The sequence below is a fragment of the Carettochelys insculpta genome, chromosome 5 (genome assembly GCF_033958435.1).
Source record: "Carettochelys insculpta isolate YL-2023 chromosome 5, ASM3395843v1, whole genome shotgun sequence".
NCBI classification, from domain to species: Eukaryota; Metazoa; Chordata; order Testudines; family Carettochelyidae; genus Carettochelys; species Carettochelys insculpta.
In genome coordinates this window covers 19,958,613-20,246,970 of record NC_134141.1, presented here as the reverse complement: position 1 = coordinate 20,246,970, position 288,358 = coordinate 19,958,613, and the positions used below count along the sequence as shown (strand labels likewise).

At 42.8% G+C, this 288,358-nt stretch overlaps 1 protein-coding gene across 6 annotated transcripts; it reads left to right on the top strand.

Moving 5' to 3' along the window:
- Window positions 1-88,099: 88,099 nt before the first annotated feature.
- LOC142013400 (transducin-like enhancer protein 4) lies at window positions 88,100-224,799 on the top strand. 6 transcript variants are annotated; one of them, XM_074994721.1, is made up of 21 exons: window positions 88,100-89,054; window positions 89,869-89,966; window positions 91,231-91,294; window positions 92,603-92,647; window positions 136,137-136,199; window positions 154,962-155,036; window positions 170,196-170,397; window positions 170,784-170,800; window positions 209,585-209,704; window positions 210,306-210,359; window positions 210,897-211,049; window positions 212,655-212,787; window positions 212,911-213,104; window positions 213,519-213,595; window positions 217,062-217,311; window positions 218,321-218,568; window positions 219,778-219,925; window positions 220,499-220,649; window positions 220,979-221,055; window positions 222,785-223,238; window positions 223,705-224,799. In XM_074994721.1, the coding sequence occupies exons 1-20, from the start codon at window positions 89,010-89,012 to the stop codon at window positions 222,890-222,892; spliced, it is 2,322 nt and encodes a 773-aa protein (XP_074850822.1). In that variant the 5' UTR covers window positions 88,100-89,009; the 3' UTR covers window positions 222,893-223,238; window positions 223,705-224,799. The 6 variants fall into 6 exon arrangements, with proteins under 6 accessions (XP_074850822.1, XP_074850821.1, XP_074850824.1 ...); XM_074994720.1 differs by having other exon boundaries at window positions 170,193-170,397; XM_074994723.1 differs by lacking the exon at window positions 154,962-155,036.
- Window positions 224,800-288,358: the final 63,559 nt, after the last annotated feature.

Here is a 288,358-nt window from a genome sequence, read left to right as displayed (position 1 = left end):
TGCCAGTAGGGAGAAAGAAGTAGGGGAAATGACATTGTGTAATTATGAGTAGCTTGTGCTGTTCGATAAGCACATCACAGCAGTAGCATAGGGGTGCAGCTGTTTGATGGGGTAGCTGAAAGGGGTTGAAATAACAAACCAATGATGAGTTTGAGGAAAGTCCCCTTTTTTTCTGGGCCAGTCATTTCTATCGCTAAGTCATATTTATTACAAGCAGAGCTGATAGCACCTCCTATACTTAATTTGCCTGATATTTTCCATTACAAGGCACTGTTTTCAGGGCATTAAAACGTGACCAAATTTTAGCTGTTTAAGCTGAAATTTTGCATCTCTCAGGCTGAATTATTTTATGGGAAGTTTCAGCAAAAAAGGTTCAGTTCTTCTGAGAACAAAACTAGGAGAAATATGTTCTGCTTCTGTTAAAATATTAAATCCTTTCCACTGTTTTAAGAAGCTGTCTCCATGTCATGCTTTGCAACATGGACTTGAAATTTAGCAAGGGGCATGCTGTTTGGCCAGGAATGTAGCTTTGGCTGCTTCCAGAAAAACTGCCCAAATCTGGCTAGCTTATAGGCCTTTTGCTATTTCTCAGTTACATTTACCCAGCAAAGACTTGATAGAATCTGACTGCTACATTCTCTAAGGATTTCATCTGCCAGGAGCTGAAGGGGAATGTAGCGTGGAGGTCTGCAGTCACTCTTTGGGACTAGCGAAGGAAAAGTCAGAAACTCAGGGGTGAAAGAGCATGCTCCAAACTGGTCCACAAGGGCTGAAAATCACAGAATGCACAGGATAGACCATTCTCTGGGAATGAATCAGGGTATTGTGCTGTTTGAAGTAATGGGGATGGCCCACCCACAAATAAAGGCCTCTTCCTCAACTGAGTGGAAGGAACAACTTGAGCCAGGATCAGGTGACAATGCAAGAAAAAATAGGACTGGGGAAGTCAGAAGTAAAGTGTTGGGGAATCACAAGTGAGCCCTGCTCCTCAATGGCATCCAAGAAGGCAGTAGAAATTGCACAGAAGTGTGATTGGACAAGGGAATAGAAGTAGGTCCCACAATCACAGTGCAGCCTATCCTCCAACAATTCAGCATCCTCCTCCTAGAGGAGTGGATGGCCACTGTGGCCAATGGCAGGAGAAAGAAGATGAGGTCTTCCAACTTTGTGGGGCTATTAATGGAGTATGAATGGATCAGGTGGTTCTGGGGAGAAGTGCAGCCAAAACCTCAAAAACAGATTCTGAAGAAGTCTTGTTATAGCTGAATGAGAGTGCTGGTTGGCAAGCTATAAGAGATCAATTTCCAAAGGTTAGACTGTTGTCTCAGCACTTGTTGCTGAATTAAATCCTGCTGGGCTCAGGGGAAGTTGGTGAGCCTAAACTATAATGAACCGCATAGTTCAATACTTTTCTCATCTAATATGTGGGAAATATGTGTTCTCCTACATCAGCCAACAGAGTGAATAGTTCCTCTAACTCTTCAAGGAGAAATATGTTTATTGTGAAAGAACTGAAATATCATGAGCCAGATTTCCCCTGATTGATGTGTGGTTACCTGATGTCTAAAGCTGGTTGAAATTTTTCTGATAACTAATTTGTTCATCAAAACTGCTATGTAGTTTGACCTGAATGATTTGCAAATTTGAGAAAATAGTCATTGGATCAAAGTAAGGTTAGAGAGACCTTCTAGCATGGTGCTTAAGATGCTCATCTGACAACAGATTTCTCAGTGAGACAGAGAAAAGGCAAAGTGTAGCAGGGCTTTTTCATGAGGTCGAAAATATAACGATGTGTAACACTATGAATCTTTGCTAAAAATATTTCTTTTATAATTAAGTTACTATCCATTACCTTTGAAAACATATGCATATTTGATGTTATGTATTTTCTCTCAAACACTTTTTGAGAACTTAATCAGGGCAAATTATGAAATGAAAGATTCATCTTCTCTTTCAAAGCCAGATCCTTAGCTGAGATAAATCAGCCCAGCCAGATGAAGATTACATAAGGTAATACCAGTTTAAGATCTGGCTCTCAGCTTTTAAGCAAAACATTGCCAGTTTTTAACTCAGTTTATTTAACCAGAGCTGTGTCTACACGTGCACGCTACTTCGAAGTAGCGGCACTAACTTCGAAATAGCGCCCGTCGCGGCTACACGCGTCGGGCGCTATTTCGAAGTTAACTTCGATGTTAGGCGGTGAGACGTCGAAGTCGCTAACCTCATGAGGGGATCGGAATAGCGCCCTACTTCGACGTTCAACGTCCCGCAACGTCGAAATTGCTACATCGAAATAAACTACTTCGATGTTGGCTTCACGTGTAGACGTAGCCCAGGTGTGGTCAATTTAGACATGGATTTTCTAATGTAATATGACAGTAGAATAAAGACTAGCACAGCTTGTGTGTGTGTGAGTAAAGTCCTGATGTCCTAGAATAGGAAAATAATAGACAAGACTGAGGCAACAATTCCTGAAACATTGCAATCAGTGCTGGGAATCACATAAGCAGAAGTATACTGATAAGTTAGAAAGAGTTCAGAGAAGGGCACCAGAAGTGATAGCTGGCTAAGAAGCTGGATGAAATTTGAGTTACATTTGAGATTTTCCAAGCAAAGCAGGGTGTGACTCTTCACCACGGTATTTTATGGAAATATATTTTTGAATGTGAATATATATATGTCAAATATGAGTTATGCAAAACGTCAAGTAACCCATCATTAAAGAATCTTTGACCTTGACTGTGTATAATCTATCTGTGTGCATGTATCATTTTTATGTGAACTTAGAAATATGAAGTATAAAACTGCTCATTAATCTAGAATTTCTAGTGCGAGTCCTTAGTGTTACTTAAGGGAATTTAATGGACTAGTTTCTATTTACTGATTGTTTTATTTTTCCTGGAAGCCCAAACTGTGGTTGGTCCCACAAAGACATGTGTCATGCCACCTGGGGCTGGACATCTTGGCTACATCTACACTATAGCCCTATTTCAAAATAAGATATTTTGAGATAATACAATAGCTGTGTCTACACGTGCCCTTGCCTCTTGGAGCGGGCATGCAAATTACATGGATCAGAACTGGGTAATGAGGCACTGGTATGAATATTCAGTGCCTCATTAGCATAAAGTGCTGCTTTCAAAATACAAATTAGCCATGTAGACACTAGTGCTTCAAAATAAACCCCAGACTTCGAAATGCCCTAATTCCCAATTCACTATTTCTATGCATTGCTTCCTGAAATTATGTGTAGATATCAGCCCGTCAGCCAATACCAATATTGTAATAATAAAAAAAGTGTTTGTGTGCATTTTACTTCTCAGAACAACATAACTCCAGGTGTGTCACTTGTTCATTACTCACAAACAGCCATAGACCAGCTCGAGTGATAAGATGTTTTTACTCAGTAAGAATTCAGCATTAAAACTCATGCTGCCATGTAACCTACCAAAGCAGTTCTCCTCTTGTTTTTAACTGGAGAACTGAGACATTTAAAGGTAAATTGCAAAGAAATTCCAGTGCTGCACAGTTTTTTTTGTATGCTATGGCAATATGTTTAGCCTTTAGACCTAACATTTTAGGGTATCCACACAGGTGGACTTCTGCTCCCACTCAGTGCCCTGCAGACTTCAATGGAGCTCCACTCACAGAGTTCCTTGTAGGATTGGGGCTTTATTTTGGACTAGGTAAATTGAAAACACAATTGTAGGCAATCCTGCAGCAGACAGAAAAAGCTCTTTAAGGTCTTTGGTCCTGATCCAGTAAAGCACCTAAGCATATGTTTAATTTTAGGCCTGTGAGTTAGGTATATGACAAGTGATATTGTCTTAAGTATTTTTCTGGACCAACACAAAAATGTTCAGCATTTTGCAGGCTCGCACCCACAATCAAAGATTCTCAGTATTGCTGTTTTTGTAGCTGGAATTGTATCTTATTAGAAAGAGTGCTTGAAACATTTCCTTTTCCATCCACAGTAACTTATTGTGAGCATTTGCTACCTATTTACTGCTTGTCTTTTCAATCTTAATGATATTTTAACATGAGCTTTTGTAATTTAATTTCCTAAGGTTTTCTTTGAAAAGCATGTTGAAAAAGTCTACGTGCTATCATGTGGCGCTATACTGGCATACGTGTGTGTCGTTAGCGGACTGGGACCTTTAGATCCACTGTAAGACCTTTGCCACTTGAGGTAACTGAATGACTGATGGTAATCTGCTGCTATCATCCTCTGTATAGCCCAACATAGAGGATGAGGAGACAGACACTTTGCCAGGGGTCTTGTATAGGTGCTTGCTGGTAGCAGAGCATTACTGAGCCTCAGGAACCTGAGTTTCCATTCTGGAGGAAAATGTGTTCTAATGATCACAAATTTTTCACTTTTTTCTGCCCTTAGGCTTGACTCCTTCTGTCCCATCCCCGTCAGACTATCCCTGTCCTATCTCTCTTCCCCGTCCTTGGCTTTGTGTTCCAGTCCCATTTTCATTGTCTACCCAATTGCTGTTGCCATTCTTCACACTTCTCCTCCCATTCCCAGTCTCCTTGCTCAGCCAGTACCTTCTGGTCTCAATCTCCAAGTCCTGGTTTTTCCCACTTCCAATCTCTGACACCAATGCCAGTCCTGGCCAAATTTCAAGTTCCTGATCCAAAGCACTAAGACATTATGTGTTCTCAAAAAACAGATGCCTCCCTCCAAAAATTTTACATGAGCAAAGGAAAATATTCTTCCATAATGGAAATCGATGAATCGTATTTTCCTAGAATTTGCCAGAACAATACAGCCTGTGGAGGACAACTGGCATGTAAAACTTGAGCCCAAATGGTTAAATGTTGGCAAAGTTATAAGCAACTGAAAGTGGAAAGTAATTTTGGTACTGGAAGTTTCAGAGAGGCTTAGTGATAGGAGGCACTGCTGACATCACATATACGCGTTACATACACATGGAAATCTGTCTCTAAAACAAGTTATTTAGAGAGAAAACTTGTCAACTTCACATATGTGGCTTCTTCACCTGGTCTCCTGAATGTGCTGAAATTGCTTCAAGATGAGAGAGAAATTCATCCAACATGCTCATTAAATTCGCTAGCATTTTGAACACTCTGCTATTTTTGTCAGAGTCTGTCATAAAACAAAATCTTCACTTTTTACTAGATACTTGTCATACCAAAACGGATTCAAATAATTTCTTACAGACTGGAGGTCAAATTTTTCTGTATTGTTTTCCTGTACATGGAAAATAACTTTTTTTTTTGGGAAGGTGATGAAAAACTACTTGCTCATTCATCTTGGCCTAATCATTGCATGTTGGAATAATCGTGTAGCAGTTATGGATAAGATGCAGTGCTCTCTGTTATTTAATGACAAGTAAAGTGGCAAAACAGCATCATTTAAGAAACTAAGACATTTAAAACTGTTGGCAGTAGATTTGATTTGAGTGGCAATTTATATTTGTTTAGTGTGAAAGGGTTTAATCACACTCTTTGTTTCAAAGCCTGGAAAAGTTAAATATTATTTATCTCATTTAATATGTTTAAGCAAGAAGATCAACCAAGATGCAGTATTTCATTTAAAAAGAGGTATCCTGGTGGCAGTAACAACAGTATCAATTATAGGAATGTTAGTAACAACGAAAACATTCAATTTTTCAAGAAAGGTCAACAGTAAATCTCTCTAAAATATGTGTGCCTCATAAAAGGAATGGGTTTGCTACTGTGATTGAAACAGATGTTCACAAATTCAACATTTAAAACATGAAGACTATAAAATAAATGGCAATAGGATTAATTTAGCAAGTTAGTTCAAGAACAGAATGAGGGAAATGTGTGAACTGCTATTCATATGATTTAGATTTTATTTGATTTTATTTTATTTTGGCACACCTGTGCTGATATCAGTAGGGTTGCCTGGATATAAAATGACAGCAGAATATGGTGTGTTATAACCAAAAGGGGAGCTAGTATTAACAGAATTGCGTATATTGCTGTATTAAGAGAATGGAAAGACAGTGGTCTAAGTCACCTCATTTACAGGAGTTTACACCCCTTTAACACTATTAATTTCTGTAGGATTACTTGTGATTCTCATTAGTATAAGGCTATGTCTACATAGCAGCGTTATTTTGAAATAATCCATTCCGGAATAGCTATTCCAAAATAGTTTATTTCAAAATACCACAGCTATACACAGGAATGTATTTCAAAATAGCACCCAGCTATTTCTGGATCATTTCTGTGGAGCACACTTGTCATGGATAATTGACTAAGAGCCTTAAAAATTATGACCAAGATTTTGACTTGAGGGAAGGGACACAGCTATTGATCATTAAAGTATTGCAAAACCTCACTGAGGTGGACTCCCCATTATTTCAGATTGCCACACATAAGCTGTAATGGGCTCAGCATGCAACAGTACACCACAAAACTGACAGAGCAATATGACTATAGCACATTGTTGCTTGTGCAGACTCCCCTGGCTTCCTGCTTGTTTTATGATCAGATTGAATACTGAAGTCAAATAATCTAAGCAGTTGTTTCTCCAGGTTTTTTTCACTGGAAAGAACACTTTATAGGAGATCCTCTCTGGACAAGTTCCCTTCCCAGCTGCCAACACTCTACTTCTTTGGTCTCATACTATTTAATTCTTCAAACCACTGGCAAGCCACAGCCCCATCTACCCTGCTTTTTTTTCATTTGAAAGAATCTCTTCCAAAAAGAGATTATGCAAATCAAGTGTGACATATGCAAATCAGCACTTCATTTGCATTTCCAATTTCCTTCATTTGCATTCCTCTTTCGAAATGGGAATGCAAATGTAGACACAGCTTTATAGTTTTGCTGATGTAAAAAATTGTAGGATCAGGCCCATGGAGTTCCATGTTACTGTGTTGGGTTGTATTTGCCTAAGGTATGCTTGCAGACCTGTATTTTATAATTGTCTATTCTGTACATTGGAAATTATGATTCTGTGAGCTTGTTTTTTAATCCATTGATGTTTCCCCAATTTTAAATAAACATTTTAGAATTTTTTTTATCTAAAAGGATTTTTCTCAGAAGTATTTTCTGAAATCATATTCAGGGAACTTCAGAGGTATAACTTCACTAGAAGATTTTATGTAGAAGCTTTTTATAAAAAACTTTGAAAAAAGAGCTTGAGATAGCAGAATATACAAAACCAGTCAACACGACAGTAATACAAAGAGCATGGAAGGAGCTTGGGATAGGTAGCAATTTACTGCTTCAATATTCAGAACATATGCATAATATATATTTACTCAATAACTGAATGCTTGGTAGACTGAGTCTTAATCTTGCCACTGCACTGGTTTCTTGTCATAGTTTACTTCTCTTTTGGCAGGCTCAGTGTATTGCCAAAGGATGTGTATTGTCCAGGCTGACAGTAGTTGAGGGGTGGGGACAAATGGGGCAACTTCCCCAGGGTGTGGCAATTCAAAAGGCTCCCGGACACTGCCAGTGCAGCAGTGGTGACATCTGGAGTCCGGGGCCCTTTACATTGCCTCTGAAGCATGGGGCATCATGCTTCAGGCAGCACTGGGTGCTGGGAGGGGGCACAATACAGTCTGGTTGCCCCGGCCACACCCCTTCCACCAGAGGCCCTGCCCATACCAAGAGTGTATGGCTGGCCACCACCTCTCCCCCACTCACCATGCCCAAAGGCCTGCCAAGGCTGTTGGTCTGCCCTGGAATTTAGGGGCTTGACTGGGACTTCCAGGCAATGTTTTTCAAATCATGATACACACTGAAAAATGCTATCAGGACAGGGTTTAGTAAAATTAGGCCACAAGGAAACAATAAGAGTGATGCATGGCATTATATTTCAGGCACGTAATTTCCCCCTGTGCAGAGGCTCCATACAAGTCTCAAGTACCACTTAAATTCCCTTTGTGTCCTGGTTTGTGGGCTCAGTGCATAAGCCTCGTGCGGCATTTTTGGAGAGGGGGTGAATAGAAGCATTAAAGGGGAGACTCATTTCAACAGTAAAGCATTTTACTTTCTGCCAACGGAAATTTTGCAAAACTTTCAGGCTTGGCTTTTTTATTTATTTCCTTTGTTTTCTGCAAAATCCACATGGTTAAAAACCCGGAACTTTTTCAAAGCAGTTTTTCATTTAACTTGTCTACAGTAGCAATCTCTGCAGAGTCTTCCTGTTTACTCCATAGTGAAGGATCCCTTAAGTGTTTGACAAGAAGGCAACAATCTGAAAGGTAAAAAAAATCTTAGGTCTTGATTCAGCAATGCAGTGAAGCTGATGCTTAACTTTAAGCATGTGAGTAGTCTGTAGCTTTACAAATTACAAGCAGTCCTGTGGCAACTTGGAGACTAATAAATATATTAGGTCATGGACTTTAGGGGGTAAAACCCACTTCTTCAGGTGAAAATGGAGGGGAAAAACAGAATCCAGGGTTTATATAGCATGGAGAGAGGCATGGAAGGGAAAAAATAGTTACCTGTCACTATTGGGACCTGTTAATATAGCAACTTAAGTCAGATACATACACGTCCTGTAACTATCAAAGGTGGGGAAATTGCATTTGTAATGCATAAGATAATTAAGATCTCTATTAAGGCCAAGGTTAAAGGAGTCAAATTTGTAAATGAATTCCAACTCAGATGTCTCCCTCTGTAATCTTATGGTAAAATCCTCTTGTAGAAGGATGGCTACTTTTAAATCCAATAGTGAACATCCAGGGAGGTTAAGTGTTCATCTACAGGTTTAGGTGTGTTCCCATTCCTGATACTGGATTTATGTCCATTCATTCTTTGGCATGGGGACTGTCCAGTTTGTCCAATGTACATAGCAGAGGGACATTGCTGGCACATGATAGCATATATCACATTGTTGGATGTGCAGGTATATGAGCCCCTGCTGGTGTGGGTGATGTGGTTAGGTCCTGTGGCAGTGCTGCTTTTATAGATATGTGGTATGTGGATGAAACTGGCAATGGGCAGGGCGACCATATCTCCCTGTCCCAAATGCAGGACAGGGGAATATGGGGGGAGGGTCAGCTCCTCCCAGCTCCACCAAGCACCAGCACTCCAAGCCCAGCTCCAGTGAAGTGGTAGCTGCTGGTGCTCCCTCCCTGAGCCCTGGGGAAGCAGCAGTCCCTGGTGCACCCTGCCTTGAACCCTGGGGAAGCAACAGCTACTAGCACTCCCCTCGCCAGAGCCCTGGGGAAGTGGCAGCTACTGGCATTTCCCCCACCCTCAAAGCCCCAGGGAAGTGGCAGCCACAGGTGCTCCCCCCAGCCACAGCCTCAGGGAGATGGCAGCCTCCAGCCCTACTCCACTAGCCCCAGGGAAGCAGCAGCCACCAGCACTACCCTGCCAGAACCAGGGAAGTGGCAGCTGTCTGCCCTCCCCCGCAGCCCTGGGGAAGCAACAGCCACCCGCCCTCACCCAGGAGCCCTGGGGAAGTGGCACAGATGCAGCAGCCGAGTGCTCTCCAGCCAGCAGCTGCTGGTGGAAAAGGTCAGTGGGTGGGGCCTCAAATATGGGCAATTAGTCCCTTTTAAAAAATAAGTAGGGACGCCTTTTTGGCATCCTGAATATGGGACCATCCCACCAAATATGGGACAGATGGTCACGTTGAAAACAGGATAGGTTCCTGAGTTAATGTTTCTGTGGTGTGGAATGGGGCTGCTGGTGAGTATTTTCTTGAAAGTGGTTGGCATGTGAGTAATCCTCATAATCAGCAACTTGTACTTATGTACTTTGCTGCATATGGACAAGATTACTTCCAGTTAAGCACATGCTTAAGTGCTTTACAAAGCAGGAACTTATTACTTAGCATTTCATTGGACTAATCGAATAGTAATTCTTTTCATAACCCTTTGTGAAATCTGCGCTCTCATCCCAGTCAAACCTGTCAGCTGTCCTTATTTGAGAAGACATTATTCATTTTATCCCCACATTCCATCCAAATTTTTAGTGCTGTATTGGTAATGTAGAAGAAGAAAACTAAGATTACTCTGCATTTGAAATTTCCCACATGAATGATGTTTCGGTGATGGCACAACAAGCTTGTAGGGAACATTGACATTATTTTTATGCAAACGTTACATAACTACCACTGCTATGTGCTGCCTGCAGTCTGCAGTTGGTTTCATTCTCAGTGAGCTACTGAATACAGAATAAGTTGAAAAAGTGGAACTTGATTAAAATTTGTGCACTGTCATGGTCATGTAACTGCTACTGGTCTAACTCCCCAGAGTTTTCTGCTCTCCTGCTGCCCCGTCAATTGTAGTCTCTTCCCCTCTGATTCTAGTTCAACTGGTTACAGAACAAAGCCTGGGGAGCCATCACTTTCCTCTGCAGCAATATCCACATTCTTCCATAGCAAAAATATTATACTCCATAAATGTCCCTCATGCTGGTTCTTTGTCACACCTCAGATATTGCATTTTGGCCTTGGTGTGTTGAGTGTGGTGGATCAGCATTGGTGTAATTATAGGGATGTGTTCCAAAAACAAAGCAGTGACACAATGCTCTCTTCTCCCTGTTTGAGCTTTTAGCCCTCACTTGGAGGACAGGGTGGGAACAAGGATGTATAGTGCAGCTGAGTGCTTTTTCCAGGCTTCAGACCTGGTCTGGAGAGAAGGGAAAAGCTTCTGTAGTTTCAGATTCTTGGCGCAAGAAGCTCCTTTGTCTCCATGCTGGGTGGGAGGCTGCTGCTCTGGAGCTACTTCTTTCTCTCTGACTGCCCCTTCTGGCACTGAGCGCAGGGTTGGGGGAGCTCAGCCTTGTGGGGCTGAGCTGAAGACTGAGATCAGCCACAGCCCAAGAACAACATACTTCTTTCCTCTTCCTTTCCCTCTCTGCTTCCTATGGGAAGAACTTCAGGTATGAAGGAAACTGGACTGCAGCATGGGAGGATTGTGTGGGACTGAGGAAACTGAAGAGGAAACTCACAATTTGGTGGGATCCAGGTTCACAGAACAGTCATGGGCAGGAAAAGAAAGACCAGGGGGAAGAAGGACCAGTGGCAGACAGAGGAGAGAAATTGTATGTGTGAGGAGGAGAGGGCTGGCTTTCAATGTGAAGCACAAAGGAGAGTATTTATGTTATTGATAGAGCCCTACACAGATACAAAGTTGTATCTGCATCCAATCCATGATCCATAAAAATGGTCTGCCAATATAGATGGATTTGAGGTGCTGTAATTATTGAGCCTCTCTGGCTACAGCTCCACTCAGAAACGAAGGGTCCTGTGGCACCTTATAGACTAACAGAAAAGTTTTGAGCATGAGCTTTTGTGAGCACAGACTCACTTCATCAGATGCTGGTCTTGGAAATCTGCAGGGCCAGGTACAAATAAGCCAGAGCAAGGGTGGGGATAACAAGGTTAGCTCAGTCAGCAAGGGTGAGGCTTACTACCAGCAGTTGATCTGGAGGTGTGAACACCAAGGGAGGGGAAACTGCTTCTGTATTTAGCCAGCCATTCTCAGTCTTTGTTTAAGCCAGAGCTGAGGGCATCGAATTTGCAGATGAATTGTAGCTCAGCAATTTCTCTTTGGAGTCTGGTCCTGAAATTTCTTTGCTGTAGGATAGCTACTTTTAAGTCTGCTACTGTGTGGCCTGGGAGATTGAAGTGCTCTCCTACGGGTTTTTGTATATTGCCATTTCTGATGTCTGATTTGTGTGCGTTTATTCTTTTACGTAGAGACTGTCCAGTTTGTCCGATGTATATAGCAGAGGGGCATTGCTGGCACATGATGGCATAAATAGTGTGTTACAGATCCAGACTAACACGGCTACCCCTCCGATACTTAGCTCCACTCAGAGTTATTTTGAAATAAGATATTTTGGAACAGCTATTTTGAGATATCTTATTTTGAAATAATGCTCTTACACATCAAATGCATTTCAAAATAGCAGCCAGCTATTTTGAAATAGCATTCCAGATACATAGACTGCATCTACACTAGCAAGATTTTTCAAAAGAAGGGGCTCTTTAAAAAGAACCCATGGAGTGTCTACCCACAAAGGCATTCTTTTGAAAGTAAATTGAAAGAATGCAGCACTACTTCTGAAAATTTTTGGGAAGAAGAGGCCTCCGGAAGAAGGACTTCCTTCCGGAAGCTCCCCTGGGGCCAGACTCCAAATCACGTGACCGTATGCTAATGAGGCACGGGGAATTTGCATCCATGCCTCATTAGCATATTTTGGGCTATGTATTACCATGCCACTTTCGGAGAAAGTGGCCTGTGTAGAAACGGCCAAAATGTGCTCTTTCAATCCATGACCAGATCAGGAAGAGTGCCTTCTTTCAAAAGATTCTCTCGATAAAAAGCATGTGTAGATGCTCAATGGTCTTTTTCTTTTTTTGAAAGACCAGTCCTCAATACATGTGATTTTTCGATCCTTGGTCTGTTCTTTTGAAAGAGCAGGGGCTGTGTGGACATAGTCTATTGAAAGAACAGATTGATTTTTTTTATCTGCTTTTTTGTGTGTGGATGTGCTTTTTCAAAAGAAGTTTTTTTCAGAAGAGATCTTCTGGAAGAACTTATTTCAAAAGATTGCTGGAGTGTAGATGTGGACACAAATATTAGATATTTTGAAGGAACTGTTTTGAAATATCTCATTTCAAAATACCTATTTAATGTAGCCTCTGTGAGCTTGCAAGAATGTGATTGCCTGTGCTCTTCCCATTTCCTCAAGTTTTGCAGCTAACTTGCCTGTCTTAACAGGGAAAAGTCAACAAGAGAGTTTCTCCCTTTGACCTTCCTTATTCCTCACCTCTTGCAAAGAGCACAGGGATTGACTTTGACCCCCTGATAGTTCAATTTTGCGCAGGTGTGAAATCAAATCCTGGAAGATCTACCCTGAACAGATTGATCTTCCATGGTAGTGCAGATTAGCCCTCAGTCTCCTATCTAGAAGATGTTCAAAGTGTGGTCCAACTAAGGCATTCAGGTCTGAAGCAGGGTGTATATATGTCTGTAATTCTTATTTCTGTACAGCTAGCTCCTGATCATCTGAAGAGTGGTTTAGTAGGCTTCCATTTGGTCTTGGAGCATTGTGGTGGTGAGGTTAAAACAGAAATGTGTTCTGCATGAATGACCGCTCAATCCTGGCAAAAGATAATAATCCTGTTATTCAAGAAAGTGCATTTTGTGGCCTGAACAGACACTTGTATTGCTATGATGAAAGCCCATTGTTTGAAAAGCATGGGTTTTAAGAGCTGCTATACCTTTATGTTCAGAGAATTCAATAGATTTAGACAGTATATATTTTGAGTCTCTTGGCATTTTACTTTTTTCTGGATAGAAATAAAGGAGTGAGGCATGTCTGTATCAGTTTGTTTTATCACCACTCGTGTAAAAGGGCATATCTTAGAATTATTTTTATCTAGTGGTCTGGTTATATCTAATGAAAGGTTGCTGATATGACTTTTCTGATCCTTTCACTTTTAGTTTCAGGCCTTCTCTTTACTTCCAGAAGAGGATTGATTTTTTTTTAACTTGGGGATGACTAATGCATGTGAGCTACCCCAAAATGAAAGCATATTGAAGACAAAGCATTTTAGTTCTATCCTGAGGTAAACAACGTGAGGTGAAGTGCAGTGGCTGAGTGCTCTACCGTAAACATTAAGGCTTTGAGTTTGAATCTGGCTGAGTCTCACGTTGAAATCCTGGCTTATGTACACCCTGCTGCAAAATGGGTATTCTGACTCACATCGTTAGGGAAGCCAAAAGTGTTCAGATTCCATTAGGCCACATTACTCCCTAGTGTAGTTCTACGGTGGAAACCTTAAACCATAGCATCCTGTGGAGCCATCTATGGCTCAGGGCAGACTTTGATGCTGAAACTAGTGGAGATCAATCTCAGAGATAAAATGCTGGCATTGTTTAGTTAGGCTTGCAGTAAAACTTAAGTGTCTTGTCTTCAGTGAGTTTCCACCTCAGGGCAGCACCTATGAATTTTACCCTGGGTAAAAACAAACTTTTTTTTTTAAACTGAAGACAGGGCCTTAGTAGAGTGCTCTTATTATTTTCCTCTTTGGCTGTGTCTACACTACAAAAATAACTTTAAAGTTCCTTACTTCAATGTACAATTTTGAAGTAAGCAACTTTGAAGTTGAGCATCTACACACACCCTTCTTTGAAGTTAAACTTTGAAGTAAGGCACTATTCCATTCCTGGGAATGGAGTAAGGATTCCAAAGTAAGGGATAATGTGTGTAGACTCTCTGCTGGTGGTGGACACTACACAGAGTCCTCCATAAGGTAGTTGGTGGTTCTGCATGTCTACGAGAGGACCAGCCACAGAAGCCTGGGAAGGCAGTACCAAATAGATTTGGAGACAGGTACAGCTATGTATGGGGGAAAGATAAGGAGAGACAGTAGATTCTGCAACTTCCACACATTCAATAACTCTATCGTTGTGTGGGCATTAGAACCATTTGAGCATGTCTGGGAACAACAACTGAGGGGAGGATGGCTTGCACACAAATGGAGTTGGAATTCAAGCCCCAACCCCCTTGCTGAGGTCCCCACACAAAGCTAAGTAAATTAGGAGATTTTGTGCTAAAGTGTTGTATTTCACCCCTCTACAAATTTGAATGATCATTACAATTCTGCGTACCCTGGTAGAATTAAGCATGTTCCCGTTCACTGACTTGTTGTTCCATTCAGCATGGTCTGTCACAACAATGTCAACATTATCAGCTGAAAAAATATAATTGACTTCCTGATGTTTTTCAAAAATAACATCACTCAACTAAGATCATCTGTTATGACAAACAATTCTTGCATCTTCTTGGCTACCAGTGATTTTAAGCACCGTGATAGCTCTTCATTTGAACATTTCATTCCATCCTAATAACTTCAAGCCCAATTCCCTGTTATTATTAAACCCTACATCTTGTATATTTATTATGGATCCAGTTCTAACAAATACTTTGTCTCTGTCAATGATATCAGTGCATTAGTAGTTGTTTTTATTTTAAACTGCTTTCAGACCACTGACACAGTTTTGCCTGCAGTGAAAACGGTGATTATAGTTCTATGGCTAAACAAGCATATTTTGTACCCAAAAGTTTATGGAAAGTGTCTTAGATCTACTTTCCCAATACAGCTAATGCTGTCAAATGACTCACAAGAGTATTTAACAAAGGGTGCACCTACACTAGCAAGTGTATTCAAAAGCGAGGTTGAAAGATGGCCTTTCAAAATAACTCATGGAGGGTCTACATACACTCAGAGATTGTTTCAAAGTAACTTTGAAAGAACGGGGAGTTCTGTTGAAGTTGGTCCTCCGTCCCCACGGTGGGAAGAGTCCCCCTTTCGAAAGAGAGCAAGTGTAGATGCTCCATAGCCCACTATTTCGAAAAAGGGATTCCTCTATGGTGGAGATCAGCTGGCAGGTGGTGGTGCCACTCACAGCACAAGTGGAGCTCTATGGCTCCAGTGTCCGGATGCATTTAAAGATGCAGGCTCCCGCAAAACCTCAGGCAGGAAGCTTAGAGTGTGCAGGTAGCAGGGAGCCCACATTGCTGCAGAGCCTGCTCCCAGCTGCGAGGCCCCAGCCAGCCCGCCCTGCTCTCTGGCACCATGGCCAGCACCCTGGACCCCCGACCACACCAGAGGCCTCCAAGGACACTAGGGAGTCCTCCCAGAAAGGGAGACAGGTCCCGAAGCACTGGACCCCCTCATGGACTGAGGCTGAGCTGCAGGACCTTCTCACCATCTGGGCAGATGTGGAGGTCCTGCACCAGATGGGCGTCCAGCGCCATAATGCCATGGTATTTGAGCACCTGCCCCAGGGCCTCACTGGCTGGGGTCACCCCACCTGGACCTTGGACCAGGTGAGGTCCAAGGTCAAGGAGCTCTGGCAGGGGTACTGCAGGACCCGGGACGTGGCTGGGTGGTTGGAAGCAGTCCCCACCAGCTGCCCCTGCTTCAAGGAACTGGACCGCCTCCTAGGGCCCAAGGAGGCAAGACTTCTGGCCATGGTTCTTGATACAGTGAACCCTGAAACCAAGCTGGAGCCCAAGACAGCGCCTGAGGCTGAGGACTGCCTGGGACCGGTGGCCAGCACCAGGCACCCACAGAGGCTCCAGCCCATCAGTGATGATGAAGGCTCAAGTGAAGCGGGGACCTCATCATTGACGTCCCATCTGGCCCATCCAGCCGGGCCCCCTCCAACCATGCCTCACCCAAGTTCCTGGAGGGACTCAGAGGTATGTGCCATGCATGCTGGTCACCGTAGGGCTCAGGGAGGGGGTGCTTGGTCATACCCAGGGTGACCGCAGTCCACCCACACAGCTGTCAGATCCAGGGCACATGCAGGCTGGATGGCCCTATCATCAAAGGGCCAATGTGTGGTACTCAGCATCACGTGGCCAGCACAGCACCACGGGCCACCTGGCCACAGAGGGACTGGGGGTGGCGCAGAGGGGACCTTATGCTCATGGCACCCAGATGGAGAACCCAGGATGCGGTCCCCGCAGGGCCCTTGGGACAGGGTGGGGAAGGGAGGGGTGGGGAGGGGGGTTCACAGGTGCCATTGCTTGGGGCTAATGCCTGGTTCCTCTCCCTGCTTCTGTCTCCATGTCTCCAGCAGCTGGGAGCTGGATCAGCCCTGTCACAGTCCTGGGGAGCCCGACCACCAAGGGCGAGGGAGAGCAGCCCGGACCCCAACTGGGGACAGCACAGGGACAGCGTCGGTTCATGTGCTGGTGCCACCAGGGCAGGGAGGAAGAGGCAGGGGATACAGCGCATACGGCAGCCCTGCAGGACCTGATGGTTGTGCTGAGAGGTTCACCATGGAGCGGCAGGCTTGGAACTGGGTGGCAGCCAGCCTGGACATCCTGACACAGGCCATGGTTGCCAGCTGACCCCAGCCACTGCCCCATCACGAGCCACCCCTGCATCTGCCCCAAAAAGCACAGGACTTCTCATTGTAAAAGCAGAGCTGTGACTCCTGACAGTTAATCAAGAACACATCACTTAAATTACTACCATATTGTCAATCTTGACAAGCAAGTGTAAAGATGTTACTGAGCACCATTTTCCTCTGGTTAAATACAATAAAGATACTCCTGTACTCCTGCCATCCACTTGCAACTACCACTGTATCTGAAATATTTTTAATTAATGAAACAAAGTGTAACAGTGTCATTGTTAAATTCACCCTGAATTGTCTCCTGAACATCCTGTTCCATTCATCACAAAATCTTGCTTCCACCATCCAAATGACATTGCTCAGTGGTTCGGTTTATCTTTGCATCCAGGAACCCCATCCATGCTTCCATTTCATTCATACTGCCTTTTTAAATGGCCCACTTTTAGGGTTGCCAGGCAGAATGATGATCAAGCATCAACTTACATAAAGCTCTAACAAAGGATAAATCATGCATAAAGCCAATGAACCCTACTCATTGGCAGGCAGGATTGGACCTGCTAAAGCCATGAGCTTCTACTGCATGAACTAAAAGCCAGCTGGCTCTTAGCTAAGGTTGTAGAACAGACTTCACTGTCCCTTGTCAGTTGTCTCAGGGCCTCTGGGTTTCACAGGTTTTGCTGTAAACCCGAAGAATGGAGCAGCTCAATATGCCTCTTGGTTCTCCCCCTTACCTCAGTGGGGGATGTACTATCTGCCAGGCCTGTAGTTGCTGAAGTGTGTTTTTCCTGATGTTAGCTCCAGATATTCTGGTGGCTCAACCCAGTCAAGGGACTTAGTTTTTGCATGTTTGAACAATAATGGTCTTTCTATGGGGCATCTACATTTAATTAATTTAGGGACAAACCCTGCAGTTCTAATTTAAAACATATACTGGCCATGGTTTAGGTAAAAGACAATATCATGCAAGCTTAGTTATTTATCTGATCTTTCTCTTAAATAAGAAAAGTAAGTCTTCTAGAGAGGAGATATTATATAAATTGTACTGTTTAGTAATAGCAATGTTCATTATGAGAGGCTTAATTATGGCCATCATTTACCAAAAAAATCAAAGTCTTGTCACTGAAAGCATAATAATGAATAGCTCTTGTTTAAAAATTAATGAACCATTTTTACTGAAGGTATGAAGCCTACTTGTCTGCAGGGTGTGATCATTTTTATTCTCTTGTTTAAAAGAATTCATATTCATGCAAATTAGAATCCAAATAATTGAAGAATGAAGGCCTTTTTATATTATAATTTATGTATCTGTGTGTTTACTTACATAGAAAATAACACAAAAATCAAAAGGCAGACCCTGATATAGATGTAATTTGCAGTTGTACAGGAATTATTTTGAATTTAGGGCAAATTGTGCTCTTATTTACACTAGTGTAAATCACTGAATTTTATCTTTATGCCACATTTAAAACAGTGTGCATGAGAGCCAAATTCTGCCACTCCCACTCATGAGTGTGTGTAGCCCCATTGAAACTAAGAACTCACTCAGTCTATGTCCAAATTGCAAGACTTACAGTAGCATCACTAAAATGTCATAAGTATGCTGGCAAAACCTCATAGTCTACTCCCAAGGAAGAGGTTTTCCATCACTGCAGGAACACCATTTCCCAAAGAAAGAATAGTTAGGTTAACAGAAGTTTTCTTCCATTGACCTAGCTGTCTCTACATCGGGTTCTAAATTGGCATAGCTAGGGTGCTGATTAGGGATAGGAATTTTTCATAGCCCTGAGCTCTGTAGCTATATTGGCAAGTTTTAAGTAAGACATACTGTAATACTGCTCAAAGGATGAAATTCACCCCAGCGGGCTAACACAAAGACCAGGAATAGGGCTTAAATTGGATACACAGGGTGCATAGGACTGATCGTACCTGTTTCCTGCACTATGGTTAATTTCACTTCCCAAGTGAGTAGAGGATGACAGTCTCTTGACTTGGTTTTGGAAAGGGTGTGTTTGTGTCTCTTTTTTGTGGTAGAAGGATCTGGCTATAGGTATATTAACACTCTTCTCACTTCTTTAACAAAGCAATTCAGAAAAACACTTGATAGTCCTGTTATTCACCTTGTAAATCAAACATGAAGTATCTTGTTTTCGGGCACACACTGTGATGAGTCATTTTTGTATCAGGCTCCACCAATCCATAAAGCAGGAGCTGGCCTGGTAACTCTCAGGGCAGTTGTGCAAGCCTCACAGGAGAAACAACAGATCAGTCCTTCATGGCTTGGAACTTTTCTCTGCCTGATAGTGGTAACAGTCTCCACAGGCCTTATGCTCATGCTCCAGTGTGTCCCTAGTCCCTAGTTACATTCAGTGTAACCACATCTGAATGCCCTTTTCAGCCTGCAAGCAGTAGGCCTGACCTTCCTTGTCATGGTTTCTACCAATGTAATATGAGACTGAGCCTGGTCAGTCCTGTTGGGTGGATTGGTAGCAGTCAGGCCTGGTGTTTGGAGCTAGAATCTAGAGTCCAGAGGATGGCTGTAGCAGGCAAAGGCCTGTGAAGCCTACCATGCACTTCTGTGCCAGACATGGACCTGCTTCAGGGCTTGCCGCATATATTAGATGTGTTCATCATAAAACCCTTAAAGGTCTGGCCTGTATGGCTCAGGTGAGTTTAAATTAGATTTGTTTCACACAGCATCACCTACTGGCTGAACAGTGTAATACAATTTAGCATTTCTTGCAAAGCCTGTCGTAGCCATGATCAGGCAGAGAAGAATCACTAGCCATGAAGTGGCATTGAGCAGACTGAACTGCTGTTTCTTCTGTGGGGTTATACACCTGTCCATAAAATCAGCTCCTGGTTTGTGGAATGGCAGGAGACTAGCACAATGATGACTAGGATTGCCAGTTTGGGTTGGATGTATTCCTGGAGATTTAATTACATGACATAATCTTTAATTCAAGATTAATCTTTCATTCTGGGAGACTCCAGGCCATTCCTGGAGGGCTGACCATCCTGGTTTTATCGGGCTTTAATTAAGGGATGACTCATCACTTTACAGACATCGTGTGACTCAGTTAACCCCAGAATAGCATCTCACAGGTTAGAAAAATGTGAATTCTTCATTGTAGCAGGCATTTTGTTAGTAGCCAAACCATGAAGCAAAATGGAGTGAGACACTTTTTGAGCTGCTTTAAATTAGCTGTCACTGTTTGCTTTCTGTAGTTGAGAAAACAAAGGATGTAGGTTAAATGTGCTTTTCAGATTGTTGCCTCTTATACCAAGGGAATGGTCTGTTTGTAGCTCATATTGACTGCAAGAGTTGGCCTTGTCATTTTAGAATACACTCTAACCAGACTAAGAAATCCCTCACCCACTAGAATAAATTAGCAAATAACAACTGCTGGCAAAGAAAAGGTTTTTAAAAGCTAAAGTGCTAGGATAATTAAATACATATTTCAGCAGCATTTAGCTGGCATTGATTGGCTGAGGCCGCTCACTGTGTAGAGTTGAATAGTTAACTCAAGTGTTGGGCATCTCCTAAAGGAGATGACCTCAGGGTCATATAATTGTAACAGTAATTTATTTAGTTAAAGAAATGAATATGTTCTCAATTAGCTTGGCAGACATTATAATAACATAGATGGGATTTATATTTGCTTATGTTACTCTGCCGTAAGGATAAAATTATTGGATTTGTTTGCCTATAGTTAGATACCTGTTTTTCACAATAACAATCTGAAGGTTTGTTCATTCTGATTAATAGGTGTCCAGTCCTAAAGCTACAGCTATTGGCTTAATCACTCTAGGGATCTGACGCACATACTCACATCAGTACAACTGGCAGAAGACAGTGTTACCAGTCTAGCAACAGTCAGGGGCAGATTGAGAACAGGTGGGGCCCTGAGAAAACTCAGTCACAAGGGTCCCCCCCAAAATATGAAAATATTAAACATCATTGTTTATACTTTAAAATGTATTCATGCTTATTATTAGTCATGGTGCATAATAAAATTACACTTAAATTAATTTTAAAATAAGAATGACATGACACATTTCTTTTGTGTCATTAAAGTGAACTAGTTAAACAAAATAACAATATGGTACTTTGGGGGCCCCTCATCCCTAGGGGCTCCGGGGCAACTGCCTCTTTTGCCTTTATGTTAATCTGTCACTAGCAACAGTTCATGCTGATTTTTTTCAGCTATATATTTCAATTTTTTTTATATTTACCTCATAAAGTGGTGCCTGATCTGAGATTATTCTACCATTGAAGCTCTTGGAGGTTTATCACATGTATGTTATACTACTGATATGTCACACTCCCCCCCCGCCCCCGCTCTAATCTGCTGTCACTAAAAGCAGGAAAACACTTATTCATTTTAATGTGCTCTACTGCTGCACGACTGCTATCTCCTGCTCTAAACTTCTTAATATATTTCTTTTAATTTTAGAATGTTGACACATTTCCACCATTTGCTGGTCAAGCTGCATGTCAGAAATGTGTAATAGCTCTAATCCACCAGCTCCACATCACAGGGTGTGATTTATGAAAATGTGCATTCTAGTGGTGTCTATTATCAACACTTTCATGATTGTGAAGGCATAGCCTCATGTAAGGATGGGGAAAAAAGGCCCTCAGCCATAAGCAAAGTTAAATGTCTATTAGACATTGAAGAGCTAGTCGGTAGGGGATTCACAGGACAGTAGGTGCCTGGCTAGAGATGGAAGAAGGATGGCTTTCTAAAATCAGCCAGTAGAGGTCTCTGTTATATTCACTACTGCTAGGGGTGCATTGTACACCCCTTTCTGTGTGGTCCCAGCTTTTCCCTCTGCTAGTCATCTGTCACATAGTGAGAATATATATTTCAAATAAACTACATTTATTGTTTATATGCTGATCACTTTCATCACATGCTGCCGTTTTATAAAAACTACAGGCAGGAAAGGACACCCTGGGTATTTATAAACAGACCAAACAAGGATTTCTGATTTTGTTGGTCTGATTTTCAACAGTTTTAAAAAAGTCTAAAGGAATTATTTAGTGAAAGAAAAGACACCTCAGTATGGCCCCTATTCAGCAATGCATCTCTAGTCCACAAAGTATTTAATCATAAGCTTAAATGCCACTGATTTTCATTAGACTTCAGCACATGCTTAATTTTAAGCATGTGCTTAGTTGAACAGGGATGGACTTCAAGTTGTTCTTAAAAGCCTTGCTAAATAAGGGCTTTAGTCTTCTGTAGCCACCCAGATCCTGAAATAAGCTCTGTGAAAGTGGACTCCTTTACCCATGCAGATCCTTACTGAAGACATTCAGTCATATCTAATGGAAACCTGCAATCAGTTATGCATTTGAATAGCTCCAAGAATTCAGACCAAGTGTGTGAAGACAGTGGAACTGCACAGTGAGGTTCCATGAGGCATTGTGCTTTGCATGGTCAGAACTCATTCATTTGTGTCCACAGGAAAAAATATTTTCTTTGAAATATGCAGGGGGAGGGAAATGAGTTCCTTATAATATTGAATCACTGATCTTCAAAGTGTTCAGTAAACATTTGATTTCAATAATATTTGGTACTTAGCCAGAGTAGTAGAATGAGCACTTTCATCAATTCTGCCTCTACCCACAGGTCACCTGGTACCTCATGCCTTTTTGTAAAATCTTTTATAATGAAAAGACATTCTCAAATCAGACCTCTTTTTTCTTATTAATATAGGAAGCTCTGTGTGACTCCGAGGCTGGGCAGAAGGGACATTCAAATCAAAAGTCAGTTTAGGCTGTTGTAGTCTTAGGACAGAAAACCAAATCAGAGGCTTGTTTTTGAAGGCTTTGAATGCCCAAAACTCCCAAGGAAACTAATGGAATCTGGCTGCAGAGCATCTCTGAAAATCAGACTACTTATTTAAGTGCTTAATTCTGAATATAGCAGCATATCTTTAGACACCGAAGTTTCAAAAATTGCAAAACACACACATAAAAATGGTCCTGCTCTGAATCTGTTATAATCACCAACAAAAAAAATCTCAAAGGAATGTAGCTTCTTTGTAAGTTGAGCTTCACCCTAAAGAATATCTGGCTATATCTGTTCAATGGATTGACTGGATGTTCAGCTTTTATTCATCACAGGGGCTCTTATCGTGCCACTGAAGTTTTTGGTGCCCATGTATTTGCCAGTTGTGTATCTGCATTACTTGGTAACCACACTTCCATCAGAATAATGCTGTATATTTGTGCCAAGAAAACCACCAAAGTAGTCTGGTACATTGCTTCAACATAACAAGGTGAGCTAGTGATGAAAGGACTAATTCAGAGAAAAGTTCATTCTAAAAATTCCCCATCCCTTTTATTGACACTGGGTCAAGACCGCTCACAGAGATGCAACACTGTCAGTTGAGACATGTTTCAGTATCTCAAGTTATACTCTAGGCTCCATGCAGGCTCTTCTGTTGATGTTGTGTCAAGTGTCTTGAACCTAATACAGTGAACATAGAATCATTACAGTGTAAAATTAGTGTGCACATTCCCACTGAAATCAGTTGACTTATGCATAACATTCACACCATGCATAATTAATATGGTATGTAGCATGGAAAGTTTTAATTCATGGGATGCTGATACATTTTTCTCTTGTATCTTCTTAAAACAGAGCCACTTTTGAGAGAATTTGTGTGTAGGTTGTAAACCCTATTTTAAATCAAGAGTTGAATTAGTCTATAGATGTGGTCAAAAACACTACTGCTCACAGCTGTGATACAGCAAAGTTTGTTTTATGTAATGGGTTTTGCCCGCTGAGACCAACATCAATTTAAATATCTGGGTGATGAACTGAAGGGGACATAGGAACTATATGCAGAACAAGGGACAACACAGAATTTTTTAACTTAACTGGAGTTGCCTTGCATTGTCCAAGTCTGAATTTTGCCCTATGGCTGGAACAGCTGGAAATCTTTCTCTTTGGGTCAAGTTTTGTAACTCTGAACAACCTGCATGGATTTTGGAGATACTAGTGAGGAGGGAGGAAAGAATTCTCTGCAGCAGTCTGCGGTACAGCGGCTGGAGCACTCTGTATGGCCCTATGCTCCTCAGTGTGAACGTAGGGAAAGAACCATGAGATTTGAGGTGAGTCCTGTACCTCCACTGTTTCCTGAAAAGTTCTTGCTGTGCCCGGCTGCAGAAGGACCCTCTCTGGAGGTGGACTTTATGCACCACAAAAGGTGCACTTGTCCCTTCAGCACAGCCCTCAGGCTTAAATCATGCACCTGGAAGGGCCCTCAGGAGGCCATCTAGTCCAGTCTTCTGCACTCGTGGCAGGACAAAGTATTATCCAGACCATCCCTGACTGGCTGTTAAAAATCTCCAGTGATGGAGATTCCACAGTCTCCCTTGGCAATTTATTCCTATTCTTAATTATCCTAATAGTTAGGAAGCTTTTCCTTAATGTCCAACCTAAACCACCGTTGGTGCAATTTAAATCAATTGCTTCTTGTTCTATCCTCAGAGATTATGAAGAACAATTTCTCTCCCTCCTCCTTTTTTAACTTGTTCTTTCCCTTTGAGCCTATCTTATTTTCACTGACATTCATTATGTTTCAAGTCCAATTGCTACTAACCTTGATTTCCCCTCATGCTTCTGGATTTCCTTTATAGCAGCATTGCTAGGTCACAATATTACATTTCTGAAATCTTGGGCACGTACCACAAAGTACAATATTTTCGAATTTTTGATGTGATAAAAATTCTGCAATCAGAATTCTATGATTAAAAGAAAAATAAATTAAAAGGGCCAAGGTGGAGAAAATAATAAAGGAATGAGACAAAAATACATTCCATTTGAATGTATTTTTGAAGGGAACACCTCTAGTCTTAGATTCCCCTGAATTCATGTAACCCTTCATTAGCATTATTGGAAGATAGCCACATGTCTCCCAAGACAAACAGACACCTTCCTTTTTAGATTCATGACCAACTGTCATAAGAAGACACCTTCATGCTCTATGCTTTGAGATAGATAGTTCCTAGTTTTTCCCCAAGACAGATCAGCTACTGTATCTTGGTAGAAATGAATACTCTCCACCTTTTATCATAAAACACGCCTGAGATGTGGGAATTCAATGCAGCAGCTTTGCTGAAATGAAAGCGTCACGGGTTATATCAGTACATTTTTTAATAAAATTCTCTTACCTTGATCAATCTATGTCCTTCAGTTTAGAGCTGAGATTAATTCTCTAAGACACATTGTGATGCTGTGTTAATACTTCAAATTATCTTATAAATGCTTGCTTTCATACTTGGCATAACTATTGTACCACTATAGAAACTGCTTCTATTGACCTTTATATGAAAAAATATGTTGGATTATCATGATTGACACATTTAAAATGACTCATTCTTGACAAACACACATAACAACTTTTTAACATTCCCTTTTCTTTACAACTGCCTCCAGTTTCATTATATGAAATATGGCTGTATTATACACCACCTCTCATTGCCTAACATGCTTTTGTCTTTTTTTTTTCTTTTTAGAGTTCAAGATTTACATTTGGAGCTAAATGTTTCAGTGATTGCTCTGTTGGATTTCATTATACCAGTGTAGTTAATCAAAGCAAGTCTGGCCTTGCAACCATGATTCATTGTATGGTTTTTGAACTTAGTCATTTGCACTGAATGAATATACACATTATCACCAGAGTACCAGATTTGCTTTAACAGCCTGCATGATATGGTACTGTAATGCTCTAGTAAACTGTTGATGCCATAGGAGTGAGCTAAGATTTGGGAGTTTTTTAGGTATTCTTTGAGATCCGCCCTTTTAGCATTTGCATCAAGAAGAGAAGGACTCAGAGCAGGAAGCAGAGCAGAAGCAGTGTGCTCTTGTAGTTCTACAGATTACTAATTCACTGTAAATGAGAGTATTTCAGTTTTATATGTTTTGTGCAAGCTGAGTGGCCTGTACAGTAGTCATTAACAAGAAATCCCAAAATAAGCATTTTCATCCAACCGCACACTGGAGAGTGGATTTCAATTATGGGCAAAGAAAATCACTATTTTCAGTGCACTTGAGGAAAGGTTTGGTGGCTAATATTTTTTCTGGGCAACCTAATTGAGCATGCCATATCATTATTAATGAAGTCGTAAACTCCATTAGCTTCTAGGGACTTGTGTAAACTAGGATTTAAAGTGTTAGCTAACAAGTACTGACTAACCTGTTTTGAAAGTCATGTGTAGACAAGTCACACTGTCTTTAGCACATGCTAAACTGGTCAAGTTAAAGCTTGGACTCCCCAGCAAGTTTTAATTTAAGTGGTTTAGCAGATCTTAAGGGATGTGGGACAGATTTATAAAGATCTACAAAGATTTATAAAGTGCCTAGAGATGCAGAAATGTGCCTAGTGGGATTTGGATAAGCATATTAAGCAAGTAGGTACCTAACATCCATTGAAGTAAAATGATAACCTTTGTAAATATCTCTGTAAACACTGTACACTTTGTCAGCAGTGAGCTTTTAACATAAATTAGCATCACATCTTAAATCCTAGTTTAGACAAAGACAGAAACAGGTTGCATGCCTGGCATAGTGTGTGGGAAAATTGCCACAGTAAAATCTGCTGTTTATTGGCTTAGTGAAGAAGCTGATACCTAAAGTAGGGCTGCCTTTCTAATCTATGCTGTTGATTTGCTGTCTCTGCATACTCTCAGGTGGTGCTAGTCTTTCATCTAAGCATGCTCAGAAGAGACAATCCATTTCAAGCACTGGGAAAAATAGAGCTAGATGTTAACTGTTGTTCCATGACAACAGAATATTTCATGAGAAGTCATTCCATAGGAAGAGAAAGGAGCCCAGAACACAATTTAATCTGGGAGCATAATGTAGTAAAATCTCATTCCATGGACAAGTTAGGGACAGAAAGGTAAGAGAGGTATCATTTGTGAAAATCTACATCATCATAATTTAAATGGTGTCGCCCTCTGCAGCATGCCAAGGCAAACACATTACTTGCTTCCTCCAGTTCGAGGTCCTGTGTTTGATGGAAATTGTGATGCCATAGTGTCATCAGAAATGGGTTGGGTTGCATATTAAGTGAAATCCTTGTCCCTCATGAATATAATGGTACCAACATTTGATAACTATCTGCTAAAACCATTACATAGATAATGTTTTTTTTAATTTTTTCCATTTATACTTTAACACAGGGATATATTGCTTTCAGAAAAAAAAAGACATAGTTCTCTGGTAATCCTAGCGAAGTTGGCCTTGACCTATAGGACAGAAAACATTTATTCACTGAAGTCCTCATCAGTATCATCTTTATCTAGGGCAACATTCTAGCCACATTGTCACATTGAAACTTGTCTGTAGTGCACTTTCACAAAGCAGTATGGTGATCATATTCTCTTTGCACATGAACATTTCATTATCTGAAAGATTGATTTGGGAGCACATGATATTTCATTTGTACCTTCCATCCTCTGAAACCCTTCCATGACTGATAGAGCATGGTAGGTTTAGATACACTCTGTCAGCTTGCAGCTACTGCACTGCTTGATTATTTTCCGTCTTGATAGCAGATATAAATGCACCACGTATAGGTGGGAATTCTTCTCCATTTGTCTGTTTCTTGGAAAATATCTACAAATGTTGTAATGTTGGTCAATTGGTAAATCTGGCATACAAACACCTCCACTACACTTATGACCTCATCATCTACTGTCAGCTGTTCCAAGAAAACTCAGAGGATGGAGAGACTCTTTTGAGCATGAGTCAAGTGGCTTCCAGTAAAATAATCTGGTTTTTCCCAGCTAACCACCCACGAGTGTTACATAAAAGGCTATGTCTGAATTGCAAGCTTCTGTCGGGAGCCCAGAGGTCTGACAGAAGTCTGACACTTCAGGAGCATTCTGCCAACATCCCGGTCATCCTCATTCCATGAAGAAGAAGGGACTCCTCCACAGACAGAGTTTTCCCAACATTTGGCCCCATGTGGATGGGCCAAACGTTGGGAAAGCTTCTCCCGACAGAACTGTCAGCAGGAGATACACAAACACATTGTGCAATTTGTGTATCTTTTGTTGACAATTCTTGGCAATCTATACATAGCCATATAGACGTGGTAGTGAGGTAGCTTTTAATCAAGTGCACATGATAAGAACACATATCTGAGGGCTATACAGGAAGTTTGTTCCCTGCAAATTCTGTTTCCCAGGCACAAAAACAGAATCTTCAAAAGTTTTGGATAGCGTCTCACAGAGAGCATTAGAACATCTGTTTCTTGTGCAGAAGTCTGCATTGTAGTAGCTCCCCTCTGCGTGCTATTCATAATTTCAGTGTCAGCTTCCGCCTAAGAAACTAAGTAGAAATTTCATTACACAGTTCAAGGCATCAGCTTTATTATGCCATGTGATGAAATCTTTTCAGCAATTCTTTGAATGCTGAAGTGTTTTCCCTGCTTAGTACATGGTTAACTTGTCCTTCATGCAACGATGAGACTTACACTGGAGGTGCTTGTGAAATCAGTGGGGTTTTTTTAGTATTGGACAGGTGCAGTATCATTAAGTCTCTACTTTCTGATAATATTTCAAATGATTGTTTTGAATATGTGTGAAATGTGAGGTAGATGGTCATTAGGCAAATATTTTTTTCTGCAGCCTTATAAAGAAGCATCAGCCGAATCTTGGCAGGCATTAGCAGTCTCTGGTTTCTGAGAGCTCAGACATACCATCTATAGTTGCTATGCTGAAAGACCTCTGCTGGCATAAGTCACCAGTCATGTTGGCAGTAAGTGCTGGCTCAGGAAGACCATACAAAATGTGCAGTAGTTTGCTTTTCACCTGCCATGTATGCTATCACATTGGAACATTGAATGTGTAACCAATGGAGAACTGGTACTTTCCCAGAGTCTCACATAGGTCATTTGTATTTGTCTTTTGTACTGGCCATCATCACCACTGTCCCATCCATTTCAGCTCCAGTGACACATTTTATGAACATCAGCTGAGCACCATAGTTTGCAGTAGTAAAAACAATATTTGTTTCTGTTGATTTTTTTCCTTTTTGATACAACAAATTACATAAGTTCTTGGGGTAGCACTCAAAGTGATAGGGAATGTTTTGAGTCAACACACCCACTTTACATCCCATGCAACATTCTTACTAATAATTAACTGCTTCACACAGTGTTTCATCTATCTTGTGTACTGATACTGTGTTTAATCGATGCCTTTAGGCTTCCACCATATTACGTGGGACTAGAAGAAAGCATGCTTTAACCATATCTGACACACATCCTAGCGTCTTCAACGTTTTCCTGCTGCTCAATGTATTTCTTCCCTAACGTTTCCAAATGTAGTTTGTGGATGTGCTTCTAATAGTATGTAAAGTTCCAACAAGCATTATGCTTAACCCTCAGTGGTGGTAGTCTCCAAAGATTCAGCTCCTAGGTACTATTCATCTCCGCACTGGTGTCTAAAATGATGAAGACCAAAGTAAAAGCAAGTTTTTTCTAATACATTATTTTGGTATTGTAGTTAATGTAATTTATGAATACGGACAGGCTCATAGTTTCTGACTGGATGCTGATGACTTAAACAGTTCCACTACTACTCTTTCAGGAAAGCTGATATAATGTACCTTTTTTTTTGTTTTTTGTTTTGGTTTGCCAATGGCAGCAAATAACCTTTCAGTACTTCTCCATTTATAGCAATCCATAATGTAAAAAACAATTGGATTTGTCAAAAGAGCCCTGGCTGGTGTAGACATAGGTGTAGATGCAGCCTATGATTTTGTTAGGGCTGGATAATTTTTAAAAAGTTGACATTTAAACATTTTCTCTAAAATATATCTGCATAATTGTGCATAAAAATTCTCACCAGCAATCACAGGCTACACCACAGTAATACAAAGCCTGGAACTTTTCCTTGCAGCAAGCCCTGCTGCCAACTTTGTCCACATATTTATTCTGGGGACACCATCACTGGACCTAACCATGTTAGTTACAAGCTCAAAGGCACACTCTCGTGCACTTCCAACAACATTATATATGCCATTATGTGCCAACTATGCCCTGCCATTACGTACATTGGACAGACTGTGCCAAAGAATAAATGGACACAGAGCAGACATTAAGAAACTCAATACACATAAGCCAATCAATGAATACTTCAATGGAGTGGGCCATTCTGTTAAAGACCTGAGAATTTGTGTCCTACAGCACAGGGAATTTAAAAACAGATTAGAGTGAGAAACTTGTGAGTTGGATATCATATTCAAATCGACACATTAACATGTGGTATGAACAGAGACAGCAATTATCTCACACATGACAAGGACTGCTTCCCTTCCTTTGATGCTCATAATTATCTCAGGCAGGAGACTTAACATCCCCCTTCCCCCATCTCCTTCCTTCAGTCCTATGTACTTGATTTCTTAGTTTATCTTTTTTTTTTTTTGGTCCTCCGTACTTATTTACAATACAGACTGGCATCTATGAGATTGATCTGATGAAGCATGTCTGTCCCACGAAAGCTCATCACCGAATAAATAATTTTGTTAGTTTTTAAAGTGCTACATCTCTGCTCTTTTGTTTTGTTGGAGTACAGACTAACACGTCTACCTCCTTGTTACTACAATTGTGATAGGTTTGTCACTTTTGGTAACATGGCATTCTTGGGAGAACGGGCTTGTGAAGGGTACTCAACCTGAATCATTTCCACTGACATCGCTTTATCAACACTTCCACCAAATGGAGGACCTGCAGCTGCAAGTTGAGGCGGCAGCAGCAAATCCCCTCTGCCCTGTCCCAGTGGGGGATACCATTGAAATTATGAGCCTGTAGACTTTCATAAATTACATGATGCTTTCCTTACAATTCTATTATTTATCTGCCCAAGGAATCCTACATGCTTCCACTCTAATTGAGAAGTGTCTCCAGAACGTACTTTAGGGAGCAATAAATAATGGTAGGTGAAATATCGGATTTCACAAATGGTGTATGTTTTTGCATGTTTTTGTATGGTGTATTTGTTTTTCACAAATGGTGTACGTTTTGGTGTATGTTTTTACTATTTTGGAGAATATAGGCCAAATTCTGAGCTACACTACAGGTGCTTTGCACCAGTCTGTCTTGCTGGAGCCAACCACTGAAGGATTTTTCTAAGTGAATCCTTCTCTTACCCCCAGCACACCCCCTTACAGAGAGCGTGGCCTGGGCATTCCTTTGCCTCGGTGATTCGCTCTTGCTGGAACTAACCTCAAGATCATTGATAACCAGCACAAAGGGGAGCAGCTCTGAGCCTTCTTTCATTTACGTGAGAGTATAAGACAGCAGCCAAAGTGCCCTAGGTTAAGGCGGAGAGAATAACAGTAGTTTAAATTCTCATTGCCACTCTGAACTGAGTCCAGAAAGGATTCAGCATAGGATTTGGCACTGTTGTAAGAGTTGCTCCTGTTTTGATGCTTGGTTTCAGTTTTTCAATTGGAACTGTAGAGAGATGGGGCCAAACTGCAACTTTCAAATATGGATCAGGATTTTGAAAAACCTTTCCCAAAGTTCAGAAATGTTCAGTGCTCAGATCCTGTAGAAACAGAGGCAATCACCAAGTCTGGATCTACATAGAAATTCACATTCTGGTATCCCCAGAGAACATGAGTGTTCAGACCCAAACTCTTACTGAGTCCCTGTTCAGTTTTCCTGCTGGTCCTGAGCTGCTATACTGGCCCATGTATAAAAGGGTGGGAAGTGAAGTAGGACAATCAAAGATTTACAAGCGTACTTACTGGAGAAGCATAGGATTGCATGACTAGAAAATTCTGTCCTGGCTCTTTTTTGATGTGGAACTGGTAGGAGTCTGGAGCCACTAGGTTCATGGCAAGCAGAGTTCCTCACAGAAACTGGAGTTACCCACAGAATTTCTGAGCAAGTCCAGCCCAAACCCTCTGCCTTTTTTGAAATCCACATATATCCTATGTTCTTCATGCTTTCTAGGCTTCTCCTTCACTCCCATTGTGAGTTACTGGCAGCACCGCTAGCTTCTTTCTTCTTGACTCTTCAGGAAACAGTTGCAAGTGCATGAGACAATCAAGGTGAGGAAGTTATTCATGTGCAGTGGCAATATATCCCTTTGTGAAGAACTTTCAGTTATTCAGAAAGACATATATGTTATGTACAACTGCTATTTCCTGACTTTGCCGTCTTCCTTCTGTTCCATTTGACCCTGGATTCTAATCATCTCGGCCAAATCTGAGGAAGTGGGTCTTACCCATGAAAGCTCATTAACTAATTTAAAAAAAAATTGTTCGTCTTTAACGTACTACAGGACTGCTTGTTATTTCTAAATACCTGAGGCCCTTCACAGTTTTACTTGCACTCAGTGGCTCAGAGAGAAACCCCAGCAAAATTTATGTGTAGTTTCTAGCCTTTGCTGAGGTTGAATAAACAATAGACAAGGACAAGGCAAAAATATTGAGCTATTAATGTTTATCTAAAATGTGTTTTATTCATTTTAGGAGTTAATTTCATTCTTTTGCAAAGGCCTCTCAAAAGGCGCTGAGACTTAAATGTATTATTAAAATATCTGGGTAAAACATTGATTACCCAGGTAATCCTTGCTCACAAGAGCACTGAGACCAATAAGCTTATTTATGTGAGTAAAAGTTTGCATTAACAGACCCCAGTTTAAAACTATGTAGTATAATAGAATACAGAAACATTGACATTTTAGATCAAAAATAGCATCCAAATATATTTTTTTATTCTTACAGCAAAAGTTCCGCTACAAAAAACTCGTCAAAGTGATTTTTCATAACTTACAAAGTAAGTCAATGTGTTTTATGATAGGCCGGGGATGTATGTGAGGGTTTGGCCATAGCTGTCATTACAGGTTGGACCTCCCTGGTTTGGCATGCTCAGGACCAGATCTGTTTTGAATGAGGAAATTTGCTGGACCAGGGTGGTGTTCTGCTGCCAGCTCCTAAGTATTTCTGGCCAGCTGGAACACTGCCACTGGCCCCTGCCATGCTGTCCTGGCCTACGTCCCATCCCTGGCTCCCAACCCCACTGCAGGCTGCCCTGGTCTCCTGCAGGCTTGTGGCAGCTCCAGGTCCCAGCCCTGCCACAGCAAGCCTTTACTCCCAGCCCTGCTATGGCTGCTGTGGTAGAGTTGGGAGCCAGGGCCACAGCAGCAGCCATGACAAGGCTGGGAGCTGGGCCTCTGCTTCCCACTGCATCTCACCGGCTCCTCAGCCACATGGCTCTTCAGTGTTCTGGCCATGCGGCTCCCCCACCACTCCTGAGCCATTGCATGTAGTGGATCCTCTGCTGCTGCTGGGCCACCACTCCCTACTGTGGTACCCCAGCTATTGTCAAGTCCTGCTCTGGCTGTGAGGCTCCCTGGTTCAGCAACATCCATGGTCCTGACGGATCACGGATGTTGCCAAACCAGAGAGTACAAGATTTGACAGGTGAAACCTATATATGACAAATGCACAAAAAGGCAGTTATTTCAAAAGAAAAAAACAAATTATGCAATCTAATGAAATATTTGATGACAAATATGGCATGTATTCACCTGAACTGTGATCACTCTGGTGAAAGAAAAAAAGTTCTGCAGATCTGTATTTGTCCTGAAATCCTGGTGGCCAGAGGTATGTGTACGACAGAGGCTGGAAGTTCATTTTAACCACTTAATAGTTTTACACACACACACACACACACAAAATCCAGCCAGACTACTTTGGAAGTGTGTAAGGAAAAGATAAAGAAAATTAAGTTACCATAGATTGCCTCACTGGGTATACCTAACCTCAGTGGATGCATCTGGGGGTTTGATCTTACCTCACCAAAATCAATGAATGTTTTGTCATTGACTTTGGTAAGAGCTGTGTGAGATCCTTGAATGCTCTCTGAAGAAGACTCTCTCAGCTATAATAGTCATATACTCAAAGGCAACTCTGGGTTCATGTATACTTTTGCAGGTCTGACAGTTTTTCAGTCCAATATTCATAGTCCTGAAGAAACCATTGTCATAATTTAGTTTGACCTCCTGTGTAACACAGGGCCATAGAACTCCTCCAAAATAATTTCTAGAGCAGATATTTAGAAAAATATCCAAACATGATTTAAAAACTGCCAGAGAATCCACCAGAATCCTCAGTTTACTCTTCCAGTAGCTAATTACCTTCACTGTTAAAAATGTTACATTTTATTTCAGTTTAACTTATCTAGTTTCAGCTACCAGCCATTGAATTGTATTATACTTTTCTCAGATAAACTGAAGCAACAGCTAAACAACCAATATTTGTTTCCCTTGTAGGTACTTACTGTCTGTAGAAGTCACCTCTTAACCTTCACTTCAATAAGATAAACAGCTCGTGGTCCTTTAGTATATCACTGTAAGGCATGTTCTTTAATGCTTTAATTGTTCTGGTGGTTCTTCTCTGAATCCTTTCCAATTTATCCAAATTTTTCTTGAACTGTAGACATGAGTGCTAGACACATTATTCTAGCAGTTACTGAACCAAATTCTTTTTCTCTGTTAACATCTTTTCTCTGTTACTAAGGGTAAATTTTAATCTTAGGAAACATCCCCTTGTACTCTAGAATTGCTCTTGGTCTCTTACTTTTTTTCTAGAACTAACATTTAATGAAATTCACTAACCAAAATAAACAAATAAATACTGATCATCACTTTGGCAGCTTACTACACAACTTATTGTCCCTGTCCCATCTTTAAAGGTTCTCCTACTTGCCTGGCAAAAATAATTAAATCCCAATTATCCAGTTATCTCAGGGAACATTGGAAATGTGCAGTTATTGGGCATTTTATATACCCTCAAGTTTTATTTTTGAAGTTTGTATTCCTAGGATGTAGCCAATATGTGGACAATTGATATTCAAATCACCAAGAATGCTCTATACTAGCAGAATTAAAACACGTTACTTCAATATGTATTATAAACTGTATAGCATAGTTAGCACCAACTGCACTAAGTGCCTGATTTTGTAAGAAGCTGAGTGCCTCAGAATTGCTGTTTGAGCAAAGAAAGAGTAAAAAGATTACATTTTTTATATATGGAAGATCTATGTTGGATGACTGATAGCTGAGGGGTGTTTCCATGCTATTTTTAAAAGACTCTGTAGCTAAGCAAATAAAGTTTGTTTTTCTTACTAAAAGAAACATGTAGAGGCTGATGTTAATATGCGTTTATTAATATTAATAATGTTGAAAGTTTCTACAATTGCCAATAAACCTGGTTTGATTTCAAAATGGTAATCAGGGCCATTAAAACAGAAAATAAGGAATTCCAGACCTCCTAAAATACCTCAGTGCTTACAAAGCACAAAAGAGAAAGAAGACAAAAAATTGCCTAGTTCTTATTATAGATATCATCAAGCTGGTTTCCTTTTTATTCATCTGTCTTAAAATGTCCTGGGACTTGCGCATCATTATCTACAGTGAGCATTGTTAGTAAACAGGGAATTTAAGCATGTTTGTGTTGTTCTGGCTTGTTGCAGATGCTGACCTGATTGTATCACATGCTCCTTTGATCACTTAAAAGCACAAAGGCTTTTACTGCAAAATGTGCTGGACCCGTTTGAAAAATAAATAAACAGACGGAAGTACTTGTTCTGTTTTTTGTTCTAATTCATCATAGTTTTAAAACATCTTAAAAATTCCCCAGCACAAAATATTATTTCTTTGAATATTCATAGTGTAATAGCTTCTCTCAGATGGAGAAATGACCTTGATTCTTCCTTAAGATGATAAATCTTCTGAAGTTCCCTTAAAAGGGAGGCTGGTGCTGGGAGGTGCCACATAGGATTTGAAAACATACAAGGCCCAGTCTTGACTTGTACAGATAAATGGAGATTTGCCACTAGGACAGTGTGAGGCCCTTCATGTAACTAGGACATATAAGCCGTGTCTACACGTGCACGCTACTTCGAAGTAGCAGCACTAACTTCGAAATAGTGCCCGTCACGGCTACACGTGTTGGGCACTATTTCGATGTTAACATCGACGTTAGGCGGCGAGACGTCGAAGCCGCTAACCCTGTGAGGGGATGGGAATAGCGCCCTACTTCGACGTTCAACATCGAAGTAGGGAACGTGTAGTCGTTGCGCGTCCTGCAACATCGAAATAGCGGGGTCCGCCATGGTGGCCATCAGCTGAGGGGTTGAGAGACGCTCTCTCTCCAGCCCCTGCGGGGCTCTTTGGTCACCGTGTGCAGCAGCCCTTAGCCCAGGGCTTCTGGCTGCTGCTGCTGCAGCTGGGGATCCATGCTGCATGCACAGGGTCTGCAACCAGTTGTCGGCTCTGTGGATCTTGTGTTGTTTAGTGCATCTGTGTCTGGGAGGGGCCCTTTAAGGGAGCGGCTTGCTGTTGAGTCTGCCATGTGACCCTGTCTGCAGCTGTGACTGGCACCCTAATTTCGATGTGTGCTACTTTGGCATGTAGACATTCCCTCGCAGCGCGTATTTCGATGTGGTGCTGCGCAACGTCGATGTTGAACATCGACGTTGCCAGCCCTGGAGGACGTGTAGACGGTATTCATCAAAATCGCCTATTTCAATGTTGCCACATCGAAATAGGCTACTTCGATGTAGGCTTCATGTGTAGACGTAGCCATAGTCTAAACTGGTGCTCTTGATAACATAGCAGTGCCATAATCACTGGAACTGTTCAACCTGATGGTTTAAGTCTACCAGGTGCAGACAACAGGAACTTATAATATTCAGCACTCCTTAAGACGCCAGACTCGAATGAAGTGTCTCTCTGGGAAAAGCCAGTTTTGCCTTTAAAAAAAAAAGTTTAATATTTGCTCTCTGATAATCTTAAAAGCTTACTCTATAGGTCATTTCTTCATAATGTTATTATTAGCCATCAATTCTTATCCTCTGGCTTACATTTTCAGATACTCTTGTAGCATATATTTAAGTATATAATCAAAATTTTCTATGTACAATTCTTGTGCATGCAAATAGGCTACATCTACATGAGAGGATTTTTCTGACAAAACAGGGCTTTTGTCAAAAAAAAAACCTGCAGAGCATCTACATTCAAAATGTGCTTTGTTGGCAGACTTCTGAGAAAACCCAGCACATCTGCCTGGAACATTGTGCCTCTCCATGTTGAGGAATAACACCTTTGTCAACAGACATTTTTCTGTCAGCAAAAAACTTGTGTAGATACTCCAGGGGCCCTTTTGACAACAGACAGGACTTTCAGTTCACTGGGAAGCCCTGTTTGCTGAGCTTCCAGTTGACTGTTCAGTCGAGGGAGGGGCCAGGCAGCCTGGCTGCTCTCTGTTGACAAAGCAGATTGCTCTTTCAATCTGATTTTATGTGCGGAGGTGATCTGTCAACAGAAGTTTTGCTGGAAGATCTCTTCCAACAGTCACTTCTGTCGACAGATGCTTCTTGTGTAGACATGTCCATAGATCCTTGTATTTGTTTATGCGCATGCCCATGTTGAGTGTATTCCTTTCCAGGCATACAGTGAATACAACTCAAGTTAGCAAACTCTTTGAACACAAGATATAACATGTCATTTAGAAATCTCTTTGGTTGTGCATATGTATTCAACAGGGATTATATGAGTCCCTGAGGCAAGTGCCCAATGTCACATAGTAAGTCAGTAGCAGAGTCAGAGAGAATTTCGATCTGTTGACTCTCACTGCCTAATAATAATAATTAATAAACAGCAACATTATTATTACCACTAGTAGTAGGTGTAGTATATTGCATTAGCATATCTCAAAGTGCTTAACAATCTCTAAAATATTTAGCCTCACAACATGCCCAAGTGGGACCAAAGTACTATTATCCCCATTTTACAGGTGGGAAATTGAGGCACAGAGCAGCTTAGTGAATTGTTCAGGGTCACATAGGACACCTGTGGTAGAGTAAGAAATTAAATTCAGGTCTCACAAGTACTAGTCTCCCTCCCTAATCCCTGGAACATCCTTCTTGTTCTCTAACCCTATTCCTACTGCAAGATTTACCTAATACTCAGCCTTACTACTTTTATGTTTTATCCAACACAGAAAGAAGTCATATCTTAAAAAATTACAATAGCTTATTAAATGGCATGTTACACTTCAAATGCAAGCTATTAATGGAAATGATACTGTTCTGGATTTAGCAAAATGTCTAAAATCCAGATTAACTACTACTTCTGAAGATCTGGAGGACTGAGCACCGCATACAAACAATGTGCATGCAGTTGCATCTCTCCACATGTGCAACACCATTGTGGCAACTCAGGTGTTTGAGCTTTTACAAAGCTAACTACTCAGTAGAGCTATTTGTGAATACAGTCACCACATCTGCCCTAGCAAGTGCAGTAGCTGCCTATGCTGATGTAGGTTGAAAATTGCACAAATATATTTACACACAGATTCAGGGCCTCTCTTGTAGTAATTTAGATAGAATAAATGGACCAAACTTATTAACATATCCCAGTCACTGTCCAACATTAGACTGTGTTGGACAAAGTCTGGGGCTTGGAATATAGAGCTCTCACTGCTTAGTACCATGGCAAACACACCATTTAAAATACTTTAAACATTTTAAATGAAGCTATGGAGAAGGACGAAAAATAGTTAAGGCACTTGTAATGGAAAGTATTAAATAAGGCTTTCATTTAAACAACATTTCTTGGTCCCTCTCCCTTCAGCTGGAGAGAGGTTTTAGAAGTCCTCCCTCCCCTTTTTTTCTGACAGTCTCAGAAGGTGTCAGAGAGGATAATAACTATTCTTTTGGGGAGAAGAGAAATGAGATGGGCTGGAGCTGTTTTCGTTGCTCTCGTATGATCCCATTTCATTTCAGGTCATGTTTGAGACTCTGCTGGAGCTGGTAGGTGTGGCTATGGCATTGGGATCTCTGGTCTGGTCTGATCAGGCCATTTCTTAGGATCCAGTTGACAAAGGCCCAGTCTCAGGAGATGATGGGTGTAGCATCCATGATGGTGAAGCTCATTCCAGCTGTTTCTATTTCCTCCACAGCCTCTTTTTTTGTAAGGATACACAAAGGGAATAGCTCATCAATTAGGGCTAATTTCCCACACTAATTTTGATTCAATCAGTTTCCACATCTTCTGCTTTTAGCAAGCATGTTTCCAGCCCATTCCTTGAATTGTATCGATGTGGCCTTTTTTTTTTTTTTTTTTGGCTTGGACTAATTTACATTGTCTGATTCTCCTGCACCTGTTTATATTTATTATGGCTAGAAACTTGAAGAGCTTTCCATCAACTTCTGTAGTAATAAGTTATTTAACATTTTACGAAATTTCATATACTTTTTTACCATAGAGCTTACAATTAGGATAAAACTGCAGGCCAAATTATTACAACTCTTCTTATTTTGGATGTTAATAAAATTCAATAAAAACTGCAAGCATCCATGACTGTATTTTGTGCAGGATGTTATGCAATTTTATGAATTTTTTTCATTTTCACTTTTGGAATCTGATTCGCCACTGCCTTTTGGTGTAAAATTTTACACTTGAATAAAGTGGGCTTAAACAACACTATCAAATCAGAATGCATCTGTTTACACCCACTTTGTTCAGGGGTAAATGACTACGCAAAACGCAAGAATGGAGAATCAGGCCCATGATAGGATGGTTCGTTCATTTCAGGATTTCATGTAGTTTTTCAGCGTTAATTAATTTTCATCACCTTGCTAAGAGTTTGGCAAAAAAGTTGTTGTAACCATTTTATAGGTTGATAAAATTAGTCAGAGAGTTCATGTGGTTTCTGAAAGGTCAACTAGCAAGTCAGTACCAGACCTATGTATAAAAACCAGAAGTCATAACTCTCATTTCCTTGCACTGTGTTAGCTCACATGCCATCCATTGCCATGTGATGCTTTCATAAGTGAGACTTTCCTCAGAGCAAGTCTGGTTCTACAGAAATTTCACTCATTACTTAATTTATCTGTATGTGTTTCTCCCTCTACTTTCATTTTATATTTATAATGTCCCACTTGCACATGCCATAAAAATCACTTGAGTAGATTGTGCTTTTTTTTAACTTGGTTAAGTCTGGGAGTAATGCCTACATTCCCATCCCTTTGCATGGCCCACCTAGATCTTAGGCCTTGCTTGGGTCCCTGGCTGTCCAGACGCTCATGCTTGTGAGCAGGAGCAGGTAAGGTGTGAATCTTTGGCTCTATAGTCTATTGACTGAGTGGGAGAGTGGGACATAAATTTAAGGACTGCAGTAACTTATGGCTTGATCCAGATCATGCAAGTCAACAGAAAGTCTCCCACTGACTTCAGAGGGCTCTGCATCAAGCACGTCTTTCCTCCCTGAAGATAGAGGGAAAGGGGATAAACTGTGACTTTCTGAATTAGTTCCTCTGCTGGTGGCTCCTGGGGTGGAGCTGTTGCACACCATCATTCACTCAACCCTGAGCTCAATTTAGCCCAATATGCTTTGAACATTTTCATGTGCAAGATTTTAGGAATGAACAAAACAACTGGATTAGTAAAGTGAAAATAATTTCCCTTGGACTACCTGGAATCTATCTTCTTTAAATCCATGAGTGACCATGAATGTCTCATGTGCAATTACAATGGAAATGAGTGAATCCCTGCAGGAGCTTCATCAAGGGACTTTCAGAGTCTCTGAAAATCCTGTAAGGAGTAAAGGAAATCTTCTCTCCCTGTAACATGTTTCCTTCAGGTTCCAGCACTGAAATCTCTCAGTCTCCTGCAGAAAAAATGTGGTGGGGTGGTGAAAGCATGACAGTCAAGCACACATTTACAAAGAAGAGAGGTTATTATTGTCAATTTCAGATAACGCTTATGAGTCAGATCCCCAATAACTCAGCAGTTCAAAGTAAAACAAAAAATCTAGGGCAGTAAAAGCAGGAGGGTTTTTTCCATCCGTATATGGTATTAAAATTAATCACTCATGGAGCTGATTGACTTACTCATTATGACATATAATAGGCCAAATTGCACCATCCAGTTTTTAATCAGAATTCCATGAATTTTTTTATTTGTTTGGTGGTAGCATAGAAAGGGCTCAAGCAAGACTGAGAAACAGAAGGACCCACTATGTGAGGCCATATAAAAACACATAGGAAGAAATGCTTGCTGCCTGGAAGAGTTTACAATAAAAAAAAGGCAAAAAGGAGAGACCTACAAAAGGGGCATCACAAATAGGCAAAGCAACTGGGGTTGTGTTGTTACATGTTGAACGTCTCTAATCCAGCACGCTTGGGATCTGACCTGTGCTGGACGAGAGAATTTGCTGGACCACAGGAGGTCAATATTGTCTAGCAGTATCACCAACTACACTGTTTGCTGGGTTCCTAGAAGACATTTAGGGGTAAATTACTGCTAAATGACAGCACAGAACATTGAGAGCCAGGATTGGTGGTTTTTAAATCTTGGCTTGACAAGGTCCTGGCTGGGATGACTTAGTTGGGGTTGATCTTGCTAGAAGCAGGCGCTGGACTAGATGACCTCCTGAAGTCCCTTCCAGCCCTATGATTCTATGAAACAAACTTTATGTGACCATGGAAAACTGCCACGCTTATAAAAAGTGATCATCCAGCTAGCTAAAATCATGCCAGATTATGTATGTTGCTGAATGAGAGAGGTCTGGATTAGAAAGGTTCAACCTGTAGCGTCATATCTTTTTTAAGTCATTTGCTGTTTTTTAATATATTTGTTTAATGGAGTCGGGAATAGGGAATGGCAGCAGGGACTGGGTGGATAGGAAGACCAAAGGGGGAAGAGAGAAGGGGAAATGAGGAGCAGAAAAGAGGGAAAGGAAATCATAGAGGACAGAGAGAAGAAGCTGGTGTTGGAGGGATGGCAAGGGAAGTCACTGGGATAAACCACCAATCAGTGGGCAGTAAATATAATTCAGACTTAGAAGTGTAAAAAAACAGTGTACTGGCTTCCCTGATTTTGGAAAGCCTCATAGTTACCTTGTTGTAGCTTTTCCTCCTAACCACTGCTGGAGAAAATCTTGTTGCTTTTTGTGGTGGGTTCTACATGTGGGAGACATTGCAGTATTTACTCCAGCACATTTGATCTGGAGAATTGGGTTAAAGATGGAACCTGGCACCTCAGGAGAAAAATTCTTCTGCTTGAGTCCACAGCTGAGCAAGCAGAGTATCCTGGTTGGGACTCTGATTTAGCAACAGCAAGGAGCAAGCCCTACAGGAAGTCACTGCTGCTCCTAGGGACTTGGCTCTGCCTGTTCAACTTTTCCCAACCCATTTGGCTGGGCAGGGAGGAAACATTGTATACTGCTACCTCTGGGTACACTGGAGACAGACTTTCCTGTGCTATACTCTATGGAGAGCAGGAGGAGACTACAGGTTGAACCTCTCTAATCCAGTGCCCCAAGACCCAACCAGTGCTGGGCAAGACAATTTGCCAGACTACAGGAGGTAAGTATTCTCTGCCAGCATTGCCAACACATCCACTGCTTATTGGGCTCTTAGAAGATATTTAAAGGTAAATTACAGCTAAATAGCAGCACAGAACATTGGTAACCAGGACTTGTGGCTGGAAATAAGCTTTATGGGGCCACGGGAAACTTGACACACCCATGATAAATGGTCACTCATCTAACTAAAATCGTGCCATATTATGGATGTTGCTGGATGAGAGAGTGCTGGATTAGAGAGCTTCAACCTGTAGCTATATGCCCCCATTGACTTAACTGGGAACTGGGATGTCTTACATGAGTAAGGCAGGCAGGATTTGACCCAGTAATAATAAACCTATTTATAGCCTGTATTTGAGGGAATGTTGGGAAACAGTGGTAGCATCATGATGTGAATGTCAATACTGATCATTTTACTCTGTCACTTCATAACTAATGTGATTTCTGTATTACACTCCTTTGGTCTGAGGCAAAAACACTGCTCAAAATTGTATAGTTTCATTATTTTAATACCTACAAATATATACTATTGTTGAAATGGTTTCCTTTTGCTTAGTGGATTTGGTCAAAAATGTGAGGATTTTTAAGGGGGTGGGTGGGAAGGGTGATATTCATTTAATAAACTACTTTCAGACCTGCTGGATGTGAGATAAAGCATCAGCATTACCTTCTCCTGAAGGCTGCAACCTTTGCATTACTACCCATTACTGAATGACATGGTGCAGAAAGGCTGTTAGAGATGGCTAATGCCTATACAGTTGGTGTAATGAAGAAATGGGAGGTTTAGGCAGGGGAAACCACAGCTCCAACAGAAGAAGCTGAAAAGATATAGATAAGATTAGTGACATATGTAAAGGCACAGATACTGTGTGACAAAGTCTGTGCGGCTGAATAGGCTGAAGCCAGTAGTAATAGGGAGCCCATGTTCTCCCTAATCCTCCCAGATAAGCTGTTCCATCCAGAATTATCAGCCTACAATCTTCAGAGTATCAGGCTGAAAATGAAGTTTCAGACTGCTTTGATTCCTCATCCATAAATGAGAAAGTGCCTGAAGGATCTTTATTTATTCTCACTCCCACTGAAACACTCTTCAAAAAGTGCCAATATACTAGCAACAGATGCATAAAGCCTCCCTTACTTTGATTGACAGAACATGATATAAAGCAGCCCTCACTTGACATTTCAGTTTTATAAGACTCCTAGCAAAGGGGGAGGGGGAAGAACCCTTTAAAAACTTCACAAGGAAATAAAAGAGGATTTATGCAAACTCACAGTAAGTGTTTTTGGAATGGAATTTATGTGTTTTCTTGTTTCAGGTTCTCATTTGACACCTTGTGCTGGTGAGGGATAATTTCATTCATTATCATTTCAATCATAGTTATTGTGACTTCTTTTAAAAATATTTTAAATGTTGCTTTTTGATAATTGACTTCTGTGGGTTAAATGCTCAGTTACAAAATAATTGATACGTGGGAGGAATATGTACTTCAATTTGGGGGGGAGCAGGGGTTGTTTTAAAATTAGCCTTCCAAGTAAGAATAAGAATACAGGAAAACAACAGTAATTATTGTCTTCATATGAATCATAATTGTTTTTTTTCTTATGTCTGATCATGGCTACTCCAGGAAAACGGTGGGGGAATAAAACCTTCTAGAAACAGATACTGTGTGACTATCTGTCTAACGTGATAACTAATTAAGCACCATTCTTTCCAGAGAAATTAAACTGAAAAAATCATCTTAGCTTTGGGAATTTACACTAACATTTTCTTATTAACTCTTGTTTTGTAATGTATTTTCTATTGCTGCATGTAGTTAGCTTTGCTCTGGGTATTCAGAAGGTCATTACATGCTATAGACATGACAATACTTAGAGCATCGGTGAAACTTGGGGATGAGAGAAGTATTTTGTCCTTGATAGCCACAAAAAAGAGCTTCTATGTTCAGAGTCTATTCTTGTGCATTCAAGAGGGCAAAATTCAAAATGCGAACTGTAGCATTGTAAATAGTCATCTGTGTGCGTGTGAATGTGTACGCGTGCAAGGAGGAGGGGCTGCACAAATTGTGATGAGTACCAGATGAGAGTCTGTTTTCATACTGAACTGAACCTACTTACCACCAACCTCTCCTGGTACTTTCCACCCTCTAACAATGCTGACAAGGTTGAGCCAAACAGGTGTTTTCTTTTGTCATCTCATTCATCAGCCTTTTGAGTGGAGAGGGGGAGAGAGACACATAATGTAAGAAAACAGGAAGGCAGAATGGTGACTTGACTCTTAACATCCGTGCTTGTGTAGGCAGGCAGGCTCTTCAATAGCAGTGGGAGCTGTATTGTGTATTTGCTTTACATGGAATGAAAGAAGATTGTTGTTATGAATCTGCAGCCCTCACCTACCCATGATGGGATGAATACATCCTCTCTAATGCAGTACACGTTTCACCACAGAAGTAAATTAAAAAAATAAAATAAAATAAAAAAGCGGATCTTAGTAGGGAGAAAGAACAGAACAGAAGCATGATCGAAAGAAACTAGCAAAACACATTAGCAAAACTGCTGGGACATTTGTGAATATTCCAGGGATAATTTTGATTTCCAAATTAGGAATGTTTTACTCAGGCAACTAAATGTTACCAAAATAGGGTGAATTAACACATGACATATTGACATAAGAACAATAGAAAAGGAAAAATATGCCCCAATATAAATGATCTTCATACAACGCATTTAAAATAGTTGGGGAGGAAAAGTGTGGGGGAAGCCACCGAAAAGGTCCACATTATAAGAATGCTTTAAAAATCTACAGAACATCTAATTTTTTTGCCAGTCCTAGCTATAAATCAATTTCCACAGTATTATTGCTTCTATTTGATCATAAAGGGAGTTATAAATGTCATAATGATATTTTTACAGATCACTAATGCATTGATTATAATAAATAGCTAATTTATCCAATATATTTCCATTGGTTGTATCTTTGGGGCAGAGGTTGTTTTGTTTTGCTTTTTGCTAAGAATGTAATATGGAACAATGGAAGTAATGGGCTTAAATTGCAGCATAGGAGGTTCAGGCAGGATGTTAGGAATAACCTCCTGTCATGGTGGAACACTGGAATCAATTTCTTAGGAAAGTTATAGAATCTCTGTCATTGGAAATTTTTAAGAGCAGGTTAGACAAACCCCTTGTCAGGGATGATCTAGATGATGCTTGGTACTGCCATGTGTCCAGGGGATGACTTGATGGCTTCTCAAGGTCCCTTCAGTTCTAGTATTCTGTGATTCTATGAAGTCATCCCATTAAGTCTTAAGCCAGTTTCCTAATTTAAACTGAAGTTTCAACCTCTCCTCCTCCTTGCATCTTACATGAACAAACAAAACCCCGAAAACAAATCACTTACTCTTCTCTCAAACGCTTTTCCAGAAATTTCATGCGTTGCATCTTATCCAGAATAGTTTTTCTATGAAACTTAGTAAAATTGAAAAAATGTCTGTCATAACGCCTAAGAAGTTACTTGAAATTCACATCTGATTATTTGTCTTTTTTGCTCATAACAACTCCAAAATTACTTGTCTTACAGAAGGTCCCAATGTTCATTTTTCTGTTGTCCTTATTGAATACAGGATGCATGGAGGGAAGGGTTCTGGCAAGGGGCCTTAAGGGCTAGGGATACTAATATGAAATTTATAGAAATATGTAAAAACTAGCTTGCAATACCCCATATCAAGTAAGTACAGATCGGGAGTTAAGTTAAGAGCTCTCTGGTGGAGGAGCCCTGAGCTGGGAGTGGCAGTGTTTGTGCAAACTACCATGCTAAGGGTAAGGAAACCAAAGAAGGAATTGTCAGTATGTACATCTCAAAAGAGACATAAGCTAAGAATGGTACTTAAAATAAGGATGTTGGGGTGAAGGGATACTCTATACATAACAGATACGTGTGGGTGCATTTGTGTAACAATGTTAGGATGCACTATTTTGTTTTCTTTTCCCCAGCTTTTCCCCTTTTCTGTCATGTGCATGTTTAGCCGCATGTACCTCAATTCTGTAACTTCAAAATTATTACAGCAGCAAAGTGCAGATTTGTGCTCAGAGGCCGAGCGTGATATTTTTGGGCAAGAACAAAATGCAGTTTTTTGTTTTGTTACTGGCCCCTTTATACACTTGGGCTACGTCTACATGGCGTGCTGTTGCCAGCAGGGTCATGCAAATGAGGGCACTCGACAATGCAAATGAGGAACTCATTTACAAATTGCAGTCCTCATTTGCATATTCTTGCATGATCGCTGTCCCTCCAAAGACTTCAGTCACTACAAAACAAGCTGTGTAGACAGGGTTCTGTAGACCAAACCCCCCTTTTTGACAGCCCTTTATCCTTCATTTTTGTCGGGGTAAGGAGCTGTCAACAAGGGTAACAGGGGTGGTTTTGGTCAACAGACCCCTGTCTACACAGCTTGTTTTGTGGTGACTGAAGACTGAAGACTGGGATAGTGATAATGCGAGACTATGCAAATGAGGCACGTGATTTGTAAATGAGCACATAATTTGCATTGTTGAGTGCCCTCATTTGCATGACCCTGCTGGCAGCAGCACACTGTGTAGACATAGCCTTATGGTGCCGGACTATTATTTGACCAAAAAAAAAATGTGGCATTAAGGAAACAAAGAATGTATACTATGGTGTTTGGCATCACTTAATTGAACAGATCCAAAGGAAGCAATAGCCAGTTGGTAGCCTATCTGATGTCCTTATTTATGGGTCAGATTCTGTCCTTGAGAAAGAATGCTACTCCCACTGAAATGAATGGGCGTTCCGCCCCCATTTGCCTGAGCATAAGGTTTGCTCCATCCTGCATGTATTTAGCTTTCTGACTACCACCTTTGTAAACCATAGGTGACAGCAGATGAAATGGAAGCTAGTAGCCATTGTTCAAAAATTTTCTCCACTGGAACTAGATCCTACATACATCTCATACACATAGTTTCCTTTGAATAGATGCAGTACATGCAATTTTCCTTTGAGTAGATATATTCTGCTCAAGTGTGTGCACATCTAGTCCACTGGTGCTGGAGAATTTAGCCTTTTAGTACCCATAGAGGAACAGGGCTTGCAACTTGTGCTCATGGCCCCTCCTGGCTATTTGAGGTGCTGCTGCACCAGTTCCTATCAATTCCTTCTTGCTGCCCATGGCTTGAGTTGCTGTCTTCCCCTCACAACCTCTCACTCTTTCCAATCTCTTTTTTTCTAGTCGTATATTGTTAGTAATACCCTTAGTATTAGTTAGATGAGTGTTCGTTGTGCTTAGTTTAGTATTCTTGTGACGGGATGTGCTCCACATATGGGACCTGCAGGAGCTGAATTAGGCCCGGTGGGTGCAATCAGCTAATTGGATGCAAGTAAGTGGGGGGAGAAAGCTTTAGGCTGGAACCAGCTATTCAGAGAGAAGCTCACCTGTGAAGGACAGGTGGGGCTTCTGAAAAAGAAATTAGAAGCAGAAGGGGTAGCTGGGAAGGGCTGCAGTTGCTCCCTGGGAAAATGGGGGAGTGTTTTGAAGCCTATGGAGTCATGTAGCCTGCAGTTGCTCCGTAGGAAGAGGAAGTTGTGAAGCTGGCAGGCCCAGAGAAAGGAGGAAGAGCCAGAAAGTGCTCAGGGAATTGTAGAAAGGTACAGGGTGGAACAGGCTTTTACTTCTGGTTATATGGCCCCTGAGCAGGCACCCACAGCAGAGGATGGGCCTGGGTTCCCCAGTCAGCCACTGGGTCAGTGAGTAGGAGGATCGCCTGAGCCTGTTTTTGAGAACAAAATTTTCTACCACAGAAGGGGAGACCGCAATCATGACCTAGCCAGAAGGCTGAGTCATGAAAAGGCTGTTGCAGTGGCTGAAGTGAGACGGGCTGCAGAGGAGAAGCTGACCGGGTATAACCACTGGGAGAAGTGTCGGCCTGACGACATGATCCGCAGAACCTCAAGGAGGTGTTAGCATCCAGCGGTGAGTAGAGCACACTGTCATGTTCCCTCACTGGTGTGAAATATTGTGATCCCCAGCAATGATCCCCAAACACAGCACTTGCTGTGCTTATACAAGGATCAGGATTAAACCTTTAGATTCCACAGGAAACACACTCAGGTGGACAGGGATCTTTACCTATACCAGAACCTGCTCAAACTGGCCACATGGCCCATTTTGTCACTGAGGCCTTCATTGGATCAAAAGTCACCCCCCCTGTTCTGAGACTGCTACTGTTTCGTGTGCTGGAGCCGGTGCCTCTACAAAGAGCGGCAGGAGCTGTTCCCTGTTGAGTGCACTGAGTGAAAGGTTGCATGAGATCAATCAGGAATGAAGAGAAAACACACAATTTCTGACATGCTGATAGTCTGTTTGAGCCTATGTTCCAAAACCACAGAGGAGCTGCAGGAAGGAATGTCAAACAAAGGGTTAAAATCATTTGAAATGGCACACAAAATGCTCCCACAGTTTAAAAATGTTAATCAGTTTTGAAAGTCTAAGGCAGCCCCTGCTGATAAAGAAAATGAATACAGGAACAGAAATAAAATTGGAGCTGCTGAATTAAGAATCTGTGTGGCTTTTCATCAACACTTGGTAGGCAATCCAAATACTGCATCCTGTCATCCAGCACACTGGTGCGCAACACTGCCTCGCTTATAAAACCAGTATTAAGCTTACATGTATTTGTGTAGTAGCCAGTTTCAGAAGATGTCACATGCCATGCACCAGCACAACAGGGGAGAGGACTGGGACACCAGAAGGTATTCTTGCAAGTCTCTGAACCTACTGATTCCTTTCCCTGCCAATTATAAAGATCCTAAGAGAGAAGTTAATTGCTGCATCCCATGGGGACTATCATCTCCCTGCCCCCAGCTCTGGCTGATTTGACAAAAGCAGAAGACGACAGGGAGGAAAAGAGACATTGCCACTGGAGGAAGTAGCAAGTCCTGCGGCAGCTGTTCCCCACTGGGCTCGGCTACAGCAAAGATATGACCTTTCATATAACATCTTCCTCAGGAGACGCCAGTTCCCCTTTAAGTACCAAAAGAGATGAAAGCCCCGGTATTGCTCAAAGAGTTGGAGACTTAATTGGTTTGCTAGATATGCCCTCTCTAATTTAGTTACTCTGTTTACAGGGTATAGTGCTGCAAAGTTCTGTTAGGTATCAGTGAGAGTAGAGGGTGCTCAGTACCTAGCAGGATTGAGCTGAAAGTAATATTTTGGAGGGAAATCCTGACTAGAAGAGGATCCTACAATACCTCTTTTGCTTTGTCAACCATTATAATTTATATGTAAAAAAAATCAAACTGCAGTACGTTCTTCCTACTACTGCAGGCATGAAGGTGCTTTCACCATCCTGTAGACACTAGCAGATAATACATAACAGGCAGCCTTTTTCCTTTCATTATTTTAAGTAGGCACTTGCCTTCCATTAGTTTATTTTAAATGGATTGCATTTTATAAATTCAGAACTTGTAAGCAAAGAGTAGGGCGCTTCCCACAGTCCCAAGCAAACATTACTGATTTTAGCATCTTATCATGCATGGCTGAAAAGTTAAGCTAGTAACTAATTTTCATCCTCTCAACACACACATCCCTAACATGATTAAAAATCATTGTTGTTAACGGATGTTGAAGTGGACAAATGGGTAAGTGAGGAAAGAAAATATGATCCTGCATTACATTTTTCCAGAGCACATATGAAAATACATAGGGTGTAAAAGAAAAAAAGACAAACAGAGAATGCTTCAAGTTTGTGCCAGACAAAATTAACTTGGAGTAAAAAGTATCAAAGGGGCTCTGACTGGAAAAAAAAAATCATAAAAAATCCCAAGTGTTTGTAAACAGTTTAAGCACAGTCTTTCTGTAGGTCTTATACACGGGTTGTATTTGTACAGTAGTCATAGAATATGTAGTAAATAACCACATAATACAGAATATACAGTCTCTTTCTCTTAATTTAATAGGCCATGTCTATGCTTACTAAAAACTTCGAAATGGCCATGCTAATGGCCAAATTGAAGAATACTAAGAGGCACTGAAATGCATATTCAGTGCCTAATTAGCATGCCGCCAACCGTGACACTTTGAAAGTTCTGTGGTTCGTTCGCCTACAGCTCGTCTACATGGGGGTCTTTTTTGAAAGGCCTCGCCAACATCGAAATCCCCTTATTCCTATCAGCTTGATAAAAGCAGTCTACAGGATCATCAGACCACTTCTTGCAGCATGTAGGCATTCAAGTTTCTGCTGATATCTGCCTTAAGCAAAAAACCAAAAAGGGTGTAAATTATATTATTTGTAACACAAAGAGATGAACTGATCAGATCAGCTGATAGGAATAAGGGGATTTCAATGTTGGCAGGGTCCTTTCGAAAAGATCCCCCATGTAGATGAGCTACTATGGGTGAGCGAACCGCAGCATTTTCGAAGTGCTGCAGCTGGCGGCATGCGAATGAGGCACTGAATGTGCATTTCAGCACCTCACTGGTATTCTTTGATTTGGCTGTTAGCATGGCTATTTCAAAGTTTTTAGTAAGTGTAGAAGTAGCCTTAATCAGTTGATTTGAGTTAATTTGAGTTAAGACTTAATCAGTTAAGTTAATTTGATCTAAGCTCAGGAGCTCACCTGTTTGTGTTACAAATAATATAATTTTCACACTTCTTGTTTTTTTGCGCTAGGCAGATGTCAGTGGAAACTTGAATGCCTACATGCTGCAAGAAGTGGTCTGAGTGATCCTGTAGACTTCTCTTTTCCTTCTGGGTCCTTGTTGAACTGTTTGGCCTTTACTTGAGGCAAAATCAACACCCTAAACACTCATGAGCTGTGTCTACACGTGCACGCTACTTCGAAGTAGCGGCACTAACTTCGAAATAGCGCCCGTCGCGGCTACACGCGTCGGGCGCTATTTCGAAGTTAACTTCGACGTTAGGCGGCGAGACGTCGAAGTCGCTAACCTCATGAGGGGATCGGAATAGCGCCCTACTTCGACGTTCAACGTCGAAGTAGGGACCGTGTAGACGATCCGCATCCCGCAACGTCGAAATTGCCGGGTCCTCCATGGCGGCCATCAGCTGGGGGGTTGAGAGATGCTCTCTCTCCAGCCCCTGTGGGGCTCTATGGTCACCGTGGGCAGCAGCCCTTAGCCCAGGGCTTCTGGCTGCTGCTGCGGCAGCTGGGGATCCATGCTGCAGGCACAGGGTCTGCAACCAGTTGTCGGCTCTGTGGATCTTGTGTTGTATAGTGCAACTGTGTCTGGGAGGGGCCCTTTAAGGGAGCGGCTTGCTGTTGAGTCCGCCCTGTGACCCTGTCTGCAGCTGTGCCTGGCACCCTTATTTCGATGTGTGCTACTTTGGCGTGTAGACGTTCCCTCGCAGCGCCTATTTTGATGTGGTGCCGCGCAACGTCGAAGTTGAACATCGACATTGCCAGCCCTGGAGGACGTGTAGACGTTATTCATCGAAATAGCCTATTTCGATGTTGCTACATCGAAATAAGCTATTTCGATGTAGGCTTCACGTGTAGACGTAGCCATGGTCATTAAAGAAAATAATGACACTTTTCATAACAGTTGGCATGTTAGACACCAGGGGCAAGGCTAAATTTCAACTCAAACACTTATACTGTGGCCTAGATATCCCCAAGTAGTTTCAGTCTGATCCAATTTTATTCACTTCTTGTTCTCACCAATTGTCTAGCATAGTTGTGTGTTGCCTAACAGTTGTCACATTCTCGGGTCTGCTGGTGGGGCCTGAAATTCTGTGGCAAATTATTACTAACCTCCTTAGATCTTACTCATAGATGTTGTCCACTTTGCAAAGCACTTCAAGACCCTTGGATGCAAGGTTGCTACATCAATTCAATTTCCTCTTTGTATCATTGACAATAGACAGTTGCCTCTTAGCTGGTAAGCAAGCCCAAAGCTCTAACTGAGAAGGAAGAATAGCCCAAGAAAGCTCTACAATAATTAATGACAACAACAACTAAGAGTTAAACATAGCAATCTCATATGTTCACATTATAAATATTGCCATGTACTGTGCAAGCTGCAGTGTTCATTTTGGTAGCTGGCTGGATAATAAAATCAATTGTTTATTTCAATCGAAGTGACAGGAATGATCTTGATAAAAGTAAAAAGGTGGCATGTACCATACAGTAGAGTATCTGTGCTGAGTGGAATGGAAGGTCAGAGGTTAAATCTTTTGCCTCATAGGTTAAAAAGATGACTCAGAGGCTGTGTCTACATGAGATAAATTTTAATTTATTAATACTGATTATATAATACTGGATTTTATACATTTGAATTTGAGTAGCCTAACCTTCCCATGCGTTCCTCATAAAGTTGACTCATTCCTGCCTGACTCAATTGGCAAACCGACTGTAGGAGCAGTGTATTGTGGGAACCTATCCCACAGTTTCCTCATCCCTGTATCATTCTGGGTATATTCACTGGTATTTGATATCATCTTCCCACATTGCATTTCCCTCATTCCCCTCCCATGGTAAGCAAATGTCCATTTTTCTAGTTGGAAGGAAGGAAAAGTAGGGCATCAACAAAGATCGCCAAATTAACAGAAATCTCTTTCTTCTGTAACTGAATTATCAAGGATTTTATAAAAATCAGCAAGTATGTGTCTTCTCAACTGGCCGTCCACTGACTGTCCCCCCTTTCCTTGATTGCATCGGACCCCTGAAAATAACACAAGGACAATGAAAAGCATGAAGAAAGAGTAGATAGTAAAGATTTGGAAAAAAGAGAGTTGCTGAGGGTAGGATTTTTGGCTTCCCAGTTCATTATACAGCTTCTGTGCACAGTCTCTGTTCTCAACTGGCCATACATGGACTGTCCCCCTCCCTTGATTGCATCTGATCCTTGAAAATATCACAAGGACAATGAAAAGCATTATGGAAGAGTTGATAGTAAAGTTTGGAAAAAAGAGAGTTGCTGAGGGGAGGCTTCCCAGACCACTATACAGCTTCTATGCACAGTCAGTATTCTCATCAGGCCCTCTACCCACTATTCCCTGCTCCAAGGGGTGCAAAGTTAAAAGAAAGAGGATAGAAAAGGCTAGGGAAAAAATTTTGTCCTCCCTCTTCACTACACAGAAATTGCCAACATGGGGAATGGCAGCCATGCCCCGAAAATCTTAGCCTCCGGAGGAGACTCCCCCCCTACCAGCTAGACCGCAGGTCCTTGTTGGGGCATGAGGGGGTGGAGGTGGGAGGCAGTTGAAGTAGTCCCCCAGTGAGACAGAAAGACCTGGAAAACCTTAGCCACTGGGGGAGACTTCCCCATGGCAGCTGCATGTCCCTGTGCACAAGCTAGGACATGGTGCTGCCTGGCAGCATGGTCAGCACCAAATGGCAGGCATGTCCTTTTATTGGGTCGTGAGGTAGCCACATGATGTGGCTGAGCACTGGAAAAACCACAATTGTGTGGCACTTGTGAGAGAGGTGGGCGCACAAATATAAACCACTGAGACGAAGTTTCTCAGCCTCTTAGGCAAGCATGACCCACACAACAGCCTTGCTGCCACGTGGTATGGTGGGGCAACGGCTGGCACCAGGAAGCACAGAAAAAAAATCACAGAATCCCTGAATCCCTGGGCTGGAAGAGACCTCAGGAGGTCATCTAGTCCAGCCCCCTGCTTCAAGCAGGATCAACCCCCACTAAGTCATCCCAGCCAGGACCTTGTCCAGCCAGGACTTAAAAACCTCAACGGATGGAGAATCCACCACCTCTCTAGGCAACGCATTCCAATGCTTCACCACCTGCCTGGTGAAGTAGTTTTTCCTAATATCTAACCTACACCTTTCCCTCTTCAACTTCTGACCATTACTCCTTGTTCTGCCATCTGACACCACAGAACAATTTCTCACCCTCCTTTTCAGAGCTCCCCTTCAGGAAGTTGAAGGCTGCTATTAAATCACCTCTAAGTCTTCTCTTCTGTAAACTAAACAAGCCCAAATCCCTCAGCGTATCCTCATAGGTCTTGTGCTCCAGACCCTTAATCATTTTTGTTGCCCTTCGCTGAACCTGCTCCAGCAAATCCACATCCTTTTTATACTGGGGGCCCAAAACTGGACACAATATTCCGGATGTGGCCTCACCAGTGCCGAATAAAGAGGAATAACTACTTCTCTAGATCTGCTCAAAATGGTCCTCCTAATGCACCCTAATATGCCGTTAGTCTTCTTGGCTGCAAGGGCACACTGTTTACTCATATCCAGCCTTTCATCCACCATAACGCCTAGGTCAGTTTCCATCGTTCTGCTGCTGAGCCAGTCAGTGCCCAGCCTGTAACAATGCTTGGGATTCTTCCGCCCCAGGTGCAGGACTCTACACTTCTCCTTATTGAACCGCATCAGATTTCTTTTGGCCCAGTCCTCCAATTCATTCAGGTCCCTCTGGATTCTCTCTCTACCCTCCAAGGAATCTACCTCTCCCCCTAGTTTTGTGTCATCTGCAAACTTGCTGAGGGTGCAATCCAGTCCCTCATCCAGGTCATTAATAAAGATATTAAATAACACAGGCCCCAGAACCGAGCCTTGTGGCACTCCGCTTGAAACAGACCGCCATCCAGATATTGAGTCATTAACCACTACCCGCTGGGCCCAACCATCAAGCCAGCTTTCTATCCATTTTATAGTCCAAGGATCCAATCCATATTTCCTTAACTTATGGACAAGAATGTTGTGGGAGACCGTATGAAGAGCCTTGATGAAGTCAAGGTATATCAACATCCACTGACTTCCCCATGTCCACAGAGCTTGTTACCTCGTCATAGAAGCTAATCAGATTGGTCAGGCAGGACTTGCCCCTGGTGAATCCATGTTGGGTACTTTTGATCACTTTCCCCTCTTCCAAGTGCTCCAAAACAGATTCCTTGAGGATTCCCTCCATTATTTTCCCAGGGATTGAGGTAAAGCTGATGGGTCTATAGTTCCCTGGATTGTCTTTCTTTCCTTTTTTAAAGATGGGCACTATGTTTGCCTTCTTCCAGTCATCCGGTATCTCCCCTGATCTCCAAGAGTCCAAGGATAATGGCCAAAGATTCAGCAATGACCTCTGCCAATTTCCTCAGTACCCTGGGGTGCATTAAATCCAGACCCATGGACTTATGCACATCTAGTTTTTCTAGATAGCTCAGAACTTGTTCCTTTCCCACAGATGGCTGCCCTCCACCTTCCCCTACTGCATTGTCTAGGACCGTCATGTGGAAGTTGACTTTGTCCATGAAGACTGAGGCAAAAAAGCATTGAGTACTTCAGCTTTTCCTGCATCATCTGTCACTAGGTTACCTCCCTCATCCAATAAGGGCCCCACACCTTCTCTGATAACCTGTTTATTGTTCACATGCCTGTAGAAAACCTTCTTGTTACACTTCACATCCCTTGTCAGCTGCAGTTCCAATTGTGCTTTCACTTTCATGATTATTGCCTGGCATTCTCCAGCCATATGTTTATACTCCTCCTTAGTCAACTGTCCACGTTTCCGTTTCTTGTATGCATCCTTTTTGAATTTAAGCTGACTAAGGATTTCCCTGTTAAGCCAAGCTGGTTGCCTACCATGTTTGCATTTCTTACTATGCAGCGGGATTGTTTGTTCCTGTGCCTTCAGTAAGACTTCTTTAAAATACTGCCAGTTCTCTTCAACTCTTTTCTCCTTCATCTTCGTTTCCCAAGGGATCCTGCTCATCCGTTCTTTCAGGGAGTCAGAGTCTGCTCTTCTGAAATCAAGGGTCTGTATGTTACTGCTCACCTTTCTTCCTTTTATCCGGATCATGAAATACCAACTGCTCATCTACCAGAGGTAGAGACAGAATCATGAACTCCGTGCTGAGGCTATTTGTAAAGGGTAGGTATACTCACAGCGCTAATAGCAAAGAAAGAAAGACATTTCTCAGCTTCTCATATAAACATGAGCCCACAGCCATGGGCTTCCTGGTCCCAATTGAAATTCATGGTCTTCCTGTTACCTAATTCCTGTGCACCTGGAGAGCAGCGGCCAGAGTGGAGCACCGTGGAGCATTGTGGGTTACAGACGGGACACCTCTGGAGACTAATAAATTTGATTTTAAGATGTCGTGCTTCCACACTGGACTGTATTCCAAATTTTAAATTTGGACTTACCACTACACCCACCCAGGTCCAATGATGTTATGATATTTATATTATATCGATATCAGCACTCCCTAAATTGTGCTAATTGTATTTACAGGGAAGACAGTCACATGGTACAATTGACTGCCTTAAATTCGAGTTTATCTTGCAGCACAGATGCAGCCTGAGTATATTTCTGGTCCCACTCCTGTAGTACATAGCTGAAGAACCAACTTAATTGGCTACCCCAGAATTCCCCTTTGAACAGGGAGTCTCCAGACAGCCAGGTGTGAATGATCCCTTAAGGCCCTGGTCAGATGGGTAGAGGTGAGAACAGTTCCCAGGCTGCTCTGATTTATGGTGAAGCTCAACCTGTTCACCAGCCAATGGTGGGGTCAGAGGAATTGTAGCAACCTCAGCCCGCAGCTGTCACCCCCTCTAGGCGATGCAGGCCAGCACAGCTCGTCCTTCCATTTTGGCCAGCCCTGGGCCTTGTCCCCTTTAAGGGATGGCTGGAGGTGAGGGAACAGTTTGGGAGCCCGGCCCTCAATCCAGGGTGGGGCTGCACTCAAACAGACGGTTGGAAGCCTGTCCTTTGTTCAGGGCATGGTAGCAGTCACACACACAGTTTGGAAGCCCAGCCCATGGTCCAGGGCAGGGCTGCGAGTAGCAGGCAGCATGGAGAGCCCAGCCCTCAGTCCAGGGCGGGTCAGCAGTCCCATTGCTATCCCCTAAATGGGGGTGGCTTCGGAGAGGTGAGGGGGTCACCCCTTCAGGGAGGTGGGGTGGGGGTGGGTCGCGGGCCCTCCCACTCCACTGCAACCCGGCCTGGGGCCCTACTGATGGCTCACACCCTGAGCTTGGTAGTGGGGATCCAGACTGCAACACACCACCATGGGCTCAGGGGGAGTGTTTCCCGGGCCACTTCTTACCTCGACCTCCATTGGCACGGGGTCCCAGTCAGCTTGATCAGCCGGTCCAGGCTGGTAGGCTTCTTCCGGGTAGACTGCCTTCGGTGACTCCGACCAGTCGGACATCTCTATATCATTCAGATAGTCCAGCAGTGGCAGGACCGTGGGCTCCAGACGGTCAGAGGCCTCACCGCAGCAGGCATCAGGCAGGACTCTGGGACCTTGTTCTTCTGGGACCTTGTTCTTCTGGAACCCCCAGGTAACTAGCCCTGGGCAGTCTCTCTGGTCCTGGTAGGACCTTGTGGGAGGGGGCCCTCCACCGGCATGAGGGCCCTGGTAGATCAGGGAAGTCAGGGTAGTAGCCCAACGGCAGGCTTATCTGCAGCTGCCCAGGCTGGTCTGGGCAGCTGGGTGGAACTCTTGCTGGCAGGCTGCTCGGTGGCGGGTCCCCTGCTCCTGGCACCCAGGAGCCTGGTCAGAGCCCTCTGCCCTGCTTGAAGGCCTGTCCTTTAATGGGCCTCAAGCCCCACCCCAGCCTTCTTGACTCTAGGCACCGCCCTCTGAGGGGTGGGGCACGTGTTCCGGCTCTGGGCCCACCCACCAGAGTCTCTGAGTGGTTTCCTCTGCCTCTGGGTCAGAGGGAGGCCACAGCACCTCACTACAGGGATGTAAATGTGGCTTAAAGTCAAATTTGTCTCCATCCCCATTGCTACACCAGCTGCAGCTCAATTGGACCAGAGAGATGTCAATCATAAGTCCACCGGCAGGCTCCACATTTTACCCAGTAAAGGTAACTTTTTAAAATGTTTAGATTTCATGAAATCTGAAATTAACAATTAAATAGCAATGACTGAGGTTTACAACATAAGTGTCATGAAGTCTGGAGATAGTTAAGGTTCAGCATTAGCCTGCAATATGCCCCTTTTCTCGTTTGTTTTATTTTCCTGTAACAAATGGAGGAATCATTTCTCAAGGAATAAAATTAACTTATTTATAACAGAGTATGTAATCAGTTCAATCTGTCCCCATCATAAGAACAAACTTCTGCTCAGAGCATTGAATGGGACTGGATAAAACATGAGGTAAAATCTTCAGTTTTTCAATGATTACTTTTCTTGCATTTTACAAAGGTGCAGGCTTTTATTGTACAGTGGCTTTAATATGCAGGAGATAAAATAGTTACTCTTTTTATATAGTAGGGCATTAAACATGACCATCCTAAATTTTAACCCCCCTCATTACTTTTACCTGAAGTAGGAGCCAGAGACCTCTGGCGCAGGTGGCAAGAGTAGCACACGAGCTGACCTTCACCAGCTCCTGAGGTGCCAGGTCAGCTCTGCTCCTCCTCCCCCATGCAGCTGAAAGCTTATACATAGCCATGCAGCCTGTGGATTACCAGAAGCCCAGCTAATGCTACCAACCACCAACTAAAACAGTAAAGCTCTGCATCTTTATTAATGAAGCTGTTTGTTAAGTAGGACTATTATTGACTTTAATAAGTATCACGGGCACTTGGACCGTACATAGAGATCAAAAGGTCAAATTTCTGCAATCCACTGCAGGTTGCTGACCCCTGACTAAAGGATTCTTTAATATGTCACAAACTTGTACATACCAGGAGGAAGGCAAAGGGGGCAACTGCCCCAGGGCTGGTGATTCAGAAGCAGCAGTGGTGGCAGCCAGAGCCCCAGGCCATTTAAATTGCAACTGGAGCCCCAGGCAGTGCACTAAGGGCTGGTTGCAGGGAAGAGGAATGCTGCGGTTTTGCCTCCAGCCCTGTTTCATCTACCACAGGCCCTGCTCCTTATGAGAGCGCAGAGCTGGGCCCCACCACCACCTTGTCCCGGGGATTACCAATTCTGTTAGGGCCCTGAGTATATACCTCAAACCTAAAATAATTAACTCCGTCATGAAGCCTCTATGAGCTCCAGGCCAGTCCCAAGCCTGGCTGAAGGAGGAGGGTTGGTCAGATGAGTGTTGATGTGCTGACCATGAAACAACAATACGAATGAAATCTGATGCTAGTATGACTAAGTGATAAAAGATATAGTAGATTGGTGCGGAACTAGTTTACAGAAACTAAGCCACTCTGCCCTGGACAGGGAAAGATGGAAAGAAATAGTGAGAGAGGCATCAGACACCAATGGACGCTGAGCCCACGGTTATTGATGATGATGATGATGATGATAAAATTTCCTATACATGGAAACTGTGACAAGAGGAGTCCACTGGATGGAATTTAGGACTGGCAGTTCTGGATTCTAGTACTGACTATGCTACTAGCTCACAGACTGACCATAGGCAGGTCTTTTAATTTCCATGTGCTTTATTTTCCTGATATGTAATATAGCAATCACTTCTATCCACCCTTGTAGTGGGCTTTAACATCTTCTGATGAAAAGAAGTACAGAATCCATGCAATTCCCACCAAAATCACTAGTCTTTCCACAGGCTTGTGCATTTATCTACAAAACTCTCACTATTTCCCCTATTTAATAAGACAATTATATAAGTTTAATTTCATTAAGTAAAGCTAAAATTAGCTGTTATCACTGAAACTACTAATATTTTCTAGACATGGTTATTACGATGTTGAAAACAGAAAAATGTCTATAAATAAATTGTGCTAAGTTATTTGGTGACATATTACAGTGTATGCACTCTTTTATTAAAAATCTTGGGAGGAAGAATACTTGAACAAAAACTCATTACCAATCTCAAAAATTCAACTGAGGACTGGCATATAACGAGGTATTATACAGATCCTAGTGCCACTTCCTAAAAGCTGGAGAGTATTACTATTTTTACCAAAATTTGGGGGATGGAGGGCAGAAGTTGGTGGGTTAGTTATAAAGCTGGACATTCTGCTCCTGATTTTGAGATTTGCTGGTGTACCTCAGATTTCATTAGCATCGGTGGGAATTGCTGGAGTTTAGCACTTCTTGGCATCATGTTGTTTCATGGCTATAAACTCCTCAGCCTGTGAAATTTAGGTAAACTAATCAACTCTGTTATATGGACAAAGAGTATTTACATAATACATGTAGAATTAATACAGCCTTATAAATTACTGGCATTGGTCACTTTGTAATTTAAGTTAATGATATATTTACACAAAATCATACTTCCACCTAAGAACTTGTTTGTCCAAGGGGCCTGACCCAAAGCCCATTGAATACCATGAAAGTACTTGTTTCTAGTCCTTTGGATTAAGCCCAAGGAAAATCAATAATAATGCTGTAGATATATTTTAGAGGTCTGTTCTCCATTAATGCCATGCATACATTAAGGGGCTAATAGATATTTACGCATTTGAGAAGAACATTGATTGCTATAGTGCATGTGAAGCCCTCCATCAGTACTACAAAAGCTCCCGTACTCTTTCAGATGATGGCATGTAGACAAGATGTTTTTTTCTTAAAGGGTTTTTTAAAACTATTTCAAATTGCTGTTGCATATGGAGGTAGGCTATTGTGTGTAGGACCCCGCCTCCTTTGTCACAAGTGGCTGAATGAAAGAGATGTAATGATGAAACAGAAGATTACAGGAGAAGACTCGATTGTTAGGTGGTTATGGCAATTGAACATCAGCTCAGAGAATTGTAATCTATCCTTGCCTCTGCCATGGGGGGTTTTATGGGCATGTCTTCAATGCTTTCATAGCTTGAGATAATATATGTATAGCACACACTTGAGCAGCAGTGACCACACCCAAGGGAATAGCTTGAAACTTCCTTGAATTATTGCAAGTGCACTGACTCAAGTAAGTGAGGGGCCTACATGATGTTAGGCAAGTCACTGAAACAGGTGGTCGACAGGAGGTCCTTCATTGTAGCTGCATCTACATGTGCCAAAACGTTCGAAAAAAGAGGCCCTTTTTCGAAAGAGCGGGCGGAGCGTCTACATGTACAAACCTGTCTTTTGAAAGAAAATCGAAAGAATGGGGCTCCGAAATCGAAATCTGAACCCTGATCCCGTATCAGGAAGATCTCTCCCTTTTGAAATAATAAATCAAAAGAGTACACATGTAGATGCTCCATAGCCTACTCTTTCGGAAGACAGGTCTGCCATGGCGCCGATCAGCTGGAGCGCGGGTCCCTGCTTTTGGCTGCCTGGAAGCCCTACGCACACAGGAAACCTGTGGCAGGAAGCTGAGAGCATGCTCGGAGCAGGCTGTACATGTGCTCCAGCCACACACTCGAGCACCATCATGGCCAGCAGCCAGCCCCCCCTCCCCACCCCATGAGCCCCACGGCCCCCTCACGGAGCCCTTCACAGCCTCCCAGGGCTCCCATGGGGAGAGAAAAAAACGAGCCCCCTCCTGGATGGAGTGGGAGCTGCAGGACCTCCTCGGCCTCTGGCAGGAGCAGGAGGTCCTCCAGCACATGGGGGGAAGTGGTGGGGCCACCCGGAGCATACCTCAGAGCAGGTATGCTCCAAAGTTAAGGAGCTCCGTCAGGGGTAAGCCCAGGCCATGGACCAGGCTGGACACTCCAGGGCAGGTCCAGCAACCTGCCCCTTTTATCGGGAGCTCCATTGTATCCTGGGGCCCCAGGAGAGTTCCACCCCCCCATTGCCTTCCTGGACACCTCTGGGGAGGAGCTGCAGCCGCCCAGGGTGGAGGAGCAGCCCAGATCGGGGACCATGGACTGGTCGAGTGAGGAGGGGGAGTTGACAATCCTGATCCCCTCCCACTCCTCCAGCTGGGCAACTGAGGCCTGGGCATCTTCGGACGTTGCTGGGGAACCCTCTGGTACGTACAGGGAGGGGTGCACACCTACTCCAAGGGCGGGGATGACACAACGGCTAGGCGCCCACACATGGGACCGCTGGTCCTGGGTCATACACAGGCCAGCCCCCACTTGGGATACGGCACCTTGCAGTGGCACATCAGCCATGCCCAGCACCCACCCTCAGTGGACAGTGCTGTAAGCCGCACAGGGGTGGCGGCTGGTTGGTGCCCAACGGCGCCCGGGGCCCACATACCACAGCCTGGGAAGGGCCTCCTGTGGGAGAAACCACTGGAATCACACCCAGGCTGGGAGGCCCGGTCTCGGGGGAGTGTGGGGGGCAGGTCAGTGCTCCCTGGGGGGGTCAGTGTTCCTTGTGGGGGTGGGGGCCCCATGGGGTCGGCTCAGGCAGGTACATCACAGCCGAGTCCCGTCCATTTGGGGCACACTACTGACATGCTCCCCTTCTCTCCACGCAGCCACACCATTGTGGGGCCGGGACAACCCTGCACCATCCCTCGTGCCAGACAGCCCACCAGCAGCTCCTGTCCGGATGCCACCCCAGGCAGGGTGCCATCGGAGCCGTGGCCGGAGCGCCCCCTGGAGACCTGAGGAGGACCCAGCCACCCAGTGGCAGGCCGAGGTGGCCGAGGAGCACCTGCACCTAGCCTGGGCTGACATGGAGTGGCGGAGGGCGGCCTGGGATAGGATGCTGGACATGCTCCAGGGCATCAGCCAGGCCGTCCGGGACCACGCTGCCACCATGGCCTGGCTCCTGGCCCCCCAGATGACTCCTGCCCCTGAGTCTGCCCCCATTGCCCCCCCCAAGCCTGCCCCCGCTGCCGCCACCAGGCTCACCCGCCGCCAGTACCTGCCGGTGGTACCCACACCTTCCCCCCGCCACCAGGGACCCCATATCCAGGGGAGCAGGGGCTCCAGGGGCTGACGGGGCTCACGGCCCAGCACACCTGCCCCAGAATGAGTGCCTCCCTTCCCCCCTCCAGGTTACATGCCCCCCTCTGCCCTCCAAGTTACATGCCCCCCCTCCCCCCTCCAAGTTAGGTTCCCCCATATGTAAATAGCCACAAAACATTTTTTTGATAAAGTTTGTTTATTGTTCACCACCCCATGCTGTGCTCCTTGGTGGATGTGTGGGTGCAGTGCTGGTGGGGGTGGGGGTGGCAGGGAGGGTGGGTGATGGATGTGCGTGGGATGTGGGCATGTGTGCGGGTCAGAGGAGGCCTTTGGCAAAAGCCTGCCTGAGGGCCTCCCGGATGCGATGGCCATCCTGGTGGGCCTGGTGAATGGGGGCGGTGCTCGGCTGCTCATAGAGAGCGCCATCCGGTGGGGCCCCCCCCCAGGGACATAGGCATCCCCCTTTCCCTCCACAATGTTGTGGAGGACGCAACAGGTGCCCACCACCTGGGGCACGTTGGGGACCCTGACCTCGAGGTGTGTGAGGAGACACCTCCATCGCCCCTTTAGATGCCCGAAGGCCCACTCCACCACATTGCGGGCATGGTTGAGGCGCTCATTTAACGCCTCCCGGGTGGGGTCGAGGTGTCCCGTGTAGGGCCTCATGAGCCACGGCTGCAGGGGGTACGCTGCATCTGCCACCATGCAGAGCAGCATGGTAACGTCCCCCGCCACTGGGATCTCCCTCTGGGGGACAAATGTGCCAGCCCCCATGCAGTGGCAGAGGCGGGAGTTCTGGAACACCTGGGCATCGTGGGTCTGGCTGACCCAGCCCATGTAGAGGTCCGTGAACCATCCCCTCGCATCCACCAGGGTCTGGAGCACCACCGAATGGTAGCCCTTCCTGTTCACGTACTGGCCGGCACTGTGTGGTGGGGCATAGATGGGGATGTGTGTGCCATCCAAACCACTGATGCAGTTCGGGAATCCCAGGTCCTGGAAGCCGGCGACGGTGTTGTCCACGTCCCCCAGGCGGATGACCCTATGCAGCAGCATGGCGTTGAGGGCCCGGACGACCTGCAGAGGGGGAAAGGGGAACATATGCTCCAGTGCAGGTGTGGCAGCCGTCACCCCCCGACCTTGGGCCCATCCTGCCCCCTCTCCTGTCCAGCCCCTGGCCCATGCAGCCCCCGCCCCCCTCCCATCCGGCCCCTTGCAGGGGAGGGTTCCCCTTGCCCCAGCCCTCCCACCCCCCCGGCCCCACCTTACCTCCACAAGGACAGCCCTGACAGTGGCCTTGCCCACCCTGAACTGCTGTCCCACAGAGCGGTAGGAGTCCGGGGTGGCCATCTTCCAGATGGCGATAGCGATCTGTTTCTGCAGGGTGAGGGCTGGCCGCATGCAGGTGTCCTGGTGCCGAAGCGCGGGGCGAGCCAGTGGCAGATCTCCTCCAAGGTCTGCCTCGACATGCAGAAGTTCTGCAGCCATCTTTCCTCACCCCACTCCCGTAGCACCCCACGCTCCCACCAGTTGGTGCTGCTGGGGTGGTTTCAGAGGTGTCGAGGCACCCGGGGGCTGCCCAGCGGGGGCCCAAGCGGGGAAGCCCCATGGCCCCGGGGGGACCTTGCAGCCACCCGATGAGCTCGGGTGCAGCTGCGGCGAGGGTGCACAGCACTGCCAGCAGGGTGTCCATAATGATGCTGTCCACCAGCAGGGGCTGTCGCTGGGCTTCCATGAGCATGAGTGAGTGGGCTCTGCTGGGCAGCACTCAGCTCATGTGGAGGGGAGGGCGGAGGGAGGGGCCCTTTAAAGGAGGCAGCTGGCTGCTGCCCCAGAAGGGCTTGTTGGCCATGGGACCCCGTCCGCGGCGTTTCCTGCCTCCCTTCTTTCGAAAGAGAGCTTGGAGCCGTGTAGATGCTCTTTCGAAAGGCCAGGGCGGCACTTTGAAAAAGTGGATCGGAACGCCGATCTGAAAAGTGGCGGGGGTGCTGTCTTTCAATCGCCTCTTTTTCAAAAACTGAACTGCGATTTGTGCCCATTCGAAAGGGCGCTTACGTGTAGACGCAGCTTGTGTGTTCCTTATTTTCTTGGCGACCAACCTGAGGCCTGATTTGCAGAAGTGTTGTGCATCCACAGGTCCAACTGAAGTCAATAGTTGCTATGCTTGGAACATGTGAAATACTATATGATTCCACACGCTTTGAAAACTTAGGCCTCACGCATCTTAACTGGGCACTCTACCTTCTACCTTAATATCTCTTTACCTCAAAAATCCATTTGTAAAATGGAGGTTATAACTGCACTGTTCTTCACAGGCATGCAAATAAATAAATTAATGTTAGCGAAGCACTTACACACAATGATGATGTGTGACACAGAAAGTCCCATAAGAAACTAATAACTGTATTCAAACCAGAGTTTGAATAGTGTGTGGTAAGTAAGGCATTAGGACACACGTTGAATGTGCACTGAATGAAAGAAGGATCCTGTGGAAAAAAATAGCATGTGATCATGTAATTAAAGACTGAATCATAATGCATAGACACTAGGGGCTTGAATTCAAGTTGCAGAGGCAATCTTAACTCTGTCATTACCTAACTTTTGTGTGCCAGCCTCATTGTTTTAATGTAAAGTGTATTGGTGGTGGTGGTGGTGGTGTGTGTTTCATGTAATCCTGTATAATTCATATAATCTGTGAGGTCAGGCTATGCCTGTTTCCATAAGGAGAGAAGAGAATACTATCTGTGTCTTATCAAACCCATTCCCTTGTGGGTAACCCAGGATGGCGTAAAGCTAAGGGAGCAACACCTGACAGACAGGCTCCACTGCCTTGTGTGTGAATTTGGGAGACAGTGATTTTTTTAGGCATGAGGGGCTGGCGACAGAGAGGTTTTCTCCTGGCAGAGGCTCATCTACGTGGCCTTTGTGCTGCTGGTAGCAGCTTCTGCCGGCAGCAAGATTTTGCGTGGCTATACTACTTAGCAGTGGGATTATGCGAATGAGTGGCTATTTGCAATTGTGAGACTGCTCATGAGCATGAAGCTGCCAGCAATATCCCTCCATGTAGACCCAGCCATTGTGTATGTGTTATCAGCACACTTTGGCTGTGTCTACACGTGCACGCTACTTCGAAGTAGCGGCACTAACTTTGAAATAGCACCCGTCGCGGCTACACGCGTCGGGTGCTATTTCGAAGTTAACTTCGACGTTAGGCGGCGAGACGTCGAAGTCGCTAACTTCATGAGGGGATCAGAATAGCGCCCTACTTCGACGTTCAACGTCGAAGTAGGGACCGTGTAGACGATCCGCGTCCCGCAACATCGAAATTGTGGGGTCCTCCATGGCAGCCATCAGCTGGGGGGTTGAGAGATGCTCTCTCTCCAGCCCGTGCGGGGCTCTATGGTCACCGTGTGCAGCAGCCTTTAGCCCAGGGCTTCTGGCTGCTGCTGCTGCAGCGGGGAATTCATGCTGCATGCACAGGGTCTGCAACTCGTTGTCGGCTCTGTGGATCTTGTGCTGTTTAGTGCAAGTGTGTCTGGGAGGGGCCCTTTAAGGGAGCGGCTGGCTGTTGAGTCCGCCCTGTGACCTTGTCTGCAGCTGTGCCTGGCACCCTTATTTCGATGTGTGCTACTGTGGCGTGTAGACGTTCCCTCGCAGCGCCTATTTCGATGTGGTGCTGCGCCACGTCGATGTTGAACATCGACATTGCCAGCCCTGGAGGACGTATAGACGTTATTCATCTAAATAGCCTATTTCGATGTCGCCACATCGAAATAGGCTACTTCGATGTAGGCTTCACGTGTAGACGTAGCCTTACTGTACTGGAGTGAGGCATGGACCTTATAGTCTCATCAGGAAAAGAGGCTCAATAGCTTTCATATGTGTTGCTTTTGTCAAATCTTTGGAATCTCCTGGAGGGACAGGGTCCTCAACAATGAGGTGCTTGAGGAGACCAGCAGACTCAGCATGCAAACACTCCTCAAACAGGCACATTATTGGCTTGGACATGTGTGCCAAATTAATGATGGGCATATCCCAAAGGATGTCCTTTATGGTGAATTAGCATCTGGAAAAAGAACCAAAGGGCACCCAAAATTGCATTTCAAGGATGTGTGCAAGCCAGACCGCAAAGAAATGGACATGAATGTGGCTAACTGGGAAGATCGCACTAGAGGCAGTTGCCTTTGGAAATAAGAAGTTAACAAAGGTCTTTGGAGTTACAAAAGAAAGCAGTCCAGCATAAGTGAACAGAAAAGAACTCAAGAGAAGGCAGAATCCAAAGGATCAAAACACCACTTTTAAATGTGACAGATGGGCAGCAGAGATGTCTCTGTTAAGTGGGTCGATTCAGCCACAGCCATCTCTGCCACATAAACGCTTGAGTAAATCTTGCCTCTTTGGAGGTGCAGATCCATGGTCTCCTGAGAGCAGAGGATGTCCGCTACTATTTATAGAATACTGATCAAAACATGTAAAGGAACAAATCTGAATATTTTAAGAAAAAATGTTTCAGATTCTGAAGTCACTTTTACATATCAAACTTTCTCTGGAGTATGTGCAGAATGAATAAAGAAAAATATGGAATGAATTTTTAAAGTTAGTCTGTGATTCCGCAAACTCTAATACGTGTGCTTAACTTTAATAATGAGTAGTCCCATTGATTGCAAGTGGACTACTTACAGAAGTAAAGGCAAAGATGCACATTAGTGTTTGCAGGGTTTTGGCTTCACTTTGTTTTTTGTTCACACCCAGTTAGTACTGAAAATACACTCTCATGATATATGGGAAGACACTGGCAACACAAAAATTACTTGAGCTTTTTCTATACGGGCAGAATATTAGTATACACATGTTGCATGTGTTAGTATCTTATTTCTTCTTTGTCTATTGGCAGATAAACTGGAGATTTAGTTAGATAAATTCTTCTCTCACAGAGAGAAGGATTATTGTCAGGTTATAGACTAGCACTAAGGTGGATCTTAGATGTTTCCAGTTTCTGTGAGAACTAGATATATTATATAGACATGGAAATATAATTTCTTTCTTTCACACATGGATGGGTAACTTAATTAACACATGGGGTTCATTCAGTACATATTAATGGATTTTTCCTCCAAAAACAATGTCCTATATAACCCAGGAGAAAATGTTCAAAATAAGCTGTAGAATGTGCACCGACACGAGTGCAGACAAGTAACAGATCATGCAAAATGACCATTTACTAGTTGTGTGTGTGTGTGCATCTCGTTTGGAGGTATAGTATCAGCCCGTAATTTTTAATAATGGGCAGATATAATTATGCTCTTTCTTACACCAACCATTTGACTCTCAACTATAAGTTTCAACACTTACCCTTTGGGCTTCCAAAAACACTACGTAATTTTATTCTGAAATTAATTGAAATGGCTTTATTTTAAGTATGGAGAAAACAAGCCAGCCTGCCATAAAACTTTAAAGCACAGGTGTTTGTACAAGGAAAATCCAGCTCTCTCACTGAAGTCAAGGACACCATTTGAAATGACTTCAGGGTAGGTTCAGCCCCACCAGGTTAGCTCTGATCCTATGCAAGATGCATAGACCCTTCATTATCCATTTAGGCATTGAAGACACCCTCACTTGCCATTGATTGCTCATTAGTGAGGCATAGGTGGCAGAAACATTCCCTTGCTTCCTGAGTAAGTTGGAGTTTGATTCTGAAAGGTGCCAAATAGAAGAGCCTTGTTCATGTTCTGATCCCTTTTCGCCACACAGAAGAGCCCTACAAGCCTTGGCTGTAGAAGAACTTCCCCAGTGGAGGAAGTCTGAGAGATAACACCTAGGCTACCTCTTCAGAAACCAGTTGCAAACCCCACCTTAGAGGCGACACTGAGGGTGGGGTTCAGCAGGTAACACTGCAAGGATTCCAGGCAGCTCTGAGACCAGTGTGGCATTCTGGGAAGGACTCTAGGCTATGGACACCAGTTCTGGGCCCCAGGATATTGCAGGATTGGGAGGCCACAAAGAAGTCTCAAAGATTGTCTATGCTACTCCAGGGACCAAACAGCAGTTTGGATTAGGAATGTGTGAAGTGGGGCTAAAAACACCTTAGTCTTATTTTCCAGGAGCACAAGTTCTGTGCTGCACAACTTAGGGTGGCCACACTTGGAGCTGGAGGTGTAGTTTCCAGCTCCAGTAGATGTACATGTGCTGACTTTGATGGAGCAAGTGTAATAAAACAGCAGTGCTACTTCTGCTGTGCAGATGATTGGACAGACTAGCATCCCTGACTACAATCCCATGGGAGCCCTGGCACTTGGGTGACTAGTCCTTCCTACCACTTCCACCCCCCAACTACACTTCTGTTTTTTTAGCACTCTGGTTCAGTCAGTGCTAGCACACGTCTGACTGCCAGAGTTAGAAATTATACCTCCAGCTCCAAAAGTAGATGTACCGTCAGAGAAGACAGAATCCTGGAGTGCCTTCATCAAACTTCTGAGTACCCTCAGTTTCCATTGACTTCACTAAGAACCATGTGCATGAATGGGCCAACTGACTTCATTGAGAAAAAGAGGTGCTCCATTGACATAATCAGGTTCTTATTCAGTACCTCAGAAATAGAACTACATTGTTATACTGTATATAGTTAATTGATGTCTATTTATTGATGAATAGGCAGAAGAAGACCATCACAATGTCTAATTTGCTGTTGTGATGCAGTAACTTACCCATTCTGTTTTGAAACACTTTTGGTGTGCATTTATTCAGTGCATTGTCTAATTTCAAAAACTCTGCTATACATATTTGTACATATCATTTTGGAATTAAGACAAAAAAGGAAGCAAAATGCCAAAAGTTCAGACAGAAATGAAAATCAAATGCTGTAATAATACAATGCCATTTTTATTTATACACATTCTCTCTCATGTTGGCATAATGGCAGCTGATTCATAAAATGGACAATCAGCATGTTGATTTAAACAGTGGCAGTGCCAATATCTATTTTGCAAAATATTAACACATTGTTTTCAGTGCTTCTTGGTATAAAAACATAAACTGCCATACAGATATACTTTCAGCCATATGTTGTTTTATATTTCAGCAAACGTGGTCAACACTTTCCTTTTGAGATGATCAAACAAACAAACACATTCACTCAAATAAGGTACAAAAGAAATCTTGTACCTCTTTTTCTTTATACTGCCATCATAACATTTGGTTTATTTGCTTAGCAAAAATAGCTGAATGTCTGCGTTTAAAATTCCTATCATTTACTACAGTAAGAAAGCCAAAAGGCTTCATGACCTTTAGTATGTGCAAATCACTGGTAGAAGTCTGATTGCACACTATAAAGGTGCATGCAGATATCACAGATGCTTTAAGATGTGTATTACTTTGATTAGGGCAGAAAAATTCCTGTACAAAACCTGGATTAGCAAGAGTAAACAGTTCTTGATTTGGTAAACTGAACAAGGGACTTCAATTAAATGATTATGGTCTTTTATTCCTTAGAATGGAAAGCTGTGCTCAAGTCAATGGCAAATAGCTGGTGAGAGTTTCTGTTTCCACAGAAGTTTGGCAATACTTTATTCCATCACTTTCCTTATTTGATATCAGCATTGATTAAATTATGAGTGAGTCAGAGGAAGCAGCTGTCAGTGGCATTTAACTGAATTTAATTCAGTTTTAGAGGTGTATGTAGGTGTTATTAGCATGTCACTTCATCCAAGATTAGTGGTTCATTTAATTTTTTTCATAGGAACCCCAACAGTAGAAACTGACCTGAAAATGTGCATTTCTGGCCACAACCCTGTTCTGCTCAGAACCATCCATGTATTGGCTGCACTGGCTGCCCACAGATCCCTCAAAGAGAGAAGATTCTGGCCACCTTGTCACATTGCAGCCTCCCACATGGAGGACTTTCTTCCAGGAGGAGTACAACTAACTGGCTTGGTTCATGTTTGGTGTAGTAAAGACATTGTCTTCCATGTATGTATAGCACAATCACCCTCAGAAGGAAGACAAAAATATCAGTCTTCACCCATGGTCTCTCTAATCATTTTCCATCCATGCGCAGATTTTTTTCTGTCCATGTGCAAAATAAATTTTATACAGAGAGGCATGTGCAAATGTGCACCATCCTGATGAAAAACAATCTGTCTGAGGGGTGGTCTGCTAATCAGCTGGGTGGCATTGGAATCTGTCCTGAGTGATCTCACAAGTGGACATCTTACAAGGAACACTTGTCCTGACCGTGTGTTCTGCTTTTAGACCTGTGTACAGAGGTATTAACATTTTTTCAGTGGAGCTGTGTTTAAACTAGTATCACAATTTGTATGACAACTGCAGACTAAGGTTGTCTTTTAAAAATATTTATGTCTTGTCCAGCAGAAGATCACTTAAAAGAATTCTAAAAAAACAGTACTGCCAGTATAGACAAGGAATAATATTCACTAAGCATTTTATTAAGAAGGCCAATTTTCTGACCATTTTTCAGTAGTAATAATTGCACTCTATCTCTCTAAATTCCCTCAATGTCAATTGGATAAGGTATTATTTTCTTTCTGCCTAAATCTGTTGGGTAGACTTACTGTGCTTTAATAAACAACTGCTTCCTTCTTTTCCATTGATGGGTTGCTATTCTTGCGTGTGTCAGTCAAAGACTGTGAAACAGCCTGTCATGCCTAGTGGTTGAAGCCAGTCAGGCAGCCAGGAACGGGACCTAAAGGTTAGAACTGTCAGAGCTGGAGCTGGCATTCCAGAATCAGAGCCAAGGGTTAGAGAGTCATAAACCTGAGTACAGCAAACCCTTGAGTTACACAATGGGTTGCCTTCCTGCAACCCCCACAGAATTCAAATTTTCTCACAAGTCAAGGGCAGACAGGAACCAGGTTGCAACCTAGTTCCTGGTTCCCCTGGGCTTGCAGAAGCTGGGAAACTGACCAGTCCACCAAGGATGGTCAGTTTCCTGGCTCCCCCTTACTTCTGGGACCCTGGGAGAGCCAGCCATAGTCAGTTTCTTGGCTCCAACCAGTGGAGGGGAGCAGGGAATCAGGGGCAACCTGGCTCCTGGCTCCCCTCCACTCCTGGGAGCCAGGAAACTGACCAGGGCTGCTGCTGCTGGTTCCTGGCTCCTTGCCACTCCCAGGATTGGGAAACCACTTCTGTCAGGGGCAGCAGCCAAGAATCAAGAAGCAGTTTTCTGCTCCTGTATGGGCGGCAGGCACGTTAACCCAAGACATGGTCAACTAGGTTGTGTGTATCTTGAGGGCTTACTGTACAAGCAGGAAGTATCACCATCATTGGCAAATGTGTTGAGCAGCCACCAAACTGCTGCTTCTGCTGGACTTGAGAGCTGGCCTGCTGAGTTTTCCCGCCAGTTGGGCAGTGAAACAAGTCAGGCAGTTTCCTGCACATCAGTTAAATCCATTAAGTTTCCTGGAGACTGGCTCTCACTCAAGCCCTCATTCTTGACTAGGGTGACCACATTGCCCTAGGGGACACCAGTCTCCGGAAATGGGGGCAGGGCTGCTGTCCCATGTCAGGGCTCCTTGGTGATGGGGACTGCTGCTCCAGGGTGAGGCACCAGGGATGGGAGCTTTGCAGCATCCAATGGGGAAGTATCAAGGATGAAGGGGAGTGGGGGATGGGGGCTCCAGAACTCCCTGGTGGGCAGATGTGCCAAACCTCTAGGTTGGGGGGAAGGGTGTGTGGGCAGAGAATGAAGCAGGAGCCAACTCCTTGAGGTGTGGGAGGCCGGGGAACGAAGCAGCTGCTCCATTGTGGAGTTCACCACCAGCGGGGTGCTGCCACTGTGGGGTGCCAAGGAATGGGGCAGCTGCCCCACAGAGGAGCTCCCCTGCAGCAGCTGCCAGAAGGTGCAGTGTTCTGGGAAACAGGGCAGCCATGCAGTGGAAGAACTCCCTGGCAGGAGAGGCTGCCACCCCAAGACACAGGGTGCCAGGGAAGTAGAGCCCCACAAAAATACAGGACAATTTGTCTATTTTCTTTAAAAAGTTGGGAGGCTGTGATGGAGTCGGGGGAGTGCGTGTGTGAGTCAGGCTGGATATGTGTGAAAGGAAGAGCAGCTCCCAGTGGCTAAGGATGACCCCTGGGGCTGTAACCTAGGCTGGCAGGTAACACCTCTGCCCTGAACAAGGAGCAGGGAGGAGCCAAGAGGGGTTTTGAATCTGAGGCGGCAGTTAGAAGCTGTGGGGAGAGGGAGCTGGAAGGCAGCCAGCCTGGTGAGAGAGGCAGCTACACTCCAGAGGGTCACCCCTCGGGCTTCTCACCCCAGGATGGGTTGGAATGACTGTCTCTGATTGCTGCACTGGCTCTTCTGTAAGAAACTGTGCCTCTGTCGCCTAATAAACTTCCTGTTCTACCTGCTGAGTAAGAGTCACTCTGGCCTGCGGATGGGGAGCAGTGCTTGAGACCCCAGAACCCCATCACAGATGCCCATGAAACAGCTTAAATAAGGGACTGTCCCAATAAAAACAGCATGGATGTTTCACCCTGTTCTTGACTCAGAGTGGCTGTGTATGAGATACAATTGTAATATTGTTTATTGAACTAACTTCTGTTGGTGAGAGACACAAGCTTTCAAGCATAGAGCTTTTCTTCAGGTCTAAGAAACATAATCAGTGTGTCACAGATAAGCACAAGGTGGAACAGATTTGTTTAGCAGATCTACCTTGTTAGGGTATTATGAGAATAATTAATTAAAAGATAGATTTTTGCTCAAGTTTAGTAGCTCATTACTCCTCAGAGAATCTCATGGAAATTAACTGATCTCTTCAAGGAGTCATTATTCAGTGTGCTCTTTAATTAAAGATCTCTAAGATATTACTATTTTAAGATAAGACTTTGATCTTTGGATTAAAATATTTCACATTATTGTGAATTATTGTGAATCCTATCCAGGTTCCCACATATAACATGCATGTATATACACATTCACCTAAATTTTAGCAATATACATCTTTTTGAAAGAAAAAGCTTGAGCAGTTTCTTCTGAATTTTACTCCATAGTTATGACTACATTTTTTTCTGATGCTTAGTTTTCACGGTGCACATTATGGACTTCTCCAGGGAGCAGAAAATGTGTTTTTAAGCAAACATAAAATGCTTCCATAAATCAAAACATTCAAATGAACTTGCTATTGGAAAAAAAAAACTATGCTGTTTTTAACTGAAGTTCTGTTTAAGACAATAGTAATAAAAACTGGTTTCCCAAAAGGCTAAAACAAATTTTTATTTCTTGCTACCATCATGAACATAGTTTGTAACAAACTAAATTGTCATGCAAAGTGTAAATACAACGTTCCTCAGAGCTAATCCAAAGAATGTAAAAATTGCCTACAGCAAATTGAGCTATCAATATTTTATTGTCATTACTTTAAGGTGTGGAGTCTATCAAATGCACATACTTCGTTGCTCTGACGTTCTTTTCCCATTCCACAAGAAAAAAGTAAAGCCAGCCATATTGTAAGTATATCACATCATTTACAATATCAAACTTTTAAAATCAATTTCAGGCCACTAACTTTGAATGTTGTTTGGAATAGCGCAGGATAAAATGTTAAATGAGTATATATTGCATATATTGTATATATGGTTAGGTACTTAAAATATTGCATAATTGCTACATATTATTACCCTAACCTGTTCTTAACTACACCTTTGGAATTTTATGAATGTACAAAGATTTTTATTATTATTAGTACCTGTATAGAGATAGAAGTTGAAACTCTGTTTTAGTAACTTACTCTTCTCTTTTAGTACTAAACTACAGGTTGAACATGATACCTGGAGCTCCTGGCCCCTGCGTCTGCAAGGAGTGGAGCTGTGCTAAGCACCAGGGAGGGTGGTCTCTGGGAGGCTGGGGCAGGAATTGCTGGGGCTGGCAGGACTCTCCCTGCTGAGTGCTGCAGCTGAGGACTATGAAGAGGGCTTGAGGGCAGTAGGGGAGGGGGCACTTACTCTGTCTGGTGGCCAGTAGGTTGAGGAGCTTTGGCCCCAGCTGGTCACTGTTTTCCTGTTCTGGCTTCCTCCAGTGATCACTCTACAGTGTAGCTGTTCCCTGTGCTCTCTACCTCCAGTGATGAGTCTGAAGTATGTTGTTCCTCCTCCTGCTCCCTTTCCATCTTCTGGAAAGCCAACAGATTCCAGGCACTTCTCTTTTCTCTGGCACAACAAAAACCTGACCTTGCTTTAATTTAGGGTGATAGGAAGCTGTATAGCAAATTTGATGGTCCTAGTTCTATCAGTTTAGGAAAAGTTATTGAACAATTGGACTCACAGATGTACAGATGGATGGACTCACAGACAGACACACTCTAACATATATGAATATTACAATTACTAACTTTTACACTGAGTAGTTATAGATTATGACCCATATGGATTAAATCAGCATTGCTCCCTTGAAGACAACTGAACTTTGAAAGTTGACATCAGTTCAGAATTTGGCACTCTATCTTTGGAAAAAATTGTTGTTAAGTATGGAGATACATACCTCATAGAGCTGGAAGGGATGGTGGGAGGTCATTGAGTCCAGGCCCCTGCCCTCTTGGTAGGACCAAGCACCATTCCCCCACCCTTTTTTTTATTTTCTATTTGCCCCAGATCCCTAATGGCCCCCATCAAGGATTGAGCTCACAAGCCTGGGTTTAGCAGGCTGATGCTCAAACCACTTAGCTCTCCCTCCTTTTGAAAAACAGATTTATTAATGACCAGACAGCGACATGACAGTTTTCTGTTGCTCTCAATGAGGTGCCCTCTATATGCTGTGCTGGGTGGGGGCGGGGGTGTGCCTTACAGGCCAGCACACAAGCAATTAAGACACTTTGCTAGCTTAATCATTTTGCTTTAAAGGACTGTAAAGGAGTTCATAGCAGAGGGCTTCGCAGGTGGGTAAACAAGAGCAAGAGGCATTTTGCCACCATGGGTGGAAGAACGTTAGCTTTCTGCTCTCAGAAGCATCCTTGGGGAGTAGAATGCAAGGCTGCTCTTGACTCATTCTGAGGTGCTGATGCAGGGGAAGGTACAGCGGATGAGAGGATATGGTACATCCTGGGCTGCAGTGGGCTCTGCGTTCCTGTACCATGAGCCTCAGGAGCTCGGTTTGCTGCATCCTCAGCTTCAACATCTCCTCCTGCGTCTGGAATTTATGCTTGGAGCGCTCATCTCAGTCAAATCTCCTGTCCTCCTGATTCCCCCTCATCTCCTCCAGTGTCGTCCTCCTCCACGCGTTTAACTGTGTCCTGTCCATGTGGGTGGCTTGCATGTGCTCCAGGAACAACTCTTCCCATATTCATTTTCTCCTTCCGTTCTGTGTCAGTCTAACTGCTAGGGGTGGGGAGCAGTGGTCAAAGAGCCCACTGTTGAGTACAGGGCAACAAAACATAAGTCAAGGCCAGACATTAGGGAGCTACATTTACTGTATTAAAAGTTTTACAACGCAAAGGAACTTCATCAAAGAGCCTCTGTGGCAAGCAAATTCTGGCTTTTAAGAGTGCTCTGTGTAGCATGTACTGCACAGATTTCAAGGGACCTGCTTGACTTGGCTCTCCTCCAGTCATGGTCAGGCATGATTGGGGCATGCTTTCAAGCCTGTGACTCCAAGCAGTTGTGTGGGCTGCAAGCAGGAGGTGTGGGGGGTGGGAAGCACGTAGTAGCTTTCAGGCCTGTGGCAGCGACTGTCACCACATGCTCCCCTGACTCTGCTTTGCTGGAGCATTGAGTGTTTCCCTTTCCCCAGTCCACATGGGAAAGGAAAGCAAGGACAGGCAGAGCAGTGTGGCATGTACTGGTGGGACTGTGTAGCTCTCATGGTCACCACATGTACTCTCCTCCCCTTCTCCTCCCTACCCCCATCTTTGTCTAGGAGAGTGAAAATTTCCCTTTCCCCAGGTGGCCAGGGAGTGGAATGGAGAGGGAAGATGTGGTGTCCAGGCATGGCAGAACAGCTTGTGCTGTCATAGCTTAATGTCCCTTCCCACGCTTCCTCGAGGTTGCAAAGAGAGATACTAGCCTCCTTAGGGTAACACAGATTGTTAAGGAATGGATGCTCACCGTCTACTGGTAAAAGGCTGGTTGGCATGCTGTACTGCTCTGTGGTACAATGACACCAGATTACTTACTGCTGGCTTGGTATGAAAAGAGGTCCTATCATGGAGGTAGGAATAAGGCAGGCCTCTCCAGAAACCTTGTGAGAAGGATTAGAGTACCAGTCACAGCTTTATGTAAATGTGCAAGGAGGACCGATGTTCCATCCCAAGACACATTGACAGGATGTTCCATGAGCCCCGGGCTGTGTAAGTACAGCAGCCACACAGACCACTAAATGCCTTAACCCATCTGTAGCATAATTAAAAGTGAGAACTCACCAGAGATGCCCTCCCCTCCCCCCCTTAAGGGTCTGTGAAACATCCTGGAAGGTGGGGATGGGATCTAAATTTAAAAGTTCCTGGCAAATGGTGAGATCAGCTGCTCCATTCACCATTGTGGAAGAGGGTGACTATGACATCCTGCATGTCTTCCCTGCTGTTTCCAGAGGCTGCTTGAGGAATCTTATGATCCCTAATAACTTGTCTGGTACATGTTAGCATTTGGAATGTTTAGGTAACATTAGTTTTGTCAACAAAACCCGTAGAGTGTCCACATTCCCAAGGCGTTCTGTTGACAGTAAATCAACAGAACATGTCATGTTTGTCGACAGTGTTCTGCTGCTCCCCATGAGGCAGAATGCCTCTATCAACAGAAAGCTTCAGTCCGGACATTCCAGGAGGCCTTCTGTTGATGGACAGGGCTTCTGGGACACCGGGCATCCCTGTCTACTGTGCTTCTGGTTGGCTGTTTTGTCCAGCCGCTCTCTGTCGACAGACCAGCTCACTCTTTTGTTCTGCTTTGCAGTCTGGCTGCAATCTGTCGAAAGAAGTGTCGGAAGATACACTCTAGTGTAGACATAGCCAATGAAATAATGCCAGTGATTTCAGTGGGAGCAAAAGTTCCTAAACCAGCCAATGAGGTAAACAGGATTAAAACATATATACCAAAATTATAGTTTTAAAAGACAGGCTTTGCAGGCCAGCAAAGTGTTCAAGCACAGGCTTGTGAGCAGTTCTGTGGAAGTCAATGGGACTATGCATGAGCTTAAAGTTTAAGTACAAGACTAATTACTTTGCTGAATCAAGACCTAAAGTTGTTAGATTGGGACCTTGAAGGTCTGCTTCAGAGAGACTGACAAATCTGGAGTTAGAGTAGTAGTTGTATGAGGATTTCAGCTTGAAAAGACTCTGGCTGGGTCTACACTTGCCATGAAGAGCGAATGCTTAGGTTTACCCTGGAACTCCTTACAAACTGCAAGGATTAAGGAATGTCAATGGAAGGAGCACTCCCGTTGGCATTCTGCAGTAAGGTTGGGGACGAATATCAAGAGCTGCAAAATCATTTTTTTGGTATGCAATTGTCATGCCCAAAATTGTGTAGCAGCCATCGATATTCAAGGGAAGTATAGACCCAGTCTCTGTAAAAGCTATGGGACTGACCAGTCTAATTTATTTGCGGTGATTCCTTGATTTGGTTGTGCTAATAGGATAGGTCTGTCAATGGACTAGGATGGGCAGGGATGGTGTCCTGAGCCTCTCTTTGACAGAAGCTGGGCAATAGGAGATACATCACTTGAACTGTTTATTCCTTCTGGGCCACCTCGCATTGGCCACTGTCAGAAGACGGAATACTGGGCTAGATGGAAGTTTGGTCTGACCCAGTATGGCCGTTCTTGTGTTCTTAATTTTTAGATTAGCTTGTAAAATGTGATAAATAGTGTTTAATAGTTTCAAATGTTAATTAACAAAGTTAGGGAAGTCTTCTTACATTTCCCTCTTGGGAAACTGAACGATGAAAAGTGATATGCCCAAGGTCAGACAGTGAGTAACTGGCAGAGTTAACAGTACAGCTTGATCTTAAACACTCCCTCTCTGGTTAACTATTTACACCAAATGCTACAGGCCAATCCTGTGGTCATCTGATGCTGCAAGTTTAACATGTTCTCTGAAAAAGTCCAGGAGTGAAGAATTTTAAAGGGCTAAAAACGCTTCTTGGAGAGTGGCGAGGGTTTGTTAATGTAATTCTCACCTGATAACTAACTTTGAATGGCACCTTTCACAATAAATAACTCCAGAACCCCAACAAATGTGACATGATAGGTTAGACCAGCACACATACCGCCTGACTCTTTCTGGATCCGGAGCTAGTGAGTGGTGAAACACCACATGCAGAGAGAACCTGGACGTCTGCATGCCTCCCAGAAGCATCATAGCTCTCTCAGAACCCTCCCATTCCCAGAGGAGCACTTCTGCACCCACATTTTCTTCAACTCAACTCTTTCTTTCACTAGGAGTCTGTAGGATTTTCTCTGCACACAACAGTAAAACCTAATATTTAATTATATAAAATACATAAAATACAATAAAGGCATTAAAGCCCCAACCTCTACCTTGTGGATTAATTAGCTGCACACCATTTGCTTTGTTAACAGTAGTCTGCAATTTGAGGGTTATCATTAGCAGCCCTGTTAAGAGGGGTCCAAAAATTGTGAACAAGGTCCTCAAACTGAGATTAATATAGATCAGATTTTTGCTTTGCTTTTTTTAAAATCTAATTGAGCAAAGGAAATGCATCATGAATAAACTAACAATCTTATGATTTGACAGTTTTATTGAATGGTTTTCAGTGTGTTCCATGCTGGTTTGCTATTTCGTATCAAAGAAATATAGAATATGCCTCAAATCTTTCGGCAGTAAAGATATAAATGTAAGGCTGATGTCAAACATAATTATGATGAATTTTAACAAAATGCCATCTGAAATGTAGTTGTCTTGATGGGTAAAGAGCTTTTCAGAAACCACTTTCTCTACTGGGTTACTGTGTTAGGAGTCTTAAAGCTTTTTTCCAGTTAAGGTTAATTTATTGTTTCTAATAGTTCAGATGGTTCTTTACCAACCCAAAAAGCTTTTCCCACAGATCAGTTAATAAGATGCAGAATAGAGAAAGGGCCAATGAATCTGTTTGTTACAGTCTACTTAGCGAGGCTAGGGTACAATGCTGCAGTGCTGAAGTCAGTGAAAAGACACCAGCACGACACAATCCAAGGAAAATGCAAGCTGATACAGCACAAAGATTCTTTGTTTGAGAACAACGGAAATTTCCAGCAACTATTTTGGATGAAAATGCAAGATAGAAGGGAATGTAATTAAATAACAAACCCAACCCCAACTAAGAGAGAATCATTATAAATCAACACAAGGACACTTTGTTTTTAAGTGCACACAATGAATTTCAAAGATCTTTGTTCAAAAGGGAAATAAAGTATTATGGAAGAGTGACAGATTTGATGGATGGGTGGGTACTGAAAAACCATTATCAATTACTTTTTCCATGTTTGGCTCCAGACCAATATTTTTCAGTTCAACAAGCCAAATGATAGCCTGGTTTTGACCACAGGAAGTGACTGACTTGTTAAAGGATTCTGTTTCACTGATGATCTTATGTTTTCTGCTATTCCTCCCCTTTCTGATAGGGACTTTGATAGAGCAGGCATTGTTTCAGTTACCAGCAGAGGGAAGGTTTGTTTAGTAAACTACGACTTTTTGTATTTTCAGACACCCTCTCAAATCCAATCCAACCCCTCTGTCAAGGAGTTTCAAAACAAACACTCTGATTCCCTCAAATGTATTTCCAAACTATTCCAGACAGTTTGGACCACATTCTGCTCTTAATTTACACTAATGTAATTCCAAAGTAACACTACTAACATCAGTGGAATTACTTCAGATTTACACTCAGAGTAAATTGAGAGCAAAATCATTTTGACTTCATGTAAACTTCGGTACCTTGTTCTTCGGTAAACTTTTCAGATACTTATGCAGTTATGTCAGCAAGAGGATAAGGTATCAGTGGCAACATTATATTGTTTACCTTCGTAAGAGATGTCGGTAGAAGTGAGGAAATTAGGGATCATTGCATATTGTACAAGCTAACATGTACCAAGGATCTTTTCAGATAACATATTTCTTCCTCCCTCTCTTTAAAATTAGTTGTTTGTAAAGTTCCATACTCCAATCCCATTCAAGCCAATAGCACACCCTACCCTTGATGTCCATGGGATCAGGAATTATCTTTCTCAGATTGTATCTGGCTGCTGAGGTTGAAATGTTCCCTGATATGCTTATTTTATGGTTGCAAATTGTAGTGTATATTGTGTAACAGTAGTATAACTAGGATAAAGCCTTTGGTCATGTCCAGCCTTGCCTGGTCATGTAATAGGGTCAAAATCTACAGATTGGAACCATTCTTTAACCTAGTCATGGAGCATCAGCATGATAACTGAGTCCGCTAGGACAGTTGTAGGAGGGCCATAAAAGTAAGGTTCCTCTCCCAACCACCCATGCAAGGCCATGGCAAGGTCTATATATCTTTCGTACCTTACACCCTATTTTGAGCCTCAAGGGGGACTTTAGTGATGCATAGGCCCTCTGCTTGCCCTCTGCAGAGAAGTAAACTTCATTCTCAAAGAGCTTTTCCCTCCAAAAATATTAATTACCTGCAGCATTACTGTACATGTACATCTGAAGTAAAGAAGGTATAAGGTTCATGGGGAAAAATGACTGCAATGATTTCAAATACTTGACAAATATATTTTTTGCAAATCTGTCTGGTGACCCTAATGCAAATTGGCCCTATACAAGATTCTCTCGAGTGGCCAAATGCCCACTTACATCAATGGGAGTTTTTCTGCCCAAGCACAGAAATTTAAAGGCCATGCCAGCAAATGAACTATAAATATACTTTAAATGCAGAAGTATAGTGTTTGCAAAGACTGAAGTTTTACATCATACAAAATGAAGTGCCAGTGCATCTGGAGACTTGAACAGAATAAGACAATACATGTAAAATGTTTATACAAGTGGGAGGCCTGAACAAATATAGGAAGGTAGCAAGATTACAACAAAAGGAGAATTTGAAAACTTATTTAAAGTGAGTTTTGTAACATTTAGATGCCCTTGCAAAGATTTGTGTTTTCTGGACTAATTATTAACACGTGAATCATCACATTATTCACAACAATATCAAGTGCTGTAAATTCCCTTGGCTTGCTAACTATCTACTGTGTATCTTCACAATCATTGACAATTAATTTTAGAAAGTTTGAAGCTTTTTAAAAACCTGTTGGTACAGGGTAATTTCACAGTACTTGTAAAAAAAACAACAACAACAACTGGGGTGTCAAGTTGCTAAAATCTGTTAAGAGGGAAAAAAACCAAAAACCTTGCTTACCACCATAATTTAAAGTTTTTAACACTCTGCACCTGGCGCCAATTCAATTGCAAACCTCATTGAGTTTATTTTTATAATTGTTACACAGTGCATTTAAATGTGCAGATTAATACAAAATTTACCACAAAGCTTTATTTACCCAACAGTTTAGGAAGTGTTTGTGTGTTTGAGCTACATAGCCAACAAACTATGTTGATCTGATAAGTTGGTCCCTAACTAAGTGGCATTAAAGCAGTATGGAACATGATGACATAGGATGTCAGCTGCAGACGTTACTCACGTGAGATCCATGGACTTACTTAGAAAAAGAGCTTCAGGACTAGGCCCATAATTAGGGGTCCTTAGAAATTAATAAACCTGCGTTGTTAAATTTAAGACTCATCTAAATCTAACACTAATCTATAAAATTAATCTAATCTAATCTATTAATTAATCTTTAAAATCCTAGCCTGAAAATGATTTTTCATACTAGGTATAATTTTTAAAAAACACACATTGTTTTGTCCATTTTAAAATGTAAGTGTAAATAAAGGTTGAATAGTTCAGAACTCATAGTACTCTCAAATGACTGAAATCAGATAATCAGTTCATAATATGATCAAAGTACACTTGGAATTTAACAAAAAAAAAAGGAAATGGCTGAGATGTTAAACTGCCACCCCAGTGAGTGCTAAGTTGGCATATGCGCTGTACAGAAACTCTGCTCGTGGTCCTTTGATTGGGGATGGGTTGGAGAGCATACTGGAGACATACATATAGTGCTCTGCACTCTGGATGCTCTGTGCTTTGCAGCTCTGAGCTTGCTGTAACTTACATCAGGGACCAGATGGAATAAAGAAAGGACAAAAGTGGCTTAAAACCACCTCCTAAGTGCTGTTATCTTTCCCCCAAATTCATACATGAGAATTCACAAGGATTTTGTGCTGGCAATCGAAACTCCTGGTACATATAAAGTCATCTAAATAATTTCACCATCTTTCTTTAGAAATATATTTCTTTAGAAAAATACATAATACATTAAAAAACTAACTTCTGTACTCTCTGGAAAATAATACAAGTTGTCCAACCTTCCATAAAGGATTTTTCATAAAAGGGGAAAAACAAGTAATTTTCAATAAAAAAAAATCTATATTCAAGACCCATCAGGGTTGTCAGATTTGACAAAAGCTGGGGAAATCAAAGTGACAATGCCATCCTGATAATAATTTGCATCATTTTAAAATGGCAAGTCATGATGCAGTATCAGCTTTGAGTTACATAGATTTTTGTCAATGTGTTGAAAAATTAGGCCTTGATCCTGTAAAAACTGATCCTGCACATGCTGTACTTTATACACTGTCATTGGTCCTATTAAATTAAGCATTCACATGAACTTTTGTAGAATCAGGATCCTAGTACAGTTTAAATGGAGCAAACCAAATTCTGCCCCTTTTCCACTCAGACAACCACTACAAAGTAATGGTGATGAGTTTATACGTGAAGAAGCTGGCCAATCATCATTCTCATTTTTGGTGAGGTACTCTCACAAAAAGGTAAGAGTTTTATTCACAGACAACCTTGTATCTTTCCCTCTAAGGGCTTTAATGTTTCAAATCACAACACTATACCTGATGTCAAAGTAAACAGAGATTTAAAAAAATACCACAACTGGCATTGATGTTGAATTTTAATTTTCTCTCCAGATTTTGCACCTATGCTAGGATTTGCCAGATAAGAGCACTTACCACTTACCAGGTTCAGAATTTTGCAGAATCAGGCCCATATGTCTCTCTGTGGTCTGTCCCAGCAGTACTTATGTGAATATGTAATATCCCCTGCAACTAAAGGTAAGCACGTGTAAGTTTTTGTAGGATTGGCATCCATATATACTTGTTTTGGGATTTGATCCTGCTACCTGTGTGATTGCTTCTTAACTTAAATGGGAACTGAAGGCACTGAGCAAACAGCAGGAAGCATTGAGAGCCCAGATTTCTGAGGATATTTAGGATATTCAAATAGATATCCAATAAGATTTTTAAAAGCACAGAAAGGCCACTTCAGCTATGTCTATATGGGCAGCCTCTATCAACAGAAGTCATTGTCGAGAGAGCAGCTGGACTGCTATGCCTTCTGTCGACAGAACAGCTGACTGGAAGCTCTGGAGGCAGGGCTGCCTAGAGAATAGGAAGCCCTCTCTGTCAACAGAACTTTCTACATGGGCAATCTGTCCACAAGACACTGATCAGAGAGAGTGAGAGAGATATAACACTGCTGGCTGAACAGCTGACTTTTATTGACAAACTCAGGATAGATCACTTTAACCGTGCAGATGCTCGTCAAGTTTTGCCAAAGAAAAAGCCCAGCTTTGTTGACAGAGGCTGTCTGTGTAGACGTAGCCTAGGTGCCTATCTACATCTTCAGGGACATAAATATGTTTACTGATAGCTTCAGTAGGTGGTCATCCTGCTTCCATTTGATGACTATGTAAAAGTTCCTGACAAATGTTTATTAATGGGACCTTAAAGCACGCAATTTAACCATCTCAACCGTACCCCTTACAGTGAGTAGCCCAAAATAACCTCCTTTCAATGGAACTACTTTTATGAATAAGGATTACTGACATAAGGAAAGTCTTGTAGAAACACATCCTTAGTTATGTTGCACATAAAGGATACTAACCTATGTGCCTCAATCTGCCAAAGCCCAATGGTGGGACACCATGTAATTAGGTCCAGAATAAAATAACTTTAAATGTTGTGTGAATGCCTTCTTGGAAACCAAACAAGGATTTGTTTTAATACATCATTTTCAGAGGTACAGCATTCCTGATGTAAATAATTTACAGCAGTAAAAGTATAGGGCAGGGGTCTAAAAGGAGGTTTATCAACGAGAACTTTGGGCAATTAACTTGTTACTCAAATACTAGAAAGAGAGAGAGAGAGAGAGAGAGAGACAAACAACCCATATAAATACATTTTGCACCATAATCATTGCATTAATTTATATAATTGTATTTTCCTCTGATGTCATGTTTTGAGTTGTTTCTTTAGAACAACTTCAAAGAAGAAAACCAAACTCAAATTCACATTGGCTTTGTTGCTAATGGAAAGAATCAGCTTCCCAATGGGTTCCTGGCACCCAGTTACCAGCAACAGGAATTTTCTGTCATATGGTGGTCTGCATCCTCGAGTCTCTCTGTACTATCACATCTTCTTCCAGTCAAATGCATCAGGCATTCTATAGCACTATGCCAGAACAATGCCTAGTTACAAAAAAACCCCATGATCAGTCAACAAGCTTCTCCCCTGCTCCCCTCCTTTGCAGATAAAAGATGTTGCAAGTTTATTTTATATCTTAGTACTTTTTTAGTAGCAAGAGCCTTTCAATAATTGAAGAAAAGTGATTGAACGTTCTTGTATTGAACATAAATATACAACCTTAAAGCTGTGGAACGTGGGGTTGATGATGAATAGGGCCTTCCATGAGCTGTACAGTGTGTGTATGTCACCAGTACCTAACTAGAGAGACAAGGAGGGTGATGTAATATTTTTACTGGGCAACTTCTGGTGGTGGGAGCTGAGGAAGGGCTCTGTGTAGCTCAAAAGTTTCTCTCTCACAACAGAAGTTGGTCTAATGAAAGACATTAGCTCACCCACCTTCTCTTTCTAAGCAGAGCTACAGAACCACTGCATACATATTATTTCATTATGCAGTTCCTGCCCCCATCCCCGTTAATCCTCTTTGCAATGATGTGTTGTGTGAAGCTATTGCCTACTTCGGTGTTCATCCTCTGGGCGAAACAGTATTAGGTTATTGTGTTGGACAGAGTGGCAGCAAAGAGGCACAGATGTGGAGGTAATTGGTGCCTGCAGGAGGAAGGAGTGGAAGGAGAGCCATCCATGAATGCAGGGGACCTGTGAGAGCATCCCATCTAGCAATTAAAATTTTGGCAGAGCACCTTCCCAATGCTACCAACAGTCACCTATGCACACCTGTAATTAGAATCCAGGGGTGAAAACCTGTTGATCTCTGTATAGCCAAAGGGCAGAGGCTTCTTTTTGCTAGTGATGATGGACTTGGACGCCTCAGTTTTTTTTCCCCCTCACCTGAAAGCTGCAAGGCTAATGCCAGCCAATAATGGAAAAAGACTCAGGGCAAGTCTACACTACAATGAATGGTTGAATTAAGGTACACAATTCGAGTTATGGTAGGCCTGGGCTACACCAGTCAATCCCAGATTCGCTATTCTAGCCATGCTATTAGCATACCTAAAAACCATGCATCAGGACCGACTTAGTACCCTGGTGTAGACTTGGGCTCATGCAGACGTCCCTTACCGCATGTGGCAGCAAAATCGAACTCTGGTGGATCGATTGCAGGACATCAAACTGCAGTAAGTATAGACATACTCTTAATTACGGATCTAGAGTCGATGTACCTTAATTTGGGCTTCCACACCATTTCCCCTAAAGGAGGTGAATGGAAACCTGGGTTCCCATCTACTTCCTTTACTCCTAATGGGGGCGAGGAGCTGATGGGGACACCCTGGAAGTTCGATTTAGTGCACTGCCCCGAGGAGTGCTAAATCAAACCCCAGAAGATTGACTGCCAGAGGGTCGATCTCCCTTGTAATGAAGACCTAACCTTTCTATCAGTGCCCCCTCATGATGTGGGGCCCTGGATTGCAGCAGCTAAAGCCACCCAAATCTGCAACCAAATCTCTCCCATTTACGCTGGGGAACGGTTCCTAAAAAACCATGAACAGTTCCAAAATTGCTTCTCTCCAATGGCCGAGGCCGGAAAGCGCTCCCTGTCCCCATCCTGCCAGGAGCACGTTTGAAAGGCAGCCTTCACTGCCGAGTCAGGCGGGGCAGGTGACGGAAGCTGGCTCCAGCCCTCGGAAGCGGGGAAAGCCCCTCTGAACCCTGAGATGAACAGCTCGCCCGGCCGGACCCTTTTCCCTGGAGGGGCTGGCAGCGCGCTCCCAACAGAGCGGCCAGCCAGTCCCGTTCACATGAAAATTACGCCGGCTCCAGCGGCGCGTAAAATTGATGTGAGCTGCAAGAAGCGGGATCAGCGCGATCCGCCCTCTATTGTCTCTGCGGGGGGCCCTGCACGTCACCCAAGACCGAGCTTGTCTCTTTAAGGAGACATTGCCCCCTAATTAGTCCGCCTTGTTCCAGGAGCGGGTGATATAGCCTTGGTGAGTGGCGGGCGCGAGGGGGGGGGAGCACAGAGGCTAAGCGCCTCTCTTCCCCCCTCTAAACCTTCTCTCCTCCTGCCACCACCCAGCGCACCAGAGACAAGCAGAAGCAGCAGCCCCAGTCACCCCACGTTACTTTGATTGACAGCTGAACAAATGTTTCCCCTGTTCGAACGCCGGCGCTGTGGAACGTCAGCGATCTCAAAGCTCCACCTCGGGCAGGGGGCAGGCGAGAGGAAACGGGGGGGTGTGGCCCGGCGGATGAAGCAGCAGGATTGGCCGCCACACGCAGGGACGTCTGTTCCCCACGTGGGGACACGGCCCTGAGCCTCGCCCCCTTCTCCCACCCGCACGCCCATTTGTCAGCAGCGAAATGATGGGCATTAATACAGAACGGCGATTAATGTGTAGCCTCTGCTGATTGGTCGCTGGCGACGCCCTTCATGGGAGGAGTAAGAGGCGGGCAGCGCCGGGGAGGCAGGGGCAGGAAAGGTGGGCTCGCTTTGCCTGATGGAGGCTGCAGTTTTTTTTAACTGCCCTTTGCCAGCGAGGCGGGGGGGAAGTCGCCCCGCAGAACACTACAGTTCCCAGGGTGCCTCGCGGCACCGCGCCTTCTGCTGGCTGTGAATATGTATCAGAATGTTAATGATTTGATGCTGCTAAATTTGGTCAAAGAAGTCACCTCGGCAGAGCGTGTTGTGAGCGCGGCTCGGCGCGGCGCTGGAGAGGTGGCTGCCGGTGCTGCCGCCGGCTTGGGTGAGCTTGCTCTGAGTTGCTCCCTGCGAGAGTTTGCGCGGCTCGGCGAGGAGGGAGCAGCCCCGTGAAGGAGCCCGCGTGGCTGCAGCCGGTGGCGGGTAGGGTGAGGCGGCGAGCGAGCGGGCGGGGGCTCGCGACCTGTGACTGCGCAGCAGGAGAAATCTTCCAGCCAAAGGTGAAGGCACTTGAAGCGGCCGGGCGGAGAGCAGTCGGGAGCCACGGCCGCCGCAGCGCGCCCCCGGGAGCGTCTCTGGTCCCCGGCGGGAAAGGGACGTTTGTCTCTCACGTGCCAGGATCAGCGCCGAGCCCAGTCAAAGTTTGCAGCCGGCAGCAGCAGCGAGCAGGGGCGTACGGGGGCTGCGAGCCGGCCCCGGGGCGCGCGGAGTTTGCTGTTCTCACGCTTCGGGCGGGACGGGCGGAGGAGGAGCCGAGCCCCCTGCAACGGCGGAGCGCTAGGAGCGGGACCTGCCCAGCCCCGGAGCAGGCGGCGGCCCCCCCGGCGCTGACCCTCTAGCAAGCGGGACCCGCCGGGCGCTGGGGCATCCGCCCATCGGAGCGCTGCCGTCCCCGCCGCGGCGCGCCGGCTAGCGAGTGGCCGCCCCTGTGGAATGTGTCAGCGGTTCCCTACGGCCGGGATCCAGCCGCCGCTGCCGCCTGTCCCTCCTTTTGTGTGTTGACGCGAGTCCCGGGGGCGGGGGGGCTCGGGGGCAGCCGGAGACGCTCCTCGTAGCGCTAGCGCTGGGCAGCCCTTTCCTCCTGCGCCTTGCGGCCATTCACCCCGATGCGCCCCGCTGCTCCGGCCGACAGCGCCCACTAAATCGGCTTGGATGATTCGCGATCTGAGCAAGATGTACCCACAGACCAGACACCCGGTGAGTAGAGAATAGGCAGGGCGGCGGGGGGAGGGCGGTCTTGGCTCGTTCCCCTTCCCCATCCGCCTGGGTCACCCAAGAGAGGGGGAGGGGAGGACCTTGGCCCCCCACCAGCTCGTCTCCTTCTGTCCGCTTGGAGACAGCGCCCGAAAAGGGGAAGCGCGGCGGGGCGGGGGGAGAAACAATTGAGTTGTAGCCATTTTCTTATTGTTGTCTTTGGCTCTTCGGGCTCTCCGGTGTCGCGATCGCGCCGCGTGGAGTTGCGATCGCGCCGGGGTTTGGAAGAGTCCAAAGGCCGCCGGAGGGATCGGGGTTCCAGCTCTTCCCGCGGCTTCCCATTCGCCCCCAAGTGGGCGCCTAGTCTTGCAGCTCTGGAGGAAGGATCTGCGCCCCCGCCCCCCGCTTCCCCTCCTCTGCCCCAGCTCTCTGGCTCCCCCTTGGCACTCCCCCCTCCCCCAGTTCAGCAGCAGCAGCAGCAGGGGCACAGGTCCCTTCGCAAGCCAGACCGTTCCAGCCCGGGGACCCAGCCATGACTCTACCTCCCCCCGCTAAGTCTGGCAAGGTGCGGCGCAGGCTGGGACGGGCTCCCGGGTGCATGTGGGGCAAGGGCGAGGGACTTGCATGTTGGAAAGCGGAAACAGCGGTGTGTGGCTATCGCGTAGGTGAGCTTTTAAGAGCCTTCGTAGGGCGGAGGGGAGGGGGGCGAGCCAGCCCCCTTGCCCGCACTGGGCTGGGCGTGTTTGGGTGCGTGCGTGTCTGGGGCTGCCTTTGATGGGGCGTAATTAAACCCTTGTATAACGCCCGTTGTTTTTAGGCACCGCACCAGCCTGCTCAACCCTTTAAATTTACAATTTCCGAATCCTGCGACCGGATTAAGGAGGAGTTTCAGTTTTTACAGGCTCAGTACCACAGGTAATGATGTTTACTTTCCCTGATCCTCGTGTTTGCTTAGCTCTTGTCACTCTTTTTGTGTTTTGTTTGCAAAGGCGTGAACGTGTGTGGATTGCTTTGGGAGTCTGATAGGTTGAGCTATGTTTTTGTTGTGTGTTTTTTTTTTTTTTTTCCTCTCCCCTTGTAAGTAGAAGGACCAGTTCTCAGCCCTCCGAGAGCAGTGACAGGCAGCCAGGTTTCCTCTCTAATACTACAGGGGCTCTAGTGAGCTGTGACCATTTGGATAAAGGGAATTTCAGAATACTGTGATGACTGAGATTTCAAATGTCTCACGGCAGCATATTGTTAAAATACACTGTCAGAGCCTTTTACGAATGAGAATTAATATAAAATGTGGGTATCTCTCTCCAAGTGAGACTGACTCGGTTGGACATAAATAAAAGGTCTACAGTTGGGAGGATGAACTAATTAAGAAAACAAATGTCCTATTGGAAATAGATTTTTTTTTGTGTGTGTGTTTTCCCCTTTTGGGCTGTGTTAAGGGCAGTGATTGGATTGCTTGTGATATCCTCTCTTCTTGACCCAGCCCTTTCATGCCTTCCACTGAAACGTGGAGTGCTCATAGCCTGGAAGCTCAGTTGGTGAGCTATTCAATAAGCTTTAGGGTAGACAAGCGTTTTATTCAAGTGAGAAACCACTTATCACAAGATTGTTTTGTTTTCAAAGCGGCACAGACCAAAGAAGGTTTTGATGTTTATGCACAATGTCAGTGAAATGATGTGCAAAATTTTTTCTTTGCGATTTCATCAATGGGGGAAAAAAAAGGGGGAGGAAAAACTGCATACACAAGACCATTAGTCTTTGAACTTTTAAAAAGACATCAGTCCTTATACAGATCTAAAAAAAAAAAGGGGAGGGGAGGGCAAAAGAACAAATATGTGTGTTAGTGCATTTTTTTACACTTTTTTAATTTTCTAGACACTGAGCTTAGTGAGAAACACATTTTCTATGAACCAGTCTGGTCTTCCCCCCCCCCCCCCTCCAGTATAAGGCCAAAGTATAATGATACATTCCAAAATATGTCTAGGAGAGATGAGTATTTTGCCCAGTACTTGTTGAAAGGGGAAACCAACAAGACTCCACCCACAAACAATAGCTCAGACTTTAATTTTTATTTATGCTTTGCAGAAGTTGTTGGGAAAGAAAAATAAATGTGTGCCCAGAAGGATGTAAAACTAGAATTAGATAGTACTCATATTTTTTTTTTTAACTATCTTTTGAACAGTTTAAAGCTAGAATGTGAAAAGCTGGCCAGTGAGAAGACAGAGATGCAGCGACATTATGTTATGGTAAGCAAGCTGCATATCAGATTCAAAATGTATGGTAGCTTTGTGTGCCAAAACAGAAATACATTCGGATTATCATAGTAGCACCAGAGTCTCGATTATATACCTTTACTTTCCGAGGTTTATAACCTGCTTATAGAAGTCAGTTTTTCTGAAATTTGCCTTTTGAAACTTTCAAATAAATGGGGATTTTTCTTCAAATATGAACGGGAAGCATGTTAGTCTATTAAAGACACACCCAAATTAATAGGCATACCTTTTTGCTGCTTTCTGTTTTTAATTCATTGCTTTCCTCTTCTGTCACTTATCCATACGGTAATTTAGGTTAATCTTTTGTTTTTGTTTTTGTTTTTTGCTTTGGTTTTATTTATTTTTATTTATGAAGGGACAGATCCGAGAATTTCAGAAGCCTTAGGTCTCTGAAAAAGTGTTTACTTGTGAGCTGCTGATTCACACTGTCAGTGATCTGAGCTGGAAAAAAGGATTGCCCTATAGTTGTCCGTATGGGTAAATAACTTGCTTACGAAGAAGTCTCTAAATGCATAATTGCATGATAGATCATGATGACAGCAAAGGAGCTGTTTCTGTCTGCTCTCTTGTATGTCTGAGGGAACAGTTGTTTTCCATGTGTGTGATCTGTAACACAAATATTTATAAAAAGAGTAAATAAGTAGCGTTTATGCAAAGCATCAAGCATTTAGTTAAGTCTGTCCTTCCCATGTCTGATGAGCCTCTAGGTGCTTGGAGCACATATGTTATTGGCATCATACGCTAAACTGAGCTCTCTGTGATGCTGAGACACAACAGGAGATATTAAAATTCGGAATGTCTGCTTTAACTAAGAATTTTCTTGCAAATATTGTATTACACTTTATGTCTTTGAGGTTTTTTAATTTAAAATATTGAATAGTCTGCACGGTTTTGATGATTGATGTGCATGCCTGGTTTCTAGCACTTTGGGGTTGTTTTTTTTTTTTTTTGGCATCTTTTAATGTGTACTAAAAACAAAACGTACAGCATTTTCCATATATGTTCACCGTTTCTCATCTTTGACTTCAGCTGTCAGGTGTTTTTTGTGTTGTTTTGTTCCTTTATAAATTTGGTAAGTAATAATGCAGAGCTAAAAGCAGTAGGGGGGTGGGCAGGCAGAGAGGTGGGCAAGGTGTAATATTCCATTCTAGTTCTGGGAGGTTGCAAATACTGGTGAATCTTAAGTCTATGCTACTGTGTGTTAGAGCCTGAAATCTGGAAGCACTTGTATCGTGATAGGGTCTAACAGAATCAAATTTTTCTTTTTTATTTTCTTTGTAGTATTACGAGATGTCCTATGGGCTGAATATAGAGATGCATAAACAGGTAGGAAAACACATCACTCTGTATGAATGTTACAGTCTAAACTTTTAAGCATGAATCTGTGTTTGTGATTTGGTTCAATTGCATGTTTTTGTCTGTTTTTTGTGCGTGTGCACTGTTGCACACTGATTCCTCCCAGATGGGTTCAGTATAAGCATTTAGAGATTATTGTATCTGTTTGTAATCATGCATTATTGCCACATGAATAAGAAGCCTGATTCAGTTACACTTACACAATCCCAGCTCACAAAAGTATTCCCATTTACTACAATGAGACTGCATGAGTAAGGATTTGTAGGTAGGGCTTGTAGGACTAGCGTTATGTGAATTCTAAGCTTTGATGTTAGGCATATTTATATCTTTTTGGAGCATAAGTTACATTCTGAACACATGGCATGAAGGCAAAAAGCTTTATAGTCTGTGTGGAAAGGGGACTGTTGTCTTTAAACGGTTAAACTCGAATGGAAGGAGATCAAAATCGGTCGACACAAGAAATGGATGCAAAACCACCTACTTGTCTCTTGAGACTACTTAATAGGATGCCTGTACAGAAATTGTGTCCATTAGTTCCCAAAACTCTACCGGGTAAATGAGCTTTCTAGGAGAACATTATAAGGGTTAGCGCTGTGCCTCAAGGCCTGGCAACTAGGCAAAGATTATATCGTGTAGATCAATTTCTTTTTATTCATTTAAGCTTTTGGTTTAACCTTGCCTGGAAGAGAATGAAACAAACAGCTGACTTCTGTTTTCTAGATGAAACCTGCTTACTTGGTGTTTACTCAGAAGTTTTTGAAACCTATTGCTATGAATAATTTGCATGTGTTTGAGTAATGTGAACGTTCATTTATTTGTGCAATGCTGATCAGCGTAGGCGATCATGGCCCTCCACCCTGTCTGTTAAGAATATTCTGGAGCATCTCCACAATGTGACAATGCAACCATGAAGTGATACCATCCAGTATTTTTTCTCACGTTGTCTACCTCATCGTCGCTTTCCATTATACTTTCCTGTTGTCACTAAATTTTCAAGTGCAGACTTTCTAATTATATGGCCTAAAAATTTTGCCTGCCTTGTTCTTATCCTATTTAACAGTGTTCTTTTGCTGTTGGCTTCTCTTAAGACAGACTCGTTCGTCCTTTTGGTCGTCCATGAGATGCACAACATCCTTCTTAAAAAACCATATTTCTGTGGCTTCGGCGTACTTCTCAACTTGTTTACTGATAGTCCATGATTTGCATCCATACATGAGGACTGGTTCTACATAACATTGCAGCACTCTCTTCCTAATCTCCAATGATAAAGACCTGTTTGTGAGAAAGCAGTATTTCAGAAAATGAGAGGCATTCGCTTGAGCGATTCTGCATTTCACTTTGGCTAAACACCTACCATCAGATGTGGTATAGGATCCTAAGTACGTGAATTTAGTCACTTGGCAAAGAACTTTATCACTTGCTAATACCTCACATGTTGGCAGTACCTTTGTCTTCGTAATAGCCATTACTTCTGTCTTCGAGATGTTCAGTTCGAGTCCCTTCAACTCTCTCTTTCTTTATTGACAATATTAACCAGTTCCTGAAGATCTTTTTCACTTTCTGCTATTAAAAAAGTATCATCTGCATACCTAAGGTTGTTGATGTTACATCATCCAATGTTTAATCCTGGCAGACCTTCTATTTTGCGCATTATTCTTTCCCTGTACAAGTTAGAGATCAGGTGAAAGAGCACAACCTTGTCTCACTCCTCGTTTTATCTTCACATATCTACCAAGGTTTTTTTTGCAACCCTGATGACTGCTATCTGTTCCCAATAGGTGGTTTTTAATTATTCTCAAATCCTTCCCATCTATATCCAGTTCTTCCAACAGTTTCATCATATCTTCATGTTTTACTGTGTCGAACGCTTTCTCATAGTTGATGAAGAACAAATGTATGTCCTTTTGAACTTCCAGTGCTCTTTCGGTTAGTGACCTTAAAATGTAGATTGCGTTACCAGTACCTCTGTCTTTCGCAAATCCACATTGCTCACCACAGATCTCAGACTGTATTTGATTTCGAATCTGGTTCATAATAATCTTCAAAAGAATTTTGGTCATGAGACTGATTGATTGTCCTATGCTATTCACATTCAGTTGCACATGGTTTCTTCGGCAAGGCAATCAAAACAGATCTTGATACGTCTTCTGGGATGTGCTCTGTACTGTAAATATCACTTAAGAAATTTGTAATTGTGTCAAGACTAAAGTCTTCTAAGGCTTCAAACATCTCACTCGTGAATTTGTCTGTACCAAGCGCTCTTCCTCTTTTCATGCATTTCAAAGCTTTTCTTTTTTCTTCTTCCTTGAGTATAGGTGGACGATCTGTATTCTTAGAGGGACTCAACTTTTCTACTCTCTCATCATAGAGTTCTGAAATGTATTCTGACCACCTTTCCAAAATTTTATCCTTTTCCAGTATTATACTACCATCCTTCGACTTCAGACAGCCAGATGATGAACATGGTTTTCCTTCCTTTTACCTCATGGATTCGCATATGCACCTCTTTTGTATCACTTCCATGTTGTTCAACTATCTTACACTGTTCATTTAACCAGTTCTCCTTTGCAGCTGCACATTTTAACTTTATTTCTCTATTCAACTTTTCATATTCAGAAGATTTCTTTACTCTTCTTCTTTCTTCCATGAATTGCAAAGTTTCCTCAGTCATCCACTTAATAATGGTTTTATTTCTTGTAATGTTTTCATCTGCAGATGTAACAATGGATTCTTTTAATAATTCCCATTGTCTGCTAATATCGGTTAGGTCTCTTAAGGCGCTGGATCTATTTTTGACTGCTAAAGCAAATAGATCTCGAACTTCTCTATCTGTTTGTTTGGAGCAATTTCAAATCAAGTTTGTTTCTTACAACATTTTGAATTTTCTTTAATTTTACTCTCAATTTGCCTACCACCGGGACATGATCGCTATAGCAATCAGCAGCTGGCATTGTTTTAGCTGATATGAGAGAATTTCTAAACTGTTCATTTATAAGAATAAAATCAATTTTTGGTTCTTCATGTTCTCTCCTAGATTTTTGCATGTCCATAGTCTCCTTGGATGTTGCTTGAACCATGTGTTTCCTATGATCAAATCATGACATGAAGTCTAGCCCATCCTACCAGTCTTTGACCTCTTCATTTCTTGAGCCTAGACCATGAGGTCCTGTTATGTCTTCTGTTCATTTGCAACCAACCTTAGCATTAAAGTCTCCTTGAAAAATTAGAACTTCACTCGACTTACAGTAAGCTCTGGCTTGTTAGAGTTCTTCATAAAATCTGTCTCTTCCTCAGTGCTGTCTGCAGTTGGAGCGTAGACCTGGATTAGATTCACATCGAAGGACTTGCTTTCAAATTTAACTAACGAGACCCTATCTGATGCTGTCCAATAACCCTTTAAACTATTTGCCTTTTTTTTTTTTTGAATTTGATGATTCCCACACCCCTTTCATGTTTCTCTTCTCCTGAATAGACTATTTTGTACTCATCAGATGTAAAAATTTCAGCTCCCTTCCATCTCATTTCAGAGTCCCATTACATCTACCTTTAGTCTTTCATTTCTTGCTTGATGTTCTCCAGTTTCCCACTTGCCAGCATAGTTCTCACATTCCAAGTAGCAATGTTTATGATGTTGTTGTAGTTTCGTTTTTTTTTTTTTTTTTTTTTTTCTTTTTTGGTTTGCTAACAGTTGCCTGATGACGGTCTAGTGTCATCTGTAGCACATGGCATGCCCTGCCGGATGAGACTATTTTGCAACAGCTCTTTACATTGTTCTCGTTAAATAGGCAGTGGTTTTGGTTCATGATGTGCTTGGGAATGATACGATGGTGGTTTTTCCCCTTGCCTTCCATCGGTTATCTTTGGTTGGTTGTCTCAGTTAGCCTTTGGTACTTCCGTACCTTCCTGCAAGGCAGCAGGTTTAGTTGCGCTTTGTCTGGCATGGGTGTCCCTGCCAGGAGTTGAACTCCCGCCAGCATAGCTCATTGAGTCATTGGGACTCACAAGCCAAGGTAGCAACCCGTGAGAGAGAATAACGTGAACAACAGAACTAAATGGATGAATGGGAGAAGAGAACCCACATTTATAGAAGCCAGTTTAAAAATGTTCTAAGTATGGGATTTTGGACATCGCAAATGCAGAGGAACTCTAAAACACTGCTCCGGAAAAGACATTTGCATACATACAATGTTACCCATGCGAGAAGTCCTTTTAAACTTGGTGGAACTAGTCACAAGGGTGACATTCAGTAGAAGTGTAATTTTGCAGGAATGAATCTGGACCTAATTTAATACTCGGTGGCTGTGTCTACACGAGCCCCAAACTTCGAAATGGCCATGCAGATGGCCATTTTGAAGTTTACTAATGAAGCGCTGAAATGCATATTCAGCGCTTCGTCAGCATGCGGGCGGCTGCGGCGCTTCGAAATTGACGCGCCTCGCTGCCGCGCGTCTCGTCCCCACGGGGGTCCTTTCGTAAAGAAGTCCTAGGACTTCGAAGTAGGCAGGGTCCTTTCGAAAAGGAGCCCCGTGAGGACGAGACGCGCGGTGGTGAGGTGCGTCAATTTCGAAGCGCCGCGGCCACCCGCATGCTGATGAATCGCTGAATATGCATTTCGGTGCTTCATTAGTAAACTTTGAAATGGCCATTTGCGTGGCCATTTCGAAGTTTGGGGCTCGTGTAGACGTAGCCTGTGGGTGCAACAAACACTTGGAAGGAATAGCTGGACACATGGAGGACAAAATAATGGTGATGGCTTTTGATAAGGCCATTATAAACTTAATGTGAATCATTGGAAAGACTTCCTCAGGTCTTGTGTCAGATCTGCGATGCACAGCTGGGTGTTTTTTTTGAGTAAAACTTTTAAAAATAAATTGTGAAATGTGATCCCAGTAGCAGTCCAAAAATCTCTGCAGGCCACCTGTATAGCACTAGGCCACCGGCATTCCAAGCTAACTGGTGCAGCCAAACATTGTTGAAAAGACGAAGTATCTAGAATTAGGTAGGATTAAATGTGTGCAAACTTAAAATGTATGTTGGTTTGTTTATCGAAAACAGTCAGGATCTGAAGTAAGTAACTAAATTACTTTGAATTGAAAGCAAAATGAATTTTTTTTTCTTCAAGTTTTCTCCATTTCAAAAACTAGATACTGTTAAGGTGCTGGGAACTTTCACAGTATTCTCAAAAAATTATACATTTATTGGGGGAGGGGTTTAAAAGGATAGATTTTTAATTAAAATTCAGTTTTTCTATTGTCATTTCTTATTCAGATTATTGACATAGGCCCACATACATATGCTATTTGGGCTCCTTCAAAGGACTCTAAAAACCTAAATACCTTTATGGATCTGGGTTGTAAACACTGCATCCAAAAAACACTTATCAAATGCTGGTGTCTCAAATGAATTACCATTAAGAAACTTGTTCACTAGCACTCTGAAATCTTATTTCTGTTTCTTACATGGTACCTGTTGTTGAGCTGGCTCTTTTTATTCCCTTGCAAAATGAAGTCTCATAACTAATGTCTCTCAGGTTTTTTCTTTTTTGTCCTGCTGGTGTAGTGACTACAAAATATTTCTTCTCTGTCCCTATAACTGTAATAGTAAGGCCCAATTTCTCACACCAATACCAGATGTCCTTTCCTATGGTGTTTGAAGTATTTTGAGGGTTCCACCTTAAATTCTCCTTTCCTCCTCCCTGAGTCTTCAAATTCTACAAAGTCTAAATTAAGCAATTCTCCCTTACCCCCCACCCCCAACCCCTTTTTTTCTTCCTAAATTCAATCATACTGAAAATCCTGAGGGCAGTTTATCACATTATGAAATAGAGACAGCTCTGCACACCACCTTATTATATTTTCTTCCCCTCCCCCCTCCTGCCCTTTAAGCATAGAGGCATATCTGTCTTTATTTGTTTTCCTAGGCAGACAGCCCTGGTTCCTCTTAGCTTCTTTTCCAGATGTACTAACTGGATACCCTTGTAATGGGAAGCAGGCAATAATGCAGTGAAGTTGCCCTGCAGCGTAATTGGGCCTAGTTCTCAAGATCAGGTTAGGTTTATTCACTTATTAGATTTGCATCTCAGAGGGTTCAAGAGTAGGACTCCCTGGAGTCCTTGGAAGTACCCTAGTTATTGGTGGCTCTGATATTTGAAACCTTTGTGTATATATTTTTTTTCCCTGCAAAAGCTTTTGTTCTCTACTGCTCCCAGCCACAGTGTATTTATTTTTAGAGAAATACTTCATTGGAACAGAAAATGATGGTTCTGATAGAGTCATGACTCTGTGACTTAGTAAATTGATAAAAGGATAAATGCACACACAGCAGTGACTGTGTGGGTACATATGTGATGAGTAGGGGGGAGTGATAGTGGGTTTTTTTTTCCCCCTGCCCCTCCTGTGATGCTCATCATCAGTCATCCTGTGTTGATTTTGATAGAAGACTATTAAAGTGAAACCTATGGGGAATTTGTCATTCTGAAAGGAAAGCTAATGTAATTAGTACCAATTAAAGTACATTTAGTAAATTGGATTTAATCTTAATTAAGCCTGCATAATGTTGCCAATTTTTAACAATTATGTTTGAGAACATAATTAATTTAAATTTTGGTAACTGAGTAAATAGCATTAGACTGGTTGAATTTTATATATATAAAAATTTTAAGAGGAGTGTTGGGTACACTGTAATGTGGCATTATAGCCTAAATATTAGCTTAATTTCTGGGGTAATCTCTACCAGGATCAATAAAGCTGAGCAGACACATTTAGAGAAAACAGCAGAAAAGTTAGATGGGGCTGTGGATTGTCATATGAAACAATGCTTCCCTGTACCCTTAAGTTCTAGTATTAGAATAAAGGTTCAAAATGCTGTATAATTTGAAAATGTTACTTGCTAAATCGTCATAGCGTGGATTCTCTGAAAACAAAATTTAAGTGGTTCATGCATATCCACTGATGTGCTGTTCCTGACTCTTAATGTTGTGCTGGGTTTTGCTCGTCAGCTGATCTAGTTTAGAATTTTTTTAATCACACGAGCAAGAGTTTATTTAAATTGCTGTGAGCACACATGAATTCTGATGGTTTTAATCCAGTGTGAGGGATTTATAATTTGGCTATTGATAATAGGCATTTATAGTGAGACTGTGGAAGCTAACTAGGTTAAAAATCTCATTTGAACACTTTTAGAGAGGAATTCCATTTTTTATTCACTTTCATTTACATTTCTTCTGCTTTTAAAAGGAATTTTGGTGGAGGTGGGGTGTAAATTGTGATATCACAAATTACATAAAAAGAAAGTTCAGCTCTCAAAAAGCTGGATATTAAAATGAAATGACTTTTTAAAACCACTGTAAGTTGTCCCTCTTCCCTCTGAGCCCCAGTTTCACTTCAATCCATGTACATTTTATTACAAGACTTGGGCAACAGCCATTTGAGTGCTGCTAAAATATTAATTGAACAGAAATGAAAGGGTTTCTGCTAGCTGATGGGATATCATAATCGTAGCTGCAGTAGTCGATGGTAAATGATGATAAATGACATTAGGAACCTTTTTAGCAAACTGTAATAACTGCAAGAAGGGAAGCAGTATGGATTTGCATTATATCTGATACCCTCTAGTACCAAGTGGATTGCCAATACTGCTTGTTTAGCATTTTCTGAGGGCAATAGGATATTGATTTCTGACTTACAAGGAACAGCTCTATTTTCACCATTGAAAAGTATTGCAGGTTGTTAAGAAGAAATTGACTTGAAGAGGCCTGACTGCTGCCCATCATGGAACAAATAAAGCAAAGCTGCCGAAGCATGGTGGAGCAGTGAGATGGGGCCCTCAGCAATTTGTTGCTATTAATTTACCGTGCTTGACAGCAAATCAATCGGCATCTACTTCATCTGCTGGAGAAAATGCTGTCCAGGGCAGATAAAAGGCCCTGCGTGGTACAGGGAATAGACTGGCTTGGCCAAATGGAGGCTGCAGTTAATGTGTAAATAAGTGAAATCAAGGCCACTGCTGCAGAGAGAGCTGTTTTTAATTAGGTTGGGGCTTTATCGTGAGCTATTTAAGAAAGTAGTATAGAACTTGGCGAGTAAGAGAGGATTTATTGCCAACTGAGTTAATAGATGGCTTGCATGACGTCCTAGCCTTGAGTCTGCTTGCTGCTTGTGCCTCAGTAAATTATTTTGGTAAAAGGGTAAAGATGGGGATCAATTTGTTTAATTTAGGGCTAAGATGTGACTGATATTCGTCTTATGGCCAAGAAGATGAAAAAAATCACTGAAACGTGTGTGTGTGTGTGTGTGTGTGTGTGTGTGTGTTTAAATATAACAGGAATGTGATTTTTGTTTTGTTTTGTTTAAGGCAGAGGGCTGAACACTATTTTTGCAGACACACACATGCTTTTTTTTTTTTTCCCTTTCAGGCGACAGCCTGTGGTTGAATGTATGCTTCTTTTTCATTTGAAGAATAGTTGGAGAACCAACTAAAATTACACTGGTTAAATTTGCTCCCCATTATAAACAGTAGGAAAGGTTTAATAGAGATACAAGCAGTGGGTAGTCAGAATTGAGCTGGAAAACTTCAAAATAAGAGATTAGAAGTGAAATTTTTGAAGGTTGTAGTGGTGTACAATGCTTTCAAGGGAGAAAAGCCTACTTGTGGCTTTTCCATTACTTTTAAAATATAAAAATTGGGTTGACAAATCAGTTTGACAACCAAACCTTATCTGTGCTAGTTTTTTATTCATCCTACTCAGGGAATCCAGAACTGTTAAATAGCTCACCTACCTCACTTGTATAAGAAAGTAGACATCTGTACTACTCTGAATTAAAACAAAAAACATCCCTCACCGTAACTCTTAAGTTAGGGGTTTGTTGGGTAGTGAGCCTTTCGTAAACATATCCTTTGGCTAAACAGATGTTGTAGGAACCTGTAAGTGAAAAGTTTGTTTCTTGCCATATCAGAACAATGTGTGTTTCATCATGGTCTTGTCATTGACAAGAAAAGCTGGGGAGGCGGGGAGAGGGGAAAGGGAATACCTCAACACAATTCTAAGTATTATGGCTATTCAGACAACTGCTTAAGACACAGGAAATAGTGCAGAACATGCTGAGCAAACTTTTACATTAAAATGTTTGTTTACTTTCAGCAAGGCATTACACTACTGTGCTTAAACAGAAAAACATTTTTTTTTTTTTTTTTTTTTTCATGTAAAGATCTGATTTGCTTTAAGGTTGCTTCAATTTTGTGGGGCTGGAGGCTGTGGGAGGGTGCAGGGCCGGGGTGGAGGGAAGTTTGGTAGTAATTCCTATTATGAACTTGTCTAATCCTTTCTATTAAAAGGATTCTTGCAGCCTTCTGACAAAGCTGAAGAACTATCTAATGCTGAGCTGTCATTAGAGGAGGTTTTGTAACAAATCGATAAACTAAAAAGTAATAGATTACCAGGACCAGATGGTATTCACCCAGTAGCTGTGAAGGGGCTCAAATGTGAAAATTTGTAACCTATAATTTTAAATTAGTTTCTTTACCAAACGATCGGAGGACAGCTTATGTAACCCCAGTTTTTAAAGAGGACTCCAGAGATGATCTCCACAATTACAGGCTGGTAAGCCTGACTTTGGTACAGGTTGAACCTCTCTGGTCCAGCAGCATCCTTGGTCCATTAAGATGTAAGTGGACATATGGCTAACTAAAAGGTGTGTAGAAAACTTGGCCAGTCCCATAAAGGTTTTGTGTGTGGTGTTTTTGTGTTTTCCCTACTGCCACCAATCTAGCTCTCTGTTCTGTGCTGTTATTTAACTCTAATGTACTCTTAAATATCTTCTATGGGCCCAGCAAGAAGTGGACGTGTTGGTAATGCTGCTAGACAATATCGACCTCCCGTGATTCGGTAAATTCTCTGGTTTGGCACTGGTCAGATTTCAACCTGTACCAGGCAAACTCATTGAAACTATATGTGTAGAGTCCTTTTGTTTTTGTAAAGGGAAATCATGCCTCACAAGTCTACTAGAATTCTTTGATAGGGTCAACAGCACATGGACAATAGGAATTCAGTGAACCTAGTGTACTTAGATTTCAGAAAGCCTTTGACAAAGTCATTCATCAAAGGCTCAAACAAAATGAGTACCATGGAATAAGAGGAAAGGTCCTTTCATGAATTGTAATGGGCTAAAACATAGGGATGGATTAAATGCTCAGCTTTTAGAAATCAGAGAACAGCTACTGTTGTCCTCCCCAGCTATCTGTACTGGGACCAGTCATACTCAACCTATACACAAATGATCTGGAAAAAGGGGTTAACAATGAGGTAGACACACTTTTCGCAAATGATATGAAACTACTTCAGGGCTACATCTATACTGTCACCTCCTGTTCGAAAGGGGCATGCAAAAACGGTGGATTGAACATACAAATGTATTAACTGGCATATTCATTGCATCATTTGCATAAAGGCAACCACTCTTCTAGGAAAAAGGGCACTTTGGAAAGCAGGGCTTACTTTTGAAGGAACCCATCTACATGGCTGTTTTGCTGTTTGAAAAACAGCACTTCTGGAATGGCAAGTGGTTGCTATTATGCAAATGAGGTGCTGAATATGTAAATTAGCACCTCATTTTCATTTTTGGTCTGTCATGGTTGCATGCCCCTTTTGAAAGGGAGGGTCCAATATACACCTAGCCAAGATGTTTAGCTCCGAAGCAGACTGCAATGAGTTACCCAGCTTAGTAAGATCTCTTTGTAACTGAACATCTTCCATATGAGGAGATATTAAGATGACCAGGACTTTTCACTTTGGAAAAGAGACAACTAAGGGGGAATATGATAAAGGTATATAAATCATGACAGGTGAAAGAAAATAAATTTGTTTACCTCTCATAACAAAAGAATGGGGGTAGTCACCAAATGAAATTATTAGTCAGCAAGTTTAAAACAAACAAGTGTGTTTTTTCACACATGACATACTGTCATCCTGTGGAACTTCTAGCCAGAAAATGTTGTGAAGGCCAAGACAATGAGGGGCTCAGCAGAGAGCTAGGTAAGTTCATTGAGTAGAGCTCCATCAATGGCCATTAGGCAGAATGGGCAAAGAATCATGCCCATAGCTTCTGTTTTCCAAGACGCTGTGACAGGGGATGGATCTCTTGATACCTCACAAGGAATGAGTAGAGAGGGTATCTGGCTTTGTCTTCTGTCGGAAGACCAGATTCTAGGCTAGATGGACCTTTGTATTGATCCAGTAGGACTTCTTCCCTTGAGAATTCCTAACACCTCCATTGTTTGCAGCAGATGCTAGGAACAGGTCAGAGAAAAAAGGCTCTGACCAATCCAAGTGCTTTCTTTGCTATATGAGATTTCATTCAGCTTTGAGCTATAAACTATTAAATTGCCCTTTTAGTTCTGTTGCTTGTTTCCCCCCACCCCCCAAAAAACAAACAAAACCCCAAACAAACATTGGCATCCAAGCTAAGAATGGACCACAAACATTCTACATGCTAAACAGCTGGATCTGTTTCACTGCTGTCACTGCAGTAGAAACACCACTGCCGTAGAGCGTGCATTTTTCTTTTTCCCTCTCAATCTTTTTTAATTTTTGGACCCTTACAACATGTTGAATGGATGTGTGTATCCCTTTGGAAATCTTAGACATAGTTAATGGACTCCATCCTAAGGTCCTGCAGACCACAGGTTGAAAACCACTGTGCTAAAAGGAACAGCTGGGAGCTTCTGGGGAAGGTGTACAATGTATGACAGAGGGATGGAAAGGGAACTGGAAGAGAATGAGTGTTTGAGTCAGGTTGTGATACTGGGAACAACCAGTGGATCCAACACCTGGCATCAGCACTTCATCACTCCCTCTGGGATAGCTGCTTTCTGCTGCTGCTGGCTAATGCTGCTAGGCTAGTAGTTTAAGTGGTTGGTTGTGTGTATGCAACATGATGTGTTTTTGTTTGTTGCATGATCATATACTGTCTTTTCTTCAGATGCTCATTCAGTGCACAGAGTAGACACAGCTTACATAATTAAGTTTGCATAGGCAACAATATATCTGACATTTTAAAACTTGTACTCTTGTGCTCAACTTTCCTGTTATTCAGTGATATAGTTATCTACAATTTTTAGATGGTAAAATCCCTGCCCTGAGGAATTTTGTTTTGTTTTTTCCTAAGAGGAGTGTGCTCTAGTTGCTCAGTACACAGGTGCCAGTTTGCTAGGTTAAGTTTTAAAAAAAAAAAAAAAAAAAAAAAAAAAAAAAAGTGGATTTTCTTTATTCAAATCATCGTCGTCATCAAAAACCATGGGCTCAGAGCCCATTGGTGTTTGATGCCTCTCTCACTATTTCCTTCCATTTTATTCAAATACCAAAGTATATATAATGCTCAGTTTCTGGATACTTGATTTTTAGTTTTATATGGTAGGTATGTCACTTGCTGGCAGGATATACAACAATAATTGAGAATCAGGTGGATAGCTGCTCTGTCAGTTTGTGAATGATTTGATTGTGATCATTACAAAAATCACTTCTTTGCTTAGTCTCTGGATAGCACATCAACAGTCACTGGCTCCTAGAAACTCCTCTCATCCATGAGGTGATGGAAGTGCAAGGATTAGGAGAAAGATAGCTGATGCTTGGGTTAATTAGCATAATTGCCTTATTTTGTGACTGGGAATAAAGTCTTGCCTAATCTCACTTTAGCAGAGATTGAATCATAGGACTGTAGGGCTCGAAGGGACCTAAAGAAGTCATCAAGTCCAGCCCCTGTTTTTAAATTCTCCAATGATGGGAATTCTGTAGGTTCTTTGAAGCCTGTTTCAGATCTTAACTACCTTTTATAATTTCCAGGGGGAATCCTAACATCAAATCCAAATCTCCCTTTTTGGAGATTAAGCCTATTATTCCTTTTCCTATCACCCATGGACATGAACAGTTAATCCACTAGCAGTCCTGCATTGCACAGTGGCTTTGTTTCTTGATACACTTAGGTTTATATAGGTACAGTTTTCTCTACAGTAGGTTCTTATGATGCCTCACACCACTATGGGAAGTGCAGAGCATGCATCCAGATCACAAAAAATACATTTAAGGCTAAAACTATACTGAACATAACTTAATCTTGAATTCAGAAGATCCTTCAGGGTTTTGCAGACTTTCAGGGTCATCGTTACCATTGTAGGTTGGGATGAATCTGAAATGATTTTATGACATACCCTGGGAGCTGCTTTTTCTGGATAAACTCCTGATTATAAGTTGGCTTAGTTGTCTTGTGCCTCTTTTTGCATAAAAGTAGATCATAGAATGTGCAATTGCGTAACCACCTGGATAGTGTACTAGTCCCCATCACCAGACTGAAAATTTAAATTGGGAGATATCGGGGCTGCTGGTTAGTAGTACTTTCTAGGTAACAACATTCCAGATAAAAGCTTTTTCTGTATTTAAAATTAGTTGTGATGCACATACTGGTAGCTCTTCAGTATTATGTGAGGGATCCCAGTAAAATAGAGGAAATGTCTAAATCTTATTAATAATTTTAGTTTTATTTAAAATATATATGTTGTTCAATAAGTCACAAATGGGAAGTAGCGTTTAAATAGTTTTTTTTTGTTCTGGGTGTGAGATTTAGACCTCCTTGGAGTTATCTTTCCATGCTGATTGTATTAGCATGGAAAAGTAGAGGGGTGTTTATTGCTGAGATGTTTAAATATACAGGTGTGTTAGGCAACTCAAAATTGTGGTCCCCAGAGTAAACTTGAATGGGTTCCTTGAAGGCTGTATGTTTGTGTGGTATACACTACTGGCATCCAGTACATTTTTTGCCATTTGCTACGTGTAGTGAATAAGATATTGCACTGTGGTGAATGTCGAGGTGGCCAACTCGCACCTCTCAGGCAGCACGTGGATCTTGGAAGCCTTTAAATTCAGCTTCCCCAGAGAGCAGCATGTAGGGAGTGCCTCCACTCCCTCTGCACATGCACTCCCACCACTTGGTGGGAGAAGTGCATGGCCACATTGGCGAGAGCTCTGGTGAGTTGCCAGCATTGAATTAAGGGGCGGGGGGGCCTGGCTCAGGGGAAGGGCATTTATTTTGTGAGGGGGGGGCTGGGAGTGCCTTGCTATGGGGGGAGGGCAGTTATTTGGATGGGGGGCTGGGAGTGCCTGGCTATGGGGGGAGGGCATTTATTTGGTTGGGGAGCTGCGAGTGCCTGACTCTCGGGGAGTGGGGAGGCCATTTTATTAGGAACAGGGTGCAGGGGAAGAGGGCTGGGAGCACAAATAGGCTACGTCTACACGTGAAGCCTACATTGACATAGCTTATTTCGATGTAGCAACATCGAAATAGGCTATTTCGATGAATAACGTCTACACATCCTCCAGGGCTGGCAACGTCGATGTTCAACGTCGACGTTGCGCAGCACAACATCGAAATAGGCGCTGCGAGGGAATGTCTACACGCCAAAGTAGCACACATCGAAATAGGGATGCCAGGCACAGCTGCAGACAGGGTCACAGGGTGGACTAGCGCTTCCGGGGCAACAGCTAGCCACTCCCTTAAAGGGCCCCTCCCAGACACACTCAGCCTGCACAGCACGCGGTCTGAGGAGCCATAGGCACACAGACCCTGGGCGATGCAGGCATGGACCCCCCAGCAGCAGCAGCAGCAGCCAGAGGTCCACCCAGCCCTCCCGGCAGGAGCAGGGCTTGCCCTGCTGAGCACCTCCTTGCTACACCGGAGGAGGAGCTGCCCCTAGGGCAGCAGGGCTCAACCCCCAACCCTGCAGCACCCCCGCCCCCAGCCTCACACGCCGGCAGCTGTGGAGCTACCCCACCAGCACCGACTGGTGGGAGCGGCTGGTGCTTGAGGAGTGGGACGACGACCACTGGCTCAGGAACTTCAGGATGAGCCGGCAGACATTTATGGAGCTGTGCCAGTGGCTCACCCCCGCACTCAGGCACCACGACACCGCCATGCGACGTGCCCTCACAGTGGAGAAACGGGTCAGCATCGCTGTCTGGAAGCTGGCCACTCCAGACAGCTACCGATCCGTGGGACAGCAGTTTGGTGTCGGCAAGGCCACCGTCGGCGCTGTCCTCATGGAGGTAAGAGAACCCACGGGGGGAGGGCAGGGCAGGGCAGGGGAGGGGGGCCCGGGCAGGGGAAGGGAGGGCAGGGCAGGGCAGGGCTACGCACACCCTGCTCACCCCTCATTGGTGCTGTCCCATGTGCTTTCCCTGCAGGTTGTGCGTGCCATCAATGCCATGCTCCTGCACAGGCTTGTGAGGCTGGGGGACCCACATGCCACCATCGCGGCCTTTGCCACCCTGGGCTTCCCCAGTTGCTTCGGGGCTCTGGATGGCACTCACATCCCCATCCGCGCCCCGCATCACAGTGGAGGACGCTACATGAATCGCGAGGGCTACCATTCTGTGGTCCTCCAGGCCTTGGTGGACAGCCAGGGCCATTTCCAGGACACTTATGTGGGCTGGCCTGGCAGCACCCACAATGCCCGGGTTTTCTGGAACTTGGGCCTGTGCCGCCGGCTGGAGGCGGGAACCTACATCCCCCGGCGGGAGATCCCTGCGGGGGACACCACCATGCCCCTCTGCATCATCGCAGATGCGGCATACCCCCTCCGGCCCTGGCTCATGCACCTGTACATGGGCCATCTCTCCGCTAGCCAGTAGCGCTTCAACCAGTGCCTGAACCACGCGCGCCAGGTGGTGGAGCGCTCATTTGGCCGCCTGAAGGGACGCTGGAGATGTCTCCTGACCTGCCTGGATGCGGGCCCCAACAACATCCCCCTGATTGTGGGTGCCTGCTGCGCCCTGCACAATTTGGTGGAGAGCAAGGGGGAGGCTGTTTTCCAGGGCTGGGCTGTGGAGGCCGGCAGGGCCGACGTGCAGCCACCCGCTGCCCCCAGTCAGCAGGTGGACCCCGAAGGGACCCGGGTCCGGGAGGCCCTGTGGGCCCACTTCGATGATGAGGCTGCGGGGTGAACTCTGCCAGGCCCCCCACTGCCCACCCCTTCCTCCACCACACTCCCTGCCCCAATGCCCACACTATGGAGCACCCAACCGCACCCCCCTCCCACTCTTCCTGGACAAATGACAGCATGCACTTGTGGCTGAAGTTAAACTGCTTTTTCTTTTAGAACTTTTTTTTTAACTATAAATAAAACAAGAACAAACTATATACAACGTGTGGAACCAAAGTAATATGTACAAATAAAACAATAGTAATAAAAAAGTGTCCTCATTAATAAAAAGAAAACCAGGGGATGATAAAGGGGAGAACTATTTACATGGGGGGGACGGGGCAAATGGAGGGCACAAAATAATAAGTCCCAACTCTATACGGGGGGGGGCCCGTCCCGGGCCCCTCGCCCCTAAAATCCGGCACTGGGCGTGGGCGGCTGGGAGCCCCGCCGCTGCCACAGCCCTGTCCGGGGCTGGCTGGGGGTGGGGCGGACCGGAAGATATACCCGGCGAGTCTCAGCTGGCTCCAGGGGTCCCTCGGCGCTCCGGCCCTCGGCGGTGGGTGGCAGGGCGACGGCGGACGGGACGGCGACGTGCGGAGCAGCGGGTGGAGCAGGCAGGGTGGACACTGCGGCGGCCGGCGTGGCATGGGGGGCCAGGTAGTCCACCAGGCAGTCCACCAGGCGGTTGAAAGTTTCCATGTAGGCCCCCCATGCCTCTTGGTGCCAGGCTAGCGCCCGCTCCTGCAGCTGCAGGTGCTGCTCCGCGACCTCCAGCTGCCGACGGTGGATGGCCAGCAGCTGGGGGTCCGTCGCCGTCGGCTGGTGGTGGTGCGGGGTCCGCCGTCTAGCCCACCGTGGGGCCGGTTGGTCCTCGGCCGAGGGGCTTGCCTTCAGCGATGGCCCTGGAGGGGTCTCCGGGACCACTGATGCCTCGCCGGCGCTCTCTTCCGGTCCTTCCAATGGTGCAGGTGCGGGACACAGGAGAGGAGCGGGGGAAGAAGAATGGAGACAGGCGTTAGTGTGGGCCCCGAGCCGTGGCCTTTGTCCCCCCAGCCCTGTGCTGCAGGTTCTCCGTCCCCGGGAGCTGCTGCTGTGATGGATGGGGTTCAGGGGTCCCCCTGCACTGCACCCCGTCCCCTGGTGGGGGCGACTCTCACTTCACTCCGCAGGGTCTGACAGCAGGAGAGGTTTCTTAGGCCACAGATGCCCAGTTTCTCCCAGGAGCGACAGCACCAGCTGTCGGAAGAGACAGTCCTTCTAACCTGTCCTGGGGAGAAGACCCCAAGGGGTGCCCCTCTGGGATGCAGCTTTCCCCCTCCTCAGGCTGGCTGCCTTCCAGCTCTCCCTTCCCCTAGCCTCTGCCTCTTCCCCCCCCAGTTCAAAGCCAGCTCGGCTCCTCCCTCCTCTTTGTTCAGGGCAGAGGTGTCACCTGCCAGCTGTAGCCCCAGGATCATCCTTTGCCCCTGGGAGCTATTCGGCTCTTGTTGCTCATATCTAGCCTGTCTCCCTTTTGCATTCCCCCCACTACATCACATGCTGCTGCTGCTGTTGCTGCTGCTGCTGCTGCAGGGTGTCCCACCCCCTCCTCCCGGGGGCCCCTCGAGGTTCCGCTCTCCCCTGTCCCGGGGATGGGGCATGGCACTGTCGTGCGGGGTCGGGGGGGGCAGGAGCTGATGCACTGCTGTGAGGGACATGGCCCTGCTGTCCTTGGGGCCATGGCCAGGTGAGCATGTGGGGGGCCCTGGACACATATCTATTACCCCCGCTCCTCAAGCCCAGGGGTGTACACCAGAGGAGGGTACATACCTGTTGGTCCACTCCCACTGTCCGGAGATCCCCGGGGGGCGGAGGCCCGGCTGCTTCTCCGGGATGGCAGGAGGAGGATCTGCAGCCCGGATTCTGCGGAGGAGGAACCCCCCTCCTCCTCCTGCCGCGATGTCCCGGGGGTGGGCTCCGGGGGGGGGGGGGTGGCCCCGGGGGGCGGGGCTTACCTCCGGGGCGGACTCCGGCTGAAGGGCCTGCTGGGGCTCGTCGGCCAAAGTATCAAGGGTGGCCGGAGGGGAGGAGGTGTGCTGGGGGCCCAGGATGTCCCTGAGCTCCCTGTAAAAGGGGCAAGTGACGGGGGCGGCCCCAGATCAGCTGGCCGCATCCCGGGCCCGGGAGTAACCCTGCCGCAGCTCCTTCATCTTACTCCTGACGTGATCAGGAGTGCGGGCAGGGTGACCCCGGGCAGCCAGGCCGTTGGCCAGCCGAGCGAACGCATCCGCCTTCCGCCTCTTGCTCCCCATTACCTGGAGCATCTTCTCCTCGCTCCAGAGCCGCAGCAGGTCCCACAGCTCGGCCTCCGTCCAGGAGGGGCCCCGCTGCCGCTTGCCAGCCTGGCTGCCCGCCTGGCTGGGCTGGCTGCCCTGGCTCCCCTTGGGGGGGGGTCCCCTGGAGGCGCTGGGGGGACTGCCGGGCAGCCATGGCAGGTGCTAGCCCTGTTCTGGGTGGCTGAGGGATGTGCAGGCTGGCCACGTGTCTGGGCTGCTGCCTGCACGTTCCCTCAGCTTCCTGCACAGGAAGGGAGGGGGAGGGGACCTTTAAGGGGCTGCTCCACGCGGCCATCATTGAGCTGAGGGGCTGCAGAGAGCATCTCTCAACCCCTCAGCTGATGGCCGCCATGGAGGACCCCGCAATTTCGACGTTGCGGGACGCGCAACGACTGCACGGTCCCTACTTCGACGTTGAACGTCGAAGTAGGGCGCTATTCCTATCCCCTCATGGGGTTAGCGACTTCGACGTCTCGCCGCCTAACGTCGAAGTTAACTTCGAAATAGCGCCCGACGCGTGTAGCTGTGACGGGCGCTATTTCGAAGTTCGTGCCGCTACTTCGAAGTAGTGTGCATGTGTAGACACGGCTATAATGTGGCAAATATGGAAAGACGACAATCACAAGTGTGGTGATGTTTGAATTCCTGTTGGACGCCCCAGTATGCGCTACTGACAGTTATCAAAGAATCATGAGTCAGCTCCTCTCTCTGCCTGAAAAATCAAGGTACTGTTTTAAAAACTATCTCATGATTTTCAAAGATCTTCTCCAAGAATACAGTGTGATCACTTGTGTTTAGCAGGCAGAAGTTTTCTGTGTGAGTCTTAGGCTACATCCACCAGGCAGATGGATGCTGCTGCGGTAATCTTCCAGAGTTTTAGTGTGCATGGTAGGGATACACTAAATTGAACTCATAGGGTACGTGTGTTGGTGCCGGTACTCCTGCCCCACTGTAGGAGTAAGGGAACTCAATAGGAGCGTTCACTCCTGTCCATCTCCCACAGTGGAGATGGTGTGGAAGCCTGAATTAAGTTAGGTCGACTCTAGGTACATAATTTTAACGTACCTGGAGTTGCGTACCTTAATTCAAACTTTTCTGTTGTATAGTCCTGCTCTTCCAAAACCGACTCATGAGAGTTGGCAGCATCAGACGCAGTTTAAAAATATCAAGAAGGTGCTCTCTTTTGTCATCATGTCTTACACTTTGGAAATCTAGGCTTTAGTTATTTAAGGGAGAGCAAACTTTAAAAAAATATTTTCCTCCTTTTATTGTATGTGGTTTGTACGTTGTGCTGTGATCACATTCTGCACAGTTCTAATTTCAGTGAGAGGGGGAGAGATGTGTACGCAGCATGCATGGTAAGGTGCTCTATCTTAGTTTCTTCCTGTTGCCTTGCCTAAATGGGTTCTCAAAGATTTTTGACATTTGCTGGACTGTATTCAACTTCTTCAAAGGAGATAAACTTGTTATTCTTGTGTTTTGGGATGTGGAACATTGGCAATGAAAATTTGTGATTCAGTTTTCTTGTATTTGCTTAAAACCTCTATGGAGTATCTTACACATGAGCAGAAGTCTGAGTGTCCCATTCAGCCTATGCACAGTGTACTGTCAGCATAATAATGTCCTGCCACCAGATTCAGTTTTTGGCTTGCACGGCATAGTGCGTCTGGAAGCATTGCGGTTTTTTAATATTTTAATCAATCTTTAAAACAAGCACAATAAATCTTAACCTCATTTACCATGTACCTCTGTGGCTGGATTCCCTTACTGTCTCTGTTTCCTCTTACCCATTGACTATTTATAGAAGATTTGAAAATGAAAAAAAACACAGATTGGAACCTCCAACAGCATAAAAACCTGCAAGCAATATGTAGTCAATAGCACTGTGGCTCCCCCTGGAATCACTGTAATAGCAGATAAGGAAAGTGGTAATGCTGGTTAATGATCACCTGTTTTTCAGCTGAGTCCATAGGCAGTGGTGCAATTTTACTGTCCAGGCAAAGCATATTAGGAAGCAGAGGGACCCCTCTCCCTTTGTCAGAGTTTGAACACACAGTTGTCAGATCAAAGCAGAAGAGGGCCAACATAAGGTCTCCACAAAGACTTAATAAAATATTTTGGTACTTTGTAGTCGATAACGGCAAAAGTTGTTGTTCTGAATTTAATACTCAAGTGGGTTGGAGACGCGGGTGGCTGGAGGCGAGTCAGGAAAGAGAAGCAGTTTTAGAGCATAGTTGCTGTATAATTAAGACAGAAGGCTTCCTGAAAAGCAACCCTAGCGTGTCTGGGTATGTGATGACAGCAGAGAAGAGAAAAGGACTGTCCTGAAGCCTGTGCTCAGTGTGTTCTTTTGCATACCTAAATTGGAAGTTAAGGGGGAGAAATCATGGTGCATTTCTTTGTGAGTCTTACAAAATGTAATCATGAAATGTCTAGCCATTCTGATTGCTGTTCTTCCCCACAGCCACTTAGTGGTTGTAACCACAATTATTGTGTTTTAAAATTAATCATAACTATTGTTGGAATGACCGCATTGCCTGGAAAATGAGGAGGGGACAGGAGGAGCGAATTTTGACTTTTTTTTTTTTTTCAAGCTCTGGGGCACCTCCAATAAAGATTAACCTTTTTTTAAATTCTCAAGCTCTGTAACAGAGGTAGCGAGGGCGTGGACTTCTAGACTTGTAAGTCCTGCTGGTTAGCCCATCTCGCTCATTTATCTTTACTAGTGCTTGAGGAATTGTGTCTGTATTTTGTTTAACAATTGTCTTCCATTTTTACTTCCCCTGGAAAAGGGGAGGAACCAAAGTAAATCTCAAATCTCAGCCAGTGAGCAAAGATTACTGAGGTTAGGTTATCACCCGTCTCTATTCATGACTTTCTGCACATACCAGCATGGATTTTTCAGTAGTTTTTTCATGTTTAGCTTTGCTTTTAAAGCAAAAATACTTAAGGGAACCTTATTTCCATAAGCTGAATATGGTACATCTCATAAAATTATTCATAGTCAAATAAGCTCACCGGCAATCAGAGCTATGGAGTAAAAACATTTAAATTTAGCATCCAGTTGACTGAGTTCCCATTTAAAAGAAATAGTGAGTACCTGGAGTCTTTTTATTTACCTTTATCTCTAAAGTTTGCATGGTGAGAGGTACCTCTCACAGGATGATGGGGCTAATCAACTGACCTGACCCAACCCTACTTACTCAGTGCTCTCTAGCCTATGTTCCTGGCTGCGCCTGGGGACAGACCTGCTTTCCTGGTACCTGATGGATGCATCTTCTCAGAACATGGCCAGCTGCATCCTTTCAGCACTGGGACACAGAAAAATCTTCCAGCTGTGGGGAAGGGGGGTAGGGAATGACTTAACCCAAGTCTTTGTAGAAGTCATCTCTTCCTAGCTCCGACTCCTCTATGGCTGGAAGCGGTCTGTCTTTCTGCCTGTGCAAAGGCAGCTAACGTCGCTCAGCAGCCACTGGGTGCCACCTCTTGTCTGGCCACAGCACAGGCAGAAGAGGGTTAAGTGTTAAAGATACGTTGTGCACCAAGGTCCAGGGAGCCTGACTGCAGGATCTTGCCAGAGTGGTGGCTTAGCAGGGAAGGTGCACAGGCATTGATCAGCCCTGCACTTCTGGGGACAGAGCATAGGGTGGGGGAAGGTAAATGAAGAAGGTGCTAAGCAACCCTACCCAGGGGGCTACTTTAGATCCCATAGGGTTGGGGCATGAACAGACTGGAAGTAGTTTTCTTCTCAACTCTGCAGAGCTTAGCTGAGGGGTGGAGACTCATACCAGCCTTGTGTGCAGGCAGGCTTGGCTTCTCCTGGCCAGCAGCCTGGTCTGTGGGGTCTTGAGCTTTTCACTGATGTCAGCCCAGCCAGAGGCAGCGGGGAGGAGCCTGGTGGCCAGGCTGTTTGGTTAATTGAATGGCCTACCAAAGGCTGGTTCTCTGCCTAGTGCTGGGAGTAAGATGCGTTGCACAGTGGGGGGCGGGGGGAATGAGTGGGAGCAGCAGGGCTGAGGGGGCAAACGGGTGTGGGGCGGGAGGATGTTTGAGGGGAGGGCATGTAAAGAGTTGAGGGGTGAGCAGCAGAGGCAACTTGTAGCAGACCACTGCCTGCCCCTGGACCCACACCACTCACTGCTGGTTGGTGGATGGCTGGTGAGTAAGGATCCAGCCAGCAGTGGGACCACCAGTAGCGATGGGAGGGGAGAGACAGAAAATATGGGAGAGTTTGCCCATTTTTAAGGAAAAGTTGGGATGCTGCAAGAGGGCTTAAATATGGGACTGTCCCTTTAAATAAAGGACATCGGGGCTACGTCTACACATGCACGCTACATCGAAATAGCTTATTTCGATGTAGCGACATCAAAATAGTCTATTTCGATGAATAACGTCTACACGTCCTCCAGGGCTGGCAACGTCGACGTTCAACTTTGACGTTGGGCAGCACCACATTGAAATAGGCGCAGCGAGGGAACGTCTACAAGTCAAAGTAGCACACATCGAAATAAGGGTGCCAGGAACAGCTGCAGACAGGGTCACAGGGCAGACTCAAGAGCAAGCCGCTCCCTTAAAGGGCCCCTCCCAGACACAGTTGCACTAAACAACACAAGATCCACAGAGCCGACAACTGGTTGCAGACCCTGTGCATGCAGCATGGATCCCCAGCTGCAGCGGCAGCAGCAGCCAGAAGCCCTGGGCTAAGGGCTGCTGCACACGATGACCATAGAGCCCCGCAGGGGCTGGAGATAGAGCGTCTCTCAACCCCTCAGCTGATGGCCGCCATGGCGGACCCTGCTATTTCGATGGTGCGGGACGCAGATCGTCTACACGTGCCCTACTTCGACGTTCAACTTCGAAGTAGGGCGCTATTCCCATCCCCTCATGGGGTTAGCGACTTCGACGTCTCGCCACCTAACGTCGATTTCAACTTCGAAATAGCGCCCAACATGTGTAGCCGTGACGGACGCTATTTCGAAGTTGGCGCCGCTACTTCGAAGTAGCGTGCACGTGTAGACACGGCCCTGGACACACTGATGGATGCTCCTATTCTCCCTTCCACTCATACTAGTGGCAGGTGGGGCAGTCATTGCAGCACAGCTATGGAATGGGGAAGTGTTTTGTGCTTTGTTTCCCAGAGAAGTGGTTGGAAACTGCTCTTTCAGAGCGCCACAGGTTCAACCTTCAGCCAAGTCTTGGAGCCACAGCCTGGACAGAGCGGTGATCCTGAATTCCTCCTCTGTGGCATGCTTCGTTCTGAGCCAGGACTTCCTGGGTTGGGTTTCTGATAATAGTCTGGGGAAAGCCACTCCACCACTACGGCTGCTCTGCAGCCAACGGATCTGAAGGATCCTTGTGATGAAGATGTCCTTTCTGCCAGATGGCCAGTAAATTTTGCCATTGACTGTTCTGGGCCAAAGGACATCTGGAATCTTTGCCTTTCTCTTGTGAACTGTCCATGTATGACCTTGACAATCACTTAACATTTCTCTATCTCTTTTGGTGGGGCTGGTGAATAATATTTACGTGATAAGAGAAGCTTCACTTGTTAACATTTGAAACTGCATTTAAATTCTCAAATGAGAGGTGGTCTAGAGGTGCAAAACACTAATTGAATCGATAATTTACAGGGGAAAGGAGAACCTACTTTTAAATAGCTTAAAGGAGTGTTCAAAACATACATTCCCACAAAGTTGTGTTGGTGTCATGGCCAGCCGTCACCTTGTAGCTTGTATCAGTGACGTCTAACACTAATATTGGTCTTCTATCTTCTGCCAAGTAAATTTTTTGTAGCAGGAAGGGGTGAGGGACATGGGAGATTCTGGTTTGAGGATTGGGACAGGGAGCCAATGTTAAAAACATATCAAAGTATAAGTTGATCAAGAAGTCTGTGCTGGATCTTTTCAGCTGAAGAGGAGACAGAACAAGCAACAACTGGAGGGAATTACTTAAGTTTTCTCCTCACGTCTCTCATGTCCCTTCAGTACCATTCCCTCTATGACAGTTCTCCAGCTACACAGTGCCCTCTTTGAAAGATGGCATTTTATCACTGATGCAACTGAAAGTAAAAGGGAACTAGGGACATATTCCACCACAGGAGCCCTACAGTCCAGTTTATTTGATTTCAAAATGTAAGGGAAATGGCACAAAGTAGATACCTACTGTAAGGTGGTGTTTGGGCAGTACCATAAGACTTATGTGCACCATCTGCTACATGTGCTTCAATCAGCACATTGAGACTGTCCAGCTGATTCTAATGCTTGGTGCTGTACCCACTGATTATACAGGGAAGTATGGTCATGAACAATGACTGAAGGTATGCTGGGAGATGGTTTTCTATCAAGGTGCCGTAATGCCATTTTCTAAGTGTCTCCAGGATTGCTTTCAGTAGTTGCCAGAAGATTGATGCTAATTCTGGGAGACTCCAGGCCAGTCCTGAAGGGTTGGCAGCTGTACAGTGATGTAATGCTGATGATGAATCTATAAACCAGGCATCATATGGAAATAGGAGCTCTTTGTATGTTTTTAGAGTAAGTTATCTGACTAATCTGCAATGAGGGTGATACATAGGATTGTGGTTTCAGCTGCAACAATGGTGGGAGGGATAGCTCATTGGTTTGAGCATGGGCCTGCTAAATCTAGGGTTGCAAGTTCAATCTTTGAGGGCACCATTTAGAGATGGGGGCAAATGGTGTTTTTGTTTTTGCTTTTTGTTTTTTAACAAAAGGACTTTTTGTGAGGTTTTGTCTGTTGCATTCTTAAAATCCCTTGAGCCCATTTTGCTTGTGACTTTTTTTACTCAAATCATTTTAACAGAGACTTGTTGAATTCTTGCTAAAGATCTAGAGGAAGCTAGCTCTGCAAGCTTCTAGTTCATTCTCTGCCATATGTAATGGGAATATCATTGGAGTCCAAATAAGAATATATAAGAGGTAGAATTTTTCTGAGGTTGTGGGTCTTTGTTTTAAGAGCAGCTGTGAACTGGAAGTGAAGGAATGAAGTTAGACTTTATCAATGTTTGTCAAATAGGTATTGGCAACCTTGTTGGAGCTGGCACAGAGTAGGGGAGAGGGCCCAAGACATATCTGCACTTACCATGCTACAGCTGAATTCCATGAAGATGCTACCTGTGCCATTGGGAGAGCTTTTAGTAGTTGTGTTGATGGGCGAAGTCCTCCCATTGGCATAGTACTGCCTCCAATAGGACTGGAGGTAGATGGGCGTAATTACATCAGGGTGTGGAAAATACACGTGGTCGAGTGATGTAGTTATGCCAGCATAAGTTGGTGGTGTACACGCAGCCTTAGTTAATTTCTTTTAAATGAAGGCCTTTCGTGTGCAAAATACAGTCAGTTGCCAACTTAGGAACACACTGACTTAGGACCATTCGGACTTACGACCAAACTCCAGCTCACTCCCCCTGTGCGCCCTACCTCACCTCCCCTGGGGGGTGGGAGGGGCTGCAGCTGTACGCCTGGGGCTCCCCTCCACTCCCCCCAGACCCATCTCCAATCCCCATGCCCCAAGTGCATACCCTAGGCTGAATCCCCACAGACCTGGACCCAAGCCCCATGTGGGCCCAGATCAACCCTCCTGTGAAGCTGGCTCAGCATGCGTGGGGCTCCAGCCTGCCTCCTGCTCAAGCCCCCTGCCCTGGTTCATGCCCGTTCAACCTCTCCCCCACCTGGCTCAGCTCCTCAGTGGCCCCAGCTCACTGCCCCTCCCCCCCGCATAGGGCTCTGACTTCAACCTGCGTGTGGGGCTCCAACTCACCTCTGCTCAACCACCCTGCCCTGGTGCATCCCCCTCTCTCCCGTGGTCCCAGCTCAACTGCCCCTGCGCTTGGGGCTCCGCCTGTCAGCTACTGCTGGCATATGCAGGGGCTCTATCCCCTCTGTCCCCAGCTCACCCCTCCCCCCATCGGCACACGCTAGGCTGTCAGCTGCCAGCGTGCGCAGGGCTCCAGCTGTCAGCCGCTGCAGGTGCATAAGGCTCTAGCCTCCCAGCTAACTCACCGGGCCACCCCATTCAAACTGCAGTGTGGAAGGAGGGTGATTTGATGTTGTAATGACTCTATTTTGTATAGCACCAGTGTTTGTACTATGGTCTCTTTGATAAGCACTGTGGATGCATTTTAGCTTTTTAAATTAACAGGTAGTGAAAGATATTGGCTTGATAGAGCTGAAGCTCTCTGTCTTAACCACCGCTCTGAGCTTTCCCACATAGGTGTCTCAAAGTTCTCAGAGGCCTACTTCTAGGCGTGAGAAGATCAGTCTTTGAATACAGTCATCACTTGGCAACTCATCTGTGAAAGGTGCTATGTTAGAGTGTGAAACAGCTGTGCCTTTGGTGCTGTCCTCTCCCTACTATCTGCTAATTTACACTATGGCTCTATGACAAGATGTTCTTAGAGGTTAAAAGGGGTTTTCAGTAGTTGTGACTCAGTGGAAAATTGCATCTTTTTTGTCTTTGTAAACAGAGCCTCTTGCAGATAGTAAGTTTTGAGCTTCTACCTTACCTGACCTCGTGTGTAGAAGTAGTTGTTTTCTTATTTGATTTTACTGATGGAATGTTGTGTACTTAGAATACTTAAAAGCTTCTGGTAATTTTTAAATGGTTTGTTTTTTCTTAAAGGTTAATATTTTCCACCTTATTTTCATATGCCTTACTGAAATGCACAAAGAAAACATACTCTGATCTACCAGTTACCAAACCTACTGTCCTTTGCATCATTCTTCCCTTTTTTCTTTGTAACAGGCAGTGATTGTTCACAGATAGGTCTTTGGAGGTAGTTCAGTGATTTCAGATTTCCACTTGTATATGTGTGAACTTTTAACATAAATGTAATAGTTTGACTAAGTCACTAATTGTAACAGGAAGCTGGCATTAATGAAAAGCAGTAATTATATACAACTGTATAACCTGTGGAAAAACAACAATAAACATAACTTCCATGGATTTGTGTGTATATAAAATATATATTCATGTCAATATAGATTTTTTCCTGTAAACACTTGACTGAAACCTTTGCAGTTTGTGACTAAGAGGGCGGCAAGATTATAGCTCTAGATAAATAAAGGTTAAATTAACAAGACCATAGGCTACATTTTGGTAAACCATAGTATTGCTCAGTGGCAAAAAGCCACAGAAGCATTTAGAAAAAAAAAGTGCGGAAATGTGGTTTTGCTGTCTGTCACGCAGTCTGCTGTAACAGACAAAAACATAAGTTGTTTTATGGTGTATTTTTTCACAAGTCTGACCACAGTATTCAGTTTGCTTCATCCCTTTCGCCTCTTCTCTTGCGCTACCTCTCCCATTCCCATGGCAGGATAGCCACAGTTAATTTTTGAGCTTTGGTGGGTAAGAGACACTTCATCAGATTTGGGGCAAAAATAAGAATCCAGGGTTTATCTTTCCCCTTTTTCGTCCCCCTACTGGACTGACAGTTTATCAAACTACTGTATCACGTAGCTGGCTGAAAGTATTATGCAGGAATTTACAGCTAATACATATCTTGATGCTAACTGAAGAGGTGAAAAGTTTATTATGTGATTGCTATCAGTGCACAGTGTGGTGCAAGAAGTGAAACAGAGAGCCTTCCTGGCCTGAGACACGTATCAGTATGTGTCACAAGATGTGCAGTTTGCAGAGTAGTATTGTGTGGTTTGCCCTCCCTCTTTTTTTTTAAACTGTGCTTTATTTTACTTTTTGTCATACAATGGGGAAAGGGAATGAAGGTTACTTTACTGTTCACAGAAGATCTCATTTCAGCAGATGTGGGCACTGTGTCCTCAGAACTGATGCGCCATAATTAGTGGGAGCCATCTGTGTTTCTCCACTCGGCACTGAAGAGGCCACCTTCTTGAGTGGTGGTAGTCAGAGAAAGAGCTGTAGAGACTGAATTAGCCTGAGACTGTTTGAGAATCTCTTTTTTACAATGATTGCTTTTGTGATAGCGACACGTGTCCAAGGTCCATTGGGACTTAGGCTGAGACCACCCACCTTGCTGTCCATAAGCCAAGTGTCTTTTTGTTTTGTAAACCAATTTTATTCTGAGATATTTAACCAATTTATGTAAAATTGATTGATTACCCCTTAGGAGTTGTTTACACTCAACCTTACTCTTCCTGTTCTGGACATGATTGCTGTAGTCTACCCGTGGGGATTTAGTGAAGAGCATATGTAGTATGGGTCTTGTTTTCTGAGACAAAAATATTCAACTAAAGTTTAGTACAGCTCCTGATATTGCCTAAAGTAAGTTGTGAGTAGGTCATGGCCCATGGAACTTTAGAGCTTGTACATGATACAGTTTACCCACTTCTAACATGGTCAACTCTATCTGCCTCATAGTTCTGCTCTGTTTGTTTTAAATCCATTTTCTTTTCAGTGTAAAGGTTTTCTTAAAAAAAGTTTATTCTAAGTTGAAATCTGTCACTGAAAACTCATGATTTGAAAGTGGGAGGGGAAGGTCATTTAGTGTTGCTGGACTTTGAGTGTCTTGGCAAGAGTTTTACTGGGAAGGGCTGATGAAAGGATCTAATGTACTTGATGTAGCCAACTGTCCTGGATTGTGCATTTCCTGTATTGATTTCAACATTCATCACATACAAATGGCTTCAGTGTGCTTGCTTGCTCTTCTTTGCTTGCTGGCCTTTTTAAGGGAGTTCAAAAATCTGTTTATCTGTCTTTTGTTTCTGTTTTTCAGATGTGCTTTACACTTCAATAAACTGAAAGTAAAATATATCTGGCTTTCCCTTATTCCTATTTAAGCAAAAATAGTCAAAATTAAAGAAAGTTGCAGTTACACAAATGATGAAATCCAAAGCAGAAGCACTTTAACAGAAGTAATTCTGATCTGTGATATGATATTTTGAATTACAACTCAGAGGCTGCCTATTCAGAGGTATAAGTTTTTTAGTCAGTGCTAATACTGGAATTTTAAGTACATTTTTTAAAACTCAAAAATGCAGCCTTTGACTATGAGTTAATCTCATTATGATGTTTGCGTGTTAGCTGGAAATGAGAGTCAGGCCAGGTCTTCAGTAGAAAATATGTCAATTTAACTGTGTTGGATAGATGTGTGAAAAATCCTTCACCTTAACAGTGTCACTCGGGGACCTAAGTCCTTTGTACACAGTGATAGGTTGATGGAAGAATTAATCCATCGACCTCCCTATTGTTTCTTAGGGAAGAGAGTAAAAGATGGCTGCGTTGAGTAGTGTTGCTGTATTAAGTGTAGACAAGCCTTTAATCAGGTTATTTTCATCATGGCCCTTTTCAACAGGGGTGAGCGTGTTTGTAGATGCTGGAACTTTCAGTGTTTTACCATTATGTAAGTCTGTTCAACACTTAGGTCCCAGGGTACCTTTAGCCTTACTCCTGGTAGTAACCTGAATTAGAGAAGAATGAGAGAGATTTTACACTCGTATGCCATATAATAGAATCCTAGTATATAGAGTGGTGAGGCTTAGTAGAGCTTCCCCCAATTTTTGCCTCACTTGCTCCTGCAGTACTCTAGGATCTAGTTTCTTGGAGAATCAGTATCGTAAACTAGTTCAATATGAGTGAACCACTGCATAGAATTCCATTGACTACAGTAGGGTTCCATGTGGCCTCAGGGGTCTTACATGCAACTAATTTCAGGATCAGACCTTAAGATTTGTAGCAGAGTTGAACAAAGACTTATACAACATTTGGCTGTTTTATTACATCACGTTATATTTTCCCCACTTCAGTAAGATGCCTCATTGAAATGTTTGGGCGTGCTTGCAGACACAAGAAAAGCTGTCTCAAACTAAGGAAAACTTGGAGATACTGCATGTTGTTTTTTGCCCATCATTTTTTGTTGCTTTCTGCAACTTTCTGGAAATATGCAACTTTTATTTGGGTAAAGCATTCCAGCCTTGTGATGGCATGTGGCAGGCCAGAAAAATCTATTTTTGACACATTGATTCCAGTTTACATAGTTGTCACTGGAATTTTATTTTCGTTTTGGTTTAGTGTCGACCTGGCCTCAGAACCTATATTTGCCGAAGTAACTCTTCAGAATTCTCCTCATTCTTTTAGTATACAAAAATGCCTTGAAACTAAATTTATTGGGTTGTGCCTGCATGCTGCTAAGTGACCTGTTTGTCAATTAACTTGAGTAGTGAGCTGATAAGTATTGGTTATTGTGTGGACTCAAGACCCATGTGGTCTGATTTCCCTAACTGTTTGCTACCTGAGGGAACTCTTCATGTTTCTCCTCTTCCAGCTTTTTTTCCAGCAGAAGTATTTAGATGAGGGGCACGGTAGTCTTATCCCTGAATGGAAACAGTGTTTGAGGGCTAAGTCTTTTCTGTCTACTTCCAGTTTCCAAGAACAGAAGAGACATTTAACGCTCTCAGAATGGATAATGTAAGCAGAGATAACTGGGATTTTTTTGTTTGCTTGTTTAGTTTCTCATCCCACCTCTGTAACAAAAGTACAGGAACTGATGTGTAGGATAGCAGGCAAAAGTCTGCCTTTGAATCTTCTCTTTTTGAGGATAGGGCCACTGTTATAAATATTTTTATAATCTGTTGGGGGCAAATCTGTGTTTGTATAATGATAAAATGTAAGTGCCCCAAACAGGGACTGTGGCCTCACAATAAGAAGTACTAGACAAACCACACACATTCATTCCCTGCCCGAGATGGTTGACACTATACAAGTGACTAAATAGATGTGTGTCTGTGCACATGTATTGGTGAGGGTGTTCCGTAGTTAGCGTTCCCTAATTCTTCAGGAAAGGCAGGATGTTTTTCTTGTATTTCTGTCGCACTCCCACATCAGAAGTATTTTCTCCCTGACTCCTTCCACCCACCCAATCCGAAATTTTAAAAAGTATGAACTGTTTGCACAAAGTAACAGGTGGTGAAATGGTTGCAATTCAAAATCTTACCTATTTGGAAGAGGGGATTGAGAATCACAGCCTAAATTCATGGCTCCCGTGTGTGTTCAACTCAGTTGCATAGTTGTATAGATAAGGGTTAAAAAGGGGAAATGCAGGTATAAATATAATTGTGGGACTCAGTTAGAAATCTGAGTTTGATAAAGAAGCTGACCCAGTGTGGCATGGTAATTACATGTGCATAAAGGGGGCTAGCTTTAAAACCAACAACCAGATTTCTAGAAGCTGGCAGAGAATAGTGGAAATCTTCACACCAGTGAACCACATTGCACTGAGGGGAGAACTCGATTCAGAATTTTCCCTGGGGAAGAAAGAGAGTGGTAATTCTTCAAAGCTAGCCAGAGCTCTGCTGATTGGCTGTGCTTTCTTCTCACTTGCATGCTTTTTGGGTTGAGCTATCCTCTTTCTTAGCTTTTTCCCTCCAAAATAGTGGAAGGAAAACTGCAGCCATTTTCTGCCTTCATGACCTCCAAATCAGCCTTTTTCCGTCAGGGTCAGTAACGGTATAAAATGAAGGTGAATTTTTCTCGTCTGGTTTGGGCTTAAGTAAGTTGAATGGTCATGCTGATTCCCTGTCTGTCTTTTTCCACATACTTTACTAGCTACAGATATTAAGCCATCTATCTTTTTTTTTTTTTTGTGGTGGTGTTATGTCAAGTGATAGGCCTGAAGAACCAATGCCATCTGGGTTGGTTTGGATTTCTCTTAATTGTGAGTGAATCCATGTGTGGTTTTTTAGGACTAAATTGCATTTCACAAAGTTTGAGACATGAAATATGCATTAAACCACCCCACGCTTTTCGTATCAGTTTGCTTACAGCCCAAAGAGTTTTAGGTACATTAGTATACCGATCCTGAAAACTCCGGGGCCTTCATTTATTGCTTATGTCAGTGTATGCAATATTTTGTGTAAAATAAGCACCTAAATTAAGTACAGACTATCCACAGAGAGGTAGCTGTGTTAGTCTGCATCTTCACAAAACAAAAAAAAGCAGTCATGTAGCACTTTAAAGACTAACAAAATAATTTATTAGGTGATGAGCTTTTATGGGATAGACTCAGTTCTTCAGATCTAGAAATTCTACAAGTGGGTCTGTTCCATGAAAGCTCATCACCTACTAAATTATTTTTTTAGCCCTTTAAAGTGCTACATGACTGTTGTTGGTTTTTTTTTTTATCAGCTTAGTTTGGGATATTTGTAAAGAAAGCTAATAAAGAAAGTCACAGGGATGTTACACCCATGTTCATTTGGCAGAATCTGATCGTCCTACTTATATTCAACCCATGTGGGCATGACAGATTGTAGAGACTTAAAAACTAAGCTTCCTGAACGTGAGCAATTGGCACAGTGAAGGAGCAGTTGCCTGTATATTTCCCACTGGTCAGAGAACCTTTTGTGTGTGTGTGTGTGACTCCGTTTAGATACTCTGAGGCTTAGTTTCCAAACAGCTTGAATCGAAGGCTTAGGATACATTTTATGTTCAAGGCTTACACATTTTCTACAGCTCTCTAGGTCTGGAGTAAGCATTACAAGACAGCTTGCTCTGCAATTAAAACAAAATTAACTCTCGAAGAGTTAATTTTCTGTGAAATACTAAGACTAGCTTTTATGTGTCCCCTTTTTTTTTTTTGTTTAATTAGAATCATTTTGTGTCCCAGTGTGGCAACATACAAAAGTTTTACTAATTCATTAAATGCTTGTTTAGATGGGAGTATATGCATGTGCTATTGGCAAGCACTTAATAAACTAGTTTGATCCTTTTCACAAAGGTTGAAGTATATACACCAAATTAAATCTTATGATTTAATTGGTGCTGATAATTTTTCTGAAAACATAATTGCATGTGTGTATGCATTCTGCTTGACTGGTGAAATTGGTTTTTCAGTAGTGGGTTTTTTTCATTTGTTTGGTTTTATTTCAACCATATATAGAAGGTTTTTTCTCATTTCAGTGACAGACCTGTCAACTCCAGTGCTAATTCTTTATCAACCCTTCTTTGAAGTTGTAATAACTATGTAATCTTGTGGAACATTAGGGAAAAAATATTTTCATTAAGTTCCTAATTTTGTTTTTCCCCTTGGAAGAAATATAAACACCAATATCTCAAACAACAAAATAATGCTAAATTTTGTGTATATTAGGCTAGGCGTTTAATATCTGAACTTTATAGAGGTCTTTGTTTTTGGCCCCCTTTGGCCAAACATTTAGGCACGTGGTTAAATTCATCCTTATTTAGCAAAGCAAATAAGCATGTTCCTAAGTTTAATCACGTGCTCAAGCTAGCACAGGCAATAAAAAAGCAGCAGCCTGTTAAGGGTTAATCCCTGGTGGGCCATCGCCACTGTATTTACCTGTGTCTTCACAGCGACTGGAGCACTTGTTGGCTGCACATAGTTGTGTGTGGTCAATGAGAGCAGTGGGAAGTGTCCCAGCTGCTTCCCACCGCTCCCGTTGGCTGCAGATAACATTCACGGCCAATGGAAGCGGTAGGAAGCAGCACAGACTGGGACACTTCCCACTGCTCTCATTGACCACGAACAACTATCTGCAGCCAACAAGAACTCTGATCACCACATACATGCGGAGGTGCAGGTAAATATAGTGCCGATGGCCCAGGAAGGACTGATCCTGGTGGACCAGATCTAGCCTGCAGGCCAGTATTTGCCCATCCCTGGCATAAGCCCTGCTAAAGTCCAGTGCTTAAGAGTAAAACATTTCGAAGCACCTGAAGTCCCATTTTTCAGAAGTGACTTGGGAAGTACTAAAGAGTCTAGGTCTCCTTAAAAAGTAACTGGAGCTTAGAATCCCAATTTCCTCTGATTTTCATGGAGTCTATGGCTATGTCAAGGAGCTATTAGTATATCTGCATTGTAGTCAGGGGGTCCCAGAGTTTGGGTTCCAACTCGGGCTGTTATGTCTGTATCACAGTTAAATGGGCCCTTAGGTCCATGAGCCCGACTCAGCTGACATGGGCCAGGTATGGGTATTTAATTGCAGTGTAGACACACTCATAGGCTCCTGATTGCCTTCAAAATCCTTTTTTAAAAATGAGACTAGGCTCATAAGTCTCTCTGGTACTTTTGGAAATGTTACCCTAAGGCCCAATTTAAAGCTATTTAGGCATCTCAAGATGCAGCTAGGGGCTTAAAAAGGAATTTTGAAAGTACCTATTTACATCTTTAGGTGCCTAAATACGTGTAAAAGCCTGCCCCAAGTGCATATTGCAAGGGGATGCTTTGCTGACTCAGGGCCTTAAACAGGTACTTTTGTATTGCATTCCTTTTATAGTATTAGGATAAGGAAAATATTGATTGACATAATTTTTTTTAACCTGGGTCATAACTGGGCCTAGTTAGTTACCTCCTAATAAGTGACCAAACGTTACCGAAAAGTGTGTTTATACTTCATAAATGTTGGTTTTGCTGTTTTCTTTTTATAAAAAGTTAAAGCACATAGATATGAAAACAGCTTAAATTGTTAAATTATTTTGTACTTGTAACTGCAAAAAAAAGTTTTAAAATAGCTTAATACCATGCTAATTTAAAAAAAAATAAAATAAAAATAAAACCTAAACAAAGCCATTGCCACCAATACTGCCCCTCCTTTCAGTTCCAATGTTGGTGGGTTTAGGCAAAAACAAACATCTTTTTGTTTTGGGAAAGAAGTAATAGAAGTGTCAGTGTTTGTTAACGTACTTGACAAACTACAGCAGCACAAGCTCTCCTTTCTATGTTTTGGCATGAACAATTGCCCTTTTACTGGGCCATTAATGTTATTTTGGAGCATCCACGGATAACAATTTAGCAGCTGTTTATCAGGAGCTTTCATAAAACATTGAATAGTATTATAACATTCAGTCACCCTAACAACAGCATTTCAGAATCTGTGCCTGTTTAACTGGGATATCTGTAAATGTAGTTGTTCGGGGATGCATGACCCACCTTACCTATACATTTGATTAGAAGTTACAGTGCTGGCATAGGCAGATGGATAGCAGATTAGAATCGTGATTAACTATGTGATTCACAGGCTGGGAATATATTGTCCTAAGCAAGATTCATCAGATGCAATCAGAATGTCAAGTGGTCAGATGAAATTCAAATGTGCTGTGTGGCTTTTTTCCTTGTGCTTTTTTTCTTAGTCCCTCCTCCCCTCCCCTTTTATTTCCAAAGCTGAAAAATACTACTTTGATGAATCTGCTCCTCACCCTAAAGCTGCCTGTCTGTTATTCATCAGAAAGCAGGTCGCAGTTCAGTGAGCAGAAGAAAAGATTTTAATAGAAGCTGTGCCAAGGGCTGTAATGCATCATTTTAGGGCCCTAATTACATTACAATGACAAATATCAATGGTGACAACAGCAATAACCTACATCCTTTAATGGCTATGCTGGAAAAGGAGTTTGGGCTCTGCGCCATTAGATTAGACTTGGTTTCAAAACATAGGCCATTAGAAGTGTGTGTCCACAGTATTATTGGCCGATAACTGAAGCCCAGTGGAAAAGCCTGTAAATAAATGATGCCTCTCTAAAGCTTGGTCCTGTGGGACAAAAGAGGCAAAATTAGATGGCCATGGAAGCAGCAGTGTTTCCGAGGCAACTTCAGCTTCAAAGTGAAGAATTGGCTGCTTAATTTTATGAAATTGTACTTTTTCCCCCCTCCTGCTGCCAGTTAGGTTGATTGTAAAATCCAGAGGCAAAGCATCTAAAAGGAAAAAAAAATCTTAAAGCACCTAATTTTAAAATGGAGGTGTATGTGTATTTTTAAAATTGCATATTTAAAACATTGCTTTCTTTTTCTCTGTCTCTTGCCTCTTTTTGCCTGTTAAGCAGTGAAAACTGGTTTGGGAGGTATGGTATGGTACAGGCTTCATAACTGCAGGCCTACTGAGATACTCACCTGGATAATTGGTGCCTCTACCTGTAGATAGTCTGATTTCCTGCTGTGCCCTTCCACTGTCTACCTTCTAAGGGTTAACTCTCTCTTTATTATGTTGTGTAATAAATAGTTAAGCATACTAAAACTGCTGTCACAGTACTCTGCAGACAAATCTTCCATGAATTCATGACATTTTTTCAAATTTTGATGCATTTCTTCATTTGCTCTATTCCAACAAAAGTGCTTGGGTTTGGGGAGTATTTGGGGAGTGTTTTACATTATCCTTCATAATAGGAGAGCTGACAGCACAGGCTGTAGATGTGCTTATTGTGAACATATACTTACTCTGATTTAAATGGGATAGAAGGAAGTGGAAGGATAATTTGTTTGAAGAAACCTAAGACTGGGAATAATTTAAATACTAATAATAATTTAGTACAGACCGTGTACTCCATACAAAGACAGTTCCTGCCCCTGAAGAATTTTTCATAATCTGTAAGAATGCCTAAAATAATAGAAAATTCCACTTTCACTGCTTTCACCTAAGTGCTTAAGTAATTGACTCATAAAGAATAAATCTGGAGAGCAGGGTGCTTCAGTTGTAAGGCTTTATTTTTTTGGATGAGATTGCTTCTGCTGTACCGAGCAGAGAAGGAGGAAATTTTGATTCTCAAATTGAGTTAGTCTCCTCTTCTTACAGTTGCCTGGTCTAGCAGGTGGCAGTTTGATGCATGTTTTGGGTGAACACACAGAGCAACCAGCTTATTTACTGTAAATTCTTAGTTGATGTTAAAGGTAAAAATCTCTTGGTATTAGATGGAAGTTTAGATAGACTGTTTCTTTGTGTTTAAAATGAACTAGACAGAGGCTAAGAAAAGAAACTTGAATGTTCGCTTCTTCAAATTTTGGAGACCCATAGTGCACGTAGCATTTGAGACAAACTGGCCTCCTCTGTCTTACTTTTGGGATAGGTCCAAAATTTACTTTTTAAAGTTGTGGTATGGTTAAAATTTGAGACTGGCTGACCTTGCAAGATTACAGGTATTTACGATAACATTTCATGACAATTTGCTGTTGTCTAATCTCAGCCCAGACTCTAGGCTAAACCTGATTAGGATCCGAAATGATTTTATTCACCCATTTGTGAAATAAGCTCTGCTTTGCCTTTGCTGGTCTAGGCGGAGTAAAGATACTGCCAAAATAATTAGGGGACACTTAGATATTAATGCCACTCATCCAGTCCCATGTAGAATATCTGTAGGATAATGATTGCGCAGTTAAAAAGTTCACAGTTTTCCAGGTATGAGGCAGTAGTGGATAAACTGTGAAACTTATCTGTGTACACTATAAATGTACTTTTATAGGTGCTGTTTGATTGTTGCTTAGCAATGAGCAGCATGATTTTGTTAACCAAATATGTATCGACTGTACTTCTTCTTCGCCAACGGTTTTGATATGTCTGTCACTCCTAACTGTTTTCTTTTGAAAATACGTGACTACCCAGAACTCGGGCATCTTTGCATTAAAGAATGTCCCAGTTTAGATAACTAACCTAAATCATTCACTAGCCCATAGCCCTTTACTCCAGTGCCTGCCTACTGTATCTTATTTATTCCCTCACACCCCAAAATGGAAAGAGTGCTTCTCTCCACAGTCTTCCTTTGTTCGTGGTAGGTCAGTGACTTGACGGAAGGGTGTACCAATGAAGATGAAGGCCATAGTTAATGAGGTCCATTCAGTTAGGAAGAGTATATATATGGGCAGAGTTGGCACCAAGGTTTGTTGCAGGGATTGGTTCCTGGATTAGAGTTTCTGTGGTGTACAGTTGCTGGTGAGAATTTGCTTCAGGTTGGCGGGCTGTCTGTAGGTGAAGACTGGCCTGCCCCCCAAGGTCTGTGAGAGTGAGGGATCATTGTCCAGGATGGGTTGTAGATAGCTGATGGTGCACTGGAGAGGTTTTAGCTGCGGGTTATAGGCAATGGCCAGTGGTGTGCTATTATTTTCCTTGTTGGGCCTGTCTTGTAGCAGGTGGTTTCTGGGTACACATCTGGCTCTGTCAATCTGTTGCCTCACTTGCTTAGTTGGGTATTTTAGTTTTGAGAATGCTTGGTGTAAAGGTCTTGTTGGTATTTGCCTCCGTGTGAGGGATTGGAGCCAATACACTTGTAACTTGGTGCTTGGCTGTTGTGGCAAGTAGATTTCTGGTATAGGGTGGTGTTTGTGACCATCACATATTTGCGCTGTAGTGTCCAGGAAATGGATCTCTTATGTACACATAAAGTGTAAGTGACAACACCAGTTTAGGATTGAACAAAGACTGGGAATGGCTGACCAACTAGAAAAGCAGTTTCTCCTCTCTGGTGTTCACATCTTTACATCAGCTGCTGGAAGTGGGCCACATCCTCCCTGGCTAAATTGACCTTGTTAACTCTGGCTTTCCTCTTGATTGATAGTCCTTTCTTTTCATGTGCCTTTATAGTTATACAGGTCTCTGGAATTTCCCCTACGTGCATCTAACTAAGTGGATCTTATGCACCGATAGATCTGTTAGTCTATAGAGTGTCACAGGACTTCTCGTATGTTTATGTAAATACACCATAAAAATGACAAATACCATTGGCCTATGCCTAGACACCTGAATCTTAAGTGCAGGTTTTTTTTTTCTTTCATTTTCTTATACCATTTTGGTGGGCCCTCTGAGATTCAAATACTTTTCAGATATCATGGCAGTGCCATCATTTAAAATTTTTCTCTCATTCCTCATACAACAAATTTTGTACTTCATCTAGTAGCAGGCCGCTGTCTCCACCAGTCCAGGAATCCTCACTTTTCTGTTTGAAACACTAATGTGTTTTAGTTTTGTAGTATTCTGGGAGTACCGGTATTTAAATACTGCATAATGGTATACTTTCTGACCTCTTGTTTATAATTGCTTAGACCTTCCAGAAACTCTGTGTGTGTGTGTAATATTGAGCAAAAAAAAAGGTGTGGTGTTTTTTGTTCTTTTTTTTTTTTGTTAAAGTTATTTGTGACCATGAGGTGGTGGGAAGGGTTGTGCATGGGAGGAGAATACTTTTTCTTATGAAAAAAGTTCTTGCAACTCTTTTTAAAACAGTTCCATAGCTGAAACAGCTGTGCTTCAATGTTGGTAGAACATGGATGTAACTGGAGAGAAGTATCTTTAAGTATGCTGGGTAGAATGGTTTTAGATGTGGCTAAATTTATGCTCTTCTAGACATGGTTCAGGAACCGTTTGGTAAAATTCTATGGCCTGTGTTCAGCCAATCATGAATTTCTGTGCTTAAGCCTGTGACTCTGCTTGAGCAATTCTGCTATATTTTTCAAGGTTTATGTTCACTTCCAGGCTGTGTCGACATTTAGAGTTTTGTCGACAAAACCCACTGAGAGTCCACATTCCCAAGGTGTTCTGTTGACAGTAAATTGTCGACAGAAGTGCCACATTTTGTCCAGTGTTCTGCTGCTCCCCCTGAGGAAGAACGCTTCTGACAGATTCTGTCAACAGAAAGCCGGTCTGGATGTTCCAGGGAGGCCTTCCGTTGATAGACAGGATTTCCAGGACACCAGACAGTCCTGTCTGCTGTGCTTCTGGTAGGCTGTTCCCATGAGAGGTTGGCTGGGCAGTCCAGCTGCCCTCTGACAGAGCGGCTCTTTCAATCGGATTGGAAGTCTGGCTGCAATCTGTCAACAGAAGTTTTGTCGGAAGATATTGTCCAACAGAAACTTCTGTTGACAGCTTGCTCTAGTGTAGACCTAGCCTTAGTATGCAGGTAAGGAAGCCTGTTCACTGAAAACATGTGATTAATAGAGCTGTCAGCTTTCTAATCTCAGAACAACAACAAAAAAACCCTATCCTTCTGCCAGATCAGCCCTTTCTCTAACCTGCTCCCCACTCACTCTAGTCCCACCTCCGTTGCTTGTTCCCCTCCATTCTCTCTGACTCATTTTACCAGGCTGGGACAGAAGGTTGGCATGTGGGAATGAAGGAGATCTCTGGCTGGGAGGTGTAGACTCTGGGATGTGACTAGAGATAGGGTTGGGCTGCTGGATTGGACAGAAGGTTGGGTTATGAGATAGGGAACTGGGGTCTGGATAGTGTCAGAGATGAGGGGCTTGGAGTGCAGGAGTGGCTGTGGGCTGGGGTTAGAGGTTCAGAGTGCAGGGGGAGGCTGAAGAGTGTGCAGGCTCTGAGAGGGAGTTCAGGTGTGGGTGGGGCTTCCAACGTGGGGCAGAGGCGTGGTACAGGAGGGCTCTGGCAGGGTGGCACTTACTTCAGGTGGCATGGCCAGCTTCTAGGTGGAGGTGTAGCCAGGTGGCTCTGTGCACTGCCCTTCCTGCGGGTGCTGCCCTTGCAGGTCCATTGTCTGTGTTTCCCAGCCCAAGGAAACTGCAGAGCTGCTGCTTGGGTGGGAGGCAGCACATGGAGCCCCTGTGGCTGGCCCTGCACTTGAGTGGCTGACATGCCTGTCTCTTCTGGAAGTCATGCAAAGCCAGGTCAGGTGGGAGCCTTCACTAGCCTCGCTGTGCCACTGACCAGCAGCCTGGTCAGCAGAGCTGAGCGGAGCCACCAGGATCCTTTTTGACCATGCATTCCACTTCAAAGCTGGATGCTGGGCAACCTTAAAGGCTGAGGCAAAAACTCTGATCTGGCCTTTGGCCTCAGCGCCTGTAACTCTCAAATTGTGAATGAGTTAGAGGCTACTGCCTATATTTCAGGCGTAACAGATGGAGCTTTGCAACTGAGGAAGGTTATATTAAGGCTTTTTTTCTGCGGATGTCCTAAAATGCATGATTTTTTCCCCAACTGTTACAAGTGCTGATATGTTACATGTAGGGACAGTTTAAGAAGCAGTGAGGATTAAGGCCTGAGTTCTGCAAGTTGCCTTGTCAAGGACACAAGGGGGCTTTGTGGAAGATGATGGGCCTCCTTGTGGGTGCAGAGCCTCATGGAAGAACAGCAGGATCAGGGTCTATGGCTTTTTCTCACTGCTTTAAAAAATAAACCTTGAATGTTTTGTAAAACCTAAAGTTAGGAAATGTTCCAGCAGTATTAATTTTAGCAAATACAAGTCAATTTCCTTGTTTGTTGATGAAAAGAATATTGTAAATTGCATTTACTCAATATAATACATAAAAGATGTACTGTAGAACATTGTGAAAAATTGTAGGCATATACAGGTCAGATCACTTTGCAGGTAAACTAGCTTTTTAGTTAACTGTGTAAGTTCCTGAACTGTGCTTAAGGAGGGCTGTACAGTTAGCCAGAAAATGTGTAGTATCTGATTATTGAAAAATATAGTACACTGGGGGCAAAGTTAAAATGTCACCTGAACCTGTGGCTGTAACATATCATGACTTCAACCAACAAAGTGATATAATCATAATGTTCCATTAATATGGATTTCTATATGGAAAGTTAGGTACTTTACTAATAGCTTTGTGAGCATCTGTTAGTTACGTAACTCTTTATAATGTTTTGTCCTTTAAAAGATTGCATAGTGAGAAGGGTGAAAGGGTTGCTGATGAAAACAAGAAACTTAGATTGCAGAAGTATGCCTGTATCTGTCATTCTGGTAATGACTTTGCAAGAAAAAGTATTGTGTCCTCTTATATAATGAGGAACTGACCTTGTGTAGAATTTATTTTAAGAAGATCCCTGTAACTATAACTGCTGTGGTATCTCCCCTACTTACATTAAAATGTTCAGGTTAAATATAGATAATAATCCATCTGTATGGAACTATAGTGCATATATAGAATCAGATTCTGATCAGTTACACCAATCTAAATCCAGGGTAATTCTAGTGAAGCAATTGACTGTGGTAGAATGACTCTCTCTCTCTCATTTTAATCCAGGGAAAGTGCTGTCAAAGACCTAAGTGTTACTTTTTTTTTTTTTTTAAAATATAAAAACAGAATCTCGAACTTTAATGTCTAATTGTCTCTTTATCGTAACTTTCTTTAGTGAAGTTGCATGTTTGTCATGCTCCCACACTGTTTTGAGTTCAGAAATTCTTTCTCTCTGGCTATGTCTAGATTAGTGATTTGTGAGCAGAAGCTTTTGTTGGGAAGTGTCTTCCGACAAAAGTTCTTTTGACAGACTGTGACCAAACTACCAAGCACATCGCAAGAGCTATCTGCTCTGTTGACCGAGAGCAGCCAAACTACCCAGCTGCTCTATCGACAAAATAGCCAACCAGAAGCACAGCAGACAGGGCTGGCTGTTGTCTTGGAAGCCCTGTCTGTCGACAGAAGGCTTCCTGGAACATGCAGACCAGCTTTCTGTTGAGAAGTCTGTGTCAGTAGAGGTGTTAATTCCTCATGGGGAGCGGGGTACAGCTATCGACAAAAGTGCTGCATTTTGTCAACATACCATCAACAGAATACCTTGGGAATCTGGATGCTTTGTGGGTTTTGTTGGCAAAATGCCCTATAAAGCCCTCTCATACATAGCCTCTGTGTTTAGATTTGAGTAGTTGTCAAATTCCTTGAAAGAAATTCTTCCCCATTCCCCAAGGGTATGAAATGTGTCTTCGGTACCCAATTATTTTCATAGTTTGTGTTTTTTTTTTTTTTTTTAAAGTCTTGAAATAGTATTGGAAAAAGAGTGTGGCTAGATTGTGTGCTGCTCTTCCTGGGTACTTCATGAAACACCTCTGTTTCTACAATAAAAATGAAATTCTCTTTGGACCATATAGAACGTCAAAAGCTTGTTTGGTGAGGAAACTCTTAATTTGAGCCACAAATGACTAACAATAGCCATTACCTATGTTACATTGGGTCATTGACTTATTTTTAAGTCTTCCAGTTAGAACATAGGGGCCATGTCTACGCTAGCTAAAAACTTCGAAATGGCCATGCAAATGGCTATTTCGAAGTTTACTAATGAAGCACTGAAATACATATTCAGCGCCTCATTAGCATGCAGGCAACTGCGGCACTTTGAAATTGACACGGCTTGCCGCTGCATGGCTTGTCCAGATGGGGCTCCTTTTCGAAAGGACCCCACCTACTTCGAAGTCCCCTTATTCCCATCTGCTCATAGGAATAAAGGGATTTCGAAGTAGGGTCCTTTCGAAAAGGAGCCCCATCTGGATGAGCTGTGCAGCGGCGAGCCGTGTCAATTTCAAAGTGCCGCGGTCGCCTGCATGCTAATGAGGCGCTGAATATGTATTTCAGCGCTTCATTAGTAAACTTGGAAATGGCCATTTGCATGGCAATTTCGAAGTTTTTGCTTAGTGTAGACATAGCCAGTTAGACCAAAATTAATAGATGTGACTTTGAGTTACCTATTCATTTGATGGCATTTACAATTGAGTAATATAGAACACACTAACTTTCTTCTTCTTACGTGCAGGCAGAAATTGTCAAGAGGCTGAATGCTATATGTGCACAAGTCATCCCCTTCTTATCCCAAGAGGTAAGGTGATCGTTTGGAAGTACCGACCTAAAAAGTTGCTCTGCCATTGTCATTGCGAAGTGGAGCTTTGCAATAACCTCTTTGGCTTTGTGAAACTTATGGTGCCTGTATTTCATTTTCTGCGGCCCTGCTCCAACATCAGTGTCTCATTAAAAATTCAGTAGACTATAATTTAAGCGCATTTATGTAATAGATCACGTTCTAATGTGCTAGGCAAAATTTAGTTGTTTAAAATATTTTGCTGTCATGTGCAATGTAATGTTGCTCAGAATAATGACTGTCAAACTGGAATCTAATAGGATTGAAAAATTGCTCGAAATACATGATTCATGCTACATTTTTGACAATGGGCATTAAAAGTAGGCAAAAATATATGTGGATTGATCAAATGGTGATGCTGTAGATAGTAAGCATTAATGAAGCTTTTGACTGTCATTTTCTTCCTCTCTGTCTTCTGTGTGTTTGGTGCTTACAGCGAGCTAATATTCTCAAACTTATGACTCCCTATCACAAGCTTGAGTACCTTGAGGATGTCTTCTGTGAGACACAGAACTTGACGGAACTGTGTGGTACTGGCTGGAGAACCTTGCTGCCATTGACTTGTATGGGCTAAGATGAGAATGTGGTTTGTGACAGTAGATTTCATGTGGCTTTTTAAAAATTCTTTTCTGTGTTTGTTATTGTGCAGGGGCAGGATTTGGAAGTGGGAGGCTGTTTGGAAATAGGCTGTCCTGATTCTGTGTAATTTAGGGCTTCATTTCAGTAAAATCCATGGTAGGACGTCAAAGTTTACAGCAGTGTTTCTTTGGCGTGCAGCTGCAAAGCATTGTATTCCAGTCTGAGAATATACTTCATTTTTCTCCCACCCTTTCAGTTGTTCCACAAAGTGTCATTGCTTTTCAAGAGAGCTGTTCATCTTTTTGCTTGCTGGAGGTCATGTGTTTGATACTGGCATTCAGCTGTGTGTGCTTGAGAGAGAAAATGAAAATAATGTTGACAAGACTAGAGCAAAAGCTGCCACTATCCTCTTTTGTCTATAAAGATGTGTTTATGGGGACTAAATGGTATAGTGAGTTAGTGCACAAACCCTTCTCTACTGCCATGGGGGGCCTGAATTCAAATCCTGCCTTGAGTCACAAATGAAAATTCGTTTAATGCTGCCTTTGGAAATTGCTCTGTTTAGGAGTTACTTGGGGTTGAGTAGTGAGGTAAGATTGAGGTATATTGGCTTTTAATTCAGAAAGCTGGCACTGGCTTGAAGTAGGAATTCATCCGTTAGCTCAATTAGTACTAAACTGACACAAATTTAAAAGTTAGGTGAGTGAGAATATATGGCAAGCCAAAGAGTAAGGTCCAGTGGTTGCAGTACAAAGTGGCATTTTGCCTTAGATAGGAATAGTATCATCCTGCATTTGGAGATGTTCCTTTATTTATTATTTTATTTTCTGTGGTGGCAGTTTTAGGACTTTCTGCTGAAATCCTTGTTAGCCAGATTATTCAGACGTATTTACACACACAATAAATGAGAACATAGGTAACGGATTTATTAATTAGAAAAAATAGGTTGTTTGGTAATTTTGAGTTTTTACCATCCTTTGCATCATCTTAGACTTGACCCTTTATGTGTTCGTGTGAGAAAATGGGTAAATTTTTTTTATGTTTGTGTTTAAGTGATAGTGCCTCTAGTCAGTTAAACACAGATTTCTTTTCTCCCACTGCTCCATATGCATCATGGTCACCTGACTCCACAGTCAGTCTGGTGAAAGCTAGCACTGATGTATTTTAAGTGAGGTATTGGAAGGAGGAGGAATCATGAAGGATGTGTCCTCTTTCTGCTAACAAGGAAGCTGTTCTGTTTGGGGTGCATAAGCAGAAATTGGAGCTGTGATAGGACTTTTATTTTTTACTCTATGGTATCTGCTAGCCTTCAAGGCCACGTGCCCCCCACAAACTGTGGTCAATGCATATTAAGTCAGCATAAAGCTGCTGAAATGAGTTGTGTGTGCATGCAGATCTGGCACCTTCTGTGAGTTCTGCACTTATTTACAAGGAATGCATAGTGTGGCTCAAGTATTGTTAGCTGAGCACTTGGGCATGTGCCTTGAAGAGATTCAGGCACCGCCTAGCTGTTTAGCATAGTTCCCACAGCTAGCAGCATGTGTTTCTATGTTCATGCACATCTACACATGCCTTGGTGCACGTAACTAAATTTATTTAATCCATGAATTGAAAAAAAAAAATTGAGGGAACACTGCCTTTAAGTAGGTGTCCTACTGAGCAGCCTGTCATTCTCCAGTGCACTATCTTCTGCAAAAAAAATTTTGCAGTGCATCATATGGGGAGAAACAAGCCATGCAGGGATGCTTTGGGGCCTGGGGGTCATCTTTCGGGTGGGCAACTGTCTCAATCCCATAATGTTGGCTTTAAAAGGAAAAAAAAAAAAGAAAATCCCACAAACCCCCAAGGCTTCACTCCTTGCTCTTCCCCATCTCTGAAAAATGCAAGGAGCATGCACAAATCTGCCCTAATGTCGTGAGTGTTTCAAACATAGGACACATGATACTCTGGTATTTGCAGAGACCATAAAAGGAACCAAATCAGCAAGGTGAATTATGATTTCTTGGAGGACAGATTGCCATGGGACATAGAACCAATTCAAGGTATATTGATTGCATTCACAGAGCTGCTGCAGATGGTAGAACATCACTTTGTACACTGAGATATGACCCTTGACTAGAGGGATTGCACCATAACACAGGCGTTTGATCATGAGTCATGGCCCCAGAACTCTGTGATACACAAATGATGTTCTATGGGCCAAATTCACCACATTCCTCCAGCACAAGTACACAAGAATGAGAGGCACAGATTGTGGAAAAAGAAAGTGGTGATTAAGGTGTGGAAATTAGCATTGCTAGAAACCTACCAGTTACTGGGAGATAATTCTGGAGCGGGAAAATCTGCTGTGGGGATCATTTATCATACAAGAGTTCAAGACATTAAAATGTCTCTTGCTACACAGGAATTTGTTGGCAGTGTTCAGGACATAGTAGATGGATTTTCAGCAATGGGGTTGCCCAGCTGTCATGGGGTGATAGATGGCTCACCTATTCCTGTTTTTGGCATCTGAGCCACTTGCCACAGACTACATAAAGAGAGAGGTCTTTTGTAACAGCAACAACAACCCAAAAAAAGAGTGTTTGGATCACCAGGGATGCTTCCTCATCTTTAGTGTTGGTCAGGAAGGTTCATGACCCTCCCATCTTTAAGAACACAGGGCTGTTGAGAGAGCTATAAGCAGGGACTCCCCCCTGCCCTGCCCCGCCCCACCCCACCCCTGAGCAATGTTGAAATTCCATTGGTGATTCTGGGGCCTTGAACCCGTCCATCCTGCCTCAAACATTCACATTCCCTGGCAGTGAACATCTGAGCACATGAAGTTAGGAAAACCTAACTTCCCTACTCTGCCAGGTTCTGTCCCAGGTTCCAGTGAGGCAGTAATTAAAAAATTTGAATTCTAAGCGGGGGAAGGATGCCCTGATGCCTGGCCTCTGGGCCCTGCCTACTCCGGCTTCTGGGCGCTGCCTACTCCAGCCTCTGTTACTCCGTTAACATAACTAGTTCATTGCTGCCTCCCTTCTGAACTCCTAGATCATTGTTGTGAGTCTCCATGATTGAAAGGCCTGTGGAGGCATTGCATTGAGGACCAGACCCAATCACGCGGGGTCTTGGTGGCTTCTTGACAGGAGCTAGCAACACACATCTGCCCTCATGATCCATCCACCTAGACTAAACTAAGTTGCTCTTTGACCACAGTCCATCATGTGAGCATATCCAGCAGGAGCAGCAGTGATTTCTTGTCCCAGAGTTGTTCTTTTAACTCTTCACTCCCCAGTGTTGGCATCAGACCTCCCTCTTGCTCCTCTGGCTCATGAAGCTGTAGACCGACCACCTTGACAGCACTAAAGGAAAGATCGAATGGACACAGTGACTGTGGAATGCCTTTTGGGTCGATTGACATGTGGCCAGTGCTGCTGGTTAACAATATTTGGAGCTTGGGGATTTGGGAGGGGGGCCAGCAAACCAAACTTGCCAAGTGTGATGGTTGTCTGCTGCATCTTGCATAACATCTGTGAGGAGGAGGGGACGAAAGTTGCCACTGCAGTGGAAGGCAAAGGTAGAGTGGCTGTTTGCTGAGTTTGAACAGCCAGCCACAAGGGGTATTAGAAGCACTCAGTGTGGAGTTATATGGCTCAAGTAGGCTTTGAAAGAGCACTTCAGCAGAGAGCCACAATAATTTATTGTGGAATACTGAGTTCTACTAGGCCCTGGTTTTGGGAGAACTGATAAGAATTGTCAAAACAAAAAAGCAGTCAAGTAGCACTTTAAAGACTAACAAAATAATATATTAGGTGAGCTTTTGTGGGAGAAACCCACTTCTTCAGACCATAGCCATACCAGAACAGACTCGATATTTAAGGCACAGAGAACCAAAAACAGGAATCAAGGTGGAGAAATCCAAGAGTAGAGGGGTAGAAGGGGTGTGTGTCAAGAATTATATTAAGCCAAGTAGGCAAACGAACCCCTATAATGTCCCAGAAAATTCCCATCCCAGTTCAAACCACGTGTTAATGTGTTGAATTTGAATATAAAAGAGAGTTCAGCAGTCTCTCAAGAGTGATGTGAAAATTCCTCTTCAATAACACACAAACTCTTAAGTCATTAACAGAATGGCCCACTCCATTAAAATGCCGGCTAACAGGTTAGTGGATCAGGAGTGTTTTTATGTGTGTTTTGTGCTCATTGATTCTTTGTCTAAGAGTTTGAAGTCTGTCCAATATACAAAGCATCTGGGCATTGTTGTTAATTGAGGAACATGAGAATGTGCCTGTGATTCTGTGAATAACCTGGTTAGGTCCAGTGATGGTATTTCTAGAAGAGATATGTGGATTGATGTGATAAGAATTGTGTGATGTTTCCAGAACATCTATGCATAACTCCACCAATGCACCTATTAATGTTGCAGTGTTTAGTGTATGTTGGATTGTTTGTCACTGAACCTATGAGTTGTGGCACTGCACAGTAACAAAGCAGGTGATTTCAAAATGGCTAGGTGCTCTGCTTCTAATATTTTGAAGTTATTAAAACAACTTAATATTCAAATAGTATTTTATTTGGTAACAATCAGTGCAAAGTCTGCAATTCAAAAGCAAATACATTTAAAAATTTAATAAATGAATGGAATAGAACTTAAAGGGAGGCAACACTCATGTCCTTTTTACCCACATGCGCACTGACTTTCTTAATGTCTGCTGCTTTAAGAGTGGCAGGGGTAGGAATGTGGCTGCTGATGTCCTGTAGAATGTTTTTGGGGGAGTATAGGAAGCTGCTGTAATGAAGTTCTCCATGGATTGCAAATGTTGGCAAGCCTTCAGCTGCTGAACCTATAGGCTCAGTAATCACTGTTCTCCTTCTCCTGTGGGACTCCTGGGCCTGCCTCTTGTCTACTCTTCTCTACAATGCAGTATTCACATTTCAACCCCTTGTAGTCTGGCTTACACTGGTTTACAGGATCTCATTGAACATGTCATCCCTATTCCTCCCTTTCCCCTCCCCCTCTTCTTCTCCTTTTCTGGCTCAGATACTCAATGGCTATGTCTACACTACAGCGATCTGTTGACAGCAGTCACTGTCGGAAGAGATCTTCCAACAAAACTTCTGTGGACACAGTTTGTCCACACCCAAAAGCTGATTGAAAAATGATCCCCCCTGTCAACAGAATGTGACTGGACTGCTCAGCCCTCTCTTGACAGAATGGCTGACTGAAAGCACAGCAGACAGATCTGCCTAGTGATCCAGAAGTCCTGTCTGTCGACAGAGGGCCCCTCCGAGCATCCACACACCTTTTTTGTCAACAGATTCTGTCGAGAAAAGCATCCTGCTTTATGATAAAGGCAGAAGGCTGTCAATGAAAATGCTGAATTCTGCCCACAAAATGCATTTTGTGTGTGGATGTGCCACAAATTGTGTAGATGTGGGCCAAAGGTATAGAGGGGGAATCCCTCAAACCTGCAATAGTAGCAGCTGCAGGTAAAACACAGAAGTACTCTTATCTATATAGTCACAACAGAAATTGTTTCCAGTCAAAGGGAGCTGGGAGGATGGTGCTCAGCATAGTGTGTGAAGACCTGCTGCCCCTTCTTCGAAAGGGGTGTACAGGAAAACACTTGATAGTGACAGCAGGACACTTCTGAGAGTGGCGAGGTTGGGGCCATGGCAGACAGCATGCCTGAGCACCCCAAAGTGTTGCAGGACTTTTAGTGGCCCAAAGGCTCATGACGGGCAGGAAGGAAATATTTGACTGACTGGTTCCAGCCCACAGGCTTTATTTTACCGACCCTTGGTCTACACCAGCAATGTCCAATAGGCATTCCAAGATTGCCATGCTTTTTTGTGGTTGTCGTCCTTCCATATTCGTCACAGCCTCCCCCAAATAAATGCCTTCCCTCAGAACCAGGCTGCCCCCACTCTAAATGCCCCCCCCCCCTCCCCAAGCCAGGCACTTGCAGCCCCCCCCCAAATAACTGCCCTCTCCCTTCCCCAGAGCCAGGCTTCTCCCCCCCGCCCACTTTCTAATTTAATGCCAGCAACTCAATCAGAGCTGGCACTGAGTCTGCCACTGGGGCTGGGCCACCCCTGCAGCCACCACGCGCTTCTCCCCCCCGCCCACTTTCTAATTTAATGCCAGCAACTCAATCAGAGCTGGCACTGAGTCTGCCACTGGGGCTGGGCCACCCCTGCAGCCACCACGCGCTTCTCCCACCAAGCAGTGGGGCACATGCAGAGAGCAGGTGGATGGAACTCCCTGCGTGTGGCTGTAGAAAGAGCTGCATTTAAAGGTTCCAAGAGCGTCATGCAGCTCTAGAGCTGGATTTGCCACACTGTGGTGTCCTGTTTGCCACAAGTGGCGAGTAGTGAAGGTATTGGACACTGTGGGTCCACACTCATGCTGCATTGACCTTGACACATCTGTCGTGGCACAGGACTGCACAAGGAGATGATATTTCCGTATTGCTGGAAACAGAGTTGATGGGAAACAGATTTGTTCAGACACATTCTAAGTAGGTCATCACTGGAGGGTTTACATTCAGAGCCTTGTATCAGAGGGGTAGCCGTGTTAGTCTGGATCTGTAACAGCAACAAAGGGTCCTGTGGCATCTTACAGACTAACAGAAAAGTTTTGAGCATGAGCTTTCGTGAGCAAAGACTCACTTCATCAGATGCTGGTCATGGGAATCTGCAGGGCCAGGTATAAATAAGCCAGAGCAAGGGTGGGGAAAACAAGGTTAGCTCAGTCAGCAAGGGTGAGGCTTACTACCAGCAGTTGATCTGGAGGTGTGACCACCAAGGGAGGGGAAGCTGCTTTTGTATTTAGCCAGCCATTCGCAGTCTTTGTTTAAGCCTGAGCTGAGGGTGTCGAATTTGCAGATGAATTGTAGCTCAGCAATTTCTCTTTGGAGTCTGGTCTTGAAATTTCTTTGCTGTAGGATAGCTACTTTTAAGTCAGCTACTGTGTGGCCCGGGAGATTGAAGTGCTCTCCTACGGGTTTTTGTATATCTGATTTGTGTGTGTTTTATTCTTTTTCGTAGAGACTGTCCAGTTTGTCCGATGTATATAGCAGAGGGGCATTGCTGGCACATGATGGCATAAATTATATTGGTAGATGTGCAGCTGAATGAACCCATGATGGTGTGGCTGATCTGGTTAGGTCCTGTAATCGTGTTGCTGGTGTAGATAAGTGGGCAGAGCTGGCAACGAGGTTTGTTGCATGGATGGGTCCCTGAGTTAGAGTGACTGTGATGCGGTATATGGTTGCTGGTTAGGATTTGCTTCAGGTTGGCAGGTTGTCTGGGCGAGGACTGGTCTGCCTCCCAAGGCCTGTGAAAGTGGGGAATCATTGTCCAGGATGGGCAGAGCCCATCAGAGCCTTGTAAATCTGCAGATACCCACATCTGCAGATGTCGATGTGGATCTCTGTGGCTGATTTTTGTAGAAACAGATGTGGATGTGGGTACAAATTTTGTATCCTGGCAGGGCTCTGCTTTCATTGTCTTAACTTTGTAGTGCAGGCCAGGCTCTGGCTATGGGGAGCAAGTTTTAAGTGCATGATCAAGGCTGTGTTCAGTAGGAGCTTATGCTGGCATAACTATCATTTAGGGTAGTGGAATATCAACCACCCTGAATCGCGCAGTTAGTAGATTATCCATCAGTGTACTTAGCATCTTCACTGAGGCACTACTACTGCAGCCTTTAAAGTGGGGACAGGCCTTTTGGGGAAGCAATCATGTGCTTGAACTTCCCTACCCATTCCCACAGTCATGCTCCTTACCAGGAACTTAGGTGGTAGGTAGCTGAATTGGTCCAAAAGATTAAGTTACAAAAGGACATAGCCCCACATCTCTTATGGGTGTAATATTATCTAAGTGCCTAGATCCATTGTCCGTGGAAAGACTTCTTTGGGCTTTGATTGGGCCTTACAGTTAAGCATTTTCAGATCTGCAAATTGATTTCTATATTTGTCTGTACTTATTGCCTCTGCTTTGTAAAATACTGGCCCATAATGATTTCTTCACCTGCTCACATCTCATTCTTTTACATTTATTGAGTGGTATACTTTCTTAGGTATGCATATTCTGTCATGAAAAATAGAGGATAAAAAAATTCAGAACTTCACTTTTACATGCATTTACAAAAAGTAGAGGGAACATTTGCAAATCACTGTGCTAATTTGTTTTGCTCTAGGGCAAATATCATATGTAATTCATATGTAATTTTAATGGCTCTCATACAGTGGTTCCCAAACTTTTTGGCGTTCTGCCCCCCCTTTTGATTTTTTGAGAAACCTCCATGCCCCTCCCACTTCTTTATCATCATCCAACCCCCCTTTTAAGAAAAAATTCAATTAGTAATTTTTAATAAATACAAAAACTTGATATAAAATGTTATTTAAAATTAAAAATAAGCATAAATAGTTTTCCTTGGCCCCTTGCGGGTGCCTGATGTAGCCCCAGTTGGTCAGCTGCCTGAGCCCTGTGCCAGCTGCCCTGTCCACCTGAGACTTGCGCTGCCCGAACCCCACATTGCTGGGGCCAGCCACCTGCTCACCCATGAGCTGCTAGCCTGAGTCTGGGTCAGCCACCTGCCCACCAGCCTGAGTCACCTGAGCCCTGCTCTACCAGAGCCAGCCGCCCACCTGCCAGCCCGAGCTGCCTGAGCCCTGTGATGCTGGGGCCTGCTGCCCGAGCCCTGTGATGCTGGGGCCTGCTGCCCAAGCCCTGTGAATCCTGCAAGCTGGCCAGCCGCCCAAGCACCGTGAGTCACCCGCCCAAGCCCCTCCCCTACCACAAAACCAGGCACCACCAGCCCCCTGCTCTTACCTCATCCCCCTTACCCGAGCCAGGCACCCCCAGCCCCACATCTAATCACATCCTCCTCCTCCCACCCCCAACCCACGCTTACTCACCTTTGCATGTGGATCTTCGCCAGCTGCCTGCTTTTTCTAGCGAATGCACCAGGTAACCCATGTAAAATGGCAGGGGCTGAGAGCCAGAAGCAAAGGCCATCTTTTTCTTTGGGTGGGGTGAATGATGGGGGGGCAGGGCTGGGTCGCCTCGTGCCCCCCTTGGAATTTCTTCATGCGCCCCCCCACCCTTGGAATTTCTTCATGCCCCCCAGTTTGGGAAACCATGATCTAATAGGAGTAAAAAATCTGGCTTAAAAGTGCCACTGATTGATCAAAATAAGGTGGTTCTGCTGAAGTTCTGTAATTTTGGTAACTGCATAGCATCTAATATCTGTTGAGATCATGCTGTATTTGCACACTTAGATGCAGCTGTTTCAAGTATTGTACTAATATGACTTTTAATCTGTTTTTTAAAAATATTTTAATGAAATCCTGTTTTTCATTATCTAGCTTAATATAGAATTTAAACACATTATGCTTATGCTGTTTATGCATTTAGCTTTACAATGTAATTGTGGAATAGTAACTTAAAAACATGACCAGTCACTTTACTATTGTGCGGGGTGGGGGAGGGGAAAGGAGAAAATACAGTGGTTACATGCACTCGTGGCAACATTATTGCCTCCCCATAACACCAGGTTAATTTGTCTTTTATTGCCTGTTTGCTTTGTAAGTAATCGATATTTGCAGTAACTCAGTTTGATGCAAGAGATTATGGCCAAAAATTGCCAGATTTTTGATAGGGATGCATTGTAGAAATAAGGAATCATTTCAATCAAAGCAATTTATGTTACCGATTTTAATCGTTATTTAAATCTCAAGAAGGAAATCTTGCTTTAAAGAAACAATATTAATTGTTTCACATTTGTAATTTTTTTCCTAAAGAGAGGATTTTTATTAATTGAAATTGTTAAATGGCTAAATCAATGATTGATTGTTTAAAATATGTTGATTTGAAACTAAATATAGACTTTGTAGTATGCCTTTTCCTAATCAGGAGACCATGCTGTATCTATACACATTTATTTCAGAATATTGTAGCTTTGTTCTAACTTTTCCTTTTTTCTTTTGTGTGTTAGAAAATGGTAAATAATGCATTTCTTATATACTAGATGATTTATTTTTATTTGTGATTGTTTTCCAAGTTCTGTTTTCAGGGAAATTCAATGACAAATGTACAGCTGTATTTGAAACTATATTTATTAAATAAAACTTTCAAAGAAATGGGTACATAAACTTTTTCCTTATCAAAAGGTTTCATTAAAACCTGTTTTGAATTTAAAACTGACTTATCAACAAAGAGTGTATTATCTATACCTAGTGAATTGAATGTTTTCCTGTCTCCATAGCCTATGATATTTTATAATGAATAGAGCTCATCCTCTCACACTTAGTTCTTATGCATAGATTGGAAGAGGAAAACAAGCTTTCTTGCTTTTTCATCTCCCAGTTAGTTTCTTAATGTTGAATGAACTGTTTATTGAAATAAAAACGAAGAAGATATTCTCCCTGTATTTGCAAAAGGGTCTACAGCTATCAAAAACTAGTTGAGGAAATGGAGAAGTTCTCTTTTGAGATGCTAAGCTAGTGGCTACCACCATTTCAGTGGTCTGACTTTTTTAAAACTTGGCAACAAACATGTAATGCTTAATAGTTTTTTTAATAGTTGATAAAAAGTTTGATTTAATTTTAACAAGGGCTGTCAAGTGACTAAAACTGTGATTACTTATGATTAATTTTAATTGCACTGTTACACGGTGTTAGAATACCACTTTTTAAATATTTTTGGGGGTTCTATATTTTCAAATCTGAACTGTGGGCTTTGCTCAGTGGCTTTGCACCCTCCTCCCCACACCTTTTTGTGAAGCTCTGGGGAGGGGATTCATCCCCCCTCCCCCCACTAGTGCCTCCTCCCCAGCTCACAGGTGTACAATTAACTTGTTAAAAATTAACATGTTAATTTTGTTTTCAGTTAATCACAGAAGTTAATTGTGTAATTGACAGCCCTAGTTTTAATGTGGTTTGTCAGTTTTAAATTTAGTTTTCAGTAGCTTTATTTTAAACCTCCTGTGTTTAATTAAAATAAAAAATCCAATTTAAATAACAAAATAGCATGTCTTTTTTTTTCTTTTTTTAAAAAATGTATTTTTATGCAACCCTGTGTTAAGGACTGCTCTTGGTTAGGTCAGTATAACTATATTGGTCAGGGATTGAAAAATTCACACCCCTCAGCGATGCAGTTGAAGTGACCTAACTCATGGGGCAGACAGCCCATTGATCTAGGCACCACCTTCTTGGGAGAGAGGTTAACTACAATATGGGAGAGCTGCTCCCATTGATGTAGGTAATGCCTTCACTGAAGAGGGTACATTGCTGCCACTGTGCTGCGGCACTTTCAAGTGTAAACAAGTACTTACAGTATATTGCCACTGTGTGTACTGTATTCAGTACAGTTTGAATCCATGTCTGTACAGCATTATGTGGGGTTGCCCCAATAATAAAATCTGTAACAAGGATTGTAGAAGTGCCTGTGGGTTTGGGTCTCCAGTCAATTTTGCTGTGTTCTCCAGTATCAAAGATTTTAAGGAGAAAGAAATAATTTAGCCCTTCTGAATATACAGATAAGCATCAGTCAGTAAATTCGTACAGGTTGGGCTTCCCTGGTCCAATATGCTTGGACCTGACTAGTCCCTAACCAGGGAATTTGGAGGATCAGGGAGGTTTTCTACCACCCACTGTCTCTTCCCACCAGCAGCTCTGCTTCCAGCCCTGGATGGCCCCACTGCCTCTGGACCAGCTAGGTTGCCTGCCCTGTCTGGGCTTTCTGGATGCCAAACTCCCACAGCTGACCCCGGCTGGACTTGCTGCATGCTGGCCCCACTGCAGCTGCCTCAGGCTCCCCTTCCTCTTCTTGTCAGGCTGCTGAATGCTGGTACAGAGCTGCCAGCACTGGGGCTCTCAGATCCAAGAGTATCAATTTGGTTCTGCCCAACCATGAATGTTGGTGGCTCTAGAGGGTTCCAGTTTAGGGAGGTACAACTTGTACTCTGACTCCACAAGAGAGCAATCTTAGACTGAAAAAACAGAATCAAGAACTGAGAATTGTCAGCTCTGCATTTTCATCTTGCTAAAGGAGGATAGTCTTGTGGTCAAAATGCATATTTGAGAACATCTGTCTTCAGTTCTTAGCTCTGCCACAGATTTTCTGCCTGGCCCCAGCCAATTGCATACATTTCTGTGGTTCAAGTCATCATCTGTGAAATGGGGGATAACTTTTCCCCTACATGATCTAGGGTGATGTGTAGATAAAATTCTTACGTGTAGTTTCTGACCACTTCAAAACACAATGATGAGGGATCCATATAATTGGCTATATAAATGCAGAGGGATTACCAGCACATAGTCAGTGAATTTGATGTTCTGATGCTAGCAGTTTTACGCTACCTGGTGCACTTGACAGATATATTTGTTAAATGTGTTTGGAGATGCCAGTGCATCACAGTGGCATTCTTTTGAGTGATTGTTGCAAACTTCTTTTTAAAAGTAATGTACTTCAGTCACCCATCAGTGATTTAAAAATAAGCTTGGCCACCTTGTCATAAGTTTTTTAAATTTTATATTATATATATTGGAATGTCAGCTACACAAAATAAGGCACTCCAAAATATTCAGAACTAAGCTATTAACTTGCAAAAAATATTGAAATGTTGTTGCATATATTAATGCACTCTTTATCCATTCCTTATAAAATGTTAAAAGTAGAAGACTGTGGCTTTATTTATTTATTTAATTTTTCTTACAGGTGAGATTTGAGCAATGGTATTCACTTTCCCCATGTACATAAACATCCTAATTTCATAAGTGACCTGTAGTTAGTGTATGCTGAGATGAGGGAGTGGGACAGTAAGTTTCCATGACACAAACAGAATCTGAATTCTTCCTTTGGGCATAACATAGAAGACCTCCATTGGGCCTGTTTTAGAGGTGGGTGGGAGGAGACAGAACTCCTTTCTTTCCCAACCCCTTAGTTAACAGATTCTAGAGCTAAAATGATTTGTTAAATAAGGATATCAATAACTGTAATACTTCTGCTACCTTGGTACTTGATGTTTTATATTAGCAAATGCTGCATGTTTGCTAGTAGTTGGTTGGCCTGTTCTAAGTAGTTCCCTTTCTTGTAAATCTGTCTTTTTCCCTTTGGTTCAGGATTAATATTTCTTGTACTGTTTTCTTTCATTGCGCTGTCTGTATAGCTGACGTGCATAGTGAAACTGTCTGAATTCTGAAGTTCTGGTTTTCAACTCCTTTGACTACATAGTGCACAAGAACAGAGGTGCTAAGCTCTGAAGAGCAAAGAGTTCACAAAGTTTTGCTGTAGATTCACTAGATGTAGCTGTATAGCAAGGCTGGAGTGGAGGATGAAATTGGGCTTTGTGTACACAAGACTGTTGGGAAGGATCTTGTACCTTTTCATTTCCGCTGGCATAGCTCCGCTGGTGGTGGGAGCAAGATGGTTTGGAGCACAAGGGTTTTTACTACTACACCATCTTGGACTTGCTCTGTTCAGGGTAAATCAAACATGGTGGTTGAAACATCTGTGCCCTTTTCATGATATGGTCTGTTATGAACCCTGGTAGCAGTGTGAAGTTGAATAGTGTAGCCACAACTCCATGGAGGCAAGAGGAGAGAGCAGTTAGAAAAAGGGAAAATTATGCTAGTCTGCATGAGAGACATGATAGGAGAATGGGTTCATTGAGTACGAAGTACACAGCAAGAGCTCTCTAAAGAAAAGAAATAGTTATTATAATGGAAGAAAACTCAGTTCCTTATTTACTTGTGTACAGAAGGGAATGACAGTCTAAAGGGGTATCGTGGGAACTGTATACAGCCTTGGTCTGTGCACTCTTGCTCCTTGTTCTCACGTACCTTTCTCATAGACAAGCCGAGCCCTTGTTTGTGGTGGTTTGTATATGGTTTGGTTTTGCTCTCATCATGTTGGCTATTGAAGCATATGTTGGAAAACTCATATAAGCACAACTGTCAAAGAAAGGGAAATTGAATAAATCAATCCTGAAATGCATACAAAGTTAGGGTTAGCCAGCTGCCATCCCACTGAGTGTATTACATTAGTGTTATCTTCAGATTACTCTGTACACTTGGTGTTCAGTCCTGTTCTGTATTTCTCCTGAATGTTACTATGTATGGCATCCGTGTTTCTTCACAATAGTGAGCAGTAAAGCAGAGCATCTGTCTACCGGGGTTTATGTTTAAAATAGTGTAAAACGTGGGTCAGAAACCTTTCCGAGGCAGAGTGACAAAATTTGACCTTTCGACTTCTGTGTATGTTCCAAGTGCTGGAGATAATTTTTAAAGTCACTAATAGCCCTACATACAGCAGCTTCATTAATAAAAAGGTAGAGTTTTACCATTCAGGTGGTGGTTGGTAGCATTAGCTCGTCTTTTGTTACTGCAGAGGCCTCATGGCGTTTAGGAAGTTCCTGGCTGAATGAGGAAGGAGGGGCAGGGCTGAGCTCCAGCCTTGCATGCCCATGAAAATCTGCTCGCATACCACACTTGGCACCTGTGGCGAGGGTTCCTGACCCCCTAGTGTAGAACAAGTAAGCTGCCCTGCTTAAGACAAAAAGATATGCATCTAAACCGAACGCCTTTGGAGAACTTTATTTACCTCAAAACCTGCTGTGCTTTGATTATTGATTTAATTTATTTTTATACTCCTGTGTGTGTGTGTGTGTGTGTGTGTTTGCACGGGTGTTTTGATGGGGAAGTGGTGTTTGCATCTGAATCCTGTAAGGAGTGCCAATGCAGGAAAACCCTTAAGGAGGCTCTGCACAGGTGCATGGATCTGTCTGTCTGGATTCAGTTGTAGAATTTTGAGCATTAGTGACTGTGTCCATTGTGTATTTTGGTATGTTTGCATGGTATGTCTGTGACATTGAAATTCATGGCTAAGAAGATAGCAATGGAATGAATAATTGTGATTCTTTCCTTTATTAAACGAAGGGCTCAGCTTTACTAGATCAGCTTTACTAAGATCACATATTCTCTCATTTCTGTGGCCTGATTCAGAACCCACTGAAGTCAGTGGAAACATTCCCATGGACTTGAATGGGCTCTGAGACAGGCCCTCACCTTGAAGAATTACCATTGAAGTGACCTGGGAATTTTCTGTTAGTAAAACTAAAGAAAATTTAAAGTGAGACTTTGGGTGTGGACCAAACAATTATTTTATTTTTAATCTTTTATTCTCGATATTTGAGAGGTGTTGGTTTTTGTTTTGTTTTGTTTGGAAAACAGTAGTGTCTTTTCCCAAGTCCTTCATGGAGGCATAGTTTTTAGGAAGATCATTGGTGCCATGCGTTGCAGGGTTGCCTTGTTTCAGCAAAATTTTAGCTGAAAATGTGAGTTCTTATTATAGCAACTTGAGTGCTTCTGAGGCAACACTCAATAGATATTTTAAGAACTTCTTTTTAATTAATTGTTCCCTGCCCTCTAAAGCTAGTACAGTTTCAGTCTCTCTAATCTGGAATTCTCTCATCTGGCAACATGTGTAATATGGCATGATTTTAGTTATCCAGATGATGACTTATCGTGGGTATAGCTAAGCTTCCTGTGGTCCCATAATGCTCGTTTAGACACCAGTCCTGGCTCTCCATGTTCTGTGCTGTTAGCTGTAATTAACCCCCTAAATGTCTTCTAACCCCTCAGTAAGCAAGTGGAAGTGTTGGTAATGCTGCTAGTCAATATTGCCATCCTGTGATCTGGCCAATTCTTTAGTCCAGCACTAGTCAGATCCCAATGGTGCCAGCTGAGAGAGGTTCAACCTGTCCTTAACTGTCCTTTACAATAGTGTTGCTGTGGAGGGTTTTACTCTGTTAACTCCTGCCAGAAGTGTCTTGGAAATCTTATGGGTTTTTTCTTTCATTTTTTTTTCAATTGTTTAGAAAAAATTTCTATCCTCAGATTGACTGGGTTCTACCTAGCCTGACATAGTGAAAAGAAATACACCACTTCAAGCAAGAGACTATTGACAGATAATTTTTTGCGTTAGGGTTAAAATTAATGTTATACTTCAGAAAACAAAATGCTTTTTTTTTTTTTTTTTTTTTTTGTGAAATCAAAGGGTCAGGGTCTGTGTGCCTCACTGTGCAAAAGGACAGCCTATAGAAGGGGAAAAAGAAGCCAAATTGCATGAAATGCCCTTTGTGCCTTTCAAATTTCTGGGCCTCTTGCAGGGCAAGATGGCTCCTGGCACAAATTAAGGAATCAATTAAGGGTGGTGTAACAGAGTGTTTTCCCACAATTGTCTGAACTCCCTTCCCTTCCCCCCGCCTCCCCCGTAGATCTCTTTCCCCTAGCTAGCATAATGTTGCATATGCTGTGATTTTGCTACCTTATGTGGAGGGAGCTCTCTGGGGAGCTGCTTTTAAGCCCCCAGTTAAATCCTTCTTTTGTCACCAAAGCTGTTTAAATGGGACTTACACAGGAGCTACCCCAATATTCCTGCATCCACCTTAATTCTGCGCTTGAATCCCTACTGTAATGTAAAGACCCTTTCTACTCCTAGTATTTTCTCAGTACAGATTAAACTCCCTTCCTCCAGAATTCTTAATAAACAGCATTTGCATTTGGATTGACATGTGACTCTCTGCTGGCAAGTACATCTGGGTGAGAGCTGGTTGGGATGGGGAGAGGAGGTGAATTTACAAACAATAAAACTAGAAATATTTTTCATTAAATAAAATTGTGTGTGTATATATAAACTTAAATTTATCGAAATTTTTCCAGATTTTCAGACAGCTGTGCCTAGAGTCATAAGGTCAAATATTCTTGCATTCCAGTCCCTGTGCACAGCAGCCTAACACAAAGGGGTAGAAAAACCATGTGGATCTGGTCAACTGAGAATTGCTGTGGGTGAGAGAGCACTCTGAGCTGGTCTAGAATGAGTATATTTGATTCTTGAACCAGCTGATTCTCTCAGCCCCCGTACAGAAACATATTTGGGTGGGAAGTAAGTGGAGTATGCTGGACTCTGGCTACCCATAGCCTGCATCCTCTTGGTATGCAAACTTGCCCTAAAAGTGTCAACACCGAATAGAATCCTAACAAACCCTATTTCCCACACTGTGCCAAGCTAGATTGCATAGCAAAAAATATGGGTATTAGTTTTAAAAGAGAGTTCGGAGCTGACAGTTCACAGTCTCCTGTTCCACTGCAGCGTAAAGGCCTCATTATACCTGGCACATTCTTGCAATGTGAGGTCTTGCCTATACTATCCTCAGTTCAGCCTCTGGCTATAGATCAGAGAACAAGACACTTCACTCTTCTGTACAAACACAAGAGATGTCAACAGTTAGTTTGTACTATGGAAACCATAATCTCTGTGTTTTCTAGGGTGTCATTCATACTAGAAACATAAAACACTGCAGAAATTGGATGTAAATTTATGTAATCTCATCAGCATAGTGCAACTCCAGGTAGGTTTGGGCCATCAAACATGAATCTGATTGCAAGATTGGAACCTGATTCTGTTGTTAAGTCAATGCTTTTCAAGGTCTCCTATAACTTTTAGGCTGTAGCTGCCCTAACTGATAATGTAAGAACGGTATCATGCAAAGCAAGTTCATGAAACAGCTGAAGCTTGTAAACAGGGTGGTTAATGAGGCCATGTTTTTGATGGAATTGTTTAAGCTATTAAAACTTACATTTTTTAGGGGCTGAAATAATTAACTTTCATATTTTTTGACAGATGTGAGAATGGAATTTTGAATTGCCTCCCCTTGGTTGAACTACTCTGCAGTGTACCACCAAGGGGGGGAACCTGCATTTCTTGTGATGAGGAAGCAGGGGGGCTACTCAAATGCATTCCTTTCCTTTTCAGTACATATCTTTTTATATTTAATGATATTCCGTTGTAAGGAAAAGGTCCTGGGTTGGAGAATGAAGTATATTTTTGACAGAAGTGCACACTGCCCTGATCAATAAAAGAAAGGCAGGTCTTGGAGCAGTTGACTTTGGGGCTGGAGAGGCTGTAGCATAGTATGCATTTAGACAGGTGATTACTTGAATGAAATTCTTCCCTCTCCCTTCAAAGAGCCATTATTTCAAGCCCTGCATGTGGTTGAAGGGTTAGAAAACAGAGAGGGGGGAAAAAGGAAATTCTGTACTTAATTGACTAGAAAGCAAATAATTTTATTCTGTTTCTGATCTTCATTTATAGCACCAGCAACAAGTGGTGCAGGCTGTGGAACGTGCCAAGCAAGTGACCATGGCAGAACTGAACGCAATCATTGGGGTATGTGGTCTTTCCATTTTAGCTCTAATAGTATTTGTAATTAGCTTTTTTCTTTATTTAAGAAATAAAAACTTGCTCCATCCACCGAACAAAAGTTGTGGACAGCAGTGAAGTTAGGTAGTCTGACAGTCTGCATAAAAACTGATTTGCTGCATAAAAACTTTTCATTGAACTTGTGCCCATAAATATAACTGTTTTCTCCATCCCTCTGGGAATTGCCGTTTTTTTCTTTCTTTTGTTTTTCACCTTAAAAAAAAGTAAAACTTTTTTTTTCCACTTCCTTAGAGCTGTTCAGTCTGCCTCTATAACTGCCTTTTATAGGTAGCATTTGATTTGCACTGATACTGAATGAGGGCTTTTCCCCCTCTGCTCTGCCCATGTCCATGATGGCCAAAAATAGTGAGTATCTACTTTGTAACTCACTTTTAAAAAATAAAAAATCCCCTCTCCCCTCCCAATCTACAACTAAATTACAATTCTCAATGGAAGTGATAGATGCCATGTTCTCATTTGCCTGAGAAATACAGGGCCCCTCTTCTGAAAACTTTTCTGGCAACAGTATTAGCATAGTGTAGAAGTCCTGCAAGTTTTTACAGATTTTGGGCAACCATGTTTACATCTTATGACTCAAGAGGAAAGGAAACGCAATGAAATATTGGCTATTCACACTGCATAAAATAAGGGTGCGAAATCATAGCCTGCTAGCATGCTCACATCTGTAATTATGCAGCTGGTGCAAGCAGTTGTTTAAGCTATTCTAATGAAGACACAACCACTGTACTTTCTTTAGTCTACCACCCCTAAAAAGCTTTTTCTTTTGTGTATAGATTATACATAAGTCTTTCGCTTTTATTCAGTGTATCAAACACACTTTGAAATGCTAATTATTCCATTTACTTTCATTAAAATTCAAATTGCTGAGTGAAGATGTGGTTAAGGGTCGCCGAATAATCAATCTGAAGTGAAGATATTGCTTCAATTATGCCTCCTGTCTTTTAACAAGGAAATCGGGACTTTCTCTGATCGTTGCTGATGGTAGTATAGAGCAGTTGCCTGAATGTAGCTTGTCTTTTAATAGGCTGTTTCTAACTCTCTGTTTTGTATCCCTTCGACCACAAGAATATACTGGTAGTCAATTAGAAGATATAAATGGGAAAGAGTAACCTTTATTTCCTCTGAGGTGCCCCTTGGAAAGAAGGGGATGAATCAGAGCGAGTCATGTAGAATCATGAATAACATTTGTTGTATGTCTTTTATGCTCTAGTGGGGAGAGTGGGAGATGAATAATTTCCCAATTAGTTTTCATTACCTAACCAAAATACTGCCTTCTATTAACATTCTTTGCATAAAGTTGCAAAAGGATGGATTTTTTTTTTTTAGAGTATGTGTATGTGCAGCATGTCTGTGGGCAGTGCATGGTGTGTGCTTGCATTTGTATGCATACTTTATTTACGTGTGTGTGTGTGTCACTCAACATTACATTCTGCGGAGACTGTAGTATGCCTGGTTTCTATTAGAAAGTCAATTATTAATGTCAAATTTGTGGCATTATTACTGATGTTGCAGATTTTGCTTATTGTTTAAAGTTTATCCTGTTTTCCATGAACCAGTAAAATATACAAACTAAATATGAACGAATGGACTAAATACTTATTCAAGAGTTTGGTCCTCTTCTAAAGGAGAGAAATAAATTTCCTCTTTTGTCCAAGTCTGTCTGATCCTGCTATTTTTTCCCCCCTGATTGAGTGACTGATTATGAAATCTGGGCCAAGCAGAATTTCAAAAGGCTGTAATATGTGTCTTGAAGAAAATAACGCTGCTTTTTACCTTGTCCGCAAAAAATAATTTGTATTTGCTGTATTTCTTTGGACACTGTTGACCTGGAAAAGTGAAGATAGTTTACTTGGATTTCTCATAGGTTTCGATAAACAGATACAGTATTACTGAATGAAAAATTCGTATTTGTAGTTCATATTATGTAAAAAAAGTAATCTGGTCTAGTCTTCAGGAGATTTATTAGAACAACTAATTGAATAGGTTAGCAGATTATCAAAGCAGAGCACATGGATACCTGTAAGTAAACTTATATGGGTATCCGCGTTGCCCAGAAAATAAAACCCAAATTTCATCTGTACCAGCAGCCCTAGAATAACTGTGGCACACTTAAAATGCATATTACTAAAAAGCGAAGAACATAATTAAAACATACTGTCTTTTCAAAAACTGTGATTATGCTCCATCTTGTGCTAGTTTACAATTTCCTACACCAGCCTGAGTTCCTGTTGTAACATTGTCTTTAAGAGAATCTGCTACTCAGTTGCTGTTTTGACTTAAAAAACGAAAGAAAAAATAAAAAAAAACCCCTCTTAATCACCATGTAGTTGCAAAATGAGAGTTGTGCTGGATGAATTTTTTAAAATTTAATTATAGGTAACAAGTTTTGATACATGGAGGACCCTGTGCAATGATTAATGTATACTGAGGGGCCAGAGCAAAGCCCATTTTGGTGTGAATGGTGGACTATAGTTTTTTAGGATTCAGAATTGGCTTCTATGAAAATTCAAGATGGCACAAGGAAAAAAAAGTGCTCAAATTATGTTTCTCTTTGAGCCTTATGTATATATTTTACATGTATGTACTCAGATTTTATTAAATCTGATGAAGCACCCTTTTAACTTTTCAGTATTATTCTGTCTTCATTGGTAAATGAACCAAACCACTGATCCATGCAGTTGAAATGCAAAATACCGAAGTGAGCCTGGAACCTGGAGAGACTGCTTGTTCTTTTGACAATAAACTAGTTGTGTTTAATGGAATGAAACATGGCTATAATGACTTCTTTCACAGGTCATGTTCAGTTTAAAACTGTTGACAGACTGAAACAATTTACTTCTCTTTTTAAAGAAATGGCAAAGGTTGGGAGGAGGACAGAGTACTTAGATATCCTATATATACAAGAGAAGTATATTAAACGCTAATGAATGCAGACTTTGTAACTGATGTTTGTGGTGGTCTGTGTTGTTACTAGAGAGCCTATTTTGAGTCAGTTCTCTTGAACAATTTGAATCCTTCCAAGTTCATGCTGTTGGGAAAAGGAATGCTCCGTTTCCTGCTGATCTTGTCATGTGCCACACTGTGTGTTTGTTGTGGCCTTTTTTTCTTCCTTTTTTTTTTTTAAATTAAAAATGTCAAGATCATACTAGAATCATAGAACCCTATGGCTGGAAGGGACCTCAGGAGGTCATCAAGTGCAGCCCCCTGCCCAAAGCAGTATCAACCCTACATACAGTAGAAGCACACTGTAGCCTTAAATCAATAATATGATCTAATTAGAAATGTTTTCATTTCCTGTATTATTAAACAGAATCATATGATTTCCTTAAAATATTTTTATTCATTATACTGTGTAATCAGAACATGCTGTGTGAATGTGGTTACATTTTAGTAAAGGGAAAAGGCACTAATGACTAATCAGAGTAAACCATTTTTTTTCCTGTTTAGGTTTCTTTAATATGCATATTTAAAATTGTATATATGTTCAGCTGCTCTTAGGTAGTAAGACTGAAATGGAGGCTACTGTTCATATGCCTGTTTATCACAGAGAGAGTGAAAGAGAGAAATGTACCAAAAACTTAAGAACAGGTATGTGATGGTATTCAAAGAAAAAGCAGTTTAGTACAAGATATGCTGAACCTCCATTTTTAGTAGTGACATTTTAATGATAGGAAGTCTGCAAAATTATTTGCCATCAATTGTGAAGGCAATAACAAGCCTTGGTGGTTTTTCACACTCTCTGTGTTAAGTGCTTTCAGAATGACAGCGTAAACTGTGTTAGAGAACTCCAAGGAAGTAAAACTGATTAAAATGTTCATGCTTGAATGGTGCTGATGGAATAGTTCATTTGGACTTCTCTACCTCCTGCAGCTCAAGCTGAAATATTAAAATTCAGTGGATTTCAATCTCTCTCCCCTCAGCTCGGGGAAAAAAACATTACATTTTAATAGGTTTTAAACTCATAATTCATTGGCTTGGAGCAGCACTATTAAATCTATTTAAATATTACTTGTATTACTAAGGAAATGATTTAAATGATTTTGCCTTCGCCAATCTATATGTTTGAGTTGAAAAAAAACCCTTTGGTTTAATTTGTAAGCATTTTTGTTTTATTATGTCAGTTTTATTGTCTTATTTAAAAATAAGATTCTATTTTTAAAGCAAATGGCGTTTTCTGGAGACAGGACCTTTTTTGTGTTGTGACATACAATTATCGAGCTATAATGTTCTTTGTTTAATATATACAGTTTGTCAACATTTCCATTCTGTTTTTTAGACTGAAACTCTCATTTGCCTGGGCTCTGGAGGGGGTGTGTGTGGTCCTTAGAGAAGTCCATCAGCCAAACCTCATACTTGCACAGCAGAAGTGTGGAACAATGCCTCTTAAGCAAACAATATGTCATCTTTTGTGCATTCACAGATATGACGGTCTTAGAAATCGGTGTGGTGTAGATAAGTGCACACAAGTTCTAATAAAAACTTAGCATCAATGCATACTGTTATTCCCTTGGCACCAGTGGTCCCGAGCTCCTGCTGCTAAATGCTAATGCATTTTTGCACTGGTGCTGAACATATAGAGCAATTGCTGACTCGTAGTGCAAAAAATCTTTTCTCTCTGCCTTTCAAACAGGATGGGTAAGAGGAAGGGCCTGTGCTCTTAGCCCTAGATCCTGAGATGATGTAATCTGGTGTAGCTTTGTTGAAGACGCACTGAGGATCTGGCCCTCAATCTTTAGAAGGAAAGAGATGTTAGAAATAAACATCTAGGTATTGTATCTGTTTGTGGGAGAGACCAGCAGAGCTTTTACTCTGCAAACTGAATGTTTTTTAATTTGTTTGTTCAGTAAAAGCATTCTTGCCAATTGTGTGCATTCAAAGATGGTAACTTCTGAGAGGAAGGAGGGTGCAGCAGACATTAGTAAAAGCTTCTGACCTGTGTGCAACAGTACTTTCTCTGTCTTTTTTTTTTTTTATTGTTTGATCAAAGGATCTGCCCCTATTAAGCAGTGCTTGGAGCTTAAAGGTTGTAAAAACAAATTGGCCACCTGCTGTATACGCTACACAGATTGTTAGGATGGGAAGGCAGAAGAGTACGTTGACTCAATGGTGTGTCTATTTTGTGGTGTTTGTTTGTTTCTTATGCCCAAGGAAATACTGAAATGTACTGTCATATTTAATTACTGTATTGGATGTTTATATAAAAAGTGTAAGATAGCTTGGATCAAATGGCTTGCAATTTGTGAGCATATCTAGTGCTTTCAAATGAATTCTTTATCCTTCTAGTGTTTTGATGATTGATGTATTTAAGCTGGTGCAGAAGTCTGTTACATTCACAACTTCTTCTGAAATCTTCTTCCTCTAAAATCTGGATAGGTTGCCAATACAGCTGCCAACTCTCCAGGATTGTCCTGGAGTTTCCAGGAATTAGAGATTCATTGCTAATTAAATAATATGTAATGAAATCTCCACGAACAACCAAAACTGGATGCTGTTTTGGGGGTGTTACCATGCAGATCCCCTCCCCCTCACACACACTCCCTTTATCATCTGTGGATGCTAGCTACAGAACCTTACAGCAGCTGAAGCATGAGCACTTGCTATGCATGATACAAAAGGGCTGAAAAAAGTGAGAACCTAAGTCCTGTTCTGGGGGTTTTTAGTCAGTTAATTTTAATGCAAGTATTGGTTTTAGTATTTCCTTGCTGAAGGCTGAACAGTGTATAGTGGGGGTACAGGGTGTCAATGAACCAAGTGGTAAACCCCAAGGTAACCACTTCAAACCCGGGTGCTGAAGCACCCCTCTATCTAGTGCCTGTGTTTCCTTGACAACTGTCCTTAGTGTTTATATTTTAAAAGAGCCTTCTTGTATCTGGAACAGAAACTTGCCATTTCTTCACTCCTGCTGAGCATTCTAATTGTTGAATTATATAGGCCTGTCACCACCATTGTGGCTGTGACATGCTGTAGTGCAGGGTGCAAATCCCTTATTACTTCCCACTCACCAACATGTTGAAGTCGGAGATCTTACTCATTGTGATTTAAATAAGTACATATGACAGGATCAGTGTTGTATTTGAGCATGGGGAAGGCCAGGCTTCTGACTCCCCTTTTCTCAACATCTTCAGAATTCTTGTCTCTAAGCTATGTGACCACCTTATCTTTTAGATTTTTAGTCTGTGCAGGTGTGGAAAATTTGCTTCAAGTTCTGTGGCAACAGCACGTGTTGTTGCAGACAGCCACCTGCAGTGTTTTCCATCACAACTCCCCCTCCCCCCCCAACTATTTTTTTTTAAATAATTCATGCAAAGGAGAAAAGAGGGAGGGGAAAATTGCTTAAATGGTCTGTAATACACACACACACACACAGAGAGAGAGAGAGAGAGAGAGAGAGAGAGAGAGAGGATTTGCCTTTCCATATCAGACTATTGGGCCAACAAGCACAGTATGTTCCCTTTAGTAGTGGTCTACACTGATGTCTCAGAGGGAAAATTTATTCTGTAAGAAGTCTATGTTATAGTGCTGTATAGTGTGGGAGGGGATTTCCTAATGATCACATCCTGGAAAATACTCAACTGGAAACATAAGGATAGAAAAGTACCAGGGGAAAAGTAGTTGTGTTTACATGAGCGTGCCTGGGGAATAAAGTGAAGTCATTCTCAAGAGAGTCATGGTTTCTTTAAAACAAATGTTCTCGAATAGTCTCTAAATACACAGTACACTATGATGCAGACTATTTTTTTACATGCTTTATAGGCTACTGCCCTTAAGAATGAACAGGGCCTTGATTCAATAGAGCACTTAAATACATATTTATCATTAAGCACAAATAGATTGGTGGACTTTATGCACATGACTAGTACATCAAAGTTAAGCATGGACTAGCATTGCTGTTCTGGCTTGGAGTCTAAATTATTGGAGACTGTTTAGGGACATTCATGTGTAGCAGAAGGAATAAAGGATATTTAGAAATAGCTATCAGATAATTTTACTACTAACACTTAAAACAGGAGGGTGAAGAATTATTTTAGGTGTAATAACAAGCTTAAAAATGCCAGGGTGGTGGTGGTTGTGGTGGTGATTAATTATTTTGTTAGTCTTTCAAGTGCTACATGACTGCTTTTTAGGTTTGTATTTGGTTATGTTTGACATGTTTTCTTATGTAACTTAAGCTACCTCAGTGCGGCTCTTTGCCCTCCTCTAGTGGCTAGACCTCCGAGATGTATATTGCGGACTCCATGCGAATGTTTCAAGCAATACAGGCCCGCGTTATTGGATACAGAGGCTCTAAGCCAGACCTGTAGGTGACATGGGGCATTACTAAACTTTCTTCTTGCAGTTTCCCCATCATGGAGGGTGCATCTACATTAGGAACTAACTTCAAAGTTAGGCACTACATTGAAGTAGGCAGCAGAGAGTCTACACACATTTTTCTCTTACTTTGAAGTTAACAAAGCCCAACTTTGAAGTCTTTACGCCATTCACGGGAATGGAGTAGTGCCCTACTTTGAAGTAGTAGGGCGTGTGTAGACTCTGTACTTCGAAGTTGCTTACTTGTTTGTTTCCTTTTATAGCCACAGGCTATTTTGTTGATTTAGGAAATCACTGTATAAGATGGATAAATGATGATGTATATTAGCTGTGCTCAAGGTAAAGAATGCAAATGTATTTTTATTTTGTCTTTCATTCCACTTTTGTGTTTTGGCTTTTATTTTGTTTGTAGACCATTCAAAAAATCGTGGAGATGGTTGGGTAATATGTGCTTCTAACAGTTCCTTCAGTATTTTGTATGGATAGTTGTTTTAAATGACCTACTTCATTTTGTGATGGTCACTGTTGTTTAGCTCCATAGTCCTCCAAGCCTGGCTCCCTTTCCTTCCTTTGCATTGTCCAGTGCTCTAGGATTTAAATCCATGGCTGTAAACTAATAAGAACTTTGCCAGAGCTTTCCTGCAATCTTTATTCCATCTGTCTTTTTTACCATTTTTACTTTCTCTTCTGATTCTTTCCCTACCACACGCATTCAGTGAAATCACTGTTATTCCTCTTCTTGGTCAGAAATGAGATCCATCAGCTTTTTCCTGGGAATTAGCTCTGTGTGAGATTAGGAACTGTTTTGAGAGCTCACCTGTGTTTGATACCCTTCCTTCCACTCCCCTTACCAAGCATTCCAACTTCCAGAGTGATGGCTCTCTATGTAATGAGACTTTCAAGCAGTCGTTCCCAAACTTTTCAACATCATGCCGTCCTTTTTGATTTTTGAGGAAACCCTCGCGCCCCTCCCACCTCTTCTTTACCATCATCCAACTCCCCCCAACAAAAAAATCAATTTGCAATTTAAAATAAACACAAAATCTTGATTATAAAAATGTTCCTTAAAAGTAAAAATAAGCACAAATAATTTTTCTTGGCCCCTTGTGGTTGCCTGATGCAGCCTCAGCTGGCCAGCTGCCTGAGCCCCATGCCAGCCTCCAGAGCTGCCTGCGACAGCCATCTGGCTGCCTGAGACCTGCGCTGCTGGAGCTGCCCACCCAAGGTCCACAATGCTGGGGCCAGCCACCTCTCCGCTGGCTGCCCGAGGCCCATGCTGCTGGGACCAGCCACCCACCCCAGCCACAGACCAGCTCCTGAGCCTCCTGCCCAAGCCCCACGCTGCCGGGGCCAGCCGCCCACCTGCCATCCTGAGGCCCATGCTGCTGAGGCCAGCCTCCTGAGCTCCGCACTGCTGGGGCCAGCCACCCACCCACCAGCCCAAGCCTCATGTAGTTGGGGCCAGCCGCCCAAGCCTGGCTCTGCCGGGGCAAGCTGCCTGAGTCCCACATGTCTCACAAGCTGACCGGCCGCCCAAGCCCTGTGAGCTGCCCACCCGAGCACCTCTCCTGCCCTTTTACAAAGCCACACACCCCCAGCCTTCCATCTAACTCCATCCTCCTCCTTCTACCCTCCCAATCCACACTCACTTTCGTTTGCAGCAAGCAGCCAGCTCCGCATGGGTCTTTGCCAGTTGCTCACTTTTTATAGTGGATGCACCAGGTCACCCACCTAAAATGGCAGGGGCTGAGAGCCAGAAGCAAAGGCTGGGTCTTTCTTCAGATGGAGGGAATGATGGGGGGGGGGCTGGGTCACCTTGCCCCCACCCTCCCAGAGGGGCCCCTCCCCAGTTTGGGAAACCATGCTTTAAAGAAACCCAGACTATCTTCTGTGCTCATGCATCCAGCTGCCTCAATTACAGCAAACCAGTCTCATATATTGCATGAATTTGGCAACATTAATTGTCGTAATAGAAGAGCTGTTGCCTGGATCTTTTTGAAGTTGATTTTACCGTGTCTGTTCTTACTGTTAGATTATTCATTGGGTTATTGGAAAAATCAGAGTTGAGGGGTGGGTTGTGGCATTACCTAAGAAGGAAGACCTGTGTGACTGCTGGAAGAAAATACAACTGTTAAATTGAGGCAGGTGATAATAAGAGGCATGTCGTTTTTAAACATAAGACTTCCAATACGGTGCCTTTCTAAACACGCCCAGAGTCATGGGTGCCAAAGTACTCTCATGTCTTACACCTAATTGCTTTACTTCTGATCTTTGAACCAGCTATTGACATTATCTGCTTTTTCCCTTCCTTGGTTTGGCTTTCTTTTTTCCTTCCTTTTCTCTCTCAACTGCTTCGGTTTTGTGTGGCTGTTTTGTATGTGAGGTTGTCTTCATTATGATTTGACCTGAGCAATCACTCAATCTGTTAAATCAATTAAGAATATTTTTTTCTGGGTATTTGCTTGATATTTTACCCCTCCCCTGTTCCATTGCAAGTTGTGTCTGTGTCCATATGCACATGGGGAGAATACAGACATAAAGTAGGTTTTTGAGAGAATGGTTTCTTCAGCTCATAAATGTCTGTCTGCAGGTTACAGGAGGATGTTTAGGTTTTTGGATAATAGCAGCAAGTTTTCAGGATCTGTAATGGGAAAAGCAGTAGATCACTCTGACACAGAGGTACTTGGAAAGTATCCAGTAGAAATTTGAATCCTTTCCAGGAAAATAGACTTTGATTGTGCTGACTATAACAAGAGAACATTAGAAGCTAATTTGTTATTGGGCTTGTTATCACATTTTACTAGAATTTTTTTTTTCCTCTTTTATGATGGGGAGGGGAAAATGAGACTTGATCTTAGCATTAATGTTTAGAGTTTTCTTGGTAGAAATCAAGAGATACTCAGATTCCAGACAGAGAAACTTTTTGTAAAATACTTTTACAAGTAGAAGAGAAAAGAGTCGTTTCACAATTGTAAACAAGGATGTCACCATAAACTATCTGTTTAAAAAAATCCTACTGACAGCCTCAACATCTGTTCGTTATTAATCAGAATTTTATCTTTGTGGTATGTTTCAATCGTTTGATCTCAGTTTCAAATGTGTATACATTGTTTCAACAAGCTGTTTTGCTTAGTGTATTTTTAAAAACATAATTTTGTGGGTTTGTTACTTCTCACTTGATTCCTCTCCAACTTTGTAATGTTATGTCTTGGACAGCACTTGATGAAATAACAAATACATGCGGCAGTATTCTATACTATACTCCTTAGCCAGGTTTAAATTAAAAAAAACTTCTTCAATTGAGTTAACTGTTATCATGTATTAGTATCCAAAATCATTCTGGGCAGTTTGCAAATAGAAATCTGAATGTCCTGCTTTAGAGTTCATACCCTTTTATGACCTAATCCAGCAGACACTTAAGATAGTGCTTAACTTCATGTCAATATAGTCCACAGGACTTAGGTGTGTGGGTTAGGAGGTTAGATCCATTAATAGCTATTAGCCAGGGTGGTTAAGGAATGGTGTCTTTCGCCTCTGTTAGAGGCTGGAAATGGATGGCTGGAGAGAGGTCACTTGATCGTTGCCCATTTGGTCCACTCCGTCTGGGGCACCTCACATTGACCACTGTTGGCAGACGGGATGATGGACTTTTGGTCTGACCCAGTATGGCCATTCTTGTGTGCAAAGCAAACCATGTGCTCAAGTGTTTAGATGTTACGTAATTAGAAAATAACAGACAAAAGGGAAGGGGTGTAAAGAACAAAAGAATAAAAAAATCGCCTGAGCGATTCAGTTTAGGCATGTATGGGTCTAGCTCTTTCAGTTAGATGTTGTTCCTCATTAATGTCCACTTCTTTTTAATTTTACTTCAGAGATGTGGTGTTGCATGGTGGTGAACCGTTCTTTGACGTGAAGTGGGAGCATGGAAGACTTTCAGTTTTGGAACATAAATGAAACACCATTTCAGAGTTAGTGGTTTTCCCTCAAGATAAATTCCAGCTTCAGAAAACTGTCAGCATGGGGTCAGATTTTTCTGATCTTCTGTGTTCAGTTGTACATCAAAAAGGAAGCGTAAACCTGCTGGAGCTTCCCCATGGAGAAATCTCTGTGCATGAGAGAATGTCCAACAGGCTCAAGCATGTCCTATGCTCGATGCCCTGTTCCTGCCACTCCAGTGTGAGAGAAGAGGGAATGCTGGGGTGGGAAGGGTGTCCATTACACTTGGACCCCTGCTGGCTTACATGCTTGCACCAGGAGTAGAGAGGCTAGAGTAGGCCCTATGTTGCCCTAGCTTCTACTGGGGTCAAGAGGCTTGTGATGAATGAGCCCAACTGGATGCAGTGGAGAATCAGTGCCAATTTGTGAATTCATGTCTGTGTACTTATACATGCCAAAGGGCACGTGATGGCTGCCAGAGATGAACAAGGAACATGTCTCTCAGCCCTTGTTCATGTGCTTTACAGTACAGCATTTAAACCATATATATATTTTTTTTCTTCAGGACTGCTGGCTCCCCTAGTACCCATGATTTACGGTATTCTAGGAAAGAGGTAGCAGTTCAGTATTTCATTTTTATCAACATTTCAGCTTTTGGACCAATGACTGACCTTCCCTATCATATGTCAGGGTACAGAACTACTCAGAGTCCTTCCTTTTTCTGTGTGCACATCTCATAACCACTTAAATGTACAGTTCCACTCTGTAACATGCAGTGGGATCCTGAGACCTTGTTCCAAGAAATTTCCTCTTGGTTTATAAATCACACATGGTGTCCATGAAATGCTGGGAGTCCTGTAGTTTTAATCATTTCATGCAGTGCAGTGTATGTACTGAGACTGTTTTCTTTAAAACATTGCAAGGTGGCCAAATCAGATCTCCCTCTTGACTAAGAGGCCATGAACCCTCCAGATTTCAAGTTTCTAACCGCTTACGCTGAGGTGCAAGAGCTGTTCAGAAAAAGGTTGCAAATGTGTTTTTTAACCCTCCTAGCAGAATAGCTGCCATTTTGTCCTCCTGCTCCTTTCATGCTTCAAAACAGCTTAACACTTTTTAATTAAACTGGCAGGAAAAACAAATCACTTCTTGACCAAGAGCAAGCCAGCCAAATTTCATATGAAAAGGTACAGCTTTGAGAAAGTTAGATGTCACTGAGGATGATCCTTTATATGGGAAACACGTAGGCAACCTCTACCAGAGGTGTCATTACACAGGTAGCTTATAACATCTAATTTATTTATAGAAAATGCTGATGCTATTTGTTGCATCAGTGATACAGAGGGTGGCACCTCCATAATACTGATGAAAGCAGATGCTCACTTCAGGAATGCCAATGGCAAAAAAGGAATACGGGGCTAGGAAAGGATACCTTCCACACTCTGCTTACAGATTTGAACTACATCCACCAGACACGTGATGCATGGTAGATTTTTTGCAATACCGCACTTCACGAGTGTTCGTTTTTCTTCTGTAATTTGATCCTCAGGGACATAGTTAATGTTGACATTTTCTGTCAGTGTTAACACCCCATTGAGAAGGATAGAGGCTTCTGACTCCTCTGAATTATGATTTGAGGCTCTCTGCAGACCCAAGCAGACTGCACTGCATTGGTTTATACTCAGTTCTCATTCAGAAGCTTTTCTTCCTAATGATTTTTTTATTAAAAAAAAAAAAAAAAGCTTGGATACTGGAGTACAAGGTGTCATTTTCCTAAATAAATCATACCCAGCTTGCTGAGACACTACAAGGCAAACACATTCAATATCTGTGGCTAAACAATGCAGAGTTGTCTCTTTAAATTTTGAGCAAACAAGCATCCTTCCATAAGGGCACAAAACAAACACCTTTGATGCTTTCCACTAGTAGTGGAATCTTACCAGAATTATATTGGCTCATGAGCAGGCCCAGGGCTAGCTATTCCTTTTGTTTTATTGATACAGGTGGGTCAAGTAGCATAAGATAGGTTTGGCTCTGCTATCTTGAGGCTAAAACTAGCATTACATATCAAAAACTATGAAAGGTGTCTATGTTGTAAGAGTGATGTTTCAAACAAGCTATTCCTTATATTTTTATATGAGGTTGTGCTATTTTAGATCAAACCTACTCTTGATTCGGGTTTAATGCTCAGGAGGGAACGGGACCTATTAAACAGTCCATATGCGCTTTGGTCCATTAAGGTCAGGAGACGAACTGCTGTGTTGGAGGGTTACATTTTCTTTAAATCAAAGATTAAAAAAAAAAAAAAACTGAAAAGAAAAACAGGGGCAGATGCCTCATAATAAGGATTTTGATCTGATTTACCTCTAGTTAGTTTTGAGAAGTGGCATCTCTAAAAGTAAAAGCAAATTTTAAAGCTAACCTAGTAACTGTATGAACAAATGTTTAGTTGAGTGATTATCATTGGGTAGATCTTGAGCTGAGCAGATCCCTGATCTGATATATTTAACATAACATACACACACACACGCGCGCGCGCGCTTACACACACACACGCACACACACACTCTCTCTCTCTCTTCCCCCCCCCCACTTCCCATTCAATAGCTACATCAAACCATCTATCCCACAATGGTTAGTAAAGCGCAGAGCTTGATGCAGCTTTGGCTGAGGTCAAGCAGTCCAATCCTAACCTCTCAAGGGTTTTCTCTATGTTGCCAGTGTACTGGTAAAAATGACTTTAAACTCTTGTCAGTGCAGTTACTGGTGCATGCATCACAGTCCCACTCAAATAAACCTGTCACAACACAGAGTCAGCAGCTAGAGAAGAGTACAAGGGCAGGCCTCTAGCTTTTCATTCGAGCATCACTAAACGTGCACAGAGTGCCCAATTATTTCAGCATTATTGAGCAAGCCTACAGGAGGACCCAAGCCTTGCTACATTAGATTTTCTTTAGTAATTTGCTGAAGTACCGCTGAGGACACTTAAAGGGCTTAAAACGGTGGCTGCAACCAGTTTCCTTTTCTGGATTGTTAATTCAGGTTTTCTCTTTCAAATTAACTCTCACTGCATGCTGTGCAGTAGCGCTGGGAGAACTGTTTAACACTAATTTTCTCAATTTTCAGCTTTTCCCCCCTGCTATAACTGCTTGTATAGTTATTCACATGTGTTTTGATTAGACATGTATGTGGTGTGTCTCCTTCTGTACAGGGGGAAAAAAAATCTAACTTCTGTCTGAGGAAACTGAGTTTGACTACAACTGGCAAATCTGTTTACTCAGGTCTCAATTTTTTTCTTAGTTCAGCCTCCTATCTAAATTAGATTGTCACTGTTGGGCCCAAATATATGGTCACCCTTGTAAACATAAAAGCTGTGTCTACACATGCCCCTTCCTTTCAGAGGGGCATGTTAATGGGGCACTTTGGAAGATGCTAATGAGGCATGACTATGCAGCACCTTATTAGTATAATAGTAGCCATGCATGATTCAAAAGTGCCACTTTCGGACCACATGCTGCCCTTGTTGATGGGGCCTTTCAACAGGACCTCCCCACCCCCCGCCATTCAACTTTGAAAACCCCTTCTTCCCATTTGGTTTTAGGAAGAAGGGGCTTTTGAAGTTGGGGGGGAGGTCCTTTCACAGGCAGCATGCATTCCAAAAGCGTCACTTTTGAATTGCACGCGACTGCCATTATACTGTTGAGGTGCTGCATATTCACGTCAGCCCCTCATTAGCATCTTCCAAAGTTCCTCATTACACAGGTAAAATGTGTGTTTAACGATGTACTGTAGATATGTGTATAAATGAATTAACCCTCCTGTCTCAGAACAAGTTCAATATCTGTGTTTAATTTCTCACAGCAGCAACAACTCCAGGCCCAGCATTTATCACATGGACATGGTCTCCCAGTGCCTCTCACTCCACACCCTTCCGGTTTGCAGCCTCCAGCCATCCCACCAATTGGCAGCAGTGCTGGCCTCCTAGCCCTATCCAGCGCGCTAGGTGGACAGTCCCACCTACCCATTAAAGATGAAAAGAAGCATCATGAAAATGATCACCAAAGAGGTAGGAGCTGCAAGATGGCCACCAGGCTTAGCTCATCGGTATTCTTTGTTTTTCTCTTCCCTCAGAAAACAATTTTCACAAGAACTTCCATAAAATTGCTCCTGTACTTATTACCTAATTGTAGGCCATAAGCAAAATGCGTTCAAATGGTAGAAATCAGGTTTTATAAACCTGGTTGTACATTATTAATGATTAACTGTACAGAAAAGTTAACATCTGTGCCATTTGTTATTAAAGACATCCTGTTTTTGTTTTTGTTTTTTTTAATTTTTTTTCTTCCAAGTATGACAAATATATAGTTTTACATAAACTAACCACTAACTTTCTCTTTGTTTTTCCCCTGCTGCCTCTTCTTCCTGCTTGTGTTGCTGCTGTTGTGTATACAGACAGAGACTCCATAAAGGTAGGACTCGATTTCATAGGTGGAAGGAACAACTCAAAAGAACTGTCATGCATTTTATTGCCATTTGAACTAGGAATGTACAAAATGTCATGAATTGAAACTGGATTGTGATGTTTGTACTGAGGAGCAGAGTCTCATGCAGATACCGTGTTTCATTAAGAGGCTAATGAAGGTTAATGAGGTTAATTATCACATCATTTTCTCATTGGCTTAGTCTTCATTGGGAAGAGCAGAATAGTTCTTAGGTCCCATATAAGAGCAAAGGGAGTGGGGAGTGGTAGTTGGGCAGCAGGTGATATTAACCCTTTGGAGACTGTGGCTCTATACTCCTGAATATATTTAAAATATAAACTTGTCTGTAAATGTGAAAAGATATGTTGTATAAGACATGGAAATAAAGTTTTACTGCCAACCACTTAGGTTATCCCTGTTAGAAATGGTTTATTCTTTAGCCTTACGTAAGTGGTATAGGAAACCTATTCTTTCAAGCCCATGAAAGATGACTGCTCTTCCCATTTTCCCCAGGTCCCAAAAATAATTTCCTGACCCTGAATTAATTTCCACAGGTAGATAATATGAGTACCTGCATGGCCGTATAAGTGTCAATTATTTATAAAGGGATACATGTTCATACACAGTGACTTGTGTATTTTTTGAATGTACTAGTCTGTTTTGTATAAGCTCATATATCCAGATGCTCATCCAAACTTTAAACACAGTCAAATTGTGTGCATGAACAAGGGTGCCATTTTGGGAGGGCTGGGGGGGGTGAGGGGGAAGGTGGGGTAACAGTCACGTGTACCAGAGCACCGCTTGCTCTTCTTCCTGTTCCCGTGACTGTCAGGGAGTGAGGGGAAAGTGCATGGCTTGTGTGAATCACTCCTCTGACCCATGTCCTCAGCAGGCAGGAGGGAGAACTCCTCTGACCCATGTCCTCAGCAGGCAGGAGGGAGAAGCATGCACGCAAGCCATGTTCTTTGAACTGAATAAATCCAGCAGAGGTTCAGCAATATTACCACACCTCAAGTGATTGTTCTTATAATTAATATTTTGGAATCATGTTGTCCATGGGGATGATGGCAGTGATAACTCACTGTCAGCACCTCCTTAGTTCACATGACAGAAAAACCTACTGGGGAGAGGAGTAAGGTGTCCGGATTCTTACCTGAATTTCTGCCATGGGGTTCTGTCTATCTTATGATATTCTGGCTAGCAGGTCTCTGATAAATTCTAATATTTCCATCCCAAGCCCTCCCCTGGGTAATCTGTGCCCTACTCTCATCTCCAAGTCTCTTGGATGCTACAATAAGAGGGTGTTTCTTTGGTCTTGTTGCTGAAGGTCAAGTGTGTCTTCTAGTCCACTCTTCCCCATCCTGCTGCCACTGGCAACTGCTAAGTCACAGCACAGTGAAATTGATTTGATAATCAGTTTTATTGTTAGCCACAATGGGGTCTGAATATCAGCCGTAAACTGTCAGTTTTCACTGAGTGGCAGAGTCGCTGCAGCTGTCTGTGCAGACTTACGAAGGCAATGGTACATTAGTTTGCTATCTATTTCAGTTCTCTGACACAAGGGTTAGAAACAGGATTTCTCTTATTAAGCAGAAGCTTATACAAGTTAAGAAGACTTCATCTCCCCCTTGGACAAATAGTTCAGTGATTTCCTCTCTCCTCCCAGTCTGATTAACAATATATGGGTAAACTTGTACACATTAGACTAAAATTACCCAGGTGGTCTCCTCTGTCTGTATTATGCAATTAGTCTGAAGCCATAATGAAATTTTACTATTTTCACATTGAGTTATGTATGTAGGTACCTGCATAAAACTGAAAGATGTTGCATTTACATACATAATGTACTATTCGCTAAACTAAAATAGTATATTGCTAATAGTACAGGAGGAATACTGACTCCCTATTCTCCGTGCTCCATCTAGCCACCCCCTCAAAAAATGTAGGGGGGCTTTAGAGATATATTTTGTTCTGTATTTATGCTGGAAAGGCAGCTTTTGTTCCTTTTGTTCTGTAATTACGTAGCGTGATTCAATGAATGATCAAACATGCTGCTAGAGGGACTGAGAGGAAGGTGTGACTAATTTTGTCCTGATTTACTATGGAATGATAGCTATAAATAGATGTTTGTCTTGTATACTGTTCAAATTATGAGTTGGACTGTGTCAGCTTTTAGGGCTTGCTGCCAGCTTTGCAAGGTGAAATAGTTTGCTAATTTCCTTAAATGTTTTCAGTGATGCCCAGAGTAGCAGTTAGTCACTTGTTCTATTGATCTGTCCTCCCTTAAGTGGCTTCTGGTTAAGAGAAGCTTTTATGATTGTATGCTGTGTGACTTGAGATGGTTTTTATCAGCCAGAACGTGCCAGTTGCCAGCAGCTGGAGTCTGTGTGCTTGTATGAAATAATTTATTCATGCAGGATAATGCTCCTTAACATTTAACAGGTAATGAACGTGACATAAATTTCCTTCTTGCTTTTAATTTTTCCCTTTCCTCTTCTAATGTGCAAACAGGCAGCTCTGGTACTCTAAATAATAAGTAATTTTTGGCCATCTGTCAAAAGGAAATTTCAATACAAATTTAAATTAATGGTGCCTGAAATTTTTTATAGCTCCTCTAAAAGCCTCTAATGTGCAGAAAATCCTGAATCTGCTGGTAGTAATTAGTGTAGCATGTAACGAGGATATGGGCAACATTATACAGCCCCAGTGTAACGTTTTGATATGGTAGCAAAATTTTGATTTATACAAGGTGGTGTGGCTGGATTTAATTGTGAGAGACAGTTTAAAGTGTTTTCTTGATGATACATATTATTAAGCAGGGCAGATTTTAGAATCGCTCATAAAATATAAACTGAGGCCTTACAATAAGCTTCAGGTAATTAGCATACTTTGCCTATTGATATAGAGCAGAAAGATGGGAATTTGGTTGTATGCTTCTCTGCCTTTTCCTCTTCCCTCTTTTAAATACCATTCTGTTGCTACCAATTCCAGTGCTCTTGACTTGTAAGTCAGTTGTCTTCATTGAACTTGCTCTCCATAATTACACTGGCCTTTACTGTATGTTTAGTTCTGTCTGGGAGCGAAGATAGCAGTTGATTCCCTAACACGGGAGAATTTAAACCTGAATCCATACACTGTATGAAATTACCTCCCACAGGCAAGAAGATGGGTGTGGGTCAGGGGAGGGGAAGGAAAAAGGGAGGTAATATTTCTTGCACACAAGGTTTTAAAGACTCTTCAGGGAGTGTGTTTTTTTTTTTTTTTAAAAAAATCTTATTCATGTCCTTGCTGAATACTGGAGCCAAAATGAATGGCTGGAACTGTGAAGTAAGGCAAGCTGACATCAAAAGCCAGCTCTTGAGGCAGTGATGCAAACAAGACAGGCACAATCATACACCAGTTATATCATCCTTCTAAGTGGAACATTTTCTGCCTGATAAACCAAACTGGACTTGGATTCTTCCAGAGTCGTCCCTGGAATAAGCAGATGACTGCTGAAACTAATTAGGAGCCTTCTAAGTAACATGAGATTGTCCAGCATCAAGACGATAGAGTTCAGGAAGGAAAAAAGCTTCTGGAGCATTCTGACCTCATGTTGGATTTAGTCATCAGAATCTTTTAGGAAGTTAAAGTAGAGAAAAACTGAGTACCCAGTAAAATGGGTCATGGGAACACTGTACAGATTCAAAGCAAGCCAGATGAACAAAAGGGAGAAGAGAATTACGAAGGCTCTCCTGGAAATGCGGCTGTCTTGATGCCTGTGATGGAACATTGACCTTTCTTTTTAAATTTATGGATAACTACAGTTTTTAATATTTGTAAATAAGAGTAAGAGAATTTTTTGTAAAGTGCAGCAGGAGAGAGGGGTATTTTTAAGTGTTATTGCTAGGCACTGTGCAATGGAAAAACATGGGGTCTCACTGGCAAATTACTCCAGGATTTTCCATGTCTCAATAAAAACCTGCTCACATAAGAGATGTGGCTCTTCTGCTGCCATGCTCCCACACCTCCGGCCAGATTTTCTCTTACGAGGCAGCAGGTTCTCCTCTGTTCTTCCCTGTGCCACAATTATTCTGCAAGAAAACTGAGGCAGTATTTGTGGAGAAAAGTACCACCTGAGAGCCAGCAATTTAAGTGTAATGGTCGTACTCGCTCATATACAGCCTTGTTTGTGCTGTACCTTTTAAGAAATGGGCCAAATAACGTTGGCTGTGTTGTGGGATGGTCAGAGATAAGATACTTGTTTGCAAGCTTAAAAAGACTATTGAATCATCATTTTGGACATTTTGAGCTATGTAACTGGCTAGTCCTGCTACTGTTAGCCTCACATTCACTAGTTCCATTTTTAGGTTGGATTGTAAGCTTTCTGGAACAGAGCCCATGTCTGTTTTCATCATGTTCAGTGCCATGGGGTCTCAGTTTTGCCTGGGGCCTGTGAACACCATGCAATTAGAAATAAGAAATAATAATAAAGAAGAAATTAAAAGTTGCACTCACATTGTTGGAACAGAAGCATGAGACTGAGTTTAAAAGGAAAACTGTGCCATATGTCTTTCAGTTGTTGATGTGATATATTGAGCTTCCATCCAGGTTTTGGCTATATTTTTCCCCGTTTGGTTTAAACTAATAGAACACAGTGATAGATTCAAGTGGGATGGGTAATTGGGTTTCCCATGTGATAAGCTTGCATCTCCTATCATTTTGAGTCTATGGCCTATATGAAGGCCTTGATCCAAGTAAAGCAAATTGCTAATTTCTTCTGAGTATGTACGCCTCTCTTCATTATAATATACAAATAAGAGTAACTACACACAACTACAACTAAGTCTTAAGTGTGAAGTTTGTGTTCCTGAAAGGAGTAGAGAAGTTAGCTTATAAACAGGAATTCCTGTGCATATTGTATTCTTATATATAATCTAATTTCATTGTTTATCTGCTTTCTCATTTTAGATTAGTGACTTTACTTTAGTGAGACTTACACAAGTGTTGCTCATATGTCAGCCTATGAAAAATACATCAAGATATGTAAACATTTTTAAGCATAAATAGTTTTGATATCCCAAAGTATGTCTCAAGAAACTTACAGAATTTATTTTCTCTATTCTATTTTCTTATCATACCAAATCCACTCATTTGACAAGTACTGCAGATGTAAAATATCACTATTTGAGCTAATGTAGATGTGTAGGTTTTTTTTCACTTGTCTCCTCATCAGCATTTCTCTCTGTGTGTCCGTACATAAAATGTTCATTTTGTCAAAAAATGCAACGATTGGCATGTGTTTTGTTTTTTACATAGTGATGTGGTCACTGTATGTTGAGCATATTTTAGGTATGCTTCAGTCCACAAAGGACTTGCTGAATTTTCAGAAGTCACACTGTTGTTTTTGAGTAGCCATATCAAAGTGTAATTAGTAACTTTTTTGTTCTGTTGGCTGGTGATACAGTAATTTGTTCAGAATTAATTGATATCTGCCTCTGGGCATGTAAACAGTGCAGAATGTAACAGGTGCTCTAATTCCTGAAAATGTGTTGTAATTGTTTGTTTGTGGAACAGATGAATAAATATCTTTAGGGCATAGCTAGTCCTCAGGTGGTGAACATGAGCTGATTAATGATGTGACTGGGTGAGACATGCTTGGGTTTTGCAGTCCCGTCCACTAACTGTTTGCTGAAGCAGAACAAATGTTAATTAGCGGGGACCTGTTCGTGTCTTGGTTTATGTTTTATAGGTGATTTTTGGCACTTCATTTAAAAAAAAAAGCATAAAACTTCTATTGTTCAATTGATAGCATGCCACTACATTTTGTAATATTAACAAAACAAAAAAGCAGTCATCCAGCACTTTAAAGACTAATAAAATAATTTATTATTTTGTTAATCTTTAATGTGTTACATGACTGCTTTTTTTGTTTTGATAGAATACAGACTAACACAGCTATCTCTCTGTTATTATTGTAATTTTAACACATTCTTTAAAACAGTAAACTTTATATCCCTGGTTAATATCTCCCTTACAGATTTTTTTTTAATTCACTTTTGTGTTTTTCTGTCACTTAGCCTGCATTTTTTAAATGAAACCATTGGAGTCTGTTTGGTCAGTGTGGAACATTCATTTAACAGCATGGAATCTAGAGTTTCAAAAAAGTTAGCTTCCCAAGCTATTTTTGATTTTTTTCATCTTTTGTATGTCATACAAACACCTTCAGCACTGCTGTCCCCCTCACTGTATACAAACTATACACCACCCTTTTACCCCATCATGTTCTGTCTGAAGAATTGCCTGCAGTGACAATTTCTGGTGGATCTTGTGTGCCACAGTGCATGTATTGGGTGAACTACTATAATGGTTATCACTATCAAACTTTTATTTTTCTACTCGGTGATTTAGAGTAACTCGGATATTCTTTCTCCAGATGCTCTCATCACCCAGGAGGCAAGCACTTACATGGGTTGTAATTTCTATCCTGAGCAGTCATGTCTAATTATTTCCATGGCAACAGACTGTGATGTTAGTAATATAAAATTATGACTTCACTTGGTAGAGTAGGAAAAGGAAGTTTTCTGGAGTGAAGAGGTAATCAGGTAGCTGGACTGGTTTTGGATATGTTCAAAACACTCTATTATAGAGAGGAGAGGGAAAGGTGCCCCCCCCACACTGTATTTTCTTGAAGTTGTACTTTGAATGTACATTCATAGTTTTCAGGTGCTGGTGTTGAAGATTTTCCACAATTTATTCAGGTAAACAAAATCCGAATGAAGAGAATACCTTTAACTTCGTGTTCAAACAGCTTTTTAATCTAAGTGATGGAGGTGGAAAGGGAAATAGGTAGTAGTATTGATCAAACTTTACCAAAGCAGTATCCAGAAGTGAGTCAACTGCTGTCTATTTTAGAGTTGGTTCAGCTTCATGTTTATACCTCTCCCCCCGCCCTGTATGGTGCAACTAGTGTTTAATTTTAAATTTTCTTAAAATACTCTCTATCTCAGTGATTTGAAATGTCCTTTATTTTAATGCAAATTAATTGATTAATTGGACACTCCCTAAGCACTTCTTAAGGATATATTAAAAGAAGGAAGGGGAGAGAAATCATCATCTGGTACTAACAAAGTCATGAGGGGGAAAAAAAATCAAAACTTTCTATATTTTAATTGGATCATAAGTTAGTGAGCACTACTAACGTGTCAGTAATTGTATTAAATTACACTTACTACATTGTCTCCCACAGTGTGGCAGAACTATATTGTCGGTAGGACTCCTGTCTTCTATTGTTGGCTTCTAGATTGACTTTGTAAGACATAGATCATTCCTTCCAAAGCATTTTCATGGACCATAATGGAGAATTCCGAAGTACATCATGAGTTAAAGTGTTAATTTTGGGGGATAGATTGGAGGGATGAAGGAAGGAAAATAAGTGTCCCAGTCAGTAGGTACCAGCCAATGAGAGAGATTGCTAAGAAAGTTACACCACCTGTCCTCTCCTTCTCTTCCCAGTACAGTTCTAATTAAACTAACTACATTTTTGTGTGGCCTATTTTATATAGCCATTTTTAAAGTTCTGTGTTTTCTTGAGCAACATTTGGCCTTTTGAAGAACAAAATAAAATTGGAAATGCTAATGTTTTTCAGCCAACTAAGGGAAGAAAATAAAAACGTCACCATGGCAACAAAGCTGCTTTCTAGATGGTTTCCTAAGATATGCCTGAACTAGAAGCAGATGTCTGATTTGAGAATCTAGCCTCCTTCAGTGTAAACAAATAACTTCTAGGCAGGTGTTGGAAATAATATGGAAATCCTATTAAGGGGCCCTGGGTTCCTGTCAGTCAGGAAGCCCCTGCCACAAAAGGGCTGGTTGTCTGAATAAAAGGGACAGAGTAAATTCTCATTAGGCTTTAGCTTTTCCCAGGAAATGATTGTCTCTGCGTGTTCCTTCTCCTGTGAATCTGAATGTAAGCAGTTTCTTCTATTGATCTATTCTGCTGGCATTCTCCTTCCCCACTCTTTTCTTTGGATTAACACTTGATATGTGCTGATGCTCTAAGAGCTGTGACATTTGTGATTTTAACCCCCAACCCTCCACATACGCAGTCCCTCCCCCTGCCCCCCCCCACTAACAAAGCAAATCTTGATTTTAGAGATTGCAGGCCTGTTAAAAGCAAATAATCTCAGATTAAGACAGGGATTGAAGATAAACTAGGGGGGAGGAGAAGTAGGCAAATCATAGGTGGCTTGTTGCTCTAGACTGTTCCTGGGAATATATGGATGATATTGTAGTCCTTGACTATAATGCTGAACAAAGGCATTTTTCTTTTTCTTTTTGCAAGGGCCACAAAGTTTTGAGGGATTTTGTCAAAGGTTCTGTCTCTGTGTAATTAATACTGGTTTTGGATTATTTTTGTGATCGAGTTTAAAAGCTACATGCTTTTTTCCCATTTAAAATTGCCAAGGAAGCAAGTTATATCCTGAATCAGTGGGTAGGATTTTATTATTCATTTTGCCTTTAATGCATTAGCACTATGAAGGCACAGTTGTGGACAGGACCCCATTATTCTAGCCACACTACAAACACAAGAGTTCATTTACTTGCCCACTGTAAATAAGAATGGGCCTTTCTGAAACTAAAGCACAGGAAGAGCTTTTGAACCTTTCTAGGTTAAAAATGGAGACAATTTTTTTTAACCTTCCCCTCTTTTTTTTTTTTTTTTCCTTGGCACATAAGATACACATAGCGATGCTCTTAATAATACTCAGAGGGTTAAATGTGGATAAACACAAAACAAGACTTCTGAAAAGCCTCACTATTATCATGCAGCATTTCTCGGACTATCGTCCCCGAGACGCACTTCATAAAGCCAATAAAGCGCACACTGGTGGTCTCCAGTTGCCCTAGCAACAGACCATAGGGCACAGTATATGTGAAATGCATGAACATCTGCGAATTAATCTTTTTTTGTTTGTTCTTTTCTTGGCACTGATTGGGCCACTCTGGCTTGTGCTTGTGACATTGCGTGAGGAGGGATAAGCTGAAGAGTTCCCCTGGGCCCTGCCCTAAGTGGTTGGCAGAATGGAAAGTGAAGTGAGATTTATCCAGGCAGTGCTTTCAGTAGTTGAGGGATTTAGCCTGACAGCACTCTCGGTGGGATGTTATTAGCTTACTTTCTGCTGCACGGGGAAATGAATAAAAATTTTTCTAGTAAATCTAGGCATTATTGGGTTTATTGGTCTGCTGTGGAAAAAAAAATTAGCTGATGAGAAAATTGAATAATCACTTGTATATTACAACTGGCTGGACCTGACCGGTCTTCCACTTTGTTCTTATTGGGTTATAGCCAATAAATAAATATTGGGCTGGTTTGAAGCAACCACGAATAGAAACCTAGCACAAAAATCTGTGTTGATAACAACGTGGGAAGGAGTGTTCTCATAACTTCATTTTTAAGGAGTCAAATCTAGGCAACAGGGGGATGGGGTGAACGGAGGGCACAGTATACAGAAATTACTTAACAGAGTAACATCCAGGTAGTTAGTGTCTAGGAGTGTTATGTAGTTCTTTCACCTGCTCCTGCTCTTCACCATCCCTTGGGTACACTACACTGCAATTTTTTGTTCAGTTCCTAATGTCAATACCAGATGCTCACTTGTAAACTGCTTGGCTTACCCTTGTTGTTTTCCACTGTATCTCTGAGAGGACTGTAGGGGGAACACTGTGTATGTCATATAATCAGCTAATGCTGGATGCAATCAGTATTTTAATGAAGTATTGAAAGTGAAATGCTGCTTTAATCTGCTAATTGCATTAAGAGGACAGTGGATTGTTGTGGATCACTCTCTCCTTTGGAACTCCAAGCTTTCAAAGAACACTCAGGTTCCTCTAAGTGAGCCATTACATCCACATGTTTACGTACGAGTATTAACAAGCACAGCTCTACATGAAGGTTTCTGGAGAGGCACATAGTTGTAGGGCTGGGTCATTAATATGTACTTAGGAGCAAAAAGTTGGCTGGGGGAAGGGAAACAATTTCAGCAGGGTTTGTCACCACGCTTTATAGATGCCTGTCGTAGGTGAACATGAAGGTAAACAGGGCAATGAATGTGAAATACATCAAGACCTTTTGAAATAAAAGATATTTCCTTTGTGTTGATTTTTTGTATATAAATAGTAGAGGAATTTGTCTTTGAAATTGACCTATTTCATAAGATCCATCTGTGGGGCTAAGATGAAATCCATTCACTTATCACAATAGCACAGGTGTGAAGGACAGACCACAAGGGGTGACTCTTGATTCCAGTGTTTTTGGTCAGAAAGGGACACCTGTGGAAGTGTGGCTGTGTGTGCGCTTAGTATAGGTTGAGTGTAATGCAAATCTTAGTTATTGCAGCCACATCTTGTTTAGTGAGTGCTCATTTTATTACAAAACCAAATGGCCACACTATGGAGGCTGACCATTCTTTTTGGGCTAATTACAGCCAAATTTCACTGACTCAGCACATTTTAGCTTGAATGGCTTGTAGCCATTTGCTGCAATGTTCCAGTCCCAACCTTTAAGAAATTGTTGTGGACGGAGTACAATAAAAATATTCCACACAGTATTCTCGCCTGTGCTTGCAGTAGGCATGATGAATCCTTTCCTGCAAGTGCTATATTTCTGTTAACTGCCTCCTTCGCTATTTTTCACATTTAGGTTATTTAAAATATCAACCCAGAGTGAATTTTTTCCCTGAAGTAAGTTTCTGATTTCGATACCTTTTTCATCTCCTGGTTTGGGGGGAGAAATTGCTAAAATAGCCTGCAAGTATTTTTTTTTTTTAAAGTGTGAGCTATTTATCTGCTTCTGGGCTTTATGTGGCAAAGTAAGAGAGTCATTCAACACCTGAGTAATTCTGAAATAAACTTCTGTATTACCAGTAAGCCCTTTCAGAAGAAAAGAACCTTTTGCGCTGCCTTTCCCATGAAGTTGAGGAACCCTTCTAAACATCCCAGCAGTGTACATAAGCTGCATAGGTACCCAGCTTCACCCTGAAACAACCAATGCAGGGTCCAGCTCGGTGACTTCTGAGACACTCTTTCTGATGGTATGAGCCCTAATAAAGAGGTACTTTCAAATTTTTACACCCCACAATAGTGTTTGAAAGCAGGAAAAAAAAGTGCTGTGTTTTCCATGGGGTAGCTGCGTTTTCCCCAGCTGTTGTGTATGCTGGACATGGCCTTTTTTGCCCATCAGCGGATGGGATCAGTAATGGGGCAGTGTGCCCCCTCCTTCTTCCTGTTCTATTCAGAGTATTTAGCACCACATGGACAGTTTATTCTGCTGACAAACATCTTTGCTGTTCCTCTCTCCACTTCTCATGAAAAGCTTTTGAAATCTAGCACTGAAATGTTAATCTGGTCTCTGTAAACTGTTTTTCATCTAAATGGCCCCTACCTGATTCTACAAATACTACTGATAGTCTGCACAAGCTAAGGCACCGGAACTGCAAATACCTTAACTGCGCAAACATCTGGAGTCCCATTCACTTCAGTAAGGCTCCACAGGAGGGTGGGGAAGGGGAAGTACACCCAAATGGCTTTCCTGGAAGAATCAGGGCCTGAGTACATAGAAATTATTTTAGCCACCTTTAGGCTAAAATGCTGAAACTGCTGAACAGATCAGTGTACATTAGGCAGTTGGAATTGAAAGAGTTCTTACAGATTCAAGGTATTTGCACCTGTATTTGTCCTTGTGTTTCCTCAAGGACACCCACTTAAAGCTTTCTTGTTCCCAGCCATCGCCAGTGCTGGGTGGAGACCTGCATCACACATCCTTCTGACTGAGGTATGTAACATTACTCAGCTCTCTGATCCACCCTGTGATATCCTCAGCAAGCTAGTGTGCCAAGAAGGCCAGCCAGAACTCGTGTTTTGCTTTCTGTTCACAGGCTACACCAACGCATTGCTAGCAGTAACAGGTTATTGTAAGCCATCAATTTTTTTCGTAAGGTAAAAGCATGATGGAGAGAGTATATAAAAACAGTAAAAACTTACACACAGGTTACAAAACTTCTCAGCAGTCATTCCCAGTTCTAACATAGTTAGCTGTTTTTTTTTTTAAGCCAGTTGATGTGTGGCTTGTTATTTTATGTTGTATTGTGTTTTTTAAAAATCAAAATATAGTGAAGTCCAAATATATTATGTCAGAACCATCATCTTTAACAGTCTTATGATCTCTTTAAAAAATACCAAATTAGCTGGACAGATCTTGCATTAATTAATTGTTGATCAAATTATGTATGAACTGCCCCATTACGGTGCCCGGGATTGACGTCGCACTGACAGGTATATATTACCTAGGTCATCCCATTAAAATCTTAGAAAGGACTGAGTGATATACACTATCATCCCCATTCCAACATACCCTGCCTTACTTATGGCATGACCCCTGTCGGCTCCTCCCTCTCCTGCTGAAACATGGCAGGTGGGTATGTGCTACACCTGCTCTCTGGCCAGCAGCTGTGGCTGCACTTACGTGGGGGCAGGACAGCTCAGCATAGGGCATGGATACAGGGCAATTAGCCCTTTGGTTTAAAATAAATCAGGATTCCTTCCTGGTGCCTGAAATATGGGACTGTCCCAGCCACAATGGGACAGATGGTCACTGCTCAAAAGGAATCTCAGGTAGTTAGAGAGGGGTTATTTTATCTCTGTGTTTGACACAAGCATGAACACCAGTGAAATAGTGTCTGATTCTGATACCCACCATTGGGGAATGGTGCTCACAAACCGGAGATGGTTCAGAAAAGAACCGTGAGAATGATTAAAGGATTAGAAACCATGCCTTATAGCAGTAGGCTTAAATAAGTGCAATCTATTTAGCTTGAGAAGAGAAAGTTTAGCGGTGACTTGATTACAGTCCATAAGTACCTACAGTGGAAATGGATATTTAATCATGGGCTTTGTGAAGTATGACATGATTCAGTGGGTGGAAATTGAAGCTAGACAATTTCACTCTAGACATAAGGTGTAAATTTATGACAAGGAAAGTAGTAAGTCTGGAACAATTTGCCAAGGATTGTGCTGTTACTGACCATTTTAAAATGAAGATTTGTTGTTTTCTAAATGATGTGCTCTGAGCACTACTTTGCTCTGGGGCCTGTGTTATCCAGGGGTCAGATGAGATGATCACAATGGTCCCTTCTGGTCTTGGAATCTATGTATCCGTGGCCAGAAAAACGGTGTTTGGATTTGGCCAGTGCAGTGAGTATAGAGCAAATTGTGAAGTTAGCCTTAATTAGCAAAACAAAAATGTGCAGTTTAGTCTGAAATAGAATCAGAATTGCCATTAACATTTTGCTCAAATGTAAAACAACCTGATAGTCTCTCTGGGAAAACTAGCTGCTTAGCTTGCACCACTACTACTGTAGATGTCAAAAATAAAATATTCATAAGTGTTTTGATACTGTTCAAGCTCAAAATATGTATCTCTCCAAGTCTAAACTGAGATGTATATCTAAACTGTTCTTAGAAAAACAAACTGCTGTACATGCACAGTATTGCTCCTGCCAATACTGATTGAACCTCTCTAGTCCAGCACCCTGAGGACCTGACCGGTGCCAAATGAGAAAATTTGTCAGACCACAGGAGATCCAGTCTTGTCTGGCACATCACCAACTTTTCCACTGCGTACTGAGCTCTTAGAAGACATTTAGGGGTAAATTAGAGCTAAATAACATCACAGAACACTGAGAGCCAGGACTGATGGCTGTAAACAAGCTTTATGGGTCCATCGGAAGCTTGGCTACACCCATGATAAGGAGTCATCTGGCAAACAAAAATCATGCCAGATTACAGATATTGCCAGACAAGAGAGTTCCAGACTAGAGAGGTTCAATCTGTAATATGATTAAAGCAAAACAAGCACAATGTGGTTAACTGTCTGATCCCGTTTCTTAGAAAATATTATTTTAGAATATTATATTGACATAATAGTGAAGTTACGGCCACAGCCATGAGAACAAGGAAATTAACGTCTGAAGCAGGCTGCTGTTTGTGCACCAAGTGAAGAAAGAATTGTGGAAAATGTCATATTTAGCATTAACCTGCTCCCTAGTTTTTGAGTGATGTTTACAGTTTCAGAGAGCTGGACAAATATTAATTGTCATGAAACTCCTGTGTGACAAGTGTGTTAATACCCATGTTTGAGATGGGGAAACTGAGGCACACAGGTGACTTGCCAAAGAAAACACACTAAGTCAGAGGCAGAGCTGGGAATAGCTTTCATATGGCGGCTTTTGTGTCTGTGTTCTTACCAATTTGTACCTAGTGTTTAATAATCTCTGTAGATCAGTCTCTCCATTTTGATGGTGTTACTTACAACCTTAATATTGTGTGTAAATTAAGATTATGTCCGGATTAATAAATTCACAGGCGCATGAGAAGCCAGAACTTTGTTTTACATCATGCGAATCACCTCACACTCTGAACAGTAAAGCTGTCTAAACTAGAGGGTTTTGGCGAGAAACAGGAGTTTTGTTGACAAGCTGGCAAGCATCCAGATTCCCAAGGCATTCTATCAACAGTAAATAGTCAGAACACAGCACTTTGTCAGCAGTCTTATCCTGCTCCTCATGAGGCATAACACCTCCGTTAACAGAGATCTGTCGACAGAAAGCTGGTCTGGACGTCCAGGGGGGCCTCTGTCGACAGACAGGGCTTCCGGAACACCAAGCAGTCCTGTCTGCTGTGCGTCCAGTTGGCCGTTTTGTCAAGAGAGCATCCAGGCAGTCTGCCCGCTCTCTGTCGGTAGAGTAGATCGCTCTTGCAATCCACTTGGTAATTTGACTGCGATTTATCTTCCAACAAAAACTTCTGTCGACAAATCTCTGTAATCTAGACCTAGCCAAATTGTTCCAGGAGCACTGGCAAACAAAGGCACCTTATCCACTGAACATTAAGCTCTTTAAGGTCTTCGGTTATTATTGCCTTCTGCTGTGTCAGAACTCTCCTCTGTTTCCTCCTGTACAATTAGACAGCTAGTGGTTCCTCAGAAATATTTGAAGAGCCATCATTTAGCCGTTAGTAGAAAGTCTTGAATAATTCACATAACAAATGATTAGACAAGCATTTGTCTATCTGACTGAATTATTCTGCATGTTTGCTGAAGCAGTAAAGCAGGAGAACAGCATTCCCTTCTCTAGAGGGTTTACAGTAGTAGTATTGACCCACCTAGTTATTGGGTTTCAGCCTTTTGTTGACATTGTTGTAAAAGAAAGCAGCCTGGACAGGCACTGAGCAGCTGGGTTGGATAATTGTTAAGGATTCCTGCTTGTTGCTGTTACCCCCAGTGTTTGTAGTGGGTTGTTTGCTTTGACTTTTGTTGAACTGTTGACAAAAGAATTAGATACAAATGGGAACAAATAAAGTGGTGAGATGCCAGGAGGGCTTGGCAAGAATGCTGGTTTTCATGCAGACTTAAATGGGGAATGTGGACACTTATCTGGATAGGAAGTGGAAGCTATGTTTAGTGTTTGTTCCCCCTCTTTCCTCTTTTAGTTGCTGCTAAATGTTTTTTGGGGGTGGGGAGGGCAAATAAAAGTGAATAAAGCATAGTGGAGGCACTGTCGCAAGTGCCTTACCTCTTTGGCAGCAGGTAATTTTTGGAGCAACTTTTCTGGCTGGGGTTGTTATACTGGGCAAATCCAGTTCTTTGCATGAAAGGATTAAATGGAAAAAGTGAGGAGGGGGTAAGTGGGGAGGCTGGAGGATTAAATAGAACAGTGTATGCACTGAAATACTATAGCCAGCAAAATTGAAGTCATTTACTGGAACGCTTTTAATTTGGTTTAAACAAAATACTCTTTTGTATATTCAAATATGGAGTAGCTCAGCTGTTGTGAAGCCAGAAAATTAATGGTATTTTTAGTCAACTAGCAAAAGCATGTCAACAACATAGCTGTGGATGATAATACTGGCATTTTATTCAGGAGGAATTATCAATGCAGGTTACTGGACAACGTCATGTGACTGAGAAAGATTGAGCATGGGGGAAGTGGCTTTCCTTCTGTAAGATGATTTCATTTTGTATTTGACCTTTCAGGAGGGGAATAAGGAATCAGAAAGGAAGCATCTTTTTGAACATTTAAGATGTCTGTTGTGGTACCCAATTGCAGGGGCGTTGGGAGGGGGTCCTATCTTTCTACCTTTACCTGTCCCAGAACTTTCACTATTCCTACTTTTTCTCCCTCTTTTTTTGATGCTCATTTTTATTTTGTCAGTGCTGAAGGACTAACCAAAAATGAGATTCCATTGTGCTCAGTTTTGTACTTGCACCGAGTAGTAGTCCATTGCCGGCCTTGAAGAGTTCATAATCTAGCTAGACAAGACAGACACAGGCTATGTCTTCACAAGTGCTGCAGGGGCACAGCGGCTGTATTGCAGTGATATAGCTGCAGTGTAGACATTCGACACAGTGACAGAAGGAGGTTTCCCTTGCTGTAGTAAATCTTCCCCTTCTAAAGGTGATAGCTACATCAACAGAAGGATTTTTCTGTCCACCTAGTGGTGCCTCTGCCAGGTCTTAAATTAACTTAAAACTGTATCTTGGAGAGAGTAAGCTGTGCTAGTCTATACACTATCAAAACAAAAAGCAGTCAAGTGGCACTTTAGAGACTAGCAAAATAGTTTATTAGGTGAACTTTCGTGGGACAGACCCACTTCTTCAGACCATAGCCAGACCAGAACAGACTCAATATTTAAGACACGGAGAACCAATGATTTGTCCTTTTTCTGATTTGCCCTCCTTGCTTACTGTTTTTGGCGTTCCTTGCCAATGCTGTTCGTCCAGTGTCAGTGATGTTCCAGCATGGGCTGAATGTCGCAAGGTTTTCTGTCTCCTACTTTCATGCTATTATAACAAAATCCCAGAGTGGGGAGATGCTTGCATGCACCTATAGGGCACCTGGGTGGGTGAAGAGTCCTCTTTCTCCAGTGCCACAATAGTAATATGTTCCTGCTCATACTTTTATGCCCACAAAGGAGATATTGTGAGAGGATGAGGATAAAATTGCCTCTTACAAGTGTCATAGCTGAGGTTCCAGTTCTGCTGCTTGAAGCATGCCTGGGGACAGACCCCCTCTGACTTCCAGGGGTGTAGTGGTCTGCCCACATGGTAAATGCTGCAGGATCAGGGCCTGAATTTGCTGATTTTTCCTACTAATATGAAAAGGAAGTGAAATACCAAGCCATTTCCTGCACTGGAGGGTTTAGAAGAATTGATTGTGGTGTTACTATAAATAGACTATGCACAGTGAATCCTGACAGAGCAAAAATTTTTTTCTCTAGGTCTGCAGAAAATACTCTGAACAAGTCCTATGTGGCCCTAAGAAGTTCACATGGCAAATTTAAACCTTTGAATGAGAACTAAGGGAGAAATCGGTGAAAGATGAACCCCCAAAGCAAACAAAAATAAATAACATACCCAGAATTTTGTCTTTTGAAAACATTTGGGAAATCAATTTTTAGATAAACAACTGAAACAGCTTGTAAAACTTGTAGGGCCATGTCTGTTTCTTAACACACACGGATCATTCTCTGATTTATGTGAAATCCATTTGTGATACCTGCTGCACAAAACCAAGGAAGCGGCACTAGAATAAAAGCATAGATTAATCGGCTTTCAACAAAGACCTGTTGGTAGAGCCCAAAGAAGTCATCTACTACGAAGAACAGTAGGGCTGTGTCTACACGGGCACAAATCTTCGAAATAGCCATATGTCGAAGATTACTAATGAGGTGCTGAATAGAATATTCAGTGCCTCATTAGCATTAGGACGCTTCTGGCCGCGGTGCTTCAAAACACCTCTTTCAAAAACGCATGGCTCGGCGCGGCTACACAGGGGTCCTTTTCGAAAGGACCTGCACCTTTCAAAATCCCCTTATTCTGATCAGTGAGCAGGATCACGGGATTTCGAAAGGTGCGGGTCCTTTTGAAAAGGACCTCCATGTAGCTGTGCCGAGCTGTGCGCTTTTGAAAGCGGCGCTTTCGAAGCGCCGTGGCCGGAAATGTCGTAATGCGAATGAGGCGCTGAATATTCAATTCAGCACCTCATTAGTAACCTTCGAAATGGCCATTAGCATGGCTATTTCGAAGATTGGTGCTCGTGTGGACACACCGAGATGTGGAAAGTCTGAAACTGAAAACAAAGAGAAGTAGCTTCCATTTGGGGAAGGGGTTCCTGGTGAGTGGTCACCAAAACAAGCTACAGAGAGAAGTGGTATGGTGCTTAGATCTGGTTTCATCTTGGCCTCCACAGCATAAACAAGGGATGCATCAGCATGTAAGATCTTTCAGATGCCAGTTAAATGGATAATAAAATCTTTAAAGTGATGCAGGGTCAGGAAAGTGTTCTATGTAATTTAACATAGAAAAGTGTAAAGCGTTTCTGTTGGAAAACGGAGAGACAGATGTGTCTGTGTCATGCAACTTTATGGTTCACGAGGCCTTCGTTGGCAGTTTGCCATGAGCCACTGGCCTGCACCTAATTTGCATAGAATTTACATTACACAGTATATTTTTACATATATTTACATCATACAATTTTTTTTTAGATATAGAGTGTATGAGTGCAAACAATGCTTGACACAAAACGCAATGAAAAGCAATGTATACTTTAAAGGGCTGCAGTAAAAGGAATGTTAAATGAGAAGACTGGCACTGTACATGTGAAATCATCACATTTGAATGCCTGGTTCTGTCTTTGCGGTGGCCACATATATTATGGAATCCAAGTTGAGTTCATTAGGCAATGGCAATTTTGTTTTGTTGACATTCCTCTTAGGGAGGGTTGTTTAACAAAGTACTTCCAAAGAGACTTGCACAAATAGCCATTGCCTTGCGTAGTTCACAGTCTGGCACTCAGTTACCATTTATAGAAATTCTGTACATTTCCTTCATGAATTGCGTCTTCAGCTTCTTTATGTTCAGATGAAGATAACTTTGTGTCCATCGTGAACCTGTTTGGTCTTCTACAGTTCACAAAACTATCTGTTTAATTTAGATGTAGGCAAACTAAAACATGGGCCATAGGTACTAAACTTTAGATTTGTGGCCTGGCTGAAAGTCAACATATCTGGGCAATAGGAGACCAAGTACAAATCACATTCTATGGTTAAGGACCCCTGTACAACAAAATAAAAAACTAAAAAAACAAAACAAAAAAAACTCACCTTGTTTATATTTTTGGGCAGCAGCTTGATAACTACTTGATTAGCAGAGAGCACCCACAGCTGCCACGTGGCTGGCAGCATGTATTTCTCTGGTGATGCACATCTGCACATGCCCAGGTGCACATAACAAATTTTACTCTACCCATGGATGAAAAAAAATATAGGGAATGTTGGCTGGCTGTGACAGAAACATGGATAATTGTAGCAAGGTGCCTATTGAAAGGTAAAGCATACACTGCTCTTACCTACCACAAGAAGAAAAAGTCTATTTGACCTAAACGGTTACGAGAGCAGCTCATGATCTAACATGACCCCTTACTTGTGTGCCTGTGTTACAAATTATAGCTGTGTTCCTTTAAAGTCACTGTAGTCATTATAATCTTTACCAGGTCTTCTGCTTGTTTCCCCCAAGTAGCAGCATAATGTCAGTCTAGCCTGGATTGAGGCTTCATATACAAACCCTAAAGTTAAACACTAAAATGCACATTTTAAATTACTGGACACTCAGGTTTTTGGAAAATCAAGTCACTTACATAAATGTCTGAATGTGGGATTACGCACCTAACTTTAGACATTCCAGTTAGCTAGAGCAGTGGGGTGATAAGATGGGGACCACGTTGTATATAAATGTAATTTTTGGGTGGTTTCTCTGAACCCAGTAATCATTGTATCTTGGCTTGATTATATGTCTTGGCCTTTGACCTCCAAGTGCTTTGTTTGTTTAATACCATCTGCAGTATTACCATGTAAATAAAAACACTGTCTTTTAACCTTGTTGATGCTAGCTTCTTGAGGTTCCTCCAAAACAGGAATGAAAATCTTTCATATTTATAAATAAATAAATATTGTGGTTTCCTAGACAACCCAGATGCAGGGGTTTGGTTTTGCTAGAGGATCTAAACCCACACCAGAGAAAGTCATTGTTATCTCTGTCCCTGCTGGGTAATTTGTACACTGAAATAGTTTATTTGGAAACATGCCTGTTGTTCCTTAAACTGTACTTAATGCTAAATTAGAGAACAGATTTTTGTCGTTGTTGTTTATACAAGCTCCATATAAAGTAGAGCTTGAGTATGTATGGCATTTGAAAACCTTTCATACTTTTTTTAACGGACCAATTTCAGAATTAAAATGTTAGGAATTCAGCCAAGGAAAATTCAACTCAGGATTGTATAACTATATAATGATAATGTACTACACCTATCTTCCTTGGAAGTCATTGCAACAGCAGAGTTGAACCTCGTGAATTACATAATTTAGGAGTCTTTGTTAGAACACTGTTTTAGGTGTATTACTTGCAGTCCTTTTGTAACAAAAGCAAAAGAAAGATGGATCGTGCTCCTGAAGTACTTAAATAAGAGAATAGGCTTCTCAAAGCATCTAAAGATAACTCATTTGAGTAGAACAGAAAGTCATGTGTATGAATGCCAGTTGTCACATTTAACTACTTGGCAGGATGTAGGGGAGTACAAGACATTGAGTTCTGTTTTTCAGTTGTTCTAGACTGAATTAAAAATTTATTGGCTGTTCGTTGCTGACATCAAAACATTTCCAGCTAGACTAAAGTGAGTACTTGATCATGCTTTCAACATTTAAAAAATTAAGTGAGTAATATAAAAAATGAAAGGCACAGCAAAATAGAAGCTGCTGCCTTCTGCATAATTCTTAGATGTTAGCCTGTTACACATCAGAAAGTTGGCACAAGTACAGGTTGAGTCTCTCTAATCTGGCACCTGATCAGTGCTGAACGAGAGTATTTGCCGGACCATGAGTGGTCAGTATTGTCTAGCAGCATTGCCAACACTTCCACTGCTTAGTGATCTCTTAGAAGACATTCAGGGTAAATTACAGCTAAGTAACAGGACAGAACACTGAGAGCCAGGACTGGTGCCTGTAAACAAACCTCATGGGATCACGGGAAACTTGGCTACACTCATAAGTGGTCATTTGGCTAACTAAGATCATGCCGCATTGCTGCTGGACAAGAAAGTGCTGGACTAGAGAGGTTCAACCTGTACTGTTTTATCTATTATTGACCTGTTTTGAAGTAGGTATGGTATGTATAGTGGATTGACTTTGGGCCGTGACTTTCAACGATAATGCTTCAAGATGGCTGGAAGATCTCTTCTCCCATAACTCTATCCACTAAAATCAAATGCTTTTTTGACAAATTGGGCACTCAAGCCCAAATTCAGGGAAACATTTAAGTATATGCTTAAATCCCACAGACGTCATAACTACTTTTTGATTCATAGAAGTGTAACACATGCTTGAGAACCTCACTGTAGAGGGATGGTTTCCTGAATTAGGGTCTCTTGTGACACAGCTGTTTTTATATTCCTTAAGAAAGGCAATAAATGAAGTCAGGCAATGTTAATGTGCTTGAATGTTCTTTGGGCTGGAAAGCAGAACAGCACTGATCAAAGATTACTATCTTGGCAATATTTCTTTGGAATTCCGTATATGGTATGTTTGTATTAAATACAGCAAACATGGATTTTTCAACCTTGCCTCAATACTACTGTTCATATTTTACCAACCACTTAATGCAGTCATTAGCTAATGACTTGGATTGTTCTAAATCATTTCTGCAGTAGGTTGCATGAATGGGTATTTTTATTAGTTGTATAGTAATAAAGCTATTTTTAGGGGGAAGGATAGCTCAGTGGCTAGAGCTTTGGCCTCCCTAAACCTAGGGTTGTGAGTTCAGCCCTTAAGAGGGCCTGGGACAGGTTAAATTAAAAAAAAAAAAAAACTTTTGGGGATGGTGATAGATCCTGCTATGAATGCAGGGGACTGGACTCATTGACCTCTTGTGATGGGGTTCAGGGGTCCCCCTGCACTGCACCCCATCCGCTGGCAGGAGTGACTCTCACTCAGCAGGTACAACAGCAGGTTTATTAGGCAACAGATGTCCAGTTTCTCACAGAAGCAACAGCATAGCAGCCAGAGACAGTCCTTCCAACCTGTCCTGGGGGGAGGACCCCGAGGGGTGCCCCTCTGGGGTGTAGCTTTCCCCCTCCTCAGGCTGGCTGCCTTCCAGCTCTCCCTTTTCCTCGCCTCTAACTGCCGCCCCCGATTCAAAACCCAGCTCAGCTCCTCCCTGCTCTTTGTTCAGGCAGAGGTGTTATCTGCCAGTTGTAGCCACTGGGAGCTGCTGCTTGCCTCGGACATCCAGCCTGACTCACACATGCACCCCCCCCACTCCATCACACCTCTCAAGGTTCCTTCCAGCTCTGTGAGATATGTATATATTTCCATGTTTATACTGTGCAGAGAAAAAAAATAAAAGACAAGGTCTTTGTCCCAAGCAGCTTAGAGGCACACAGGGTGTAATAGATGAGATCCACAAATTTGAAAACTAAGGCGTATGTCTGCACTAGTCCAGAAGATCAACCCACTCAGGGATGATCATCTTGCATTTGATTTCGTGTATCTGGTAGAGGTGTCTTAAATTGACCTCTCAGGTTGCAACCAACCCATGTACTCCTTGTGAGATGTGAGGAGTAAGGGAGGCTGATGGGAGAAACTGTCCCATTGCCCTTCTCCAGTAAGGACAGCCGGGTAAGCTTAGTGCATATAAGCAATTGTAGCTAAGGCAATTGCATAGCTAGAATAGATTGTATCTGCATTCGGCTTACTTTGCCTAGTGTAGACATAGCCTGAGACTAGATGCTTTCTCACACCCCTCTCCCGTGCCCCCTCCCATCCCATGTAACCTGAGTTAAAAAGAAAACTCTGGGAACTGAAAAAGTGGGGGATGGGGAGCAAGCTTTTGTTATTTAGAATGTGTGCTGCAAGAAGTTAAAAGCAATCCCTCACGAGTCTGCTTTTAGAAATGAGCTCTGTGGTTTTGAAACAAAAGAAAGCTAATTAGTGCTTGGTTATATCCTGATCAAAGCCAGGAGTCAAACGGGTTCTGATCCCTTGAGGCTGTTGCTAGGACCTATCTACAGAAAGAAGAGAATCTACTTAATTCTGCCCTGAGAGTGTACAGCTTGGTCATTTTTGCTTTGAAACCTTTGGCATAGACTTTTTGTGTCTAATAATTTCTGTTGCTAGTACTAAAGTGATGTTTTTTAAAAACAGACCCTAGTTGCTTGACACCCTATATTACAGGAGAGTGTTCACATTCTGCTTGTTGTGTTGTTGTTTTTTGCTGTATAATGCATTTCAATCCCAATTCAAAATTAAATATGAAAGTACTGTCTTTTTCTTTTTTTGAAAGAGCTATAACCAAAAAAAGTTTTCATTTTTTTTCATACATTAGGATTTGAAGTAAGCCTTTAACTGCTTTTTCTGATAGTCTAAAGCACCGTCTTTTAGCATTTTCCTACTATTATCAAACTAGCCAAACCTCTTGTGTCTTTTCAATTCAGTTGCCGTAAAAATGCCTTTACCACTAGCATCTTTGAACCATGCTGGGCATTTAAATTGTTTTGTCAATCATCACTTTTTTTTGAAGATTGCCTGAAGATAGTGAGTGCTTTGCTCCTGAGGTGCAGAATTCTGAGCCAGTAAGACAGGTTGATGGCTATCATTCAGTCTGTCTTTCATGGTGGTAAGTCCATAGGTAAATAGTTGTATTGAACACTATGGCTAGTTGAACTGCTTCTCTTGTCCTGTGATTGCTCACCCTCTTCTTAGCTAACTCCCTTGGCTTAGTTTCTGTTTTGGTGGTTCTGCTCTGAGTGTCTCAAAGGAAGCATATGAAAGTTCAGTGATTAGAAGTGGAAGCCCTAAACATTTGAGAAAAGAAGAGAGGACATGATACTTCATTGGGTTTGTAGTGTTTGGATTCCCAGAGATTGTAGTGTTCTTTGGATTCCTCAGTTCTTTAGAATCTTAAGAGATAACTGTGTTCATCTGTATTCTATCAAACAAAAAAGCAGTCATGTAGCATGTTGAAGACTAACAAAATAATTTATTAGGTGATGAGCTTTCGTGGGACAGACCCACTTCTTCAGATCTATAGCCTTACCAGAAGAGACTCAATATTAACAGTTTTTGGACCTCTGTGCTTTATATATGGATTCTGTTCTGGTAAGGCTATAGATTGGAAAAAGTAAGTCTAGCCCATGAAAGCTCATCACCTAATAAATTATTTTGTTCGTCTTTTAAGTGCTCCATGCCTGCTTTTTGTTTCTTTAGAATCTGTGTCACTTTGTGACCTTTTACCTGTCTGATTCAGGACAAAGTATCTGTTGATATTGTGCATGCTGTGGTTGCAGTCACACAGATTCATTTTTGATATTTGGAATGAATTTTTTTCTGAACACCAAAAATGCAGTTTTTTTTGTAGTTGTGTTCTGTCTTTGCTCTCACGCTTTTATTACTCCATAAAGCTTATTATTTCAGACCTGATTAGGGCTAGAAGTCCTTTTTGGCTCATGTATGTCCTTGGGCTCTCTCTCCCCGTGTCACACCTTCTGTTGCATGTACTAACTATATTTGTATGCGAATGTGTCCGAGTGAAAGTCTTCATTCTATCAAAATTTCCTGCCACCTCCTTCTTTTTTGTTTTGGAGTATGTGGTCTAGTCTAGATTAAGTTGAAACTTCCTTAGGCTATGTCTACACTAAACGAAGAAAGTCGACCACAGATACGCAATTCTAGCTGCGCGATTTGTGTAGCTAAAATTGATATATCTGCACTCGCTAACTTGGCTGTCTATACAGGGAAGGTTGACAGGAGAAACTCTCCCAGTGACCTCCCTTACTCCTCACACTGGAGTCGACTGTGTCCTCTGAAAAGTCAATTTTGCGCATCTCTACTAGACGCGCAAAATCGAACCTGAAAGATTGACCCTGAATGTTTTGATCTTCTGGGGTAGTGTAGACCTAATCTTAGATTTTGGAAGAGCTAGAGAGGGGATGAGTGAGGGAGAAAGGACCTTGTGAATTGATTTATGGATTAGAATGGAGCTTTGACTATGCCTTGACTTTTGCTATCAGTTAACTTCCGTATTTACAAGTTGGCTGATGCAGACGAGCAGACTTGCTAGAAGTGCGTCACAAATTTGTGTGCCATCCCTGCACAAGGGCTGTGCTAATGTTCACTGTGTTATACTGATTTTAAAATGTATGCTGCCAAACTGTAATCACTGACCTTAAGCTGCTGTAAACTTATCAGAAGAGTTATTTTCTAATATTCCATCTCCCACCTGTTTCTTTGTTCAAACTGCCTTGCTTCCAAAAGATGCCTGTTATATGTGAAGGACTGCAGCAAGGATCTGTGCTAAGATACCCTTTCCCTCCAAACCTCTCTTCTGTATTTGTAGCTGTGCTTCTTAACTACTTCACTGCTTGTGCTTATATATGCACTCGGCTGGTTTTTCTTTTTTTTCCCCCCATCTTTTGATCCTCAAAGTATAAGTAAGTGATTAGTTCTTACCCATGTTATATCTCCGTCGGTGGTTACAGAGGAAGCTGTATTTTAAAGGATTTACTTCCAAATTCCACCTGTGAAAGGCTAGCCAGCAGCCCCTGCCATTGCTTTAAACACCTGTTTTACTTGCCATTGGGTGCTTGTACAGCAGGAGAGGCCAAAAAAGCAACAGCCCATGCTGATAGAAGAGTGCTTCAAAATTGCCTGGTATCTCAGACCTCTACTGCGTAGCCTAGTTTTACAAGAAAGCTGAGCTGGTACATGTGTTCCAACAATTGACTGGAATTAACATGCAGCCATTTTACGAATGTAATGTTCAGACTCTGGGGTAGTGGTCTGTTAATTTTAAATGTATCTCCCTTATTATGGCTATGATTAAAGATCTAGATTTGGATGTCTTCAGATCATTCCTTCTCTTTTAATAGATTACGTTAAATGTTAATGGGAGTGCTGCCAGAGCAATTAGAGCACCCACGTAAAAAAGTATCTCTTAAAATGTTGAATACTTTTTGATTTTTGGGACTTTTTGGGTTTGGAAAGCTTACTTCTGCGTGCACTCATTTCCTTTTTATTACAGAAATCTTTGACTGTATAGTTGTTCTGGCACAGGCACGAAACATGTAGACTTTGATGTTTTATGCGACAGTCTTATCCATTAATTAACTTCATTAATTTGGCAATTAGTGAAGTAAATTAGTGGGTAAAGTGCCATATAAACATCAAAGTTTGTCTTTTTAATTATAGATTGTATAAAAATAATCAGCACAACCTTGGATTATAGAATACCTCAGACAGGGCCATATAATAATAAATAGCTTTGTACTTTGGCTTTCCAAGCTGTTTACACTAAAAATTACTGAGGCAGTCCATTTGAGCTCTGAGAATCTAGACGCAGAGAAAAGGCAGCAAACATTGATTTCAGTCAGGGTGGGGTGAAGTGTGAGTTAAGATGCTGACTGGGTAAACAGAGGGAGTGACTAAAGTTGTGGGCAATGGAGGTTGAAAGTATTCAATAAGTTTATTTAAGCATTGTCTCTACTAGAAATAGAATATCTGCATAGGTATAGCAAATTCCAGCAAATCCTCGTAGTACAGACCCCTCATCCATTTTCTATCCAATGTTGTTGTGCTAAAGAAAGCCTGGGTGTAGCCATAATTATATCAGCAAACAATCATTTTGCCAGCATAGCTTAGTTCTTTCAGGGAACTAGTATGAACTACCCTGTCAAAAATACTTCTGTGGTATAAACTAGGAGGAGTACAAATATAGCTGTACTGGCTATGCTTTCTAGTGTGGATAAGGCCACAGACCTCAATGAATGAAGGGACCTCTGAAATATGAAACATTAGCTAAACTTTAGAATGTCCACGGAAAATATAAAGGCAGGTTGATGTGGAACAGTTCTGCCTAAAATCTCTAAGGACAACATGAACATGAAAGGCAGATTGGTTCCCATTTTGAAGAAGGTAGGAGGGCTAACTCAAACATCAGACTGAGCCCTTGAGGGAAATCACTACATCCAGGTTCAGTAAAATGAATGGGAAACTCACTGTACTGAGACCTGGGTTAGGTTAAATCACGGAGATAAGGAAAGCATTTTACATTAGTGTAGACTGGAAGTAGCAAGAAGGCAAAAGGAAAAGCATGTTCAGATAAACTCACCCTAGAGACTACTCTTCCTTCTTTTAAGAAGACAAGGGTTTTGTTTACAGGGTAAACTTGGACCAGTGCAAGTTACATTGGCATAAAGCTGCCTTATGTTGCTTGTGCGAATACAAGGAGCAAGGCATCTACCAACTCTGTGTGAACTCACCAGGAGGGCTTGTGTTAGTGCAAAGTGTGTGGTGAATGATGGGTAGGTGTCCCAGTGTGCTTCTTGCCACTGTTCATCTTTTGTGATGTTTTAGCAATGCACTGTTGGACAGAAATTGACCACTCATGGGTGACTGGGAGGAAGTAGTCTGGTTCACAACACGCAAATATCTCCATCCAATGTGTCACCTTTATCACACAATTTTTACACCTTTGTTTTTGTTTTTTGTTTTTTGTTTTTTTTTAAAAAATTCCACCCTTTCTTACACACAGCCCTCCTCATTGTCTGTCTTATCTGACAGACCCATGGAGAATTCACAGCTTTGCACTATTTTCACAGACATTTCAAACACAGGATATACGATCCCCCAGTATATACAGATCTGTCAGAGGAACTGAATGGGACATTTTAAGAACCAATTAATGGTTACTGGTGGCATGCATGAAACAGTTGAAGGTGATGGAGCCTGGCTCTAGGCCCAAGAATGAAGCACTGACCGGTGGAATTGCATCATAATGTTTGGGATAATGAGCAGTAGCTAGAACTTTTGATGAACAAGACTATATTTGTGGATCCGTCTGTCAGGTTTCCTCCAGCACAGGGACATCAAAATAATGTGCATGAATATAACATTGTTGATACACCTATTAATTTTGCAGTGTTTGCTGTACCTCTGTGATTGTTATACTGTTTGTCACTGATCATATCGGCTATGTTGCACTGTACAGTTGCAAAGTGGGTGCTCTCGTACTGCTAGGCACTTGGCAGCTAATGTGAACTAATAAAAAAAATTTCTTTTCCAAACAAGAGAATTTTATTCAGTAAAAACATCAGTGCAAAGAAAAATCTGTGCAATTTAAAAGCAAATGCATTAAAACTTAATAAAGTAACGGAGCACAACTTAAGAAGGAGAAAGAACATTCGTGTCTGTTATACCAATACATACAGCAACCACATCAGAGTCTGTGAAGCTGTGGTTGTCTGTAATATCTCCTGGGACAGAGTGGCAGGGATAAGGGATGTGGCCTTACGCCGTGTGGAATGCTCAGCAGAGTAGTAATATGTTCTCCATAGACTGCAGAGAGGCAAGACTGTGTGGGTTAAACCAATACTTCCTCAAGAGACTGCATGTATTCTTTTTATGCCAGAGAAGCCCCATTTGTTGTTAACTTGGGAGTGCTGTCCTAACATCACTGTAATGGCAAACAAAATACACATTTCCTTCCCCTACTCACTAGTACTCAACTTCAGGGATTGTGGTGGAGACACAAACAGGTCCTGACTTGTGGCATAGCAAGACACCCCCCACACATACACTTGCATGTTCCTCCTCATCACTGTTCATACCAGATGTCATTGGCTTGAGCTCCTCGGACACGTTCATGGTGGTCTATGGGGTGGTGGTGGTGGTGGGCAGCTTTTTGAAAAAGCAGTAGATCTGTAGCTCATCACTAAGTCAGCACTTGGCATGCCTGAAACAGTTAACTTGTGTTCATGTTGCACTATAATATCTATTCTCTTGCATAACCTGCTTGAGGAGGTCCACAGCCTCTTCTCTCAGGCCCAGGAGATTTCATTTCTACTCCAAGCTGGAGCATGTAGCTGGCTTATTCTCCTGGAGCACTGAAATTCACAAATGTGACTAGATTGGTCAGGGTAGAACATTGTGTGAGAGTTGCTGGAGGACTGTTATGATCTACAGAAGTAACTTAGTCTCTGTACTCATGCTCCATCACCCTCAGCACATCAACCAGAGCCCAGTGCCACTGAGGGAAGTGGTATGTGTATACACACACACACACAATCTCAGAGAGCTAGAAGGGACTTGGAGAGGTCATCAAGTCCAGTCCTCTGCCCTTTCAGCAGGACCAAGCACCCTCCCTGACAGATTTTTTTTTTAAAGCTGTTTGCCCTAACCACTAAATGACCTCCTCAAGGATTGAGCTTACAACCTTCAGTTTACAAGGCTATTGCTCAAACCACTGAGCTATCTGTTACTTTATCAGTATTGCTTACCTCTGTAAGTACCCCATTACAATCTTATGTCAACCTGACTTTTTGTATATGTCAAGCTTCAGGAGTATCAATGCAGAAGTGATCCTTGGGGTCAAAATGTGAGCTATGAAAGGGTATTTTGACTGATTATCTGGATAGTCCACAACCAGGTCCAAAGCATCTGTCTTTAGATGATGCGAACACAGCATAATGCTGCCTCCTAGGTGCCTGACCAGGGAATGTTTCAATAAGAGTCAAAGATAAGATGAAAAAGGTAGAACTGTCCATTAGGTTATGCCAGATGGGATTACGGTGGGAGGATTGCTTGAGCTATTAATTACTTTGATGTGATTGGTAGACACAAACAAGTTGTATGATATTTTGGAGCAGCCCACAAAATTTCACAACCACTTCTCTGTTTACTGAAAGTGTGTGTGTGAGAGAGAGAGAGAGAGAGCGCGTGTGCATTCTGGAAAAATGAAAATAATTTGGTAGAATTTAAGAACCACTCAAAAGCTATGTTGTATGTAGAACAAAATTTATATTTTTGACTGAATTTGTCTTAGTAATAAGCAACCCCACGTAAGTCAAATTTCATGTAACTCAGGAAGCTAGGAAACTGATCAGCACAAGCAGTTTCCTGTTTCCCACAAGTGGTGGGTGGCTGAGAGCCTGGCTCTGGACTGCTCTGTTGCTCACCGGAGAGAGGAAACTGTTGGTTTCCCTGCTCCTGTCAGTGGTGGCAGCCAAGATCAGGCTTTCGGCTGCTTCCCCTGACAGAAGTTGAGAAACTGAGCGGCGCAACAACTCTGGTCAGTTTCCCCACTCTTCTGTTTGGTGGGGAGCCAAGAGCCAGGCACCAGTTCCCCACCATTCAGAGTCAAGTTAACCTGAGATATGCACACCTTGAGTGCACATATCTTGGGGGTTCTACTGTACTTCAGGTACTCTGTGTCACTGAATTCACATCTCCTTTAAAAGAAGTAAAGGATCAAGTGAAACGCTGGAGTGAGTCTGAATCCAAACATTGGCTTTTGTATTTCACACCCTAAGTGTGAACATCATTCAGTGAGCTACAGTTCACTGTGGTGCATGATATCCATTTTTACTATTTCTCTTATTCTTTGAGTAGACTTTATAATAGCAATAATGTCATTCAGATAATTATATCGTAATTGACCTTAGCAGTGAACATTCTTGGCTTCTTCTGTAGTTTGCGTAATACTTCAGGATCGTCAATTATCCCCTAATTCCCACTTTGTTGGAATTATTCTTTTAATTATTTCACTTCAAATGTATCATTTTGTTAGTGTTACAGAGTTACACCACATAATGGTTACGGCCACAAATGCTTTAAGAGTTGCCAGCTTTATTGTGTGGGATGTTGTTTTTGTTATGTTCTCTCTCATCATTATTTTGTAATACTGGTTATATTTAGCAGTCACTTAAGTTTTGTGTAATCAAGGTAGCTGTCCAAGAAAGCTAGCTGATGGTAGACCAAGCTGTAGAGTGTGGGAAGGGTTGGATAGTCCTTTTACTTGATCTTATATTGTTGTTCTTCATGGTTGCTATGTTGCATTTATGGAAATGCAAGCAATTTCCAGTGCAAGTTGAGGATTAAAAGGTTATAGCGATTCTTGGATTTTTCAATTAATTTGAAGTATTAATTATTACAAGTAGACAGCACATTGATGTTTGCACTGCTACTAGTATGATATTTATGGCTCTAAGAGGTTTATATGGCATTCTTTATTATCAATTAATTTGTGCATAGTCAGAGAAGATATTTCAGGGTGTGTCTGGCACTGACTTTCCACTGTGACTGGAATCATATAGCACCACCTCATGAAATTCCTGGAGAGTGTCCGTCTCATTTTTGGATGGTGTTGCTCAACACTGTAGAAAACATAATGGACTTTTTCACAGTTTTGTGCTAGTGGTTCTACAGAGCCAATGCTGTACTTGATGCACTTCTTAAGTGACCTCCGTCTACACAGTGCCAGTCACAGTGGAAGGTCAGTGCCAGACACACCCTGAAATATCTTTTCTGGCTATGCACAAATTAATTGATAATAAAGAATGCCATATAATCCTCTTATAGAGCCATAAATATCACACTGGTAGCAGTGAAAACATCAATGTGCTGTCTCCTTGTAATAACATGCTGATCCTTGCTGTTCTCGTATCTGTTCAGTAGATTTGGGTCACTATTTTGCATGTATTCATGAGGAATAAACCTTTTCTGCACAAACAGAAAATGGAAACAACAGTACCTTCCCACACAGCACCGCAAAAAAGCCACCATCACTAAAGAATGTATTTCCCCATGTCTTGTTCAACTGTTAGAGGGGAACAAATGCAAAACTGCTTAGCAGGAAAATGTTTGGTTTTCTAGTAGATTAAGAGTTTATTGAAGAAAACTGCATCATGAAAAGATTTTCTTTCTCTATAAATTTTAATAGCTGTTGGAAGGAGGATTCTGGATCGTTAAGTTACAGCCTGCCAAGACATAATGCTCAATCACTTAATGTCTCGAATCTGCAAATCTGTTCCATCTTCTTTAAAGGAAGCTGTTAGATCATTGATGTTTTAATCAAAAAACAAAGCAAAGTCTGACAGCTAAACTCTGCTTTTCTTTCATGGAGGTTTTTTGTGTGCGTTGTGATAGTCATGGGATCTCCTACAAGATTTCTAGGGGTAGGCTCTGAGAAGAGGCTAGTGCAGACGCCAGAGTCACTTGCAGACATGATACACACCCACAGTTACATCTAGACAGTTGTCACTTAGTTGTTTGGATGAACAGGCCATGACATTTGTGCTATTTTGTATTCAGGGGCAATATTAGGTGTGTCAACAAGAGTCAGAGTTCCTGAAGAATTGCAGTTTTTATATAGCAGATCCAATTTGTAATGGATGGACAAGATTTGACTGTTACAAAAATCACTTCTTAAAAATCTGAACTGAGGCTCCATGGAGGAGACCAGAGTTAGACTGCTGTCTCTGGCTTCCACGCTCTTGAAATCTAGTCTTGTCATCCTCTTGGCCACTGGGTCAAAGCCAAGCCTTCATTCCTCTTCTAAACCTGAAGGTCAGGAAAAAGTGAACTGTTTTGATCAGAATCTCTTTGTCCGTTCAAGTCCAACCCAGGTCCTCACACTTCTTTGTAACTGAAGATCCAATTTCTCTTTTTGCAGAAATATTTGAGCCCCAGTGTATTCTAGTAATGAAACTGCATCCTGCCTACCTAATGTTCTTTATCCCTCTTAATTTCAATTCTTCATTTCCTCTTCTAAAATGCTTATACTTGTATATGTGGTTGGAGCCTTACCTTGCAGCCTCATACTCCTGATCTTCAGCTCAACTCCCAAAGCTGGAATAGTTAAATAGCCTTGAAGCAGCCTTGCAAAATTATCAGCACACAACCAGACTGGCAAATCACAGGGATTTTGTTTGGGATTTATGGGTATGTAAAATACTCATTTTCTCATTTCCTTTCTCTTGCCATAGTATAAAGGACAGATAGAACTCTTTGTGCCTTGGCTGGGAAATTGCTGAGGCACTTTTAAGGAATAAGTCTATGTCTACACTATAGACCTTGTGATAGCAAAGCTCCCTTTTTGTAGATTCAGCCTAAGATGATGGAAGGTGTTCTTATGTAGGAATACCTTATCCCCAGATCAGGTTGTGGCTGGGGAGGGTTCACGCTCCTGACTGAAGTAGCGAGGCTATTATAACTATGTCTACACTCACTGGAAGATGAGCTCCTTCAGAGTCAATCTTTCAGGGTCTGATTTAGTGAGCCTATTGGGGGTGCACTAAATTGAACCATCAGGGCTCGACAGTGAGCCCTGGTACTCTTCATTCTCATGAGAAGTAAGGGAGATTGAGTGGAGAGTTTCTCCCATTGACCTTTGGTGTGGATGGCCAGAAAAATCAGAGTTCAATATATCGATTCCAGTTATTCCATTGTAGTAAAATTGAATTGAAGACTTAGACTTTTAGGTCTCGCATAGACCTGGTCTTGTTGTACTGTAATGCTAAAAAGTAATATAGGCTACTACTAATCTTGTTTTTAATATGCAGAAAAACTTGAATTAGAATAAACACATAAGAATAATAGCAGTTTATAGACAAATCACCTTATACTAATTCAGAAAGTTCATCTGAGGAAGGAGGTTTTACCCATGATAGCTCATGACCTGGTAAATTTGTTAGTCATTAAGGTGCCACAGGAAGGCTTGTCGTTTGTGAAGTTTCAGACTATTACAGCTACCCTTCTGAGACTTGTTCACAGGATTCTCAAATCTTCACAAATGTGGTGATCAATGTGAAGAAAGCACGTGAGCTGGGAGAGGGTGTGTTCATAGTTTATAAATATGTAATCCAATAACTGGAAAGTTGCATTGGATGATGTCTAGTAGTATCAGTACAGCCTGATTATTTTTTCTGAAAGAAATGAACCTAAACCTAGGGTGACCATCGGTCCCACATTAGGGATGCCAAAAAGCATCCCAACTTCTTTTTTTTTTTTGGAAGGGACTAATTGTCCCATATTAGCCCCCACACCCCCAGCCTCAGGGAAGCTGGGGGAGCCTGAGCAGCTGCGACGTTTCCTGGGGAGCGCCAGCGGCTGTTGCGTTTCCCGGGGAGTGCCAGGGCTTGGAGGAACCCCCACCCCCGCCCATATCTCTCTGTCCTGTATTTGGGAGAGGGAGATAGGGTCACTCTACCTAAACCTCTTTTTGACAATATAAATTTGTTTTCGTCAGCCCTGTTGTTCGCAAGTTGTTAGTGCTCCTCTGCATATCACCTGCCAAAAAAGTACCGTTGCATGAGGCTACGTAGGATATTTCCATTTCAGTACCATGTCTGATTGGACTTCAAAGCATTTATGCCATTAAACAGTATGTATTGCCCCAATGCCCAATATGGTGATCATCCTTTAAGTGCTGTTGGTAATTAACTACTTTATCATTCTAATAGGGATCTCTAAATTATAATTTTATTGAGCAGCAAAATCAAGGATTAAAATAGCTGCAGTACCAAGGTTAACTATATTGAGAAAAATGAAACCACATTGTTTCTAATTTATGAAAATAAATATTTCTGTTAAGTGCAGTAGTTTACCGTGATTCTTTAGACATAATTCTAATTGCAGCTTGGTGATCATATGAATATGAATGTCAGGGGGTACTTGTATGTCAGGGGGTGCTTGTAATGCTTATATTGTAAAAGGCCTCCCTATGGCTATGGCTATGTCTACACTAGAGTGTTTTTTGGAACAAAACTCGCGGTGCATCTGCACACAAAATGCATTTTATTGACAGAAATTGTCAACAAAAAAGCTGTGTAGATGCTCTGGAGGACCCTTTTGGTGACAGAGTGGATCAAAAGATCAGTCCACTTTTATGTGTAGACATGATCTGTTGGCAGAAATTTTGTTGGAACATCTCTTCCAACAGTAACTTCTGTAGACAGATGCTTCTACTGTAGACATAACCTTAATTAAATAAGTTTATCAACACAGTTGAGTAATGCACACTATGGGGATACAACTTCTAAAGCACACAAACATGTTGTAGTTGGTGCTTGCTAAATGGTCTCTTTTTAATGTGTCAAAGTCCACCTCTGATTATGCAGCAAGCTAGCTCTTCAAATTTCCATTTTCATCCGGTATTGAGGATGGGGAAATAACAAGAGCCAGTCAACAACAGAGTGAAAATTTATGCTAGCACCCTTTGAGAAATCTGAAAAATTTCAACCAGGTCTATAAATACAGTTTAAGGCTTCAATGCAAAAGGGCATTCCTATCTGGAAAATAAGTTAATTAAGCACATGTTTAACTTTTAACATAGATTAACGTGCCACATTTCAGCATTTGCTAAAGTGCTTTTCTGGGTAGGGAGATGCTTTAGCACATGCTTAAGTGCTGTCCAAAATCAGAGCCTTAATACTTTAATATGAATACTGAAATATGAGAAGTGCCAGTGGTGTCAGAATGTATCAGAATCTACTATGGGCATATGTTTGTCCTGATGTTGCTTCACTTGCATACTCAGAACTTGTATTGAAGCGTATGGCTCACAGCTGAACAAAATGTTGTAAACTCCATCCTAGGAGAAATTCTGACACTTCAGTTCTTTTCTTCTTCTTTTTAAGCTCAGATTGGGAGAAAGTGTCAAATTTCAGAATTCTGCATGCAACAGAAATTATGAAAAATGTAAAGTAAGAACTCTCATAGCATTTTGTTTTGACATTTTCAAACAAAATGAAACATTTTGACATTCCTAAAATCAAAATGTTTTATTTTGGTTTGTTGACATGTACCAAAATACATCATTTTCAGGCCGTTCAAAATTAAATTGACATTTTTGCCATAGCAGTACATTGGCTTATGGGAGATTTGTTCAGGAACCTGATGCCCCATTTTCACTTGTGACGTTGGCTCCTTAGTTGGATTACATATATTTCATGATGAACCCAGTAATGACTCCTGTGATGTACCACGGAGAGGTTGGTCAGAGATAGCCACATTGTGTTATGGGAAATAGTGTTGTGGAGCCTCTGTGGGAGGGAGATAACAAGGGCCCATACTACAACTCCCGTAAGGCCAAGGGGCTGATTGAAGGAATGCAATTTAATGTTTAATTTCACACCACTTTCACATTTTGGGTTAATTCGATAACTTATTTTCAGATTTGGGTCATACCAATCTAAAATTATATATTTCATAAGAGATTTTCCCATGGAAAATTTCAAATTTTCACCATCAGAAAACTATTCTAACAGAAAATTTATGACCAATATGGGGAATTTTGGTCAAGCATATCAAGAAGATTTAAAGGCTTTTGACAGATTGTATCAGGCCTTTTGGTTAAACATTCTCCACTATTGCTATGACTCGTGCATTTCCCTAATTGCTATTCCCTTGTAAGTGTTCATGTACAGACAACTTCAGGAAACATAGCACAAGTGCTCTTAAGATGGTCAATATATTGATAATTATAATCCAAGTGATTTCCAGGTTCCTGAGTTTATGTCCATGTTCCAACCCTTACAATCACTAGTAGCGTTGAATCAGTGTCAACGCTGGTTGGATTTATTAGCAAAATAAGCTTAAGGTAAACCTCAGTATTCAGGTATGGGGAAGATGTTCGCTTTTTTGAGTACATTGCACATCATCCATGGGTACCTTCAGTAATTAGATATTCTTTGATCTTCACCAAAAGTCAAAGGTTTAATACATAAAATGAAGAAAAGAAATCAGCAATAAAGATTTTTTTTAAATATCAATTTTAATTTCTGAACTAGAACTCCATTTTTGTGTCAACATTAAAGTAAGTTTGTGAGAAGGACACTTAAAAATCAGTATGTTCCTTGGGACATGAGGCAAAACTAAACAAAAACTTGGTAAAGTGCCAAGGGGAAAAAGTCCTGAAAGAATAGGCCAAACATTGTGTGCTTGAGGGTGGGGTAAGTAAAATAGGTGAACAAATGGTCATCAGGTGCTGGCTCAATGAAAACATTTTATTTTCCTCATAATTCCCATCAGTTCTGATTCCACAAAACTCTTGGGAGTTAGTAAACCATGTGCTAAAGTGCTTTTGAGCATCAAAGCTAGAGTGCTGAGCACCTGGCAAGATCAAGCCCACAGGAAATGAATCAATCTGGCTGCATCATTTGCATTTTTGTTCATATATCAAGGTATAGATTGTCTGAATTCTGGCAATCCTCTGAATTAATGTTTCTTTCCTGCTTGTAGTAGCAGGATAGAGTCATAGGATGTTAATGCATCAATAGAAAGTTAATGATTTTCCTACCCCAACCTACCTCCCTTTCCCTTAAATGCAGAATGTCTGGCTTTAATAGGTGGCTATCACAGTAACGGGTCTGGCTGACCCCTTATGTCCTCTTTTTGGTTGCTGAGTGCACCCACTCAACAGTTGTACTTTATACCTTTATGTATCTGAGGAGAAACATGAAATTCTCCCCCCAGCCCTTGACCACACCCAGGACTACAGTACGCCCATAGAACCAACTGAATTTGGGCACCTACAGTTGTCTCTGTGACCAGTGATACATAGTGGTGGGGGGAGAGAGCATTGGAACGAGCTAAGGGAGGTCTCAAGGTTATTACATGGGGGCGGGGTTGTAAGTGGTCATCCTTCACCCCAACCTCACTTGTCCTCCGGCATTTATAAAGGGTGTTAAAAGGTGTTTTTAATTTATAAGGGCAAGTCACATTCTCAGAGGCTTGCTATGTGAAAGGGGCCACCACTGCTATATCGAGACAAAACTGCCTTTTGGAAATAAAAGTACTGTTTGTTTTTTTTTTAACAGTAGTAGCAAAGCATTAGAGAGAGAAGATTTTAAAACAGTCTGCACATTTTGTCTGCTCATCTTTAGAGAGAAGAAAAGTAGGTGAGGTAATAGGTGGATCCCTTAAAAATATTACCTCATCTGTTTTGCCCATCTGATATCCTGGGACAGCACAAGTACAACAAAATTGCAAATATCTTTCCTAGACACTAAGCATTCCCTGGTGGTAATTTAGGCAGGCTTGCCTACTTCAGATACCTCCTGCCTTGATCTCAGCTTGGATTTCCCAAACATCTACCTGTTTTCTTTTGAGAGAGAGAGTTCCTTTTAAACCTTGCAATAGTTGCTTTGTTTTGTGTTTCTGAGCTTTGACCGCCGACATGGGGGATCAAAGGGAATAATTACCCCCAAGTGATTTGAAAGGGCCTGGGACTCCAGCCACCATTGCTACTGCAGCAGCTAGAGTCCCATGCCCTTTCAATTGCCTCTGGAGTGCTGCCGCAGTGTGTTCCAGGCAGCTGCACGGGCTGCCTGGGGTCAGGGAATAAATGATACAATGAGTTGCAAGTGACACAAAGGATTGGCTGTCCCAAGTCCAGCCCATTCCCCCTGAGGCCCTGCCATTCCAGGAGTATGGGGCTGTCCCTCCACCCCACATAGCCCAGGGGTCCTTTGTTGGTTAGTTGGAGCTTATAAATAAAATCATCAGCATAATCCAATATAGCTCTGGTATTGTTTGTTAACTCTCAAGTATTTGCTGAGGGGTGGCTTACCTTGTTTATCATAGTAGCCCTCTCTATACTTGTAAAGTAAACCTCCCTACAACTCTGTGTCATTTTGGACCTCAACTCTCTGGTGCTCCAGTAACTTATCTTATATTACGAAGTGTCTACCAATCATTTCATTCAGAGTTTCAACAGAAATCTTTATTAGTTAGCTACGATTGATTACAGCCCTAACTGTTATCCATGAGAAGACCTCAAAACCACTTGCAGGTTGTTTTTGTTTGAATGTAATCAGAAATGAGATTGTGGTCACATTTCTCCTTCTCCCCTCCCAGAGCTCTTCTGTGTCTCCATCAGCTAGTTTCAGAACAGCAGAGAAGCATAGGAACTCAACAGATTACTCTTCAGACAGCAAAAAACAGAAAACAGAAGAGAAAGAATTAGCAACTCGTTATGTGAGTAAAACATTTACATGGCGTATTGCCAACCTCAGCGTTTTTTGCAATTGAGTCAAATACATTGTTTAATTAAAAAAAATGTGGGTCAAATAGTAACGCTATCTGGCCTAGCAATATCTGGCCCTGTAAAAAATATAGAACATCTGAAAGGCAATACAGCCTCTTGACTGAGGATCAGAAGTCCTGGGGTTTTTCTGGTTGTCATCTGTGTGGCTTTAGGTAAGTCACTTCACCTCTCTGTGCCTCCTTTCTCCATCTGTAAAATGGGGTTAGTGAAATGTTAAAGCACTTTTTCTACATAATGTAAGAACCCGGTAGAAGTCAGGCACTTTTTCGAAGTAGCCAGCAGAGAGTCTACACACATTTTCCCCTAATTTGAAGTTAACTTAGGAGCCCAACTTCGAAGTCCTTACTCCATTCCCGGGAATGGAGTAGTGCTCTACTTTGAAGTTTAACTTCAAAGTAGGGTGTGTGTAGACACTCAACTTTGAAGTTGCTTACTTCCAAGTTGTACTTCAAAGTAAGCAACTTCAAAGTTATTTTTGTATATTAGACACAACCAGACCTGTGGAATTTGATTTTTGACTTGTCATTGCAGGACAGTGATGGTGAAAAGAGTGATGATAACTTGGTGGTTGACGTTTCCAATGAGGTACATATTAACATTGTTTCCTGTGACTTAAAGTAATTGAGAATGCCTCTCAAGTTTCAGTGTAGGTTGGGCATATTCTTTCACGAAGGGGCTTGTAATTTCTAAAGAAATTCAGCCTCATCTTTTTAGCTTTTCAGCTCTAAAATTATTATTTCTAGAAGCAGCTCTTCTTCAGAAGAGCTTCTCTGTGCCGTTTTATCAAGTTTGAAACAAATAACACATCTTAGAGCAGGTAGGTCACCGATATTTATGGTGTCTGTTCTGTTCCTGCTCTGCCACTGAACAAGGCCATTAGCCTTGTATGTGCTTTAGTTTCCCCATCTGTATCACAAGGAATGTAATTCTTAACTAGTTTGATGTCCTAAGCATTATCATTATTTTTCTATGGTAGTTGGTTAAAAACCGGCAACGTTACTTACATTTTATTAAACATAGGGATTTTACATAATCAATTCTGAAGTCCAGCGATCTTCCCCCATAGTTTGAATTACTAGATGCGGGAGCTTGTTACAGCTAACCTATGCTATTCTTTTTTAGGATCCTTCTTCCCCTCGAGGGAGCCCAGCCCATTCCCCAAGAGAGAATGGCTTGGACAAAACTCGACTGCTTAAGAAAGATGCACCAATTAGCCCAGCCTCCATTGCCTCTTCTAGCAGTACTCCTTCCTCAAAATCCAAAGAACTTAGCCTTGTAAGTAGTTTGGAATACTCCTGACCCATGGTAATGCATGGACGCGCATGTCACTAGGACAGCTTCCCACTGGTTATAAAGCTCCCTTAATTTCTACTTGAAAGACATGCAGCAAAATGGTGGTTAAAAAACCCAGAGGCCTTTCTGGGATAATATGGCTTTATTAAACTATCAGTGTAAATAGATGATGGATGTTTCTGTGTTTGTGGTGGTATTCATGTGGGAGAGGAAATATGTCCTTCTGAGGATTTAAAAAAAAAAGAGTACACCTACATTTCTTGATACATGTTTTTGTGCTGTGGTTTTTTAGTAAACTCATCTTTCAGCTTGGGTGTGATTTGATGGTTAGCATTGTCTGAATGACCAGGCTATATACAACTATGATAATGTTCATTTTCTGTCTGTCATTTGCAAGAGTCTTTCTGAACTTGCATCAGAAATCACAATGCAAAAAAAGGTTGCTTGCAAGTGTTGGGGGTGGGTGGGGAGGGGAAAGGAGGGGGGCTTCTTTCCCTTCCTTTTGGTGACTGTAGTTTAGCACATTCCTCAGCTGCACCGTAACTCTTCTTGCAGTTCTTTACATCTCAGTACCCTTCCACTTCTCGCACCGTTATTTAAAGCAGTTCTGTAGTGCTCAGGAGAGGTGCTGGGAGGAGGGGCTGAAACATAGGAGTTGCTGTTCGTCCACTGAACAGGCGTACCACAACAGTGCCAGTGCAAGATTCCTTGCACTACCCCCATCATTGTATCTCAAGCCCATTTTGTAGGGGTCTCTACTGGGGGCAAGTCGACCTTTTCCAGTCTGCTAGTCTGTCTCATTTTTAGGCTTCACAGTGAAACTGCCAGCAAAGGTGCTAATTGTGATGTGGACACCTGTCCACCAAGAGCAGACTGAGACCATCACCAGCTTCCACATATTCTGCTAAATATCACTGTCAGATGGTAACAATTTTCAATCCTTGATCTTCTCCTGAATCCCATCAGTGACCCAAAGGAAAAAAGCTGTGAATCATAGTGTTAATTCCTACAGTCACTCTTCCTTTTTTTTTAATGTCACTCTTCATGCTGCTTGTCATTGCCAGTGATGAGTATTAAAAACAAAGTGACAGCTAAGTTTTACTAATCAACCACATTGGCTGCGTCTACACTAGCAAGTTCTTTTGAAAGATCCCATGGAGCATCTATGCACAAAAAGCATCCTTCAAAAGTAAATTGAAAGAATGCAGCATTTCTTTCGACATCACTCTTTCTTTCCCATTTCAGGAAGCGTGCCCCCTTTTGAAAGAAAACATGCAGATGCTCACCAGGGCCCGCCTTTCGAAAGAACGGTCTTCATTTTCAGTCCGTGGCCCATTTTTTCGAAAGAGCGGTGGCTGTGTGGAGGCTCTCTTTCCAAAGAGCAAATTGCTCTTCTGATCTGCTTTTTCGTGTGTGTGAACGCACTCTTTCGGAAAGTTCTTTGGGAAGAGATCTTCCGGGAGAGCTTCTTTCGAAAGATCTCTGTAGCATAGACGTAGCCACTCTGATCGTCATCTACAGTATCTGATACCTGCTAAGAAGCCAGAAAGTAAAATAACTACTTTTCATTGCTGCTCTTGATACTAGAATGAGAAATCTACCACTCCTGTGTCTAAATCAAATACCCCAACTCCACGGACTGACGCTCCAACTCCAGGCAGCAATTCTACTCCTGGATTGAGACCTGTGCCTGGCAAGCCACCAGGAGTTGACCCATTAGGTTAGTAAAAAACTGGCCACTGGAAAAGTGCCAGGCTTTTCAGCCCCTTCACAAAACTTCATCCCCTGTCTGTCCTCTGTTGGTCATTCTTGCCCTTAAATTGAGCATTCTTTCCCCCAACAGCTTCTGGCCTCAGGACTCCGATGGCAGTACCATGTCCCTATCCTGCTCCATTTGGAATCGTGCCACATGCGGGAATGAATGGGGAGCTGACCAGTCCAGGTGCTGCATATGCTGGTCTACATAATATTTCCCCTCAGATGAGTGCAGCAGCTGCAGCAGCAGCAGCTGCAGCAGCTTACGGGAGGTCTCCAGTGGTAAGTGTTTGCCCCAGGAAGTGCTAACATGTTCAGAGTCTGGAGGTAGGGGTGTGGGTGGAGTCCCTGTTCAGTTAAAAGTGTGCAGGGTTTGAATCTAGTTCAGCCCATTTCTAATTCGGGCAGTGCTTTTTTTTGTTCTGAAAAAGGAAATTGTGCTCAACTGGCTCGGATCCCCGTGGCTGGGGCTGCTGGCAGGGCTCCATCCCCCACCTGGTTCCCAGCCGTGGGGCTGCTGGTGTCCCCTTGCCACCTGGCTGGGAATCCCACAGCTGGAGCTACTGAGGCACTGGTACTTCGTACCAGCACAAAAGAGCACTGAATTTGGGGGGTATGTTGTGGAGGAGGTAAATGGAACTCATGTTTGCTAAATTCCCACTTAATACATGTTTTTGTGCTTGGGGAAAACTGCAGGTCGGTTTTGATCCACATCATCACATGCGAGTCCCAGGCATCCCTCCCAATCTGACAGGCATCCCAGGAGGAAAACCGTGAGTTTTAAACACTAACTTACAAAGTTAATCATTTATTGAAGTGCTGTTCCCTTGCTAGTTAGATTTCCCATGGGCTACTGAATGCTGTTGCAAGAACAAAAGTAAGTTTAGGGCTGAGTGGATAGGAAGGGTGCTGTAACCCTTGTTTCCACTTTAAAAAAACTTATTGGGAGATTTCTTTTAAAATCCAGCCAAGAGGTATCAGATGGTATAATGTATAGAGTCTGTGGTGGAGAGAAGGGGCCCCTCTTCTAGATGGGAAGGAGGGATGTGTATAGAAATACGAACTGTAAAGGGATCTCTGGTATACATGGCTGCTGTATTGTGCCTCTCTGTGTAAAAAATAATTCCACTGGGCATGAAAGCCTTGCAATCGCTTGCGAACTTATTGGATGCCATAAACAGCAGTGTGCAGAGAAAGGAACACAGAAATGTGTTGATTGAAAGTACTGAAAAGAATTATGGTATCATCATGTTCGAAGCCATCCTTCATGGAACTCCCTGGAAAAGGTGACCTATTCTAACAGGCTTTGCTTGCTATGTGCCTGGAAAAAGAATTACACAGACCTGAAGAACACCCCCCACGCCCACCCACCCATATTGCTCTTGAATTAGAGGGTGGGGGAAAATAGTGATGGCAATCATATTGATCTGGATTGAAGGGCCTCATGTTCCACTTCCTTTGTGACCCTTAAAAGTAAAATCAGTCACCTAATAATGGAGAGGTTGAAGTACATTTGTGTACATGTGACATGTTTTTAAATATGTAAAAGTTGTACGCACTATGATTGCATCCTTGTCCCTCAGTGCTGCTTCTCATCTTAGGTTGTCTTTTGCCAGCTGCTTTGTGTTGGAGTACACCTGCGCTTGAATAGAGCCAGGGTGACTTAATTAGGTGTCTGAGCAGGCTCAGGAATTGATACAAAGCAGTTGGTAGGATCAGAGCCTTACACTGTGAGATCTGGGATGCAGGAACCTTGTGATAGCCACATCTGTGGCTGTCTTGGATCATTTTTGCAGATACCAAATTGGTATCCCCATAGGCATTTGTATCCACTCAGGTTTCTATCTGTGTGTGTGGAGAGCACCAAGCACGTTGAACTCACTCCTGTAATCTAAAAACTTAAAAGGTTTTGTTGCATCTCAAATATTAATTAATGCCTCAACATAATAGTGACTATTTACAGGCTCAGTAATAGCTAATTTATTGTTAGCTAGCTTTGAAGACTGCAAAGATGGAGATCTAAGGTTTATATATCGTCACTGAGAGTTCTCTGAAATAAAATATGCTCAATTGCTATCTTCTTAACTTGACTTCTGTTTTTGATTTTAAACTACTGCCTGATTTTCCTAGGGAGCATTATGACTAAAAGTTAGGATACACATTTAAAAGTATCTGTATAGATCTTTGTGAGTGGGTAGATTCGTAATGTATTTACAATGCTTTAAATGTTCAAAATTTTATGTTTGTGCTAAACATTGCAATGACTAGGACAGTGGTAGTAGGGGACTGGTAATAAATAATGCATGGGGAGAGGGAATGCATAATATGACATCAGGTCTTTTTCAAGATTAAATGTATGTGAATAATTATACATAGCACATACTATTTGCTGTCTGACTGAGATTCTTTGGTGGTGTAAGTCAGCATAGCTCCATTGACAATATTTTGAGCTACATCCTCCAAGCCACTTTGTGAACATGGACAAAAATGTACAGGTTGGGTGCTTAGCTCTTGGTATACTGTGCAGCAGCATATAGAGTGTTGGCGCTGTAAAAGTAATGAATAATAAGATCTCCTAGATAATGACTATAGAAACTGCTAGTGGAAACCAAATCTACTTAAAATAGGAAGTTTGTATCAACTGCAATGACCAAAAAATCTGCCTGAGTCTTTATTGTCTTAAAGCAGTGACAATTTGTCACTCAGGCCTGCCAGAAACAGAAAAGAGAGAAGCTAAGATGGGGAAATAGGAGAGTTCTGGGTATTTAAAAATAAGGAAGACTGGAGATTATGTAAATATGGTTGGACTTTTATAATGCTGAAAAGTTTCTGTACTATTAACAGGTTATGTATTTTAAATAAAATCTGTGGATTTTAAAGGCTACCTTTTTAAATTAACAAATTCAGAGCAACAATTGACAATACTCTCCTCAACAGTGATATTTCTGAATTAGCTAGTCTTTTGGAATTAAGAACTCTCTATAAAACTTACCTTCATGTTTACAGTGGAGTCATCTGCTAAACTTTGTTCCGTACCTATAGTCTGCTGCATCCAGTCCTAAAACATAATAACTTTAGAACCTACGTGTTCTCCCTAGAAAACATTTAGAGGTGAGCTTGTTAGTTTATTTATCAGTGATATAACTGGCAGTCACACAACATGTTCTTCCTGAGTGAAAGTCCTCATTCCAGCAAAAGGAATTGGGATTCATGCTTGTCCTATCAGTTCAACAACAACTATAACAAATTACATGCACTTTTTGCTGGTCTGCCATTTCTGCAATTGTGCCTAATAACCTTAACTCCTTGATGTCATTGATGTCAGCTCACCTATTGACTGAATGCTGTAAAACAGAGTATAAGCTTAAGATACGTGCACTGCACTGTTCGGGTCAGTGAGAGTGAGGCGATGAATGAACGCCCTCCATACTATCTCAAAGGTTCATGCTCGTAAATGAAAGCTTCTAAGGCTATGTATAGACTGTGGTTGCTATTTTGGGATACATTTTTCCCAAAATAGCAACCCTGTGGCGCTTCTCGAGTAGTGAGGGAGTAGTGGAGTAGTAGGGAGGAGTAGGTCCTTTTTCAAACTTTGGTGCAATTTGTACAGTACTGAGTTCGAAATTAGGTAACTCGAAATAATTTACTCAAGTTAGGGAGACAGGTCTAGATGTAGCCGAAGCCTAATAGTCACCTATCTGTCCCCTTGAACCCATTTATTCCTTAATATTGAAGAGATGGTCCCTACTATTTCTGTTTTCAGAGAGGCTCTGATGGGGCTTCCCTGCTTCTGCTATGCATGGATATCACATCACGTATCAAAACTCAAACCCAGTCATATGCAAGCTGAAGGTTGGAAACTAGTTTCACGTATCGGAAATCAGAAGCACGTGGCTGGAGTCATAAAGAAGCTATTTGGCATATGGCTGAGTGACTTGCCTTGTAGAAACCTGCATTTTCAAAACTGGATGCCTAAGGATGGGGACTAAATCTGTATTTAGACAGCTAATAACTTCAAATCTTCAGAAATTGTCACAGTTACTGTTACCATAAATGGAAGTTGAGGATGTTCAGTAGCTTTGAAAACCTGACCATTGCATTAGGTACCTAACTGTGGATTTAGATGATAAAATATAGGCAGCCATGTTTGAAAATATTAGCTTATATTTCACGTTCCTTTTTATAATAATGAGTTACCTCTCGCATTTATTTATCACTTTCCCATTCTCCTTTCCTCAGAGCTTATTCATTTCATGTGAGTGCAGATGGTCAGATGCAGCCTGTGCCTTTCCCTCCCGATGCCCTCATTGGCCCAGGAATCCCTCGCCATGCTCGTCAGATCAACACTCTGAATCATGGGGAAGTAGTGTGTGCAGTTACCATCAGCAACCCCACAAGACATGTGTACACTGGTGGAAAAGGATGTGTCAAAGTCTGGGATATTAGCCACCCTGGGAACAAGAGTCCCGTGTCTCAGCTGGACTGCCTGGTAAGTGAACATCTGTGAATGAAAGTGAAGCTTGATCACAGAGGGTATGGGTTGAGCAGATAGGTCAGGCAAGAGAGACATGATATGATAGCATTAAAATTTGGGTTATGATGATCAATTAATATCTTCATCATTGAGAACCAGCTCCTTAGCTGATAGGAGAGTTTTATTTGAGTTCTTTTTGTTATTACGTGTGTTGTTACCTTGTTCAGTTTCTGGTGTGTTTTGTGATAATGCGCATGCTTTTTCCCCCAGTTAAACCAGAATCTCTTAATTATACAGCCAAGATTAGAAACATTGCTGTAGATGCTGTGTGTAAAATTTGACATGTAGGGGTGTGGTTAATCCCTGTGTCCTTTCATGTGTTAAAAAGTTGCATGTATTTGATCCACACACGAGCATGTATGTGTGTATTCTGACAGTTGAAAAATCTCTCAAATTTATTATTGGGAACAGCAAATTATTTGCATGTGCTATCAAGAGGCACCACTGTAAGCTGTTTTTCTCTTGTCATTTTCTGTTCTTGAGGAGATGCTTCCTTCTGATGTAATTGCTGCCACGTCAGAACTGTGGAGAACATGTGACTTTAATATCTCCTTGGTGGTGGCAGCAGCAGAGCTCACTAAAATGAGAAGGGGAGATGTTAGAAGGTGGTATTCCCTGGCATGAAGGAGTTAATGTATTGAAATGAGCAGAGTATAAAAATGAAACTTTCTATAGAAGCTGTCGAAAGCAGGAACATTGAAGTGTTTGGAGTTGGGTGCAGATCTTTGCATTTTGATGCTAATTAAGATTAAATAGCACTCTCTACTGAATTTTGTAGATCAAGTTTAAGTACTTCCCTGATGTCGTGTAATTTTCTGGCATTAATACACTTTATCATTGTCATAAGTATAAATGGTTCATTAAAACCAGGAGGGAATACAATACTTTTATGGGTTTCTGCTCTCACGTTAATGCTGTTTTCCTTTCCTCATGAGTAATCTCGTGATGGCTTCTGTCTCCACAGAACAGAGATAACTACATCCGTTCCTGCAGATTGCTCCCAGACGGCCGCACCCTGATTGTCGGTGGGGAAGCCAGCACATTATCCATTTGGGACCTGGCAGCTCCTACTCCTCGTATAAAGGCAGAGCTGACATCTTCTGCTCCAGCCTGCTACGCTCTGGCTATCAGTCCTGATTCCAAGGTCTGCTTCTCCTGCTGTAGTGATGGGAACATTGCGGTGTGGGATCTGCACAACCAGACGTTGGTCAGGTAGGTCAACAGAACTGGATTGTCACATTGTGAAGAATCAATTAAGAGTGGCTTGTATTTTCTCCCTTTAATTTTTTTAATGTGCTCTTATCTTAAATGTCAGCATAATGTTTTCAGTATTTTGTTGTTAAGGAGCCAGAATAGGAAAAGCTTGATAAAATCACATCCTTTTTATAGGTTCAGAGGGTTTTATAATGGCATCTGAGTGTAGGTTAGAGTAAAATCAGCTGGTATTGGCATTTCTAAGATTCTCCTAGGTTCCTTTAAATCATGCAGTAGTTTGATCACATATAAGACGTTTCACACAACCACGCCTCTTTGATCTGTGCTTAATGTTTGTATTCTAAGTAAAGATTGGCCTGAATCATTGCATTCACATCTGGTTATGAACAGTACAAAGTTTGGAGGTCTTCAGATTTACTTTGGTTAAATTTCTCAGACCCAGGCTGTGTCTAGATTGCCGAGAACGGGTGGCAAAAGACATGCAAATTGTGCAACACTCTAGCATCTTTTGTCAACAGCTCTGTTGGGAGATGCTTCGACATTTGGCCTGTCCGCATGAAGCCAAATGTCAGATAAACTTCCTCTGTTGAGACGTTCCTTCTTCCTCATGGAACAAAGTGTGCAAGAATGTTACCAGAATGCTCCCAACTGGCAGATCTTCTGAGAGATCTGCAGTCTGGATGCATGTTCTGTAGGTAAAACTTTGTGTCGATAGAAGTTTTGGCAACAGAAACCTGCAGTCTTGACATAGCTCCAGAGTAAAGCATTTTAAGTGTGAACGAGTGATACAGATCTGCATTGTAATAATGCATGTAAAAGATGGGCTTTTATCAGTTGATTGGGGATCCCGTGAGAAGTTCTGTATTAAAGCCTGTGTAAGTAAGGCTTTTTTAAGAGCCGGTACCTTTAGAATGATATGCTGAGTTCTCCAAGCCAGATGTGACATTCCCAGTACTGGATCTGGATCTGATCCCCAATATCAGAGTCTTAAAACACACTTCAAAAAGTGTTATGTTGAGTAGGCTAATTATTCAATACACAGCAAGTTTGGTTATCTCCAAATTCAGTTTTACTAAAATATTCTGCAGCTACTTCTCAAGAGCTAGAATTATTAAATGAAATAAACTAGCAGAAAAATGAACATGGATCAAAGCCAAATCTTTCTACCATGAGTGTGAGCAAGTTTTAATTTCTGACAATTTTCAGACAATTCCAGGGCCACACAGATGGAGCCAGCTGTATTGACATTTCCAATGATGGCACCAAGCTCTGGACAGGAGGTTTGGACAATACAGTCAGATCCTGGGACCTCAGAGAAGGAAGACAGCTACAACAGCATGATTTCACCTCGCAGGTTCACTCTCAGACACTTTGACATGTTAGAGAAATCCATAGTGGTTTTATAAAATAAGCAATTTTTTTTTTTTTTTAAAGAAAGCAGACTTGAAGAAGAACTCCTAGAATTTTTTCACTAAGTCTCTCGTACTGTTTTTAATGGGGCAGCTAAACATGTTTTCTAGATTATGGCTCTGCTTCACAGAGCAGCATTTTTCCCATAAGAACTATATAGAGCCTCAAATATAAAGTGAATCATCCGATTAAAGCATTTTTATCTAACCAGTTTTCAGTTCTGTTGATCTTTGTTCAAAAGCTATTCTACAAAAAATATTTCTAGTGCTGTTGGATGAGCTACGTTAGTAACTTGTATAGTTTTGTTTCAGTGCTTTACTATTACAGTTCAAAACGAGTTGTTTTACATAAACTAATTTATCTTGATTACCAAAGTAATTGATTAGCATGTTTTAAAATCTGTGTAGCAGCCCAAAATGTGTTTCACTTCTTTGAGCAGGGATAACAATGTAGCAGGAATTAGCTCCATTTCAAGCTCCTCCCCTACTGACTGAAGCATGTGCTGTGTTAATTCCAGATCTTCTCACTGGGTTATTGTCCAACTGGCGAATGGCTAGCAGTAGGAATGGAGAACAGTAATGTTGAGGTGTTGCATGTTACTAAACCAGACAAGTATCAATTGCATCTTCACGAGAGCTGTGTGTTGTCACTCAAGTTTGCTCACTGTGGTAAGCTGCAGCATCTATGCCAGTATTTTTTTCTCCTAACAAATCTCATTTAAATAAAAACAAGGAAGTATAAGAGCAGGTGTACAATGAGATATTAAAATTAAAGTTTATTCTGAATGATTTCTTTTTAATGCAAACTGTTCACAGAGAAATACCTTAAACTAGCCAGATATAAGTGTGACTGTTTTTTTTTTTATTTTTTATTTTTTTCATTAATAGTGAATGGATCACGATGCTGTGTAATCGTGGGTGGAGGGGCACAAGGGGAATTGCATGGAGTCACTGAAAATGTCACATAATTATAACATTTTAAAAAAATGTGATTTCAGGCAAATGGTTTGTAAGCACTGGAAAAGATAATCTTCTTAATGCCTGGAGAACACCTTATGGAGCCAGTATATTCCAGGTAATAATCTCCTAATGTCATTACATCCCCTAATAGAGGTGCTCTTTTCAAGTTTCCATCGTTATCTTAAGGAGTTTTTAAAATGAGTGTTCTTGGCTAATTGAGTGAATTTCAGGACTTTGTTATAATGAGTTATGCAAACTTTTGTTCTCAATAATAATATTATAATCATTTTAACATTTCAGTAAAGTGGAAACTTATCTTGAAGTTGGGCTTTAATTCCTTTTTGAACTCTCGTTAAGTTTCTGATTCTTATTTCCTCTCCTTTATATTTTGGTCTGTGGGGTGTGGGATATAGTGTGGGTGCCACCTGGTTAATTTAGCTTTAATTGAATAACTAAAATCCCGCTGAAAATGAGGAAAACCCGACCCAACATTTGTATATCTTTTTCAGCTCACATACAAGAGGAATACAGTCTCATGAATACTTTCCCCTGAACTTACATCTGTGACATGCCTTTTAAAATGTTTTTCTTTTTTTTTTTTTTTTTTTCCCCCATGAACTAGTAGTTTAACAGGTGTGGTGTGGAGAAGCACAATTAAGACATCATTATCTGTGTTTTAAAAGCCACAAAATTAAACAGGAAAACTCTTGAATTTCAGACCTGACTTTATGTAAGATTCTTGTAGAATGTAATTGGAAATGCTAACCTTTCTAGAAGATTTTGTTTTCTTTTCTGTAAATGTCCTATAAGTATTAACTGTGCCCTTTTCTAATGTAACTTAATGATGACACCTTCAGAAAAGCAAAGCTGCTCAGGCTCCTTATAGTCTGGCTAATCTACCAAAAACCAACAGAAGATTAGGAAGATCTTTCCCACTCTAATCCCATCTCTAATCACCCCTTTCAGTTTTGAACATCAGTGAGGATGTAGTGACAGCCATCCTTCAAAAACTTCTACTAAAATCATGAATGCTTCGTTGTTGAGCTCCAGATTTTAAATACAAAAATATTGGTTATACTGTGGCTGTGCGGATATAGATATAAATTAATTCTCATTTTATGTTGTACCCATTGTACCGTCTCTTTCTCTATTGTATTCTGTTCCACTAAAGTTCACCTACTGTGTCAGTCACTCTGGTGTCTATTTATGTTTATCATTCCTGAGATGATAAGCTTTGTAGTGCAGGAATGAGCCTTCTGTTTCGAAAGTGTCAAGAGGGCACTAAAATAGTAACGTTTTTTGTTCTCCGTTATATGCTGTAGATTTTTAGAGTAATTTCTCTAGAAGCCTGTTGATTTTATCCTAATTAAACTCTATAGGACTACCCCTTGACGGGAATGCATTTTTAAGGCAGCTTTTGGCTTGTTTTTAAGCAGGCAAAAACTAATTCGGTTATATAAATGTTTAATAAACACTCACTGTTTGTAAAGTGTGTGCATGTGGGGCAGAGGATTGGAAGGATTAGTTTGTTTTATAAGTTACTGTCACTTCTGTAATACTGAATAAAACATTCCCTTTCCTTTTATGTTGCTCTGTTTCTTAAATACTTCAGGTGAGGGAAGTTTGGGGAATTGTTTTTGCAATTGCGTCCACCAGCCCTTCAGCTGTGCTTTGAATCAATACGTTTTTGGTGTTTTGATGAGGATTCCTGTGTGCTCCCCCTTAATAAGCTCTCTACTGATTTAATCTTCTAGCTTGGTGCCATTTGTGTTCACCTGATTCTTATTAAGACAGAAAAATCGTTCATTTCTTTATTCTTATGTGTTTTCTTTTGTTTTTCTTAGTCCAAAGAGTCCTCGTCTGTGCTTAGCTGTGATATCTCTGTGGATGATAAATACATAGTCACTGGCTCTGGGGACAAGAAAGCTACAGTCTATGAAGTTATTTATTAGCGACAAAGCTGAAAACAAACAGGACTCCTCTTCGTAGCACTTTGCTGTATATTCCTTTTTTTTTCCTTTCTCAAACTGAGGACTTACAATGTTCATCACAGTTGTGGAGTTGATTTCCCTCCCACCCTTCCCTATTCTAACTTGCTGTTAAATTTGTGAATGCTCATTAAGAACTCGTGATACCAAACTTCAGCTATCTACTTGGAAGAAAAGGGGATAAGACACTTAACACTGAACTGATTCTCTAGTTATGTATTATAGTTGTAATGTATTTATTTTGTTTAAAGAAGGCTTTCTAACAATGACCTGACTAAATAAAGCTGTCTGCCCCGCCTTGGTTTGAAAGGTGCGTTGTATACTTTGCGTCTTTTGCTGGTGGGTGGAAAGGTGGAGGGGAGAGACGTCAAAAGTGACAAGTGCACTGAATAGAACGATAGCTTATTTTAAATTTTTGACTACTTATATTGCACTTTGTTTAGACTTCCAAAGTGCTACTTGAATATGTATAATTATCAGGGCAGGGAGTTGTTGTAATTTAACTATTTTAGACTGGCTTAGAAATACAGAAGAATCATTACAAACTCTAACCAGTTACATATACGCCTGTGATTATTGGCTCGTTTAGTTCACATCTGAAATTAAAAAAAAAATTGTAAGGAAAAAATGTACTAAAAGATTCCTTTTAATGTATATAATGGTCTTCTGTCAAGTAGTATTTTGAAAATAGATTTGTTTTCAGTGCTTCTGGGAATGGTAAGGTCCTCTGTGTTGATCCTGCCTTTTTAATATAACATCTCTTTGTTGTACTGCAGAGAGAAGTACAGTAACTTGCCTCAAAGAGCCACGTTTATCTCATGTGGATGTTTTTGCCACACTTCTTCGAGAAGGAAGATATGTGTCTTTCAGCAATTTTGCAGTTACAAGAGATTACAGAAAATATTTGCTATTTTCAATGGAAACTGCACTGGAATAAGAATGGATTCCTACCAATGTATAGACTACAAAAGCAAGGACCTCAGAGGTAGGGATTTACAAGAGCACTCATTCTGAAGTTCAGAAATGAATGGATTTTCACTTGGGAGAAGGACTTGCTTTATTTGTCTCCAGTTCTATCCATGTCTTAGTTGGATGTCCCTGAGATGGACAGGCTGTGCCATTGTTCCAGAGACATTGTGATATCTTTTTATGTTGTTGTTGCTGTTAACCTATGATCTGTGACTTTTTTTTTTTTGAATGCTTTAAAAAAATCTTAAGTCTGTGGATCTGCTGATGTACAGTGCCTTTGCTGCTATGGATCAAAATCAAAAGAACGGTGTAGATAAATCTTATTGTATAAGTAGAAAATTACTTAATTTCATACTAGAAATGGATTGATGCTGCAAGTTTGAAATGGACTGTTCATTGAAGTTCCAAATGTGGTAGCAAAAAAAATAGTGTCTTAAGTGCTTAGTGTTTGATGTCATTAACAGTTTCGTAATACTCTACAGTGTAGAAAGATTTTGATACTAAACTGTGTCATTGTATATAGTTCTAATGCATTGTATTGGCCACCAGTACTTCTATAATGGTAGATTATTGTTTGTGCATTCAAACTTTTAAGCATTAAACATAAGTAACTTCTATGATGTTTATTTCTTTAATATTTTTCCCCTTGTGAATTTGCACTCCTCAATATTGTTGACAGATTTCAGTTCAGTCAAAGGAGAGTAGACAGCTGAAGAAAATATTCTAAATTGCACAACATACCCTTATAGACTATTTGAAAAAGAACAAGGTGCTTTAAAAGTTACTTCCCATCACTTGTGTGGTTTGCCAGGAAACTGTAACTGAACATTTCTATAGTTATAATGTTGCAATGAGTCTGAGGCATTTTAAAGATTGCTAAGGGCTTGACCATATCACTCAGTATAGTACCTCCTCTTTTGCATTTTCTAATCCACTGTGGAGCGTAGGTTCCTCCATACCTCGATGAGAGGTAAGTTTAGAATGGTTTGTATTCCATGGCTTCCTAAAGCATGCAGAGCTGAATGGGAGGTGAGAAGAAATGGTGGACTGGAGTATACTACCTACGCCAGCTCCATCACAGAAAATTGATTCAAAACCCATTGACTTCACTTGGTTTTGGATCAAACCCTAAGAACATGAGCAGTCTTTCTGTTGATTAGATGAAAGTCATTCACTGATTTCTGAGCCTTGAGCTAGGGAGGGAAACATAATCCACCAGGCACAAGCATGTAAGATACTGATATGGAAGCCACTGATTAGGAACCACTCCTTTTATTAGTATTTAAAACAACAACAACAACAGCAACAAAAAAACACTTCACTCATCTAAGTGAGTTATTAGGACTGTGAGTGACTTTGTAATATTTATTGGTGCGGAGGAATGGAGAGTGAGATACTAACTGCTTTGAGTGATGGTCCCTATTGTATTCCACTGAGGGTTTGTGCATGCGCACCATCTGTTTAAAGCCTGAGAATTTGAAACTAGTTGTGTCCATTGGTTTGCATGTGTGCCCCTGCCTTGCCTCATGGCTTCTTCTGATGTGATAAGGGCAGAGAGGACTAAATGAATCTCCAATTCCTTCTCATCACTGTAATCTTAATCAGAGCTACTAAGTGACCTCTCATGTATGACACACCCTTAAAAGTTTAGAGTTTAGATAGCTATTTTGTATGTTAGTGGTTTTTACTGCTTTGATGTGGTTTTTAGTAGAACTGCATCTTTGAAGGAATCTGTTTACCATTTATCCTCTGACCTCCACCCTAGTGCTCATGTACTGGTACTGGGTTATCCTAAAGATGCCAGGATTTAAAATCTGTGCCTCTTGTCTGCATTCCTTCTCAAACAGCAACAGATCTCAATGCTTCCTCCTGCTACAAGGGAGAAGCCCACATTTTATCTGGGTGTCCTATCTGAGTCCTTCCCAGGCTGTACCCAAGAAAGCTATGTTCGCTGCCTTAAGGAACACCCTCCAGGTAGGCCTCAGTTAGACCCAGTCTAACTGAGTCTAAAAATCCCCCTTTGTCGTCAGCCTTTGACAGTCATGAGTGCACCTCTGACTTTGGACATGCAGTTTGGCATTACTTAGCTCTATGGACCCTGTGCTGGGGTGGTCTTGGGAGGTAAGGAAGTATGCATGTAATCAGGACCGTAAGTCTTCCTCCCTCCACAGAGATTTGGCTTCCCTTAAGACAGGGAATCTGTCAGTTCTGTGGAAGTCCTCCCCTCTGCCCCATTCTATCTACCAAGTACTTTTAGCCCTGGAGAGACTGGAGAAAGCACCAGCACCATATAAACTGTTTTGCCTAAGGAAACTGCGTTCTCCATGCCTTCCACAACCATCCATGTCTGGAGAGGCCAGATCTCCCCAGGATATACCTCAGTCAAGACACACTTAAATGTGTCCTCCCTGTGGTTTACACACTTCTGTCAGCACCAATGGTACTGCCATTTGAGCAAGATCCAAGTCTTCATCCTCAGAAGATTCAGATGGAGCAGAAGGGCCACCCCTTCCCTACCATCACTACAAGTACACAAAAAGGTCACTGATATCATGACAGTACCCTCCTCTCCAACAGCACAGGAGCTACTCATTTCTTACACCCCGTGGCACTCTGCAGCACTCCCAGATCTGTCCTGCTGGGTCTATTGGAAATCTTGACTCCAGTACCCACCCTCACAACCCACCTCATTCCATGAGGGAGGCTTCATTTCTGTTGCTCCCCATGGACACTCTAGATCAGATGCTCAAAACCAGTTAGGGAGAAAGAATCACTCAGTCCAGTTAAGATGGTACTGCTGGAGCAAGAGCATTTTCCATCATCCTTTTTGGATGCTGCAGTGACTGTGGCTTCCCCTTTGCCTCCAGAAGACTTAGTGCAACGTCAAGATCTTCTGCAGAGGGTGACAGACGATTTTCATATCCTCCTGGAGGAAGTGTAAGACAAACAGCATCAACTCCTGAGTGTCCTTCATTCCTTGGTGCCAAATATCTTTACGCTATCAATCAAAGAGCCCATTCTCCACCTCGCTTTACATACCACAGCTGCCTACTCCCACAAGGGCAGAAAGTGATGCCATGTACCAGCTAAGGGGTTAGAATTTCATTTTTCTTGCACTTATCCCAGCAGTTCCCTCATGATGCAAGCAGTAACTGGAAAGTTCAAACAGCAGTCCACATGCTTCATCCCAGTTGACAAGAAAGATAAATGGTTGGATCTTATAGGACATAAGATCTTGTAGGCAGTTTGCTTCCAGTTGCAAATTTTGAGCTACCATGCCTTGTTGGCCAAATACTACTCCTTTAACTATGATGAGCTGGAGGACTTCACTGAAAAGCTGTCTCCACAAGATCAACACCAGCCTGGTGGTAGGGGCTGTGCTTTAGTCTGCTGTAGATGCACCGGATCAGTGCTCCTGCTCCTTATTCTCAATGACTATGGGAATTGTAATTTCAAGGGAATCATGGCTTTGTTCATCTGGCTTTCCCAGGGAAGTGCAAAATACCACCTAGACCACGCTTTTGATTAATTGCATATTTTAACTGGAAAACTGATTTTCTGTACACCCTAAAGGATTTAAGAGCCACATTTAAATTTCTGGATAGCTGTACACCTCTACCCCTGGGGAATTTCTACAATTCCAGAACAATGATTCAAGAATCCCCAGTTCCTCCACCAAAGACCATATGAACTGCCATTCAAGCACCAAAAGAAGAGCCAACATCCCACCTCCAGGCTTGTCTTCACAAACTTCATCATCATACATATAACACTGTCAGAAAAGATATGAGAACTGCTATGCATACTACAATACAAGTAGTCCACTTCCTTCAGGGATTTCCTAGGGCTGTTTCAGCCAACATAGGGTACAATAGCAATGTACAAGTGGATGCTTTGATGACATACTCCTGTGGTTATATGATCAAGTTGACCATACTATAACACCCACAACACTTGCCTGGATCCTTTTTTCAGGAGCCACTCTCAAACAGCATCCTTCTCGTAGAGGTAGGCTCCTTACTACGAAGGGGAGTGAATAGAGCAGGTTCTTCCCAATTATCAAGGGACAGGGTACTGTCCAACTTCCTAATACCCAAAATGAAGATTTGGTTCTCCGTAGCTTCGATTGCTTCATCTACACATCCAGGTTTCTTGTAACACTTCAGCAGTCATTATACGATCACCAGAAAAAGGCATATGTTTTACGGGTCTCAGTGTGCAGAATGCCAGTTTTCATCTAGACCTACACCCAACACATAGCTGATTCCTGAGGTTCACAGTATGCTCTCAGCATTGTCAGTACATGGTCCTACAGTTTTTGGAGTCACCATCACTTCAAAGGGTCTTCAGAGTGATTTTTGTCTTAGTGGCCCACCTCGGGCTTTAGGGGATCCTTATATTCCCTTATCTTTCTACCCAGCTACTAGCAGTGTGATACAGAGACAAACCCCAACTTTACACCTCCATATTGTGTAGACTTGTTCACTCCAAAGGAGGAAAGAGAGCCATCACTGTCAAAATATTAACTATGGTTCCAGCAGTGTCCCTAGACTTCCTATGGGTCTCCATTAACTCAGTCCCAGCACAAGCTTACTTATGAAGAGACAGACTCTAGACTGTGCAAGAAATCGTGTCCTGAGTAGCCAACAGTCCATCTGTCCTGATCATGACGTGCCTCCCCACAGCCCCCTTTGACCACATGGCAGCCTGTTTATATATATCACTGCTTTTGTTCATCTTCATTGTGGACCTTATGATAACTAACAGTCCCTTTTAAGTTCTCTTCCCTCCTGTGATGGACAGAGTCACCATAGGTCTGTGTAGGGATCCTCTTTCTCTCACCCTCTGGAAAGTGTGATCATCACAGTGCTCGGCAATGGATATGGCAGAGTTGTCCTCTGCTTAACCATTCCATGCTCATCCTTGCACTCTCCTCTAAATTATGTGCTTCTTAGTAATCATTCTCAATAGAATACAGCAGGCCATCACTTGCAGGAGGAGTTTACTTACCTATAACTGGAAATGTGTGCTCTCTATTTGTACTCTACTTCCCACTGTCTTTTCCCTCTGCTGTGGATCAGTTCAGATTGCGGTAGAGAAGGAACTGGAGACATGTTTGGTCTGAACTGCCCTTTATCATCTCAGATAAAACCAAGAGACAAAGCAAGGGAGCATGCATAGAGCAATGGATACTACTGCTTTCAAATTCTTTGGCTCTGTACTCTTACCCTGTATGCCTAAACCCTTAGTGGAATGCAAACTGAGATTATATATATCAAAGAACCTCCATAATAGGTAATAACATCCTCATTTTTTCCTCCTCCCCCCACCCTTCTCCCAAGAAATTTTGTTTTTTAGGGCCAGATTGAAGAGGAAATTCCAAAATGTCTTTCCCAAACTGGCATAAGTTTATTGGTCATGTGCAATCACATCTTTGAAAGGAGGTTCTTAACTACTTATTACAGCAGGTTTTCAGAGAGATAAACATGATGTAGACATTCTGTTTTGCTACATTCTACTGTGAACATACATAAGAGGAATAGGAGACACCTATTATTTTCAGAACCATTGAGTAATTTGAAAGGCTGGTATATTGTACATTTAACTTAAGGAAACCTTCAAATTACTTTGCGCAGAATGCCCCAAAGACATATATATATATATAATATTAGAGCCGTGAGAGTCTGTCTGCTTTCACCCATCCCCTACCCAAAGCATAGGTCATTTTAATTCTTTAATAAAAAACTAAAGGTTTCAGTGCAGTCTCCTGCATTTTTAAAATGTAGTTTTAACTGTGTGGTGATTATACTTCAAAGCAGCATGCAGTAGCTCTCTACACTGTTGTATGTACAGAAGCTCTTTTGAATGTCACAAGATCAAATAGCTTCAAACCAGGATTGTTGCAACTAAATGTGCAGTTATCTCAATTTTCCCCAATACTACCTCAGTGTTCAGTGCAAATGAAAAAGTAACCTAGATCAACTTTTTTAAGGTAAAGCATCCATTTGGTTCAGATTCTTTGTTCATTCTTCAGTTCTTGATGTTTTCTGCTCAATTGCTTCTTCTGTAGGAATCTGTTGCTGCCAGTTTCAGTTGTACTATAGGTTGTGAACTCATGTTTTGTTTCTTCATAATTAATATTTAACACTTGATTTCCCATGATTAGTTTTCTGTCAGTTATCTGATACAGTGACATGTTAGAGAAGTCGTCAACATTTATTTAGTGTATGAACACTATAGCCAAGTGTAGGAGTCATATTCATTCCAAATCCCCATTTTCAAAGCTTGCACATTTCTAAAAATATAACTACATTGGAAATAAAATTTCTGTTTTGTTCTTGGCCCAAAGGTAACTCTTTGTCTGTTTCCTTTTTATTTTCTGTTTTTAAAATATTAAAGAGTGAGAAATTGGTGAAAACATCCTTCTTTTTTTAAAGTAGGCATTTTTTCCACTGTGACAGTACAGATACAGTACATATGAAAAGCATGTGATTACCCCTCATCACCCACATCTAAACAGGTGTGATGGTGCAGATGATAAACACACCCACAACTATGTGGACGTATATATCTGGAGCATCATACACAACCACAACCTAGATCCTCAGCTGATGTAAATGGTGTAGCTCTGTTGAAGCCTATGAAGCAGCACAAGTGTATCCCACCTAGCACATTGTCCTGTGTCACACAACACAAGTCTGTCAATGCAACTAGTCTCTTCTAAGCCTTGCTGCTCTGGGCCCTCTCCAAATCCTCTTTTCCATGCCATACCCCCAGTATTTATTTGAGTGTGTGACTTAATCATTCAGAGATAAATCCTGGTGTGTTTCTTTAAATTGCTGTTTCTAAACCAAATGCAAGTGCTTATGATGCTTGTGAAATGCCAGAAACCTATTAAATGAAACATAGCTGACATTTACATGCGCAGGAGTTAGAAAATTTGGTCGGCAACTATTCCTCAACCGTATTGAATACATTCTATATTTAAGCCATTCAGACCAATGCTATATGCAGTGATACAAAAGATAAGGAAGCTGTGAGAACCATCATTTTGAATTTTCCCATTTGCGTGTGTTGAAAGTCTTGGCAACAGAATTGCATTAACACAGGATTTATGGGAGAAGGGATTGCATTTAAAATTAAGAAACTTGCTAAGATCATCTTTTTGGTTTTGAATTGGAGTGAGGGTAGCTGACCTGTGACATAGCTAATAGTGCCACATATTTAAAAGAGAAGCCCCTTCACGTGCATGGTGAGAGATGAAACCTGAGGTAGTTTGCTGGAGAAGATCATCTTTGACAAGCTCTTAAATAATGCACCTGCAGTGTCTGCTTTTGAACCAAGAGTTACTGAACATAACCCTGGAGATTTCATGTTTCTCCCGGTATTTGGAGTACAGCATTTCCACCTCACAGCAAGAAATTTTTATGTCAAAACCAATAAATGTTCTTACTCTTACCAAATGATTTTCTGTCCTGCTTACAAGGAAACTGTATTATAGTGTCTTTTTTTTATTATTAAAAAAGGCGTTGTCTGACATTTACAACATGTCCATAAACCTGTCATCAAGTACAAAAAAGCATTTCTATGGGTCACTTAGATTCATGTGGATCTGTTCTAAAATGTTGGTTAAATACAGCTTTTTATTCTCTATGGTGTTATAATGTACAATATACAAACCTGAGATTCAGTGTTCCAGCTGTTGCCCCACATATCAGTTACCCGAACTTCTGAAGATACACATGAAAGGATAAATTCCTTTACATGCAAAAATGCAGACTAGATAATGGTTTTTATTCTTTCTGTATAATAGTCACCCAAAATATATTCACCCAGCCAGGCACTAATAATAATATTACTTTCTACAGGCAAACAAAGGAAGAGGTGGAGGGTTTTAAAGGTAAAATTCACCTTTAAATCAAAATGCAATCTTCTGTTTGTTCATTTAAAAAAAATAACTTCAGTGCCCTGAGTTCTTTTAAGGCTGCATGTACACATACCCGCTCTGAGAGGGCATGTTAATGAGGCAGTTTGGAAGAGGCTAATGAGGCACTGAACATAAATATTCAGTGACTCATTAGCATAATGCCACTTTCGGAACGCATGCCACCTGTGTAGATGGGAGTCTTTCGAAGGACCCGCCCGCCCCCCCGCCCCGGACTTCAAAAACCCCTTCTTCCTAAAACCAAATAGGTCTAGATGGGTGGCATGTGTTCCAAAAGTGGGGTGACCACCATTATGCTAGTGAGGCACTGCATATTCATGTCAGTGCCTCATTAGCATCTTTCAAACTTCCTCATTAACATGCCCCAGTGCAGCCTAATTGTACAGTCATCAGTCAAGGAGAATGTTGTAACAAATACCTTGTGGCGTCCTGGTTTCTAAAGCAAACCACTAGAATGACTTTAAAAGGGATGGTTTATGTTTGTGTGGTGAAAAATGGGGATTTGGCCCAGGGCCTCATTCTCACAAGATTAATGTGAGCCAAAGGACTCTGGTGTTGACATAAGTCTTAAGTAACTGCAACTGGGATTTTCTGATGTTAAGCCTTAATGCTTTACTTTTCAAATATTCCTGTAATGAAAGTTAGAAGCTCTGCTACACTAATTCTCAGCTCAGGAAGTGAGGATCATGACCCTGCAAAATAAGGGAATAAACCAAATACAGAGAGATATGTAAATTCCAGCCGTGGCCTTTTAAAATAAGTTAAGTCTGCACCTTGTTGGTCGTACAGTTGGTTTGTCAGTGGCAACAAGGAATCAATACAGCCTTGTTGGACAGGGAGGGGTAGCTCAGTGGTTTGAGCTTTGGCCTGCTAAACCCGGCATTGTGAGCCCAATCCTTGAGGGGGCCATTTAGGGATCTGGGGTAAATAGATTTTAAAAAAAAATGGGGGTGGGGATGGTGCTTGGTCCTGCTAAGAGGGCAGGGGACTGGACTTCATGACCTCCCAAGGTCCCTTCCATTGATGTGAGATGTGATATCAGGGAGGGGGCATTATGCTTTAGGGAAGTTTTCCTCCTTTAAAAAAAGGATAAATTCAAACATCTGATACAGAACTATTAAAGATTCCATGGCTCTTCCTGGAGAACTAATACAGGACATAAGCATAGGTCTGTTGACCAAACTGATATTTTAAAGTACCCCATTTCCACCCTAGAGGCACCTGCATTTAGTGGCTGATAAAATTATACTTATTTAAACAGTGTAAAGCATTCTGATAGTCTGCTGACTGAAATGTGCTATCCAAATGTAAGGAAGCCTTCATTTAGTATGGCCTGAGTCACAATAAAATTGAAATTGAAATGTATTTGGGGGTGGGAGGAGGAACCTCTAGAGGACGAAGTATCTCAAGCCCATATCAGGCAGCCTCAGTGTGTGAATAAGGTCATTCCAAAGCTGCCATGTAAACTGCCAAAGCAGGTCTACCCCTCAGCCTCTTGCTGTTGATGGAAAAATCTCTTCCACTGTCTGGTCTCTAAATACAATACTTGGATGTTAAATGTGGTTTTTAGATCTGAGGTGAGGTGCAAATGATATACTAGTTTTAAGCCAGTAATGATTCAAACAGGAATGCTGTTGCAGTTTTAACTAATGAGGGCTATGCAGTACTCCACAATTCTAATGCAGTAGAGTTGATGATGTTGAAATGAGTGCAGCAGTTTGACAGGTACCCTGTAAATGAAATAATCATACACATTTTGTATACATTTTCATGAAATAAAATATTAACTCCCTCTGAATGTGCAACAAAAGTAGTAACAAAAAAAAGTTATTTCAAAGCTATTTGAAGTAACACTCAATTTTACTTTCATTCTCAACTGTCCCTTTTTAATTAAATAAAAAACCAACAAAAAGGAAAAACCAAGTTTCCTGTTACCTCAGATTTTAATAAATGAGCAGAACTGTTTGTGCATATTACAAGATGTAGAAGCACTGCAGGCCTGATCTCATGACTTAATCACAAATTGGAGTTGAAGGTGTTCACAGGATCAGGATGTCTGCAACAACGGTAGTGACAGCTGTTCCAGACAAGCACATATTTTCCTCTGAGCTGTCTTAAATAAAGAAGTGTTATATGAGCAGTTCTCATTCTAGCTGGGTTTTTTTTCTGCTTTATTGAGTTCTATGCTTTTTATATGCTTCCCTGAGTTTTTTAATGGAGATGTAATGAAAGGGGAATATTTTGGGGGGAGCCATTTGAGGTGAAGTAGGAAAAGAGATATTTCAAACAAGTTTCTTGTACAACTAAGAGATTACTGAATGGTATGCTGCTAAGATCTGGTTTTAAAGATCTTGCCTAAAACAATATCTAGCATAGAACTAGCAGTGCCTTTTTTGGTTGTTTTTTTTTAAATGGGGGGAGGTTGGTTCTCAGCTGGCTCCCCACCCCTCAGCCAGTCCCATGGCTAGGGCTGCAGAGGTGACAGTACTGACTACCAGCCCAAAAAAAAGCCCAGGAACTAAGTAGTATCCAAGCTCTAATATAGCTTGTTCTAGTGCTTCATTTTAAATTCTGTCTGTCGATACTGGTGACCTCAGGGTTGCTGATAATCTGGGCACATGAGCAAAGTGTATGGGATAGGGGGAAGCTCAACCCTGCCACCACCCCTCAGAAGGACTGGGGCTTGGAGTGGGGCGAGGCGCCAGCCTCCTTCAGCCAGTCCTTGGTGGCAATTTAAAGTGCCAGGGCTCTGACTGCTCCTCTTGCCAGGGTATTAACTCAGGGCTCTGAGCTATTTTAAATTCTTGGGCCCTGGGGCAATTACCCTAGTTTCCCCCTCCTCTCTCTCTCTCTCTCTCTCTCTCTCTCTCTCTGTGTGTGTGTGTGTGTGTGTGTGTGTGTGTGTGTGTGTAAAAAAAAATGCAGGCAGGCAGCACTAAAGACTACATCCTATGGCAAGTTAAATCTTGACAGCCTCCCCACTACACTCTGACTTTCCCAAAGGCATTATATAAAAGAGATTCCCGACTCACTTCCAGATCTATCTACAAGTCCTGGGCAAGACTTTCACTGGATTTGGACAAATATTAATTTGCCTCTGTCGTGTTTATGCTTTACCCTGTAGTATGTTTCTTAACTTTTAATATTTCCTTCTGTCCTAATATAGCAGAGATTTTTTAGCTGCTGATATATTATTCTCAGGAGAAATGTTTACCTTTATTACTTCCTGTAACAAAGCCAAAACAAACCAGCCATAGAGACTGTCATTTGCTACGCTTGATGGTCCAGACCATTCTGGTGGACAGACAGGTTTGGTATCGTACAGGTCATCCACACTATATGATTTTATATTCACATAGAATGGCTGGATAAGGGATCACGTCCAGGGGATTGGAAAGTGAAATGGAAAATTGTTCACTGTACTGGTACACACTTGGAAGGACAATAGAGGTGCAGAAGAGTGAGTTTCACCCTGGAGGAAGCAGAAAAGTAATGCTGATTACAGAACATACAGTAAAATACATTCCCTGTCGTCCTGTTACACTGTAAGAAAGATCAAAAGAAACACAGGCTTATACGAAGCAACTTCTGTGTGACTCAGGAAGGTGTGGTTTGTAAGTCTGTCTGCATGCCAGTGGCCTTCCAGGACTTTAATACCTATTTGACCTGGGGCCCAAACTGGCAGTACCACTTACATTAATAGTTCTGTGGTGTGTCTTCTGAGAGGATACCACTGAAGATATGTCTGAAAGGGTATTGTGAATACAGACAGATATGTAATAACACCTCATCTACAGCAGCTTCCCCTTGGGGAACCAAGTGAAGTAACTGGTGACATTTATATATCATCTTTTGTCCAGAGAGCTTGACAAACTACGGGTACAGTACAGGTATTACTTTGTTCTTTGCTCAATTCCAGCCATCTCTGGGTTGGAAGGAAGTATTCTGTTAAGAGGTTCATTGCAACCCTACAGGCAGAGAGTAAGAATAAATCCATTATACTGGAGCAGTACCAACACCTGCCCCTTCTGTGATAAGGCCTGCAGTTCCATAGTCAAGCTGATCAGCCATCAACGGATTGATAAATTGGAGGGTGACATGAAAATGTCTTACTCATTATCAAATGACTGCCAGGAGAATAGGAGGTGTTTTAGACTTTCACAAAGCAATAGAGAGCAGGTGTTATCTGGGGTTATGTCTACCCTTTTGGAAGGTATATGGTAATGAGCGAGTTGGAAAGATGCCAATGAGAGGCTTTCATGAATATGCAGCACCTCATTAGCATAATGGTGGCCACACACAATTCAAAAGTGCCACTTTCAAATTGTGCACTGCCCATGTAGATGGGGGCCTTTTGAAAGGACCCCTGGACTTGAAAAGCCCCTTCTCCCTAAAACCAAATAGGAAGAAGGGGCTTTCAAAGTCTGGGAAGTCCTTTCAAAAATCCCCTGTCTAGACAGCTGGCGCATGATTCGAAAGCAGTGCTTTCAAATCACGGGTGGCTGCCATTATGCTAATGATGCACTACATATTCATGGCAGTACCTCATTAGCATTTTCCCAATTCACTCATTACATGCCCCTTCCAAAAGGAAGGGGCTAGTGTAGATATAGCCTGGATGTTTGTAAAGAAAGGAGAAAACAGGTTTTTAGTAGAAGCAGCTCTCTGCTTCAGGAAACTTAAGAGACCAAAGAACAGACCAGCATGACAACCTGATTCAGTAATCTGCCAGACGCTGGCATAGAATGTCACATCATGAAGCTTCACTTCCACAAGGACGTACCTCCCTGAGGGATATCATAATGTTTGTCAATTGTCATTTGCCCAACACTGTGATGTTACTTTCAGAAGTACCAATCTCTTCAAGAATGACTTGATAAAATATGGCAGCATGCTGTAGCCTTCCAAAGACCAGACCCTTGGGATACCTAATATGTCCATGTGTGTCCAACATTCCTTCCAAGAAACAGCTGTTTCCAGAACTTATTGATCTGTTGTCTGGTCCTGGAATGTACACGACATGGTTAGTTGAAAAGAACAATATTTTTTTGTACTCATATTATTTTTATAGTAACAGTTTTTACCTGTAGATTGAATGGAAAAGAATAGGGTCTGCAGTGCAGAGCAAGACAAAGCCCCACATTATTTGTCATTATTTTGGTTTCTTGGAATGAACACTGACGGGAAGGTGGTTAATGGAAGCTTAATCTGTCTATATTGCTAATATAGTCAAAGAAAATATTTTCAAGGTAAAAATGGTCTTTAATTTGAAAAGATAATATGTAAGTCCTAGATGGATAGTCATTTGTTTTGTATTAAATTGGAGCATTATAAAGATTTACTATTGATGTGGTTTTGCTCTGGTTTGATGAGGTTCACGTTTGCCATGAATGCACGCATGGGGATGCAAATCAAACCTATAAACATGCCCTCCACAACTAGGTCTGGGTTCAACACCCAAACTAATAGATTTTTGTTAGTTTCACAACTCTGGTGGCCAGACTCTTGGGGGGGGTCCATTAAAATTCCAATTCAGTGCATTAATGTAAAAGCAGCATTTTTGTTGGGGAAATGATTTAAAATATATTATTGCTCTTAGGTATAGATGTTAGACACTTCTCTTAATATAATCCATGGATATCCTGGACTGCAGTCCTATTCCAACCCCAGCTTTATATGAGGCAGGTTAAAATGCATTACAGCCTTTTTTTTTTTGCATATGAACGTGAGTCAGTCCCAGGTGGTGTCAATTCACTAAATATTATGTAAAAGTGAAAGCTTCAAAGCTGAAAACAATGTATTATGGAACAGGTTTTCCAGTGGGGAAGCAAGTGCTGATACTAAACAGGAATGGTGCTCACTCTGAGAATCTCTGCCAGCTACAGAGTGTCAAACAGCCTTTTAGCAACCACAGGAAAATCAGATTGTTTACATGAAAGCATTTCAAACTCTTCATCCGCTATAAATTGTGTGTGGCAAGTCAGTGCATTAATATTTACAGTAAATCTCTTTATATTGGTAAGATAAAAGGAGCGTTTATAATTTTCTTGAAATACATTTGTTTGTGCATGCACATGTAGATTAGATTATGATGTTCCAAATAGAGCCATATTTCTTGTGGTGGTTAAACATGCACTGCTAGCAGCAACATAAAAATCCTTGTTATGTTTTAGATTTTACCTAATAGTTCTTTCAGTCAGATGAAGATAGACTGAAAACAAATAGCTTTTGTAAACCACACTTTGAATGAAAAAATCTAGTTTTTTGTTTGAAGTATTCCCTACTTATTTAACTTCACTGAAAGTGTATTTGGTATTTTATTTTGATAAATTAACTTTCAAGGGTCTTATGTATTTAACCTGAATTCATCATCTCTTTGCAAATTAAGATGAACAAGTTAAATCCTGTAGACTCCATGCTGTTATGAGTCTAATTCATTCTGAGGAATTGCAATGCAGGAGACATCTTCTTCCAGCTGAAATTGCCAACGATATTTCCATACCAACTTTGCATGCATGGAGGTTGGTATTATGCATTGTTGCTTTCCTGGGCTACGTCTACACGTGCAGCGAACATCGAAATAGCTTATTTCGATGTTGCGACATCGAAATAGTCTATTTCGATGAATAACGTCTACACGTCCTCCAGGGCCGGCAACGTCGATGTTCAACTTCGACGTTGCTCAGCCCAACATCGAAATAGGCACAGCGAGGGAACGTCTACACGTCAAAGTAGCACACATCGAAATAGGGATGCCAGGCACAGCTGCAGACAGGGTCACAGGGCGGACTCAACAGCCAGCCGCTCCCTTAAAGGGCCCCTCCCAGACACAGTTGCACTAAACAACACAAGATACACAGAGCTGACAACTGGTTGCAGACCCTGTGCCTGTAGCATAGATCCCCAGCTGCCGCAGAAGCAGCCAGAAGCCCTGGGCTAAGGGCTGCTGCCCACGGTGACCATAGAGCCCCGCAGGGGCTGGAGAGAGAGCATCTCTCAACCCCCCAGCTGATGGCCGCCATGGAGGACCCAGCAATTTCGACGTTGCTGGACGCGGATCGTCTACACAGTCCCTACTTCGACGTTGAACATCGAAGTAGGGCGCTATTCCTATCTCCTCATGAGGTTAGCGACTTTGACGTCTCGCCGCCTAACGTCGAAGTTAACTTCGAAATAGCGCCCGACGCGTGTAGACACGACAGGCGCTATTTCGAAGTTGGTGCCGCTACTTCGAAGTAGCATGCACGTGTAGACGCAGCTCTGTGCTGAAAGCTTACCCTGACATACTCTCAAACTCAAGAAGGAAGTAATGATCTCCTCGTTGTATCCTGTCTGATGCACCCTCCCTCTCTTGTACAAGTCAGGCCTTCCTCTGTCCTCATGCGCACTGCTAAAAGGGTTCAGTTTGTCATATTCATTGCAATGGTCTCCTAGTGCAGGGCATCTCTCCTTCCACAATGAATACATCTCTTTACAAATATGGAACCATGGCCAGCTGCTTTGCTTTGGTGGTGTCTCACTCTTTCTCTGTTGTGCCTTCTTGGGCTGTTATCTTTCTCTTGAGGCTTCCATTGCATGCCTCACATCTAAGCATCTCTGCAGATCATAGAATCATAGAACACTAGGACTGGAAGGGACCTCGAGAGGCTATCGAGTCCAGCCTCCTGCCCCAATGGCAGGACCAAGTACTATCTAAACCATCCCTGATAGACATTTATCTAATCTGTTCTTAAATATCTCCAGCGATGGAGATTCCACAACCTCCCTTGGCAATTTATTCCACTGTTTGACCGCCCTGACAGTTAGGAACTTTTTCCTAATGTCCAACCTAAACCTCCCTTGCTGCAGTTTAAGCCCATTGCCTCTTGTTCTATCCCCAGAGGCCAAGAAGAACAAGTTTTCTCCTTCCTCCTTATGACTCCATTTTAGATACCTGAAAACCGCTATCATGTCTCCCCTCAATCTTCTCTTTTCCAAACTAAACAAGCCCAATTCTTTCAACCTTTTTTGATAGGTCACATTCTCGAGTGATCACATTCTCTAGTGATCTCAAGTGCCACAGCCTGTCCTGTCCCAAGTCAGGGAGTTTAAATCCCCAAAATTGAACATAGAAGGTGATGTGCCTACGACAATATCGCAGGGGTCAGACTGGTTTCTAGTGAAAAACTTGTCACTCCACTCTTCTGTTTATCTTTTCTTTGAGGAGCAAACAGACATGCAGGGCTCCTAGGATTGTTGTACGGCAAGCAGCAGTGGTGTGGTTCAGGGTGGCGAATCTAGCGCTGCCTTGTTCCCTGATAAGGGGAAATAATGGTCATAGTTCCCTGCTGCTGTTACCTTTCTGCAAAGGCAGGTCAGTGTTCATCTTAAATTCCTCCTTGCACCAGGTCCAGTTGAGTCAGGTTTGTGCCTGTAAAATCCAGAATTCAGGTGGTGGTGAGGGGATAACAGGAGGCATTAGACCAAATTGCATGATTCCTAGTGCCATGGCGCTTAGTTTGCAAAAGAGAGCTGCTGGATCAAGGTTAAGCTGAACAAATGGAACTTGATTAAACCTTTTGCACTGCTTTGTCCATGTGGCTGAGTTACTTCTATTCTATATCCCTGCTTTCTCTGTTTCTTTCATGTTGCCTCCATACCAGTCTCTCCAGGGAATATGGGCTCTCTGACTGCAGTTCCAGTGATCATGATACACTCTGAAGTATGAACTATGCATGGCCTGGCATGCAGAGATGTCCCTAAGGCGGTGTGGTGCCCAGAGCACATCACCTCTATGGGAGCTTCCCTTTAACATTTTTTTGTACAGATGAAATCTGATTATAGTGAATTTCGAGGGCACCTGCTGGCTGAAGGTTAAATATTGCTAATGCCCAGCTGTATAACGCTGCTATATTCTAGCTCTTTTTATAATCATATTTAATATCATACTAGTAAAAAAAAAATAACACCTCACTGAACATGATCAAAGTTACACTGCTTACATTCTGAAATCCATCTTCCTGGACTTCCTGGCAGCAAACTCTATCAGATCATGGTAATCTAGGTTTGATGCTGCTTCCTTCTCAATGGACAGAATGGCAAGTTCACCCAGCCTCTTTGACCTACTTGGCTGTAGGCAGTGTTCCGTGTAAGATATATGCTTGTGCAGCCACTCAGGAGAGATTCCAATGCTGTCTACCTGATTAACAGAGTGGCCACCGCTAGCTTTTGTTTCTATTGGTGGTGCACACTCCCACATGCCTCAGTGTACAGAAAAAATATTCCACATGTAGACCAAAAAATCTGTGCATGGAAGGAAAAGATTAGGGGAAGTGTTAGCTGTAGGTAGTTCTTAATTTTTAATTTAGAAAAGCTTTGCTCTCCTGAAGCCACTCTGACTGGGATTGTCAGAAAAATCCTGTATATTATTGCTGTGCTTGGGAAGGCACTGTCAAATGATTTAAGAAATTGAAGGGCATGACTTGTTCCCTCAGGGATGAATTCTCATAGCACCTGAAGCTGTATTTTCTCTATTTGTCTCTGTGCCTGCTAGTGCTAGTCATTGTATGCTAACTGGGCGTGTGGGTGTGTTGCAGTGTAGAGCCGGGGGGCACTGGAAGAGCTGGGTGCTGCTGTGTTTTCCTCACCTGACCCCCCCCCGTCTTTCTCCCCTTCCCTTTCCCCAAACCACTTTGCCTCTAATTTCTGCACTCCTCTGACACCTAATACTGGCCCCTGCCCAGAAATCATTCACGTGCCTAACTTCCCTCTCCCCGCAATACAGAATACAGTCTCATCAAAATCAAATTACCAGCACCCACAAATTAACAGTTATAGCACCCTACAGGTATCTGTTGGAAAACTCCTTTTGTTGAACAGGGTTGTGATTGACTTATCCTGAGTTATGTTAACTGACCGTGGGGTGAGTTCACAACCATCTGTCTCAATGAATTCTGGCCATGATTCATGCCTACTTAATACCTCACTCTCTGTTTAATAGAAGAAAACTGGTTTGGGGAGCAGCCTGTAACTCTGAGATCCCTTGTCAAATGACCCTAAATTTGTATCGCTATTCTGTATCCCCAGGAGCAGATTTCCAGGAAGCCAGAGCAACACTCAGATGTTAGGGCACACGGAAAGGATCAGTTTTAAAGCTCATAAAAGGAGATAAACTATCTAATGTATTTCTGTCTGATGCATCTGATGAAGTGGATCTTTGCCCATGAACGCTTATGCTCCAAAATATCTGTTAGTCTATAAGGTGCCACGGGACTTCTTGTTGTTCCTGATGTATTTCTGTAATCTGTTAGCCGTGGTGGGTATTGGAGGAGGTTGTGGGTTCCTAGGTCCTTGTACTGCAGGGATGGGAATCCCAAGACTGACGTCTGTTGCTGGAGAGCTGAAAAGGACCTGGAGGACTCTGAGTCTGGGGTTAAGGACTGCCCTCCCCCAGCTTGGAGCCTGCTGGCAAGGCACCCCTTCACCCAGTGCTCAGAGAGGAGAGAAAGGGCAATGGAAAGGGGAGGTGGCACACCAGTTTTTGGCTATGGATGAGGGGTCCTGATGGAGACTGACTGCTAGCACTTACCTGTGCTAGGAGGGGACTGTCTTGACTGGTGGGGGGTCCCACTGCTGAAAAAGGGGAGGGTCTGGAAGCCTGGAAGGGAAGGAGCAGGGCAGGTCAGACTGCCTTGTGCAGGCTGCCTGCTGGAGTGTCACTAATAAAGTGAAGGGGCACTGAGACCCTATGGCAGTCAGTAGACAGACTCATACTCCAGAAGAACAAAACACCACTGAACTGCACCAGCCGCGAGTTGCAGGCAAATGAAAGGAAATAAATGGTGGGAGAGGGGCAATCCTTGCTGCAGACACCAGCTGCTCACTATCCCCCTGAGGTGCAGGGCCCCCAAAGTGTGGGCCCTGGGGCAGCGGCTCCCCCTTTGTCTTATGGCTCTTCCGCCATGCTCATCCAGTGTGGTGATTGTATTCAGTGCACTGTAAAGCTTAAGGGACATAGGTTTGGGAGTCAGGGGTGACCAAAGTGCATACCCCAGCCTTCTGGAAATGTAGCCCATAGTTAGTCTGGTCATTAATATGAGGGTGTGATTGGTGAATCCAAGCAAATAATGCTTCATTTTGATTTTTGTGGTCTTGGAGAAATCCTGTAAGCTCCATGCACTTACTTCCACAATAAAATGAATTGTGGCTTCAATCTTTCTCACAATTTTTGTTCCATCACCCAGCAAGCCAGGCAGTCCTCGGCAAGACTGAACCACAAGTGTACTCCTCAAGCTTTTTCCAAAATAAAGAGGAGCCTTTGTTCAAGGTGTCACATTTTGGAGGCCTGTGGTTTGGAAAAGTGCTGCCAGAGAATATTGACTTTCTGTCAGGAAAGAAGTGAGTGCTACGATAAAGTTATTGCTGCACCAATGCAAGTACATTTCAATTCTTACCCCACCGACCCCTTGATCCCAACCTGCCCTCAGAGTAAACGTTATGTGACCTGAGGTCTGCATGGATGCAGATATCACCAGATAGAAATCCAGTATCTGCTGAACATTAGGGCTTTCCTAGGAACAGTTGCAGTAAAAGGAGCAGAACAGGGTGCTGGTAGCTCCTCCAGCATGGCTGTATCACCCTCAGACCCAACTGCAACCCTTACATGCAACCGTCTCCCCTGCCTGGTATCTGTAAAGCCTTGCCAAAGGACAGGACGGGTGGGCAGTATAACTGGGCTAGAGCAGCTGCCAGAGTGGGGTCTGCTCCTTTCATCTTTGCAGTTCCCGGGACAGCGCTATGGTTCTGAAATTGTCTTTCTGGCATGTCTTAAGGGTATGGAGTACCTGACACCACCGGACTCCATCATCAATGGTTTTCTGAGTGTTGATGATGTACTCACCTCTGTTTGACCCGCCTTCACTTTGCCCCTTCAGTGAAATCTGTCACCTGAAGTTATTTGAATGGTAGTTCTAGTGCACGTTTCTTTATAAGAAAATGCATTTTTTTAAATTAATAACAAACTGAATCTCTCAAATTAGGTCTCTTTCTCTAGTGACTGTATGTATAATTTATCCTGAGAAAGACTGCAGAAGACATGTTAACCCATCATGCCATAATTCACTTCTTGTGTTATTGTGATGTACCATTCCATTCACTATCTGTAACACATTAAGTACGTTCCACAAGAAATCCAAAGTTAATGGTGTTGTGAAACAGCTGTTTCAACTACTTTATTTTAGCCAACAGGCAAAAGCCTGAGGTTGTTACCAAGTTCTTGCTCAGGCAAAATTCAAACAATGTCTGCTAAAATTTTGCCTGAGGGGAAAAATAGACCTCAAGATTTGACCCATGACCAGGTAGCTGAGTAGGTTTTTTTGTAGCATTGTAAACAACTTTTTAGCATCAAGTATGCAATCAATACATAAGGAGTGCGAAAAGCTTGTTGTTGGGAGTCAGAAGTGTGTAGTTACCAAAATATAGTCACCACCTCACCACAAAACAAAACAAAAAACAAAAACCCTAGATAACTCCAAAATGAATCAAATTTTGCAGACCAACCAGATGGGGGAGAGAAAAAAAAAACCCAAGAAATTATTTTCTCATTCAAAACACATGCTTGGGGTAAGAAGTAGGGAGATGTTTTGTAGCTATTTCCTTCACTTCAGAAGCAAAAGTGCAAAAACTGTTTTGGTGTGTAAATTGTACCTGCATACCAACATCTGGGCCTGAACCTAGCAGCAGAAAATATACCCATTAGTTGTAAGTGCCAGCAAACACTGATGTATTGTGTTGAAATTATTGCTATTGGATCATCTGAAATGAGACCTGAAACCTTCAAAAAGTTCAGTCTTTAAAACTTATAAGGCTTCAACTAACTCCTACGATGAGCTTGAAATAGAGAATACACAGTGGAACGCAACATTTCTTCTCAGATATCCTTATTTGAGTGTCTCAAAATAGATAATGGTTACTTTATCTTCTTTCCCTCTTATAGTTTGAAGAAAACCATCTGTATGGGATATGGTTTCCATTTCAATGAAATGTTCATTCTTTATAAAAAAAAAAAACACATTGCAGCCAATCCCATACGAGTACGGGCTTGGTATTATTTGCAGATGAAATTGGTTTTGTTCCTTGCAGTGTGGTAAACTGTTTCTTTTGTTTACTTTGTTTTGTTTTTTGTGCTGATGGGAGAAAGGGGAGAATGAGAGCAATATGAATAGCATTTCGATAGCAGGGTTAGCAGACGTGAGTTTTCTTAGGCAGAAGGGCAAATAATAAAATGCCACTTACCTGCTCGTCGTCTAAGAGCTACCACTAAAGGTCTGAAAGGGGGCTGATTTGAGGTTTTTCCAACTTTGAGACATTTACTTGTCGACTATGTTACGGTGTCTTGTAGCATACGCTCACCAAGGAAGTTAACCTGAAATGATTTCAGGTTAAATAAAGTGGTGCCCAAAATGGCAGAAAATCAAGAGGAAAGTCATGTTAGGTCACACTTTGTGGTGGGAGCTGGTTGTGCTCAGCAGAATGGAATTTGACTACAAGGCTAAAGCTATGCTTATTAACAGACAGCTATTTACCTGAAATCCTCATGTTTGTCTTGAGGGGAGTCTGTAGTTTCATGACGGCCTTTGGTGGATTATGAGCTTGAGGGGGCTATGAAGAAGTGATGAGCAATCCTCAAAAGGTTAGAAGTTTGAATCTGCTGCCGAATCACAAATGTTAGAGATTGATATGGCCAAAGGAAACTATCCACAATCAGTCCAGAGGCTTAAACATATGACAAAGAAATTTGTTAGGTAAAGTGGAGAATAAATACCTGTAAGGAAACTGTGATCCAGTTTTGTGCACTCCACAACAAGCAGCGGAGACTAAGTCATGTTAGTAAATTATTTCCTCATCTTTATTTAAAAATCCCAGGGTGATGTTCATAGAACTGGTGCTCTGGAATACACATCCAAATTGTAAAAGCTGTGAGCATACAAGAATCTCTCCAACTAAGCACTAGAGAATACATTGCAGGGACCCGTCCTGCACTGGCAGGTGGGTAGACTAGAAAACATAAAAGGTGGTTTTTCTCCAACAGCTGTGATTGAGAACTCTCCCCCATTCATCTGTGCTTTGCTTTTCTGCCTTTCATTTTTTACTACGTTACTTTTAATGTCCCTCTCACTAATCCACTCCGTGGGCATATGTTGTGCTGACTGCATATTGATTTTCAGCAGTGATACTGCTGAGTGAGAGAGAGGGTAGCCGTGTTAGACTGTTATCTTCACAAAATAAAAAAAGCAGTCCTGTATCTAGTAGCTGGAAATCAACTGAAATGGGACATAGAAAAGGGGGAAATATTCCACTGAAGAAGCCTTGTGTGATAGCACCCTCTATGCTATATGGAAATTGGGTTGTGAATATAAATAGGCATAATAATGAAACGAGTTAGACAAAATACCCCTTGTAACTTATTAATTTAAGGTGATAATTTGCTGGATCTGTATATGCTGTATTTGTGCATGTATCATTTTTGTATTTAAAGTTGAGTATCACCTACCTATTTGTATTCCAAGTGTTTGCCACTGTGAAGAACTCAGCATGAGAAGTGGCTACCCTTTTGTGAGAGGGTGGCTTGTCAAGTGAATCTCAGTACTTGACTGACACAGGGCTTTGATGGGTGCCAATACACATCTAAGGAACTTTGCTACAAGGGCTCAGATCAGCATGTTGACAGTGTCTACAACCCGAGAAAGGACTGAATCATGCATGGACAGGTGACTTGCTCATGTGACAGTCTCCATCTTGGAGTATAATTTTACAAAAATAAAAACAATGGAATTCCCTCCACAGGGGAAGGGTAGAAAGAGGGCCATGAGGTCTCCTCCATCTCTGTCTTCAGCCTGCCTTGGAAATTGCCTGAGAAACCCTAAGAGGAAGAGGAAACTTCACAGTGAACTGGAGACCCAGGTCAGGATAAGATCATTCCTGACTTGAAGCTTTCACCTGATATAAGAACAGCTGTTTAGGGTAAGAATTCACCTGTAGCTAGATTCTTGTGGAATAGAACAAGCTCTGTGTTTTATTTTATTTTAATGTGGTAACTTACTTTGATCTGTTTTTACTTATAACCACTTCTGTGGCCACATTCCATCACACCTTGCATGATGGTTTCAGGGAGCAAATGCCCTTTGAAGGAACTCATTAGGTGAAATGTTGACTTAGTGCTGGAAACAAGATGAATTGTCTGTTTCCTCCCATCCTACAAATGACAGATAGGAGGGAGGGAGGGAGGCAGCGGGAATCCCTGGAAAGCATTTTCAAACCTTCCAAAAGTTTTGTCTATTTAACACTGGCAAGTCTCCTGGTCTTCTGCAGGAGGAATCTAGTCTGGGACCTCTGGAGTTTAGTACTTGAGAGTCTAACGCAGGAGCTGAAAGCCAACTGTCTATTAGCTAAGGCTCTAAAGAAAACTGATTCTTGCTGCAAGTGGTCTCCATGCCACTAGGCGTGTGGGTTACACTTAGATGGACAGCTAAAGTTATAAGCCATTTCTATTTTGTATCTGTGCAAAACATTATTTCAAGTTGTTTCAGCTGTACCAATAGCGACCACAGCAGTGATGAGCAAGCTGCTTTCATTTTTTCCTTACACTGTGTGAGGCAACCACATTGGAGAGCAACTCCTACAATTGGCCTAATACCTGTGAGGCTGCTTGCAAGGGGGCAAACTTTCTTGGCATCTCTGAAGAAAGGAATCCACAAAAGCAATTCCGTTACCACAAGACAGAGTAACACTTGCCATGGAAAACATCATATATGCCATCATGTGCCAACAATGCCCAGATGCTCTGTATATTGGACAGACTTCTAACTCCCTTAGACAAAGGGTCAATGGGCACAAAACAGACATTGAAACGCTCCAAATCCACAAACCAGTTAGTCAACATTTTAATGGAATGGGGCATTCTGTCAATGACCTAAAGGTATGTGTGTTACTGAAGAGACATTATCGCACCTTTTTGGAAAGAGAAATAGCTGAGCTGGCTTTTATATTCAAATTCGGCATATTAATACATGGTTTAAATCGTGATGGGAACTTTCTGAGTCACTATAGGGGCTTGTTTGCATACTTGGCTCAGTCTAATTCTTGACCTTCCCCCCACCTCTCCACTCTCTGATTTGCTCACCTGGATTATCTTTTTCTGATTTGTCCCCCTTGCTTACTGTTTTTGGTTCTCTGTGCCTTAAATATTGAGTCTGTTCTGGTCTGGCTATGGTCTGAAGAAGTGGGTCTGTCCCACGAAAGCTCACGTAATAAACCATTTTGCTAGTCTTTAAAGTGCTACTTGACTGCTTTTTGTTTTGATAGTGTATAGACTAGCACGGCTGCCTCTCTGTTACTATATCTCCTCCTGTGTGAAAAACCAATCAAACACAATAGTTTATCCCTCTTTTTTTCATTTGCATTAATTACACTTCGAAATGCTGTAAATGTAAAAAATATTTGTTACCAGTGTGAATTACTGCTATTCTACTGACTTTACCATATGTGACATGTAAGATACTGTTATTTTTTTGCAGATAGTATGTGGGGGTAAATGTATACACCTGACATATGCTGGAAGTAGAACTAAAGAACACATTCAGGCAGATGAACTTCAAATGTAATTAGTTTTTATAATACATGCTTACAAGTTTTGGGTTTTCATTAAAAGCAATTAGGGGGAATTTTCAAAGGCACACAAGTTGCTCAGTTTCCATCATATGTCAATGGGAATTATGCACCCAACTCCCATCTGCATCTTTGCAAAAATCTCTGTATATCACTGCAAGGTAGAGGTGTGGGAATGGCTGACAAGGAATCCTCCATCAGAGTGCTGGGCCTTTTGAATTTGCTTCTTCCCAGGTCTGTAACAGCCCAATGTGTAAGTCTTGCAGCATGCCCTGAAGGTGAGCCTTTTTGCCTTTTCCTGGGAAGATGTGTCTATTGATTTTACTTGAGGCAGTTGACAGGTATCTCTAATTATTAGTGTGTTCTTAAAAGATTGTCAAGGTCCAGGATCTGCAATCAACTAAACAAGGAAGATGCGTACTCCCTCACTAGTGGCAAAAGCAAAGCTAAAGTATACAGAATGCAAAATCAGAACCCTATGAACTGCTATGAAGCTGCATTAATGTTCACTGTGAATTCTGAGGGTTAAATACATAAAATACTCCAATGCTGTCAAAAACAGGAAATTGTGTGTACAGAGGTAATTTCTCCAGCAACTGTATATGTTGTACTCTGTTAACTATTTGCACCACCCATTAAAAGTTTGCAGGTACAGTTTAGATATTCATGTGAAAATTTGTGTTGGTTTAGGGTTGCATAAGTTCATTGCATGTGTCTACCTCAAAAGAAGATGGCAAAATGGAGGAGAGGGTTTCCTTCATTAAACATTTCTTTCCATCCCTCTCTCTGTTTCATATGATAAATGCTACCTCCAACGTACTAAATCAATATTTGTTTGTTGTGTGAAAACAAAAAAAGCAGGCCAGTAGCACTTTAAAGACTAACAAAATAATTTAAGTGATGAGCTTTCGTGGGACAGACCCACTTCTTCAGACCATAGCCATACCAGAACAGACTCAATATTTAAGGCACAGGGAACCAAAAATAGTTCCCTGTGCCTTAAATATTGAGTCTGTTCTGGTATGACTATGGTCTAAAGAAGTGGGTCTATCCCATGAAAGCGCACCACCTAATAAATTTTTTGTTAGTCTTTAAAGTGCTACTAAAGTGGACTGCTTTTTTGTTTTGATAGAATACAGACTAACATAGCTATCTCCCTGTTACTGTTTGCTGTGTGATACTGATGGTGCAGCTCAGCCAGATCCTGAGCCTGTTCACTTCTGTGTGAATGTCAATGAAGTTAAATTAATTAGTATATATTTGGGTCTATTGACTTGCACATTAACAGAAATCAAAGGAGATGTTAATTGTATTGTCACCTATCTACATCCTGTTGTTAACTACTACATTAAATTTATATGATGCATGCCTGGTAATTAAATAACCCCAGATCAAAAGGGTGGTAAAGAGTGTTTGCTGCTTTTAGAATTTTGTGACAGCTAAGGAACCATTACTTGTATTGTTTTCATTTAGTATAATGTAATTGTGATTACATTATGTATGTCCTTGTAACTGAATTACCCATCAAAGAAAGCTCATGAATTGCTACTGACGGACTTAAAGGAATTTACAGAAAATGCCAATTTCAAGCAAGTTTCCCTTATGTTATGGATGGATGTCAAAAGTGTATGTGCATGCCTTATGCACAGTCATCAAAGGAAAGACCCATGTAGATTAGACAACCTGCTAGAACACTATATCAATATGGATTCAAAGAAAGATCCTTTATCTTTGGATTCAAACAGAGTAGAATAACTGAACTGAAGAGGACTCAGATTCCAGAGTTTGTATGAGTAGTCCTGAAGAAACTTTCAGGAAGCTAGCAGATTATAATATTTTAGCTATCATTTTGGAGTTACAGACATTGACTCACCTGTTGTTATTTCTATCAGCTTCAACCTCTCAATGGCCGTGTCTACACTAGCCCCAAACTTCGAAATTGCCATGCAGATGGCCATTTCGAAGTTTACTAATGAAGTGCTGAAATACATATTCAGCGCTTCATTAGCATGTGGGCAGCTGCGGCACTTTGAAATTGACACGCCTCGCCGCCGCGCAGCTCATCCCGACGGGGCTCCTTTTCGAAAGGACCCCACCTACTTCGAAGTCCCCATATTCCCATGAGCAGATAGGAATAAGGGGACTTCGAAGTAGGCGGGGTCCTTTCGAAAAGGAGCCCCATTGGGACGAGCCGTGCGGCGGCGAGGCGTGTCAATTTCGAAGCGCCGCGGCCGCCCACATGCTAATGAAGCCTGAGTATGTATTTCAGCGCTTCATTAGTAAACTTCGAAATGGCCATTTGCATGGCAATTTCGAAGTTTGGGGCTAGTGTAGACGTAGCCCATAACTTCCATTCTTCTTTCTTAGATAATAAACCTATGCTGAGGTTACTATAGAATTGGCTGCCAGTGTTGTCTTGGTGAGCTCTGTAGTCTCTTTTGATCTGCGGTAAGTGACAGATCTCTCTGGATTGGGAGACACTGGTAGTGAGATGTTTTGGTTTTAATAACCTTTTCATCACAAAATTCAGTCTATCTGACTCCATGAGAAAACTAGCATAGTGATCCAAGAATGGACATTGGTTTGGTGAAATCTAATTATAGACTGTACCACCAGGCTAGACTGTCTGCCCTGGTTTCTGGAAGTCTAACCTGAGACTGGCACTCGCAGTGGTGAGCCCCTCTCAGCAATGCGACATGTTGATTAGTGAATTTGAGGCTAGCCAGAACCATCCAGCTTTAGCCTAGATAGTTCCCCCAAACTATCTGGGCTAAAGTATTAAGCTAGAAGGCAAGCAGTTGTGATACAGTAGTTTTGTTCAGCATTGCAATTAATGTTGCAATGTATGTACTGGAATGAAGCCTTTTATAAAGCTAGTGTTAAGCACTCCATACGAGAAAATAAAATATACATAAAGCTATGAAACAGGTGCTGGGAGGAAATGCCCACGTGGCAATAAGCATACTTTGATTAGCTTTCCCTGCATCATATAGATATACAATACCTTAAGGCCAGAGGATATGAACTGTATCCGACCTATCCCAGCTGACTGCCTCTTACTGACTGGAGTTATTAACAGTTGTCAGGCAATATTCATCAATACCAGCTTGCAAACATGCACTCCCACCATTTGTGCAATTAAAGGGTAGTCAAATTGAGAGATTCTTGTTGTACTACTGACTCATTACATTTAGTAAACAAGTGGGTCTCAAGCTTTTCCAGACCTAAATTCCCCTCCCATTTTGCCAAATCCAAACAACACCCTCCTCCCACCTGGTAATTTGGGAAAAGTAGGTTGGTCCCTGTCCCCTGACACCATTTAGTAAGTCTTCTGAGAACTCATGTTCTCAGCGATGAAGAAATACAGAACACATTTCTGAACTAGGTGTGGTCCAATTACTTTATTTATATTAAACAAAAGATTCTTGTTTTCTTTCAGCCCCTCGCTATTGTAAATGCCTTCAGTTAAGGCCTTTCCAGTCCTGTAAGCTTCACCATATCAGGGCATCTAGGTACAATATGGTGGACTGAAAATACTTAGGTGGGACCTGAATATGTGGATTGTCCAAAGCTTTAGCATGTCTATGTGCCCTAAGAAAGGTATTATTGTGCCTTGCTATAGAGAAATCTTCTTTTAAGCGTGCATTTCAGGGAACAATAATGCTGTAGCTGAGTCCCCTGACATGGGTCTGTTTGAAATCCCTATTGGCCAGATATGACCACTATTGTTCTTAAAAAGAGCTCAGCTCAGCACAATACAAATATTTATAAGTTGTGCATGTTTCAGGAGATGGGATGAAGAAGAGGAGAGGAGAATCTCTTTGGGAGTTGAAGCATTTTTAAAATCTTAGTATTATTTGAATATGGAAGGTATTATTATTTGGTAGTATTATTTGAATAGGGAAGAGTGGAATATGCAGCCCCAGGAGAGAGACTGACAAGTGGGGGAGTGATAAGAGCAACCACAGGTACAACAAAGTATTGTACAGAGCTCTCATTAGCTGCTAATACAGGGCCTTTGGGGTAGGGACCCAGAGGGAAAAGTGGTCCTTGGTTCCCTGGTCCTCAGCACATCAGAGGGAAAGTACAAGTCTCAGGATCTGAGGAACCAAAGGCAGAAACAAATACCAGCTGCTGGAGGAGGATGGGGGAAGGGCAAAGGTCGATGTGGAAAGATCACTAGACTTGTGTGGGTTTTGTCAGGCAATGAACTGAAAAGTGACCTGTCTGTAGAGCCAGGCCATTGAAGTTGCACACCGCCGCACCAGAACAACATAGGATAGGGCAGTACTGCCCATGGCAGCCTCAAATGCCATTGATATTCAGTGGTGCTTTGATGCCCGACTCCATAGAAAATCCCAGCCTATAATGCTCAAACTAGTCTTCTCCAGGCTACAACATTCAAAATCAAAGGGAATGAGCAGAAGCCTCTACAACTCGTCAAGTGCTCATAGCATGTGCCATTCCTGGAATGAAACATTTTTTCTTTTCATTTGGTGTGTAAAATCCAAGCATAGTTTTCAGAGTTAAAGAGTCTTAACATATCTGAATTGCAGTCCTATTCTTTTCTCAGCCTGAGAATGTATTTGACTATTAATGTAAGAATATGGGCATGAAACAGATGTTACTTTTTCCTGCCAGTTAAAAAAATGCTGTTGACTCCAACCACACCTGTATTTCATGCAGACAGCGCACTATTCTGAACGTGAAGATTGTGAACTGTGTGTTTGGGGGAAAAAAGAAAAAAAATGGCTTTTCAGGCACTCTGTCTTATATGTGTAATTCTATCACTCATAACATGGATCAAGATTAGCTTTTTTTTTTCTTCAGATGGTTTTCCTTTTCATCACATAGTCCTCAGTTATTTGAAATATGTTCATCCTAGAAAACTGTTTTATTACAAGCTAGTTTAGATGGCGTGGGGATGCCCCACACTTATGTAGTATCCATGAGTCTTATTTGTGAAGACAGATTAAAAGTGTATCTGTCATGCAGACACAATTGAAATAGCTATTGAGGCATAAGCTATTTGGCCAGGGCATGCGGCCAATGTACGCAACACCTGTGTTAGAGGCTCCAGAATTAAAGTATTATCCAGCTGACAGCCTGTGAGCCAATGATTCCCTACATTCCCAACTGTGAACAGAGTATGCCATTTTTAAGACAAAATGGTTTCCTTAGCACACCATGATCTCTCGTGCTCTACGTGTGGAGCACACCATTTTGGGGAACATGTCGCAAAAGGCATGTGTGTGTAGAACTGAATACACACGTTTTTAATGGGGACTCACCATTATGCAAGTAAAGGAGGTAATGCATCTTTGCATTACTCAGCTTCAATAAATAGGAATGAGACACTATGCCTTCGTACCTTTCCAGTGTGGGATTACGTTAAGTGCAGCGTGGATGGTTAGCACAGTTGGTTGAGGTTTGCATTCTGATGCATCTACTAAATCTTGATACGTGAAGATCAATGTAGTTATAGTTGTACAGAAATATTGGTGAGCCCCTGATGTAAATTAATCTTGTATATTGACACATGGGGGACTAAATGGCACGCGAGCGCTCATCCATGATAGACTAGAGTTAATGGTATGAAAACAAACCATTAATATAACGCCCCCCCAATTTGTTGTATTTGGTATATTTGGGTTACTCATCACTGTGTAATTTAGAAAGAAAAGCTTTGATCATCTGTAAATGTGTTGCTTGCCTTTCTGAAAGTGTCACCACATACTGTACAAATAAATCCACATCAGCCATCCAGATTAACTCATTTTCTGGACACTTTACACTGGAATAAAAGCCACAAGGCTCATAGGAGGAGCTATTCCAGAATATTATATTCCACAAAAGCTATTGTGATCATTTCCCCATGTTGACAACCCTTTGTGCAAAAATGCAAAGGAAACATCAGCTTTCAAGCATTTTCAAGGATGACAAAGTATAATCTTTCTGTGGCTTGCAGCCCCAGATGTATTCTAGTATGTTTAGCTTATTTTGCTACTCTTCAAAGGAGGGACAGCTTTAAGACACTGGCTCCTTTAAGACACTGGAGCTCAGTTCCTAGTTCTGCCACAGCTTATGTGGGTGACCTTGGCCCCTGATTCAGCAAAGCACTTAAGCATGTGATACTGACTTCAAAGTACAGATTGAACCTCTTCAGTCCAGCACTTTCTTGTCTAGCAACATCCATAATCTGGAATGATTTTGGTTAGCCACATGACCACTAATCATGGGTGTGGCCAAGTTTTCCACGATCCTATAAAGTTTATTTACAGCCACCACTCCTAGCTCTCAATGTTCTGTGCTGTTATTTAGCTGTGATTTACCCCAAGTGTCTTCTAAGAGCCGAGTGAGCTGAGGAAGTGTTGGTAATGTCCTAGACAATATTGACCTTCGATGGACCAGCAAATTCTCTCCTTCAGCACTGGTTGGGTCTTGAGGGTGCCAGACTAGAGAGGTTTAACTGTACATTCTGAAGCGGTTTGTTGAATTGAGGCATTGAGCTCTCTGTGGCTCAATTCCTCATTTGTAAAATGGGGAAAATAAAGCTAATTTTCTTCCACTTTTTATCTAACTTATTTACTTAGATTCTAAGCTCTTTTCTTTTTCTGTGTGCAAGTACATTATAGCACATGTCCTCTTGAGAGAAGACTCTAGCTTCTACGGTGAAACCAAATAGCAATGCTTATCTATATTGACATAAACATTGACTTGTGGGGTACTTTAACCTTATTCACTACAGTTATGACATATCTGAATTTTCCCTACTATACCTGATTTTTTTCATGTAGATTTTAAAGTGGAAGACACAAGATCCTGAGTTGCACAGTTTTTATCCCTGAATGCTTACCCAGAGCATTTTATAATCCAAGAGCGTACATGTAATTTTCTTCTTTAAAGTAATGAGAAGTTATTTGTCACTCAATCAAAATAAAACTATTACATCAGTATGAATTTACAGAAATGCTAGGATTTTATATTCCTGAGCGAAACAGTAAAATCCTACTTCCTAGCTCAAAAAACATTTTCAACTTAATCATTCAACCATCTTCCTACTTTATAAAGCCAGGCAATTTTATACAAAAAAGTGAAAATGTTAAAGTGGCCTGGTTAACTGCAAAAGCTGGGAGAAGCCTAAGGCAGGATGAGTAAGACCAAGACTTCCAATCAGGCCTGCCAACAGAGGGGAGACAAAGGGGGCAGATGACCCAGGGCCCAGCATTTCAAGGGGGCTTGGAGCTTCAGCCACTGCTGCTGCCAGTGGTAGTGGGGGTAGCGCTGAGCCCCTTTGAAATGCTGCAGAGCGCTGTTCCATGTGTGTCTCTGAAGGAGTGTGGGGGCCCAGAACTGACTGTCCTAAGCCCTACCCCTTCCACTTCTAGCCTGCCTCCCCACTTGCTCCTGGGCCTGCAGCGGCACTGCTGCCTTCAGTGCTGTATTCAAATGAGCATCCGTTTTGTGAACGTTTTGTGATCTGGTTATCTCGTAGTTTACCCCGACTGGCATTTAAATTCTTTTTGTAACCTCAGTCTTTGAACTGGGAGCTGGGGTGGCTCATTGAAGTACCTCTGTGGAGGGGAGGGAAGAAGAGAGACAACAAGCTCATGTTTCCGTGGCTTTCCAATGGCTGGGTCTGGGAGCTGGAGAAATTCAGGCCAGAAATAAGGCATACACTTTTAACTGTGGGGGCAACTAACCACTGCAATTATTTGTTCTCCATCGTTTGCAATTTTAAAATCAAAATTGGCTGGTTTTTTCAAAAAGATGGGGCTCTGGGAATAATTTGGGGAAGTTGTATGGCTTGTGTTTGATGGGATAGCTGGCTAGATGATGAAAATTGTTTCTTCTGGCCTTGGAATCATCTATGAATCCTAGGATCTGAACAATGTTTCAGACTCTTCCTCTCCCAGCACCAACTCACCAGCTCTTTTACGAGCTGACATTACATGTAATCTTATTGTTTGGACGACTGCTGCAATCTTTGATGTTCGCTACAGTTGTGGTCAGTAACTGTCCCAGTCATGCCTACAGAGGTCAAACAGGGTCATGGTGATGTAGTTTTTCAGCCTGTTTAGATGAAAAGTTTCAGAGGGGTAGCTGTGTTAGTTTCTGTAAAAACACCTTGTAGAACCTTAGTGACTAATAGAGATCTTAGGGTATAAGTGTCGTGGGTAAAACACACACCAAAAGATAGAAACTGTTTAGAGCAAGGGTTGCCAACACGTGACCCATGGGCCAGATTCTGGCCCACAGAGCCTGTTAATCTGGGCCACAGAGTCAGCAGTTGTACCATTTCTAAAAGGCTCCCAGGGCTGGGTGTTGCTCGGTGCAGCTCTCGGTGTTCAGCACGGCTCAGGGCTGGGCATAGTGTGGCTCAGCATGGGGGCTCCAGTAGCGGCTCGGGTGAGTCACCAGGGTGTGGTGTAGGGTGCCTGGCTGTGGGAGGTGGGGGCGTTTAAGTCTGGAGAGTGGCTTGGGGCTGCATGGGGGAGGGGTTAAACCTGGGGGGCGGTTTGGGGCTGCAAGGGATTAAGCCTGGAGGAGGTTTGGAGCTATTTTGTGTTCAGCCCCCGGAACATGTAAAAAATCGCTGTGTGGCCCTCAATGAAAAAAGACTGGACATCCCTGGTTTAGCGATTTCTTTAGACAAGCTGGTTTCCTGCAGCTCCTACATTGCAAGTGATGATTGAAACAAAAACTTGGTCAGCTACTGTGGAATCCTTTTGATATTTCCAGCTGAGAATCTTCTGTAGGCAAGAGGTATTGAAAAACCTCTAATTATCTCAGTGCATTTAGCTCTGTGCTCTGTGTTAGTGTTGGCAAGGCATTGATGCTGTGCAATTTTCAATTTCATTTTTAAGTTGACCGTGCAGAAACATCATTTCTTTCACACCATTGCAATGTAATTTTGTTTGGTGGTTTTTGACAGTCATGTCATCCTTATCTTAGTCCCTTTACAATTTTGGCTGAAACAATCCACTTCTAAGTTTGCATGCACATATACATGTCCATTCTTCTACTTAATTTCAAAATAACATTTTCTTGCAAGTCCTTCTACCTTGCACTCTTTGCATCATCTATCATACTTTATAACATGTCCAGACTTTCACAAGGTTTGGCACACACAAACTTCAGATCCATTAACTGGTCAACTTCCTGTCAATTGATTCTAAAATATTTTGCATCTCTTTCATTTCACAGCAGCTAATTAATAGAGACAAGAGCACACATGTTTACACAACAGGACATGAATGGCAGACCTCCACACAAAGCTGGGCCAAGCCATACTTCTTCCACTACTTCAAATTTGCCATCTGAAGCAGTCATACTATGGAGATTCATGTTAGAATCTAACATTATCATGAACTGACATAATTCATTATTTTCATTAATGTTATGGCATTCCCACCAATTAAAGTGAATCAGAGTTGTTTCTTTTTCATTATTACTTATGCTGATTATTTAAAATAAGTGACTTACTTCACAAGCATAAAACAGATTGTTCTTTCATATTTCTAAGAGGCTGTTATGCCAGAATTCAACATTTCCAACTCAGAAACTGTTTTTGTCTGTTGTGATTGACTTTCTAGCCTCTTTGTAGCTTTTCTTGTCATTAATCAGTTTTATTCAGTGAACAAAGATAGTTACTCCTGGATTCCTTTACTATAGGATTGTGTTTGTCACTTCTACAAATGTTTTATACTTTTATTTTTCAATAGTTTTATCAAGATGTAAGCTACTAGTTCATTTTTAGTATTCTCAAGTGTTTATATAAAAAACAAACTAAACATGAGTGTGGCTCCCAAAATTCAGGCAATTTCATGTAAGTAATTAATACTAAATTCTTTTTACTTATCTTATGTTTTCATTTCTCTAGGGTGCATTTAAGTCATATGTTCAAGCTTTCTGCGGGCCAGAAACTTTTGTTTGAATGAGGTCCAACAAGCTCTTCAAATCACACATCCAAAGGAGCTGAGGCTATAGGAAAAACACCAGATTCTCAAGAGTTGGCTTAAAATCATGAGATAGTATATTGTACAGAAAATTATTTCAGTGGCAAGACAACTCACCAAATCTTGCTTACTAACTTCTTGAGGACCACTGTGTACATAGGGGTAAGGTATGGAAATAGCAGCTGCTACCTTGGTTCATTATGATTTCCTAATGATAGATAAATATCAGGTGTGCATGTTGATTTATAAGTACATCTAGTCAAGTGAACATATATTTTTCATCTGAAAGCAAAGACCGGCTGAAACCAAGCCTTTCTGTGGAAATTTCATCAGGAGGACTTCTCGTGTGGGAGAAGGAATTTCTGGTCAAAATGATTCTCATTTATATGAAATGTGAATTATTTCCCTATGATTGTCAACTAGGTTGGTAACTCATCTGGGACATGGAGATGCAGGTGGGCATTCCTACTCTGTTTATTTGTGCAAAGTTCTAAGTCTGAGGCAGAAAGAAACCAAAATGGGAAACCTCAAATTTTCAGGTAAAGGAACTCTTGTTTTTTGGCCAGCCATATGCATTATTAGCTGCCTCTGATTCTATCAATCATGAGGTAGCATTGACTATCTTGTGGTTATATGCACAGTAGTACTCATGAGTGCCTCTATGCTTTCCTGATTGACAGGTCTCAGAAGGCTGAAACTGCTCATTCTGGTCCTATTGTAGTTAATATGAACTTTGTTGTTGACTTTTCTGAGATCAAGGAGACTAAACAACATAGCTAGGAAACTATAAACTCTTTGTAAAGGAAAAAATGACAAATATCAAAGGGAAGCTGATCCTGGTAAACATCATCAATTATTTAGAATAATTAGATGAAAACTGCAATACTTGATCAGTTTCAAACAGGAAAGGTAAAAAAATTAATTATTTTCAAATTGCCATCACCTAAAATTGAATTCTGAACAAAAACTTTGCAGTTTAAAATTAATCTTCATTGTTCTTGCTCATTCCATATAAGCTCACTTGATCCTGTTTCCATTGTCTCTGTAGAACTCTGAAGGTGCTAATCTACACTCTGCATTTCTTGTTGTGTTCTTCACATTTCTCCTGTTCGTGTTTTTTGCATAATTTTAGAGCAATGTTACAGGCTTATCTCTGACATCCTTAGTCATGCAAGTTGTCCTTAGTGAAAGAGTGGTCTTATGAACTTTATTAAAACTGCTTGTATGAGTAAGGGTAAAAGATCTGACTAGGGGATACATTCTCAGGCTATGTCAAGATTACAGTGATTTGTTGACAGACGGTTTTGTTGTATGATGTCTTCTGACAAAACTTCTGTCGACAGACTGCATCCAAACTACCAAGCAGATTGCAAGAGCGATCTGCTCTGTTCACAGAGAACAGCTGGACTGCCTGGCTGCTCTCTCGACAAAATGGCCACCTGGAAGCATAGCAGACAGGACTGCCTGGTGTCCCAGAAACCCTGTCTGTTGATCCCGGAATGTCCAGACTGGCTTTCTGTCAACAGATCTCTGTCAAAGGAGACATTATGCCTCTTGGGGAGTGGGATAAGACTGTCAACAAAAGTGCTGGAAGCTGTCAATTTACTGTTGATAGAATGCCTTGGGAACCTGGACACTCCTGGTTTTTTCAACAAAAATGCCAGTTTTGTTGACAAAACCTTCCAGTGTAGACTGCCTTGGAGAGTGTCCATTTCCTGTAGTAGTTGAAAATCTGCCCCATCCCCACTGTATACTGGGGGTCAATTCATCAAGATACCAATGTGTGTGCCTAATGTTATGTATCATAGAGGTAGCCGAGTTAGTCTGTATCTTCAAAAACAACACAAAGTCCTGTGGCACCTTATCGACTAACAGTTAATTTTATTAAGTAAGCGAGTAGTTGTTGAGTATGTGAGTAGTCCCCCAGAATTCAATGGGATTACTCACGTTCTAAAATTAGGCACCTATTGAAATAGCTTGCTTGCTTGTTCCACTAACAGGTGCATGATCCTTTAAACCATGACTTTAGTGAGAGGTCCTTATTCATGGGAAAAACTTTATTCCTTTCAAATGTGATCCCTTTCAAATGTGAATGCACTGCTGGTAGGAGCCAGGGTTTCTAGGACGGTCTTCCTAGGTAGAACATGTGAATGGTGTAACTTCACCTCAGTCACACTCACTCTACATGGCAGCCTTTTAACTGAAAACTCATCATGTAGCTAATGCAACAGTTGCTAGCAATGTGATTGTAGATTTAGGAAATAGACCAATGTGTGTAATTCTATTACCCCTTTATTTTCTTAACTATATTTTCATACCATCAACTATTCCGGGGAAAAAATGTTGTATCCTGAATATGTTCAGGTCTGAACTGTGGAACACCACTAGACGTTGGCTTATTTGTGTGTCTGAAGACACAAGAGCAGGGGTGGGTGGAAGGACAGTTAGGTAGGAATGAAGTAATATCTTAGCCCTGCTTTTCTCTTGGAGAAACTATTAACGTAAACACTGTGTTGCAGAATGTTTAAAATATCTGTTGGATTTTATTGCTAAGGTCCCATAAATGTGGAAGTAAATGAGAGGGTTTTTTAAAATGCACTCTTAGGCTGTGTCTAGACTAGAGCAGTTTGTTGATAGTTTTCTGTTGGAAGATATTTTGTGACAAAACTCCTGTGGACAGATCAAGTCCAGACTCCTAAAGCAGATTAAAACATCGATGTGCTCTGTTGTCAGAGAGCGGCTAGACAGCTCAGCCACTCTATCAGCAAAACGGCCAACTGGAAGCACAGCAGTCAGGGTTACCTGGGCTACGTCTACACGTGCAGCCAACATCGAAATAGACTATTTCGATGAATAACGTCTACACATCCTCCAGGGCCGGCAACGTCGATGTTCAACTTCGACGTTGCTCAGCCCAACATCGAAATAGGCGCAGCGAGGGAACATCTACATGTCAAAGTAGCACACATCGAAATAGGGATGCCAGGCACAGCTGCAGACAGGGTCAACGGGCGGACTAGCGCTACCGGGGCAACAGCTAGCCGCTCCCTTAAAGGGCCCCTCCCACATACACTCAGCCTGAACAGCACGCGGTCTGAGGAGCCATATAGGCACACAGACCCCGAGCGCCGCAGTCATGGACCCCCAGCAGCAGCAGCAGCTAGAGGTCCACCCAGCCCTCCCGGCAGGAGCAGGGCTTGCCCTGGCTCATGCCATGTTGGGGGCAGCTGAGCACCTTCTTGCCCCAGGGGAGGAGATGCCCCCAGGGCAGCAGGGCTCAGCCCCTACCCCTGCAGCACCCCGCCCCCCCCCCGCCTCACACGCCGGCGGTTGTGGAGCTACCCCACCAGCACCGACTGGTGGGAGCGGCTGGTGCTTGGGGAGTGGGACGACGACCACTGGCTCAGGAACTTCAGGATGACCCGCCAGACATTCCTGGAGCTGTGCCAGTGGCTCACCCCCACACTCAGGCACCGGGACACTGCCATGCGGCGTGCCCTCCCTGTGGAGAAACGGGTCGGCATCGCTGTCTGGAAGCTGGCCACTCCGGACAGCTACCGATCTGTGGGGCAGCAGTTTGGTGTCGGAAAGGCCACCGTTGGGGCTGTCTTCATGGAGGTAAGAGAACCCACAGGGGGAGGCCAGGGCAGGGCAGGGGGGCCAGAGCAGGCCAGGGTAGGACAGGGCAGGGCAGGGCAGGGGGGCCAGGGCAGGCCAGGGCAGGGCAGGGCAGGGCAGGGGGGCCAGAGAAGGGCAGGGCAGAGCAGGGCAGGGGGGCCAGGGCAGGGCAGGGCAGAGCAGGGCAGGCCAGGGCAGGGCAGGGGGGCCAGGGCAGGGCAGGGCAGAGCAGGGCAGGCCAGGGTAGGGCAGGGCAGGCCAGGGGGGCCAGGGCAGGCCAGGGCAGGGCAGGGCCACGCACACCCTGCTCACCCCTCATTGGGGCTGTCCCATGTGCTTTCTCTGCAGGTCGTGCGTGCCATCAACGCCATGTTCCTGCACAGGCTCGTGAGGCTGGGGGACCCACATGCCACTGTCACTGCCTTTGCCACCCTGGGCTTCCCCAACTGCTTCGGGGCTCTGGATGGGACTCACATCCCCATCCGCGCCCCGCACCACAGTGGAGGACGATACCTCAATCGGAAGGGCTACCATTCAGTCGTCCTGCAGGCCTTGGTGGACAGCCGGGGACGGTTCCAGGACATTTACGTGGGCTGGCCTGGCAGCACCCACGACGCCCGGGTTTTCCGGAACTCAGGCCTGTGCCGCCGGCTGGAGGCGGGGACCTACATCCCCCAGCGGGAGATCCCTCTGGGGGACACCACCATGCCCTTCTGCATCATCGTGGATGCAGCCTACCCCCTCCGGCCGTGGCTCATGCGCCCCTACACGGGCCACCTCTCCGCCAGCCAGGAGCGCTTCAACGAGCGCCTGAACCGTGCGCGCCAGGTGGTGGAGCGCTCATTTGGCCGCCTCAAGGGACGCTGGCGATGTCTCCTGACCCGCCTGGATGCCAGCCCCAACAACATCCCCCAGATTGTGGGTGCCTGCTGTGCCCTGCACAACCTCGTGGAGAGCAAGGGGGAGAGCTTTCTTCAGGGCTGGGCCGCAAAGGCCGGCAGGGCACACGTGCAGCCACCTGCTGCCCGCAGTCGGCAGGTGGACCCAGAGGGGACCCGGGTCCGGGAGGCCCTGCGGGCCCACTTCGAGCAACAGGCCGCGGGGTGAACTCTGCCCAGGCCCCCTACTTCCCGCCCCTTCCTCCCCCACACTCCTGCCCCAACGCCCACACCATGGAGCACCCCACCGCCCCCCCCCCACTTGTCCAGGAGAAATGACAGCATGAACTTGTGGGTGAACGTAAATGTTTTTTTTGTCTTAACGAATTATTTTTTTTTTTTTGTAAATAAATAAATATGTGAAACAGAAACCAAAAAGGAGGGACAAACATTCAACAAAAGCAAGATGTGCACAAATAAAACAATATACAACAACAAAGCAAAGAACTGTGCGCCATCAACAAAAAAGAAAAGCAGGGAGGAGAACGGGGAGAACTATTTACAGGGGGGGAACGGGGCAAACAGGGGCACCAACATAAAGCAGTCCCCAAAGTCTGTCCAACAAGGGGGGGGGCCACGTCCCGGGCCCCTCGCCCCTACAGCCCAGCAGTGGGCGTGCCCGGCCGGGAGCTCCGCCGGGCCTGCAGTCTGGTCCGCGGCTGGGTGGGAGCGGGCTCCACCGGAAGGTAGCAGCGCCGGCGAGTCTCGGGTGGCTCCAGGGGTCCCTCGGCGCGGTGGCCCTCGCGGGGAGGTGGTGGGGTGACGGTGGACGGCCCGGCGACGGCTGGAGCAGCTGGTGGTGGGGCTGCAGGAGCGGGCATGGCGGGCGGTGGCTCGGCCGGCGCGGCATGGGGGGCCAGGTAGTCGACCAGCCGGTTGATGGTCTCCATATAGGCCCCCCATGCCTCCCTGCGCCAGGCCAGTGCCTGCTCCTGCAGCCGGAGGTGCTGCTCCGACACCTCCAGCTGCCGGCGGAGGATGGCCAGCAGCTGGGGGTCCGTGGCCGCCGCCGGTAGCAGGTGCGGGGCCCGCCGTCTGGCCCTCCGCGGGGCCAGTTGTTCCTCGGCCGAGGGGCTGCCCTGGAGCGAGGGTCCTGGAGGGCTGTCCGGGACAACCGAGGCCTCACCGGCGCTCTCTTCCGGTCCTTCGGATGGTGCAGGTGCAGGTGCAGGACACAGGAGAGGAGTGGGGAAAGAAGAATGGAGACAGGCGTTAGTGTGGGCCCCGAGCCGTGGCCTTTGTCCCCCCCACCCTGTGCTGCAGGTTCCCCATCCCCGTCCCCGGGAGATGCTGCTGTGATGGATGGGGTTCAGAGGTCCCCCTGCCCTGCACCCCGTCCCCTGGTGGGAGCAACTCTCACTTCACTTTGCAGGGTCTGACAGGAGAGGTTTCTTAGGCCACAGATGCCCAGTTTCTGGCAGGAGTGACAGCACCAGCTGTCGGAAGAGACAGTCCTTCCAACCCGTCGTGGGGAGAGGACCCCAAGGGCGGCCCCTCTGGGATGCAGCTTTCCCCCTCCTCAGGCTGGCTGCCTACCAGCTCTCCCTTCCCCTAGCCTCTACCTGTGGCCCCCGCCCTCGCCCCCCAATTCCAAGCCAGCTCGGCTCCTCCCCCCTGTTTGCTCAGGGCAGAGGTGTCACCTGCCAGCTGTAGTGCCAGGATCCTCCTTTGGCCCTGGGAGCTCCTCGGCTCGGGTGGCTCATATGTAGGCTGAGTCTCCCTTTGGCACTCCCCCCACTCCATCACATGCTGCTGCTGCGGGGTGTCCCACCCCCTCCGCCCGGGGGCCCCTCGAGGTTCCGCTCCCCCCTGGCCCGGGGATGGGGCATGGCACTGTCATGCAGGGTGGGGGGGGGCAGGGGCTGATGGCTGCAGTGCTGTGAGGGCCATGGCCCTGGTGTCCTTGGGGCCATGGCCATGTGAGCGTGTGGGGGGCCCTGGACACATCTCTGTTACCCCCGCCCCTCCAGCCCCGGGGTGTCCACCAGAGAGGGGTACCTACCTGTGGGTCCGCTCCCACGGTCCGGAGATCCCCGGGGGTCGGAGGCCCTGCTGCTGCTCCGGGACGGCAGGAGGAGGATCTGAAGGCTGGATTCTGCGGAGGAGGAGCCCCGCTCCTCCTCCTCCTCCTCCTCCTGCCGCGATGTCCCGGGGATGGCCTCCGGGGGGGGCCCCCGGGGTGCGGGGCTTGCCTCCGGGTCGGACTCCGGCTGCAGGGCCTGCTGGGGCTCGTCAGCTGAGGTGTCAAGGGTGGCCGGAGGGGAGGAGGTGTGCCGGGAGCCCAGGATGTCCCTGAGCTTCCTGTAAAAGGGGCAAGTGACGGGGGCGGCCCCAGATCGGCTGGCCGCATCCCAGGCCCGGGCATAACCCTGCCGCAGCTCCTTCACCTTACTCCGGACATGGTCCGGAGTGCGGGCAGGGTGACCCCGGGCAGCCAGGCTGTCAGCCAGCCGAGCGAACGCATCCGCGTTCCGCCTCTTGCTCCCCATTACCTGGAGCACCTCCTCCTCGCTCCAGAGCCCCAGCAGGTCCCGCAGCTCGGCCTCCGTCCAGGAGGGGCCCTGCTGCCGCTTCCCAGACTGGCAGGTCTTCTGGCTCGGCTGGCTGCCCTGGCTCCCCTTGGGGGGGGGTCCCCTGGGGGCGCTGGGGGGGCTGCTGGGCAGCCATCGCCGGTCTCAGGGGCTGAGGGCTCGGCAGGCTGCCCGCGTGTGCAGGCTGCAGCCTGCACATTGCCTCAGCCTCCTGCAGTCAGGGCGGGGGAGGGGACCTTTAAGGGGCCGCTCCACGCGGCCACCAGTGAGCTGAGGGGCTGGAGAGAGCGTCTCTCAACCCCCCAGCTGATGGCCGCCATGGAGGACCCGGCAATTTCGACGTTGCGGGACGCGGATCGTCTACACTGTCCCTACTTCGACGTTGAACGTCGAAGTAGGGCGCTATTCCTATCTCCTCATGAGGTTAGCGGCTTCGACGTCTCGCCGCCTAACGTCGAAGTTAACTTCGAAATAGTGCCCGACGCGTGTAGATGTGACGGGCGCTATTTCGAAGTTGGTGCCGCTACTTCGAAGTAGCGTGCACGTGTAGATGCAGCTCTGGTGTCCTGGAAGCCCTTTCTGTCGAACAGAGGGGCCCAGGGAATGTCCAGATCAGCTTTTTGTCAACAGATCTCTGTTGATGGAGGTGTTCTTCCTCTTGGTGAGTGGGGTACAGCTGTTGATGAAAGTGCAGTGATCTGACAACTTACTGTTGACAGAATGCCTTGGGAATCTGGATGCTCTGCAGTTTTTCTCAACGAAACAGCCGTTTTGTCGACAAAGCCCTTTTGTCTAGAATGTAGCCTTACTGGATTCATGATCTTAATGCTTTTATATACTAGACAGGTTGGTGCAGTGTTTGAAGGGATGACATTAATGCTACAAGCTATTACAGCTAAATCCAATAAATAAATGCATCTCTTTGACACCGCTGCTGCTCTTTGTATCCTGTAGCTCTGATGAAAAAGGGGTCAGGGGTGTTAGATGGCTTGGAGAAACTTGAAATGTCTGGAGACAGATGGTGATCATATTCAGCTCTTATATGCGGCTTTTCATGGGTACATCCTAAAGCACCTTACACAGCAGAGTAAGTCCTTCACCAAGCACTGCTCTGTGCCTGTGTGCAGGGACATGATATATCTAATGCAGTGCACTGTGAGCCTCTGATGCTAAACACACGTATGCACATGCTTAACATTTCTCACATAAGAGCCGTGTCTACACGTGCACGCTACTTCGAAGTAGCGGCACTAACTTCGAAATAGCGCCCGTCACGGCTACACGCGTCGGGCACTATTTCGAAGTTAACTTCGACGTTAGGTGCCGAGACGTCGAAGTCGCTAACCCCATGAGGGGATAGGAATAGCGCCCTACTTCGACGTTGAACGTCGAAGTAGGGACCGTGTAGTCGTTGTGCGTCCCACAACGTTGAAATTGCGGGGTCCTCCATGGCGGCCATCAGCTGAGGGGTTGAGAGACACTCTCTCCAGCCCCTCAGCTCAATGGTGGCCGCATGGAGTGGCCCCTTAAAGATCCCCTCCCCCTCCCTTCCTGTGCAGGAAGCTGAGGGAACGTGCAGGCGGCAGCCCAGACACGCGGCCAGCCTGCATGTCCCTCAGCCAGCACAGCCACCCACCCAGCTGCGATGGCTGCCCAGCAGCCCCCCCAGCGCCCCCAGGGGACCCCCCCCAAGGGGAGCCAGGGCAGCCAGCCCAGCCAGGCGGGCAGCCAGGCTGGCAAGCGGCAGTGGGGCCCCTCCTGGACGGAGGCCAAGCTGCGGGACCTGCTGGGGCTCTGGAGCGAGGAGGAGATGCTCCAGGTAATGGGGAGCAAGAGGCGGAACGCGGATGTGTTCGCTCGACTGGCCGACGGCCTGGCTGCCCGGGGTCACCCTGCCCGCACTCCTGATCACGTCAGGAGTAAGGTGAAGGAGCTGCGGCAGGGTTACTCCCGGGCCCAGGATGCGGCCAGCCGATCTGGGGCCGCCCCCGTCACTTGCCCCTTTTACAGGGAGCTCAGGGACATACTGGGCCCCCGGCACACCTCCTCCCCTCCGGCCACCCTTGATACTTCGGCCGACGAGCCCCAGCAGGCCCTGCAGCCGGAGTCCGCCCCGGAGGTAAGCCCCGCACCTGGAGCCCAGCCCCGGGACATCGCGGCAGGAGGAGGAGGAGGGGGGGGCTCCTCCTCTGCAGAATCCGGGCTGCAGATCCTCCTCCTGCCATCCCAGAGCAGCAGCCAGGCCTCCGCCCCCCGGGGATCTCCAGACCGTGGGAGTGGACCAACAGGTATGTACCCCCCTCTGGTGTACACCCCTGGGCTTGAGGGGCGGGGGTAATAGATATGTGTCCAGGGCCCCCCACATGCTCACATGCCCATGGCCCCAAGGACAGCAGGGCCATGGCCCTCACAGCAGTGCATCAGCCCCTGCCCCCCACCACCCCGCACGACAGTGCCATGCCTCATCCCCAGGGCAGGGGGGAACAGAACCTCGAGGGGCCCCTGGGAGGAGGGGGTGGGACACCCCGCAGCAGCAGCAGCAACAGCAGCAGCAGCAGCATGTGATGGAGTGGGGGGAGTGCAAAAGGGAGACTCAGGCTACATATAAGCAACAAGAGCCGAATAGCTCCCAGGGGCAAAGGATGATCGTGGGGCTACAGCTGGCAGGTGACACCTCTGCCCTGAACAAAGAGGAGGGAGGAGCCGAGCTGGCTTTGAATTGGGGGGGAGGGCGGGGGCCACAGGTAGAGGCTAGGGGAAGGGAGAGCTGGAAGGCAGCCAGCCTGAGGAGGGGGAAAGCTGCATCCCAGAGGGGCACCCCTTGGGGTCTTCTCCCCAGGACGGGTTGGAAGGACTGTCTCTTCCGACAGCTGGTGCTGTCACTCCTGGGAGAAACTGGGCATCTGTGGCCTAAGAAACCTGTCCTGCTGTCAGACCCTGCGGAGTGAAGTGAGAGTCGCTCCCACCAGGGGACGGGGTGCAGTGCAGGGGGACCCCTGAACCCCATCCATCACAGCAGCATCTCCCGGGGGCAGCGATGGGGAACCTGCAGCACAGGGCTGGGGGGACAAAGGCCACGGCTCGGGGCCCACACTAACGCCTGTCTCCATTCTTCTTCCCCGCCTCCTCTCCTGTGTCCCACACCTGCACCATCAGAAGGACCAGAAGAGAGCGCCGGCGAGGCATCAGTGGTCCCAGAGACCCCTCCGGGGCCATCACTCCAGGCAAGCCCCTGAGCCAAGGACCGACCGGCCCCACGGCGGGCTAGACGGCGGACCCCGCGCCACCAACAGCCGACGGCGATGGACCCCCAGCTGCTGGCCATCCACCGTCGGCTGCTGGAGGTCGCGGAGCAGCACCTCCAGCTGCAGGAGCGGGCGCTGGCCTGGCGCCAAGATGCATGGGGGTCCTACACGGAGACTTTCAACTGCCTGGTGGACTACCTGGCCCCCCATGCCGCGCCGGCCGCCGCAGCGCCCGCCGTGCCTGCTCCACCAGCCACACCACCAGCTGTTCCGCCCATCGCCATCCCGTCCGCCGTCGCCCCGCCACCCACCTCCGAGAGCCGGAGCACCGAGGGACCTCTGGAGCCAGCTGAGACTCGCCGGGCATATCTTCCGGTCCGGCCCGCCCCCAGCCAGCCCCGGACAGGGCTGCGGCCGCAACGGGGCTCCCGGCCGCCCACGCCCAGTGCCGGACTGTAGGGGCGAGGGGCCTGGGACGTGGCCCTCCCTCTTGTATATAGTTTGAACTTATTATTTTGTGCCCCCCGTTTGCTCCGTCCCCCCCATGTAAATAGTTCTCCCCTTTATCCTCCCTGGTTTTCTTTTTATTAATGAGGACACTTTTTTCTTACTATTGTTTTATTTGTACATATTACTTTGGTTCCACATGTTGTATATAGTTTGTTCTTGTTTTATATATTTATAGTTAAAAAAAAAAGTTCTCAAAGAAAAAGCAGTTTAAGTTCAGCCACAAGTGCATGCTGTCATTTGTCCAGGAAAAGTGGGAGGGGGGTGCAGTTGGGTGCTCCATGGTGTGGGCGTTGGGGCAGGAGTGTGGTGGAGGAAGGGGCGGGCAGTGGGGGGCCTGGCAGAGTTCACCCCATGGCCTCATCATTGAAGTGGGCCCGCAGGGCCTCCCGAACCCGGGTCCCTTCGGGGTCCACCTGCCGACTGGGGGCAGCGGGTGGCTGCACGTCGGCCCTGCCGGCCTCCACAGCCCAGCCCTGGAAAAAGGCCTCCCCCTTGCTCTCCACCAAATTGTGCAGGGCGCAGCAGGCACCCACAATCAGGGGGATGTTGTTGGGGCCCGCATCCAGGCGGGTCAGGAGACATCTCCAGCGTCCTTTCAGGCGGCCAAATGAGCGCTCCACCACCTGGCACGCGTGGTTCAGGCGCTGGTTGAAGCGCTCCTGGCTAGCGGAGAGATGGCCCGTGTACGGGTGCATGAGCTAGGGCTGGAGGGGGTATGCTGCATCTGCGATGACGCAGAGGGGCATGGTGGTGTCCCCCAGAGGGATCTCCCACTAGGGGATGTAGGTCCCCGCCTCCAGCCGGCGGCACAGGCCTGAGTTCTGGAAAACCCGGGCGTCGTGGGTGCTGCCAGGCCAGCCCACATAAATGTCCTGGACACGTCCATGGCTGTCCACCAAGGCCTGGAGGACCACAGAATGGTAGCCCTTGCGATTCAGGTATCGTCCTCCACTGTGATGCGGGGCGTGGATGGGGATGTGAGTCCCATCCAGAGCCCTGAAGCAGTTGGGGAAGCCCAGGGTGGCAAAGCCCGCGATGGTGGCATGTGGGTCCCCCAGCCTCACGAGCCTGTGCAGGAGCATGGCGTTGATGGCACGCACAACCTGCAGAGAAAGCACATGGGACAGCACCAATGGGGGGTGAGCAGGGTGTGCGTGGCCCTGCCCTGCCCTCCCCCGCCCTCCTCTGCCCTGCCCTGCCCTCCCCTCCTCTGCCCTGCCCTGGCCTCCCCCGCTCTGCCCTGCCCTGCCCTGCCCTGCCCTGGCCTCCCCTGCCCTGTCCTCCCCTCCCCTCCTCTGCCCGGGCCCCCCTCCCCTGCCCTGCCCTCCCTCCGTGGGTTCTCTTACCTCCATGAGGACAGCCCCGACGGTGGCCTTGCCGACACCAAACTGCTGTCCCACGGATCGGTAGCTGTCGGGAGTGGCCAGCTTCCAGACAGCAATGCCGACACGTTTCTCCACTGTGAGGGCACGTCGCATGGTGATGTCCTGGTGCCTGAGTGCGGGGTGAGCAACTGGCACAGCTGCATAAATGTCTGCCGGCTCATTCTGAAGTTCCTGAGCCAGCGGTCATCGTCCCACTCCCCAAGCACCAGCCGCTCCCACCAGTTGGTGCTGGTGGGGTAGCTCCACAGCCGCCGGCGTGTGAGGCGGGGGCGGGGGCGGGGTGCTCCAGGGTTGGGGGTTGAGCCCTGCTGCCCTGGGGGCAGTTCCTCCTCCGGTGTAGCAAGGAGGTGCTCAGCTGCCTCCTGCATGGCATGGAGCAGGGCAAGCCCTGCTCCTGCCGGGAGGGCTGGGTGGACCTCTGGCTGCTGCTGCTGCTGCTGCTGGAGGTCCATGCCTGCGTCGCCCGGGGTCTGTGTGCCTATGGCTCCTCAGACCGCGTGCTGTGCAGGCCGAGTGTGTCTGGGAGGGGCGCTTTAAGGGAGCGGCTAGCTGTTGCCCCGGAAGCGCTAGTCCGCCCTGTGACCCTGTCTGCAGCTGTACCTGGCATCCCTATTTCGATGTGTGCTACTTTGGCATGTAGACGTTCCCTCGCTGCGCCTATTTCGATGTTGGGCTGTGCAACGTCGAAGTTGAACATCGACGTTGCCAACCCTGGAGGACGTGTAGACGTTATTAATCGAAATAGCCTATTTCGATGTCGCTACATCGAAATAAGCTATTTCGATGTAGGCTTCACGTGTAGACGTAGCCAAGGAGTCACAGTGAAGTCAATTTAAGCCCATGTGTGAAGACTCAAGGGCTTATGTGTAAACCAAATGCAACTTGCATCACAAACTTTTCTGTGATGTTAACTACATTTTAAGGGAAATAATAGCATGGACAAAAGGAAAATCGAAAGAGAAGCAGGGGGATAAACAGAAAGAGATGTCAGGGAGAAAGAAGAAGCCTTTTTCCAGGAGAGAGTTGCTGCAAGAGAGCTGGCTGTCAAGCCATTAGTTTACAGGTGGTGTGAAGGGACAGAGAAAGGAGATGCTACCTTTTAAAGATACTTAGTCAAAGGTTGCCCTTAGCGGTTAACAGCTTAAATCTGCCAACAACTTAGACTTTTTAATAGTTACTACTTTGCTTTTAAAGCAATCATTTCTGACAAGCTAGGAACTCACATTAAAGAAATGATGGAAAATGTTTTATAATCCTCTTACATTTGTCACCCACATTGCTGGGTTCAAAGATGATGTCATTTTTCAGTGCTTGCCTCCAGCACTATGTTCTGAAATCACAAATATTATGAGCAGAAACCTTTATTTTGGAAAACTGTTCACAGTTTATGCATAACTGCTTTCTCTATGTGAACTTCCAGAAGTTCAGTGTGTGCCAAGTAAAATAAATACTTGCGTTAATCCTTTTAGCCATATTAACCATTGTTGATCTCTACAGTGCTAATATTACAATCCTCATTCAATAGTTTTCTAAATTGAAGGTCATGCTGATTTTTAAAAATACAAGCTCCCAGTGTTTTGTCTGATGCCAAGGATTTTTTCTTCTTTTTTTTCTTAAATAGCAGAAGGGAACCCAGGAGATCTGAAAGCAAATAGATTTCAGGGTAAAACAATAGCAAGATATTTTTGTTTTTCATAACAAATGGCATAGGCCATGAACTGGCAAAACTTTTAAGCATGTGCTTAATTTAAAGCCGGAGAATCATTCTATTTCTATTCAGCAAAGCATCTGCTTAAATGCTTTGCCGAACGGGGTTTCTATTGCACATATGTTTGTAGCTTTGGTTGATGTTTCATCTTGTGTGATGAATTTTCCTCTTTTATCAAACTATGCCTCGAATATCTTTCAGATATTTGGGAATCCTGACACCACATTGGTCTTCATACCTACAGCGCTGTTTTGGGACTTGGTCTTATGACATTATCTTATGACTGCTGTCCTGACTCCAGTGGTCATCCTTAGGTCAGAGTTCCTTTTCTCTATCTAGGTCTCACTGAATGTTTCCAATGTTGTCATACTTGCAATTATATAATTGCAATCTGGCTCAAATAAAAGCCATTTTATTGGCAAATCATCAGAATAGAAGTATAACCCATGTCTATGATGCACTGGTATAAAAAGGTGATTTGCATTGATGTGGCTAAATCCAGTGTGATACCAGCATAAGTTGCACTGCTGCTAGCTGATTACATGTTCCAATTTAATAGGGACAGTCCCAGTATTTGAGGCTTTGTCGTATATGGAAATCTATCACTCCCAAACTCCCCGCCCTCTGTCCAGATTTTTCACACTTGCTTTCTGATCATCCTACTTTTTGCTATTTTCACAGGTATAAAAGTTGATATTAAAAAATTAACTTGCACCAGAACAAAACTAAGCCCACTACTATGGGGCAAGGATTGATGCAAATATTTCATGTGAAGTTGTACCTCACATCAAATAAACCTTGTGGAATGATAAGCAAATATCATTCAAATATTTGGGATGTTAGACCCAGTTCTGGGATACAGAAGAGTGAAAGCTAGAGCTGGGTGACTAACCTTTTTTTTTTTTTGATTAATTGACAATTAGAACATCTGAGAAAAAGTAACGTGATTGTGCCAGAAAAGAATTTTTTTTTAGAAATTTATGGTTAATTCAACAGTGTAAAAACTCATTTTGTGTTGTATGAAATGTTTCATTAGATTTTAATCTTTCTAGTACTGAATAATTTAAAATAAAAAGAAATTAAAAGAAGTTCAAAAATTGATAAGTTGCATTTAGAAAACACTGAAGTGAAATATTTAGGCCGCTTCTGCAGTAGCAAGTTCTTTTGGAAAATCAGACCCTTTTTTGAAAGAGCATGTCGAGCATCCACCCACAAAATGCATTCTTTTAATCCAAAATTGAAAGAATGGAAGCCCTCTTCTGCTCTTGGATCAGGACGAGCACTTCCTTTCAAAAACTTCTTTCAAAAACAAGCACGTGTAGACACTCTGTGGGCTTTTTATGAAAGAGCAGTTCTCATGGAGCTGGATTTCTCAATCCCTGGCCTGTTTTTTCAAGAGTGGGGGGGTAGTGTGGACTCTCTCTATAGAAAGTGTGGCTTGATCCTTCAATCCACTTTTTTGTGTGTGGATGCGATCTTTCAAATGCTGATCTTCTGGAAGATCATCTTTCGAAAGGTCACTGTAGTGTAGATGCAGCCATAGATTTTGTCAGATTTCTTTTGGTGGGTGGAGGTTCTTTGACTGACATAATTTGGTGTAGTTGACATGAATGTGTTTTGGGGTTTCAGTATCTCTGAAACTTGACTTTTCATTGACAAAAGGTTTACCCAGTTCTACTGAAAAAACAAAAGATATTTTCTGGGTGGTGCTAGAATAAATAATCCATTCTAATGTTTCATACTCATTGTGTCATTTACTAGTACTTTATTATATACTTAAGTCTAAATACAATCTATTTTGACAATGAGGATCTCTTCTTTCTTTGTCAGTTTGGGAATCATTATACTAAACTACGACCTACCTATCATCAGTCATTTTTCCTACTACATTTCTGGTGTGCCAACTCTACCATTGCACCATGGAAATCATGTTTTCTGAATTACTTCCAGGCACTAACAATGCTAATTTTTTCTCAGGCCCAAAGGAAGAAATATATTTATAACTTACCTGTCATAACAGATTCTCATTATACAGACCAAGAAATTTTGTATTTGATGAATACATCAATCTGATGATAAACTTTGGATCAGAACATTACCATCTCCATCAGAGACCGCAAAGCCCCAGAGAACTGATGACAGATATATAACCCTGTTATGTGGATTAATTTCTACCTGTAATTTTGATAATATAGCAGATTAAATGAGCCATGATCAAACAGCTGAAAGACAAATAATTCTAGGAATTGATAACTGCTTCCAAAAAATACTTAATTCTCAAGGAGATTACGGAGAAGAGAATAAGGTTGCAAACTCGTTCCCCATTATATAATTCCATGACACCGTCAGAGAGTCAATTCTGTGAAACAGAAATACATTTAAACAAACAAAAAATTCTGATTATAGATGATATGTAGTTAGTCACGGTGCTAAAGACATTTGTTTCAGCTGTGGAAACACCAGTTGTAAACTTGACTATCCAAAATGCATGGACAAAATAGTAGAGTACATCTGTGCCTCCCCCTCCCTCCCTGAACATAATTTCCCCCCCTCCACTCCAATAAGTAAAATATTCTATCATCAGGGAATCAAATAAGAACAGACTAGAGTAATACCAAAGAGAAAGCAATAATATAAGAATTCCTTTTTTGCTATATTCAATATAAGTAGGAAAAAACCGCTAATGTTAAGCTTTCTGGAACAGAGCAGGTTAAACTGCAGGAAGGTAGTAGTAAAAGAGAGGAAGCCGTGCTAGTCTATACACTATCAAAACAAAAAGCAGTCAAGTAGCACTTTAAAGACTAGCAAAATAGTTTATTAGATGCACTTTCGTGGGGCAGACCCACTTCTTCAGACCATAGCCAGACCAGAACAGACTCAATATTTAAGACACAGAGAACCAAAAACAGTAAGCAAGGAGGACAAATCAGAAAAAGATAATCAAGGTGAGCAAATCAGAGAGTGGAGGGGTGGGGGGGAAGGTCAAGAATTAGACTGAGCCAAGTATGAGCCAAGTATACTTGGCTCAATCTAATTCTTGACCTTCCCCCCCCACCCCTCCACTCTCTGATTTGCTCACCTTGATTATCTTTTTCTGATTTGTCCTCCTTGCTTACTGTTTTTGGTTCTCTGTGTCTTAAATATTGAGTCTGTTCTGGTCTGGCTATGGTCTGAAGAAGTGGGTCTGTCCCACGAAAGCGCATCTAATAAACTATTTTGCTAGTCTTTAAAGTGCTACTTGACTGCTTTTTGCAGGAAGGGAGGTTTAGGTTGGACATTAGGAAAAAGTTCCTAACTGTCAGGGTGGTCAAACACTGGAGTAAATTGCCCATGGAGGTTGTGGAATCTCCATCTTTGGAGATATGTAAGAACAGGTTAGATAAATGTCTATCAGGGATGGTCTGGACAGTACTTGGTCCTGCAATGAGGGCAGGGGGCTGGACACGATGACCTGTCAAGGTCCCTTCCAGTCCTAGCATTCTATGATTCTATGAAATACTGGGGGGAAAAATTGGTGAATATTTTGCAAATATTAGGACTTCAGATTGATCCTGTATCTGTGAAGCTGCAAAATTGGTTTGTATTATGTAAGCTTCATCTGCATGAGAAAGTTGCACCGATTTTAACTAAACACATTTGGAAACTGGTCTAGTGAAATTGGCGGAAGTTTCTGATGTGGACACTATTAATTCATTTTGAGTTCTCTACATCAGTTTCAGCTTAAATCAACTTCTTATGGACCTTTATTTTTAACCAAATCTGTTTTGATTTAGATAAATCAGTACTTCCTTTTTTTAAGCCAAGGTCTTAATTAACTACTCAAATCTGACACAGAATGTGTGTATGTGACTGACTTGTGACTTGGGTGATTAGCGTCAAAGCTTGCAAACAGGTATCAGGTACTGCATGAATAATAGACAGACTGACATTTTTTCACTTGTGATATTCATCAGCTATGTTCAGACACAAAGCAGATGTGTAAAAATGGGTTGCAAATACCTGAAACAAAAAGCCAAATATGCTGAATTTTGTCTCTAATGAATTGAATTTGATACTGGCATTTTTGCCCTTTCAAAAGGTGTTTTAAATGCAAACACTACATAAATTAAAATGATCAAATGAATTAGTATTTCATGTAAAATTAAAGTTTATTTTTATGCTATCAGTGTGATAATTTTTTTTCTTCTGAGCAATAAAAAGCCCCACAAAACAAATGAAATACAAAGCTCTGAGAATAATAACTACTTTAGCGGTGTCATTCTGTGTACAGACTACAGTACTTAAAAACCCATATGGATGGACAAAATTAAGGTATTATAATCCTAGAGGATGTATTTTAAGATTCATAGAATCCAGGAAGACTGGGGATGGAAGAGACAACCTCCTGCTCAGTGCAGGACCAAGTCCACCTTAACCATCCTGGCCAGGGCTTTATCAATCTTGGCTTTAAACACCTTTAAGCATGGAGATTCCACCACCACCCTAGGTAACCCATGCTAGTGCTTCACCACCCTCCTACTGGAATACTTTTTCCTACTGTCTAACTTGGACCTCACCCACTGCAACTTCAGACCAAGCTTCTCTCATAAGAAGTAGGAACAGTTTTCTACAGCAGATATGTACATTTTTAGGTTAAGGTGACTTCAGATAGGGCCAAGTTATGATCTGTGTGTCACTGATCACTGTTAGATACAATTCAGACCACTTTTCTAGATAGAATCCTTGCCTTTTCTTCCCCTGTAACTGGAATAGTACACTGATGGGGACATTATTCTATTATATAAGTAGTACAAACATATCTCAAGATATGCTTCCAGTAAATTAATAAGAACAACTTGTGTTCCATTACTGGGTCTAACATCCTGATATCTATTTATTTCAGCTTGATGGTAAACAAATGAAACAAGTACTTTAAACCATTCCAAAAACATCTGTGCCAAATTACCAGCACAGTTATTAACACCTCACCCCCAGTTCTCCCTCTTCAAATAAAGAAAACATTCCCATTGTGTTTTAGTTGGTTGTGCAAAATGAAATTGATAAACGCTTGCATTAGACTTTCTGATCATGCCTTGGAGTCTGCCATTATAATCCCTGGAAATGAATCCTCCCACGTGGTGCAAGTTAATCGCATACCCACGATTTACCAATGGAAATTTGTTAAAGTGAACTGAAAGACAATTCACCGTGAGGTGATTGATTTTTGTCTCTAGAGCAATCCACTTGCCTTGATTGAGACTGCCCGGATGCTGAGCAGTACTCTCGCTGATCTGAATCACAACGAGAACCTGTGTGCGGCACGTGACCAGGATTTTGGCACTTTCTTTTCATGTGATAGTTTGTAAAACTACTGTACTTTAACCACTAATTAAATTTACCTATTTTATTTTAATTATTAATTAATTACTCACCATTCTCCTGGCATGGGTAGTTTGTGGGAGTTGTTTCTTTTGAGTTACTGTAGGTTGGTGGTGTTTGAATATATTTTGATTCAGACCTACATTTTGTGTTTTTTATTCTTTGTGGCTGGGGTCATTCCCTTATTAGCTAAATTTGTGCTAGGGTGGGGCTCCTTCATGGAAGACTACCCTACCCTTTGTATCCCCCCAGAACATACTTTGTGTTTCTAAGGTCTGCTGGGAGGGGTGGAGGACAGAGTGGAAACAGGATGCCCTGGGACCTGTGGTTGAGCTAGAATAGTATTATGTTCTCTGTGTAGCCCCTTTTTTCTGTTCTCCTACCACCAAGAGTTGTTGAAGCAGCTATGACCATGGTTGGCCCTGGTAGCTCAGGTTCACTAGAGCTATGCTATCAGGAAGCAGAGGATTTATTTGTGTGGGGGCTGGGTTGTGTCCAGCCAGAGGCCAGAGCAGCTGTGGATTCACCTGTCCTCTGCACGCTTCCCCACAGATAGCAGGGTTTGGAGGTATCTTTGGCCTGTTCTCTGTAAGTGGGGCACAGACTTCAAGCCCTTGGAGAGGAATAAAGGATGAATTGTGTTACAGGATTCTCAGTGGTTGAAGTAGATTGAAACAGGAGATGGAGGTCTTAGAGTGGGGGATGGGTGGGTACTATGGGGACTGTTGCTTACCCAAGCCCGTGAGAGATGGGAGGCTGTGCTTCCTCCATATTCATCTCCAGCTAATGCTTTTCCTTACTTTCATATCTGGAGATTTCCTCCCATAAACACTGTGCCATGGGTTTTCTGGTGGCATCATTTGACTATTACCACAGTCACCTGAATACCAGTGTATTTGCAGAGCTATTTTGTTATATGCAGCAACTAGCTAACAGAAAAGAAAAGAGATGTTAATTTCTTATTTTCATTGTCAGCATCCTGGTCTTGAGCTCTGGTCCAAAATTGAGGCCCCGCTGGGTTTTAGCTCTTGCAGCATGGTGGTGCATTGGATTGCTAGGGAATTCACAGATGTGGGTGGGCCAGCTTCCAGATTAGCCACATGGTCTGGATTGTGATTGGGTAGCAGTTATACATAAACTTCCCGTTCCCTTTCTGGCCTTGTCTGAACACCAAGCCACTGCTAACTAGTTCATAGTTGGACATGCTTGACCCTGCCTTGCTATCTCTTCTAATAGTGCCCAGCTGTGTTGCCTGACCCTGACTTTCTGTGTCATTTGAAGCTGTCTGGCTGTCTTGTTGTACATTTCCCTCTGGATTGAATCTCCTGGCACTCAGAATCCTTGCATGAACTCTGACCACTGATCTGGGATGCACTTTCAACCTGCCTAACCCCCCAGCCATTTCAGCAATAGAGAATCAAGGCCATGTTTGCAAAATGCATGTAAGGGGTGTTGGAAGGAAAGTACTGAGTTGGATGTAATTAGAAGTGTCACCTCATGGAACTTGGTGCAAATATTATCTTTGAATTGCCTCCATATGGATTTCCCCTCATACTCATACCTGAGTGTCATATCTGCTGATGCTGGGTTTCACCTGGCATCCAATAGAGCTGCTGGAAAACAAAGATATTTGCATGATTTCAACATGAAATTATAAATCAGCTCAGCTTTTATGGTACATTTTGAGAACTTTCTAACTTGTACAGATTCTTTTCATATGTTTCCATTACGTTTTGTACAATTCTCTCTAGAATCATCCTTGTATGTTTGCTGATGTTTGTTCAATGTAACCCTATCCTCCCCAAGACACTCATTGTTAAAGCGACACATTGCAACCCTGGAGAGTCTATTGGAGTATTTCTCTGCTGATGAGAGCTATTCATTTCTGAAATGAGCATGAAAGTTATAAAGTTAGTGTGGGGCAGACTATCAAAATGGTTTATTGTACAGAGAACACGATAGGGCTGTAGATGCCCATTGGAAGAAATCTCCTGGCACAGGGTAATTCTCATCTTGAGTATCAGTGCCTCCATCCTAGACTCCTGAAATAGGGGGCAAGTAGGGACCACAGTTGTGCTGCTGCAGGGCAAGTACATGTATGTGAACAAGGAAATCACATCCCTTGTTCATAGAGTAGATGTAGGCTAGGAGTGATGTCTGACACAGAATCCTCTCACTGCAAAGGAAACTTCTCCAGAGATTTCAAGCCACTCTTTGACATGCTAGCTCATGGGTCTGCAATCTGCAGCTGTGGAGCAACATGCAGCTCTTAAAGGACTTCTTTGTGGCTCCCGACTCTATAATTGCAAAGTAAAAACAAAAAACAAAACAAAACCTCTCCTGATTGTTTTCGATACATAGCGAACATCTAAAAGTCCCAAAATGAACATCTCATACCTAAAGAGCAAACAACGTGTGATCTCGAATCATAGGCTAACTCCCCTAGCATCCTCCAGAGAGAGAGAGGAAGAGAGAGAGAAAGTTTGGGAGTGAAAACCAGGAAGACAGTGTTACAAACACACACATAAAGTATGAGAAAACAGAATATGTAAAAAGCTTGTGACCATCCTGATGTGAACATGTCTCACATTACAAATCACTGGGCGCTGTTCTTAAAATAGGGGTGACAAAAAGTATTGTTTGACGTTATTTGTTAAGGACCGGCTTGTATTCACTTGCCTTGCGGCTCTTGAATTGAGTTTGTTACTCAGTTTGAAAATAATGGGTCATCTTGCTATTTGGATAGCCGACCCCTGTGCTAGGCGGACCTTCTGGCCACGTGACTACTGTATTCAGTGATAGTTTTGCCTTTGGCATCATTGAGGCCAGGGTTTAATCCTTGGTGTATGTGGAATTGTGGAGGAAATGTCATGCACATCTTCCTGCAATTGTCTTTCATTCAAATTGTACAAAAGGGTTATATTGCCCTACAAGCTGCACCTACAAAGAAAAATCTAATGGCAGTTGATTGACAACCAGATATATAATACAATTGGAAATAACTTTGTTCACTGGTGAATAAGCTTAACATAAATCAATAAATAAGTAAATAATAAAAGCATCAGCACCATTTCACATGTTAAGTTTTCCATTCTGAATGAAAAGGTGATTTTTTGATATAATGGGGCCATCAGTCAGTCAGTCTAAAATAGACACACTAATTTTGGTGGATTCTGAAATATGCAAGACAGTTTTCATCTTTGTCTAGATATTTTAAAATGTGCTGCATAAACGGTGCATGCTGTCAAGGAAGGATTGTCTAAACACTAGTAACAGATAATAAAGTAATACTGACCTCCATGGAATTCGAGGACACTTGACAATGAATGGCGTAACCCAGAAGAGAACCTCTCTCTTTGTTACTCGAATGCAAGTAGGTAAGTAGAATGTGTGAATAGACTAATCAAAGAGGGTCTATAAGTAGTTAGCATTGAATTCGAACCCTGTAAAAAGGCTGTATTGGACAGATTGTTTGCCTACTGAACACCACCACACTAATCAACCTGTTAAACTCTGTCTGAGCTGATGAGGGACACAACAGTCAAAGTCAAGAAGGGTTCAGTTGTCTATAATCAAAATGGAACTGAACTGAATTTAATCTTCATGGGTTACAAAGTATAAATGGAAAAACAAAACAAAACAAAGCAAAAGGAATCAAAATACATTATTTTACGTGAAAAGGAAGTATCTGCATGTATGCCAGAGAACTGTGATCATAAAGGAATTAAAAGGGAACTGTGCCACTCCACATATGGGAGAAAATGGAATTTGTGGTAAACCAAACTTTTAGACTAGAGATGTAATAATCAAAGTTGTTCGATGTGATTTAGTAATAAAGACATACCAGCTCTTTCTCTTGCTAACTCTGATCAGGATGCTAAAGACTCCTACAATTCACAGCAAGTAATAATATAAAGCAGAAGATAGATATTATAGCTCATAATATTAAGTGGGTGTGTGGGTTTTTGAGATTTTATTCAAGTATTGCAATATTCACACTGTCTATACTGTACAAGTGTGTAGTTCAGATTTTTTCTTCATGTCACATTCTGTAATCAATTTATTATGCTTGCTTAATAGAATTTGCCAATAAGCTTTAGAGAAATCATTTTTATTTTTCTGAAGGTGTATTGACTTTGTATTAAATGACAGGTACAATGTAAGTTCTGCAGGGGAAGAAACTGTCTGGTTATCTGTTTTTTGCATAGCACCAGGAATACTGTTGGCATGTAAGCAATATCCATTTATTTTTTGTTAGGTTACTTAAAGCCAGTATAAAAACAACGACACTAGATAGAGGTTTTGGGAACAGAGTGTTTTCAGAAGGATACCAGAGGGCTAACATTACAAGACTTGGGTGATATTTGCAAAATAAAGGAATCCATTCCAATTCTCCCTGCTGCACACTTATTTGCGTCTTGTGCTCTTTTCTCTTCAGCATTTAAAATACGACCCTGTCCGTTCCTCATTTTTATAACTGATGAAATATGTTTACATGGAAAAGGCCAACACCATCCCTATCCTGATAAGACTGGAGTCTTTAAAGGAATGAATGGAGATCACCTCCTTACAGAGTGTGTGATGTGCCAGTGTTTACCTACACACTGTTAAGGTTATTTTTACAATTCTTACCAAATTGTTGTGACAGAAAATAGCAAGAGGTATTGCCCAACCCATGTGACTGGTTTATAGCATGCATACAGAGAGAAACAGACCCTATTGGATGTGATAGAATGGGTGAAGGCAAGTATTCTGGGATACACTTCTAACCTATTTACTTAGAGCAGAACTAATAACAACCTTAACACTTATTGCCAACCTAGGCCCTGGGTCAGCATGGTACTTAAGCAGCCACGTAGTTTTAAGCACCAAATTTTAAATCCACTTCAAGTTACTCCTGTGCTTAGGTACATGCTAAATGAACCTGAGAGCTTTCCACACCGAGCAACCCCTTGGAAGCCAATAAGAGACTCACAACAGAAAGTATTATGCTCGTTAATTTTGCATGACTGAGCCCTTTGTTTAGAAAAGCAAAGGGCAGTAAAAATCTTTACTTGGGGATATAATTCCTGTGTTTCCCTCAGTATTTGGATATTAAGGAGAAAACCTCTTCAGCAATGTTCTTTTGTCAGTGCCTGGAAAACTAGTCAAAGTTTGTTTCATGTAGTGTAATTCTACCAACATTGTGTTAACTGGAATTTTCAGTTTACTGTAGTCAGGTGCCAAAACACAGGGTGTTACTGAGACATATGTGAGAATGTGTTTGTGTGTCTAGGTGGGGCCTATATAAAGACATATACAGATTATTAAATGTGGCATCATTAAAATCTCTCCAGAAGGGTAATTAACAGCATGAAGTAAATTAAGCAGGGACAAGCTGTATCTAATCGGAGTTACTGTACAGCAGTTCCTCAACACATCCCTCCAGAAACAGGTGTGATGGAATGGAAAACTAATTTCTCTTAATAATTATAATAATACTACTAATACTACTACTAATAATAAAACAAATTAGTGGCAGTGTCACAGAACTTTTGGAAGCTCAGACCATGAAATTCCGGTAGTCTTTTGACACATTAGCAAGCTGACACATACCTGCATTGATTTTTTTTTAAATAATTCGTTTTAATTTTGTTTCAGTGGTGAAGAATCTATAAAGTCACCATCTGCTTTGGGGCAGAATTCTGCTATAAAAAGAGACTGTGAGGAAAAGAGAAAACTTCTAGGATTAATTTTGGCTTTTCTGTGTTTGATTTGTTAACCCCCCATTCCTGCCCGATCAGCTGTAAGGTGTGCCACAATTAGCCACTGAACACTGTGAGGCACCTGTGTTAGTGTATATGTGTTAGAGCTGGGTAAAGATCTCAAAGGTTGCTCTGCGGAATAAACATAGAAATCCACTGTGGACCAAATTTAGCTCAGCTCAGGGTGCCCATCCATCCTGTTTTGGGCGAGACAGCCCTGTATTATGGGTACCAGGAAGGTGTCCTGATTTATTTTGCCAAAGGGGCTAATTGCCCCATAGTTCACCTTTTCCCTGAACACAGGTAGCTCCTCCCTGGTTCTGGCTTCCAGTAGCTGGGGGAGCCAGGAGCCAGACCAGCATGACTGCATAGCTGCCGCCCTGCTTCCCCCAGCTAGGGGACCCAGATATTGTCACCTTAGCTCAGTTAGCACCATAGTGCAGGGTCATAAGGAGGAGCACTGTGTCCATTTATGTCTCCTTGCCAGCTACCCACCATGCAGATAGCAACAAGGGAGAGGAAGCAAGATCTGCTGTCATTGTGTCCCCTCCATGTGTCTTGGCTCCACCCCCCCCCCCAACCTCCTGGTGATATAGTTATGCTTGTGCATTGGGCAAGATACAAATCAGGTAGTTTACTTCTTCCCCCCGTAGAGTAGCAGGGAGACGGGGAGGGTAATTGCCTGAGTCACAATCTTGCCCAACCCCACCTGCTCCAATGATAACAGGTTGCCTCTTACTCAGAGTGGATGATAAAATCATGAGCAATCCCTATATTAGGGCTTTTTTACACAGAAACTAAGTATGCGGCAAGCTGATAAATGTACAGTGCACTAGCCTGCCATACAGATGCTAATGGGTGTGTGCATCCTGCCATCACACACTACACATTCTGTTGTGTGCTTTCACATATGACTGATCTACCTCATGGGAAGTACTATCTCACCTGCTGTGCTTTAGGATTTTACAGAGACACAACTGCCCCATTTTAATTATCTTACTATAAAAATACCACCCTTGTGCCAGGGAAGACAAAGCTCAAGAATCTGACTCTGCGAATGTTCCATCAGAGGAATTCACTGGCCAAAATTTCTGCATTATTCAAAGAAATGGCAAATTCAACAAACACTTTGGAATGCTGAATAAACTTTAGAAACTCATAAGCTGCACGGAGAAAGAGGCTAAAATTTTCAAGTAAATGATTAACCATGAATTATTTACTCAGTTCTAGTGTGTGTGCAATGAAGAGAGCTTAAAAAAAGAATTGCTGCAGAATCCTCCAGGGAAGACTTTCATATTTTTCAGAATCCTGTAGAAATCTCTATTTACAAAGCATTAGCTACGCTGCCAGTAACATTCAAAATCCTGCAGGAATTCTTATCAAGTTTTAAGCCACCTCCACAGTGTCAGTATACATTTAGTCTACAGCTTCAGGAAGCAAAACTATCAATAAATAACGGTTCTACAGCTATACTAACAACCCTAACAGTGATACTACACCTGTAGTTATTCATTAGCTAACTTCTTCCTCTGTTGATATCAGAAAAATGTGGCATGCCTCATTTTCTCTCTCTATGGATGAGCATACATAACTCATTTGTGACTTTGGTTTACTCAGCGCTGTATGATTTTTTATTTTGTCTTGTGATGGAGCCCAGGAGCCCTGGGCATGGACCAGGTTATAATTGTACTTGAAGTTGTGCAAACACAGTCTGGGTAGTACAATCCTATTGTGTATCTTTTCTTAGTACATATTAGTTCTGTTACTGGAGTGGTTTTTAAAGAGGAATGACCGTATATATGTTCATGGTTAAGGTGCCAACAGCTGGTGCTCAAGAATATACTCTGTTATTACTGGGATGAATAGAATGTTTGGTAGTACACTGCAAATGGCTTCTGTATTTCTGTGAGTAGCTCTTACTAGCATTCTGTTAAATCTGTCCTGTGCAACTGGTGTTAGAGACAGGTTTTCAAGGCGTACAGAATTCCTCTTCAGGTCTAAGTGACTTTGCTGTGATTCCCAATGTCACAGCAAACGGCAAAGTCGAACAAATGGTTTAGCATAAGTACTTAGTACATATAGTAAGGAACCATTCAAGGTAGAGTGGCCTGTTGACTTGCTCACCAACAGAAATAGGACCAATACAAGATATTAGCTCACCCATCTTCTCCTGCTGAACTACAGGAATTTCTTTGAAGAAACCTCACAGTGACAGCCCTTGGGTTCAGTGAATACAATGGCATGAATCTAATGTTGCCAGGGGCCCTAGATTCTCAAAAGGACAGCAGGAGGAGAAAGGGCAGAGTGGTAGCTCTTCATTCTATACTACTGCAGGAGCTGGCAGATAGGGAAGACAAGTACTCTTTCAGAGTCTGTCAAAGGCACTATGTCTTAGATATTTCTCTCTGGCATAGTTCTGCATGTGGACATCCACAATCTTGTCCTACTGAAATTTCAGCTTTAAATAACTGAAATCATGAAATTTACAATTTTTAAAATCCTACAATTGTGAAATTGACTAAAATGGCTCATGGAGTTTGTATGGGCCCATATGACTCACTCTGAAAGAGTACCCGTCTTGGAACTGCCTATGGGGCACTGCCTGTTCAGAAAGGCTACTGAACCCTGCTTTTTACTTTCAAAGGAACAGCAGCTAGAAAGCAGCCTTATAGTTATTTGTACTGTGCACAGTGAGATCAGAATCAAGCCCTGTAACGCCACCAGATTGGGTGAGGGCACAGTTGGAAAATTCATGATATAAGATTCTTATTTATGTGAATAAAATGAGACACCTCTGCCCCTGTGTGAATGAGTTTTGGGAGGTAACCACTCTCGGCTTTCCAGCTTCACCTCCATGATTATCCTGGAGTCACCAGGCATTAAATATTGATCTTTAATTACAGAGTGTAATTGTGGTGAAATCTCCAGGACTACATCCAAGCAGGCTGGTAGGTGCAAAGGGATAGCTGAGGGGTTTGAGCTTTGGCCTGTTAAACTAAGGGTTGCAAGCTCAATCCTTGAGAGGGGCCAATCATAGATCTAGGGGAAATAGATAAAAAAAAAAATCCATTGGGGTGGTGATAGGTCCTGCTGTGAGTACAGGGAACTGGACTTGATGACCTCTCAACGCCCCCCATTCCAGTTCTATGGGATAGATAAGTATGTCTCCGAAACTGACAGCTCTCAAGCACTTGGACCCACAATCCCCTTTTAAGGAGGGCGAATAGGCCAGGGTAGAGTAATGGGTACATTCCTTTTTAGAAATTGGCATGTTTCTTACATACCATTTACTTTGTCTGACAGTCCTGAACTTTATTTCACCTGATACTTTATACCCATGCTTAGAATGTGTTTCTACTAAGTAGCTCATTGACTTAATTTCTCATGGCATTTGGGCTCCTATTTTTCTTAAGTCTGAAATGTGTCTCTTTGTTTCCCAAACTAATAGAGTCAAATATCTGCCCAACATTCAAATAAAAGTATTTTATTCTCCTTAACAAAAATATGTATAAAGCTGTTCAGAAGGAATGGTGAAGCCTGAATGATAACAGAAAAATGTACAAGCAAAATTTCTAAATAAATGTCAATCAACCTCTCCAGGCCTTCTGGTTTTCAGAACCTGAAACAATGGTAACTTAACAGTTTGTCTCCAGTTGATGTCAGGACAAGTGCCACCATCTGATAAATGACTGGTATACACCACCTCCAGCCCTGCTCTGAAGCTTGCTTCCATGCACTCACTTTTATAGGGTAGCAGCAGGTTCAGCGTATCCCAAACATGTATGTTTATCGGAAATGGTTTTAGCAACTAGGTTTCAGGGTTCCCCTTTCTGTCCAGCTCCTTGCCCAAAGAAAAGTTTCCTCAGATTGCTACAAAGTATAATATTTTGCCTAATCTGGTATACCCAATTTAAACAAAGCACATAATTTATAGTGACTCCTAGCAGGTCATCATAGTAACCCCTAATGGAGCACCATTTTTTCTAATTTCAGCAAAGTACTCATCTCTTATCATCAAACCATTCTAATCATAACACTAAAACTTATGTCAGGGTGCATAAATCCCAGAGGTGGGAAAAGTACCCCAAAAATTACTTGAGTAAAAGTGCAGCTGCTTTTGGGTGGGAGGAAGTACTTAAGTACGTCACAAGTGTCCCTCTGAAAAACTACTTAAATAAAAGTACTACTTAAATAAAAATAAAAAAAAATACACACATGTCACATCTTTAATTGCACTCATGTATACAGAAGTGAAAGCATGCAGTTTTATTCAAATACTCTCTGGGTACTTTTTCCACCTCTGGTAAATCCAGGTCACCTGTCTAAATGCTCCTACCATTCTGTTACTTTAATTCTCTGTCCTCTCATCCCGTTCTGATTACAGAACTCCAAACATGCAGCTGTTTGGCCTTCCCTCAGAGTCTACGACTATTTCTAGCAATGTGGTGTTTGGATTTCAGCTAGTGGAAGATGGACTCACAAAAATGGCTGACTGCAGTAATATCAAGGTCTGGGCTTACAAAGCTACAGGCTTCTCATTCTTCATGTGAAATAGCCTATTCAGGTGCACCCTGAGTCTTTTGAGTTTGTTGAAATGTCTTGAAGTATGTATTGTTAAAAAAAATTTAGTTCCTTAATATTTTTAGCTTCGAAAATGTGCCAGTGACATTGTACAATGGAAAGCTAGACATGGGTAATAAATACTCCTCTCACATCTGGCTATTCATCTATTTTTGAAACTTTCAACTGATAGGAGCAGTTAATGTGAAAACAAAGATTAGTACCCTATTGAGTTTCTTCATTAACATTTATCTTTGCAAAGCACCAGTGTCTTCAAAATGAACCATTTCAGTTTTGTCTGAAATATTTTGGTTTT

Excerpts from the sequence above, each read along its gene's own strand:
- LOC142013400 (XM_074994720.1), top strand. The coding sequence starts at position 89,010 with ATGATTCGCGATCTGAGCAAGATGTACCCACAGACCAGACACCCG. Across the intron at positions 91,295-92,602 it reads TGCAGCGACATTATGTTATG|TATTACGAGATGTCCTATGG; the intron begins GTAAGCAAGCTG and ends TTTTCTTTGTAG. Across the intron at positions 210,360-210,896 it reads TGGTTGACGTTTCCAATGAG|GATCCTTCTTCCCCTCGAGG; the intron begins GTACATATTAAC and ends ATTCTTTTTTAG.